Source organism: Leptidea sinapis, chromosome 3 (assembly GCF_905404315.1).
Source record: "Leptidea sinapis chromosome 3, ilLepSina1.1, whole genome shotgun sequence".
Classification (NCBI taxonomy): Eukaryota; Metazoa; Arthropoda; class Insecta; order Lepidoptera; family Pieridae; genus Leptidea; species Leptidea sinapis.
In genome coordinates, this window is record NC_066267.1 from 12,643,334 (window position 1) to 12,931,691 (window position 288,358).

General features: G+C 36.4%; 2 protein-coding genes across 4 annotated transcripts; one reads left to right on the plus strand and one right to left on the minus strand.

Annotated features, from left to right (window-relative positions):
- Positions 1-7,202: 7,202 nt before the first annotated feature.
- Positions 7,203-113,071, minus strand: LOC126979554 (calcitonin gene-related peptide type 1 receptor). Of its 3 annotated transcripts, none has more exons than XR_007732841.1 (8): positions 112,918-113,071; positions 26,541-26,662; positions 22,630-22,740; positions 14,984-15,081; positions 14,106-14,200; positions 13,200-13,962; positions 12,259-12,423; positions 7,203-9,797 (listed from the first exon to the last, which is right to left on the minus strand). XR_007732841.1 is itself a non-coding variant. In XM_050828915.1 (7 exons), the coding sequence occupies exons 2-7, from the start codon at positions 26,614-26,616 to the stop codon at positions 12,379-12,381; spliced, it is 1,188 nt and encodes a 395-aa protein (XP_050684872.1). In that variant the 5' UTR covers positions 26,617-26,662; positions 112,918-113,071; the 3' UTR covers positions 10,481-12,378. The 3 variants fall into 3 exon arrangements, 1 of the variants encoding a protein (XP_050684872.1); XR_007732840.1 differs by having other exon boundaries at positions 12,234-12,423; XM_050828915.1 differs by lacking the exon at positions 7,203-9,797 and having other exon boundaries at positions 10,481-12,423.
- LOC126979580 (calcyphosin-like protein) lies at positions 48,610-49,455 on the plus strand. The gene has a single exon (XM_050828956.1). The coding sequence runs from the start codon at positions 48,830-48,832 to the stop codon at positions 49,421-49,423; it is 594 nt and encodes a 197-aa protein (XP_050684913.1). The 5' UTR covers positions 48,610-48,829; the 3' UTR covers positions 49,424-49,455.
- Positions 113,072-288,358: the final 175,287 nt, after the last annotated feature.

The following is a 288,358-nucleotide window of genomic DNA, read 5'->3' on the forward strand; positions in this document are numbered from 1 at the left end:
GTATTGAAAAAAATTTAAATGCCCCATAAAAAAAAGATGTATATCATAATAGATTAACAGTTTTACTCATTAAGACAGCAATTCTTTTTTATATATATAGACTTTAAGACTGAATCCCTTTTCATATTGTCCATTTATTTAATACCATATAATACATAGATTATACAATACAATTTGTAAATTAAACATTCTTTCACAGATCTAATGGCTCCACAGTGCACAAAGATCAAGCATCTTCAAGCAGAAATATCGCGCTTGCGAAAAAAAGGACAATCTTTGAAAGCAAGGTTAAAAGGTGGTGCGGATCGATCAATCGAATTTTGTCCGGAAAATTAACATATTATGTGGGTGAAGACGAAACAAAAACAGCTGCCCAACAATATTATGATAAACATAAACATTATAAAAATAAAAAGTAATATGCAAACATTGCTTTTTATTTCTCTCACCCAATATCTTAAATTACTCATACCAACATTACTAAATCCTATCCTTTATGTTCTATGTTGTGGCAAAATTAAATAACTATATTATAAAGTAGAGTTAGTTATTTAATTGTGTCACAACATTAAAAATGAATTTCATAATTTCGAGCTAATATTATATTATAGTTATTTTCGGGGCCAATATTCAGATGGCGCTAGTTTTCAAATAGACAGCTCATAATGCGTAGAGAGGGCTCTCTTTTTCCCTATATATTATTATACTATTTGGCTTCAACTGATATCGTATTTTTCCGTCATAGTAAAGAGCAACTCAAATTACATAAGCTTATTTTTTTTTCAGAGTGTTCCTACAAGCAGTAAGCGAGTAGTGTAAAAATTTGTTATTTGTGTATTTTTACGTTTGACAAAATTATATTGACTAAAAAAGTAGTTTTATAGATTACACAGAAAAAAATTGCTAATATCCACGTAAATAGTTTTTTATACCTAAAGAAATGTTTTTATTCATTTAAGTAAACTTTTGAAAGCTTTTTTTGTCGCAAAATTTTATTATTTGTAGTTAAAGTAAACATTAACAACAATAATTTACCTTGTTCGAAATAATTATTGTCCCCCACAAACTATCGCGATTACTACTCAATGTGCTGTAAACTTAACTACATTTTTAAGCGCAATATAGATTACGGCCTTGTTCCCCAAAAAATAAAAATGTCCTATTCGAGTAAGCTTGCAAGTATATGAATTGTTTGTAAGGAATCCGAGTTACTTTCGAATACAATTGGAGTGCAGGACCGGTGTCGTTGCAGATTTCATTGCATCTCCTTTAATTATTTACCCAAAGATCACTATTATTGAAACCATCAATAGTGATCACTATCATCAGCTGATAATTTTTTTAAACAAAAATATATATACATATATAAATAGTGATATAAGGTATCGAGCTAACCGTTGTCACCGTTGTGAAGAAGCTGTCGAAGTACTTGTCAATAACAATAACAAAATATACGAAAAACTCGGTGAAGTGCAAGTGCAAGTGCAAGTGCAGGTGCAGGTGCAGGTGCAGGTGCAGGTGCAGGTGCAGGTGCAGGTGCAGGTGCAAGTGCATGTGCAAGTGCAGGTGCAGGTGCAAGTGCAAAGTGCACTACGCCAAACACTTCAAACTAAGTATCGCCAAGTATTTCGCCGAGTACTTCGCCACGTAATTTACCATGTATTTCAAGGAGAACTTCGCCAAGCACTTCGACAAGTACTTCGATAAGTTTTTCAACAAGTACTTATCGAAGTATTTGTCAATAACTATATAACTTCGTACTTGTACGAAGGCAGAAATGTAATCATTTTTTCAATTTAAGCTGCGTATTTTGAATTTAGAACCCGATTTGGACAGTGACATCAGTGGAGTAGCATTTAGGTATTTTATGTAAACCCTGACGAAAAAGACGGTTACTATAAGTTTTATGTTTGTCAGTCTGTCTCTATTTTCTGATCAAGATCTGTTCAGTCGTAGGTTTATAACGTTTTTAATCAAAAATCACACTGATATTACAAAGGCGAAAGTTTGTATGTTTATTTATTGGTTTGAGTGTATATTTATTACTCCTTAACGCTCCAAATGGATTATGATCTAATAATAAGGTAATGAGAGAAACAAACACTCAAATATAATATTTTTATTAACATCAAATAATTCGGTAAACTGATTATTAAAAAGTTTAAGTTCTCTGGAATAAATTTAATATTTTGTTAAAATTTGTCCTGCACTAATTAGACTTAGACATCTTTTCTAGGGTATGTTTTTGGCATATGTTGTGTAAGCGAACATCAATTTATTTTTGTATCACAGCTTTTGTCAAATTATAAATATAGCAAATTTGGACTTTTGTGTGCATCAATGTGACTAAATATTCTATTGAATTTTGAAAGAGATTTCAATGCTTTTAATGTTAAAAAGTTTTATCATACTTATTGAGCATGAATTTTTAAACGCTTAAACCCTTTAGTGGTGAACTATAAATATGCCTCGAGAAATGATTCGTGCAAATGCCACTCGACTTATTTGGTTTGTAAAATTCTTCACATCTATCAACTGGCGCTAATTCTCTTTCACTATCTCGTGTACGAAAAATCTGAAAAAATTTAGCTTTACAGATTTTCGGTGTAAATAAGTATCAATTATCACTAGGTTACGATACGTCTGTGATAACATATTATAAGCCGTTCATATTCACAGGCAATGACTACTTGCGCAAAATACAATATTGTTCTGAGGGCCTTTAAAAAAAAACGACTCTACCGACAATGACTTTTCGTACACAAAATACAATATTGATAATCATTGTGCACTGGGCCTTCAAAAAAAAAAATTAAAAAGAGCGACTCTATAGTTTTCATTTCTGACTATGTGCTTGTCGCGTCCTTTTATCTGTCTCAATCGACAGGCGGGAGAGAAAGGGATGTGAATACTTGTCAATAATTATTGTACCATATTTAATGAAAAAATATTCATTTTACTAAATTATTTACGTTTTTTGCCAACCCATCTTATACGAATGAAATAAACTTACCGGTGATAAGTCACACCATCTTTTTTTGCGTCGTCAACGTATTGTTTGGGCACTCTTTTATAGCACAATAATAAGACTTGGTGATCGACACACAGTTGACACATGACTAAGGAGAAAAGTATGCTTATATTATCTTTAAGCACACTTTTGCCGCTCCTCTATCAACTATGAATGATATTATGTCCATATGTATAGAATGTCATTGCAGTAGATGCTTTAATCCAGACACACTGAACATAAAAAAGTTGATATAGTAGCATTATATCCACATTAAGAATATGAATTATACCAGTGATAAAGATAGGTAGGTACCTACTATAAATAGATCCACCCATCACTTACGCCGTAGAATATCCAGAGAGACCTTACATCTCTACGCCTCGCCAAAGGAACAAGCCAGAGATAACTTGATTCGAGTCGCCTTTCGTTGTATGAGCTTATTAAGAACAACTTGCATCTACTGGGAATGTCTAGAGCTGAGAGTACCCCATGTGATGTCGATTTTTCGCCTTAAATAAATGCGCGTTATTTCCAGGATGATGCAACATGGACATCTTCGCGAAAAGTGCTTATAAATTCCTAAAATTTCGGCAATGCTTTTGTTTTTCCTCGGGTGTTGCATTGGATATGGGTGGTGGGTGATCATTTAAGAGGGGACCCGGGTCAAGTGTAATTTGAAAAATAGGTATTTGAAGAAACTATTTCTGTCGCGCCGCGCCCGAAACACAACCATCTATGTGTGCGTGAATAGCCCGTGTTTTGTGTGAGTAGGTAAAAGGCATAAAAGTCATAAAAGGCATTTATTTTCTCAAAATTGATTCCTTTAGAATTTTTTTGATGTTATTTCTAATAACTACTAGATACTACTACTGCTTCGGAAACAAATGGCGCTCTGAGAGAGAAGAAGCGGCGCAATAAACTCTCCCAGCATTCTTTTTTGCGCTCTTTTCAATAAAAATATACAATATTGTACAATCATTCCTATCGCTATAAAATAATACCAATCTAGTCCCAGGCTGTCCGATCATTTAGATATTCAGCAGTGGAGTGATAGGATTTACGACAGAGCAATTTTTTTTATAAAACATTTAAATTTATTTATAGATTATGCCTGAACAGTGGCTGGGACTTTTTTATAGAAGTGTATACATTTACCCTTAAAGCTATTATGTATCTTATGAAGCCTACTAGAATTAGTTACAAGCAATCCCTTATTTCTAGTGCTATAATAATGAAAATCACTATTAAGAGCAAAAAGGTGAAGATTTTTGTGAACGTATATTAAATTTTCATAAATGTACTGAGAATGAACAGCCATAATATTTATTTCTTTAAATTTTCCTTTGAGAGACTGTCTATAACCAGGCTGATATAAAGCACGAACAGCTCTCTTTTGCAGAGCAAACACTATATCAATGTCAGCAGCATGACCCCACAGTAAAATACCGTACGTCATGATGCTGTGAAAATAACTGACGTAGGTACACTAAACTAGCGGTCGCAACATTCGTGTACTCTGAACTCTCTAATCTTTCTAACTGCTGTAATGCTTATGATGGGGTGCGCGCACGCCACAAATCGTTTCATTTATCAACTTACTCTGTGTTCGCTCATAATACTTAGTTTTTGACCCTAGCTATTGATACACGGATTTGTAACGTTGCTATACTTTGACTCTGCTCGCACTCGGCTTGTGAATCGGATTTTGAATAATTATTTTCATTACCTACTGAAAAATTTATGTATCAATATATATTTTAAATCTTTAATATCTTCAAAAATATTCTTTTAAATTAAATGCTGTAAAAGGCCATGTTGATCTATATTTAATGCACAATGTGTACTTATTATTATACACGCAACCATAATGTATATTACTGATGACTGCTGTATTGCTTAAATTCGCTTCGTAAATCAGCCATTATTTCTCGTAAATAATAAAGGATAACCTACCATCGCGCACTTTTTCATCGAACAACTATGTGTTCATTTAAGACATCATATTAGAAAACTCTAAAATGATCAGTGTTTCTCTACTATCATCATTATCATTCAGCTGGAAGACGTCCACTACTGTTACAAACAAATGTTGACAAATTACCTCCCCCAAAGATTGCCTTGACAATCCATCCAACGATGCCCTCATCCAACTTGTTCCGGACCATGTGGGGGGCCTACCAACACTATATCTTCTATCTATTAAAAACCGCATCAATATCCGTTACTTAGTTTTAGAGATCTATGCATACATAGAGACAGACAGCGGGAACGACTTTGTCGTGATGATGATACGTTACATTCAATCACGAATGTAAAATATAAATAAATATTGAAATAGTGTATAAATTTGTAACAAAGTATAAATAAAACGTTTGTGGAAGGAATCTGGGGTAGGTTTCTGTTCAGGAAATGGATATTCACAGCTGAGTAGTTGCAGATGGTTCTTGGGCAAAACGTTCATACAAAAGTGTATGCGAATGCTACTACCCGAATTGATTGACAGTCAGTATTAACCAACCAAAAAATTTACCTGTAGGGGGAAGAGTAGAAATAACGATATAGTAAATTACTTAACTATTTGAAAAATAACTATTTTATTTTTTGTGTGTAATAGTAAGCACCCCTTTTTACATATGTATTTTATTTTAGTACATTTACAGTACTTATATATCTTATATATACTATTATCGGTTCATGCGTTGAACAATCACAGTCTACCTACTCAAAATCTCTACTCCATGTCGCTGATGGAAGCAGCTGTGATTGATCAATTTCAAGTTCAATTTCGCCCAGCTTCGTGTCAGTGGACACGCGCCCTTATACTTGAGGTTGCGTGTATAATTTTTACTAATATTTATTCTATATAAATTAATATAATCAATCATCAGTCACACACTGCATACAATACATCTCACATTCAAATTATCCAGAAATAAATTTTACTAAATCGACAAGCAAACCCATTATATCTGGGCGATACACTATATATTATGTGCATAACTCATAAGTTATAGTCCGGACTGGCCAACCAACGCCCCTCACCTCCAGCCTTCCCCTGAAGAGGGACAAATGCAGCTCAGACCGATTTTACCTACAAAATTTTGACTAAATAGAGGTTTCGTATTCCCCTGTTTTCCTCTAGAATATTGAACCTAACAAAAACTTTTTTGATACAATATTTTCAAGAAGAACGAGTCTGTGTCGGTACGTTTTCTTTTTTTCTTAAAAACCTTTTTAATTGTTACGTATTCGTCTGAACAGGGCGGTATTAAAATGGCATTTTATACGATTTTTGAAGAGTCATATTTTCTTTTGTCGTTAGTTGATTGAAAAAAACAAAACATACCGACATAGCTTTAGCATATCTTGATTTTATGACAAAAAATCTCCTCTCTAGAAGCATTATCCAGGGAGAAAAAAGGGGAATACGTTTGTATGGAATAACGCTGCTAGCGTCCCCTCTTAAGATCTGATACACTCGTTTGTCCCATAAAACAGATACGGGCAAAGGGGAAACTATTTTAAGTGTGAACTTGTGTATTTTTTGAATTAAAGTAAGTTAAGCCGGCCCCAATCCAAGACGTTCCATAGCAGTAACAGTATCGATTTCAGATACAATTTTCATCTGGTTCTATTCGACGCTATCTCGAAAGTCACTCACTGAAAAACTCAGTGCTGTTGTTCGCATAGTAATGAACGCCGCTGATTTGCAATTGATGTGCACGCCGTGCACTTTGGCTTTTTATAATCATCGGTGGAGGATGGTTACGGTTGCGGAGTCGCTAAAGGAGGAGGAAAGGAATGGAAGGAAAGAGAACGTGAGTTAAATGAAAGTAATGGTGTTTGAGAGAGATGAATGCATGACAGAATGTAATATTATTATTAATGATGAGACAGTCACATAATTGAAAGAGTTTGTATATTTGGGAAGTTTGTTTATTAGTGACTGTGAAGGTTTCATTGAAAGGAGAGTTAAATTTCAAGTCAGGGATGTATTAAAAAGGAGCCAGGTTAGGTTACTCCAAAAAAAAGTGCATAATTATAAGATAGGGTTAAAACTACTGGGAGAAGCGAGGCAGGTATGGCAGGACAATGGAAAATAGAAGTCCGTAATTTCTCGGTCCCTCTGATGCTCTCTGATAAGCGTTATTCTAGGCGAAGTAAGTGAATTTGTAAAAAAAAAAACACATTCAAATAACACTTTATTTCCAATTCCATAATATCTCATAAGAAGTGTTGGTACAGTTGATAATGAACATATTTACAATGTACTATTGTTTATATATACTAATTTATGTATATTGATATACTATTTTATGTATATTCTATATTTATACAAATGCGTGTTGTAAATAATTCGTAATACGAGTTAATGTACAGTGCTCATAAAATACTCGTTTTATACAATTGAATAAACAATATATGTATCTATAAACAATATTGTGGATATTCTATGTTGAGATTGCAGAAATGTAAAAAAAAACTAACTATATTCAGTAAGACCATTTCCTATATAAAATAAGATGCCTTGTAAAAACTATTTATAAAAATGATTTACCAAATAGTATTTAGACTTTCATTATAGTCTGGGCCTTTCACAAAACATTATAAATTATATTATCTGTGAGTGTTCTAATGAGCAAACGTAATATTGACCAAGCAGACGATCACTTAATTTTAACTAAAATATACATAAAAATAGATAATACTGCTTACTTACATTATAGTTTGTACAATATAATTTGTAGGCCGCTAAGACCATTTCACAATAACTTTTTATTTTTCATTTTTTACAATAAATTAGGTAATCATGACCATATAATAATTAATTATATTCATAGGTAGGTACTAAGATATAATAATATTTAAGAGATTTATTAGTCTCTCAATATATCTTTAAATTATAAGCATGTATTAGTAGGTATATTATGTTACTAGTGAGCTTAGTTGCTCACTAAACACGAGCCGTAGGCGAGGGCGTAAATCAGCCGAGTGTCTAGTGAGCAAATTGCTCACGAGTATCATACGCACTTTTTCAACACACTTGCGAGGAAAAAACAAACAATAAGTAATAATTGCATATTTTATCGTTACGGGAAAAAGGCGCGCAGGTTTTTTTTTTTCACGCGCTAAATGTAAGGTGTTTGATTACATACAGCCAACTACAAAATTATAATTTTAGTGATCAGATGCATATATTTTACAACAAAATAGTGTGAATTATAAATAATTTGATAATAATAAATGTATTTGCGTCATAATTAGGGACACATTTATTTATTCCAAAAATTTAATTGGATTTACAGCGGCATATAACCTCTTTGTTGTAACAAATAAACTGTATTACCCGGTTTAATTGAAAATGCTCTGTTTACTCTCATATACCTAATTTGCAGTTAGGTACTGATTTAACTTTGAAGTAGATAATAATTCTATTATGCATTAGTGTGTATTATTTAATGCACGCATGTGCTATAGTTCGGTTTATGGCCCTAAAAATGATGTAATAAGGGTCACTTTACGAGCAAGCGTGTTGAAAATAATATTATAACAATACTTCATTATTTATACTTAAGTAATATTTACTATCATACAATTAAGTACATTTAAAGCAACGTTAGGGTTGGCTTACCTACATTTAAACTTTTCGATCAGAACTTGATAGTTTTAATAATTTTTAAAATTAGTTATGTAAGCGCTCAGTCCCCTCCTTGCTATAATTTACAAATTAAATACAATTAAGTATTTTTACTATTACATACTTAATTATAATACTTATTTAATTATTTATATGACTGAAATTTTCTTTAAAATATTTGCTTTCGTTGAGCTCCCGATGTTTCAGCACTGTTTCATGCGCCACGATCACAGATTGACTCAACCTTCTGTTATTGGATGTTATTAATACCTAACCGTTAAAACTATGAGAAACCATTTAGGGTCGCATAAAATTTGCTGATAAGCAATTTCGTCTATCTATTTATTTATTTAAAAAATGCGCAGTGGTTTTTGAATAATCCACTCTATACGACTCAGAAGAATATTTAAAACCATCATAATATATTTATGTAAATATATTTTTATTGTATAGTATATATATATCTGTAGATTTTTTTTGATATAAAACAAACACAAGTCACGGATGCCTGTCTCAAATGTAACAATTATAAATTTGTTATAAAAATGTATCTACCTAACAGATTTGAATAGTGAACGTCCTGAAGCCTTGATGATTGGAATGGAGAAATTGGACATTGTTTAAAACATTTTGGATGAATGTAACATCACTGTGATAATAATTTGTCTTAGATAATTAATAAGTCTAGATAGACTATAATATACTACTATGACAATGATATAAAATCTCAAAGCTTAATCTAGAGGTGCTAATTCGTCTATTTAAGAAGCATTATTTTACCACTAGTAGGTACCTTAGTGCACGTGTAGTCGCATCAGAATAGCACCACCCTATCTCCGTGTGTCGTAAGAGGCAACTTAGGGTTACAAATAACGGAGCAGCATCTTTCCAAGAGAACGCCACCATCTACTGCAATCGCCAACCCGCCTGCCTAGCGTGGCGATTATGGGAAACCCCCTCAAATAAAAACATGACAATATAAGGCCCCGATCCAAGGGTGGTGTCGGGTTCCTCGTTCATACATAGCGGCGATGAGTTCAACAATTGGGGCAATTTGGTTATGGAAATCGGAACGCCTGAGGACAGATGCTGGCTGACTGCACGGAAAAGGTGGATCTCTATATGATGAACTCCTTCTTCATTAAGCTAGAACAACGCAAACGGACTTGGATTAGCTCCGATGGTGTCACCAAAAAATAAGATTGACTACAATATGTCGACCAAAACACAGATTCAATCAATGCTGTCTCTGTGATCAACTCAGTGAACACTGGGAGTGATCACCGCATTGTAAGAGCTGCCTCTTACATTGAATGTCAATCCAAAACTGCAAGTCGAGAAGTTCTACAGACAGTTATCCACGACCGCATGGACAGCTGTTATCAACAAGGCTGAGGACCTAAGAGCCAAATTAATCCGAAACTATACCGAAGATATCCTAGACGTCAGCCTGTACGAGATTGGTATGGCCTCAAACAGCTTAAAAATAACAACAAGTGCCGGGAGATGATGGAATTACAGCTGAGTTTCTGAGGACTGGTGGTACTCCTGTGCTTATTATCCTCCAGAAACTGTTCAATTCCGCAAGCATGGCATGGAACGGTAGTGGTGCTGTTCTTCAAAAAGGGCGATAAAACGCTTTTGAAAAACTTTAGACCCATGTCGCTTTGAGCCATGTATATAAGCTGTTTTCTAGAATTATCAGAATCGTCTCGTGCGCAGGTTCGATGACTTCCAGCCTGCTGAAAAAGCCGGATTCCGAAAAGGCTTTTGCACCATAGCCCACATACATACGCTGAAGCAGGTTATACAAAAGACGAAGGAGTCCGTCTCCAGGATCAGATCTCGAAGCCTATTCGACTGCAGCGGGGAATCAGACAAAGCGATGTCATATCGCCGAAGTCTATCTTTTTCATAAGAATTATCACTTACAGCTATGTGAGGAGAATGCTGACCAGTCAGGTGTAAATGAATTAAGAACTTACACAGACGGTTCCAAAATGGCTGCTGGAACTGGTGCCTACATCTACTCACAGGAACTGAACATACACACTTCCATACCCTTGGGCACAAACAGCTCCATCTTCCAATGTGAGTGTGTAGCCATCAAGGAAGCTGCCAACGCAGTATTAAGAAGAAAATTACATGGCCATAGAATCAGAACTCACTCTGACAGTATGGTGGTACTAACCTACAATTCAGCGCTAATATACAAGTGTCAACAAATCCTGAAACAAGTTGCCTCTTATAACCGGGTAACTTTACAATGGATTAATGGGACATAGCGGTTCGTTGGGTAATGACGCAGCGGATGATATTGCAAGGCGGGCATTGGCAACCCAAGTGACTGTTCCATTGCCACTTCTGCCACTGCCCAACCAACAACCTACACAACGCCAGATGGATGAATGTCTCAAGCTGTAGACAGTCGAAAGAAGCGATGCCTGCACTGTCGCCCAAACTGACACTAGACTTATCAGCCTCAACAGACTTGACATCCGTATAATGGTGGGCACCCTAACGGGTCACACATCACTAAACAAGCACCTTTTCAATATCGGCGTAATGGACAGTCCTAAGTGCAAAGGCTGTCTAGCTGAGGACGAAACGGTCACTCACGTAATCCTGGAATGTGCGGGGGTGGCCAACCAACGGGCAAAACCTTTACTATTACGAGGTCGCTCTAGGAACTCTGCGAACACCCCAGGAACTTTCTAAACTTCTGGATGGAGCTGGGATGGAGTTACTGGCCAATACTGCACGGAAAATGGACCCATACTTGTGGTTTAATTGCGGAAACAGGAGCCCCTATACCATACCATATCGCCGAAGCTGTACTTCGCTGCGTTGGATGATGTCTTAAAGCTTCTGGACTGTAACGGACTGGGCATCAATATTAAGCGCGAATACATCACTCAACTTCGGTTTTCAGGCAATATCTTAATCATGGCTTACCATGGAAGACTTAAGCTATATATATGCTCGATGGTCTCAATACAGCTTCCCAAGGAGTAGGTCTCAAAATGAACATGGACAAGACGAAGATCATGTCAAATGTCCATGTCGCACCTACTCCCGTAACAATTTGGAATTGTACTCTCGAAATTGTTGACGAGTACGTCGCTGTCGTTGGACAAACAATCCAGTTGGGCAGGTCCAGTTACGAGAAAAAGGTCTCTCGTCTAATTCAACTTGGATGGGCAGCGTTCGGAAGCTCTGTAAAATCTTTTCGTCCGAGATACCACATGCCTGAAGACCAAGGTTTTCAACCAGTGTGTGTTGTAAGTAATAAATATAACATAACTATATATTATATATAAACAAGCAGGTACCGGAAGTGACATAGCTTCTTATTTAATTTTATACATTACTACAATCCCCGAATGAAAAGATGTAAACAGGGCCGTTATCATCGTCACTATGACGTCAGGTCCAGGATTACGCCAACCAATACAAATGTCACCAATCAAAATATCGGGTTCCTAGATGAAGCCTGCTCACGTCACGCAGACGGCAGATAAAATATTAATAATAAGTATTTATTAAAATATTTTCTACAGTTTACTATTCTGTTTTAAATACTTTGTGTTATTAAGCTTGTGAGTACTCGATATTAGAGCAGGCGCGTAAGCGGCGGCGCGTCTTCGTCGCTGTCGGTCTCGAAGCGGATCCGACGTTGTCGATTGTCGTCGACGATCTCCTCGACGTCCGCGCCGCCGGTCGCTAGTCAGACCTTCTCTTCCCCGCCGCCCGGCCCACCAGATCTTACGAACTGTGAAATATAAAAAACTCAAAAAGAAGAATGCCTTGTTCATAGACAAGATTAATCGATTCATTCTACACTATACAAAATATCAAAACTCTGATAATATTGAAAGTTCCTTGTAGCCATAGTTAATGTATCAAAGTAGGAAACACATTTTTTTTTAATAAACCCATCTTATTTATATAAATAGTAATATTACTATGTGCAATTCAATTCTGTACACTCTATTTTGAAGGTTTCGATGACGTTGACGAGCAATCTTTTGATTTTATGTCAATAAAATATTTTTGACTTGGACTTTAAACACCAGCAACGATATAAGCTTACAGAGGCGTCCCTTGTGCCATATATGATTGTAGGTCTTCGCAATATCCAGAGTAACTCCAGGTCTTCTCCCTTTAGATAACCACCACCCATCTATGTGTTAGCTAAGTTTACCAGAGGATCGCTAGCCGATCGATTACGGCGAAATTTGAGATTGGAGTATGTACAAATGTTACCTACATTCGTACCAGCTTAGGGATACATCAGCCCACAGATGAATCCACGAAGTGGTTTTGCGAAGCTAATCGTTTTTAGTGAAACACGTAGTTGTCGAATAGCAGACAATATTAATTTTCGATGCAAAATGAATGACAAAGGTGCTTCCTTAAATTTTACAAAACATAATATTGAATATCGGAGCAGAAAACTTCTAGACGCGGAGGGAAAATTGTTCTCTACAACACTGTTTCAACAGTATTTGGATTATGAAAGGAAATGAAACCTACTTATTAACTCACCGAAACTGTGGTGTTGGTAGTTGAATTAGCTCGAGGTCGAAATGTCAGCACTCTCCAGCGTCTGCGGAGCTGAGCTAGTACTTCCCCATTGCAGAAGCAGTACAGCACAGCCACACACAGTCCTTGGAGAGATGTGATAATCGCTGATACGTACTCGTATGCCAACCACCAGCCCGCATCTTTGGACGGCCGGAAAGGCGTCAACAGATACTGAATTCCAAGCAAAGGAGCCAGTAGACAAGTGGCTCGTAAAGCGTGTAACGCTGTTGCTGATGGTCTTGCTAACCCGGCACCACCACCGGCTCGCAGCTTCGTGCAGAGAACCCGCACTATGTTGCAGAGAAAGGCCAGATTTAGCAGAACAGTGATGCAGACGAGAATTGCTAGTTCAGGTCGAGGCGCGCCGTCGTCCGCCCAGCACATAGGCTCGTCGGCTGCCGCTCGACGAGCTGCGTGGATGACAGCAGACGGTACCGGCAGCAACCATCCGGCAGCCAGCAAGGCTCGCACCAACCGCCGCTCAGACACAAAGGCACTGACGAGCACCGTGTGCAGGTAGAGTCCTTCACACAACATCCAGGTATAGTTTGTCAGCAGACCGTATTGTAGGATAGCATTCAGAGTCCGGCACCACACTGGGGATTCAGTGAGGACGTCAGCGGAATCAACGACGAGGCCGTACCAAGCCAGCCAGAGTGCGTTGTTGAGGGCGAACGACGCGAAGAGGTTCATATGCACAGTGATCCGGGCGCATCTCAGGCTCCTGAAACGAGAAATACCGATCAATAACAAGCCTTACATTATCTACATGACATTATGTAACATTTTCTAAAATATTTGCTAATTTCGTTTTTCTGATAATTATTGTCTCGATTTCTTGAAACTAGTTTAACAATTGATACTCACTTGAAATAGAAGAGTATTGCTAGTGAGATCAGGAGAGCGACCAGAGATATGGAGTAGCCAGTCTCGTACAACGCTATTATGTTATCGGTGACGTCCTGCGGAAACAATAAATAATTATGATTTGAAAAATTACCAAGTTTTTAATATCAGAAAAATATTATATTCATATATCTAAATGGAGATGATCAACTGGAAAGAAAACGAAATATTTGGGACAACATCAAATATCTAATCAGCAGTTCTATTGGCCCTTCGATAGTAAAAAGTCATTAATTTTCTCAAAATTTATTCTTTATGAATGCTTTTTGATGTAATTTCTAATACTACTACCGCTTCGAAAACAAATGGCGCATTCATTTTTTGCGCTCTTTTTAATAAAATATACATAATTGTACTGTCATTGATATTGCTATTAAATAATCATAATCTGGTCACAGGCTTTCTGATCACTAAACAGATATTCAGCTGTGGAGTATTAGGAATTACGATAGAGCCATTTTTTTAAGAAAACATTTAATTTTTGTTATAGATAATGCATAAACAGTTGCTGGGAGTTCATTATAAAAGTGTATACATTGTGTATGTATACCCTTAAGGCTATTATGTATCATATGAACTTATGAAGGCTATTAGAATTACATACAAGCAATCCCTAATTTCTAGTCTTATAATAATGAAAATCACTATTAAAGTAAAAACTACTGACAATGAACAGTCATAATATTTTAATTCAGTTAAACGTAAATGATTGCCTATCATAATCAGATAATCAAATTCGTTTGAGTGTTATTGTACAAATCTTGGACGGTGGGTATGGCAGAATTTACCACCAGGTTGGTAGTAGTCGTTGGAATAATACGTTAAGTGTGCAATCTTACATCTTCTGGAACGCAGGTGGTGTAGTTGGACCACGGCCTCCCCGTGTCGGGATGTGTCCACCACGTGCCATTGGCAGTACATTCTTTGTGTGCTATCACTAAAAATATTCAAAATTAAATTATTAAAACTTTCATGAGTCATTATTAATGTCTTGTGTGAAAAATAACAGAGTACTAAACGGTGGTCTCATGCAAAGCAAACTAGAGGTTAAATTATTTATTAAATACGGCTTTACTCACGTTTTTGTCGCTGTCGGTACCTAATAGTTTCGGACCATTCGGAAGTCCATAGGTCATAGTCCTCTTAGTAAGAGGTGGGACGTTATCGCGAGCCCACCATACTCACCCTGATGAAGGACTTCCGAATGGTCCGAACTAGTCGGTACCGACACCAAAAAAAAAAAGTAAAGTGGTATTCATAAATTATTAAATATTCAAAATACTCAATTATAGATATATATTTCGATTTAGCAATGGAAGTCTGCAACAATTACGAGTATACTTACTGATACTCACGAAAAGTGATATACAAGTTCTGTATAGCCTAGTGGTTAGCGATCCTACCTACTAAGCTAGAGGTCCCGGGTTAGAATCCCGGTAGGTGCATGCATTTATATGATGAATATGGATGTTTATGATTTATGTATGTTTAAGTAAGAATATTGTATTAAATATATCGTTGTCTTGCCACCCATAACACAGGCTATATATGCCTTATTTGGGGTAGGATAATTTGTGTAAAAAGTGTGTCAATATTATATTATTATTATATTATATTACAAGATATGCGTTACCGGTCTTTAAGAAAGAAAGAAAAGTCAAAGTCAAATAAACTTAATTCAATTAGCCTTAAACTAAGCGCTTTTGAATAGTACTACAAAAATTTCTTTTAAATTACTGAATCTACCATATTATGTTCGGAAAAGTAGAGCTTGTGAGAAGACCGTACAAGTAACTAAACGGCCACTCTTTTTAATCAATAGAATATTTTACAATTATGGCTGTAATAAACAAAACAAATTAGTTTGTAAGGTGTTGCATCCAATAGATATATAAGTCATGTTCATAGTCAAAAGCATTTTAAATTTCAAATAATATTTCATATATGGTAATAAAGAACAAATTGTATAATATAATTCAACAAATACAATGATTTGTTAACTATAACAGATCGACCAGGCACCACAAGCAGCACCAGTTCACGAGTTGACGTATGGACCAGACATCGTTCCCAAAATTATTTATTCACTTAGGTCAAAAAACACTTATGAATGTCAAAGATTTTACTACCACATCGGAAAAGTTGAGCTTTAATGAGAGGAAGTGGCAAGAAACTCATTACCGCTTTCTTAGATTTACATATTTACAGTTTCAGCATTTTACATTATATTTTATACAATGTATGTAAAGTGATGTATTAAATTACTCAAACGTTTTGACTTACTAAGAAGTAATAAATCATACTTCAACAACAAATCATACTTAACAAAACTTCAAAACAGTAACGAGTGTGATATATCAATTTACATATATGTACTGTAAAGTCCGTTTCACGAAAGAAGTCTCGTAAACGCGGCGCTGCATGCATGCGAAGAAATATTGCTAACCTCGCGGCTGGGTACACTTTGGTCTCTACAAATTTTCATATCCCATTTTTTCGTTAAAAAGTGGTGATCTTAAAATTTATTTCTTTGTTTTAATAAACGGATAAATATTACAAAACAATACTTAATTAGTTCGATTTAATGCCGCAGGACTTCTTTCGTGAGATAGAAGACTCTAATTAGGTAAAGGTATAGTCATACCAACTGATCTGTGAAGTGGCAAAAACAGGAACTACGGTCGCCATATTGAAATGTCATTCGACTGTCAGTGTCTACTACATTCGAGTGTTCCGTGTGTTTTATTGCAATATTTCTGAATTTTGAGCGTTAAATATGCATCGACATTTGTGCACATTGGAATTAATTAGCAAAACTGAAACGACGATGGCGACACACATCAGTTCACAGATAAGTTGATGACACTGTGTTATGCGACCAATAATTATAAGTATATTTGTTCTACTCCTGTCCTTTTATCTGTCATTTATACAGCCACGATCTCCAGGCTAGCTCTAACTCTCTTAGAAAATGGCGATTCACTCGATTGTATTAAACGTGCAGTCATTGACAGATTGACAGATGGCGGCTATAATCTTATTAAAAAAGGAGATGGCCGAAATCCACTACGTCATAAGCAACTGTTCGCTTTCAAACTTAGCCGGATCATACTTCGTGGGCAATCGCAATATTTAATTACTACCTACTATTTCAACGACTGTACGTTTCATACTAAATTAAAATTCAATTTTTTCTAAGACAGTCCGGCCTTTTAATACGTAGTATTTACATCCTCTTTGACGATCACTAATTTAAGTGCAAATATTATTGAATCTTTGAAAAAGTCTTTGCTTTATGGCCTAAAAAGCATTGCTTAGGTACCGTACTGTCAAAAAGCACAGTTGTTTTTGTTACCACAGACAACTAAATCTAGGCAAGGTATTATAGGTTCATAGAAATATTAGGGTACATACTATACACACATAACATTTTCATGTATAAATCATTAATCATTCATCATCAGTCTCATAGGCCTTCACGTCCCAGCCAGTTCTCTCCGCTCATGCATTACTTTTGAGCTATCGTCCCCAAGAACAAACATTGGGTTTCGTGCGCCATTACACAGGATGTGTAAATCGTATAACAATTAATTTCTTGACATCGTCATATTTTCGTGCTCTCTTGCTGTGGTCAGACTCGGTTCAGAATTAAAATTAAAATCGTTGTTATCGTTGCCCCAAACTTTATTTTATTTGTGTATCAATGCGCATAATCTAATTAAATATTTCTGTGAATGTTTGCGTTTGTGACTGTTTATCTTTGATTTTTCTCTTTGTTATTTTTGTATCTATGAAACATGTGTTAGGACACATCTATAATCATATTTTGTATCTCTCCCTATATGGTTCACTTCTTGTGATGAGTTTTTTAGGTTTCCTTGTAATGATAAATAAATTAATTAATTAAACTTAACATTTTAATATCAACTTAAGAAAAAAACTTGTTAATATAATTAGTCATGATACTGCTAGGTATATTTAGTACATTAAAATTTTCCCGCGTTGGTTGTATGAGTGTTCCATTGCCATTTCTTGAAGAAAAAATGAATCAACTCACCACAGATAAGTAATGTATACAATAAATTTCCCGCCCATTTAAGCGGCAACTCGAAAACTAATTATATATTTTGTTTGTTTAATTTTTGTTTTATTTTAAATTACCTAGTCGTAGAAAAATTATTGTATGCAACACGTTGTATAACTAATAACTAAATCTTATAATGCAACTGTTGAATAAATTATTATAAGCTAATAACAAAAGTATATCAATATAAACAAACCAGGCAGCACAATAAGCAGCGCCCGTTCTTGTTAAAGGGGGAGTATCCTCTAAGTTTGAAAGTCGAATCAGTTGGAGAGTACTCTAGCTGGAAGTTGGTTCCACGAAGTGGCTTTACGTGGCAAAAAGTTTCTGGTGCTACTCAATTGAGTTCAAAGTATAGAAATGCCAGACGTCTATGTGATGTGGGTGGAATTTCGCATTTTGACCTGAATAACTAATAATTATAATAGACGTTTCCGTAAACAGGCTTATACCAAAGAGCCTCGACTATCATCTCAAGAGGCTTTCACTAAATAACAGGATTATGGGTCATATGCAGAAGGTAGCTGCTATTTGTCAACGGCACGTCGCGTGTGTCTAACCAAAGAGGATGTAAATACTACGTAATAAGAGGCGGGACTTCTTAAGTTAAAATTGAAATTTAGTTTAGTATGAAACGTGCAGTCATTCGACACAAGTTTGAAATAGTAGTAATTACAGTATCGCGATTGGTCCCGAAGTAAAATCCGGCTAAGTTTGAGAGCGAACAGTTGCTGTTAGATTTCGGCTATCTCCTTTTTTTTACAAAACTATTATAGCCGTCATGTGTCAATCTGTCAATGACTGCACGTTTCATACAATCGAGTGAATCGCTTTTTTCTTAGAGTTTCGCTAGCCTGGCTCTAAACACAGTCGGAATAGTAGTGAACCTACGCTGGTCAGACTCTATTTATAAAATTTATATTGATAATGTTGTTTTTTATAAACATGTTATAATTATAATTATAGGAAATAAGATTCAGTGTAATAATAATACATTCATAATCGTACATATCGTATTCTGGGGAGGGCACAGAGCCGCGCATGACCGAGGACAAACGAGGCAGTAACACCACGGCACCCCGCTCCACGCTCAACGTGGACTTTTGCAATATTAGGGGAATTCAATCCAATTTAAACGCCGTCCACCACCACCTTGAGACGGCGCAGCCGGCCTTGTATTTCCTTACGGAGACGCAGATATATCTCGTCCTAGCGATACGTCATATTTAACGTAGCCCGGGTACAAAATTGAGCACAATTTTTTGCCTCATGCCGGGGTATGTGTGTACGTTAGGGAGGATATCTGCTGTCACCGTCTCGGCAATTTTGAGGGTAGGGACCTGTCTACTCTCTGGCTCCGCGTAGATTTAGAGGACCGCGTCCGCATCTATGTGTGTGTCTACAGGTCCCATAGTGGTAACGCAGAAACCGATCAACTCATGGGCTGCGTTCAAGCGGCAATTGACGACGTGCTTGCACAGATTCCCTCCGCTGAAATCGTAGTCTTGGATGATTTCAACGGGCACAATGCCGAATGGCTTGGATCACGTACCACAGACTACGCAGGGCGATCTGTGCATAATTTTGCATTGGCGTATGGTCTGTCCCAATTGGTTGAGTCGCCAACGCGGCTCCCGGATGTGGATAGCCACACGCCGTACTTATTGGATCTTCTGCTGACTACAAATCCCGATGGTTAACAGGTCTTTGTCGACGCCCCTCTCGGAACGTCCGACCATTGCCTATCCGACGCCAATGTCGCAGACCACCAGCGACCCGCCGCGTTTGGCACTAGAAGTCACCAGATTGGGATAGGATGCGTTCCTTTTTTGCATCCTACCCTTGGGGCAAGGTTTGTTTCCCTTCCGACGATCCTAGTGCCTGCGCCGTTGCAGTAGCCGATGTGATACTTCAGGGCATGGATATTTTTATACCATGCTCTGTAGTACCGACCGGTGGCAGATCACAGACCTGGTTTGATGCGTCAGTTAAAGCAGCATCTGACTGCAAAAAACAGACGTATCGAAATAGGGTTGCGGCGCTGGGCTGGGATCCGAACTGCAAAGTTCTTAAGAGGAAATATAACCGTGCCTCCAGATTTTTAAGCGGCAAATCGCCCGTGCGAAATCGAAGCACGTCGTCAAAATCGGCGAGCAGCTTTCCAGTTACCCGACCGGAACACGCAAGTTCTGGTCGTTGTCGAAAGCTGCTCTAGGTAACTTCAACCAGCCGTCCCTGCCGCCGTTGCACATGAGAAATGACACCCTGGCCCAAACGGCAAAAGAGAAAGCTGATCTCCTTTGCGCTCTTTTTGCCTGCAACTCGACTCTTGACGACAACGGAAAAACACCGCCGACCATCCCGCGGTATCAGAGCTCTATGCCTGAAGTACAGTTCATACAGAAACATGTTAGGCGAGCTCTGTTTTCGTTGGACGTCAGGAAGTCGAGCGGGCCGGATGGCATTTTTCCAATCGTGCTTAGAACGTGTGCCCCTGAGTTGACGCCGGTGCTAACGCGTTTATTCCGGCACCATTATTCCAAAGGCTTAGTCCCTGACTCATGGAAGTCAGCCCTTGTCCATCCGATCCAAAAGAAAGGAGACAGTTCGGATCCGGCAAACTACAGGCCTATTGCTATTACCTCCCTGCTCTCCAAAATCATGGAGAGCATAATCAGCCGCCTGCTCTTGGTATATCTAGAGGGTCACCAGTTGATCAACGACCGACAGTTCGGCCTTCGCCATGGTCGGTCGGCAGGAGATCTTCTGGTATACCTAACACATAGATGGGCGGCGGCTTTTGAAAGCAGGGGCTAAGGCCTGGCAGTTAGCCTGGATATAGCGAAGGCTTTTGATCGTGTATGGCACAAGGCGCTCCTTTCAAAACTTCCATCATTTGGGCTTCCCGAGAGCTTGTGCAAGTGGACCTCCAGCTTCCTTACTGGACGCAGCATACAGGTCGTTGTCGACGGATACTGCTCGAACCCGAAGCCCGTGAATGCTGAAGTGCCCCAAGGCTGTGTGCTATCTCCCACGCTGTTTCTTCTGCATATCAATGATATGTTGGACACCTCCAACATATATTGCTATGCAGATGACAGCACTGGTGATGCCGTATACACGGGCCATGCAGGTCTCTCTCGGGAAATCGTCGACCAGTGCCGGGAGAAACTTGTGTCTTCTATCGAGTCCTCTCTCGAGAAGGTCGCGGAATGGGGTAAATTGAACCTTGTCCAATTTAACCCCCAGAAGACTCAAGTTTGCACGTTTACCACTAAAAAATCCCCATTTGTCGTATCACCGCTCTTCGAGAACACTTCTCTTAAAGCCTCGCCTAGTATCGGAATACTGGGTCTCGAAATCTCGAGCGATTGCCAATTTAGTGGCCATCTGGAGGGCAGAGCCAAATTGGCTCCGAAGAAGCTGGGCGCCATCAATAGAGCACGGCAATACTTCAAGCCGGCCCACATTCTAGCGCTCTACAAAGCGCAGGTCCGGCCACACATGGGGTATTGCTGTCATCTCTGGTCTGGCGCACCCCAGTATCAGCTCGATCCATTTGACCGCGTGCAACGCAGAGCAGCTCGAATTGTCGGGGACCCAGTGCTCTGCGAACGGCTGTATCACTTGGCCTTGCGTAGAGACGTCGCTTCATGGTGTGTCTTCTACCGCATTTATCACGGGGAGTGTTCCGAAGAGCTGTTTAACCTGATTCCTGCCGCCGAATTCCACCTTCGCACGACTCGCCACAAGCTAAGATATCATCCCGACCATCTGGATGTGTGGCGGTCCTCCACAGTGCGGTTTTCAAGGAGCTTTCTTCCGCGTACTACAACGCTGTGGAATGAGCTTCGCTGTGCAGTGTTTCCGGGACGATTCGACATGGGTACCTTCAAAAAAAGCGCGTACACCTTCCTTAAAGGCCGGCAACGCTCTTGTGATTCCTCTGGTGTTGCAAGAGAATGTGGGCGGCGGTGATCACTTAACATCAGGTGACCCGTTCGCTCGTTTGTTCTCCTATTTCATAAAAAAAAAACATTATAATAAATCTTCATTTATCCATTATAACTTATTGTTTTCTACAAATATTGTGTTATTACGAAGATGCCTACCTTAAGGTCAAGTAAATATTATGTAACAATAGTGCTGATATGTCCTCTAGCGATGTCTAACATTCAAGTAGGTAAACTTCTTATGTCTTAAACATCAAACTATCTAAACTTACAACTTATATGGTAGCAGATAATGGATGCAAGTATGCTTATGGTGCATCTTGTACCGCATCACAGAGATCTTACCAATGAGCTGTTTAATCTGATTCCCGTCGTCGAGTTCCTTCACACGCTGCAAACATATATTTTATCCTCACCAGCTGTAGTCTCAAAATAATGTATGACTTACAATCTGTACTGAATCCCGGGACGAACTCGGGGCAGTGCGCGTATGCTGTGGAGTTGGCGAGAGTCGGGGGCCAGCAGAGCCACGTGTCGAAGGTTCCAGGACAGAATACACCTGAAGGTAAACACATAAATAACATTCACATCTGTATAAAAATTAGTACAGTTGGTAGAGCCGATTATCTTCACCACGGCGCCACGATTGAATCCTAGCCCGCCATGTACCAATGTGCTCCGTTTTTACGGTTCCGTAGCCAAATGACAAATACGGAACCCATATAGATTCGTTATATTGTCTGTCTGTCTGTTAATGTGTGTCAGAGCCACTTTTTTCCAAAACTATAAGAATTATACTGATGATATATAAAAAAACAAAAAATTTTGGGGGTTCATCCTTAGAACTGAAACTCAAAAATTTTTTTTCATCAAATCCATACGTGTGGGGTATTTATAGATAGGTCTTCAAAATTTTATTCAGGTTTCTAATATCATTTTTTTACTGAATTGTTTGCGCGAGAGAAATTTCCAAAGTGGAAAAATGTACCCCCCCTGTTACTTCTAAAATAAGAGAATGTTAAATCAAAAAAAAATATATGTGAATATATTAATTACCGTGCAAACTTCCACCGAAAATTGATTTGAACGAGATCTAGTAAGCAGTTTCTTTTAATACGTATAAATGATGAGAGCTCATTTGCACTGTATGATTTTGAGCAAAGATTTTTTGCCTTTTTAATTTAGATAATTTAATATCATTTTCCTTTCTATATAACTTTTATATTATGTTACTTGCTGCAACGGAACCCTTCATTGGCGAGTCCGACATGCACTTGGCCGCTATTGGACAAGAGAGCTTGGGCTGCGGTGATCACTTACCATCAGGTGACCCGTATGCATGCTCGTTTGCCTTCCACTTCCATATAAAGAACATCGTTAATGTGAAATGGTGAAATATACTTCATAGGAATAGAAATTGTATTAAAAGAGAAGGGATCCACCGTACAAGATAAAACTGTTCTTTTTAAATTATAATATTTCGGTATTTGCCGCCATCTTGGTTTTTAAAATAATAGTTGTTATGTCGTCATGAGTAAACACAACTTAGCATTAGGGCCACTGGCAACCCAAGTGCTGGCAGCAATTTCGGTCAACGGCTGATCCGTCCGCTGAACGTCCTAGCTATCCAACGCAGAAATGCTGCCAGTATTCTTGGTATGTTTCCCTGTACTGATAGTCTTAATTTTTTGTAATCATAGTATTGTAAATACTATGATACATATGAATACTATGAATAACGTTTGTTTTGTTACAATAAATATATTCATATGTTACATCACATAATATTTAAACTTATTTGTAATTTTTTTTCGATTTGCAATAGTTTTCATTAAAGAAACTTAGCAAAACTTTAGATGTCCAACTACTGGGGCTTATCAGATTACAGTCTATTAATATTATTATTATAAGTCCACCCGAATGAAGTCAAATATTCATTCTTCTTCCTCTTTATAATATTACTATAGATTATTAATTTATAGACAGGCGTCGCCACTCGAAAGTCTCCTGGTTGATATTCATAATTATTCTGCACAGCTATCAGAATGATGAGCTGAAGAGCCACTCGTGTTGACGTAAAACTCATAAAAGCTGAAATGACTCCGAATTCACTCGTTACTCGTAAAAATTACTGTATTTCAGGGATTGAGAACTTCTAATATTACAAATTGTTTATTCTGTCGAATATTTTTACGTTTGTGATTAAAATAGTAACTTCTTTATTAGTACGGTGCATTTTAATGAAGTTATTATTTAAGTTATTTCTCATGCGTATAATACAATATAAAAAGCTCGTAACCCTTCCTTAAAGGCCGGAACGCTCCTGTGATTCCTTTGGAGAATGTGGGCGGCGGTGATCACCCTACACCAGGTCCTTACCTGTACGCTAGTTCGTCCTCTTTTCCAGTAAAAAAATATTGAACAAATAAAATTGAAGTGTCTGTTTTGTCCCTTTCCATTCATTCAATTCCCGACACAGTTGCAAGTATTTTGAATTGTATATATAATATTTAAGCGTCACAATACTTATGAATGTACCTACATTGCAAGAATTTTGTGTTTGAACAGTCCGTTTCATCCGACAAAAAGAGTTTATTGCTGACAGTTATTATTAAAAATATCTTCTGTCGCGAAAATAATTTATTAAGAGAGTTAGTTTGAGAGAATACTTACGTTTGATTCCTATAAATTATACGCTTACATGCTATTTTTATAGCAATAACAATGACAGAATGATATTTCATTAAAAAGAGCGCCATTTGTGTACGAAGCTGTAGTAGTATTAGAAGTGACATCAAAAATAATTGTAAAGGATTCAATTTATTTATTTTGAGAAAATAAATGCCTTTTATGCCTTTATTCGGTCCGGATTTAATGAAACAAAATTGCTGAATCACAATATGCATAAAATGAACGCTACCATAAAAATACCACATGACTTACAAACACTAGATAATATAATATATACAACAAAAAGAATATAGCATTTAAGGACCAAGACGTATTACCTAATCAATTATATAAGAAGCCAAAAAGTTTTGAACAACTGTCAAACGTGATTAATTACTTTTGGGAGTAATTATTGCGGAGTTCTGAAAAGTATGAGGTACCATTATGTCTTGGTTTGTCAGATTAAAAACTTTTGTCGTTTGAACTGTGACTAATCTGTGTAAGATGAAATATTTAACGTGGTTTCGGATTACGGTAGAGTTTAATTTAGAAACGCGTAATAATTTGTCAAATAAAATTTTATTTCTTTTCACATTATAAAAGCTCGTTGGAGAGTTTTTGAAGAGAAACTTCTTGAGAATCGTTGTGAAACTCGATGAAACGAAAAACCGAGACGATAGAGACTTAAACAGGTAAATGAACACAAAAAGGATTCAGCTGGCGAGAGAATGAGATACGAAGCATTAAACAGTGTTTTGGTACCAGGCGATCATAGTTGTATGTATGACGCGAGTTTACCTTTTGTATATTCTGACGAGATGCGCACGACGTATTATTACATCGACACCAAGAAAACATAAATATGGTAGCGGTGATGGTGATGTCTTTCATAGCGGTTAAAATCATATGTCATCCTAGCAACCAGGACTTCATATGCAGTTTAGAGGTTCATACACAATGTTCATCTTAAAATTATTATACAAGTGCTGACCATCTTGAAGCCAACATTTTTGAAGGTTTTCTACCACGTGTGAATTGTATTGCACACATGTTTTATTATAATAATACTTTAGAATATATTGCTTTCATATTAAAGTGGCATTTGTTGTTTCACAATATTGTTTAAGACACACGAAGTGAATTATGAATAATAATAGAAAATGTCGGATTTCATAGAATAGAAAAGTGTATTTTATATTAAATTAATATGCTTTTCAGAACGTTTGGGATTATAACATAAGCACAATAAGTTTATTTCGCTTTTCCTTTTGAATTTAGGTTCTAAAAGATTAGTGATTGCGTTTTTTTAAATCTATTGATTCATTTGCCCTTTTATACAGTTTCATAGTTTGTACAACGTGGAAAAAAAGTCATTGGAACTTTACTGCTTTGGATGCATCTAGTAGCTATCGGGATATAGGGGATAGATGAGATTGTCGCTTCAATCGTACGGCTTTACGTAAAGGGGTCAGGGACAGTTGTGCGCAGTGTAGGTACCGAGAGATGTACTCCTCTAACTCCTCCGCTACTTGCAGGAAGTATATTTAAACTTAATGTTTCGTCATCTATCTATGACTGTCGCAATGAAAAAGAAAGTGACGATATTTTATATATAGAAACATTTACTCTAAGGTTGCTTTCTGAAACTTGCGGTGACTTAAAAAGATTAATGAAGGAGGTCGGTAATACCGTCAGGCAGCACGGTGAGGTTGTTGGCAAGGTCGCACGCAGCCTGGTCACGCGCAATCCTCTCAGGGTCCTCCATGCCAGCTGCTCACCGCATCAGCGTCCACATTACTGCTCATCAGCACCTGCCAACACATCACATTAGCAATTAAGAATGCCAATTAGTTTCTTGTCACTTCTTGTCATTAAATTTCATCTTTTCCGAAGTGGTAGTAAATATAAAGATAAAATAACATTGAAATTCATAAGTGCCACAAACTTAACTATCAAAATCATCATCTGGGGGTGTGGCGTTCCTTGACAGTGAACAACACTTTTTTTTTAGAAATTAAGGGACGAGAAAAGCAGGACGTTAAGTTGATAGTATATGATACGCTCTGCCCATTACAATGGAGTGCCGCTCAAGGTTCTTGAAAACACAAAAATTCTGAGCGGCAATATAATAGCGCTCGTCACCTCAAGGCATAAGAAGTTAAGTCTCATTTGCCCAGTAATTTCACTAGCTACGACGCCCTTCAGACCGAAACACAATAATGCTTACACATTACTGCTTCACAGCAGAAATAGGCGCCGTTGTGGTACTCATAATCTAGCCGGCATCCTGTGCAAAGGATCCTCCCACTGGGGAACGTTGCGGGATACTTATTCTACGTATAAGGAAAGTGGAATGAACTTGCATGCCAGGTGTTTTCAGGTCGATATCATAGAGTATTAAATAAAGCATGTAAACTTAAAGGCCTGCAAAGCTGCTGTGACTTTTCTGGTGTTGCAAGAAAACATGGACTTCAGTATCACGTACGTAGAAGAACATTAATCATAATAAGGTATTTCTAGTGCAAAGTTTTCACTCAGAGTACTCACAAATCTCGTTTATGATGAGTACTTGGACGCTATTGTTGTGGACAAGATCCGAGCGCACTTGGAAGACGCCATCTCGTGAGAACAGACAGATCAAATGCGATGATATTTTTAATTGTTGTCAGTAATCGATATGCGTATTCCAAAGTTTAAAAAAAACACGTCCACCTAAAAGTTTGTTAGTACTCAGAATTTGATAAAGCATTTTAATAATTAAGATAAAAAGGTCAAGTGGATTATTATTTAAAGGGCCAGTCCCAAAAAGGATTCCCATTAAAAGTTTAATATTTATCAGATGTTCTTGGAGTTCGAACGAAAATAAATATAAACAAGATAATATTCGTAAATTGGTGTATGTCTCATATAATCCGGGTCTAAAGCCCTCAAGGGTAACGTGAGAACAAATCGATTGTAATGTAGCGGGACACGTTAGCGTCAGGAACAATCCGAGCACCTAGCAGCTCTGCACAGGATGGGGACTTTGTTTGTAATCAAATTGTATTTGTATCCAATTCCCTTTTCGGTGAATTTATTTTTAGTGCCGCTTAGTCACTCGGGTATCTTATATCGGTGATCTCATCACTTGATATTGTTTTCCATGAAAATTTGTTGATGTTGTAGAATTTGTAGATGAGATGTCCTTAATCTCATATCAATCTAGTTAAAATATGTATTATCTATATAATATAAAATATGTATATCGGGTTCTTAATGTACCTACCTATTTTATTTTGATGACGATTTATATTTAGAAATGATTTATATTTTTAGGTTTATCTATTGTTATGGAATAGGTCATGACTATTAATCATTTATACAAGTATCTAATACTCATATAACTCAACGATTGTAAAAAAGAAAAATTGATATTTAGCATTTTGACGTAATGTCCGGTGGTGGAGTTCAGCTTCTGGTATCCACGCGTACAACTCCTCTGAGAAATCCCTGTGATATATGCGGTGGGAGATGCACAAAAAAGAAGACTTGATGGTTTTTGATTCCAGCCGGTATTCGTATGCGGTCAAATGGAAGAAGCGGGAATGAAGAAGGGACACGACAAAATTAGACTTTTTACCAGTGAACGCTTGTCTCTTTTTAGGATTAAACTGGCACTGTTTCCTATTCAGACAGTGGGAGGCTCCTTTGCACAGGATGCATATTTTTGCCATGAAACGCTAATGTGTAAACATTACTGTGTTGGCAAATGAGACTTAACATCTTATGTCTCGGGCTCACATGTACATACGTATAAAAGCCCCTAAATCAATAAAGAAAAAATAAATCTTATGTCTCAAGGGGGCGAAGCACAATTGTAGTGCAGCTCAAAATTTTCAATAATATTGAGCGGTACTGCATTGTAATGCGGCGTATCAATTACCATCAGCTGAAGTCGTGTTCGTCTCGTCCCTTATTGTCATAAAAAAGACACGCTCACACATCTCGTTCTCGTCGACGCTATCGCGAGAGATGTTGGCACGACCGATATAAAAGGCATTTTATACTTGAATAAAGTTGTTGCATTAATTATAATTATTAATATTTTGATCATACTAGATTGTTTACAATATTATTTCGTGAGACAAGCTGAACAAGTTTCGAGTGTTGTTTATGGGTACACACCCATATGTGCTTAAGTCATGCACGTGAGAATTCCTGAATCAATGGATCAGAAGTTTACTCAAAAAAGTACAATTTGTTGATCTCTCAAGGAAGTGTAAGGTTATACTAAAGTCGTACTTATAGCCAAAATTAAATTTTAAAGATTTCTGTGTATTTTTATGTTTCCGTACATCAAACTCACTTCATCATCATCATCATTATTTCAGCTGGAAGACGTCCACTGCTCAACAAAGGCCTCCCCCAAAGATCGCGATGACGATCGATCCTGCGTTGCCCTCATCCAACCTATACCGGCGATCTTGACCAGATCGTCGGTCCATCTTGTCCCCACAAGACTACGTTCTACCAACACTACGTCTTCCGGTACGTGGTCGCCGTTCGAGGACTTTACTGCCCCAACTGCCATCTGTTCGTCGGGCTATGTGCCATTGCCACTTCGGTTTCACGATCATCTGGGCTTTGTCGGTAGCTTTGGTTCTCCTACGGATCACCTCATTTCTAATAAATTTGATCTCGCTGGGAAATTCAGCATAGCTGCTTTGCAATTATTGCCCTTAAACTTACTTATGAATCAATAGTTTACAGTACTCATCCATTGAACGAGCTGCAGAGAAGAAAAGGCGAATGCCGGCTACTTTACAAAAAAAAAAAACAGACTATTCGACAGAAGCTAAAACTTCATCAATGCGAGGCAATCTATTTTAATGAAGTTATAAAATTTACAATAATTATCAATAATATACTTATAATTGTTTATAAAACAATCTGGTAAAATTTTCACATTCTAACTTAATACTTATTGCTTTGTGAGCATTAATTTGGTAATTTTGTAGTTATCATTGGTAAATATGCTATAACATGGTTCGTCATGCTTACTGAAATGGCATTGCTTGCGGCGGCGTCGTATACCGGGTCGTCTCCAAACCTCGAATATGTGAGCAGGGAACGATGGCTGGTCAATGCGTCAACTCGTGAACGGGTGCTGCTTGTGGTGACAGTTAATAAATCATTGTATTTGTTGGATGCAATTAAGGCAATTACTATATTATATATATACTTATTACAGCCATTGTAAAATACTCTATTTGATTGAAAAGAGAAGAAACATCGAGCTTAACTTTTTCCGAACTTAGCTAGATTTAGTTATTGAAAAGAAATATTTATTGTGACTATTCAAAAGCGCTTAGTTTAAGCCTAATTGAATAAAGTTTTTTTGACATTGATTATGATTCAATTTAATTAACCCCAATATAATATTATTATAATAATTAATAACCATTTTTTTTATCATTGAAATAATTATCGCGAATACATGGTAACAAATAGATTTCACCAGAACACTGATATTGTTAACAGTGAGCGTGGAATGTATTCCGCTATTTTGCATAACTCGATTATTTTACTTATTTAGTTCATTACGACATTGGAGAGTTGTAGCTGCTGGTAATATATTTGGTATGCATATATTGTAATTGAAATGATTTGTAAAACAACTAAAATGTAAATCTTGACTTAAAAGAGTGGCAATGAGTTTCTTGCTACTTCTACTCATTAGCTCAACCCTTTACGAAGTAGCGGTAAATTCAATAAGAAACAATATTTTTATATTTTTTTTTGACATTCATAAGTGTCATTTCTGTGACCTACATGAATAAAGTGTTTTTGAATTTGAATTTGAATTTATATTGCAGTGCAAACGACAGCGCTGGTGATGCCGTATACACGGGCCATGCAGGTCTCTCTCAGGTAATCGTTGACCAGTGCCGGGAGAAAAATGTATCTTCTATCGAGTCCTCTCTTGAGAAGGTCGAGGAATGGGGTAAATTGAACCTTGTCCAATTTAACTCTCAGAAGAGTTTCAAGTTTGCGCGTTTACCAATAAAAAAACCCATTTGTCGTATCACCGCTCTTCGACAACACTTCCCTCATAGCCTCGCCTAGTATCGGAATACTGGGTTTCGAAATCTCGAGCGATTGCCAATTCCGTGGCCATCTGCAGGGCAAAGCCAAATTGGCTTCGAAGAAACTAGGCGTCATTATTAGAGCACGGCAATACTTCAAGCCAGCCCACATTCTAGCGCTCTACAAAGCTCGGCCACATATGGAGTATTGCTGACATCTCTGGTCTGGCGCACCCCAGTATCAGCTCAATCCATTTGACCGCGTGCAACGCAGAGCAGCTCGAATTGTCGAGGACCCAGTGCTCTGTTAACGGCTGTATCACTTGGCGTTGCGTAGAGACGTCGCTTCATTGTGAGTCTTCTACTGCATTTATCACGGGGAGTGTTCCGAAGAGCTGTTTCACCTGCGCATGACACGCCACAAATTAGGATATCATCCCTACCATCTGGATGTGCGGCGGTCCTCGACAGTGCGGCTTTCAAGGAGCTTTCATCCACGTACATTGAATTGGAGGGGGATTCGCAGTAGACAATCCAACTTTAACTACAAAGCTGCGGAATGAGCTTCCTTGTGCGGTGTTTCCGGGACAATACGACATGGGTACCATGTATTCCATAAAGGCCGGCAACGCTCCTGTGATTCCTCCTCCTCTGGTGTTGCAAGAGAATGTGGGCGGCGGTGATCACTAAACACCAAGTGATCCATACACTCGTTTGTACTCCTTTTCCATAAAAGATATACTTTACGCTAGTATACTAAGTTAATGATTCGGCCAAATAAACAGTGCTAATAGTTTAATATTCATGTTTTTATTTATCAAAATTAAATAAATATTTATTAAGCATAATATGCCTATTTTTCGTCACTAGCAGCAAACAAATAGTGTAAATGATCTTAGACTGATTAAATTTGATGAAAGTTAAAAATAGTACGTCGTTCCAACAACACACAGCTTTGAAATATATTATAATAAAGGTGAATAATTAATTGAGTAGTTCACTCGTACCATACAGGCGTCGCGATCGCTCGTTACACTGAGTTTATTAAAAACAAAACCTGTAATTACGGCCAGCGCTTAAATATTAATTAAATTGTTCTGTCTCTATACAGCGCTAACATCTATTGATTACACTTCGTTTGTTTGTCCGGCCAAAAGACGCGAAATAGGTCAAAACAATATTTGTCCAATAATAACGAACGCTTCGAAATAAGTCGATGGAAGTCAGTTCATTCTTCAGAGTGTTTATTATTAGTATGTTTATTAGTACTGTAATAATTGTGAATGTCAACGAATCTTTCTATATTTATTTTCAACAATTTGAAGAAGGTATAGGAAGGAATATATATCTGAAAATCTGCACATTTATTAAGGACCGATGTTCCTTAGTTACTATAATTTCCTTTAACCAGGATGAAAGGGGAGAACGAATCAAGTAATGGAATATTTATTTTTGACTTTTGATTACAGTTTGCATTTAATAATAAAGACTTGCTTTTTCTATTATTTTTTAAGTAAAACTTTTGTAAAGATAAAACGCTCAATAGCTGACGCAATTTTCAAAATTAAAAAAAAAAATAAAAACTATAGATTGCTGTGAGTACCTAATATATAATAATATCTGGACGACTGAATTTCTCGGATTTTTAAGAATGTACAAAACTTGAACAAAAAACCAAACTAATAGGACATCTGGATTCGAACCCGGGTCATCTGCTTTCCGGATCACCCAATGTCCCACCTGAACTATTATAGTCTTGCATATAATGGCGAAATTTATTCTAATGTTATTGTAGCAGTTTATCATTAAAACACGGATTAAACTACATTTTTTGAAATTTAAACCTAGCTAGATCGATTTCTCGCCCTCGAAACTACCTGTATACTAAATTCATTCAAATCGTAGGAGCCGTTTCCGAGATTCAGGTTATATGTTTATATACAAGAATTGCTCGTTTAAAGATATTAGATAAATGAACTAGTTGACCCGACCGACGCTGTTCTGTCAATAGAAAATAAAAATTATGTAAGTATTCGGGAATAGTGTATTCTAAAGCCATCGGTAATGTGTAATCAAAGTTAATGAGTTATTAATAATACAAAAACGTATTTCTGAATAATTCTAATATGTTTTTAAAGTATTAAAATTGATATAGCATGTTATCCTTAAGAGACAGACATATGCCATCGCGATCTTTTGTATAGATCTATATAAGATAAACAATTCAACAATACATTATTTTGTTATATCTCGAAGGGCTTAGATAGCGTTTTTGTTGAAAGCTCATAGGGCGCTTATTTTAACCAACATCTCGCAAATATCGTTAATGAATACAAAAATCTATGCAATAACTTAACAAATTATATACTAAAACCTTCCTCGAGAACCACGCTATCCATTGGTGATAAATGGATAGTAAGATCTGGGTTAAGTCTTACCCGTATATTCCTCCATATTTATTGCACTTCGTATCAGGAGCTTGCTACACAAATTGAATTCTGAAATATCGATGCTCCTCAGTTCGTGTGAGCGTAAGCCGTGTTATAATATCCGAAGATAGGCTGAACGTCGTCGGATCGATGCTAACTCACTAAGAACGGTGGCGCGAGCGAGCCTGTAATTTGAGTTAGCTTCGTAATAAACTTAACGAACTTATGTTCACTGTTGGACGTTTAGGGCTATCTCTTTCATTTATCTGTGTGAATTTTTTTTAATTGAGTTGCCTTGAATTTTATGGGACGGGATGATAAAACTTTTAGAAGCTTATATCCCTCTTTTAAGAAAACGAACCAATATATTAGATATACGATATCATGTCAAACAGGTGATACTGAACAACTGATGTGGAAATGTGCTGGACACATGATAAGAGAACAAGTAAGACTGAGAAATGGATTAAGAAGTGACAGAATTGTATCCAAGATATAATTCGAGAAATAAAGGAAGACAGCATCGAAGATGGGAACATGATTATCAAAAGGTAGCAGGTGCGACTTAGATGAGGAAAGCAAGAGATAGATCTTTGTGGAGAACACTTGGGGAGACCTATGCTGGAAAGCCAGACAATCTAGAAACCGTTGTCTAATATATTAAATTTTTTTATTGATTTATTAGGGTCAACAAACAGTGTTCACAATATGTACTTATAATATATAATTAATCAAAGTTAAAAGTAATTATTTCACCAGCACCGCTAACCACGTGTTATATTACATTGTCATAGAATGTTGAATAATGGTGATGTATAATAGTTAAAGAAAGTTAATTAAAAATTCTGAGATAATATTATTAAGCAGCATAACAATAACATTTATATTGTTTCAAGGCAGATGCTAACATATTTTTAAATGATCCCACACGAGAAGCAAAGATATCAATATGAGTAAAATTGTTGTTATAGGTAGTAGTCAGTTGATAAATGGGTGATAGTTTTCCAGCATTACTACGACAGAATTTGGTTGCAAACAACGGGACCGATCTAGATGCGTGTTGGGTGGAACCCAGTAGTGCAACATATTATTAAGAGTATTGCATTCATATATGTTATGACATATAGCACCATGCTCTCAAGCTGAAGGTGTCTATTTTGGAGTGTAAGCAAGTTATAAATTATTCAAAAGACAGTCATAAAACAAACTGCGGCGGACGCACTTATATTGCACTCTACGTAAGAACTTTTTCTGAACTGATTCCATTGCGTCTATATATTTCATATAAAAAGGATTCCACACCGGGACAATATATTCCAATTGTAACCGTATTAGATATTTATAAATGTTACGGAAAGTAGATAGCGGGGTGAAGTTATTACAGGAGTGACACACAAAACCACACATTTTACATGTATTATTAATGATCATGTCTACATGCGTATCAAGATGTAGCTTTATATCAAGAACAATACCTATGTCTCTAATATTGTCTACGCTCTTGAGTCGAGTACCAGTTAACGTGTAAGGGAAACGCCTTGTGGTCCTCTTTTTTGTGAAGGTAATTGAGTCATTTTATTGTCACAACAGTAATTAGAGAAAAGATCTAGATCTTCCTGAAATTTATATATCTATGTAGTGTGATAAATTTTTAGGTCATCAGCGTTGAGCAAGAATTTACAAAATTTGAAACACTTCTGAATATCATTGACAAACATTATAAATAATAACGGGCCCTGAGTACTGAGGCATAGTTTTTGACTTTCAATAAGTGATTTTATATCCTATTTGGAATAAAAATATGTGAATTTGAATTTGATTCATTGTTTCTATATATATCTTTGTAGTTTGGTTAGTATTATTTAGTTGTGTCATTTAATTTGCGCCCTATGTACCGTTTTTAATAACGTAATTGTGGGAAACGTTCACTTCTTCACGTTACCATCCAAATGGCGTTTCTACAAAAAGCACCTTTGTAAAATAATATAATATAGCTCAGTGGAATTGAGATTTGTAAGGCCGAGAGAAACTCAGACTATTTGAAGATCGTTATTCTTAACAAGAGCTTTCACATATGATACGATTTCTTTTACTTCCGCGTGTCGCAAGTCTTCTATATATCGGATTACCACAGATGGTATGGAGTTCTCTCGTCGAACGTCTAAGTTTATTAACGATTAATTTTACTGTTCATATTTAAATGTATTTTAAGTGTAGAAAGCGCATGGTATATATATTTTTTTTAGATTAATAGCAGAAAACAGTGGAGTTAATAGACAGTGAGGGTGGGTTGTCGGTGATTACTCAGCATAATTTTTTTCATAATTCTACAAAAATATGTTCAAAGCCTATATGTCCTATCCTTATCCCCCAACGACTGCATAAACAAATTAGCACTCGTTGAACTCCAACAAGAAATCTTATAAAATGTGAATTTTGAATTAATAATAATTCTTCACTTCTTCTTTTTTCGCTTGCATTATATTCGCGTTCTTGCGCCGCTTGTTAGAAAGGACATCAAAAAGAATTCTAAAAGGAAACAATGTTGAGAAATATTAGTACAAATATAGTACTTACGTGGTGCAATGTACTATATATAATTTGCATTAACCCAGTTTTAGTAATCTCTGAAACCCCTGCACAAGCTAGACTAAGATTTACTTTCAACATTAACATATCAAACGGTGCATTACGAGCCTTTACGTCAGATCTCCATTTTGAAGATTATATTATTTATAAATATATTAACATATTCGCATATTAATATCTGAATATGTATTAAGAAAACAAAGAGAACATACTGGAAATTGTCGGAGAACGTCCATACCCACTGGAATAATAATTCTAGAACTATATTAATATTATACTAACTATATTGTAATGCTTGTTTAATAAAACAAGATTAAATTTGAGCTCTGACTCTCGATATGGGAGTATCCTATGCATAGGATGCCAGCTAGATTATGGGTACCACAGCGGCGCCTATTTCTGCCGTGAAGCAGTTATGTGTAAGCATTACTGTATTTCAGTCTAAAAGGCGCCGTAGCTAGTGAAATTACTGGGCAAATGAGACTTAACATCTTATGTCTCAAGGTGACGAGCGCAATTGTAGTGCCGCTCAGAACTTTTGGGTTTTACAAAAATACAGTTTAGTATGAAACGTGCAGTGATTTGCCATACGTTTGAAATAGTATTTATTACAAAATGGCGATTGGCGACGAAGTATAACCCAGCTTACTTTGAAAGCGAACAGTTGCTTAAAACGTAGTGGATTCCGGCCATCTCCATTTTTTACAAGATTATAGCCGTCATCTGTTAATCTATCAATGACTGCACGTTTCATACAATCGAGTGAATCGCTTTTTTCTTAGAGAGTTTCGCTAGGCTGATGGACAGGGCGTATTAATTACCATCAGCAGCACGTCATGCCGATAAAAAATCACTAGACATCATAAAAGTCCCAGTTGATTTGAAGATTATCCGGAAAAAACAAGCAGACAGACACAAAAATAAAAATATCGTTTTCTGGTAGTTCCGTAGTAGGACATTTTCAATGCATGCACTGCACGGTACAACCGGTATAAAATAAAATGGAATCGTTTAGTATCGTTAGCATAGTAGTGTAACCATTCAAAGCTGTTTTATTTCACACCATTATTTATGATATCCGAGGAGCGGATCGCGTAATAGTTATGCTCGGTATTTACAGTAAACATTGTGATTTACAATTGAAGCAGAAAGCATTTCATCTTGTCCGGTTAGCCGACGCCGTGTTGGCTATGACTGGCGATTTGCACAAACGCTTTTACTTCCAACGAGCGTTCCGATTTAGAGATTTACGATAGGGTTGTCACCTCAGATATATAATGTTATTAAGTTTAACTAATACAACATTTATAACAGTTGGTGGTATAGTATGTCGGTCGGTGTTTTGATTTATATACAATTGTGTATTTGACTAAATATTCTATTGCTTACTTATCTTAACGTTCTATTGTCATTTCTGTATTTATTATATTCTTTTGTGTTCTCAGTGAAACTATTCTAGGATATATCTAATATTCTTATTTTATATTTTATTCAACTTCATTTTTTACTACAGTGATGTATTTATTTGTTTCCTTAATAAATTAATTGACATTACTCTGTTTATACAAATGATATAAGTTTTCTTTAGTGTTAATTCCGCCAATATTTGTTTTTAAAACAATTATCGACAATATTTGTTTTTAAAACAATTATTGGCGGAATTAACACTAAAGGAAAACTTAAACCATTTGTATAATTATGGATTTCCGCAAAGTAACGCCTAATTCAATAAATTTTATTACTCTGTTTTACTGAGGTTTGCATACTTGGCAAAATTTAACCCTACAAACCTTTTAGTATGTTGTTTTTACACCTGAGTAATTAGAAAAAAATAGAAATACCTATATTATTTATTTACCGTAGCGCGTGACACAAACAATACAAATTAATAAAATTTTAAACCAAAATTCATGAACGATGCGGACTCGAACCTGCGACCTCTTGGGTTCCGTCCAAGCGCTCTTACAAACTGAACCAAACTTTCGAGTAACGTATGGATCCTTAAATCTTGGTATGTCTTGTTCAACTCTCTGACTGTCGCTTCCTGCTAGCCCGATGCCTGCTAAGGAGTGAACGTTACTCGATTTATAATTCTATGGTAAAGCATCACTTAGAATACATTGTAGAAGTCTGGGATATCACAGCAAAGACTAAAGACTAATAAAAAACTCAATAAAAATCACTAATTAAAATTTACAAAGAAAGTAATGATATTAAATTAAATTGATGAATATAACACTAAAGACTTGGATATACAAATAACATTCACAAACAAGATAAACGTACAAAAAATGTTACTCGTCAAGCAAAACATATATTTACCCCAGCATTCAGACAAGACCAAGCTATGGGAGAAGAAATATTATGTTTGAGGGTGCGCAGATATATAATAAATTGCTTAAATATCAAAAGAAGCCAAGTTGTTAAAAACTTTTCACAATTGCAGACAGAAGAGGTTCTTTGTTTTAATTTAATTTATGTTCCATTATTAATTTATGTAGAACGTATGTTTTTTTTTATATAAGAATAGAAATTTCGAATTAAATGAATTTGTTGTTCTGTATGAGATAAATAGAGTTTCTAAGACTGGTGTACTCAATCTCAACGTAAGAATAGTCATCAGTCACAAGTGGCATATCTAATGTAGTTTAAATATTATTCGTTAAAAAGAAACTCTATCAAAATATATTTCTCTAAGACGAAGACTTCACAATTGACTTCTTGGTTCTTAGATCATTCCTGAATTATAATCCATTTTGGTTCTAATAAATGTGTACGTGATAAAGTTATTAATATAAAAACACTTTTCTAATTGTACGTTTCAATAATCAACCCTACGGGTAAAGAGTAAGTATTATAACAATGTAACAACTACGCTCCCGGCCCTCACAATACAAACTCATACTATTCTCAAGAACTAAACTAATAATTCTATTTAGATGTTAAGATTGAGTTGTACATTTCAAAATACAATGATTTGAATTTTAATTGTGCTGCGCTCGCTGAAAATATAAAATACATTCATATTGAGATTTGAATAACTTATCTATCTCTATACGAGTAAATGTAGCATTAGTTAAATTATAAAGATCAGAGTAGGGCTTATGCGGTGGTATTTTTGCAATAAAATTAGTTCTTGTCAGACTCTTAATGATAAAAAATACTTACTGTTCCTAATGCGCTTTCATACAAATCATTTTACCTTCGCGCAGTGAATCTTTTAGTCACTAAGTAAAGCCACAAATCATTGCACGAGTTATAAGGTTCAGGCTGACGGGACTTTTATCGCCAGCGATCTGTGAATTTGTGACTTAATCGAAACTGTATTATGTTTCGCGTTAGGCCATCTTCTGTTTTCGATGGCATTACAACACATGATAAGATTAATTATATTATATTATTTTATTAGTATATATTATAGCGCGAAAAAAATCAACGTAGTTTTATCGATATCCAAACTTTGTTGCTGCTTTGCTTAGATTCATTATCAGTGGGAGGCTCCTTTGCACAGGATGCCGGCTAGATTATGGGTACCACAACGGCGCCTATATCTGCCGTGAAGCAGTAATGTGTAAGCAATGCTGTGTTTCGATCTGAAGGGCGCCGTAGCTAGTGTAATTACTGGGCAAAAAGACATAACGTCTTATGTGACAAGCGCAATTGTAGTGCCGCTCAGAGTTTATGGGTTTTTCAAGAATCATAAAAGGCACTGCATTGTAATGGGTAGGGCGTATCAATTACCATCAGTTGAACGTCCTGTGTATTGGCATAAAAAATGGATCTTTATTCACACTGTGTGTAAAACGTGATATTCTGCAGTTACACATAACAGCCAAATTACAATCACTCCATGAAGGAATTATATTATAATGATAGAAGATTTATAGTACATTGAGGAGCTTCTGATATAACACTATATCGTATCTGCGATTCGGTTAAGAGATACGACCGACACTTTACGTCAACTGTGGAGCTGTCTGATTGTCCCTGATCCCTTATCTATTCAGTGATTTGTTCACACCCGGATAAACGAAATGGTTAGCTATTTTCAGAATAGAAATAGTATAGTCGAATTAGAAAAAATCATCAGCTTTATGCAAAATTATTGGAAGTTGCACTCTGCTGCCAATCAAAAACTTAACATCTTGTTTCTGGACCTTCTATACTTCTGCTAATAGTTATTATAAACAATTTGTAACGTTTTTAAAGTGATTAATTTTAATTGATCCCAGAAGTTATTACTTAAAAACATAACATATTGTTTAGATTTGCAAGAGCGACATCTTTTGTCAATTTTGCTAATATAAAAATATGGGGGCTGAGCAGGTTATCACTTACTGTAAAGTAGATCCTGTAGATAAAGCCACGGCGAGCGATCGCACGGAACGCGAGAGGTTACGGGTTCGAGTCCTGCATCGTTCAGAAAATGTTGTATTTAGTTTTATTTGTGTTATTATTTAAAAGCCTGAGAGCGGTCGCTTGCTAACTACCTAATAAAATTATATATTTAATATATATTATAATTACTTAGTTGATTGACCGCACTTATAATATTATCTGTTGTAACTTGTATCTACAACTATATTATAGTCTGTGGCTATTCTGTATCTATGTGCAATATCATTAATAAAGTGGAAACGTTTGTGTGCAAAAGAAAATCTCTTTTTCTTTAAAGAATCCCAAATCGTAACAGTCCTGTAGATGAAGCCACAATCTGAGAGTTAAAAAAGCATACAAGATTTTATTAACAATACGTCTCTCGAACAGTTGGAAAGAGCGATCGCACGGAACACGAGAGGTCGCGGCATCGACTCCTACATTCATTTGTGCTATTATTTAATAGCCTGAGAGCGGTCGCTCTATTCCCAATCTGTGATATCACTGAGAAAGTCACATATGTTACAGAAAATAAAAAATAAGCATGGATGTCCGTCGACCAACAAAATAAATTAAGCACTTGTTCCAAATTACTGCACAGAGAAAACAATTTACCAATTCCAACTACATTACAGGTTTCTCATTAGCATTAAACAACGCTGTACCTTTTCCCATGAACAATACTTAATCTTACAAAGACACCCAGCATGAATATTCAAACAAGCTAAATAAGGCAAGAACTTGAATGTTGTTCTTTGTAAATAAGTAATAAAGAGTTCGACATAAAATTGTTATCACACCATCAGGGCTCTCATCGTGTGTCGACATAAAAATGTTGTAAAACCATAATTGACGAATGCCTGTCACATTCCGCGGGAGATTGCTAATTCTTTGCTCGGGAATGTTGCAATTACGTAAAAAATATAATTCGTACCTTTTTTTATGCCAATAAGGGACGAGATGAGCAGGACGTTCAGTTGATGGTAATTAATACGCCCTGTCCATTACAATGCAGTGCCGCTCAGGATTATTGAAAACTCATAAAGCTCTGAGCGGCACTACAACTGCGGTTGTCACTATGAAACATAAAATGTTAAGTCTCATTTGCCCAGTAATTTCACTAGCTACGGTTTGAGTTCTGTAGAAATCTGTGTGCAATTCAATTCTCATTCATCAATATTATTTATAGCGGCCTGTTGTCGTCGTTGTGTCATGATTAAAGCCAGACACTCATCACCGGGTCTTCATCATTAACCAACCAAATCGTTAACCACGTTTGTATCTATACATAATATCACAATCATTACATTAAGTACATGTTTTATAAAACGGTGGAGTTTTAATAATGCTAATTAAAATGATCCCCACCACTCAATATGAATTTATTAGAAGCCCTTACGGTGAAGAAAACAAAGTGGGGAAAAGGACACATCTGCGATAAAAGGGATTTACCAGTGGGAGGCTCCTTTGCACTGGATGCCGGCTAGATTATGGGTACCACATCGCCGCCTATTTCTGCCGTGAAGCAGTAATATGTAAGCATTATTGTGTTTCGGTCTGAAGGGCGCCGTAATAGAGAAATTACTGGGCAAATGAGACTTAACATCTTATGTCTCAAGGTGACGTTGTAGTGCCGCTCAGAATTTTTGTGTTTTTCAAGAATCATGAGCGGCACTGCATTGTAATGGGCTTATCAATTACCATCTATACGTCCTCGATAAATCTACGAAGATTGAACGAAATCTAGCGGTTTCAAGTGGGTCAAAATCGCGCCCAAATGAGTCGGTTACAAACAAACATACAAACAGGTGAAGCTAATAAAAACGTGTAAAAATATTTGAATATAATATACTTGACTTACTCTGACATGTCAAAACTTTTAGTAAGACATTAAAAATGATAATTTAAATATGTTAAGCGAATAAATCTTGACTTGTCAATATATTTTTCAAGACCAAGCTACGAGATAAGTTTATTATCTAATAGTGCCTTGTGGAAAACAAATCCGTGTTTTCTAACTCAGAGGGGAGGACTTTTCCTTAATTTGTTATTGTGAAGATATTTCAACCGTTACCTTATGGAGTTACGCAATAGTTATAGAGTGAAGGTTGCAGCATCGGCCACAAATTGAGAAGACACAGATCATGCGTGTTAAATTACAAACATACGCTTTAAAAAGTATAAAATAATTTTAAATATAGAGTATCCCTTTAACACAGTGATCTGGTCAATATCGCCAGAATACGTTGGATGGGGGCAGCGCAGGATCGATCGTCGTGGCAATTTTTGGGGAAGGCTTTTGTTCAGCAATGGACGTCTTCCGACTGAAATTATCATGATACTGAGCTAGTGTTTTATTTTAATAAGCAAGTGTATTTAGATTGTAAAAAAAGAACGAACTCTCTATTTTTTTGTATCATATTGACTAGATTGTTTTTTGAGGTTTTTGATTTAAACTCGAAAATTAGTTGGACTAAAGCAGCTTCATATTAATCAAAAAATTTAACAAAAAAACAACTGACTTCAAAAACACTTCCAAAACAAGAGATATAGTATATAATAGGCACTAAAAAGTATAAAAATAATTGCGAATTTTTATACAATCTAATTAATTAGTATAATTCTAGGTACGATTATTGTTATTTTTGAAATCGGTGTCCTTCCGCCGCGGTCCACTCTCACCTCTTGCCTCTGCACGTAGCTTAAAAGTAGCTACGCAATCTGTATACTTTATTTATTACTTAATCATCTACGTCTAGAAATAATAAAACACACCACTGAAACGATTAACTGGCCTCCTGTTTAAATGGTTAATCGAAAATAAAAATTTATAATGGGATTTTTAAAATATTAAGTAAACTTTTTGCATGCTAATTTAAATTAGCCGAATAGAAGACACTCAGGTAAATTTAAGATCTATAATGTGTACTGTATTCGATGCAATAAATAAATTTCATTTCATTTCAATTGTACTGCAAAGTGAAAAATAATAGCCGTTTGGATTTACAAGTTACCCGCCAACGCTATCGTCACAAGTGGTGTTATTGTTATATGGTACGGAACCAATTAATTATATATGGTGTGTTATTAGCGCGTATGTTATACTCGTAATGCCACGGCTAGCGCGGCTTAGTTCTGTTCTATTGTTTTCAAATAGTTTCCGTTCTGTGCCAAAACAAAGGGCTTGCTAATTCGTAACTTTGTATTGGATTTAAGTTAATATATACGGCATTTGCACTGCCGTGAAGCAGTAATGTGTAAACATTACTGTGTTTCGGTCTGAAGGGCGACGCAGCTAGTGAAATTATTGGGGAAATGAGACTTACCATCTTATGTCTCAATTGTAGTGCCGCTCAGGCATTGTTATGGGTAGGGCGTATCAATTACCATCAGCTGAACGTCCTGCTCGACTCGTTTTGTTCATTTTCATTAAAAAAAAAATTCAATAGCGACAAAATGCAGTGGTCCCTCAGGTAACAGATACCGAGGTAGACCCAATATGCGGTGGAGTGATGACATTTTTTACAGTGGCAGGCAAAAACTTGCTGGAGAAAGCAAAAAATAGAGATTTGTGGATGTGGATGGGATCAAGATTATAATTTAAGTAATAACATTAGTTTTAGGATTTAGTTTTTAAGTTACTAACATATTAAAATATGTATATATATATGTACCTATAGTCTTGAATGACATCAACATATGCTTATTATTATTATTACATACGGCATTCAATTTGGAGGAAGTATATTAAAACAATGACGTATAGAACGTTATTGGTTAAAAATCAAAAAATTTAAGTTAGAATCCGTCAGACTGATATAATATTTTATTTATTGGGGCGATAGGTGTTATTGGATTGGAGACTTCTTTTGGTGCACTAAGTTCTTTATTTCGCGGTTAATGAATAACAGTGAGCCATCACGATCGGCTATGCTACGCTAGTTCGGGTCAAGTGGCTGGAATAGAGCTTAGAGGAACATTTGTTTTGACCTATTATTACTAGCCGAACCGATAGACTTTGTCATTTTAATACAAAAAAAATATAATTACAAAATCATTATATTTTAATTACTAACAGCCTGCAAAAATTCAAAGTTTATAAGTAACTAGGTGATCCGAAAGACTCTATTCTGTCAATTAAAAAAAAATGGATATAGTATGCTATCTTACTCACATAGCCCCTCGCACCGCGGAACAGTTAAGACACATACTGGTAATCTTTTCGAATTAAATTCGCAAAAAGTTGGATAAAGCGTATTTTTGCTCAGAAATACTACACAGTTTGTCAGTTAAGAAATACACCAACACCTAAAAAGCAAATCTATAACGAAAAGTGAAGTGCTGTGATTAATTAAACGTAATAAGTAAGGTTCAATGTGCAAAAAGAATCCAAGTGATTAGCAGTGTCGGCGTCATAGTGTACAAACCGGTCCAGCCACGAGACCGAAAAATAGGTATAACAGAGACATCCATCACTACTATCATTTACTATTTTCAATTTGGATAGAAAAGCATAAGTGGTGTTGTAGGTATATTTAAGGTTTTACTCAAATGCGACGGACTGAGTGAGAATCTAAGACATTTTTTTTTTCTTTTTCTATCGTTTTTCTTATAATAGAGATTTGTAACACATTGGCGTATTTCAGCCCTATTGAGCATCTCATGTAAATTTACTTGTAAATTTGCTACACATATAGTTGTTCAAAGACTGTCATCAATATGTTTGCGTGTGCTAGCTGTGGAGCACAACACTCTGACGGAACGGTATGCAGCGTCTGTAAGCAGCGATATGACTACCAATGCTCAGGTGTTTCCGAGGTGGGCTACCGCAAACTGGGTGACAGGAAGAACTCCTGGAAGTGTCCCAAATGCAAAACCAGCCAATCGGCAACCCCAGCCACCACATCACCGCAACCCCTTCAGCTGGAAAAAATTCATGAATAACTTAATAAAGTTATGTTCCAATTGACTCCGCTGACTTCCCTAGCGAAAGACATAAAAACAATAAAGAACGAGGTAACTAGTATGAAGGAATCGCTGGAGATGGCCTTCCACCTCATTGGCGTTCAATCAGAAAAGGTCAAAGACCTAGAATCTCGACTGATAACGGCAGAAAAAATAACGCTGGAGGTACCTGCTCTTAAATCGGAAATCGCCCGAATCAATCGAGAGCTACAAGATCGAGACCAATGGGCAAGAGCAAATAATGTGGAGATAAGAGGGATTCCCCAGAAGAAAAACGAGAACCTATATGAGATTGCAGAGAAAATAGGTCAAATTTGTGATGTTCATATAAAAAAGGAAGAAATAAATTATATTGCACGCATACCAACACGAGCACCTAACACAGAAAAACCTATAGTGATCGCATTCAACTGCCGTTACTCTAAGGAAGAACTTGTAGCAGCTTCTCGTAAGAACAAGAAACTAAATCTAACCAGCCTCGGCTTCAGTACTGCAGGCAGCTTCTATATTAACGACTATTTGACGCAGCGCAATAAAAATCTTTTGAGTGAAGCGGCAGCTCTAGCTAGGGAGAAGAATTTCCAATATATATGGGTTAAGCATTGCAAAATAATGGCTAGACGATCAGACACCTCGCCAATATTTTTTATAAAATGCGAAATCGATCTCACAAAAATAACATAGTTATTAGGCCAATTAAAACTAAAATACCTTCTCAACTGTATAAACTTAAACTTGACAGTTTGGGAAACATTACTAAAACTAGCTCTTATCACATAAATTACAAAATTAAAATACATTTATTCTCCCAACTATTACTGGTAAACAAAAACAGACTAAGATGTTGTATTAATTCACCTACAATCACAATTAATTTAAATGGGTCAATATTTTATCGTTCCTTACGAGATGCTAACTATACAAATTGTTGCAATTTAAAATACTATTTTTATATAAAGATTTGCTTGAGACTTTTGTTATCAGCTGATAATAATGGCGCCTAATAATCTTAATATCTACTATCAAAATACTCGAGGGCTACGAACAAAAACACACTTATTTAAAAGAAACATACAACTAAATTCATATGATGTTATCTCATTGACGGAAACCTGGTTGCTTAGCAGTATTAATGATTCTGAATTATTCGATGACCGATACATTATTTGGCGAAGGGACAGAAATTATTTAGCTACACGTGAAAGGTATGGCGGGGGAGTACTTTTGGCCATAAAATGTGGACTTATCGCAGAAGAACGCTTGGAGTGGCGCACCTCTGCCGAGGATATATGGGTTACGGTAAGCTACAAAAATAATAGAAAAACGCCTAAAATACATTTTTGTTGTATTTATTTATGTAGTGAACCTTATTTATCCCCGAACAGCATGGATTTATTAGGAATCGCTCAACTACGTCTAATTTACTATCATTCTTAAATTACACGACATTTAACATGGATTCTGGGGGTCAAGTAGACTCTATATTCACAGATTTTCGCAAGGCATTCGATCGAATTAACCATAAAATACTACTCCAGAAAATTCTTTCGGCAGGAATTCATGGTAATTTATATAGGTGGTTTACCTCGTACATTAAGAACAGATCACAGGCTGTGGTTCTCAACGGACTCATCAGAATGGAACTTCGTGCCCTCTGGGGTCCCTCAAGGATCCTTGTTGGCTCCATTGTTGTTTAATATCTTCATTAACGATATCGCTGCTTGTTTTCAACATTCCAAATTCCTACTATACGCAGATGATATGAAAATATTTAAACAAATTCGTGACTTTGATGACTGTCTTTTATTACAACAAGACATGCACAGGTTTGAAAAATACTGTAGCATCAACAAACTAGACCTGAACGTTCCGAAATGTTACGCTATAACATTTATCCGTACGCCTAATTTTATTAAATTTCAATATTCACTTAATGGTCATCCACTCAAAATTGTAAATGAGATACGTGATCTAGGCGTAATTCACGACTCTAAGCTTACATATGATAAACACATTGAAAACATCGTTAATAGAGCCAAACAGTGTATGGGATTTATCAAGAGATCCTGTTCCCAATTCTCAAGTATCAAGGTTATAAAAACGTTGTATTGTACATATGTTCGTAGCATACTCGAGTATTGTACACAAATTTGGAACCCTCAGTATGATATATATATTAACAGATTAGAATCAATCCAACGCAGATTTGTTAAATACCTTGAATATAAGTGCAAGACATACGACAATGATTATGAGTCAAGATGCAGGAGATATCATATATTACCACTCCACGAGAGACGCAAAATAGCTGATATTCTATTCTTAACAAAAATAGCACAATGTCACATTGACGCTCCCCATCTTCTCTCGAATATAAATTTAAATATTCCCAGAATATCTGCAAGACATCCTAAATATTTACATATACCCCACTGTGCGTCAAATTACAAACAAAACTCATTCTTCTCAAGAGCATCTCACTGCGTAAATAATCTTAAAGGCTTTCCTGATTTTGACCTGTTTAATTCATCCATAAATTCTATCAGATCAAAAATTACTAAAAACTGGTTTAATGTGTTTCCCTAACTGTTACTATAAACATAATTGAACGTAGTGTTTAAATTCTCTCTGAACATAATAAATGTAACCTATGTATTAACATATTATATATAATACTTGTATAAGAAAAAAAAAAGAAAAAAGATGTACCTATATTACGCTATGTGTTATTAGAAACAATATGCGAAAACTATTAAATGGTGTAAAATGTTCACACTATTATTTAGTAATCTTTAATAGATAGATGTATCCCATAGCGGACTTTTCTGTAGACCTACATATGACACAATTCCATCATACATTATTTTGTATACAGCGTTTTCGTTGAAAGCTCCCAGACGGCTTATTTTTTCCGACACCTCCAACAAATATTGTAAATGAAATGAAATATATATATATATATATATAATAAATTATTAAAAAATATTAATAAATTATTATACTAAAACCTTCCTCGAGAATCACGCTATCCATTGATGTAAGCAGCACGAAAATAGGTGCCGTAGTTTTTGAGTTTATTGCGAACAGATAGACAGACAGACGCAGCGTAGTCCTTTATTTATAATATGTAGTGTTTCTTTTTTGCTATTACATTGTCAACAGGAATGCCTTGGATGAAGGTTTGAGCGGAAAAATCGTTGATGTTCGTAGACGTTTACACCTACTTTACGGGGTGCGCTAAGCGCTTTCATTTAGAATTTTATAACTTTTAGTTCCTACTAGCCTACTGTTGTTATCTATTATAAATAAAGCATATTAGTTCGTAAAGTAATTCATCAAACCCTCGTTGCTGTTCTTATTTCATTGCAATGTATTATTCATATTGTTTGAACTAAGTAAAATGTAACTGTTGAGTTGTTGGGCTGTTTTTCGCAAAGTATCCACTAAATTTATTACTGTAAAAATGTTTCACGTACCAGCCAAACCATTACACACATCCAATATTGCGATGCATTGACTCCAATCGGCGTCTTCGAGGGTAGATGACGAGCTCATGCAGAAGAGTCACCGTGCGCTGAATAACACCAGCGACCCGCTCGATAGGCTGCGTTTGATGTGCCTCTCCCGGGGCTCCGGTGGGATTATGGGACTAGCAAGGGTATTCAGGAGAATGGACGATGATGGGAGTAAACAGCTCAACAAGGAGGAGTTCGTCAACGGTATCAAAGAGTCCGGCTTGGACTTAAACCCAGACGACACTGAAGAACTATTCCGCAAGTTTGATGTAGACAACAGCGGCTCCATCAGCCTTGATGAATTTATTGCTCGTCTTCGTCCTCCCATGTCGGAATCTCGTCGCGCCATAGTCGAGCAAACGTTCAAAAAACTGGACAAAACCGGAGACGGTGTTCTAACCATTGACGATATTCGCAAAATCTACTCCGTCAACTCCAACCCAAGGTACAAGAGTGGCGAAGAGACTGCAGATGTTATTATGAATAAGTTCCTTGCCAACTTCGAGGGTGAAGGTTCCGTTGATGGAACTGTAACACTTGAGGAGTTCATGAACTACTACAGTGCCATCAGTGTCTCTATCGATAACGACTGTTACTTCGACTTGATGATGCGCCAGGCATACAAGTTGTAAATTAATTTTAAAATTAAATTCTTATTACTATGCTAATTATCTACTTCACGCATGTCTCATCTAGAGTGAGAGGGAAGATAAAGTGCACTAATTGTCTTGCTTTCATTGGTTTAAATTAACATGTGATATCATTGTAAACAATAAAAAAAAATAAAGAATTATTTCGGGATAGGCGGCAGTGGAAGAGGCGCTTTTACGTTTTATCTTATTAATATTTTTCTTATTAATATTTTTCTTTTCATTTTTTTTATGAAAATGAAAATAAGGGACGAGGCGAGCAGGACGTTCAGCTGATGGTACTAGCGCACTGCCCATTACAATGCAGTGCCGCTCTGGATACTTGAAAAACTCCAATAATTCCACTCGGAGTTTCCCGCTATTCCGCTCGTCAGCGCAATTGTAGTGCTTGAGACATAAGATGTTAAGTCTCATTTGCCCTGTATTTCCCTAGCTACGGCACCCTTCAGACCGAAACACAGTAATGCTTATACATTACTGCTTCACGGCAAAAATAGGCGCCATTGTGGTCCCCATAATCTAGCCGGCATCATGCATCAAAGGAGCCTCCCACTGGGTAATTGGTTCGTTAAATATCTGTATTTCGGGAAACAATTGAATTTAATTACGATAAGTAAGCGCTTAATGTATCTACTTTTTATTTAATACATTTGAACAGCAGTCCCCAGAGTTCGACTTTCTACGAAATAAATGAAATGACCCAAAATTCCACATTTAAATTGCTAAAATACTGTTTAACGTTATTTTACAAACGAATTACAAACGAAACGGGGTCGCAGTCGTTATTATTTTATTCATTCGTCGGTGTAGCCAGGTCAATAAAACATCTGTTGTCTTAAAAAAAGGTTTGTGTGTGTAGTCTTTACGCACAATTTTTTTCTTCTATTCTCTTTTTATGGCACTTGTCGCGATCTGTTGGTAATTTACAACAATGAGCATCACTTTTGTCTGCTTGCGCTGGGATTTAATTTTTTTTCTTGACTGTGACCCATTGGCCACGTGCCTCAATTGTTGGTTGTTCTATTCAAAACGTGTTATCAAGCTAGTTATACTATGTCTCCGTCGGGTGAACTGAACACAGTCGCTGTTGATCAGGGCCAAGGCCAATATGTTGGGATGATTCGAAAATTTACGCGCGATTGAAGTAAAACTTAACAATAATTAATATAGGCGTACATAAATATACTAACTAGCCTTTACGGTATAATAATAATAATATTTATTAAAATAAGAAACCAATAATTACACAGCTTCTTAATTTATACAATTAAATAAACAGAATGTAACTCATTATTATTCAAACTTTAATTATTATAGGTAACTTAGTGGCTGCCATTAAACTGATAAACCCTATCGTTTCGTAGTACGTTAACGAACTCTGGGGACTGCTGTTCAAATGTATTAAATAAAAAGTAGATACATTAAAATAGTATTTCCCCACAGGGGGCCCACACCCCACAGGGGGGCAATAAAAGGCATAAAAGGCATTTATTTTCTCAAAATTTATTCCTTTAGAATTCATTTTCATGTCATTTCTAATAACTACTAGATACTACTACCGCTTCGGAAACAAATGGCGCTCTGAGAGAGAAGAAGAGGCGCAAGAAACATTCCCATCATTTTTTTTTATTGAATGACGACACGAGCGTTTTATGACCTAATTACTAAGTAACTGATAACTGTAAACTGATCTGAAATATCTCTAAGTTTTCTAGTTGCCGCTTAAATGGGCGGAAAATGTATTGTTTGCAAAATGTATTATTTGTATGCATACATATCTATGTGAGTCAATTATAACATAATTAATAATATGTGTATCTCGGCTGTTAACGTCTTCCTACATATACCAGTGGAAGGCTCCTATGTACAGGATGCCGGCTAGATTATGGATACCACAACGGCGCCTATATCTGCCGTGAAGCAGTAATGTCTAAACATTACTGTGTTTCGGTCTGAAGGGTGCTATAGCTAGTGAAATTACTGGGCAAATGAGACAAAAGATGCTATGTCATCAATAGCATCTTATGTCTCAAGGTGACGAGCGCAATTATAGTGCCGCTCAGAATTTTTGGACTTTTCAAGAATCCTGAACGGCACTGCGTCTCAATTACCATTAGCTGAACGTCCTGCTCGTATCGACCCGTATTTTCATTAAAAATATAAAAGGTAGCCAGAACATGGTAGTAACATCTGTCGGGTCAGCTAGTATATATATATATATATTTATATATATATAGATGTAATATATATATATATATATATATATTACATTTATAGAACAAACCTCTTACAACTTATGTTTAACTTCAGATTTTGGATATTTTTTTTTGGACAACGTCTCTATTATTACTCTCTTGTCGTCAGGAAGCATGAATGTGGTTCACAATTTCACCTTCCATCTATCTAATAAATGATTTAATTTTCAAATAATAAAAAAAAACATTGCGTGCGTATAAAGTACACATGTCAGAAGTGAAACCTGCATGGTGCATGAACCTCTAAATAGCATATGAATTCCTGGTACGTATTGCTAGGATGACACATGATTTCAACCGCTATGAAAGACATTCCTACCACTACTAATATATATAATAATATGGTCTCCTGGTGTCTAGGTAATACGTCGTGCGCTTGGAGTCGGTATATTAAGGTATACTCGCGCCATACTTAAGACAATCTCTTCCTTAACTATGATCACCTGGTACCAGAACATTTTATTATGCTTCCTATCTCATTATCTCATTATTATGTTAAATATAATGAATTTATGTGACTGCTCTTTTTACTGTCGCTTTTTCGTTTCATCGACTTTCAAATCACAACGATGATAAAGAAGTTTTCACTTCAATAGTATGCATATTTCAGTCTCATTCTTTGCCGGCTTCATCTGCTCAGCCGTTTTTTCCGTTGCATCCGGTTTGAAATCACAACGATTCTAAAGAAGTTTCACTTCAAAAATACTTTTATAACGTATGACCGGTACTTACTACCCGACGCGTAAATTGAATAGAGTCCCAGGCGAATAAGGGCTTTTCGATATAGGAGAGTCACGCAGTTGTCATATGACGACAGCACGAACGGGCTAGACTCGATTTTGATTAGTACCACACTAGCACAGAAAACGTGCGTAGAATATAAAAGTGTACACGCTTCTACGAGGCCATCAACTCCGGAGATTTCTTGGGCAACAGGAGAATGTGGGCGGCGCACACTGGTTCCATATCACGAAATTGTGGATTTAGGGTGAGGTCAATTTGAAGGTCAAGGAATCGAACAGATTTTTTTTTGGTAGACTGCTGAAACTATTACGAACACCTTTTACTCGTGTAGTTTTTCTGAGATATGAATTAATTTAAGAGAAAAAAAGCATTGAGATATTTTTTGTATGGAGAAAATTATGTTTTTGTCAATTACTTGCGTGCTGCGTATTTCTTTAAAATGAAACTTACTACTGGTCATTCAGAAGTCACGGCCCAATTTTTATTTCCTTACACTTATCTGCGAAAATCTGCGCTTTGGAAGGCTACAGGCACTTGAAAAAATTGATTTTTTTTTTAATAAAGAAAATTGTTTGCATAAATTACTTGCCCAATTTAAATCTCTACACGGTCCTACTCGCAGGGACAATGTCTTCATCACTAGTTTGTCGGTAAAATTCTTGAAGTATTTGTTTTTATAGCAATGTCCTGGTTATCCCTTATCACTTACTAGTCACTATCCCCACTATTTGCAGTAATTTTAAGCTTCTTCAAAATATATTTACTTGTTTATTAGTTTCAAATATGTGTTTTATTCAGAGTGCAGCGGTAATCACCTAACATCAGGTGTTCTCTTCCATAAAAAATGATGTCGAGCAGCATAATTCGCTATTAGTCTATCACGTAAACCCCATATCCTATCTGTAGTTATCGTACCAATGATGTGTAACATTCTTAATAGAAATCTGTAACATATCTTTTCTAGCATGCAATCCGTTTGAACTTGAAACAGCAAACAGTTTGTTTACATTTAGCGACGGGAATGAGAACCATTTGTCGACCATCAAATCAGAGCTTATAATAACGCAGACAGAGCAAATCATTGAAACGATAAAACTTACGCTTATGTCATTCCGATCCGAATAGTATTTTAGTGTTATCTTGATGTGTTCAGTGAACAACTTCACGTCGTTAAATCCGTGCCCACTCACACGGAAAACTCACTGACTGACTTTAATATCAACTTTGAGAGGGTTTTACATATCGTGTCTAGTCATTATGACTAGTCAGAATTTAATTAATATGTGTTTTTGTAAAGAAATAAAACAATACCAGTGGGAGGCTCGTTTGCACAGGATGCCGGCTAGATTATGGGTAGCACAACGGCACCAATTTCCGCCGTGAAGTAATAATGTGCGAGCATTATTGTGTTTCGATCTGAAGGGCGCTGTAGCTAGTGAAGTTGCTGGGCAAATAAGACTTAACATTTGTCTCAAGGTGACGAGCGCAATTGTATTGCCGCTCAGAATTTTTGTGTTTTTATTTTTCAAGAATCCACTGCACTTCACCACTGTTTATCAATTACCATCAACAGAACAGCCCGCTTAAAAATAGCCGTTATAAGTAACGATTCTATGAGTTTTGACGTATCTACAGTTTGTATTTGTTTGTAGATCTGGCGGCGTGTGAGAGCATTATCTTTGGGTAACAAATACAAAAATCATTTTTTTCAAACTCTGTAATGTAAGTGTGATATACATATATTATGTAGATATTTTCTTTTATTAGGCAAATAAACAGTATTACACAAAGTAAATAGGTTAAAAAAGTATACATCTATTTACCATTGATAGTTTTCGCGTATCTATAAGAAACGTATTACAAATAAAGAACATAATATCAAGAAGTAATACAATGAAGGTATATAGATATTATACCTACACGAGTAGTATTCAGCAGTCAAGAGAACACGCACTCATCCAATGCCTCGTCAATGTACCTCTTAACGCGTTTGGTGACGTATTGAATAGATCGAAATCTGGCAAGTCAACTAATATCTGATTTATTGCTTGTGGACACCTAATAAAATATGAATGTTGCCTGTAAATAGTACTGCAATGAGGAACGTATATGGTACATTTTGTCCTGGTGTAGTTAATGAATTTGTGATGAATGTAGTTGTATCTGTATTCAATCTTAAGCGTGAAAAAAGGAATAGAGGTTCATTTCAAATTGAAGCTCCGTCGAAAGTTTTCAAATGTGAAAATTAAACACTAGTAGTAATCGTTAACACGTGTCCATCACCAGCTGGTTGTCAGTTTTGTTCGAGTGATGGCCGTGATTTCAACATTAAGATAACATTGTATTTTTTTTTGGTAGCAAGGGAATTTCATCCGTGAACTGCGCAAACTGTAGTGTTTGTCTGTCATGGTGGAATGTTTTAAGACAATATCACAATTAATTCAGTACCTCTAATTATTTACTAAAAATATATTTTTTGATCCCTGTATTTCACTATATTATTGATTATTAAATTGCTATTCTAATGAAAACTATTATGAATTACTGTACAAGGTGTCCCAAAATTAGAATCCTCATCCAAAAATAGATAGACTCCCCATCAGAAAAATAAGAATAAAATCCATCCCATGTTCTTTAGAAATTATTGGTAGAAAGGAAAAAAAATAATTGATCCAAGTTTTCTTAGAAATAACACATAGTAAATTTTTTTTCAGGACGCTCTGTCAAAGTCGAGATATATTGAAAATTTTGAATGATCAGTTCGGAAATAGTGATACTTCTAAGAATACTTGGGACAATAATTGTGTTATTATTTTTTATTGTCATTAATTATTAACCACAATCACAAAAAATATAGGATATTTGAATTTTTTGTTTAGTGCTCATGATTTCTAAAATAACATCGGATGGATTTTTTTTTCTTATTTTTCAGATGACGTTTACCATCTATCCTATCGTTCCATTTAGCTTGACGTTGAATTTTGGGACACCCTGTATACAGAATAAAAGCCTATTTACAAATATCCACCTACAGCTCTTGTTTTAGGTATTTAAAAGTTACTTAATTCAAGGGTTTTTATGAAAATAAGGGACGACACGAGCAAGATGTTCAATTACTATTTTTATTCAAAAAATTTTTTTCAAAGCAATGGTTCCATGGTTACAAAGTAATATCGTACAATTAAAGTTATCATTTCATAGCCTGAGGGCTGTCGCTCCATTCCCCATCTGTGTTATCGTTAAGTCATTTATGTTACAGTAACCTTTACCACACAAACGTGTTTTAACAATTCTTTTAAATATCTTAATACTTTTGTTGCGCACATTTTCTGGGATCTTGTTGTAAAAGAAACGTCGCCCCACTAAAGACTTACTTACTCGACTTAGCCGAGTAGTAGGCATTATAAGTTTATGTCTGTTCCTGGTGTTAATATTATGGTTATGATAGATTCTAGCAAATTCACTTATGTGCCTATTATGTACCTAAATTACATTATCAAGAATATTATTGAGAAGCATCAGTCAATATGTTAATTTCTTAAATTTTGTTCTCAACGACTTTTTAGGACCTAGGTTATAAATAGAACGAAAAGCCCTCTTCTGCAGCACAAATATTGTATTAATATCGGCAGCATTGCCCCATAGCAATATACCATAGGACATAATACTATGGAAATAACTTAAGTAACCTAGTCGATAAGGCTCGACTATGTCAGTTAATAATGTCTAATCTTTTTAACCGCGTATGCTGCAGACATTACAATGGATTCTTGAAAAACCCAAAATTTCTGATAATAATTGCGCTCGTCACCTTGAGATATAAAATGTTAAGTCTCATTTGCCCAGTAATTTCACGAGCTGCGGCGCCCTTCAGACCGAAACACAATGCTTACACATTACTGCTTCACGACAGAAATAGGCGCCGTTGTGGTACTCTGTGCAAAGGACCCTCCCACTGATAAATATTTGTATATTATAATACATAGGTATATCCTATGTACTTTAAAATACAAAGATAATGACAACTTAAAAATAATAAGGGGCAGATATCCACTTGTACTATAAAATAAATAATGAATTTGATACGAATGACGCGAAAATTTTTATTAACCTTGGATGGGTGAATAATCAGACCATCCCAACTCCTCAAAGTAGTACTGCTCAAACTTCATATATCACCCACGACCTCGGGGAGAGTCCTCTGTGACGTCAGGTGTTTTGGCTGTTATGTGGCCACACCTGGGCACTCCGGGACGATGTGTGTGGCCATCTGTTCCACCTCCATGAGATAACAGGGGACTGTTGGTAACCCTATCCTCTTCATATAATCAATCTATATTTCCACCTCTTTATCTTTGCCTGTAAAGTGTGAACTGCAAGTATTTATATATTTGCCTGTACACGTATATTTCACTTAAATTGTAAAAGTTAATGTTATTTACATACTTTTGTGACATTAAATTTGTTGACATTAAACATACGTACTAAATGAATTATTAAATTATTTACACATTATATTATAATATCTTTAAATTTTAATATTTAATATCAATGATACAATTGTGAAATCTGCAAGGTTTCATTTGTGTAACAGTTACTGACCTCTACTGCATACCACTGGACTGGCGGCTGTCAAAGTGCTTTGGTGCCTGTTTGATATTTGTCATTTTGGCGCTGTTGGCCATGTAGCGAGAGTATGCGGTACTAAAACTAGTGATGACAACCCCAGCAAACATCGATAGATAGTGATAAACTATTTACAAAAAATTGTGTACTTTATTACGTTAATTCTTGAAGTATAAATAACACGGTAAAAGAACGAAATTAATTCACAATACAAACACTCTTCATAGTATTGTACGTTCCTTCGCAGCCATTTGTATTATACGTCAAAATTAGTTCTCTGGACGCCCGCGAGTGGCGCTTCAAATAGGCACAAAAATTTGCTGTGAAACATATGGAACAGGCTGTCCAGTGGTATTTATTATTGACCTGTAGGTCAGTGATAACTGTAGTTAATTGTTGGTACTTAGACAACTCTTTAACATATTTTGCATGTCAATTGACGAAATATATTGCATTATTAATAATATTATGATAACATCATAACTAAATTGTTTCTTGAAAATAAAATTCCCTATTCAATATACAATTCATTTCACATGATACTATTTCAACGTGGTATGCCCACTGGCAGAGCCCGGTGAACGGTAAACATATTTTATTGCTGACAGACCAAGATTCGTTAGAACTACTAATTCTACGTATTTCGAGTTGAAAGGAAATAGATGGAGCCGAAACATCTGTCTGTAAGAAATGTTTCTAAAACTTTCAGACCCCCAATTAAATTATTCTAACCCAATAATACAACATAGTATTAATACATAAGGTAATGTTTAATTAAATGCACATTTATTTTACTTCTTATGACTTATAATATCATATATTTCAATGATTTCCGTTATTTTCCACCACTTATTCACGATCTTACTACAGTAATAATATACAAAATCAATATATGATTATAGATAATATAGTAATATCCCATATATATTACTATATGATCGATCTTCTTCTAAAGAAAACAAACACAGTTGAGCCTGAATGTCATGGATAACACAATGACTTCAAATTATTCAAACGTTGAGCCTCGTGCCAGAATTTGACGAGCCAACATCTCCTGAGGATGCCTCGTGTAGAGACGAAACACGTGTCGAATTGATTGAAGATGAATCTTAGCGGAATTTACACTTAAGAAGGCTCACAACATTTGAATACTTGAAGTAATTGTTAACTGTTTTATAAATTGTTTAAAAATACAAGTTGCAAGCACTTATCGCATAAGGGCTGATCAATTAAATTATAATTAGAGCCGATTGTTCAATAAAATTAAAAAGGCTATCGGAAAACGGACAGTTCTATTAGCAAGTAGAACTAGAAACAATTAAACAAGCAATTAGCGAGAGTAAATGCGATTGTTTTGTCGCTGGGCTCTAGCATAGATTTTTTTTATGAAAATAACGCCCTACCCATTACAATGCAGTGCAGCTCAGGATTCTTGAAAAACCCAAAAATTCATAGGGGCACCACAATTGCGTTCGTCACCTTGAGACATAAGATGTTAAGTCTCATTTACCCAGTAATTTCACTAGCTACGGCGCCCTTTAGACCGAAACTCCGTAATGTTTACACATTACTGCTGGTTCAAGCGAGACTGGAGATTACTCGAACTGTGAATGAAATGACCGCTGGAAGTTGCCCTCTATATTAAAAAAATATTGAATATTCTTCTATAACTTAATAATTAACTTATCTTTAGAGTTCTCCTCAGTAACATGAAATGAAAAATATTAAACTACTTAAAAGGCAATCAAATTATTACGACAATAATAATATATGTTACAATATTTATTGTTACTTTTTGAATCGGTGTCTCATAATAAAACACATCTCACATAATTTATAACTATGTATGTAGCTACATACCTACCTCAGCTGACACCAACCAATCGAAAGTTCTGAGATAACAAACAAAAAAAGTACCGTCGAATTGAGAACCTCTTCCTTTATTGAAGTCAGTTAAGGCGAAGAGTAAGCAGAAAACACGCAAACATGGTGTTTTTAGATAAGTTTTGTGGTGAAAATATAGCATTTGGAGCTATGAACACTACTTAATCCTGTTACACATATCCTTAAGTCTCATTTGTAGGTTGCTAATGCTTGCTGTTGGTTATAGCTAACACTGCTGAGCCTTTTTGAACTACCACTTTTCTTTGAAGTTAAACAAGTTTTTTAGCATGGCATGACGCATTTTTTTGGTACTTCTCAGAAAAGTTATTCTTATAGCTTGTACTTTTTTGTGTTGGTTCATTTATTAAGATTAGTAGTGAATAACGAGGATTGTAAGCATATAAACTGTTTTCCACGCAATAATTTTGAATATATTGGCTTTGTTACATAGATGGCGGGCCACCAGCCGTGAACTCATATCGCTCAAGGTCGCTGGCATTTAGTGTCGCCTTAAAAATCACGGTAATATCTTATGACTTATCGGATTTTTTTATGACAATGAGGGAAGAGACTCGCAGACGCTCAGCTGATGGTAATTGATACGACCTCCTCAATACAATCCAGTGCCACTCAGGATTCTTGGAAAAACCAAAAATTCTAAGCGGCACTACAATTGCGCTCGTCACCTTAAGACATAAGCTAACATCTTCATCTCATCATCTCATTTGCACAGTAATTTCACTAGCTACGGCACCCTTCAGACCGAAACACAATAATGCTTACACATTACTGCTTCACGGCAGAAATAGGCGCCGTTGTGGTACCCATAATCCAGCCGGCATTCTGTGCAAAGGAGCCTCCTAATGGTAAAACTTAACGTTAACTGTCGCATCCTAAATCATAAGTTAGTTCAGTTAACAATAGCACTCGCTTACTCTGTTATTTAGTGTTAAATCTTACACCTCTCCACCAATTCGTCCTCCCTCTCCTCCTCCTCCATATGTTAAATCTCAGAATGCTCATTGCGCGCACTTATATTTATTAAAACACGGGTCAAGTGCGAGTGGGACCCGCACCATTGTACAACATATTACACACTACATTTAAGTACATACACGTGTAAAACAAACATTTCCTCCCAACGGGTACCATTTCTCTTCCACGTACAATCAAACTGTGGAAATAGGTTCTTCCCGCAGTGTTTCAAGGGTGATTCGACATGGATACCATACATTCAAAATAAAGCATGCATATTTCTTAAGGGTACCAACGCTCCTGTAATTAAAATCAAATCGAATCAAAATATTTTATTGCAAGTCACATTTTACAGTAGGATGGTTGGTACATTAATGGGTAGCCAATATGTGACGCCCTGCAAGGGCACGGCAACGTTATACATAAAATAAATAAGTCTTATACATTTTATACCTTCTTATACTTTTATAATTCCTCTAATGTTGCAAGAGTGTGGCGTTGATCACTTAGCACCAAGCTCCGGAATCCGCGTTTGCCCATTACTCCGATAAAAAAAGTTTTGCTGTCGTCCGCTAAGCCGATGAATAACATTACTCACTAGATGGTCATCATTATTATAATTATCGCTCTTGTTGGGTTCAATTTTACTTGTTAGTTTTTCGTACTGTTTGTTTGTTTTTGTTGCACACCATATATATCAAAATATATAGAATAATTGTTAATTATCTTGTCAACTTATGAGCCGGAGTGAACACAAAGCTAAATTGTTTTGGACTGAGAATGGTGCGCTTCCGTTGGATATTAAATTCTTTATTCTTTATCTTATGGCGTGTTCACTACAATTTGAAGCCCTTAAAATATATGAGGAGTTCATACACGGAAGATAGAATGACGTCCATCAAGCGAACAATGATCAATTTATTCAGGAATAGTCGATAGACGAGCCTTTGTCAGTGCTGGCGAAGGTCGCAGAACTGTCAAAGGTTGAGAGCAAAATGTTATTTGTGCAGCGCGGAGTGACGTAAATAGTTTAATTTTAGAGTACAGTTGACACTAGTAACTATAAAGTAAAACCTACGTTGGTTATTGTGCAGTGTCACTTTGAACAAATCAATTATAAAGAGCGATAAAAACCAGCTGTTTATCTAAGGGTTGCCAGCTACTTCTGGATTTACCGAGAGAATTACCTTTTTGAAGTGAACCTTCTTTATTGACGTATGAGAGAAATTTTATAGGAAACCGTCACGATTTTCGTTTATGCGCCATCTTGTTTTAAGCCAAGGTGGCCGCCGCGCAAATTTATGATTTCAACATTATGGGTATCGTACCCGAGGTTCTCGAGGGTGCAGAGAACGAATTTGGGATCATTTTTGAAATCCAAGATGGCCGCCGCGCAAAATTATGATTTCAACAATAAGGATATCGAATTCCGGCTTCTTGAGGTTCCAGAGAACGAATTTGGGATCTTTTTTTATTACTGTATTGTGACATAAATAAAAATAAATTACTCTGAAAATAAAAAAATAAAAATACTTACTTGTATGCATGTCTATAATTATAAAATTGCTTTAATTTAATATGGATTTTTTTTTCTTAAGCCTTGGGTATCTACCGAATTTCCGTGAAGTTGTAATAAGTACAAAAATTATAATTTATAAGTTTCACTTCTCACCCGTGTACTCTGGTACACACATTTTTTTACTATCAAGAGGCTCTCGAATAATAATACTTTATTTCATCTTTTTCTTACACCCACTGCACGTAACTTAATTTACTCAGTGTACAATATTTATTGTATAATAATAATTATTAAAATCTTTGTATAATTAATTGTAATAATAATAACATTGGAAAACGGTTTTGCAGTGATATTAAAAAGGGTGGACCTCTGACCCCGAAACTAGTTAAAACTGTATCTTCGGGTTCAGTGATTCCTCGACAAATGACAATGACCAAGGAAATAATTAATAATAAATAGAAATTAAATGTATGTGTGTGTGTTTAATACTTAGTGAGTAGGTAACAGTAGACTTTCCGTTTCTGAATATGATAATTGTTTAAGATAGGCGGTTATCTTTTTTACCTCAGAATTGCTTTGTGTGTAGTAAAAATAGCACGGGAAACAATTACGTAACAAAAGTGTGAATTTTGTATTATAATATCGCAATTGTATTGTTTGTGATTTTAACCAAACCTGTACGAAGCTATAAAACATAAAGCTTTAGAATTTTCCCGAAAAGCTTTTATTGAAATAATATCTACTAGCAGGAAATCATTGGTATCCTCTGCGCTCCAATTAGATACTCCACTACCTAAGAACAATAGCTTTTTTATTACGACAACTATTAGATGCCAAAAAAATAAAAGGTCAACAGCTGTAGGTCAAGAGAACGCTGCCCTATGCGCTGGACAGACCAGATCAAAGCCCTAACTAACACTCCACTCAACACATGTGTGACCACGACTACTCTGTGTAGAATAATCCGAAGAAGAAGATAAGATGCTTGTGTGCGTGGCATCTTGACCCTCAATGGCATCTTTCAAATTTTTTAACGTACGCTTCGTGTTATTTTATATTTAAATTATTAAAATACAAAATACTTACTGATGATATGTGATCCCAGTGTCTTTCTTATTTCTTGTTGTGTTATTTTTACAGTTATACTACGCAACCCGGCTTTTTAGTATCAATTATTAGCAAAGTTTAACAGAACATGTGGCACGTCAACGTCACACATTGTTCATTGACTGGCTCGAGTACGCCCACTTAGGCGTAGTATTAGTTGCCAGACAATACATAAAGACACAAGCTATTAAATCATGTGAATATAATAGTGCCGCTAAGCTGAAGCAGTAATGTATAAACATTACCGTGTTTCGGTCTGAAGTGTAGCAGCTAGTGAAATTACTGGGCAAATGAGACTTAACATCTTATGTCTCAAGGTGACGAGCGTAATTGTAGAACCGCTCAGAAGTTTGGGTTTTTCAAGAATCCAGAGTACTGCATTGTTATGGCCAGAGCGTATCAATTACCATCAGCTGAACACCCTGTTCGTCTCGTCCCTTATTGTCATAAAAAAATCAAATATTCTGATAAAATAAAATAAGATTTATGACGTTTTATGCTATTTGCTTGCGGCAATTTCATGGGCGAATAAATCGTTTAGGATTATCATTCAATTTCTTGTAAATTTATGAGTGACATAAAATTCGGAAATATAAAAAATATACACTTCCTTCTTCGAGTATTTGAAAAAACTAATAAAGATTTTCTTTTTTTTTTTCTTTATGGAATAGGAGGACAAACGAGCGTACGGGTCACCTGTTGTTAAGTGATCACCGCCGCCCACAATCTCTTGCAACACCAGAGGAATCACAGGAGCGTTGCCGGCCTTTAAGGAAGGTGTATGCCCTTTTTTGAAGGTACCCATGTTGTATCGTCCCTGAAACACCGCACAAGGATTTTTTTGACTTAATTAAAAAAAACACATATCCAGTAATATTATAGATGTAAAGGAAACTAAATATATTTAAATAAAAAAAAACACAAAAGTTTGTAAGATATTTAGATTGTATTTATATTAGAGATGAAACGGATAGCAGTTTGGCCGAATAGCCGAATATCCGGCCGCCGGATACCCGGCGGAACTTAGCCGTTTGGTGTATCGCACACACAAAAAAAAGTCTTGCGTAAGCGGCGCGCGAACTATCGAGTAGACTTGGTTAGATTCGATTCTTTTCGTTAATGAGCGAAGTTAGCAACTTCTCAATGCAGAGAAACTAGTATTTATCCACCATAATTTGCCTTTAGTGCAGTATGAGTACTAATTAATTATTTTTTTTCTATTACATTCATTTGCTATGGTGTGATTAAAAATTTACAACTATTATATTTCTTAAGTGATACTAAAACTAACTAAATAAAGCAAATAATTACTTAAAAATATTTTTTTATACACATTTTTTTTAATTCGGCCTGATGCCTATCCGGCCGAATAGTAGGTAGCTATCCGGTATTCGGCCGGATAGTATTAAGGCCGCCGGATAGGCCGGATACCGGATACTATATATACTTAGGTAGGTTTGTAGGTGCAAGCATTTATATAGTTAGCAAGCCAGTTTGTTTCCGAGTCATGGATGTTTATATGTATTTATGTATGTGTATATGTATTTATGTATGTTTAAGTAAGTATATTGTATTAAATATATCGTTGTCTTACAACCCATAACACAGGCTATATATGCCTAATTTGAGGCAAAATATTTTGAGTAAAAATTCTGTCAATATCATTGACAAATTTCAATTGCCCAACTGTATTCATAATTCAAAATTTTTTTCATAAATGGCTTGGCAAACTTTACTTTGCGCTCACGGCATCTCTCCCGAGTCCTGACGCCGCGCTTTTCCAAGTCCGCCAACTTTTAATTAATAAACGATACCACAACAATATCTAGGACCCTAATGTTATGAGTTGTCAGTTCAATAAAATATACACAGTATTTTTATGGTATTTTAGGAAGGGTTTATATAATTACTAGTAGTTGCCCGTTGCATTCGCAACTAAAGGTTTTACCTCAATAAAATGTCACTACTTACAGAGAGTTGTCATACTGACACATGCAGGGCAAGCCTGTCAGCCATTAAGTTGGCATAGCAACATCACATTCTGCACGGACGCACACCAAGAAAGGGAAGATATTAGTAGGATTCTGTAGCTGTTCAGTGCAAAAAAAATCTGACTGGCATATGACATTCATCTAATAATTATGGTCTAGACTCATTTGATTTATTAATTTTGTTACAGTGGAAAGAGTACTCACTCTCTAACAAAAGACGTACTCTAATAATTTGTCGGCTCTAAATATTGCGGCTTATGAGGAGAACGGACGCACGAACAAAAACACACTTTTAGCTTAGCATCCCATCCCTACTCTGTGGTTCTAGTAATAATTTTCCGTTGGTTGCTAATACAGGCGATAGGTGCTCGTCATAAGACAATTTATTGTTTCAGAGGATATTTTTCATTGGAATAAATAAGTGGGTCATGGTTTTTATACCTATTGAACTGGAAATGAAATTGAGTTATTTTCACAGTTTGGTTGTATTTGACGATAACGGAAGAAAATTCAATCGATTCTGAATTGATTTTGGTTAAATCGTGTGTTTTTATTATGATAAACGAATAGCGGTTCGGTTCTGGAAGAGTTGATGCATAGGAATTCTTCTTGAATAGTTTTTACGTTGTACATAGTTTTTTACTTATACGAGACGTCACGTGTTCAGTAGTTAAGGCTGGGGACCGAACCAATGGCCTTGAGGAATCGAGCGGAGCTAAGTTACCTCTCTCGCACAAGATCGCCATAGTTTTAATTCAGAAGTAGAAGTATTTTTAATTAGGAACATTATACAATTCTCTTTACAAAACTAACAAAAACTATGCCATGTTAAATAGAATTGCACAATTAATAAATTTTCGTACAATTTTTATCTCTATTGAATGATTAGCATGGCTCCAACTGTTAAAAGTTAGAGGTATTTAGGTGGTTTTTTCGCACTGTCTATAAAAAAATAGAAGAAAAAATATTCTTCACATATTAATTATAAGATTTCTTCTCATGTTAAAATATAAGATTTATAAAAAACCGTCAAGACATGGTTTCAATTATACGCATTTTCTTGGGATAGCGGTGGCGGGCGGATAATCAATTTAAATTGCAATAACGTGTGTAAACGAATTACTTATACAAAAGCTGTTATAAGTCCCCTTGCTATATTTATTTTAATTTATTGTATTCCAGAAATTCCCTAATCAATCATCATCTTAATCATTCCTGTTACGCATATCTAGATAAAACTGTAAATATTTTTATCATCGAGAAATATATTTTGTAATTGAACATAGCTTTCACTAGTTTAATCAAAGCTAAGAAAAAGTTCTAAGAAATATTTACAAACTATAAAATTGTAGAGCAAAAGCGGAACGTATTTTCTCACCCGCTGACATTTCCGTTTCCTGTCCCGGCCGGAATACGAGCACCTTTGATGTGAACATTTATAAAACTAACTGAAATATCGGCTAACCTTTTTGAAGTGAGAACTTCTTTAGCATCGCTGTGATTTGTATAAATGAAATGAAAAAGCGAGACAGATGAGACAGACACATAAATTCATAAGATTTAACGTGGGAGAAAATGAGATAGGAAGCATTATACAGTGTTTTGGTACCAGGCGATCATAGTTGAAGAAGAGATTGCCTTAAAATGACATTTATGCCAAGAGAATATAAATATGGTGGCGGTGATAATTATGTGTCATCCTAACAACACCAGTACCAGTACCAGGACTTCATATGCGGCTTAGAGGTTCATACACAATGCAGGTTTCACTTCTAACATGTGTACTTTGTACTCACGCTATTTTTTCAACTTGTGATGTTTGTATGTCTGTTCAGGTAAAATCTTGCAACCGAATTTCGGTCCGGGAGGCTCCTTTGCACATAATGCCGGCTAGATTATGGGTACCACAAAGGCGCCCATTTCTGCCGTGAAGCAGTAATGTATAATCATTACTGTGTTTCGGTCTGAAAGGCGCCATAGCTAGTGAAATTACTGCGCAAATGAGACTTAACGTCTTATGTGTCAAGGTGACATGCGCAGTTGTAGTGACGGTCAGAATTTTTGGGTCTTTCAAGAATCCTGTGCACTACATTGTAAGGGGCATGGGGCATGTAATTGTTAAGTATACAACAGTCAGTAATTGATTTTAGGTATACAACATGTAAGGGTAAATCCAACATCATATAGACAAATTGTAAGACAAAAAGAAAAATATTTTTATTCAAATGATTAAAGATTTTATAACTATCGACATTGACAACCTTTGGTTACGCATTGGTTAAAAAGTAGTTTACTGACAGGCAATAAATTAACACGCAAACTGATTATTAAAGAGTGACAGCACTCGCAAAGAGGTTCGTGATCTGGAATATTAAAAATCTAGTCCTACATAAATTTAAGGTTCAACGTGATCCAACAGTACGTAATATTATATTCTCCGACAAGTAGTATCAAGAAAACGTTCTTTAACACTTTGAAAGTTGATCCATAATTAATAGCATTCCTGCCTCGCCTCAAGACATATAACTTCAGCCCCTTTCATCTCTCAACATAGGGTACCTACCTCCAGCAGGATCATGGACGGGAATCATTAATTTATAAGTCAACAGCATGATGCTCGTATGAAACGAATCCTTCGCTACATGAATTTTAATTGATTATTAATATACTAGCAGTTGCCGCGACTTCGTCTGCGTATAATTACTTATTTAGTATAAGATTACTTTCCTGCTGTATGGGCATTCAAAGATTTTCATAGGATCCCTTCTTCTTACACTTACGCCCTAAAAAAGAACCCCCCCCCCGTTTTACCAGCTTTAAATGGGAATTTTCAAAAATGATTTATACAGATTTTTATTATTTAAATATAAATATATAAAATTCACGTCTCTAACTTCAAAAACATAGGACAACCTTCGACGCCCTCTTTCACCCCTAAGAGGCGGATTCTCTCAAATCCGTATCTTAGCTGACACCTACGTCCTAGAAAGAACCTTCGAAATTTCAAGTTTGTAGGCTTAATAGTTTCTGAGATTTCGTGATTAGTCAGTCAGTGAGTGAATGGTATTTCGCTTATATACACGTTGTCTTGTACACACGTCTTAAATTTGAAAAATCGGTCCAGCCGTTAGGAGGAGTTCACAAACATACACATGAGCTGGAGAATTATATTATATGGACAAAATTGAGAATCTAAACCAATCTCAAATTCACTGGAACACACAAAAAATCATCAAAATCAGTCCAGCCGCTCAGGAGGGCTTCAGTTACAACAGACGCATAAAATAAATATATATATTAAGATTTAGATTTAGGAGAGAGTATAGAAGATATAGTCGGAGTTTTATATGTAAGACTGATTGTCTGTTTGATTACAGCTATTGATACTTTATTATTGAATGAAATACTACTGAATTAACCCGCGTTTAAGGCTTAACTCGAGCCAACGACCTTGAGAAATCGAGCGGAGCTAAGTTACCTCTCTCGTACAAGATCACCATAGTTTTAATTCAGAAGCAGAAGCATTTTTAATTTATTACAAACATAATACAATTTTCTTTACAAAATTATGTCATGTTAAATAGTATTAATAAATTTTATTATTATGATGATTATGATTAGCATGGCTCCAACTGTAAAAGTTAGAGATATTTTGAAATGAATTTTCTTCTCATATTCTGTAGATCTATAATTATTTTTTGTACAAATATAAGCTTTAAATAAACCGTTATAAAATCTTGGGATATATATTTCTTGGGATAGCGTACATAATTATAACTGAATCATCAGATGTTTGCAAAGACCCATGTTCAGGGAATACCATCTCCGAGGCAATGAATGACCAATAATTACTTTCTCGACTGAACTGAACTTCGGTCCTCTAAATTTGTTGGAGAAGGACGCTGAAACATCAAGTGAAATAAATAAGGATGTAATTTCAAACAAGACAGTCAATATAAATGTCCCATAAAATTATAAGGGTATGAATGATGTAAAAAGTGTTCTATAATGTGTAATTGCAACAAAACAAAAACACAAAATAGTCTTTTGTGGATACAAATGATTTAAGTTTTCTTCAGTGTTAATTCCGCCAATATATGTTTTTAAAACAATTGCTTCTACTAAGTATCTTAAATATTCACCTCTATTTCGAATTCCTGACATATATAATAAGAAATTTTCTTCCGTCGACATTTTCAACTTATCACGTCTGAGGTTCAAAAAACTGATATTAAACTGTTTAAATTGCAGGAGTTAATCATCAGTATATTCAGGATAAATTATTAGTCTCACATCGTAATTTAAACATTATATTCGAACACTCACATTCACTCACACCACTCACATTCACTCACACCAATCACATTCACTCACACCAATCACATTCACTCACACTACTCACATTCACTCACACTACTCACACCACACAACCTACTCACCATTTCAGTTACTCAATATGGATACGATTTCTTCTTTTCTTTCTATTTAATTTTTTCTTGTAAGTTTTTCTAGTATTTTTCGTTTTTGTCTTAAACTACTTTGTCACATACTTATTGTACTGTTAATAGTATTCCTTTTAATTGGCGTATCTATTCTGTATAATTTTTAATATACTCTTTTCATTTTGTTAGCTGTAAGGAATCATAAATAAATAAATAAATAAACAATTCGACACGTGTTTCGCCTCTACACGAGGCATCCTCAGGACGTGTTGTCTCGCCAATATCTGGCACGAGACTGCAGAATTAACACTAAAGAAAACTTAAATCATTTGTATAATTATGGATTTCCGCAAAGTAACACCTAATTCAATATTTTTTTTTAAATCTTTTGCGGATCTAAATGAAGATCTCGTGGAAGTAAGAAGGAAGGCCCGAATACTTCTTCTTATCGAGAAGCTGGCTCAGTTACTCTACGCCCTGGAGATGATGTAAGATGTAACATTACCTCCTGATAAACTGTATTTGTAGCCTAAATGAAATTTATTTACATTTTAATTTTCTGAAAGGTCATCTAGTAGGTGTTGATTTGTTGTAGAGTCATATATATATGACTCCTATATTGATGTCACACAAATCAACTATAGACTACAATCAATACAATCAAATATAGACTACAAGTCTTAGTAATTTATTGCGAATTATTTAAAAAATTTAATATTAAAATTGAATTTAACATCACTTATTGAACGTTAAAAACTACTACCACTGAGACGAACGGGCGCAAGAAACTCAGCGGGCTCTTCTATGACAATATAAGATTACAATGAAATTAATATAGTACAATAAAAAATATATTTAACTATAATAATAATTATTATAATTAAAGTCCCTAATGAGGCTGTTTTCTCAATTCCCATTCTATCATTAAGATAATAATTTACGTTACAATAACCTTTCCCACCCAAACGTTTTATAACAATTATTTTAAATTTCGTGATACATTTGTTTTGTACATTATTAACTTGACTTTTCCAAGTAGTAGGCATAGCAGTATAGTTATGTTAGTATATTTTATGTTTGTTCCTCGTGTTAACATTATGATTGTCGCAGTTTCTATCAAATTCCTTAATGTGCTTATGAACATATAGAACACTATCTAGAATATATTGAGATGCAACATTCAAAATGTTTATTTCTTTAAATTTTTCTCTTAATGTCGGCTTAGGTACTTTATCTGCCGTATATTCAACTGACACAGACGTGTCTAAAATGAAAATGATTATGTAAAATGAAATCGAACCCGCAACAAATTGCTTAGTTCCGGTGAGCTACCAACGAGTTGTTGAATATTAAAATAGAAACGAAATCACAGCTGTTGTGACTCGTGCGCAACACGTGACGACTGAGTGAAATTTACGACTGTCGAAATAAAAAGGGTTTTATTCTGTCCAAGGAAGCCCAACTGTAATGTACGAAGACACACTCAACTTACTCAGGATAAGAATTTTTTTTATTGAAAATAAGGGACGTGACGAGCAGCACATTCAGCTGATTGTAATTGATACGCCCTACCCATTACAATGCAGTGCCGCTCAGGATTCTCGAAAGACCCAAAAATTCTGAGCGGCACTACAATTGCGCTCGTCACCTCTAGACATAAGATGTTAAGTCACACGCCGAAACACAGTAATTTTTAAACATGCTTCACGGCCGAAATAGGCGCCGCTGTGGTACCCATAATCTAGCTGGCTTCCTGTGCAAAGGAGCCTCCCACTAGTAAGTATAGTCTAGTGGTATTATTACATAGCCATAAATAAACTTACAGACAGAGGACCCTCAAAAGTTTCCTGATAAAGAACCTTGAAACATTGTTTTGTATTGGCGTGTGTGTTTTATGACTCAGTCATATAATTTATGACATAATACGCCATTAATAACCGGAACATTGTATCAGAACATGACACAACTTTGTTAAAATTAATTATACTAATATAAAACTTGGTGGCTGACTTTCAAGGTTCACTTACGACAAGCCATATAGCCGAATGATTAGTGACTCTGACTACTAAGCTAGAGGTCCCGGGATTGAATCCCGGTAGGTGCAATCATTTATATGATGACTATTAATGTTTGTTTCCGAGTCATGGATGTTTATATGTATTTATGTATGTTTAAGTAAGTATATTGTAATAATTATATCGTAGTCTTGTACCCATACGTACAGGCTATGCCTAGTTTGCGGCAAGATAATTTGTGTAAAAGTGTGTCAATATTATTATTATTATTATTATTACTTGTAGTGTCAGTGTTGTCAGTCAGAGTCACTGGTCGTCCTTTACACTTATTCGGAATTACAATACTGAGCGTTTTAGTAAAGGTTCCGTAGCCAAATGGAAAAAAAATAGAATGATTCATCATATCTGTATGTCTGGTAAGTAGATCTATTCTGTGATATGTATTAAGATTTTTACACAAAAATAGAACAAAAAAACAATAAATTTTGGGGGTACCCCCGTACTTAGAACTAAAACTAATTTTTTTTTTCATCAAACCCATACGTGTAGGGTATCTATGGATAGGTCTTTTAAAATGATATAGTGGTTTCTAATTTATATTTTTTTTAAACTGAAAGTTTGCGCGAGAGACACTTCCAAAGTGGTAAATGTGCGCCTATTTCTGCAGTAATGTGTAAACATTATTTTGTTTCGGTCTAAAAGGCGCCGTAGCTAGTGAAATTACTGGGTAAATGAGACTTAACATCTTATGCTTCAAGGTGACGAGCGTAATTGTAGTGCCACTTGGAATTTTTGGGTTTTTCAAGAATCCTGAGCGGCACTACATTGTAATGGGCAGGGCGTACTAATTATCATAAGCTGAACGTCCTGCTCGACTCTTCCCTTATTTTTATAAACAAAACAAAAAATCTCGCGATATAGATATCTTACAGTGATCACACAGATTGGGGGCTGTCCTCTCACCCATCGAACGTTCACGATCCTTGATCGCAATATGCATGAGGCACACTAAAAGTTTTGCACTTCTACCTAATCGGAACTATTTGAATTTCGAATGTTATATTTTTTGAAACGTTGTAACCTTCTTAGTAATAAAAAACAACTGACGGGAAATCATTTGTCAATTGTTTTTTATCACACATCAAAGTTCTACGTACGCAACGAAAATGGAATTAATTCGAAAAGATTTTAGAGCGATTATTTTTTTTGATTTTAAAAGTTCTCTCTCTCCGCAAGACTATGCCGCTCGTCTTCAAAATGCTTTTGGGATAGAAGCATTGCTTGAGCACCGTGAGGCGATGGTTTGCGAAATTTGAGAGAGGTCTGGCTTCTTTACACGACGAATTTCATGAAGAGTGGCCTTCAACCGCCGTCAACGAAAATAATGTCTCTACGCGGCTAATTGAAGAAAACCCGCAGATTACCTATGAGACAATTCGAGGACTATTGGAGATTGGTATGAGCAAAATTCAGAAAATTTTACACGAAGAATTGAAAGTTCGGAAACTCTGTTGTCGTTGAATCCCTCAAGAACTCACAGCACAGCAGAAGCGGGCTCGCGAGGAATGGTGCTCACAGATGCTAATGAAGTACGTCCACGGACATTCTAATGCTGTTTATGATACTGTCACAGGAGACGAAACGTGGATTTATTGTTTAAACCTGAAAAATAACAGCAATCTTGTAAATTGGTGTTTGAAAATGAGAACAGGCCAACAATAGTGAGACAAACGAGAAACGTTGGTAAAAAATGATCGTATTTTTATTTTCAGCTACGGGTCCCATCTGCACAATTCCACTTGAAGATCAAACGAGTGGTATTCTCCCATTTGTTTACCTACGGTGTTAAAAAAATTTCGCGAAAGACGACCAAAAAGCGGCGTTCTCCTACATCATGGCAACGCTTCTTCACACACGGCCAACAGAATTAAGTCATTTTTACCTTCCGAAAACGTACAACTCGTCACCCATTCTGCACATAGCCCCAACCTAGCACCCTGTGTTTTCTGTGTTTTCCCCAAAATCAAAGATTTGATGAGAGGTTTCACTTTTACCAATTTCGAAGAGGCAGTGATAACGTTCAATCAGCACGCAGAAAACTTGCCTTCTGATCTGTGGTCCTCTTGTTTTAAAAAATGGTTCGATCGCATGAAAAAATGTTTGAAATGTTAAGGTGAGTGTTTTGAAAAGCAATGTGTTTTTTTAAGTTACGCAAAACTTTTAGTATGACCTACGTATATGATATAATATAGCTATATAGATACTATTAGATAGGTTAACCGCGTAACGAGGTACGTGTAGAAAGTTAAAAGGTTATTTGAAATATCTTAAAGCAGGAACGGTCTGGTTTCCTGCCTCTCACCGCTAATGTATCTGTAAGTGTTCCTCTCCGCCCTTCTGCGTCTCCCTCACGTTACAGTCAAGGAGGGTACTCTCAGACTGAACAAGCGGTATCAATGGAGTGAACCTAATAAATGGACTTCCTTAATGTTACACTATAAAATACTAGCTGACCCATACTTATTGTACTGTTAATAGTATTCCTTTTAATTGGCGTATCTATTCTGTATAATTTTTAATATACTCTTTTCATTTTGTTAGCTGTAAGGAATCATAAATAAATAAATAAATAAACAATTCGACACGTGTTTCGCCTCTACACGAGGCATCCTCAGGACGTGTTGTCTCGCCAATATCTGGCACGAGACTGCAGAATTAACACTAAAGAAAACTTAAATCATTTGTATAATTATGGATTTCCGCAAAGTAACACCTAATTCAATATTTTTTTTTAAATCTTTTGCGGATCTAAATGAAGATCTCGTGGAAGTAAGAAGGAAGGCCCGAATACTTCTTCTTATCGAGAAGCTGGCTCAGTTACTCTACGCCCTGGAGATGATGTAAGATGTAACATTACCTCCTGATAAACTGTATTTGTAGCCTAAATGAAATTTATTTACATTTTGAGCTTACATATATTTACATATGAGCATAATAAATAAAATACTGTTTTTTACGAATTTGTCGATATTATTTCATAACATCGAGAATTATTTCGTAAAATATGCTCCCTGTTGTTATGATGAAATTGTTTCAGCAGGACTGTCTAACCGTGCGTCAATAAATTAAATTAAATTTTTGTATATTCTCTCCTTCATTATAACCATGTTCTTTGGGGGCTTGTAGCACATATGTAACCTATTTCAAGAGCGCCGGTCTCTCACAATTAAAACAATGTTTCTATATAGATTTTAAATAAGTGTGTATACTAAGTTTTTATTGTGAGAGAAAATAAATATATTTCGAAATCCTATCTCAAGCTGGACTAAGCTGAACTCCATGAAGTAATCCCCATTAAAATCCATTCATTAGTTTAGGATTTCACTGGAAACAACCATCGGGACACTGGATTTATATATATTACTAGATGATCCAGCAAACGTTGTATTCCCAATTAAAATAATAAAAAAAATCAAAATATTTTGGGTATAAAAAATAGATGACGACCGAATCTCATATCTACTTATATCGCACATAAAATTTATCGTACTATAATAATTAATATATTCGATTGCTATTTTGCGCATCTGTGGATGGAACAGAATAATATAAAAATCAAGATACACAAATAGGTGTTGATCGTAAACGGGTCAAAATTTGAAGTTGTATGTGGTGTTCAATGCGGAAGCATAATAAAATAAAAATAAAAAAGTTTTGTCAAAAAAATATTTAGGGGTGGGTGGGGGGTGACCCTTCTTATTTAGGGGTATGAGAAATAGATATACACACAAATTTTCAAACGAATTATTTAACTGTTTCGGGTGTTTGGTAACAAACACCGCGACACAAGAGTTTTATATATTAGAACATATATATAACAACCGTACCCGACGCTGTCTGAGTAGGTTTCTTTCAGCGGCGCGGCAACCTGAAGGCCTACGATCAACTCTCAATTAGCGATGCAGTTCAGATTAGGTACCTAAACTGAATCAATAAAATTCGCACCATGAAGTGCCTTTTACTGAATGGCGGCGTTTTGATCACTTATGAAGAATGAACGAAATAAATTTGTCTGTGGTCCGCGGTGTGAGAAAGAGATGATGCTCTACAGTCGTTGCATAAGTTTGTCTCTCTTACTCGAACCAAATGCGTTGCATTTCGAAACCTAAAATGATATGATTTTAGCGATTTTTTTGTTTTAAAATTGCGCTTAATAGCGTCAAATTATAAACCATTATAACTTTTTGTGCTTATTAAATAATAGTAAAATAAATATATATAGTTTTCTGAATTACAAATTAAATGTTTGCTTAGGTAATAGTTTTCGTAAAAATAAAGAGTTGTGAACGCACCTCCATTGAATTTGATTTGACAGGAGCACAGAGTACATTTTTTTTAATTCATTCTTGCGAACAGGCTTATAATCTAACCATAAGCTTTCGCAGTTTAGGTTGAAATATTACCTTATGGTATGAATGAACGAACGAACTAAATCAGTTTGCGATTCAATTTCTTGATTTGACGTCAACCTAAAATGGATAGCTCTAATGACGTCGTGGTACGATATAGCAATACAGTTCATGGTAGGCACGCTGACTGTTGAACTGGATTTCGTTCATTCAGTTTGGATTATGAAAAGGTCAATGTCATAAGCATGTATTAACAAACCTCTGGAACATAAGCCCTGCCATTAACCTCGAGCCGTGTTACCTTATTAAGGCTGCTATCCCAAGAAATCACCAAAATATCCCTAACTTTTACAGACTTTGTTGCCATGCTAATCATTCAATCTAGAAAAAAAATTGTACGAAAATTTATTAATTGTACACCAATACCAACATAACATAGTTTTGTAAAGAACTCTGTATTATGTTTGTAATAAATTAAAAAATGCTTCTTATTACGAGTTAAAACTATCTTGTACGAGAGAGGTAACCTAGCTCCGCTCAATTTCTCAAGGCCGTTGGCTCGGTCCCCAGCCTTAATACAGTTGCGTACCAAAATTGAAGAAAAACAAAATTACTTCCTGAAGGGGTCATAGCGACGTATTCATAATATTATCTGCGAAGTATTACTATCAGACACACTACTCACCATCAATGTATTGTAATCAAGATATAATAATATTGTAGGTTAATTGAAAAATTGTTACGTATCCAGACTAATTTGATCTACAATGCCGTACTTGATACTCATATCCGGTGTGTCATACGGTCTGGTCAGTCGAGGTCGGTATAATATAATCTGGTAACGTCCTGTTACTGAGAGTGAGATGTGCCAATTTTATAGCCTCACCCGGAATGGCCACATTTCTCTAAGAACGACGCTCTTAGCCATATATTTGGTTTGAACAAAGATAAAACGGTTTAAAGACCCTTGAGATTGCGAGGTTCGGTTAAACAGTTCCTCCACCTTGTGTTACATACGAATTATATGTTATACTTATATATGTTTAATATACGAGTAGTATATTCATTTATTTGTAATTCAAGAACTTTGAAATACTAGAAATAGAAATGGTGTCACATCCAATTTTTACACGCTTTTTGAATGTTTGTTTGTAACCGGCTCACTTGGGCGGGATTTTGACCCACTTCAAATGGGCCAGATTTCGTGCAAACTTTGTAGATTTACCGATGACGAATACAATTGTGAAGAAAATGAATTCATTTTTAACCTTTTTACTTTTAACTTTATTAATATAGAGCGCGAATTGCCCGAACACGAATTTTTCTTTTCGATTTTTGATGACGATGTTACACACGCGCTTATGGTCGGTTGCTCGGTAGCGTAGAACTGAATGCACTCATTTATCGCTATAGCGCGTCAGCGGACCGACGTACATCAGACCGACGAGCTCGACTGACAATTCTCGTCAGCGCGACGTAGCTCTACACGCGTACCAATTCATCAGTGCTGGACTGGGGGCCTACTCCTAAAATCGATATTCGATAAATCGTGGCATTAGTCGTATCGAATCCTACTCTTAGTTACGTCGTATTCAATGTCGAAACGATGATTGAACGAACGAAACATTATTCGATATTATCGGTCCTAACCCTACTCTTAGTTGAAAATGTCAGAGACGAATATTCGAATTTCACAAATAATCAAACGTCACTTTTACGATAATCTCAACGACACCATCTAGGCTGTCGTTGCTATTATCGTTTCAAGTTGTATAGATATATTTGCCATACAATATACGTAGTTAATAAATATTATTAAAATAATTATATGTGATTTACTATTCAAAAGGATTTATTTACTACTAAGTTATTTAAGTCATTTTGTTAATCGTTTATGCGTAGAAATAATGCAAATGGCCGCCTGAGAAATAGGAAGTCGACGAGAAGGGTTGAGTTACTTTTTTTTACATTTTATTATCCGCGAGTTTTGTATTATTTATTCAATTTTAAATGGTCATATTATATTCATTAATTATTTTTTTAACATTTACATTATGTGTAAATGATACCAAATTGGTGGTGCAGAGTCTGGCATGGTCCTTAGCGCCTAAACTATGTTTTGACTTTTGACACTTCACAGCGACAAAGCACAGATAATGTTTAGGTTTGAACATATTACATTCACACTAACATCGTAAAAAAATCAAAATATTAGTCTATGGTAACGATAAACGATAAGGAATTCGAACATTTGTTAGAGTAGGTTAGTTGCGATATATTCGGAGTATTATCGTATCGTTCCGAATGTATCGTTGTCGATTTTGCGAGTAGACCTCCTGAACGCTCTCATATGTTTTCATAGCTATAGCTACGCTCGACCGACGTGGACGTCAATGCTGACCGTCGGTCGAGCACTAAATGCAGCCTTATATCGATGTTTTTACAGTGTATCGGCAAGGATTAAAATTGTTCACAGATATTCAAATTCAAATTCAAATATTTTTATTCAAAATAGGATGTGAAATCACTTATTGAAGTCAAAAAAAAATACTACCACCCATTCCAAAGTGAATGCCTCAGGCCTGAGAAGAATGGGCGCAACAAACTCAGCGGGCTTTTTTTTTTCATCAAAAATATGTTTTACAATTAAAGTAACATTTACAAAGTAACATTGTACAATTAAACTTATTATTTAATAGCCTGAGGGCGGTCGCTCCATTCCCAATCTGTGGTATCATTAAGAAAGTCATTTATGTTATAGTAACCTTTACCACACAAACGTTTTTTAACAATTCTTTTGAATAACGTAACACCTTTGTTTTGAACATTTTCTGGGATCTTGTTGAAAAAGCATATACATCGCCCCACAAAAGACTTACTAACTCGACTAAGCCGAGTAGTAGGCATCATCAGTTTATGTCTGTTCCTGGTGTTAACATTATGGTTATGACAGTTTCTGGCAAATTCACTTATGTGCCTATATGAACATACATTACATTATCAAGAATATATTGAGAAGCAACAGTCAAGATGTTAATTTCTTTGAATTTTGCTCTCAATGATTCTCTAGGACCTAGGTTATAAATAGCGCGAATAGCCCTCTTCTGCAGCACAAATATTGTATTAATATCAGCAGCGTTGAAATAACTAAAGTATACTAGTCGCGCCGTATCTATGTCAGTTAATTGTCTAATTTTTTTAACCGCGTATGCTGCAGAACTAAGTCTGTTCGCCAATTCTTCAATATGGGGGCCCCATTGTAATTTGGAATCTAGAGTTATGTCAAGAAATATAGCAGATTCCACCGGTTCTATCACCTCTCCGTTTAACAAAACATTTGCATTTACATTTTTGACATTTGGTACGGTAAATTTAATGAATTTAGTTTTCTTGCTATTTAACAATAGGTTATTAGCGCTAAACCAGTACACGATGTCAGATAAAATATCGTTCACTTTGTCATACATAGCTTGGTTTCTTTTCACTTTGAAAATCAGTGAAGTGTCGTCCGCAAACAATACTTTATGTTTTTTCTCTATAAGATTAGGAAGATCATTTATATAGATAAGGAAGAGGAACGGTCCAAGAATAGACCGTTGTGGTACCCCCATACTGAGAGGAGTCCCAGGAGATCTCCTGCCATTCACGTCGACCCTCTGAATTCTATTGTTTAGATATGAAGTCAGAAGATCGAGCGCAGTTCCTTTTATGCCATAGTGGTATAGCTTCCTGACCAGCGTTGAATGTTGCACACAATCAAAAGCCTTAGATAAATCACAGAAGATGCCAAGTGCATTCTGCGATTCCTCCCAGGCATCAAAAATATTCTTGATCAGCTCAACACCTGCATCCGTTGTTGAACGTCCCCTAGTAAAGCCAAATTGTTTCAAATGAAGTAACTTATAAGAGTTAAAGTAAGTAAGCATTTGGCTTAAAATTATTTTTTCAAAAATTTTACTAAGGGTCGGCAAAACCGACACAGGACGATAATTGTTCGGGTCAGAAGAGTATCCCGACTTAAATATTGGTGTAATTTTACTATGTTTCAGAAGGTCAGGAAACACGCCACGATTAATACAATTATTAAATACTATTGCAAGATATGGCGCTATAACATTTACACAATTATTGAACTTATTATTTTAACAGAATTGCCCCATATATCAGCAGTTTTTTTCATGTCTAGAGATTTAAAAGTTTTAATTATTTCTCCAGGGCTAACAAAACTAAAATTGAAACTTTGTTGACATCCTATAACATTTTCCAGAAGAAGTGACTCAGCAACACTGGTGGAGGAGATAAGAGTGTTTGTGATAGAAACTGGAATCTCAGAAAAAAAATTCTCAAAAGCAGTAGCAACTTCCTGCTGAGATTGAATTATTGTATTGTTTATTGATAGATTATATTCAATGTTGCGGTCTTTCAATCTTCCAGATTCCCAGTTAATAACATTCCAAGTCATCTTTATTTTATTTGGTGCATTTTTAATTATTTGTCTGATATGCATAGACTTTGCAATAGAACAAACACTTTTAAATAATTTAGAGTATTTTTTAACATACTCGAGAAAAGATGCATCATGATTATACAATGATCTCTCACTATACAGTTCATATAGCCTTTGTCTGCTCCTATGAATGCCAGCTGTTGCCCAATCATTAAATGACAGGAGACCACCTGATTTGACTGTCTTAGAAGTAAATATAGAAGCAAACTCTGTTTTAATTATTTTAAATAACATATCATACATTTCATTTGGATTAATATTATATTTGAATAAATCCAAATTTGAGAGTTTAACTGACACATTGCCTCTATATTTCTCCATTCGCCTATTATTCACAGGAACAAACGTAAACTTTTTAATTTTAGTACATTTATTGACCTCAATATTAAAAGAGGCTAACTGACCAAAGTGGTCTGAACTGAGTTTGTTAATTATTGCCTCAGAAATGGGTTTATAATTGGTAAATATGTTATCAATACAGCTTTTGGAGGTGCCAGTTACTCTAGTAGGCTCTAAGAAAATATTGGTTAAATCGTATGATTTGAATAAAGATCTGAATCTAATACTGGTTGAGGATTTTTCTAATAAATTAATATTAAAATCACCACATATCATGATATACTTCTTAGACTCAGATAATTTTAATAAAACCTCCTCCAATACACTTTCAAATAATTCATATACTGCATCTGGGGGTCTGTATATACTAACAACAATGGCGCACTTGAGCTCTGCACAGGCTATTTCAATTGTACGTTCAACAGAGAGGCCCACAATATCTTCTCGTTCTTTGAATTTAAATAATTTACTTACAAGAATAAGAGAGCCGCCACGTGTAGCTTTTTCTCTGCTAAACGCACTTGCCACCTGATGACCACTGAAGTTAAAGATGAGCTCATATTTTCTGAGCCAGTGCTCTGTTAAACATAAAATATGTATATCTTTATGATTTATAAATAACTCCAGTTCAAGTTCTTTACCTAATAATCCTTGCATGTTTTGGTGCATACATTGAGGTATCCCATAATTATTCTCGTTAGCACTGTACTATTATTATAAACTAAATACATTTTCATCTAAAATTATACATATATAATAATAATCATTTAAAATATAGAATAGTAATTGATAACATTTTCCACATTTTACATTTATTACCAGTATTAGTGGGAGGCTCCTTTGCACAGGATGCCGGCTAGATTATGCATACAACAACGGCGCCTATTTCTGCCGTGAAGCAGTAATGTGTAAAAATTATTGTGTCCATCATACTCAATTGTGGTACTGAGCGGCACTGCATTGTAATGGGCAATGCGCATCGATTACCATCAGCTGAACGTCTTGCTCGTCTCCTCCCTTATTTTCATAAAAAAAAAATCCGAGTTAATTGAATAATTGGAAACCGGGAGTTAGTCTGTGCCTGTGACACAATATCGTGTTGTTAGCCGGCTGTGCTACGTCGTGCCTGCAAGTGCGTGTATGTGCTTACGTCACGACAGATGTACACATTACTGTTGCGGTGAACCGCATACCCGCTGCGTTGTACACAACTCAAACTCAAATCATCGTTTTTCAAATAGACTTAAGCTAGGAACTTATGAATCGTCATTCAATCTTTTAACTTACCAAATGTATATTCTGAAATTAAGCGAGAAAATCAAACAAAACATACTTAAATTTGTAACAGAAGAAAATCCAGTCACTTCATGGTATCAAGGGCGTGCATATCATGTAGGCAATTAGGCAGTGCCTACCTTACCAACCCAAATAAATATAGCACTAGTGTTGAAGTAAGGTAATTTACTACCCACGGAAGGCAGTCTAAAGATTGCATAAACGAAGCAAGCAGCGTTCATACAACTGATGTTGTACTGTCGGAATTCGGCCTGCTAGAAAATCAATGCACGCTCCTGCATGGTATTAAATGTTTATCAAAGCCCATGGCTTGCTACACCAAAGCAAACCAGTGGGAGGCTCCTTTGCAGAGGATGCCGGCTAGATTATGGGTACCACAACGGCGCCTATTTCTGCATTGAAGCAGTAATGTGTTAACATAAAACTGTGTTTCGGTCTGAAGGGCACCATAGCTAGTGAAGTTACTGGGCAAATGAGACTAAACATGTTATGTCTCATGGTGACGAACGCAATTGTAGTGCCGCTCAGAATTTTATTTTTGGGTTTTCCAAGAATCTGAGCGTCACTGCATTCTAATGTGCAGAGCGTATCAATTACCATCAGCTGAACATCCTGCTAGTCTCGTCCCTTATTTAAAAAAAAATAACCAAATTTGAAGCCTGGAACGAATTCATACGTGCTATTCTAAGGCGCCCATATAAAAATGTTGTGGAAAATCCGCAGAAAGAAGCTCTTTTCAATATATGGTTGTAGAACATGGAAGAAAAATTCTATGATAGGCAAAGAAACGCCACTGAAGCAGATGTATTTTGTAACGACATTCCAGATGCTGGAATTGGATACCTTCCACGAATAATGCTGGATATCGCTTCATGTGCTTTATTTATACGATGAAATATAACGTGTATATCCGGTGTTATGAGATTATACAAAAGTTTACTGCCTGTTTAACGATTAATCTAAGCTTTGAAGATCGTGTTAACGCTTATTGCCTCGGAATTTACGTCTCGAATATAAAATTATTAAGCTTTAAAATTGCACCTTAAACTCAAAAAGTTATAGTAACTCCATCATATTGTATCATTTATACTAAGCATATTAATCATTTGATACAATACGCCTAATGTAAAAAAACAATGTCAGTAAATTCGAACTGTATAAGTTGTTGTTGTATTTATCTATTTAACATTTCCTTTATTACTTTTTATGATAAGACTCTCTTTATAAAAAAATATCTACTAAAATTAATTAATTAAAAATATTATGTATCGCGAAGATCTCAGTCGGCAGGTAAGGCGCCCATGATGCCGGCAACGTTACCTCTATGTGTTGCCAAACACATCCTTTGAAAGAGATACGTAGTAGACCATGGGTGACCTGTCAAATCGGTTAGACGCCTGGATAACTCTGTTATTTATTTATTTACTTGGGTCATCAACAAAGGACAATTACTGAAGACTGGTATATATGTAATGCCATGCTTGCAGTGTATTTGAAAAAGTCTGCAAAAAGTCCACGCAGCTTCACAAGTCATCTTTTACACAAATAAACCTCTCGCGTTCCGTGCGAGCGCTTTTTCAACTGAGCCAACCGTTTGAGTGACGTATCGTTGATAAATGTTGTATGTCTTGTTCAATTCTCAGGTTGTGGCTTCATGTAAAGGATCTAATTTACAGTTGATAACCTGCTCATCCCCTATATAATATGAAATTTGAAATTTGAATTTGAAATGATAACTCATGTTTTATCACGACAACATGCTTTCACATTCTGATATGATAACAAATGAGTTTTGTAGACCCCAAATACAGAATTGATGACCCCAAATACAGAATTGATGATGACCTTACAAATACCTTGCAAATTATTTTTTTTTTTTGAAAATTAAAGATACGATTCTGGTATACGTTTTTCAAGTCCGGAAGAGGTTTTAAATGCCTAAAGATGTATCCATCGGGATGAATGGATTAACTGCTTATACAATGTTGATGAACGTAACTTGTGAAAATACTGAAGGAATTATTTTAAAAAACAATAAATATTTTATAAACACAATATGTGAACGTACTCAAGAAACACAGATTGATCAATGTATTTGAACATATCCGACTTAAACCGACTTCAAAAACTCAAAAGTATAAAATAACTTATTAGAGATTTAATTTAATACACCTCTTATGCAAATCTTACACCTTTAATATTAATGTATGTGCTACCTATTGATAGGGTTTAATTCGGTGCTTGCCCGCTTGGTTTAAATGGTTCTAGACGAAGCTATCCCGCTCAAAGTCACGCGTGGCGAGTATAGGTACCTGCACATACAAATAATAGTATTTTATTAATATCAAACGTATAATATTTGCATAAGAGGTGTAAGAAATTAAATCTTTATTAAGTTATTTTATACTTTTAATTTTTTGAAGTTGGTTTTTTTAAACGTAGTTTTTTTTTGTTGTTTACTTTTTAATTTCATTAATAAGGTAAACTATAAGATTTCGTTGCTTTCTATTGTCAAATATATTAAATAGTAATTTTATTAGTAACTATGGGTAGACCTACGAAAGTTTACGCGTACCTTAAACAATATATAGGAATGAGCTTCCTTGTATGGTGTTTCCGGGACGATATGACATGGATACCTTCAAAAAAAGCGCGTACACTTTCCTTAAAGGTCGGCAACGCTCCTGTGATTCCTCTGGTGTTGCAAGAGAATGTGGTCAGTGGTGATCACTTAACACCAGGTGACCCGTATGCTCGTTTGTCCTTCTATTCCATAAAAAAAATATAGATCCCCTATTTCAAGTTCTTGTGAGACACTAAAATATCGTGAAAATCGTTTGTTAGTTATGAATTATAGGTAGCCTAAGACGAACTTTTCAGCAAATGGGTTAATAATAATAATATATAATCAAACTTTGTGAAAACTCTTTAAAACGCACAAACTATAGTTACATCATCCACGTAATCAATAATATTCATAAAAAGAAAAGTACTGGGCCAAACTATGTCAAATTTTTATGGGACCTAATGGCAAACATACCGCATGAAAGAATCACGAAAATCTGATAATAATTCTCATCGTTATGTACATATATAAAAATACTAATAGAATTGAGAACCTCCTTCTTTTCGAAGTCCGTAAAAAAACCATTTTTTTTATCAGTACCACAACGGCGCCTATTTCTGCCATGAAGCAGTAAGCATTACTGTGTTTAGGTCTGAAGGGCGTAGCTAGTGAAATTACTGGGCAAATGAGACTTGACATCTTATGTCTCAAGGTGAATAACGCAGTTTTAGCGCCGAATTTTTTGGTTTTTCAATAATCTTGAGCGGCACTACATTGTAATGGGCAGGGCCTATCAATTACCATTACGTCCAGCACGTCTGATCCCTTATTTTTATAAAAAAAACAATGATCTAATTGGCTTAAACTGCAGAGCTCGTAGGTATTGGTATAGCTGTTCGTTACTATTATGTGTCGTCAACTCCGATCGTTAATAATTCTAAATCGGTAAATCCTGTCGGCTTATGAGGGCAGTGGGCTCAATGTTCTAATAATGAAATGCTCATTAAATCGGGCATCGCAGTGGAATGATGTCTGTTTATTTTTGTTTTTGGAGCTTACTCCTTAAGAATCGATTTTCATATAAGGCGCTCGGTATGAGAAAAATATGGAGAGTAAAACCTACTCATCAAATGGGATAGTAACGTTTTACACACACACTTTTTGTAAGGGCAATTATTTACTCAAAATTGAATCATTTACAATTTTATGATGTCATTTCTAATAGACTAGATACTACTACCGCTTCGGAAACAAATGGCGCTCTGGGAGAGAAGAAGCGGTGCAAGAAACTCTCCCAGCATTCTTTTTTTTGCGCTCTTTTTAATAAAATATACAATTTTATTATTGTTTCATTTTGGTAGGTCCTTATTCGGCCATAATTATTAAAAAATTTAACGTTTTGTGGTTTTTGTTTATTACATCAATAGCGAACAAAAGCGATCTCTTCAATTTTTTTGTATCTTCTGTCATAACCTGATATTCTGAATCTTATTTGACACTAGCTGACCCGGCAAACGTTTTTTTGCCATATAAATTATTATTACAGTTAGACCGTTTCTTGGACATTGAATCTACATGGACATCTAAAATAAAAAATTTCTATTGTAAACGTAGCTTAAGTAACTTCTTAATACATCAGCTACCTGCAAATGAAAGTCCAGTCTTAATGGGTTCAGCCATTTTAGAGATTAGCCGGAACAAACAGACAGACTAAAATTGTAAAAAAATGTCATTTTGGTAGATGTACAATACATATATTCATATACATGTAGTAAAAAACAGTTATTTCAATATTACGAACAGATTATTTATTATTTATTGATATGTAGGTATGTATAGATTATAAGGACGAAAAAAGTATTAAATTATTGTAATGAGTACATGTTACATTGTTATCTTTCTGCACTATTTCTTTATATGAACTTTCACCGCGTCGAAACTTACCATCTCATGCCAAGCAACAACCTTATCAAGCGGTCGAAAATTTTCGCGCGAACATATAATAAGTAAACGTAAAGGAATGCCAATCAAACGGGAACGAGAAACGAGGAACAAACATAAACTTAAATAAAAATAACTGGTATTGTATTTAATGACCCCAACAATCGCCTGTTAATATCAGATATAAGATACTCACGGACACAAGTCTACACTCATTAATCAGTTCATGTACGACTTTGAGCCCCAACATAATGATAGTTCTCATAAATATGAAGCATTTGTGGCGACACACTTCCCTAATGGACGGTTCGATTACGGAATGTTTTCACTGACCCATCCCTATTCTCCAGTAATATAACGCACGTGCGACAAAAAAGTATTTCTAATTCAAGATAAATTCAAAGCTTTCAGTATTCCGATTTTTTTTTAAATAATTAACGAACGAAACGATAGTCAGAATATACAAACACTCTCAAAATTGAAAAAGAGAAAAAACAATAAAGCATTAATTATAAGAACGTTTTCTGTGTATTTTAATACTAGCCATGATTTTACAAATTTTGTTAAAATTTATTTATTTATTTTACTTATATTTTTGTTACATTTACTATAGTAGTAATAAGCGTATGCCGAATTAAATTAATATTGTGACTGAGCAAAGCCTGTTTTAGTGATTGGGGTACAAAATGTGATAATTCTATTATTATCATTAGAGTTTTTATTACTTTTAACATGAAATCGTAAAGTTAATCCATAAATATATTGCTGACGAACACTGACAAGTTTACTCCCTTAATGTAATTGGTTGGTAAACGGTTTATTGGAAATTTTTTGCAGAGTTCTGTGCACCCGTTCTAACTGAAGCATAAACGTTCTGCTACCCCACGGAGAAAGTGTAATAATAGATCATTTATTTATTTATTTATTTATTTATTATGTTTATATATATAAATATGTAAATCAGTCAATCAAATCAATCAAATGAATCAAATCAAATTATATTTATTTTCTCTCACAATAAAAACTTACAATACACAGTTTATTAAAATCTATATTGATACATTGTTATAATTGTGAGAGACCGGCGCTTGAAATAGGTAACAAAATACCTGTGCTACTAAATATAAAAGGTAGAACTAAAAACTAGGAACTAAATGTAGTGATCAGTAAAAAATAAACACTGGATGCACAGAAATAATTAATTTTATGTATTATATAGAATAAGTTAAGAATTAAACAGTTTTTTTTAAATTAATAAATGAATAGGTTACTTACGTAGTTATACGTAGCTGACCCGGCAAACGTTGTTTTGCCATATAAAGTGTTTGTAGTGTTCCACCGTTTTTTTCAGACTTATTTTTTACATCAGACTATCACGAAAAAGTCTTTTCATCTTTCGGGTACATATTGACACTAAGTGAGACTTATCGTTATATTTTGGATAATAGACACTATATCTTTATAAATTGGATGAATTGCCTATGTGTTATTCTCATGTGTAACCTATATTATTGTAAGGTTTCATTAGAATCCATTCAGTAGTTTTTGCGTGAAGACGTAACAAACATACACACACACTCACATACTTTCGCATTTATAATATGAGTAGGATTATTATTTTAAGAGAAATAAAAATCCAAAAATAAAATTCAATTCATGTTCACTTATCAGCCGCTTCTCCGCCAGTCCTGTATAATATTTAAATTAAATTGAAACTGTCACTAGATCACGCGTTCACATGTTGACTACGTCGTCATATATAGGTCAGAGAACAAGGAACGTAGAATTATTATGTGATGGCTCATTTTAAAATTTAATAATATTAGGTATGTTTTAATTTGCAGAAACATTTACTACACAGTACCAAATACTATGATTTGAATGGCACTTTTAATGTTCTTCTTATGTTTCTGGTGATGAAGCAAGGAAGCGGCGGTGACCACTTAAGGCTGGGGACCGAGCGAATGGCCTTGAGGAATTGAGCGGAGCCAAGTTACCTCTCTCGCACAAGATCAAAACCATAGTTTTAATTCAAAAGTAGAAGCATTTTTAATTTATTTGCAAACCTATGTCATGTTAAATAGTATTGGTGTACAATTAATAAATTTTCGTAAAATTTTTATCTGGTTTTAATTAATAGCATGGCTCCATCGATATATAAATAGTTTTTGTAAAAATATAAGCTTTTTATAAACTGTTAAGAAATGGTTTCAATTGTGTGTCTTTTTTTCTACTTCTTGGGATAGCGGCCGTAATGTCTCGTAACCCGCAATTTTGTTTTACTTCGCACTCTTAAAAAGTTATATTTTTATTAGTTAACTTTTACATGTATAAACAACTCTTAAGTATATTATAATTTTGTTTGTTTTAAATAAAGGTTGAAGAGCGGTGACTCCCAACACAGGCGATAAGCTTAACCTGCCCCTAGTTTTAAAGTACTTTTTGTTAAAGAAATAAACAAATTTATTATTATTATTATTTCTCCATAACACAAGTAGGTGACAATAACCAGCACTAACTGGATATTTAGCTAGGTCCCTGGAGTTTCGAAAATTATTGTTTAATTGGGTTAGTAAAGTTATGGGCAAGTAGTTGTTTTAGCAAACATAGATGATAAACCCTGTGGCTTATAGTAAATGTTATTTTAAAAAGTTCAAAAAGGATTGTTTTTTAGACCGCGTGGACGTCCTGGTGGTAGTGGCTAGATGATCCGTGAACAGAAACTCTGCTTCATGTAATTAAAATGAAAGTGATTATATTTTTTATAATCTCTAATAAAATGCTCGCAAAAAACCTTTATTATTTACGGTGTATGTGGATTGATGCATCTACTATAATCAATTATTACTGTGTGTTTTTACGTATTCATTTTCATTTTTTTTGACTTACTCGTATAAGGCATTGAGTATTTGATATTTGAGAGTTTTTGTTGTACTTTACATATATTTTATAGAATTGATTTGTAAAACGATGAAGCTGTAGCTGAACCTACAACCAATAATACCAATTAATACAAATGTCTAATACCTAACTTGTAACGTAGCATTATAGATCGTAGAAATAGTAATCGCGTATAATAACTGTAATAAGTGTATGCCGAAAGATTCGTTCTGACAAGAAAATTTTATTTTATATAACGTAGTATTAGCTCTGATAAGAACATTTTATTTTGTATAACGTAATATTAGCTCTGATAAGAACCATTTCATAATGCTGTATATCAACTCATAGAATCATACAGATCACCAGTAGTCATCGCAGTGAAGTTTAAAGCATCGTACTTTCTCTCGACGATCACAGATCTCACGTGATCAGTCATATGCTCCGCGTTACACAACCGCACAGCAAGGCCGAGCGTCCTCGAAATTCGAATGACGCGTCGGGACTCGGGCGTCGATCGCTATTCATGCAATTTTAATCAATGAGCAACAGCCGTAGGTGCGGAATGCTCATTGACATCGTATGATCGAGGTTCGACGCGAGTTTACACAAACTTCGATAGCATTAGTTTTAGAGCGTGATAGAACACATAATATTATTCTCAAATCTTATTGAATGAAACGTTTTACTATTGGTTAAAATGTAAGCTCTAGTATTGGTGTGTATTTTCTGAACTTGTAAATATTTTTTAAGAAACGATTGTAATTGGGTAACTAGTTTTAAGGATTTTGTATATATATCGTGTAACTTTTTAATAAATCATATCTTCCATATATCTTCCACATATTCCTCACAGTCAAGCAGCTGTTTTATTTAATCGCCAAACGCTGAGTCTCTAAAAAGCTTTAAATGTTGGTTTAAAAAAGTGGCAATGAATTTCTTGCCACTTCCTCTCATTAAAGCGCAACCTTTTCCGAAGTGCTGGTAAATGTAAAAAGAAATGAAAACTGTTCCTTGATTATACAGTGATTTTTATTTGATTTGATTTTGATTGTCTTATAGCAATAATTAATGATTACATTACAATGATGTGTTGTTATTTTTTAAAGAGTGAATAGGAAACTGGTAGAATTTACGTCTTGTTTCTTCTATTCCAAAGCGCCATTCGTTTCTGAAGCAATTGAAACAATTTCTGCATGAATCTATTTGAGGTGATAAGCTTTTACGTTTAGATAATTTATATGTCTATAGTCTCTTGTTGTTAGTGTGCGTGTCTAGCTACATCTTACACTCGCGATTTGTGTGACACTTTGTGTTAGTGTGCGTGAATTGCTCAAGATAGTAATTAGTTCTAAAGTCATTTTTTTCAACGTTTTCACAGCTGTCATAGTCTATTTAGACGTATTACGGCCGTTCCTAATATACTATCTACAGATAGAGATAAATTACTACATTCTACTGTCAGTAATTAGCTGTCAATAATCTAAAGCTGTCCCAATATACCCGATAAGTCATTCTTATCGCCTTATATTGGGACGCGTGAATTGAAATTTCCATACAAACTTCTATCGCCATCTTTAAGGAAGGTGTACGCGCTTTTCTTGAAGGTACCCATGACGTATCGTCCCGGAAACACCGCACAAGGAAGCTCATTCCACAGCTTCGTAGTGCGAGGAAGAAAGCTCCTTGAAAACCGCACTGTGGAGGACCGCCACACATCCAGATGGTGGGGATGATATCGTAACTTGTGGCGTGTCGTGCGAAGGAGAAATTCGGCGGCAGGAAACAGTTTGAACAGCTCTTCAGAACACTCCCCGTGATAAATGCGGTAGAAGACACAAAATGAAGCGATGTCTCTACGCAACGCCAAGTGATCCAGTCGTTCACAGATCGCTAGGTCCCCTACAATTCGAGCTGCTCTGCGTTGCACGCGGTCAAATGGATCGAGCTGATACTGGGGTGCGCCAGACCATAGATGACAGCAATAATCCATGTGAGGCCGGACCTGCGCTTTGTAGAGAGTATGAAACTATTTATTGTACCATTTTTGTTTTAATGTAACTAGCCAACAAGTATTTTAATTATCTCCTTAACTCCTTAATAACCAGTAGGAGGCTCCTTTGCACAGGATGCCGGCTAGATTATGGGTACCACAACGGCGCCTATTTCTGAGGACGCCATGAAGTAGTAATGTGTAAACATTATTGCGTTTCGGCCAGAAGGTCGCCTGCGGCCTAGTGAAATTACTGGGCATACGAGACTTAATACTTTATGTCTCAAGGAGATGAGCGCAATAGTAGTGTCGCTCACAATTTTTCGGTTTTTCAAGAATTCTGCCCGGCACTGCATTTGTAATGTGCAGGGCGTATCAATTACCATTTGCTGAACGTCTCGTCTGCTTGTCTCGTCCCTTATAGTCATAAAAAAATTACTAGAAAAAATTACCATAAGAATGCCACTGGCCAAATAATACAAAAAACGAAGCTATTTGTCTGTCTGTTTGATCTATAGAATCGCCAGAACGGCAAGACCGATCTCCACAGGACTTTCAGATAGCTCATGTTAGAATGAGTATATAACTCATTTAACTGTAAGTTAATTAGGGTTCCGCGCGAAACAATAAAACCCATGAATTTGTGAATAAATAATGATAATATAGTCAGATTGTCAGGCAGTCCACGCAGGCAAAGTCACGGGAGGCCGCTCCAATATTTAAAAAGCAAACTTACTTTAGAGTGGAATTCACTCGCTCAAGGGTCCGTAACACATAATGTTACACTTCATAATTTTACATATTATTGTATTTTTTTTTGTGCATCTCAGCTATCTTGGTTAAGATTATATTAATTGTTAATCGCTGACCCGATACACATTGTTCTGTACATAACAAATAAAATACTCAAGGAGGATGTAAGTACTACGTAATAAGATTGGGACTGCCATAAGTAAAAATTGAAATTTACTTTAGTATGAATGGCGATGAATACTAAGTTTGAAAGCGAAAAGCGTTCTTAAAACGTAGTGGATTTCGGCTATATCCGTTTATAACAAGATTATAGCCGTCATCTGTCAATCTATCAATGACCGCACGTTTCATACAATCGAGTGAATCACTTTTTCTTAGAGAGTTTCGCTAGGCTGAAAATACTGTTTTTTATGAATTTTTTAATAATATTTCATAACATCAAGAATTATATCGTAAAAAATGCTCCCTGTTGTTATAATGAAATTGTTTCACAGTAGAACTGTCAAACCGTCCGTCAATAAATTCTCTCATTGAAAATATTTCATACAAAACAATTAATATTGATAATAAAAATAATTAGGGGTCCCAAATCGAAATAAACACTATCTGCCCTGCCTGACAACGACCAGAACTTGCGTGTTCCGGTCGGGTAACTGGAAAGCTGCTTGCCGATTTTGACGACGTGTTTTGACTTTGCACGGGCGATTTGCCGCTTAAAAAATCTGGAGGCACGGTTGTATTTCCTCTTAAGAACTGTGCAGTTCGGATCCTTTGTGCCCAGCGCCGCAACCCAAGTTCGATAGGTTCGTCGCTGGTGGTCTGCGACGTTGGCGTCGGATAGGCACTACACTCCCGACCAGACAATGGTCGGACGTTCCGAGAGGGGCGTCGACAAAGACCTAATAACCATCGGGATGTGTAGTCAGCAGAAGATCCAATAATGTCGGCATGTGGCTATCCACATCCGGGAGCCGCGTTGGCGACTCAACCAATTGGGACAGACCATGCGCCAATGCAAAATTATGCACAGATCGCCCTGCGTAGTCACAGACTACGTAGTAGTACTAGTACGTGATCCAAGCCATTCGGCATTGTGCCCGTTGAAATTACCCAAGACTACGATTTCAGCGGAGGGGATCTGTGCAAGTACGTCGTCAATTGCCGCTTGAACGCAGCCCATGAGATGATCGGTTTCTGCGTTACCACTATGGGACCTGTAGACACACGCATAGATGCGGACGCGGTCCTCTAAATCTACGCGAATACGCGGTCCTCTAAATCGACCCTCAAAATTGCCGAGACGGCGACAGCAGATATCCTCCCTAACGTACACACATACCCCGGCATGAGGCAAAAAATTGTGCTCAATTTTGTACCCGGGGTACGTTAAATATGACGTATCGCTAGGCCGAGATATCTGCGTCTCAGTAAGGAAAAACGGTGGTGGTGGACGGCGTTTAAATTGGAGTGAATTCCCCTGATATTGCAAATGTCCACGTTGAGAGTGGAGCGGGGTGCCGTGGTGATACTGCCTTGTTTGTCCTTGGTCATGCGCGGTTCTGTGCCCTCCCCAGAATACCAAGGGCAGCCCGAGCTAGAGTGCCCGGGGAGGGATTCTCCAACTCTGGTAGAGCCGGTACCCTCCTGGGGTAAATTTTTTTTTAGTTCCGCTGTCATATTCGGGTGGAGGGGGGGGGGAATGGCCACCGGTCCTCGACACTAACCTATGCGGAACATAGCGGCACTAGGCCGCTACTTCACGCCGGTATTCTGTGCGAGTGTGGTAATTAACCCGGACGAGTCTGGCCCGATTGTGCTGACGTCAAAAGACGGCAGCGTGATTCTCCCACTTCTAAAAAGCCCTTAGTCGCCTCTTACGACACCCATGGGCCTGGGACTACCCTATTCTTTTTACGCCCCGGGAAAAGTACAGGGCAAAACTCTTATTCTAAAGGCTTAGTCCCTGACTCATGGAAGTCTGCCCTTGTCCATCCGATCCAAAAAAAAGGAGACAGTTCGGATCCGGCAAACTACAGGCCTATTGCTATTACCTCCCTGCTCTCCAAAATCATGGAGAGCATAATTAGACGTCAGCTCTTGGTATACCTAGAGGGTCACCAGTTGATCAACGACCGACAATACGGGTTTCGCCATGGTCGGTCGGCAGGTGATCTTCTGGTATACCTGACACATAGTTGGGCTGCGGCTATTGAAAGCAAGGGGGAAGGCCTGGCAGTTAGCCTGGATATAGCGAAGGCCTTTGATCGTGTATGGCACAAGGCGCTCCTCTCCAAACTTCCATCATTTGGGCTTCCCGAGAGCTTGTGCAAGTGGACCTCCAGCTTCCTCACTGGGCGTAGCATACAGGTCGTTGTCGACGGATATTGCTCGAACCCGAAGCCCGTGAATGCGGGAGTGCCCCAAGGCTGTGTGCTCTCTCCCACGCTGTTTCTTCTGCATATCAATGATATGTTGGACACCAACATTTATTGCTATGAAACGACAGCACTGGTGATGCCATATACACGGGCCATGCAGGTCTCTCTCGGGAAATCGTCGACCAGTGCCGGGAGAAACTTGTGTCTTCTTTCGAGTCCTCTCTTGAGAAGGTCGCAGAATGGGGAAAATTGAACCTTGTCCAATTTAACCCCCAGAAGACTCAAGTTTGCGCGTTTACCACTAAAACAACCCCATATGTCGTATCACCGCTCTTCGACAACACTTCCCTCAAAGCCTCGCCTAGTATCGGAATACTGGGTCTCGAAATCTCGAGCGATTGCCAATTTTGTGGTCATCTGGAAGGCAAAGCCAAATTGACTTCAAAGAAACTGGGCGTCATTAATAGAGCACGGCAATACTTCAAGCCGGCCCACATACTAGCGCTCTATAAAGCGCAGGTCCGGCCACACATGGAGTATGGCTGTCATCTCTGGTCTGGCGCACCCCAGTATCAGCTCGATCCTTTTGACCGCGTACAACTCTGAGCAGCTCGAATTGTCGGGGACTCAGTGCTCTGTGAACGGCTGGATCACTTGGCGTTGCGTAGAGACGTCGCTTCATTGTGTGTCTTCTACCGCATTATCACGGGGAGTGTTCCGAAGAGCTGTTTAACCTGATTCCTGCCGCCGAATTCCACCTTCGCACGACACGCCACAAGTTAGGATATCATCCTCACCATCTGGATGTGTGGCGGTCCTCCACAGTGCGGTTTTCAAGGAGCTTTCTTCCACGTACTACGAAGCTGTGGAATGAGCTTCCTTGTGCGGTGTTTCAGGGACGATACGACATGGGTACCTTCAAAAAAGCGCGTACACCTTCCTTAAAAGCCGGCAACGCTCCTGTGATTCCTCTGGTGTTGCAAGAGATTGTGGGCGGCGGTGATCACTTAACAACAGGTGACCCGTACGCTCGTTTGTCCTACTATTCCATAAAAAAAAAATCTCATCTCTCAAGTTGGATTAAACTCCACCCCATGAAGTAATCCCCATTAAAATCCGTTCATTAGTTTAGTTCACTGGGAACAAACATCAGGAATCTTGTTTGCTTAGGTTATAAAGGTCTATATTTACCATTAGCTTAAAATCGAATACAATGGATACTGTACAGAATCATTTAAGAACAATTATTTTACTTAGACTAACTACGTCTTTCTTAAATATTTAGATATTAAACATTATAAACTTAATAAACAAGACAATGAAATAAGTAGGTAGTAAAATACAAAAATATCTCACTGACTTTATGGTCATACAAGTTTTTATAACTTGTATGACCATAAAGTTATAAAGTTATATACTATGTAGTTAATTTTTTTTTAAAAGGCATAACAATATTATTTTGGAATATAAGTATTATTGTGACATATTACATAAACAAATTTTAATTGTTCAATACTAATCATAATGAAAACAAAAGAAATTATAATATTGTTGATACGTAAGATAACGGATTATAATACCTGCAGGCTACTACCTGCTACAAGTACCACACCAAGCCAGTTGAAACCGGAAACATTGGAACACTAACATATATTATGACTAGCTGGATATATACGTTGGATGAGGTCAGCGCAGGACCGATCGTCGTGGAAATCTTTGGGGGAGGCCAATGACCAGCAGTGGACGTCTTCCGGCTGATGATCATGATTGTATAGTTGTGGCAAACGTTGTATTGCCGTAGATAGATGACGACCCATTCTCAGAGCTACCAAATAATTATTATATTCGATTGCCATCTTGCAACCCTAATTGCTGATCTGTGGATGGAACAGAATGATATAAAAATCGCGATACATAAATAGGTGTTGATCGTAGACGCGTGAAAATTTTAAATTGTATATATATATTTTAATGCTGAATAAAAATAAAAAAATGTCAAAAAAAATTTTGGGGTCACTCTTATTATTTAAGGATATGAAAAAAAAAGTTTTGAAAAAACCGACTTCAAAAACTGAAAAGTATCAAATAACTACAAATTTAATTTAATGCACCTCTTATGCAAACCTTTACCTTTTATATAAATAAAATACTATTATTTATATGTGCTACATATTGATAGGTTATAAGTCAGTGCCAAGCCTGGGGCCCCAAACAAAATAAAACTCAATATTACAAACAGCTTACTTACTGTAATTATTTAGGTTGTCTGGCCACTCGTGTCTGTCCGCTTGGCGAGTCTAGTTCTAGACGAAGCTATCCCGCTCAAAGTTACGCGTGGCGAGTGTAGGTTTATTACATTTGGCTTGGCACCGACTTCAAAACTATCAATATGTAGCACATACAAATAATAGTATTTTATTAATATTAAAGGTAAAGGTTTGCATAAGAATGTTATTTGATACTTTTCAGTTTTTGAAGTCAGTTTTTTAAACATAGTTTTATTTTTTTATTTTTTACGTTTTAGTGATAATAAAAATATATAATCAACCTGAATTATAACACCAAAAAAAAACTGTACACAGAAAACAATAATGTCATCCAGGTAGACGAAAAATTTTCATATAAATGTTCATAAAATGAAAACTACTGGGCCAAACTATGTAACATTTTTATGGCATCTATTTCACATCAAACAAAAGAACTAAGTAAATCGGATCATAAATCTCAGAGTAATCGGTGCACATATATAAAAAAAATACCGATCGAATTGATAACCTCCTTTTTGAAGTCGGTTAAAAATAGATGTTGGCCGATTTTCAGACCTATCAGGTATGTGCACAAATTTTTAGACAAATCGGTTAAGCCGTTTCGGAGGACTTTGGTAACAAACACCGGGACACGAGAATTTAATATATTATAAAGCAGTAATAGTAATAAACACTCTGTTCAAAGGAGAATGGTGAGATTGCATGTCTTTTGGAAGCCACTGATAGAGTTAGCGTGCATGTTGGAAACTTAGTTATAGCTGTTGTAGAACGGGATAAAAGTAACAAAACCAAATGGTACGTATGTCGAAAAAAGAGGGAGAAAAAAGATAAAAGTAATACTAACTATAATTAATTATTAATATTAATTATACCAAGATGTGTGGGCAGAGGTTATTGCTACCGATAGATTCTAAGTGCTTACTGTATAATAATCTATACATATATAATTGAATTATTTTATACACTATCCAGCTCTTAAGTCAAATATGCGTAAGTATCTACAATTTTGGTACACTGACATGGGCTGTCAATTGTCATAACAACATTATCTCTATGACATAGCGTTACGTTGAACGTAGTGTTTAAATTCTCTTGCGTTACGTTTTTGCACAACAATTACTAATTTTGTAAACAATTTTAATATTTTATTTCTTTTGACTCCCATAACCAAGAATCTCAATAATTTTTATATCATAAACACCGAATAAACTTTTAAACCGAATTATAAACAAAAAACAACCTGCCAGTCTACGATGCTACGTTAATTTATAATTTATGTGGGTCCATTTCTGTCATAGTCCTTTTGGCCGTGAGCCTATTAAGTTTCACGAGATACAGTCTCTAGTTGTATATTATCTATGGATACAGCTCAGTGACAGACGGAGGATAGACAACGGAATATTAGTAATAGGTAATGACCCCTACTATATACCACTTGACTGGCGGCTCTCAAACTGCTTTTGTGCCTGTTTGATATTCGCCATTTTGACGCTGCAATCTAGTGATGAGAACCTAGTAGACAACATAGATGGTGGGAAACTATTTACAAATAAAAATTGTGTACTTTATTATGTTGATTATTGAAGTATAAATAACACGGAAAACGAACGAAATTAATTCAAAATGAAAAATACTTCAGAGTATTGTACGTTCCTTAGCAGGCATTTGTATTATACGTCAAAATTAGTTCTCTGGACGCTCGGGAGTGGCGCTTCAAATAGGCACAAAAATTTCCTGTCATACATATTATGGAGCAGCCTGTCTAATAGTATTTATACAGGTTAGTGGTAATAGGGCTCCCGTTAATTACCTTTCGAGTAAGGAACCTTAGACAGTAAGTGGCAGTTAATAGCGTACTACAACGGACCTTAATATTTCTGTCTGCGTTTGATTATAAGTTTAATTTCATTTTCAAGTTCTTTATAATTTACGACTCGAGTATAAAGGTCTGTGAGGGCCAGGTAATTTCTTTTCACAAGTTGAGAATGATTTATAAAACTTTTGTCATCTCTTGTTGAGACTGTAAGGAAAATTTGGTTTCTTTGTGTTTCAAGCTGATACTTAAGTATGGATATCGCAAATCGCAATCTCTTATTAATTACAGCATCAAAATGAAATTTCAAAGTTATTCTAAATTAGTGTTTTTTTTATCGTAGACGAGGGGATGAGTTTTTAATCAAATCAAATCAAAATCACTTTAAACATGTAGGTCTAGGAAATGACACTTATGAAATTCAAAATTTTCTATTCTTTTTATATTTACCAACACTCCGGAAAGGGTTGAGGTTTAATGAGAAGAAGTGGCAAGAATCTCGTTGCCACTCTTTTAAATCAACATTTACAGCCAAATAATTTCAGTTACAATATATGTAAAGTGATTGTACAATAAATAGACTACTATTTATTGTAGCATCACTTTACTTTAACTTTTTCCCAAAAAAACGAAAAAACACGCTTTTTATAGAAAATCGACGTACAAATTAGAAAAATTTACATCTATTCCTGGCTTATAGATGATAGATGGAAATTAAATGAGTTAACGCAAATTGAAAAATGGAATAATTTTATCAAATTAATGTATTGTCATCGGTCCTCGATAAATCCATGAAGTTTGAACGAAATCTGGCAGTATGGAAAAATAGGGACGAGACGAGCAGCACCTTCAGCTGATGGTGATTGATACGCCCTGCCCATTACAATGTAGTACCGCTCAGGATTCTTGAAAAACTCAAAATTTCTGAGAGGCACTGCAATTGGAAGTAATTCCAGAAAAACGTTCCAAGCCACAATCATGTAGAAATGGAGTTAAGAACACAAAACTGGTCACGTGATTCATATTTACGGACTGACAGAAAATGGCAGCCCTACTGTCACTCTCTAAATGAATAGCCCAACCCACATGTATGGATTACACTAACATTCATTAAACTTTAAACACGAATTTCTTGTGTGTGTGTGTGTGTGTGTGAAATTTGAACTTGAATATCTTCCTAAATTGGTGTGACGATTCAAGTGTTAAGTCAAAAAAATCTCCACCACATAATAATAGAAGAATAACCACCACATAATATGCCACATGTTATAATTCAATTCAAGACCTTCAAAAACCAAAAAAAATGGAATACAAGATTTATCTCCATTTTTATACTACTCGGTTAAGTCGATTTAGTAAGTCTTTTATTGAGCGATGTATATGCTTCTACAATATGATCCCAGAAAATGTACAAAACAAAAATGATACGAAATTTAAAAGAATTTTTAAAAACGTTTGTGTGGGAAAGGTTACTATAGCATAAACGATTTGCTTAATGCTTTGTGGTATACAAACTGGGAATGAAGCGGACACCCTCAGTCTCTTTAATTATAAATGTTTATTGTACGATATTACATTGAAATCCATATTTAAAAAAAAAGTTTTAGTACCGCAGACTGTCGCTATATAGCCAACAGCGTCAAAATGGCGAATATCAAACAGGCACAAAAGCAGTTTGAGAGTCGCCAGTCAAGTGGTATATAGTAGGGGTCATTACCTATTACTAATATTTCGTTGTCTATCGTCCGTCTGTCACTGAGCTGTATCCATAGATAATATACAACTAGAGACTGTATCTCATGAAACTTAATAGGCTCACGGCCAAAAGGAGTATGACAGAAATGGACCCACATAAATTAAAAATTAACGTAGCATCGTAGACTGGCAGGTTGTTTTTTGTTTATAATTCGGTTTAAAACTTTATTCAGTGTTTATGATATAAAAATTATTGAGATTCTTGGTTATGGGAGTCAAAAGAAATAAAATATTAAAATTGTTTACAAAATAAGTAATTGTTGTGCAAAAACGTAACGCAAGAGAATTTAAACACTACGTTCAACGTAACGCTATGTCATAGAGATAATGTTGTTACGACAATTGACAGCCCATGTCAGTGTAACAAAATTGTAGTTACTTACGCATATTTAATTTTAAGAGCTGGATAGCTAGGTGTATAAAATAATTCGTCTGTGTGCCCGTGGCAAAAATTAGCTGTCTGTGTGACAGCCAATTTTTTCCGAAAGTATTCGATTCTTATGACCCTAAGGCGGTAACTGAACTACTAAATTATATATTTATTATAATTTAATAGTTGAAATAGAGCTTCAAACATTATTTTTTAAAATCTTAGGGCGTAACTATCCCGATCCCGAATATTTAATTTTACACACACATACACATAAACTTACACACACACACAAACACATGTTGTTACTTTAATTTTATTTTACTTTCTTTTAAATTTAGTATTGATAATATGTAGTTTTTTAATTAAATTATTATTTTACAGTTGTATATAGTGTCTTCAAAATTTGTAATAGTAATGCCAATGATGACTACCAAGATAATAGTTTACTGTTAATCATACCTTTATTTGATCCCACGATACAGTCTCCGACTAGTGAGGCGATTCAATGGCAATCATAATTTAGTCATACTTATATATAAGCTTATAAAAAAGATCAATTTAAATAAATTATTCTTATTCTTACTCTTAAATGTAAGCACCTCACTTTAAGAATTATTATTTATATCGAGATAACCAAAAAATAAATTAAATAATTAACGTTGCTCATTCTCTGTGGATCGGCAGTTATTCTAGATGCTCTAGTAATTGTATAAGTATTCTTTGAATTGGTCGATGAATAATACTAAAATTATACATACAGACATATACACATTTCCAAGCGCTACACCTTAATAAATTATTAAATTGTATATACAGTATGGAACTAACTTCTATGAAATAAATGTAGGTACATACTTGTTAGCATATTTGCTGACAATATACCAAAAATTAACGAAATCCGTGCATTGGTTTTGTCAAAAAGTAGACTTTTCATTATGCACAAATTTATACGTACGATGTAGTATTAGTTAACTGGGTCAAGGGTTCAATGAACTTGAATATTTCAATAGTGTCATAAGACGGCCTTGCCGCCAGTGGCGGTTTTCTTTGGCAGCGTACACGTGCCGGCGGTGTCTCATTGACGGTTGCGGGCGGCGCGATTCAAAGCAAGCTCGAAATTCGTACGGGCGGGGTAGTGTAAAGATATCTTCTTTCGATAATTAGCTTTCTTTAAAGGGAGTTGTAATCGATAGACAATAAGTTATTTAAGTTTATTTTAAAATTGTTCTGTAATGATTGTTGTAAAAATACACTACACCCTAGGTATTTAAAACTAAACAGCTTCGTGATTTTGTTTTTATAAATTAAAAAGGAGTTGAGAGATAATTATTGGGAATAGGGAAGAACTTAACAATAACGATTTATTACTTGTTTGACATGTTACGTAATTCGAAAGCAGCCTATAAAAAATCGTACCAACTTACCTATTTGCTGCTCAAGAAATCACTCAGAAAACAGTGGTTTTGTAAGATGAACTTAAGAAAATAATTTCTATTTTACAAAATTTACCCATTCATTAATTTATTAATAATTGTTATAGTTTGTAGGCTAGTTTATCTTGTTGGTGTATGTGTAGGAAAGTATCGATAAAATAGAATTGTAGGGTAGGTATGCCTTACATCTTACGTAATACAAAGCACGTTTGATACTCAGGATTTTTTATGGAGAAATGAGCATTGCTAGACCTTTAGAAATTTGTACATACTTTTTTTGACATTTGTCCACGGTACACCGCACAAGGACGTTCATTCCACAGCCTGCTAGCACCACTTTAGTTTATCGCGAGTCTTCTGGGCAAATAGGCTAATTGGTATTTCGCAGTGATTTCATACTTTTTGCGCAATTGCCTCAAAGGATTGACTATGAAAAACTAATTGTACTTATTAATTGAAGTTCTAGCTAACTAGCGTAGTAAGTATAAAGTAATTGTATTTGATAATTTAACTTTTAGCTAGTAAAATTAATAAATGCAATTAGTGAAATAGACACTTATTAACTAAGTACTTGACTTTGTGTATGTGTAAATTGTGTTTTTAAGTTAGTTGTTATTATTATTATTACTGTGAATGTGACATTTATTTTTCGGGACAATTTTGTACGGTGATGTAACTTGTGTATTCATCAAGAATGTGGTGGACATTTGGAAAATTTGAAAATTTACGTTTCGATTGTTATTCTAATGCACAATATTCAATTTAAAGTTCGGTTCAGATAGGTATCCCGAAATAAAAAAGTGTTCGTATAAATGAACATAGTGTTAATTTAAATTACGTCGCAAATTATCAAACGAATCAAAGGTAAAGCCGACAACTTGCGGGGTCAAGGTAAGTTGTCTATATAGACTGTTAAATTTTACTACATTTATTTGAATATTTATTTTGTTTGAAAATTTCACTTTTTCAATTTAAAGTTTTTAATATTATAATTAATTTTGCGATAGTTCTGTGGACTAGTGTTACTTATATTTTTATTTATTTCATAGATATGCAGACCATACTGTATATAATATACTAGCTGACAAGGGGATATAAGTGGGATGTTTTGCAGTGGAATCTTGCAGAATACTACCGATCGATCTGCATCGCAGATGGTGGATTCTGTCTACATTATAAACATTCCATAAATCTGTTCACTGGTGGCTCCAAGTAGCTGTTGTGCATGCAGCGGCCGTATCCCGGTAAACCGTGTCGATCCACGGGCTAAATCCAGTAAAGGGGACTGAGTTTCACAAACTTAATTTAATGGGCTGATTCCCCCATAAATTGCATACAGTCTGCAGCGGCTCGGAAGGCGGACACCGTCAGTATGGCTTCAAACCCGGCGACCGTGGCGCTGCAGCAGGGCAGCTGTGACATGCCTGATAGGGCGTATGTCAGGATCCAAGAGATATGCGGCCTGTGATTGCATCTCCTAGTGCTAATCAGTCGTAGCGAACTTCCGCCCCACTGGTAATAAGGACTGGAAGACGAGAGAGTGGGTTCGTGTATGCGCAAATGCTAACCCACTTTAATATATTCCCGCGCTGATGACGCCTGGCTCATTACTGGACGGAGAGTGCAAGTCCTGCGGCGATGAGGACTGGCGGTGGGCACTGAGCAGGTGAGTTTGGTCTCTAGCTAGATCTTTGCACGTACGGCGGTTGGGTGGTGATGGTCGTATTGGAACTCACTAGAGGCGAGAGAACTGGTACGGCAGCTCACCCGACGACAAAGCAGCCCTATTTAGGGATCGCACTGCTTTCCCCAATCCGGGGAGGGGCCTAGAAAAGGTGGCCTAAACAAAGCTCGCCTCAATGCAACCCAGGTGGCTAACCGCGGTCATCTGGTCACCAATTAAAAGCGGTCGAAAGAAACATAAATTAAATGCATTCTTAAATTTAGCTGCGTGGAACGTAAGAACGCTACTGGACAATGAAAACAACCTCTGTCCTGAGAGGAAAACTGCACTCATAGCGCGTGAATTGTCCCGCTATAACATCGACATAGCTGCACTCAGTGAGGCACATTTAGCAGATAGCGGTGAGCTCTGTAAGGAATTGGGTGGATATCCGTATTACTGGGAGGGTAAACCTGCAAATGAACGAGCCGCAAATGGTGTTGGATTTGCGATCCGAAACAACATCGCTAGATCGCTAGTGGAGCCTCCAAAAGGGATCAATGACAGGCTCATGACACTACGACTCCACATGGCTCCCAGGAAATACCTACATCTTGTAAGCGTGTATGCGCCTACTATGACAACACCTGATGAGGACAAACTTCAATTTTATGAGAATCTGCGTGATGTTTTTCTGGGGATTCCAGATTGTGACAAGTTGATTCTGCTGGGTGACTTTAATGCGCGTGTTGGCACAGAATATATCGCCTGGAAGAACGAACTGGGGAGACATGGAGTAGGTAAGTGTAACACCAACGGTGTTGCTCTCCTGACGTTATGCTCCGAATTCAACCTCAGCATAACAAACACATTCTTCAGGCTACCCGATAAATACAAGACATCTTGGATGCACCCACGCTCTGGGCACTGGCATCTTCTTGATTACATCATTGTACGCCGGCGAGACCTGAGAGATGTACTTATTACAAGGGCAATGCGTGGTGCCCAAGGCTGGACTGACCATCGTCTTATTAGATCCAGGATGAGGCTTTACTACAAGCCTCCGCGTAGAGCAGAACACAGGATTCCAGCTCGACTTGCTTGTGCGCGTTTGGTGCGTGATGAGGGACTGTGTCGTGAGCTAGATGCGGAATTTGAGGCAGCAATGCCTAGCACTGATGATATTACCTCAGTGGATGCCAGGTGGCGTACATATTCCAAGGCTCTCTATGGTGTTTCTCAGCGAGTTATTGGCACACCACATAAAAAACATCAAGACTGGTTCGATGATTCTGATGTGGAAATACGGCAGCTTGTTGAAAACAATCGTCTCGCTCTAAGAGGAGTCATCAGTGCAGGGCAGCGCAAGTCTCTTCAGCAGGATCTTAAAGCAAAGATCCGAGAACAAAAGGATAGTGGATAGGTGGCGCCGTAAAGCCGAAGAACTACAATGGTTAGTTGACACTAGCCAAACAGCAAAATTTTTCGAAGGGCTAAAATCCGTTTACGGACCCCGCGCTAAAAGGACTGCCCCTGTTTACTCGCGAGATAAAGCTAAGAAGTTGACAGATCCAAATGAGGTTCTTCTTCGTTGGGCCGAACACTTTAAGGCGCTATAGTCCTAAAAAGCAACATTTTTAAAAATCTACTTAAAATACTTCTACAAATACTACGGTTTTAATTTTTTGACATTATTATCTTCATTTCTTTATCTAAATTATCGCTGTTTCGAAAACACGATTACGAAAAAAAATCTCGATAGATTTATTTTTTGAAAAATAGTCTTTTTTATTTGAATTGTTTATATTATCATAAAACTATGATAGCTATAAACACAAAACTTATTTTATTCGATAGTTTATTAGTATTTATAAGTTTTCACTGTGGGATTTATCAAAACGCTTTGTGAATTATTTTATATTAATTTTTTTCGTAATAAACCAAACGCGACGCCTTGGTTGCATGCTCGCTCAAGCCAGCAGTACGCCCGTGACCACTGTCAAGGAAGGTACTGTGTTCGTGTCTCTCGGGATTTAAAATATGATCACACAATCGTTCTCTGCACCCTCGAGAACCTCGGACACGATATCCATATTGCTGAAATCATAATTATGAGCGGCGGCCATCTTTGAATTAAAAAATGATCACAGAATCGTTCTCTACACCCTCGAGAACCTCGGACACGATATCCATATTGCTGAAATCATAATTAAGTGCGGCGGCCATCTTGGATTTCAAAAATGATCACACAATCGCAATAACAACAGTAATTCCGTTCTCTAGCACAACTGTAACTTTTAAAAAATATTACGCGGTCCTTCTGGGTCGGCGGTCGTTGACCGGTTCGTTCTCAGCCATGCCCGACGCCCGTGCCCATGCGTACCTATCGAATCTAACGTTCGCGCAATTTTTACCTAAAGTGTTGGGAAAACCTCGCCTTAATGAAGTGCTCAATCCCGGTAGTCAAGGAGCAGATAAGTCTTACATTAATTCACTTGAGAGCTTGCCATCTGCTTCGGGCTTGGATGACCCGCCTTCGTACGCCGAGTTCGTTACTGCGATCAACCGTTTAAAAAATGGTAAATCACCTGGTTCGGACAGTCTGTCTTCTGAAATTTTCAAATACGGTGGACCGAGTATCAGGTCCAGACTTTTTGAACTTAGCAAACTGATTTGGGATGTTGAGATGGTTCCACAGGACTGGAAGGATGCTTCTATTAGCAAGCTATATAAAGGCAAAGGGGACCTCTCTGATTGTGGCTCGTTTAGAGGCATTGCATTGCTTTCCACAGCTGGCAAAATTCTGGCGCACATCATCAATAGTCGCCTTAGTAATTTAGCTGAATGCTTCCTTCCGGAGACCCAGTGCGGGTTCAGACCTAAAAGAGGTACGGTTGATGCCATCTTTGTAGTCAAGCAACTTCATAAAAAAAGTTTTGAACAACACCGCGACCTCTATTTATGTTTTGTGGACCTAGAAAAGGCCTTTGACCGTGTTTCTAGGAACGCCCTCTGGATTGTTCTAGAAAAATGTGGCTGTCCTGCAAAGTTCGTCAATTTAGTGCGCCAGTTCCACGAAGGCATGAAAGCCCGTGTGCGTCACGAAAACAACTTTACAGACCAGTTCCCGGTCACTAGCGGTGTCAAGCAAGGCTGTGTAATGGCTCCGACCCTTTTCGCTATCTACTTCGCTGTAGTAATGAATGGCGCTCTTAAAAGCTGTAATGACAATATTACGGACATTTATCCGCATGGACAAAAGCGTTTTCGACCTCGTACGTCTCAGAGCAAAACGCAAAATAGACTCTGTTTCAGTAATAGATGTTCTGTATGCCGACGATGTCTGCCTTATGGCTGACAGTTTGATCGACCTACAGAGTTTTTTGGACAAATTAGATGAGTCCTGTCGTAAATTCGGCTTAGTAATCAGTGCTTCTAAGACCCAGATTCTAAAACAACCTGCGAAAGGTAAATCTGCGGACGATGGTGTTGTTTACCTACGAGGTACACCACTGCCAGAAGTAGGTACCTTCCGGTACCTTGGAACTATTTTGCGCAGTGATAATCGTCTAGAGTCTGAGATCTCTGCGCGAGTCGCCAAAGCAGCTGCAGCTTTCGGTGGTCTTAACCGACGAGTTTGGAAATCACATGACCTGAAACTCCACACAAAACTCGCTGTCTACAGGGCCATAGTCTTACCATTGTTGCTCTATGCCTCGGAGACCTGGTGTCTTTACAAGGGAGATATCAGACGCCTTGATACCTTCCACATGAAGTGTCTTCGGGCGATTCTTCGGGTGAGATGGCAGGATCGTGTGCCAAACTCGGAGGTTCTACGTCGAGCTAAGCTCGCTGGAATGGAGTGTATGCTAATGAAAGGCCAACTACGCTGGTGTGGACACCTTGTACGGATGGAGTCTTCCAGATTACCAAAAAAGGTATTTTACTCTGAGCTTAGCTCAGGTAAACGAAAGCCTGGAGGACAGTTTCTGCGTTACAGGGATGTCTTAAAACGCCACTTGACTGCTATTGGCATGTCTAGTGAGTCATGGGAGGAGCTTGCAACGCAGAGGTCGGAGTGGCGAACTGCTGTCAACACGGGTATAGAAAACTTTGAGCGTTCCCGTCTTGAAGACCTTGACGCCAAACGCCTGATCCGAAAAACTTGACCCAAGCCCTCCTACAACTATACTCACAATTCAAGTGGGTCTCTTTACTGCGCTTCTTGCAATAGGACCTTGAAAACAAAATTTGGTTTTGCGAGTCATGCTCGCGCTCATACAACAGCCCAGACGAAGACGAGCTAAGGGTGTCGCCGTCGACGGATACGTCTGGGAGGATTATAATGAACAGAACAACGATCGGGTCAGCTAGTAATATATATTTATTAGATTAGAGTCAGCCTAGAGAAACTCTGTAAGAAAAAAGCGATTTACTCGATCGTATGAAACGTGCAGTCATTGATAGATTGACAGGTGACGGATATAATATTGTAAAAATCGGAAATAGCCAAAATCCACTACGTTTTAAGCAACTGTTTGCTTTCAAACTTACCCGGATTATACTTAGTCGCCAATCGCCATACTGTAATTAATACTATTTCAAACTTATGTCAAATCACTGCACGTTTCATGCTAAACTTAATTTCAATTTTTACTTAGTCTCTTATTACGTAGTATTTACATCCCCTTTGATTAGAGTATCTATCTGTGAATGAATATAATATAAATCTCATCAAATCTCGTGTAAAGCGAAGTGGTGCGAGCCAATAACCATAAAACGTTTACTTTAATCACACTATAGGTACCATCATCATAGCGGCGATATATTTATTTCATAGAGAATTAAATTATGTATGTAATGAATAGATCTATCTCCAGAGAGCTCTATGTTACGTTCGCTTGAAGGCTGCGAGGCGGGCAAAGAATACTAACAAAGCTTTCCTATTCTTATTGTGGATGATGAATTTATGAAATAAAAGATGTTGAATTAACTGTGACTTATATAATGTCAATTTTTTTTGACACATGATATTAAAATGAACATACTATTCTATATGTTGCCACAACCTGATAGTTGAACAAGACATATCAAGATTTATGAACATGTCGTCACTCGAACGGTTCAGTGGAAGACCGCTCGAACGGACCGCGAGAGGTCGCGGGTTCGAGTCCTTGTCGAGTTGAGTCGAATGTTCATAAATGTTCTTTTCAAATTTCAGTTATGTGAAGAAAGATAAGACAAGACAAAAATTGTTTAGTGTATTCTTCCAAATTTACTTCAAGAATAATTTAACTAAATAAAACCAAAAACCAAGACCAATCTTGTGCGTTCACTGGTGTTTTCCATTTTCATATATGGCGCTGAAATATGGACTTTAAAGAAAGCCGACCGAAAACGAATCGATGCCTTCGAAATGTGGTGCTGGAGAAGGATGTTGGGCATACCTTGGACAGCACACCGAACTAATGTGTCGATCCTGAAACAGCTGGGCATTGTGACTAGGCTCTCCACCATCTGTTTGCGTAGGGTCCTAGAATACTTCGGTCACATCCCCAGAAGGGATGAAGACAACCTCGAGAGACTGATGGTAACAGGGAAGGTGGAGGGAAGGAGACCAAGAGGAAGGAGCCCCATGCGATGGACCGATCAGATTCGCACCGCCCTTGAAACCACTGTCCACGACGCTTTACACTCTGCTTCCGACAGGGGCAGATGGCGGCAAATAATACGCAAAAAAGTACTCTGTCGAGATGATCGAGACCCTCAGCACTGAGGAAACCGACGCGAGGAGGAACTAAATAATATTTAGGGATAAAAGGACTCACAACCATGCTCTCCCAAAAAACCACAGGAATTAGAGGAACGTAGTCGGATGCTTTAGTACCGTAAGGGATCTTGTCTTATTACAGATTACATCACAGTTTTATTGAACTGGAAGTATTAATAAAATATTTTTCGAATAATTTTTAATATGTCTGATTGATTTCAATTCACCTAAACCCTCACTAGTTATATAATTATCTCTCTCTTTTTTATGATACTAAGAGACGAGACGAGCAGGATGTTCAGTTGATGTTAATTGATACGCCCTGCCCATTACAATGGAGTGCCGCTCCATCTTGAGACATAACATATGCTAAGTCTCATTTGCCCAGTAAATTCACTAGCTACGGCAGCCATCAGACCGAAATACAATAATGCTTACACATTACTGCTTCACGGAAGAAATAGGCGCCGTTGTGGTACCCATAATCTAGCAGTCATCCTTTGCGAAGGAGCCTCCCATTTATCCATATATATTTAACATACATTATAGCATAAAAGTTATGTATTAATGTAAGTAAAAAAATGGCATTGATGAATGTCAAAATGTACTTTTTAAAACTTTTTTAGAGCTGTGGATTATGTATCAAAAATTAAAAAGGATTGTGTGGTTTTATGAAACCACGGTAAAAGTGAAACTTTTAGACATTTAACTAAAAATAGCGTAGCGCACTGGCACAAATGAGTTATAGTCTATACACTACACGGTCAGCTGCTGCGAACTATAGGCGCCGCCCGACCGTCACGCGACATGCAACACACAGACAACAAAATTTGAGACGATTCATTGGCATTCTTTTAAATCATTATTTACAGCTTCATCATATCACAAATACATTATATGCAAACTGATGTAACAAAATACTCGTATGAGTATATTATACTTAATAAAATTAAATAAGTATTGCATCCGTTTATCGATACATCGGTGATCGGATTATCGGAATCGAATAAAAATTCGATCTCAATATTTGATTCAAGCTTCGCTCGCAGAAACCAATAAGGAAATAAGGTACTATAGTGAGGCGTGATAAACTGTGACCTCACTACCTGTGCAAATATTATAAAGCTTACGGCTATTTTCGTTTGTATGTTTATTTGGTCATGCTAATCTGTAATCTGTTACTACTTATCAGTCTATATTACTAGTAAAATATAACATACTAGCTGACCCGACAGAAGTTGTTCAGTACATCACTACATAGTGTAAAACAAAGTCGCTTTCTATGTCCATAGGGACGTATGCTTAAATCTTTAAAACTACGCAACGGATTTTGATGCGGTTTTTTTAATAGATAGAGTGATTGAAGAGGAAAGTTTTATATGTATCATAACATCCATTAATTGTAGAGAAATACTGTTATTTTTGAGGTTTCTAATTTTATGTCGTTAATAATGACATTTTTTATGCTTACATTGCAAACGCAGGCTGAACTCTACGAGATTTATCAAAATAATGTAATAAGTATTGTACACATTGAAAAGGTCTACAGAAAACTCCGCTATGCTATATGTCTATCTCTTATCTCTTATGGACTCTATTATCCCACAATAACATTTTTTTGTCATTTAATTTTTACGACAAATAATGGCTAATTTTCGAAGTAATTTTAACCAATACAGCAATAATTCTTATGTAATTAAATACCTTTGAAACATTGTTGATTTAATATAGATCTATATGGTACTTTAAAGTATATGAGTCAAATAAATATTTTCGAAGATATAACGGATTTAAAAATTGCGGGAATTTTTAAATCGCACAGGTCACGTGATTATGAATCGTGTTTAATTAAAATTTTATTCGTACCGAGCAATTTTTTTCATTTGTTTGTTTTTATAAAAAAAGGATTCCTTTTGTTTGTTTTAAGTTTATTTTATACAAAAGTTTAGGTATTTTATTTATCGATTGGGGCAGTACGAAGTAGTTCTGGTCAGCCAGTAATAAATAAAATAATGTTCTGTACCATCTCCGAGGAAATAAACAACGCTAAACTTCATAATGACAACTATGACAAATACTATCTTTGTCTCATTTCATCTGCTGTCCCCCTGTCAACGAGATCTTGAAACGTCGGGTTAACTAAAATAAAAATGTAACTTTTACGCTTTATATAATGTAAAGACAATTACAATTACACGCGTTTTAATACTTTTAAAAGTGTTTTATTTAAAATACCGCTTTTTATGAATTTTTCAAAAATATGAATTATTTCGTAAAATATGCTCCCTATTGTTATATTCAAAATTGTTTCACAGCAGAACTGTCAAACCGTGTGTCAATAAATTATCTCATAGTAAATATGTACATAGAAAACAAATAGTGAAAATAAAAATAATTATGGGTCCTAAATCGAAATTAAAACTATCCTATCTCTCAAGTTGGACTAAACTGAACTCCATGAAGTTATCCCCATTAAAATCCGTTCATTAGTTTAGGAGTTCACTGGAAACAAACATCAGGACACTGGAGTTATATATATTAAGATAATATTATGTACAGTAGCGCTTTACATATACACATGCAAATAATATAACAAATTTCCTATCAACATTTAAAACATTTTTTGTTAATTACGAAATTTGTAGAAATGCATTTTTTTTTAACAAATAGGTAACTTATATAGTTATATGTATGCTTCAGTACCTAAGCAGCATTACATTTTCTACAATATAGGTAGATATTTTTTTTATGAAAATACGGGACGAGATGGGCAGGACGTTAAGCTGATGGTAATTGATATGTCTCAAGGTGACAAGCGAAATTGTAGTAGCCGCTCAGAATTTTGGGGTTCTCAAGAATCCTGAGAGGAACAGCTTAACGTCCTGCTCGTCTCGTCCCGTATTTTCATAAAAAAAATATCTACCTATATTGTAGAAAATGTAATGCTGCTTAGGTACTGAAGCATGTATGCAATTATATGTATATAACTATATGAGTTACCTGTTTGTTATTTTATGATATTTTTTTTGCAATTATTTAGTTTTAATATAAGCTCTTTACGCCTGACACACAGGTTTACCTAGTTCAGGCACAGTGATAACTAGCTTTTAAGTAAAACTTGTATTATTATTCTTATTTTGTATTTCAATAATCTAATCCAAAATTATTATGCACGAGCATATAGTGTATAACCGCGGAGAACATTAAGTATTGTTTAATTTAAACCTATAAGAGAAATTAAAAACTTGGAAATAGGAAATACGAATAGTTTACGATAAACTAAAATTTCTTAAGAAACTTTTTTTTAGGAGTAATAAGTAATAATTCTTGAGATAATATATTATTCTTACTTGATTGTCTAAATGAAACTTCTTTTGAAATCCTACTTGTTATGAAGAAATCTTGAAGGAATAGGAAAATAGGAACAGAGCGACATATTGATGAAAAATATCCAAGCGTTAAAGGAATTTCAAGAGACAGATTCAGTATTTTTCATGTTTTTGTGTTTATAAGTTATGTAAAGCGAAGAATTATTATCACAGATGTAACTGGTATTTAGGATAACTTAAATTGTTTCTGTAATTTTCAGTCAACTTGTAAGTGGTGACTTACATTACGTACATTTTGAAAATAAAACACATAAATTATTGACTGAGTCATCTACTCCAAAATTATTTTTTAGAATTTAATTGCTTTCAACAATCTTTTAAAGATCGATTTAATATTTTGCGATTTATAATCTTGCAAACTGAAACTTAAACTAAAATTACGATCGAAATTACCTTGAAAATATCATTAACTTCACTCTCGATACGACACAGATTGAACTCCACTATACTATCACTTCACTCTGGTTTTCATACAATTTATTACCACACTGTAAACCCTGTATTCGCGAGAGTGTAGACGAATTGAACAAGCGACCGTCTACTTCCGTTACTCTACTAACACTGCCGAATGTTAGTCGACTCGCTCTTAGAGACCTATGTCATATGAAAACTACAATATCTTAAGAATTTTCCGTTTGATTTCATCAAAATTTACTTTTAGGCACACTGACTGGAATACGTGACTTTGTTTTCATTCGTACATGAAATACTACTTCGTGTATCGTCGTGTATTACGTGACTAGTAAATCCTTCATTCAAATTCAAATTCAAATATTTTTAGTTAATATAGGATATAAAATCACTTATTGAAAGTCAAAAACTACCACTAATTCCAAAAGGTATACCTCAGACTTAGAAAAGAACGGGTGCAACATACTCAGCGGGCTTCTTTATTTATATAAAAATATGGTAACAATATAAAATCATACAATAAAATTCATTTCATTCATTCAAAAAGTCCGCTGAGTTTGTTGTGCCCATTATTCTCAGGCCTGAAGCATTCATTTTGGAATGGGTGGTAGTTTTTTGACTTTCAATAAGTGATGTCACATCCTATTTTAAACAAAAATATTTGAATTTGAATTATTTAATAGCCTGTGGGCGGTCGCTCTATTCCCAATCAGTGGTATCATTAAAAAAGTCATTTATTTTATAGAAACCTTTGCTAAACAAACGTATAATAATTCTTTTAAAATTTTGATTTTTCTATTTCCATTTGATTGTCCTAATATTATTTCTACGAATCAGCTTCACACCTCATTTTAATTTATTCATTAGCTTCTGTGATTCCTCTGAAACAACAATCACATTGGAAGGAAATCCCCAACACTGGAGACAATTGAGTTTCGTGCCGAGATTAAGATCTTAGTGAAGATCTTTGGAGGTAGGGATTATACCGCTTACTACCTTGGAAGTGTTTCATCTCTTATTGGTGATTTGTTCCTTAGAAAATTGGTTGTAGTATAATTATGAAGTGTGTATTTTAACACATTTCTATATAAGCTTAAAGGAGTAAAATTCTGCACGGCTTAATAAAATAATGTAAAAATTTCGATGGGTACTATTCAATTTATCTCATGTAATTCTGATGATAACTTAATTGATTGTCGAAATAAATCTCCTTTTCGAGCATTCCACCACCACTTCCAGACATTACGTGCAAAGTACCATCCGTATCACGTTGACGTCTGGCATTCAACAACTGCGCATTTTGCAAGAAATTTCTTGCCTCGCACAACCACTATGTTCAATCAATTACCGGCTACGGTTTTCCCGAATCGATACGACTTAGGGATCTTCAAGAAAAGAGCATATTCCCATCTTAAAGGCCGCCAATGCATCTCTTGACACCTGTTGCTTCGGATGTCCAGAGGCGGATGCCTCACCTCTCCCCATCCCGTGAGCCTCATGTCCGTTTTCCCCCTCTTATATAAATAAAAAAAGATTGTAACAGCTGTGCCATATATTATAAACAAATATAGTAAATATAGATGAAAAGTATTTTATATTATATTTATATATCGGGGGTGGGTTGATTCTTGTCTAACGTGGTTAAGCGTTTTAACGTGGCATCTAACAAAGAGGATGAAAATTAATTCCACACGTTTTTGTGAGATTCTTAAATTTAAAATGTAAAAAATTAATTACGATATGTTGTGTTAATTCCGCCAAGCTCTATAAAATCACTTCGACACGTGTTGCGCCTCTACACGAGACATCACTCTCCGAATTACCGTGAAATAAATACCGCCTAACTATATTTTGCTAGGAGATTAATTTTTCTTCTTAAATGATACTGATTAAACAATGCCACCAATTATTGTCTTTAAAAATAACGATTTAAAAGATATAATATTTAAAAGTCGATTAAGGTGTAATATAAATACAATAACGTCTCTTGTTGTTATGGTTCTGACTTGACTATATTAAAATACTTGTTTGGCTTCTTACAGTAGTATCTTTCATTCAGGCTCTCATATGCTCGAAATCCTCACCAGGCACCCCTTTTAATACATCCCCGATTTTGACGGGACTTGGCTTTATTGGCAGGCAGCTTAAGTAATATGGAGTAACTTAGGCTACGTTTATATTAGAAAAATTCTTTTATTTTAGACAATTAAAGTAATGTTGCAATGTCCAAGAAACGGTTTAACTCTAAAAATATTTTTTATGGCAAAACAACGTTTGGCGGGTCAGCTAGTGTAATATATATCTTATTAAAACATTTTACAACTCATAGTTTAATTAAGGAGTTCTGGAACCTACCTTCAGGCAGATCAGTTAATGTATATTTGTTTTTATAAAAGCTTAAAAAGGTTTGGGGCCTATTCTTGTATTATCCATAAGTTTAACTTCACCAACGGCTACTGAAAAAACATTATAGAGTCGCCTCATTACTTATAGATTCAATTATCGGAATCTAGAAGCGTTAACTTTCAAAATATGAAAGGTATAAAAATCGGTCTGTAAAACACGGAGATCTGAGCTATCGAACAATCATGAACGAAGATAACTATTTTATTTTAGTTGATCCCTTATGAATTTAGTATACTACGGTATTTTTCTTGAGCTAAACACGAATGACATACAAATAGTTTTTGTACATTGGGTGCTTTTTTACCCGTGAGAGCTAAGCACATTTAACATCGCCACTCAAGATTTTTGCTGGGGCTCCTTTCAACCGGAAAGCACGGTTGGAAGGTCTTCTATGGTCTTTTCCTAACAACAGCGAGCGTTAGCGTCAGTGAAAGTAACCAAGCTCATATTTATCATCATTTCAGATAGATTCTCTTGGGCATCACGGGTTATCCTGCCTAAGCTCGGCAGGCCGTATCAGTCGTCACGCCAGCATTAATGAAGTCATCCGCAGGGCATTTACCGCTCTTAATATACCAGCTGTTTTAGAGCCAAATGGCAGGTGTTCTGATGGAATGGCGCTGGTGGCTTGGACACGGGGAAGGGCGATAATGTGGGACGCCACTTGCGTCGACACTCTGGCTAGTTCTCATGTCCAAGTTACGTCAGTTGGTGCTGGAGCTGATGCTTCGACTGCCGAAGACGGCAAGCGTCGCAAATCTGTTGGTCTCAGTGAGTCATACATCTTTGTGCCGTTTAGTGTCGAGACACTTGGCCCGTGGGGCCCAGAGGCGTGGAGAATGTTCAAAATACTATCTTCGCGCCTCAATAAGGCTACTGAAAACCCAAGCGCTGGCAGCTATTTCAGTCAACGGATCAGCTTAGCTATCCAACGCGGAACTGCTGCCAATATTCTTGATACGCTTCCACATAATAATCGTTTTAATTTTATGTAGTCATAGTATTGTAAATATAGTTATAAGATTTGTTTTGTTTGCATAATAAACTCCATACATAAGCTACTATTGTATTAAATAATGTAATCAATTTTGGAATGTTCGCAATTCACTTGATTAATTTGAGATTCCTATAGGAGCTATCGACTTACTAAGTGTGTCAGTGCATTAGGCGGCCAGGTTGCCGCGCCCGATTATTTCCCCATGATACTGGTATGTATATCCGCACTAGGCAGTCAGCGATCAGCAGCACGTGTTTGCCGCAGGATCAGCATTAACATCACGATCCTACAAGCGGCCAGCAACACGGTGTGAAGTCTCTTAATATTACGAATTCTGCAATTACATCGTATACGTACTTTACTAATAATATTAAAGTAACATCAACTTTTCATGTGTAAGCAAACAAACTCTTTGATTATTGTGGTAAAGGAGGACTAAAGGGCATACTTAGGGGATTACCTAATGGTACGTATGATTACGCGTATTCTCTTGTATGTGACACCAGAGGAATAACAAAGGCGTTACCAAACTTATAAATCGTGGAATAAGACTCCAAAAATTTTACGTCGGGACATCCTTCCTTGATAACTGACATTTCACAACTGCGCGTTCCACACAGCCACTTAAAGGAGTATACTCCTGAAATTCTCCAAGTAATACGACTTTAAGGTTACTTCCCACCTTAAAAGCCATCATCGCATTTCTTGACTTCTGGTGCTGCAGATGTCCATGAGCGGCTGATTTATCACTATCACTTGGTTTGCCCTCTCATAAAATACACACATACATACTTACTAGAATATGTCACATGTTCCTGCAAAACCACTGCCATTGAAATCTTCTAAGTTGGGCGTCATAATATATTAAGCTACTACAAGGGGATCCCAGATAATGTATAAAATATATGTGTTTGCAGCAAGCAAGTTGCAAAAAAAAGGAAATTTAAATAAAATACTATTTAAAGGATTCAAACGTTATTGTAATTGTATCCTTAAATTAGGTGTTTGTGTAAAAAAAAAACATTATTATAATTTCAAAGACTTGATATAATTTAATGTCACATATATTAGTGCTGAAAATTACTAAATATAATGATGTATTAGATGACTTATAAGCTCTTAAAACAAAAAATAAAATGAGCATAAAGTTACTAGTAAACCTATTTCAATTAATTTTATTTTAATTTATTTGACAAACCAACAATATTCATGCACATATCAACAAGGACACTTAAATCTAAAAGACACATACCAAAAATATCAATAATTGGCTTGTACAAAAGATTTAGAGACATTAGTAATCTTACATAAATTTATAGTAATTTCTTCAAAATTACCTCCCTTACGCAAGGAGTCAATGACATTACGACAAAAGCAGGTTGACGTGGAATTAAATAAATTAAATATTAAAAGAGTTTAAGAGCTATTTTTTTAATAAGCCATTCATTCAAAGTTATGATATTTATTCAAAAATATCAATGGTGTTATAGTTAATTACTGATTCATTCACTTCACTACTCTGAATGGGTGAAGGAGGCTTGAATCGCAATAGAAGGCTTAATTAACAAATGAAAAGACCAGTCAAGAAAAATATCAAAGTTGTATTAAAATGGAGACACGTTTCTCTGCTTAGGTACATAAATATAGTAGCCATACACTATGCCACACAAGCACGAAGTAGCCTGAATGATATACAGTTCAATATTAACTACGTTACGTACGGATTGTTCATTAGCACAGTAATTTTCACCATGTATTAATTGAGATAATATAATATCAGAAATATATACAAATTCTTTAATAAATTCAACTACTCCTTACTGATATTACTATTTCCAGTTATGAAAGAGTAGCATATATTTCTTTAATTTAATATATAACTAATTTTATTTAAGAAATAATAAAGAGACTTCTTAAAAGCTAAATTGATGTTTGTGATTATTACAATACCATTCACATTTTAGTTCTAAATTTAAAAATAACTCCAAATGATGCATTAACTACCTACATAATATGTAGGGTTCACTAATCCATTTTGTTATTCCACCTGCCAATAAATAAGTCTAATCTTAAATATAAAGCGCGGTTAAAATATAGAAAAATATAAAAATAATAAAGAAATCAGTGATTGTTTTATCATTAAAATCGATATGATTCGTGTCATTAAAACTCCTGTTTGTACACAATCATACAGGTCAAAATGATATGAGTACCCGCACCTAAAACATTACCCTGAAAACCCTGAGAGAATGGCGTCTTTCTGAAAATCTTAGAGACAAAGTAAGCATTGTTCTCAAAACATTAAAAACCATGATACTCAGAATTCCTTGAAAACCGGATGCCTTGAGAATCCTGAAAGTAGTGTGCTACAATGATTATTCACCTCCTCGCAGGTTTGCTCGTCTTACTTAAGTAAATCTCAATAAAAAAATATGTTATTTACCGTGACTCGATTTTATTTGAACAATATCTTATTTTTCCAACCGTAAACTATTGTTTCGTTGTTTTATAAAAGATGATGTTGTAAAAATCTTACTAACTATGTATACTTACGTTCTTAAAAATTATATATACCTATAATCTTAAGATTAACAGAATTACAAACGCAGTAAAAGTTTCAATATAGAAAAATATCTCAAATTGTTCATTGAAAGTTACATTGAAAGAATACAAAGAATAAAGATCAATTTAATTCATGTTACGGACATTACAAACATAGCAACATCGTCAACTGCAATACTTCAAACAACAATTCAATTTACTAGAATTTTTGATTTCTTTACCCCGGCTTGAATTCCTGTACCCTTCTGATTCTTGATGGATTATTGAATATTTTTTCGCATTTTCTTTTTAATTATTATTTTTTTTCTTGTCCCCAACTGTAATTGTGCTAAATTTTATAGTAAGAGCTAAAATTGGCTACTATATTAAACTATTTTTTATTATTGCTATTTAGAATGAAATAACATATCTTTCATCATCACCATCATCATCATCAGCCGGAAGACGTCCACTGCTGGACAAAGGCCTCTGAAAATAAGGGACGAGACGAGCATGGTGTTCAGCTAATGGTAATTGATACGCCCTGTCTATTACAATGTAGTACCGCTCACAATTGCGCTCATCACGTTGAGACGTAAGATATTAAGTCTCACTTGCCCAGTAATTTCACTAGTTATGGCGCCGTTCAGCCGAAACACAGTAATATTTACACATTACTGCTTCACGGCAGAAAAAGGTGCCGTTGTGGTACCAATAATCTAGCCGGCACCCTGTGCAAAGGAGTCTCCCACTGGTGTGTTTGTCAGTGAAGTAGTATTCATTGAGTAATTGCATACAAATTCAAATATTTTATTCAAAATAGGATTTAAATATATCGTATGGAAAGTCAAAAACTACCACCCATTCGAATATGTATGCCTCAGACCTGAGAAGAAGGGGCGCAAGAAACTCGGCGAGATTGTCTAATTTGTACTTCTAATAAACTATAATTATATGCGAGAAAACAAATTACCACATAACAGTATGCCATAAAGGCCCAGTGAACCATGATTTGCAATATTGTATTTTGCGTACAGAAAGTCAATTCCGGTGAACGGCTTTGTAGAACGTTAACAATTACAAACAAGTGCTATTTTGCATGATATCACAAACATTATCTAGTGATAATTGATACTTATTTCTATTACTTGTCTAATTTAAACTTCTAATCTTATAATATAAATATAAATACAGTAGTTAATTATCTTTCCGATGTTATTAATGTAGATTTATAAATCTTCATTTAATATAAAGTTAATAAAGTTGTAAGTTAAGAATTAAATATTTTTATAAGTACTGCGTGCTTTATCATGTGTGTATGTGGACGAAGTCGCGGGTATCAGCTAGTAAAGTATAAATATTAACAAGGAAACAAATTACCCCAAAATAGTATGAATGAAGCAACTGTAAAAAATCCACTCTGTTATATCTTAATTGTAAAATATGAGATCGATGGCCTCGGGGGAAGATCAGTCAATCATTCTCAATCAGCGCGATGAAGTATTGGTCCCCGAGGTGCGATTAAGGTCTTCTTCAGTATCACAGGTGCCACTCACAATTTCTATTTATTTAAATGTGACATCAAAATCAAAGTCTCTCTCGTTTAGTTGTTTTCAAGTGATCTAAGTGAGTGATCCATCAAAAGTTCTTAATTTATTTAATTTATATGAATTAGGGAACAAACATTTTTCATAATTGATCCAGAGTTAACTTTAGTAACTTAAAATCAAAATGCCTAATAAATAAAATTAAGTTGTGATAATCAGAAAGTATCACAGAAATACAATTATTGAACTTAATATAAAATTGAAGAAAAAGAGTAAATAAGGAATGTTGGAAATTCTGCCATACTTTTTTACTATTACTACCAGAGTAAAAGAAATTTATAGACTGAAATGTGATAACCAAAAATTTTACCTACAAAAACGATTACAAATTTTAAGGTTACTTCTCAATCACAAAGTAATTATAGATGTTGTGTTAAATTAATTAACAAAACTCAAATATTACTAGGTCATCTAAGTTAGACTTAACTTGAGCCCTATTAAATTGTCAATACATTTGTGTGATACATATATAAATTATAATAATAATTATAGCCTCGATCCTCAGCGATGTTTCGTCTGAGGGCTGGATCTTTAGTGAGGTTGTTATATATAGTTGGAGACTTCAATCTCGGTTCTTTGTCTTGGTCAAAAGTTCCCAATGAACCACATCTTATTGCTAATCCTTCTAATAGTACACTAAACAATTTGCTCGTCGATTATAGTTCCCTCCATTCTCTTAAACAATTTAATTATTTAATTAATAACAAAAACCGAATTTTAGATCTAGTTTTTTGTAATATAAGAATATTAGAGTTATCACCATCTCCTCAACCTCTCTCGATTGTTAACCCAGCACATCCCCCTCTTAACTTCAGTATTCCTTTTCGCTATTCTATGCTTGACCATAATAATAACATAAAATTAAAATTTCACAAAGCTGATTATGATAACATTATCAAAGAATTGAACAGTACCGATTGGGACAAAATTTTAAAAGTTTATGACAACGTGGACTCTGTGCTATCCCGGTTTTATGATATACTTAATTTAGTTATCTCTAAGTATGTTCCAAAATATGTATATCGATCTAAACAACCGATATGGTTTTCTTATAAAAGAAAAGTATAGGTATAGGTTACGCGTACGCAACTTTAATAACCCTAGGGTTTTAAACTTATTAAAAAAACGTAGTCAATTACTCATTAACACATGTTATAAAAATTATATAAGGCAATTAGAAGAATATATGAAATCTAACCCTAAGCTATTTTGGTCTTTTATAAAAATAAAAAGAATTCCAGCTGCAACTACTATCCTTCCCAATTTCATTTAAACACATATAGCGTTTCAAATGAAAACAGCATTTGTGATCTCTTTGCCTCACATTTTTCTTCTGCTTATAACAGTAATGGAAATCTTACAATTCCTCCAGTTAGTAATGCAAACAGCCTTTCCAACAAATCAATTTCTTCAATTATGATCAGCAAAACTTCTGACAGGCTTAAAAAGACTTGATAAGTTTAAGGGTGCAGACTCTGATGAAATCCCTTCTGTTTTCGCCGTTAAATGTGCAGATGCTCTCGTTCATCCTCTTTTTATTGTTTTTAATAAGTCCCTTGATACTGGTGTCTTTCCTTCGCTCTGGAAGAAATCTTTGATTTTACCATTGTTTAAGAACGGTTCTCGCAATCTTGTCAAAAACTACAGACCAATATCAATCTTGCTCATATTTGCAAAATTATTTGAAAAATTAGTGTACCCTAAAATCCTTTGGCATTTAAAACACTCAATGGACCCCAACCAACATGGATTTTCTGCTGATAAATCAACAACCACAAACCTTCTTTCATTTGTAAATGAAATCTCCTTATGTCTTGATAATAGATTTTGTGCTGACGCTATTTATACCCACTTCCAGAAGGCATTTGATAGGGTAGAGCACAGTATGTTATTAAATAAGCTTTCAAGGCATAGAATATATGGAGATATGGTTTAAATCATATCTATCTAGTCGCACGTGCAGAGTTGTGGTTAACGGTTTCACATCTGCATCCTTTGAGGCGACGTCTGGTGTTCCACAGGGACCTCATTTAGGCCCCCTTCTCTTTAATATTTTCATAAGCGACATTGGTGAATGTTTTTTGAATTCCACATATTATTTATTTGCCGATGATTTGAAATTTTTTAGACCTATAAAATCTCCTCATGATTCTATTTTAGTACAAGAAGATTTAAACAGATTGGTAGACTGGTTTAATTATAATAGAATCACTCTAAATACCTCAAAATGTGTGGTGATGAAGTTCTCACGAAAAAAAATCAATTTAGTTTCTTTGTATAAAATCAATGGGACGGTATTAACTCAAGTGGACTTTATTCGCGATTTAGGCGTAACATTAGACAGAGAGCTGAAATTTAATATACATATAGATACCATCGCTAACAAAGCATTAAAAACATTAGGTTTTGTCATTAGGAATTGCAAAGAATTTAATTCTTTTCAAGCTAAAATAACTATTTATAGTGCATTTGTTCGCAGTATCTTAGAGTATTGTTCTGTGGTATGGAGTCCTCACTACCAAATATATAAAAGTAGATTAGAAAAAATCCAAAAACGATTTATATGGCATCTTTCTTATCAATCCAATCAATGCAATCTATTAGAAAACTACTCAGAACGTTTGCGATATTTTAAGATGCACACACTGACTGATAGGAGGAATATATTGGATTGTCTCTTTTTATACAAAATTGTTAACAGTAGAATTGACTGCCCCGAAATTCTCTCGTTAATTAATGTATCCGCTCCCATGAGACTCCCGAGAATCAGCAAACACGATACATTTTCAACAAATACTGCAAAGTCTAACCTAGGTCAATTTCGTACTCTTAATAGAATTGTTCGCACTTATAAAGGCCTTCCGAAAGTTGATCGAACTATAGACATTTTTAATGATAAGCTCTCTGCTTTTCGGTATAAACTTCGGAAATTGTTATGTTGCTAGACAGGTATATAATTTGCTGATCAACAAAAATTATTCATTTAATTTAATATTTTAGTTCTGCGGTATTTAAGTGAAATAAGTTTTGTTCATTTTTATTTATAATTGTATAGTATGTTATTATAGAATTGTATTATATTGTATCTTAGTATTAGTACTTATGTTGTTAAAATTCAAAAATTAATTATTTTTTACTTGCATGTGGTCGTTGCCTGTAAGTGCAATAACACTTAGATTAGACTTATTTAGAATTATATTTAATGTAATTGGTTAGTGATTATTGTGATGGCGATGCTAATAAATAAATTAATAAATATATTATATTTGGAATATTTAGTGGAGTGTATATAAAATAGTTGCTAATTTAGCTCAGATCCACACTTCTGTATTTGCTTCAATCTTTACCCTTTTTATTCATAATATGACATTAATATAATATAATATGACAATAACATATGAAAAACTGATATCTGTGACCGCCATGCTATTGTAATGGACTAAGATACCGTATAATCCAAAGAATAGACACGAAAGTAAAACATAAAGACAATAAGCACTTTGTAAAAATTTGTACAATTTTCTTCCACATTCTCATCAAAATCAGTAAAATAAGAGTAATTTATTCCGCAGCACGAACATCTAAACTCAACACAGCAATGAAACTATTTTCATCGTTTGTAATTACATTTTATTTCTTTCGAGATCTGTTACTTTTAAACAATCCTGAGTTTATTTTGCTCAGTGTTTAATTCAATATGCTTTAGTTTTGAGGCACGTGTTCTGTACTTTTCTCTATTATTGTGAATGACTGGGGCGAGATAAAGAAGGCAGGCTTAGTAGGGATGCCGATACAACTGATATGAGAGCTATTCGTGCTATATATAAGCTTGGTTATAGACAGTCACTAAGAGAAAAATTTAAAGTCATAAATATAATGACTGTTCATCGTCAGTACATTTATGAAAATTTAATATACCTTCAAAAAAATCGTCACCTTTTTTCTCTTAATACTGATTTTCATTATTATAACACTAGAAATAAAGGATTGCTTGTAACTAATTCTAGTAGCTTCATAAGATACATAATAGCTTTAAGGGTAAATGTATACACTTTTATAATAAACAGTTCTTATATCTAATAATAATATCTAAGTGATCGGACAGCCTGGGACTAGGCATACTTTAATAAAAAGAGCGCAAAAAAGAATGCTGGGAGAGTTTCATGCACCGCTTCTTCTCTCTCAGAGTGCCATTTGTTTCCGAAGCGGTAGTAGTATTAGAAATTACGTCAAAAATAATTCTAAATTAATCAACTTCGAGAAATTAAATGCTGATACTGGAATTTTTGGATTCAATTTTATGGATTCTCATTAAAAGAGCCAGCCAAATAACTTTACATTTTCGTATAATTTTAAGGTACCTTACATTATGCCAATCTACACGCAGTCGTTTCTGACATCCATTAATTCATGCGGTATCTATTGAGAGCAAAGCTTCCAAATCTTCAAGTAACATAACATAACACACGTAACATCTTCTGCCTTTGGCTCATAAAAACAATATCAATTTCCTGATATTTAATTTTTTATCAGTTTCAATTAGTTGTAGTATAGAATCAATAATACTTATGGGAACAGCAGTCGCCAGATAGCCAGGTGGTGGTTGAACGTACGAAAATCGTTGCAAAGATGATCTCATCCAATTCAAAATTCACTGGATTAGAAATACACAGAGCTACGAAATAGAGCTTTATCAACAAAGCGAATTGAAGTCCGCGACAACTTTCTTGTTGACTTAAGCCCTAGAAAAAATCATGGCGCGAACATTTTATTGAGTTACATTCATTCCATTGCCACCACACAATATTTTCCAAATGATGCCACAGTGTAAAAACAAAAATGACAATCATACAAACTAAAATATACCAACTCTCGAATTGAACATTGAAGAGAATTAAATTTTAAATATAATTGGATTACAATTTACAAATTACAAGTCCAGTAACATTCAATTCCTACAGTATCATAATTTTCGTTTACAGCAGAATATTAATTATCGTTTCGAAATGTAAATAGAAAACATTGTCTGAAGCAGCAACAGTCGCAATCATTCCTCAATGTTATGTTTATAGGGATTTTGATTGTCAGTCGATGTTTACACATTTTTTTTTAATACAACGCTATGGAATCTTTGAATTATACAAATCTATATAATAATATAGTATAGAAGTAGGAGGAGCCCTGAGATTTTTTTTAATGCCAGGAAGACGAATTTTAAGGTTTTACCTTTCAGCAAAAAGGTACTTTGATATTAATAATTTTTAATACTTTGTGCGAAAATCCAATCCAAAATTTAGCCAAAAAGAATTTTTTCCATCGGCTTACATACTTAAATTAAGTTAAAGGTTCAAATTCAAATAATTTTATTCTTAATAGAATTTAAAATCACAAATTGAACGTAAAAACTTTCACCCATTCGAAATAAAGTGCCCCAGACAGGTCTGGGGGCCCGCTCGACTTCCTGACATCCAACGAAAACAGAGCTCGCCTAACAGTTTTCTGTCTGAACTGTACTTCAGGCATAGAACTCTGACACCGCGGGATGGTCGGCGGTATTTTTCCGTTGTCGTCAAGTGTCGAGTTGGAGGCGAAAACAGTGCACAGGAGCTCGGCTTTCTCTTTTGCCGTATGGTCCCGTTCTTCTCAGGAGAAGAACGGGAATATTTGCAAAAATCCAATAAATATTTTGAGCGAAGATCAATAATTATACTGCGATTTCACCCTACTAACCTTAACATAATTTCATTAAATATAATAGTAATATTGGTAGCAACCCTACCAGTAGCCATCATCACCACAGAGTATATTATATAATTAATCATTACAATTAATGTCGTGGCGCTCGACTGACAGGACGTTTCTGGTCCCCGCGGCTATATACGTAAATATTGCGTTTATTGTTTTTGTTGAAGAATACTGTTCATCTGCAAAGCCTAGGCGAAACGGAATGAAATAAAACAACAATGTGGCAATACACTTTGATATTCATTTAAATAAATAATAACATTTTTTTTTATGGAATACGAGGACAAACGAGCGTACGGGTCACCTGGTGTTAAGTGATCACCGCCGTCCACATTCTCTTGCAACACCAGAGGAATCACAAGAGCGTTGCCGGCCTTTAAGGAAGGTGTACGCGCTTTTTTTGAAGGTACCCATGTCGTATTGTTCCGGAAACCCCGGTACGAGGGAGAAAGCTCCTTGAAAACCGCACTGTGGAGGACCGCCACACATCCAGATGGTCGGGATGAAATTTTAACTTGTGGCGTGTCGTGCGAAGGTGGAATTCGGCGGCAGGAATCAGATTAAACAGCTCTTCCGAACACTCCCCGTGATAAATGCGGTAGAAGACACACAATAATGCGACGTCTGTACGCAACGCCAAGAGATCCAGCCGTTCACAGAGCACTGAGTCCCCGACAATTCGAGCTGCTCTACGTTGCACGCGGTCAAATGGATCGAGCCGATACTGGGGTACGCCAGACCAGAGATGACAGCAATACTCCATGTGTGGCCGGACCTGCGCTTTGTAGAGCACTAGAATGTGGGCCGGCTTGAAGTATTGCCGTGCTCTATTGATGACGCCCAGCTTCTTCGAAGCCAATTTGGCTTTGCCCTCCAGATGGCCACGGAATTGGCAATCGCTCTAGATTTCGAGACCCAGTATTCCGATACTAGGCGCGGCTTTAAGAGAAGTGTTCTCGAAGAGCAGTGATACGACAAATGGGGTTGTTTTAGTGGTAAACGCGCAAACTTGAGTCTTCTGGGGGTAAAATTGGACAAGGTTCAATTTACCCCATTCCGCGACCTTCTCGAGAGAGGACTCGATAGAAGACACAAGTTTCGTCGAGGATTTCCCGAGAGAGACCTGCATGGCCCGTGTATACGGCATCACCTGTGCTGTCGTCTGCATAGCAATGTATGTTGGAGGTGTCCAACATATCATCGATATGCAGAAGAAACAGCGTAGGAGATAGCACACAGCCTTGGGGCACTCAAGCATTCACGGGCTTCGGGTTCGAGCAATATCCGTCGACAACGGCCTGTATGCTACGCCCAGTGAGGAAGCTGGAGGTCCACTTGCACAAGCTCTCGGGAAGCCCACATGATGGAAGTTTTGAGAGGAGCGCCTTGTGCCATACACGATCAAAGGCCTTCACTATATCCAGGCTAACTGCCAGGCCTTCCCCCTTGCTTTCAATAGCCGCCGCCCATCTATGTGTTAGGTATACCAGAAGATCACCTGCCGACCGTCCATGGCGAAAGCCGTACTGTCGGTCGTTGATCAACTGGTGACCCTCTAGGTTTACTAAAAGCGGGTGGCTAATTATGCTCTCCATGATTTTAGAGATCAGGGAGGTGATAGCAATAGGCCTGTAGTTCGCCGGATCCGAACTGTCTCCTTTTTTTGGATCGGATGGACAAGGGCTGACTTCCATGAGTCAGGGACTACGCCTTTGGAATAAGAGCGCCGGAATAAACGCGTTAGCACCGGCGTCAACTCAGGGGCACACGTTCTAAGCACGATTGGAGAAATGCCATCCGGCCCGCTCGACTTCCTGACATCCAACGAAAACAGAGCTCGCCTAACAGTTTTCTGTCTGAACTGTACTTCAGGCATAGAACTCTGACACTGCGGGATGGTCGGCGGTGTTTTTCCGTTGTCGTCAAGTGTCGAGTTGGAGGCGAAAACAGTGCACAGGAGCTCGGCTTTCTCTTTTGCCGTATGGGCCAGGGTGTCATTCCTCATGTGCAACGGCGGCATGGACGGCTGGTTGAAGTTACCAAGAGCCATCCGGGATCCGCGTTGGCGACTCAACCAATTGGGACAGACCATACGCCAATGCAAAATTATGCACAGATCGCCCTGCGTAGTCTGTGGTACGTGATCCAAGCCATTCGGCATTGTGCCCGTTGAAATCACCCAAGACTACGATTTCAGTGGAGGGGGTCTGTGCAAGCACGTCGTCAATTACCGCTTGAACGCAGCCCATGAGATGATCGGTTTCTGCGTTACCACTATGGGACCTGTAGACACACGCATAGATACGGACGCGGTCCTCTAAATCTACGCGGAGCCACAGAGTAGACAGGTCCCTACTCTCAAAATTGCCGAGACGGCGACAGCAGATATCCTCCCTAACGAACACACATACCCCGGTATGAGGCAAAAAATTGTGCTCAATTTTGTACCCGGGGTACGTTAAGTATGACGTATCGCTAGGTCGAGATATCTGCGTCTCAGTAAGGAAACACAAGGCCGGCTGCGCCGTCTCAAGGTGGTGGTGGACAGCGTTTAAATTGGAGTGAATTCCCCTGATATTGCAAAAGTCCATGTTGAGCGTGGAGCGAGGTGCCGTGGTGTTTCTGCCTCGTTTGTCCTCGGTCATGCGCGGTTCTGTGCCCACCCCAGAATACGAAGGGCAGCCCGAGCGAGAGTGCTCGGGGAGGGATTCTCCGGCTCTGGTAGAGCCGGTACCCTCCTGGGGTAATATCTCTTTATGGACCGCTCTCATTTTTCATGAAAATTTAACTGTAGCTCGAATACTTAGATTGCGCCTTACGTGAGTCAATTAAAACATAAATGAGATTATTAATGTATATGATAAAGTTAAATTTTTAATTCTTAGAGAAGTTAATGAATAATCGTTTTAAATAGAGTATCAAAGGCCAATCAATTTAAGAAAGTTACTTAAATCCAAGAGATTTTGCATTCCAAAGACCAAAAACATTTATTTAGATGTAGAAATTTTATTGAATGCTTTGTTTTGATGGAATGGAAAAAAAAACAAAAGACATTTTAGTCTCACCCTACACACTGTTCTTTATGAAATAAAACATCTTTCTTTATTATTTCACCAAACATAACTAACATTTACTGTAAAATAATGGATTTCTTTTTCCGCGTCGAATTATAAATATTATCGAAATTTAAATTCAATGAAATACATTGGAGTTGGACCGAAAGTTTCTGTTTACGTTGAGGTTCGGATAATGTAATTCAACACAGGCAATAATTGGGCAAATTATTTGTTACCAAAATAATGATTGAAAATGGAGCGTTTAATTAGTATAAATGGAACTGAAGTAGCCTTCTCGTAACTAAATTTGATATTACAACGGAAAACAAGTTAATTGATAGTTTTATTGAAATGGCGCTTGTTTCCGGAGTGTGGGAGTGGTTTATTTTGTTAGTGAAACGAATCAAGCGGGGAGATATCGTTTAATATTGCTGATTAGTTTTAAGCTGATTAGATTGAATGAGGGGGAGAAGAAATAAACAGAATATTCTAAATAAAAAAGAACTGAAGGATTCGTGTTCGTCAGTCAGAAAGGATGTACAAATATACCATATGACACCATGGTACGATAATTGTTAATGGGAACGCAAATAACTGTCTTGCACTTGCTTTCCCGATGAAAAAGAACCGAAGTTCTTTAATGTGGGCCCTAGCCCTGGGTAACATGTGCCCTATTTCACCACGCTAACAGGTGTGAAATATTCAATCAATAACAGTTCACTACACCGATTTCATTTATTAATATATATTGTACACTGATAGTACTAAATTGAAATTTTTCTTTAAATGTAAATTTAGTGATTGCAATGGATACATTTATTCGTCTCCTAGAGTCAAAATGGAAGGAGTCAAAGTAACGTGATATTGGAAGTCAAACGCGTAAAGGACAACTCGCTTAAATGTCACTGCTTGTGACGGCGACGTGGGACGGGTCGTTTCCGTCTCTAAAATATGGATCACGGGCGCTACTGTTATTAAAAATGCTCGCAAAATACCTTTATTTATTTACGGTGTGTGTGGGTTGATACTGTACTCAATAGGTTTTTACGTATTAATTTACATTGACTTTTTTGACCCGTGCAAGTATCACTTTACATAAAATTATGTTGTAGCTTAAAATTTTTTGTAAAAAGTTGAAGCTATAAATGTTGTTTTATAAGACTGGCAATGAGTTTTTTGTCATTTCTTCTAATTAAACCTCTCAACTTTTTCCAAAGTGGCGGTAAATGTAAAAAGAAAAGAAACTTGACATTCATAAGTGTCATTTCCTTGACCTACATGAATAAAATGATTTTGACACGCTTATGGCAATAATATAACTTTCTTTTGGAACGACCTGTATCTATTTTCGTAACTGTTTCTGCTGCGCTAGTTTTACCTATAGATAAACCTTTTAATAGTAGTAGAAGTACATAAATTAAGATTGAAAAAAAAATAGATTTGGTAAAATAATAATAGTACCTAGTAGTAATACTTCGCTCGAGCTGTTGACAAATGTATTTGACGCGCCGTTCCGATTCAATTCACGAATCCATAGTAAAACGTAGATAGAATCGGAAGGATTTTGAAATTATGTGAATAGCACCTAACGGACTCGATACCGACTACGGAAACCAAATACATACTGGCAGTCTCTCCTCAAAGCAATGATATTCTGCAGTTCAACACAATATGATCTTTGCTATTAACTTCTTCTCAAAGCCACAAGAACATATCTCAACACATATAAAAGCAGAGACAAAATCTCCTAGATCAGCTATATAATGACGGACCGACCTTTTAAAAACATTCGCAACAAGTCATACCAGGGGAGCCTCTCATATCACAGCACCGGCTCCTAGTTGCAGACTATATCATGTGAACACCAATAAAAGTGAGAAAAGAAAAAAGGGCACCAAAAATCAACAGGAACAGACAAGTTAGTAGACGGGCAGAAACAATGCTCAGACCTCGTGGCATACCTAAAGGAAAATCAACCACAAGGCATTGACACAACCTGGACTCGCTTTCAAACCAACTATATGCGTAAAGGCATAGGAATATCAAAAGAAGCAGTCTGTGGCAATAACAATACCAATTAGTCGACAGATAATGTCAAGTAAAGTTGGAACTGAAGAAAACCCTTTTCAATCCCTCGTAAAATAGCAAGGAAAAAGCAGATTGCGAAGCATACAGACCTGCTAAGAAAGAAGTCAAAAGAGCTGTGACACAAGAACAAACTAAATCCGCAGGCTCGATAATACAAAGGAGGACAGGAAACTCTTTAAGATAGCAAAGCAACGCCGTAATAATATGAGAGATACTAAAACAGTTAAGTATATCAAAATGAGCAGGGTGTATACTTCAACGCTAATTTTGCAAGAGAAGGTATATTTATTACTCTCACTTACTAAATAAAGCCTACTGAGCGAAGAACTGTTCAAAACACCATCTACTGAAGTCCCATATTTTGTTGCCACTCCAGAGGAATTCAGAGTGTGACCTACCGAGCTCTGGAAAAAACTGGGAAAGAAAAGAGAATCCTTTCTCACCCACCTCTTCAACAGTGGGATACTGGTTAAATGGCGCGACAGCTTTTAAGTGCCATTTTAAGGAGGAAACCATAGAACCATCAAATATTTTTTATTTCATATTATAATGATTTGGGAAATACACAACTAGCTTACAATTATAACTTATGAAAAAATTAAAATGTTGAAATAATTGATTGATAGCTACTTAAAAGTTTCCACATAATATATATTAAACTATTGTAGAATGAAATATTACGCTTTAAAACTAACTTTACTACAATTATTATTTAATCTGAACTTATTACATAGCGTTATTTTTACTTTGGTGCTAGATGTAGGAAATATATCTAGGTTTACTTCATTTAATAAGTCATTGTATCTTATGGAGAATCTAGTATTGTAGCTATTTGCACGATAGCTACACCTCGCCATGGGTATCCAACACCCTGTGATGATCAATGTGGCTTTGTAGATGGCAAGTCTACGACCACCATTACCCACTCAATATGAGTCCTGATGGAGAAGAAAAGGGAGCGTAATAAAGATACATATTATGATCTACATAGATCTAGAACAGGCCTTCGACCGTGTCCCCAGAGATCTCATCGGGCTGTCCCTGTGAGCTCAGAACGTACTATAATGGCTCGTCAAACTGGTGACGGACATGTACAGGGAAGTAAAAACTAAGGTGCACAGCCTCGCTGGTCTTGCTGAACCATGCGATGTGGAAGGTGACGTGCGTCAAGGTTCAGCTCTCAGCCCAATACTTTATATTTTAGTGATGAATCATTTTACCGCTTACCTATAGAAAAGGCTCCCGTGGAACATCTTGTACGTAGATGGCATAGGCCTCATTAGTGAAGATATCAATGAGCTACACATCCCACTAGAACAATGACGCAGTGTGTTGGAAAATACTGGCCTGAGAGTCAGCAGACAGAAGACTAAGTATAAGAACTCTAACTGCTCCAACTCAACACATGTTACAATACACATCTTGAACATCCGACTCAATAGTGTAGAATGCTTTAAATACCTTGGCTATATCCTGACGAGTGACAGCACTATAGAGCTCGACGTCTCCAACCGTATTATATTTGGCTGGATGAAGTGCAGGAGGCTGAGAGGTGTGCTGTGTGTCTCTAGAATACCAACCAAAGGCAAAGTCTATAAAACTACCGTAAGACCAGCTCTAATGTGCGGCTCGCAATGCTTGCCGCTCAAAAACCAACAGGAACATCAGTTTCATGTCACCGAGTTGGAAATGATCAGATGGTCTGGTTGCGTCACGAGCCTGGACAAGGTGAGGAATTAGCACATCCACGGCTCTTTTAGAGTCAGACCAATCCCAGAAAAGCTTTTTTTTTTATGAAAATAAGGGACGAGACGAGCAGGACGTACAGCTGATGTTAATGGATACGCCCTGCCTATTACAATGCAGTGCCGCTCAGGATTCTTGAAAAACCCCAAAAATTCTGAGTGGCAATACAACTATGCTCGTCACCTTGAGACACAAGATGTTAGGTCTCATTTGCCCAGTAATTTTACTAGCTACAGCGCCCTTCAGACCGAAACACAGTAATGCTAACACATTACTGCTTCACGGCAGAAATAGGCGCCGTTGTGGTACCCATAATCTAGCCGGCAAAAGCTGTTGGAGAATGAGGTGGTGTGGGCATGTCATGAGGCGGCTTGACATTAACACCGGACCAAGAGGGTGAGGAAGACTCCAATTAATGAAGCAATTGGTCATAAACAAAGATCTACATACAGTCTAAATAGATCTGCGGACGACCCAGGACATGACGTCCTGGCGAAAATTGATTAGGAGAGCCGACGCGTGTTAAAACGGGATAGGACGAGGATAAAGAAGAAGAAGACTGAAAATAATTGCAACAAAAATGATTGATGACATGTCTAAATCTCACGGGATTTGTGAGATAAATAATTATCTATAACAAGTGACAATAATACAAAGAAATTACATAAGACATTTAAAGAAATAGGTAAGAGAAAATATCGAACTGTCCGAATAATATGAAGTGGAAATATTTTCAGGTCACATTATATTATTATAACAAGTGAGATATTTCTGACAATATAGAAGTACGGGTGATTAATGTTAACAATGAAGACCATTGACGTATTTACTATTGAGTACCCACACTGAGTGTCTTTGTTATTTTACACGGCTCGAAAAAATAACATTTATATTTTTCTGTAGGGTAAGCGTTTATTGAAATTGAAGATTTTTATTCGACTTCAAAATAGGGTGACGTTATCAAGTCGTGTGTATTCTTTATATTTTTGGACTCCGTCGTTTCTTGATTTTGTACTGTAAGATTTTCTAATAAATTAATCATTTTATGTAGAAAGTGTCATTTGCTTGTGTCACACACACATTAATTCTAATAAAGCAGACCACAAATGACCAATAGAAATTGTTAAAAGTGTTCCACGTGTAATGTTTAAAGGTTTTCTATGAAAAAACTATGGATCGTTGTCATTTATTCTAGCAGTATTTGTTTATATAAGAATTGCCATGAGGCAATGAGAGAATGCCCACATTTATAAATAATTATTAATTCTTAAAAGATCGTAACTATTCAGCTAGATTTTTTACTACTGAACAATATTAAAATAAGTACCGAAGTTTTCCAAAATTGACTCACTAATAATATGAATACTACGTGCGTGTAATAGTGTATCACCAATGTGGGATTCTACTGATGGTGGCGAGGCAGGTACGCTGTCCACAGCAATCTATGCTTAAAATTGTGCAAACGCAAACACACATTATAACTGCAGTCTTTGAAAGTCAATGATTTGCTCATTTTGGTTGATAATTTTATGTGGTTTTGAATGAAAAAGGCGTCAAGACAAGCAAAATCTGATGGCAAGTTATAAGTAGAATTCAGTGCCGCTAGGATTCTTGACTGAACATAATAGTCTAAACAAAATCGCAATTGCTCGACAAGATGTTAAGACTCATTAGCCCAGTCTCACAAGATTTTGTTCCAAACATTGTGGTTCGTCGTTTCGTTACCAAAGACCAAAGTTTGCCCAAATGAATTTGCACAACAGACTCCTGGATTTACGTAACAGAAATAAATATCAAGTTATACTAAAACATTTACGTCATCGGCTCCCGGTCTATCCAACTGTGCAGCTAAAAATACACCGAAAGTTTTCACAATGTTTCAACGCTGTTTCGGGAATGTAATTAATGTATTCCATGTATTACACCAATCACGTCGCGACCTGTAGATGGAGCATTCAGCCGTGACTTTTCATTGGCTGTAATAGCGAATGTAATGGCGGACGTGTGTGGGCTTCAATGATAAATGTTTATTTTAAAAATGCTTTAACTTTCCGTATGAATTTTACCTGTTATAAATTTGTTCGTGTTGACGGTCTGTTTAGTCATTTTCGTAGCCGACTTTAACAAACGATGAGGGTTTAATTCGTCTGCAGATCTTTTTATATTAATGTTAGTTATTCCTATTTTTTCGTAATAATCGATTTTTTCAATTTTTTTTTGGCTGGGTAAATTTTGTATGTAGTTCATTAACATACTTTATTTTTCTATACGACTTTATAAGTTGAGTTACAAAGTCTTTTGTTGGGCGATGTTTGTGCTATTACACCATTATCACTGAAAATGTACAAAACAAATGTGTCACGAAGTTTACAAGAATTTTAAGAAACGTTTGTGTGGTAATGTTTACTACAACAAATATAACTTTCTAAAAGATACCACACCTTGGGAACGGAGCACCCGAAGGCTATTTTATTAATAAATTTAACTGTTAAGAAGTTATATTAAAAAAGAGGCCAGCTGAGTTTCTTCTGTAAGTTTTTCTTAGATCTGAAGCACGCCTATGTTCAAACTGTTAACAGTGGGTTGTTGATATTCTCGTTTAAAAAGTGATTTATGTAGAATCAAAATATATGAATTTGAATTTTAATACAATTCAAATTTTTAAACTAGTGAAGAATTTAAATTAAGTTATTTCATGATTTAACTACTAAGTTGGCGCTCCATCTACATTTTTGTAGATCAACACAAAAACGTATCGTAACATGGTAAGCCGCGATCAAAATTAAATATTGTTTTAATACAAACACGCGATAAATTATCTACTTTATAGTTTGTGTTTATAATAATATTATATTTTGTTTTACAATATTTCATCTCCAGTAATTCACATAGACTGGAGGCTTACAATATACTGAACGTCTAACAATTGCGAAGCTGTTGTTTTAATTTTCAATTCTAAGATAGTCAATAAAATGTTCATTTATAATTCAAAGTTAATTAAGACTTAATTCCTTCCGAGAGCACATACATCTTCTCATTTTTTGTATGCTGAAACATTTGCTGGTGGGGATATAGTGCTCTGGGATTGACTAACGGCCGTTCCCAATATTCAGTCTATCTCTTACTTAAGATACAAATCGTAACTATCGTTGACTTTTCTGTCCCAATAAACTTTTCGAAGGTGACTCACCTTATAATAATAATAATAATAAAATTTATTGCCTTGAACTTAATTTAAGTATACAATATCAGCTTATTACAAAACATACATTAAGACAAAAGGGAGTAGGCATGTTGTCTGTCAATGGGACGACGTATAGCTTACCAGCGATATTAAGTTTGTATGGAAATTGCAATACACGCGTCAATATAAGGCGATAAGAATAACTTATCGGGTATATTGGGACAGTTTCAGATTACTGACAGCTAATTACTGACAGTAGAAGGTAGTAAATTATCTATATCGTAGATCGTATATTGGGAACGGCCGTAAATGTAGATGTTCAAAATGTATTACGATTACACTTTCTTACATTAAGTACTAATTATTAAGCTTTTGAAATATTTTTGCTCTTAATTAGAAAAAAAAAATTATGATTGGCGATGAGGCAAAACGGAAAAAATTTTTTAACTGTTTGTATGTTTGGAGTATATTTACGGAGTTGGAAAGTGGAAAGCTTAAACAATTTAGACTCGACTACACCAATTAGAATGTTCTCAACAAGGCACTAGCGTGTTTATAGAGACGGGCTGGCTTCCACCTTGGATGTGGAAGAAGAATTAAATCATAATACATACGGTACAAATGTAAGGCTTGCGTAGTATAAATAATATGTACAATTGTACATATTATTTATACTACGCAAGCAATTAATTAATTTGAGAGACAGATTACGAAACAGTGACGTAAGCGGGGGATGAACTGTATGTAGAAGAATTACTGACAGTTATTAGTGAGAAAATGTTGGAGTGGCTTGTGGTGTGTGTAGCGGATGGATGAAAGTAGACGGACTGTTTTCTTTAATGACAATAAGGGACAACACGGGCAGGACGTTCAAGACTGCCCATAACAATGAAATGCCGCGCAGCCTTCTTGAAAATCCCAATAATTCTGAGTGGCACCGCAATTGCGCTCGTCACCTTGAGACATAAGATGTTAAGTCTCATTTGCCCAGAAATTGCAGTAGCTACGGTGCCTTTCGGACCGAATAACAATAATGCTTACACATAACTACTTCACGGCAGAAATAGGCGCCGTTGTGGTACCCATAATCTAGCCGGCATCCTGTGCAAAGTAACTGGTAAAAAACCGTGCATGTTTATAATGCTGGTGTCCCAGCTGCGTCTATCTTCACGAAGCTTCGTGCTGCATGTGCGTTATCGCGCGGGAGTCGCTACATCAAAGGGTTTTGGTTCGCTCTAAAATATCGCGCTGCGTGCTCAGATTCGCGTTGTCTATTGGCGGCGGTTGTTCTTGAATTCTTGAGACTTTAGACGCGTGCGGTTCGCTAAGTATACGGTATTGTTAAAATAATAAAAAGGAGAGGAGAGGGGTGAAACGGAGTTGGAGTTCCTCCATTATTATGAAGATGATCAATGTATTATGTAATTGTTAGCACACATGTAAAGAAAATCACTATCCAAACTACTAATGATGACCTCTATAGCCCAGTGGTAGGTGATCCTGCCTACTGAGCTAGAGGTCCCGGGTTCGAATGCCGGTAGGTGCAAACCTTTATATGATAAATATTAATGTTTGTTTCCGATTTATGGATATTTATAAGTTTTTATGTATGTGTACGTCAGTATATTATATTAAATATATCATGGTCTTGTACCCATAGTACAGGCTATGCCTAGTTTGGGGCAAGATAATTTGTGTAAGAGTGTGTCAATATTTATGTATAAAAAAAACTTAAACATCGGGAACTGATATTTCTGCCATCTTGGATAATTCATGCAAAATAATAACTACCTACATTTATATATAATTGCCGCTAATGTGACCACAGGCTTTTAGTGTCGAAATGCACGAAGAGTCGGCACATTGGTCGGCACACATAAATACTTCGGAACAATAATTTATTTATTTCATAAAATCTACAGCACATTACATCTCTTATTAGCTAGGTAATAAAGTACAAATCATTAGCCAAAAGTGATTTTATATTATATAGACAAGTACTAAAAAATAATTATGCATTCATAAATAATCTATTCGAGATAAAACAAATATAGCAAAGTGAGCAAGGAAAAGAAAATAAATGTATGCATAATTTCATGTTTTCTGTGTGTGTGTGTTTGGGTGTGTAGTGTGTTGTTATTATGAGTGTTTTTTTAATAATTTAGGTCGTTTGACTGATGTCATCTTTTTTTAACAATATATTTATTACATTCAAAATAAATTGCCTGTGAAGGACGTATTATAGATGTTGGGAATGCGGCTCGTTAGACGATTTTGAGAGTATCTTGAGTGACAGTGTGGTACAAAAAACATGGGCGTATGGCGGGTGCGGCGTGTTGGCGCTCTTAGTTTGAGGATAGTATAAAATCGTAACTATGCGGCCGAAGCATACGGTAGGTAAACGTGAAGCAGTGTTGGTAAAAGTCTGCCAACGAATTAATTCTATTAGGTCAAAAATACCAAAACCAAAAAAGCGTTATGGTAATTTGATGTTAGCGGAAGTAGCAGGCACGTGAATCAGGGGTGTGACTAATGAAAGTCTATCATCTCACCAGTGGGAGGCTCCTTTGCACTGAATGCCGGATAGATTATGGGAACAATGGCGCCTATTTTTGCCATGAGCAGTTCTGCAAGTAAGCATTACTGCTTCATGGTGTTCGGATATTACTGGGCAAACGAGACTGAACATCTTCTGTCTCAAGGTGACGAGCGCAATTGTAGTGCCGCGGCACTGCATTCTAATGGGCAGGGCGTATAAATTACCGTCAACTGAACGTCCTGCTCGTCTCGTCCCCTATAAACGTAAAAAAAAATCATCTCTCACTCCCCTCTGGAAGACAAGCGTGATGGTAAGTATGTATGTTACTGCAGATAGATTTATAAAGTTGTGTGATTCGAGAGTTAATATTTACGTAGGCAACAACGTGGAACAAATGTTCTTTTTATAATATTATGAAACGTGCGGAGTTGTCAACATACCGCAGGTATAATTAGATTAGTCGAAACGAATGGCCCTTGCGTTCCCCTTAACATAGCGTAGTTAATGATTTACTTTTAATTAATGAATTAGGAAACGCGTTTGAATCACGAAAACAATTGGTTCTCAACACTCTGAACACGCAGAAGAAAAAAATATATATTATGTTGTTTGATGGTAATAAGTAATGAGGGTGCTTTTTTAAATTATTTTAATTAACTTCAAGACATTTTCCGTATGATACAGTATAGCTTTGTCTAGTCGCGTACATTTCATAATGTTATTGATTAATAACTTAACAAATCAAGAATCCTTTTTTGTGACAGTATTTATGGTGACAGTATATAGGCGAATCAGTTTAATGAGTTATTATGTTATTTTCAATAACTTATCTATCATTAGTACTAGAAGTTGACAGAATATCTATCCTTTTACGCTTACTTACTTTTCAATAACTTATTGACAGATAGCATTTTCTAACAGAAGTTCTCTATTTATCGTTGAGAGGACGGATAGTCTACTAAAGATAGGAACTAACATACTGATTGTTCTTATTTGCATGACAATAAAAGTTTCAAGTTACTGTCCGATAGTCGTAGCTTACTCTGGGAACGTCATTTGATAATCTGTCAAGATTGGTCTGTTACGTGGCGCGCGGCTTTTTAGTCATTCGAAAATTATATTTAAACATAAATATTTATTCTTTTAATTTGAATTTTTTGGTAAATTTGTCACCAATATCTAGAGTTAGTCGTGTCCAGTCCATTTTTAAATTGGCCCCCTTAATTTTCAAATTGCCCCCCTGAGGGGCGTGGGCCCACGTTAGGAAACACTGAACTAAAGATTGATGCATCCAATATACGATAATTTATATTATACAGTTTATTCTTACGTTTTATGAAACAATTTATATTATTTAAACACGACTCATACATTGGATGCAGCACCTTACAAACTAATTTATTTTGTATATTACAGCCACTGTAAAATACTCTATTTGATTGAAAAGAGTGGCCGTTGAGTTTCTTGTTTGTTCTTTTCACGAGCTTTACTTTTTCCGAAAATAATATGGTAGATCCTGTAGATGAAGCCACAACCTGAGAGTTGAACAAAGCGTGCAAGATTTTATAAACAATACGTTACTCGAATGGTTGGCTCAGTTGGAATGAGCGCTCGCACGTAACGCGAGAGGTCGCGGGTTCGAACCGCGCATCGTTCACAAGTTTTATTTGTGTTATTAAAAGAAAAAATTATAGAGACGTTTGAAAGAAAAGAAAGAAAAAATGTTTATTGACGTCATTATACATTCTGATAATAGTTCTTAAAGTTATACTAATCTAATTATGATCTAATGACGCCAATGGGCCCCCAACTCAGCATAGTTGTGGTTTCGAAAGAATCCACAACGCTGGTCTTCCGTGGAAACCCAGAGAGCGTTACTAACGCACAGTCCTGTCACACGAAGGTGTACAAACTATTAATTCTCTATGAGCACAAAGCACAAAAAATAGTGAAACTCGGATCTAAAATTAAAACTAACAACAAATAAAAACAATTAAACTTGATTTAGACTTTCCATTACCACACAAAACAAACTAATTTTTTTAAATATTTTTAATTTATTTTAGCCCTAAACTAACGCAGTCCCGTATGGGAGGCGGAATATTATTCCAACACTTCGTGGAAGCATACTGAAAGCTACCACGAAATGCAGTTGTACGGTGTTTTGGGCAAACCAAACGGGTAGCCATACGCACCTGGCGTCGTGAGAACTCCAATTTGTGGAACAAATAAGGTGGTGTACGAGTACGGATAATTTTAAAAAGCAAAGTGGCAAAATGAAGGCACCGGTGCGAAATCATGTTCATTAGGTTACTGAGATTAAGGTAAGGGGTAATGTGGACTCTACGATGGATATAAAAGCTAAAGCGTGCACATGCATTCTGTTCTTGCTGAATATTTTTTTTAGATTTAGACAGAAGACACTCGCCAATAGCAGAGTCAGCGTAATTAAGTTTAGACAATATTAAGGACTCGCATAATAGAATCCTAAGTTCCTCGCTTAAATATTGCCGCACATTATACAAAACTTTTAACCTGTAGTAACAGCTTTTAACAGTCTCAAGCACATGATTATGAAATTGCAGTCTGCCATCCATCAAAACACCCAAATTCCGAGCTTCATCGACCCGGTCAATGCTATTACCCGAAATACTAACAACAGGTGAATTATCACTAATAACTTGTATTTGAGTTTTTGAACCTAAAATCATAAATCTTGATTTAGATGGATTTAGAACTAACCCGTTTTTGTGAGACCATAAATCAATTCTATCTAGATCTTCTTTCAGTTTAACAACTGCTGTTGTGGTATCGTTAGGATTGAAGGTAATATACGCTTGGAGGTCGTCAGCATAAATATGAAATTTACAGTTCCGGAAACTACTTGTTATATCCGTGCAATACAAAATAAAAAGGATTGGACCCAGAATTGAGCCTTGCGGCACTCCTCTAGTAATCGAAGAAGCTCTGGAATAATGTTTAGCACCAGAGGAATCAGTGATTTCGACCAGTTGAGAACGCACACTTACCGAAAAGACTCAATTAATTGATTCATATCAGTATGAATCTAGAGAAGACGTTCCCAATTTGTGGCTTCAACAACAGAATTAAATTCCACAATATTCATGTTTTTAAGTGGTCATTGATAAATAGATCAACGTTAAAGCAAGGAGGACGATATGCAGTTCCGATTGCAATACTGAGACCATTTACTTTAGCACTAAGCCACATTTGCTCAATAGAGTTAGCGCTAGGGGTTCAGTTTTACGCGCATAGATACCGCGACGTAAATAGAAGCCTACACCGCCGCCCCTCGAGCGTTCGCGAACGCAGCGCGGGACATGCCGCAGCCTGTAGCCGGCCGGGGCGGGAGCGCGCGCCTCTTCGCCAGCGCTTAGCTAGGTTTCATTTATGGCCAATATGTTCACTGCGTGCTTTTCCAATGTTACCAAAAACTCTTCATGTTTATGTTTATGATTATTACTAAGTGAACCAGGATTTAGTAAACCAACTGTGAGATTTTTATTTTTAACAAATTGTACGACGAACGAAAACGAAACTTGAATATATTTACAATTACATAAATGTTTTTTTAACAAAGATAAATGGCGTTTTAGAATATTATAAATATAATAAAATGTCCTACATGAACCATAGATAACTTAACCTGAACAGTACGTACAGCTGTTTAGTCGAAAGGGGGAAATACAGATTAATACCAGATGAATAGGAGAAAACCAATGAACATGAAAATGCGGCGGTACACCTCCATACTCATCATATACAGAACAGCTCGAAGCATTGTAAATGTTAAGTCTGTTTTTCGTTAATTTGCACATTTTAATCGCTGGGTAGACTCTATAACATCAACGTAACTACATCCAAAATAACTTAGATCAAAGTTAATTTGTTGAGACATTCCACGCTGTTAATTAACTTATAGTCGGAGTTGTCCGTCTTTCTCAAAAATATCCGCCCGTTACATACCCAAATATATTAATTGTACTTTAATTCTTTTGCTTTTTGACGAGCAGCAGCATAAAGAGACTTGTTCGATGCAGATAGATGTTCACAAACATATACGGGAACATTATCTATTACCTGCGATGCCGAGATGGAATGTATTTAATTTGTTGGAGGGGTTATTTTTGTTGAATTTAATGACTGCTGCTAGAAGTTGATCGCGAATCATGAGTGTGCTGAGGTTTACTATGATAGATCTGGGTCTTGTAGTCTTTGGATTAATTTTGGCAATTCGTGAACAATGAGCTATTTCATTATCTTTAATATTGAATCCTACAGATTTTGAGAGTTGTTTTACAATATTGATTATATTTTCGCTCTTTAACTCGGGAACACATTGTATTTCAATATTACTTGCTCGTGCATGTTGTTCCATTGAATTAACTTTATTTTGTAGGCTAGTCACTTCACCTTGAAGCGATTGATTTTTTTGCTCTAATCTACTAACTTATTCCAAATGAGTGTCTAGTTGTTTTTAAATATCATCGTATTGATTACTTATAAAAGTAGCTGATGTTTGAAGTTCTTTAAATATATTTTCTAAGTTTTTAAAATGAGTACTTATGGAATTCTTTATTGTTTTGTTAATGTCTATCATAAGGTTTGATATATGATTATTAATTGCTTCATTGATGACATTTCGTATCAGTTCTTGTGATATTCCCTCGCTTAACATCTTAACATCACAGATGTTGGTGATATTGGAGAACTGAGCGCTTGTCTTTTAGATGACCTTTTGGTCACATTTGAATCAGTTATGATTGATGTTATAATTTGTACGACTTATGGAAGGTTTAATAGGAGTCTCATCGTAATTACTTCTTTTTGTTTAGGTCTGCTGCATTTGGGACAGGTCCAATCTGTATACGCCTTTGTCAATTCAAGCCAAGAATCAATTCCTAAGCAACCAAAGTGGAACTTTATTTTACAATCTATACATTGCATATGTTTGTCCTTGTCTTTATTTACGCTGCAACATCCCCACGATGTCTGTTTCTCTGCAAAAATATCAGATGTTATAATTATTATGCGAAGAAAAAACAATGTTTTCAAACTTAAAAATAATTTTGTTTTTGATGAGGATCGATCTCGGGTATAATCGAATATTTCGTCAGTTATATACCACTGTTCCGATCTGCGGTTGACGAAACTTGCGAAAAAGCGCTATTGGTTTGACAATTTTATGTTTTTTATGTAAATGTGGGTATATATTTAATTCAATTAAAAGTAATCCTAAGTTTTTTTGGTCGTACATTAACGCTTTGCGCAATGATAAGGGGTTACCTGCCCAGGTATCATACGGCGATATTGTGGCTAACGGTGGCCAAGAGGTCTGTAACAGCTTTTCGGAATATTTTCTCTCGGTGTACAATCAACCAACGCATAACCCCAACAATTACCTATAATATTAACTTTCCTACTTTGCAGACAAATTTTATTAATACAAGTGACTCCATAGAAATTTCTAAAAATATAGTTCTTAAATATATGTGTAATTTAAATATCAACAAAGGGGATGGAAGTGACGGTATCCCTCCTTTATTTGTAAAATCATGTGCAGAATTACTTGCAATACCTCTTGCTATAATTTTTAGGCAATCCGTTAATACAGGCGTCTTTCCCGATAAATGGAAAGAAGCTTATATTATTCCTATTCACAAAAGTGGCGCACGACAACAAGTTGAAAATTATAGACCCATATCAATATTGTCAGTTTTGCTATCGCAGCTTATATTCCATCCTCTCAACACGGCTTTATGAGAGATCAACCGTCACCAACCTCGCTACATTCACAGGCTGCGTAACTAAATACATGGATGGGGGCTCTCAGGTTGACGTTGTGTACACCGATTATTCTAAATGTTTTGACCGTATTGATCACGGTATCTTAATATCGAAATTAATGGGTGTAGGTGTACATGGTGACCTCCTGAGATGGTTGATCTCTTATCTAAAGGACAGATTACAAGCAGTCAGGATTGGAATCATTAAATCAAACTTTTATATTCATTTTCATATTCATTAATTTGCTATTAAATAGGGTGTCACAAATTTGGTCTTATATAATATAATAGCTTAAAGTATCTCCTATTTAGCCATTACCAATAGCATACAAACTTGGTCTTCGACAAAAATTTTATTACAATATAAATTAATTTATTTTATATAACACAAAATTATAATTTTATACAATACAAAAAAAATATTAAAGTCAAGATAAGAACAATCCACTTACAATGCAATGTCAAAATCCTTTACTCTTTGTGGTCAAAAAAACTCTTCTATTGAATAAAATGTGTTTTGAAGAAGCCAACTATGTAAGGATACTTTAAATCTTGAAAAAGGTAACAACTTAAATGAATCAGGGATCTTATTGAAAAATTTCATGCCCATCCAGAAGCAATTTTTCTGAAATAAAGTGGTGTGTGGAACGACTCTAGTCACTAACTATATTGCTATGGGGCAACGCTGCCGATATTAATACAATATTTGTGCTGCAGAAGAGGGCTATTCGCGCTATTTATAACCTAGGTCCTAAAGAATCTTTGAGAGCAAAATTCAAAGAAATTAACATCTTGACTGTTGCTTCTCAATATATTCTTGATAATGTAATGTATGTTCATAGGCACATAAGTGAATTTGCCAGAAACTATCATAACCATAATGTTAACACCAGGAACAGACATAAACTTATGATGCCTACTACTCGGCTAAGTCGAGTTAGTAAATCTTTTGTGGGGCGATGTATTTGCTTTTACAACAAGATCCCAGAAAATGTTCAAAACAAAAGTATAACGTTATTCAAAAGAATTGTTAAAAAACGTTTGTGTGGTAAAGGTTACTATAACATAAATGACTTTCTTAATGATACCACAGATTGGGAATGGAGTGACCGCCCTCAGGCTATTAAATAATAAGTTTAATTGTACAATATTACTTTGTAAACATATTTATTCGATGGAAAAAAAAGCTGAGGCATTCATTTTGGAATGGGTGGTAGATTTTGACTTTCAATAAGTGATGTCGCATCCTATTTTGAATAAAAATATTTGAATTTGAATTTGATTAACCTATCAGCTTTCCTAAGTATTCTAATACTGTGGGTCATATGCATGTGATTTTCCTTTACAAATTTTGCCATCTCGTAAATGTATAGATCGGGCAGTGTCAATAATTTCAGTGACTTGAAAAAGGGCTTGCATGAAACGTCAGGCTTAATACCACAGATTGATCTGATGCACTTTTTCTGTGCAATAAATGCTTTGTTTATTATTGAAGAGTTGCCCCACAGTATGAGACCATATCTAAGTATGGACTCAAAGTACGCATGGTAGGTAATTAAGGCCGTTTGTCTCGAACTAACTTTCGTCAACTTACAAAGTGCAAAGGAGAAACTGTTTATTTTGCTACAAACTTTGCTTACTTGATGTTTCCAACTTAGATCTCTATCGATAGTTACACCAAGAAAATTTGTACTTTCTACATGGGTTATCATATTTTGATCAAAATGTATATTCATCGAATCGGAATTGTCAATATCATTATTTCTTTTATTAAAATGTATATATATCGTCTTATTAAAATTTATCTGTAGATTATTTTGATTAAGCCATAATATTTTTTTTATTGTGTTATTAAGTTCTGATTCTTGGACACGTAATCCATTTCGTTTATCTGTGGTGACAATAACAGATATATCATCCGCAAATAGGACCGCTTTGTGGGATGTTACATCTGGTAAGTCATTAATGTAAATTAAAAAAAGAAGAGGGCCAAGCACACTGCCCTGTGGTACTCCAAATTTATTAACTTTAGATTCTGATTTAAATTTTTCCGGTGCATGATTCTCATTAACTTTAGTTACCTTAACATATTGAGCTCTGTTTGACAAATAGGATCTTTTCCAACTCTGTGCCAAACCTCTGATTCCATTATGTTCTAGCTTAGACAACAATTGTTCATGAGAAACGAAGTCAAAGGCTTTTGACATATCAAAAAATAAAGCTGAAGTATATTTATTTTCATTACAATGATCGCATACCCTCTGGCGTACCACAGGGATCTCACTTGGGGCCCCTGCTTTTCAATATTTATCTGTATGATGTTGAGACTTGCTTCATCTACTCCAAAATTTTAATGTTCGCCGATGATCAAAAAATATTTTTTCCCATTAATAGTTTGGCTGATTGCGACAAACTTCAATCAGACCTTCATAGACTCTCAGATTACTGTAGAATTAATCGACTGGAGTTAAATGTCAACAAATGCCAAACTATCACTTACACCCGAAAACGCAATTTTATCTCTCACAACTATTCTCTTAATGGTATCACTATTTCCAGAGTTGAGCACGTCCGTGATCTTGGAGTAATGATGGATAGTAAGCTTTTGTACACTTTTCCCTATGATTATATAACTCAAAAAACTTATAGAATGCTTGGATTTTTACATAGAAATGTTAAAAGTTTTAAAAATATTGCCTCCCATAAAATTTTGAATTTTGCTTATGTTCGTAGCATTATGGAGTACGCCTCACCGATCTGGTCCCCATCGTATGTTACTTATATATCTCAATTAGAGTCTATTCGGCGGTCCTTCACATGTCGCCTAAATTATTTTCTTCGAAGAAAAGACGAAAACGAGAATAGACTTACACTTTTTGGTCTACTTACCCTTGAAGATAGACGGAAAGTAGCAGACATGAAATTATTATTTGATGTGGCTAACTCTGCAATAGATTGTTTGCTTCTGACCTTACGGATCGGAGTATGGGCCAGTACAGCACATACACGGAGTAGACGCCTTTTCAACGTTGGCCAACCGCGTACTAATTATGGCAGACATTCTGTTTTGCACAGGATAGTAAATTTATACGAAAAAAAATTTAAAGATATTAACATTTTTTTCATCAGCCGTAATAAATTTATTAACTCAGTAATCGAGCACATGTCCCATGCTGAGAACGATGCCCATTAGACTGAACACTTCACATTACACACTACTCACAACTCATAACACCCTCACATATTCATACACACTATACACATACACACACATACACACTCATAGCACACATTATTCAGGAATTACTTACCATTTATTTGCCAGCGTTATTATTTCATTATAATTTAATCTGCCAAACTTTGTTAAAGTCAATACATGTATAAAGTTTATAGAATTAATCTATAGATGATAGCCACGAGATTGTATTGTTTGCTGATTGCACTTATTTTTAAAGTGAAGCGACGTGCGGATATTGATGACGAGGTAAGCAATGCACTCTCAAAGATAGTGCGTTGGTTTGAGACGAATAATCTGCACATAAACAGTAAAAAAACAAAGTGTTTACGGTTCATTACACTAAACACAGCGGAGGTACAAACCAACGTACTTATAAATGACCAGAGATTGGAACTTGTGGACACTACGGTCTTCTTGGGTATCACGTTAGATAAAAAGCTTCAGTGGGGTCCACATATTACCCATCTAGCAGATAGACTCAGCTCTGCGGCATATGCAGTTAGAAAGATTAGAGAGTACACGTATGTTGCGACCGCTAGATTAGTGTACTTTAGTTATTTTCACAGCATCATGACGTACGGTATATTACTATGGGGTCATGCTGCTGACATTGATATAGTGTTTGCACTACAAAAGAGAGCTGTTCGTGTTATATATCAGCTTGGTTATAGACAGTCTCTCAAAGAAAAATTTAAAGAAATAAATATTATGACTGTTCATTGTCAGTACATTTATGAAAATTTAATATATGTTACAAAAATCGTCACCTTTTTGCTCTTAATAGTGATTTTCATTATTATAACACTAGAAATAAGGGATTGCTTGTAACTAATTCTAGTAGGCTTCATAAGATACATAATAGCTTTAAGGGTAAATGTATGCACTTCTACAATAAAGTTCCAGCCACTGTTCAGGCATTATCTATAAATAAATTTAAATGTTTTATAAAAAAATGGCTCTGTCGTAAATCCTATTACTCCACTGCTGAATATCTAAATGATCGGACAGCCTGGGACTAGATTGTGATTATTTTATAGCGATAGAAATGACTGCACAATATTGTATATTTTTATTGAAAAGAGCGCAAAAAAAAGAATGCTGGGAGAGTTTCTTGCGCCGCTTCTTCTCTCTCAGAGCGCCATTTGTTTCCGAAGCGGTAGTAGTATCTAGTAGTATGAAGTAGTCTAGTAGTAGTAAGAAATGACATCAAAAAGAATTCTAAAGGAATCAATTTTGAGAAAATAAATGCCTAAAAAGAATAGAAATGCTGTAAAGTTTGCTTAAAATAAATAAATATTAGTCACCAATAATTTGATTCACCGTCACTGTATTAACGTAGATAAGAATTCACTTTTTTCAAATTCTATTTTAATAATTGTTTTTCACTTTTACTGCCATATATGTCACAGATATTACTAAATGACAGTAGTAATCACCATGTATCACAATTATTTATTATAATTATATACTTTTACTATTGTTTTGTGAATAAAAATAAAACACGTCCATACACTTTCAATTTGCCACTATTAACTTAATAATTTATTTAATTTTCAACCGATGGGTAGAATTTCTAATTTATGTACTATGAAGATTTAACACTTAGCTATACATTGATATAAAATTTAGAATTATTTATTGACTTTGGCCAAGAATAAGCAATTTTAACTTTACGATCGTCTAAAAAAGGTTGTAGCCACGCGAACGGAAATTCATGCAATCTCTAGAGAGAGTTTACTCTAACGTTACAAAAGCGCTTAATTTAAACCTAATTAAATAAAGGTTATTTGACTTTAACTTTAAAATATTTGTTTATTGATAATATACACAAATAAACCCCATCATTCACCCTCACCTTTATAAATCAGATATATTTATCATCCACAACTCATCAATATGGAATCCATTTACAACGACGAAAGTCTCGGTTGTTTCCGACCCACCGTTCCCGACGTTCACGGATGAGATAACTAACAGATAAACCATCGATATTAAAGTGTTATGTTAATATTGCCAACTTCGTGTTGCCTTGAGACGTCATCCATTTCATATATTTTTTCCTTGAAAGTATTATTTTATATCGAAGTGGACTTCACAAATACAATAAAACCATCCCGCTTTTTGTTATGAGAATCTGAATCTGTTCAAATTGCTGTTGTTTGTTTGATTACAATTTTATTCGTTATTTTCTCCAGAAATTACCATAATAGGAAAGAAATTAAAATATGCTAGACTGACAGATTTGTTTTTCTGTACTTGTAATACATCGCTGTGAATTATGTGGTTAGATTTATTCGTATATTAGTTACTTATGCAACTGTTGTGTAATAATAGTATCACATGAGTGTTTTAATACCTAATTATCAACAGTTGCACACAAGACTTTATCTACACCCATAATATGAATCCTCTAAAAAATTCTAAAACAGTTAACTTACTGCTAACATTAAAAAAGCCAGTCCTAGTAATCATTACATCATCCAAACGAGTGTTGTAATGTTGTACTGAATTTTATTACAACACTCGTTTGGATGATGTAAAGGTTATTAGTACATTGGGTGTTGTAATGTTGGCAATAAGCTAACTGTTTTAGAATCTTTAATAGAAGATTTAAAGCATGGGTGTAGATAAACTCTATAACAATAATATCTAATATATTGTAGTGTACCATTATTTCTAAATTATTATTAAATATTATTTTAAATTATAATATTAGCTATAGGTAAGTAAGTAACAATAACTAAGTAGGTAGTAGTTAAATACAACAGCAGTAGTGTCATTAATTTTATGTACATCTGTTATTCTGTAGTCAGGAATGTAATTTCTAGGATTGTTTTTTTTTGTAATGTATGGTATTTTGTGTGTTTTGTTGATGTTTAAGATAAATAAATAATAATAAAAATAATTGTTCTCCTCACTTCAGCCGGAAGACGTCCACTGCTGGACAAAGGCCTTATCGAAAGATCTCCACGACGATCGGTCCTGTGCTGCCGTCATTCAACGTTTTCCGGCGATCTTGACCAGATCGTCGGGCCATCTCGTGGGTCCTACCAACACTACGTCTCCCGGTACGTGGTCACCATTCGAGGATTTTACTGCCCCAACGGCCATCTGTCCATCAAGCTATGTGCTCTGCCCACTGCTACTTCAGTTTCGCAATCATTTGAGCTATGTCAGTGACTTTGGTTTTACTACGGATCTCCGCATTTCTGATTCGATCTCGCAGGAAAACTAGAGAGAGACAATGAGCTGGTATTTATAATGTTACCTTTACTTAATTTCCAATATTTAACGCAACGGCACATTTATTTTATGAGGTTAATATAAATCACAATAAGACAATGGGGTGTTAAATAAAACAATATTGCAGTGATTACCTTGCACTAACGGCCGTTTTCAAAGTATCGTATCGTAAAAAAACGTATCTCTAATTATGGATACAGTGCTGTCACCGTTTAATGACAAGATCTTATATAGCCATAGTTATGTCTAATACAGTTATAGTCCAATCCTTATTGTCGATAGGTTATTAAAATATAAGTAACCGTAAAAGGATAGATTTGTCTACCTCTAATGGTTTGATTTTTGATTGATTTGATTTGTCTGTCTAACTTAAACTAGGGATAGATAGGTTATAGAATTTAAATAAAACACATTTAAAGGATTAAAACGCGTGTAATTGTAACGGTTTTACATAAGATGTTTGCGTAAAAGTTACATTTTTATTTTAGTCAACCCGACGTTTCAAGACCTTTCCAGATCTCGTTTTCGGGGGGACTGCAGATGTAGTGAGTCAAAGATAGTATTTGTCATAGTTGTCATTATGAAGTTTAGCGCCATTTATTCCTTCGGAGGTGGTATTTGCTGTACACAGATGTTCAAAGAAAATACTAGGTTATAGAAAACGCCCGTAAGTGGGTGAGGAGGTAGCGGTTATTTTAATGACACTTCACAAGCTACCTATGAATCATCCGAGTATGTTCGTATATCGTACTATTGATACATTTACTAACACATCCTCTGTCAATTACCACAAAAAAAAAATCCAGCAAGACCCTTTACCATGCCGGCTAGATTATGGGTACCACAACGGCGTCTATTTCTTCCGTGAAGCCGTAATGTTTGAAGTGCATTGACTTCCACACTAGATTTAGTAGTCCGTATGTTGTGCCTAGGTGCAGGATTTTTTTATGAAAATAAGGGGTGAGACGAGCAGGACGTTCAGCTGATAATAATTGATACGCCCTACCCATTACAATGCAGTGCCGCTTAGGATTCTTGAAAAACCAAAACTTTCTGAGCGGCACTACAATTGCGCTCGTCACCTTGAGACATTAGATGTTAAGTCTCATTTGCTCAGTAATTTCACTAGCTACGACGTCCTTCAGACCGAAACACATTACTGTTTCACGGCAGAAACAGTGGCCGTTGTGGTACCCATAATCTAGCCGGCTTCCTCTGCAAAGGAGCGTCCCACTGGAAATATAGATAGATAGATGGAAATATGGATAGAAACGCTGGTAAGGCAACCTCTAACGGTAAATTGGGAAATTTCCATAACGAGCCAGACCTAAAGAGGTACGTAAATTTAGGAACAAATAAACAAGACCGAATAATAGTTAAGGACATATGAGAATTAATTTTAAATAATCTGTCCGAAACGTTACTAAATTTTTTATGTGATCGTTTAAGATCGTTGGAATTGAAATAGGAAATAATGGAGCTCCAAGAAGGTGAAGTGAATTCTTATCCAAAACTTTAATATTGGGGGCCAGAACATTAAATTTATTGGAAATATCAACCCGGTCTGAAATTTTTAAATTTTCGCCGATAAAAAGTTCGCATTTCGAAAAAATTTACTCAAGGCCGATTGAGCTAGAGTCCACCTCACCATTCAAAGTACCATCCAAGTACCAAACATTAAATTTTCATTTCGTTTTTTTATAGCGGAATATAGCTTCAATGTGATCTAAATTTTTTTGGAAGTGGACTTTCGTTCTCAAATTTACTGTTATAATTTAAATGTTGAAGTTATTTATTAAAGTTATTTGTTTTATTGAAAAAATTGTGTTATTATTTTTAATCCTTAAAATCACAGAATTGAAAGTACACTTTGTTACACCTGCATCTACAACAATTACAATAATATAATTACATATAAATTAAAAGAAATATTAAAGAAAGATTAAAATTATTAATTAAACACTTGTATGTACAAAGTACTACCTATTATCGCACCTCAACAAGGCCACTAGAAGCCCAAGTGCTGGCAGCTATTTCGCTCATCGGATGAGCCACATTTGGATGGTTTTTCCACGTTGGATAGCTAATCCAATGTGGAATGCCAGTATTCTTGGTACACTTCCACGTAATGATAGTTTCAATTTTACGTAGTCAAAGTATTGTAAATATAGTTATAAGATTTGTTTTGTTTGAATAAACGTGTTCATATTTAAAAAGAAAGATTGATTTAAATATATTTCCACACGAGAGCTCGTCTAATTACTTAAGTCAGACGTCAGCTTAGCCGCGTGTAAAATATGGTAATCCTTACAGCTCACTGAACTTTCAACGAGACATGCCGGGATATGCAGACAGACATACATTATGTATATATATATATAAGTTTCATAAAGACTAAATTAAATTATGTTTATAAACAACATAAAATCTACTTTGAATTTTAGTCTCATGTAGGTTTATTTATTCATAAATTATTGTGTTACACACGACATACAGGATTCGAATCCAACTCGGATGGTCAGATTTCGGGAAGCTTCGTAAAATATTCTCGTCCAAAATACCACAGTGTCTAAAGACAATGTCTAATTGTCTGTTGACAATGGTTTAAAACCTTCCAGTCGGTAAACATACGGAACGCAGACGTGGTCGCTAACTATAGGCCTTATGAGGGAGCCCATTGTCGCTCAGCGGACAATGGAGAGGGCTATGCTCGAAGTTTCCCTGCAAGATCGAATCAGAAATGACGAGATCCGTAGGAGAACCAAAGTTACCGATGCCGATGTTAGTCCAGATGGTTACGAAACTGAAGTGGTAGTGGACAGGGCACATAGCTCGACAGACAGATGCTCGTTGGGGCAGTAAAGTCGTCGAATGGCGGCCATGTACCGGAAGTCATAGTCTTGGATCTTGGATCGCCGGAATAGGTTGGATGAGGGCAACGCAGGACCGATTGTCATGGCGATCTTTGGGGGAGGCCATTGTCCATCAGTAAACGTCTTCCGGCTGAAATGATGATGACAATGACGACATACAGAATAGCAGATATTAAAATAAATATTCCTCATAAAGTTCATTAATTTTAATAGTAGCCTTCAAAAGTAGCTAACTTAAAACAGCTGCTACAGTGTGTTATTTTTCATTCTGACTTAGGTCAATAGAAGAAGACAGAGAGATTAGCAATTCTTTAAGTTATAAAGTATTATGAATAAGGAGGTTATACTTTAAGGATCTCATGTCACATCACTCTGAAAGCACCACCGTCATCACCGCGCAAGGAATTTCATTGAATAGTTCGGTTGTGCGTGGAATAATGAACTGTCTAGTAACACCAGACATCTTAACAGTTAGGATTATCGGACAATTGAAGGTGATAAATTCATGGTCCTTCATTGTGTGTGTCGACCATGACGATCACTAAACGATCGAGCCGTTCACAGAGCACTGGATCCTCGAACACGAGTCATATGGTTCCGCATGCTTTTGCTGGTTATTTATTTATACATAATCCACAGCTCTTAAAAAGATTTAATTAATACATATAAATATGATCTGACAGCCAAAAGTCCGGGATTAACATTTTAAAGATTATTTAATATTGAATTTATTGTATAAAATTAATTTTTCATAAGATATATAATACCTTTAAGGGTAAATGTATACACTTTTATAATAAAGTCCAAGCCACTGTTCAGGTATTATCCATAAATAAATATAAATGTTTTATTAAAAAATGGCTCTGTCGTAAATCCTATTACTCCACAGCTGAATATCGAAGTGATCGGACAGCCTGGGACTAGATGATGATTATTTTATAGCAATAGCAATGACAGTACAATATTATATATTTTATTAAAAAGAGCGCAAAAAAAGAATGCTGGGAGAGTTTCTTGCGCCGCTTCTTCCTCTCAGAGAGCCATTTGTTTCTGTTAGCGACACAGTCGCTGTGTTAAGCGGCCGAATTAAGACGGTCGCGCGGACATACCGGTTTTGGATACGATACGGTCGCGTAGCAGAGAGCCGTCAGTCACTTTTGATACGAACGGTCTGTCGTGTGAACGTAATATTACCTTTGTAAATTTAACTTCACGAATTAAATATAGTAATTACAGTCTACTTTTTAATTGGACGCTAAGATCTCCCTATCATTCAAGACCAGGACACTGGGCGCCTACCAGTTTCCGAGGCGGTAGTAGTATCTAGTATATTAGAAATGACACCAAAAAGAATTGTAATGGAATTAATTTTGAGAAAATAAATGCCTTTTATGCCTTTTAAAGACCTGAATTTTAAGCAATCAATACAGTAAAACACCGCGATTGTATTCGGACAGATACTAGTCAGTATATAATTATATATATATTTACATGAAAACCTACCTTACTAACATGAAATAAACAAATCCTAAAAAAAAAAATGTTGTTCATAATTTAAGCACACCAGAGGAATAGGAAATAAGCATGTGTGCCTAGTGTCCTTTTGGAGTACAAAAATTTAAAGTTTTAGTGGTTAGTTCCTGACACTCTGACAAAGCCCATGTAAAAGAAATAAGTCATAAAGAATACATCTGTTTTCAAGACTAATGAGTTACTTCATAACCTTATTATCGTCAACACTTGAATGAGTTCTGACATCGTATCAAACTGAATTATCTAGAACATAACAGACGTTGCAGTAAATGGTGCATTATAAAGGAGTACAATGGGCCACTGTTGTAATGTATGAAGGTTGGAGGGCAGTGGTGACAGCCGGGAAAGTATTAGCAACACGTACTGGTATTTATAGCTTCCGATCCGATATGTGTGACGGATTTGATAAATTTAGATAAAAGATGATATAGTACGTATACTGATCAGTATAAAAACTACAGACTCATGTCTCATCATCGTCATCATAATTTCAGCCGGAAGACGTCCACTGCTGGACAAAGGTCTCCCCCAAATATCGCCATCCTTTTTAATTTTTGGGTGTTTTCTGCCGTAATCGCCACGCTTGGCAGGCGGGTTGGCGATCACAGTGGGTGTTGGTCGTTCACGAAGGGATGCTGCTACTCATCCTCCGTTCTTTGAATCCCTTAGTCGCCTCTTACTACACCCACGAGAGGAGATGGGGTGGTGCTATTCTGATGCGACACCACACACTCATGCCTATTAAATGAAAAAAAAAATAATAAAAAAATCCCTACCCTCCATTTAAATTATATCTTCGAAATATGCAAATATATAATTTGAGAAAAGAAATTTACACAATATTACAAAAAAATAAAATAAACCCCGTTGATTTCCCGAAAGATATATAAATAAATAAAACCTCGCGCAATCAAAATTAGTACTACATACCTCGAGTCCTTACGTAATGTCTATAAAAATATATAATAGTCTGCCAGACAAAATTGGAAGCAAATGTAACTAAAATGAAGTGCTACCATGCCATTAATGATTCTCTAAACGACTCTAACAAAAATAAATAAAAATATGGGTCTCCCTACTACGGTCTGCTGTTCACACCACATTGCAAATGTTATATGGAATGTATTTATGGAATTGCAATGAATTGAAATTGAAATTGAACGATGCAGGTTAACTGCCAGGCCTTCTCTCTTGCTTTTGATAGCCGTAGCCCAGCCCAGCATTTTTGTGTAAGATAAAGCTGCCAAAAGACCGTCCGCTGACCAACCATGACAAAGCAGTACGTGGGTCGTTGATCAACTGGTGATCCTTTATACTCGGAATATAACGTAGTTAGTACTTCCAAATGCTGTTGAGTTTTTCTCTATTTCTCATCATGTGGACAGATAGGTCTTGTTTTGAGGTGTAAGATATATAGATATATTAGACCGCAACTTATTTTAATTCTGCAGGATTTGTACTGTAAATAGCTAAAACTTTACAAGAAAATATTAATTTTTTATATGAAAATAAGAGACGAGACGAGCAGGACGTTCAGCTGATGGTAATTGATACGTCCTGCTCATTACAATGCAGTGCTGCTCAGGGTTCTTGAAAAACCCCAGCAATTCTGAGCGGCACTACAACTGCGTTCGGCACCTCGAGACATAAGATGTTGTCTCTTTTACTCAATAATTTCACAAGCTACTATTAAGCTAGCTATTTATTAAGATTGGTATTAAATTGGATTTATATAAGGCGCTTACGCAAATACTATCTCTTTTACTTTTTCGTAAATAAGCAAAAAGTGAAATTGACAATTTATTTGGAGAAAAATACAGAACAATTATCTAATATATTTAATATGTACCTAGCATATAAGTGTATAAATACACTAGTAGTTGCCCGTTGCATCCGCAATTAAAGGTTTTATCTCAATAAAATGTCACTACTTAGAGAGAGAGTTGTCATACTGACACATGCAGGGCAAGCCTATCAGCCATTAAGTTGGCATAGCGACATCCCATTCTGCACGGACGCACGCCAAGAAAGGGAAGATATTAGTAGGATTATGCTAAAACAAGTGTTCCTTAAAAATTTCTCACTAATATTTAAAGTTTCTAATGTAACAAGAACAGTTTAAGTTTATTCCTTTTCTATTCAAACATCATCATCCTACGGCCAATTAGATTTACCATTGGATATAAAAATATCGTATCGTTGAATGTTAAGGCACGTCGAAACCATTAACCGCTCCCGACAGGGTCTGTCTACATCTCTGACACTGTAATAATATGACTTTGACACTCTGGTCGTGTCACAGCTCTCCTCTCGCGACACATTTTTAATTAAAATTTATCGCATTCCTTTGTCACAACAAACACTCATTGTAGTTAGGGCTTTTTTGTATCACGAAAATGTGTGTCTTACTGAGTCTTTTAATTTGAATTAAATTTGAGTTGCTTTTGAAAATATTCGGTTGTTGGTTGGAAAATATAAGGGTAGCGACGATAAAATTTATAAAAGTTTGTCTATTTCAACACTTTACTAGTAGTCACTTACGGCCGTTCCCAATATTCAGTCTATCTCTTACTTGAGATAAAAATCGTAACTATAGTTGACTTTTCGGTCCTACTAAACTTATCGACTATAACTCACCTTATGCGTACACGCTGTCTTTCAATTGGACGACGTATAGCTTACCAGCGATAGAAGTTTGCATGGAAATTGCAATTCACGCGTCTATATACGCGGCAATTATATTTTCTATAGCATGAAATACGCCGAGATTTAATGGAGGCTTGACTACTCAGTAATGCATTTAAGTTAATAAAACCGAATTGCCAATTTAAAATGGGCTCGGTTTATCGGTTAGAGTCCATTATATTGGAGATCAACTAAATCTAAAATAGTTATTAACTTGAATGAAGTTTTACTCAATCATAACGGGGATTTATGTGCTTTAAAATTATAAAACCATGAGATATAAACTTATAAAGACGGAAGTAGTTTTTTTTTTGTTTTTGCGCCCAGTGATCGGGACATGGCTACCCTCCGGGATAACGACGGGAGGGAGGTGGTGAATGCATACCAACGCAGCCTAAGGCTGCGGTGGTTATATGGAACTCACGTAAAACCTAAGTGCCTACCCACTAAACACCGCCTGAGGTTGGCTTTGGGCAAGTGCCCTCTAAGCCTTCATCGAAGGCGGCCTTCTCTTGGGGAGAGGGAGGCGCAAGCGGCACTTTTTTATCTTTTTTAACAGTATTGAATCCAATTCGTAATAGTTTCGAAATATCGAACGCGGTTAAAACAAAATGGCAGAGTTTGCTCATAGAGTAGCGGTTTGTATCATCATAACTTATGGAGGTAACTAGGCGTGAATGCTTTCATTATAGGTATCGTTTACACTATTAACTCTTAAACCACTCAATCTTTAGCCTTTTGTACAGACGTTAAGTATAACATTATAATATTAAGATACCATATTGTCATAATAATTGATAAACCGTAAATAGACATCAAGGTCCCAGTATTCTAACTCTCAAACTTAACTCTCTAAGTAACTATTCAAGCATTATGTCTAAATAAATTTAAATTTTTTATAAAAAAATTACTGTCGTGAATCCTATTACTAAGCTACAGCTGAATATCTAAGTGATCGGACAGCCTGGGACTAGATTATGATTATTTTATAGCAAAAGGAATGAAAGTACAAAATTGTATATTTTTATTAAAAAGAGCGCATAAAAAGAATGCTGGGAGAGTTTCTTGCGCCACTTCATCTCTCTCAGAGTGCCATTTATTTCCGAAGCGGTAGTAGTATCTAGTATATTAGAAATGACATCAAAAAGAATTCTAAAGGAATCAATTTTGAGAAAATAAATGCCTTTAAGGATTATCAGCTTTCTAATGTTTTACCATTATCAACATAAAGTCAAAATAATTTAAATGGATTTATCGTCGCAAATGGGAAACTTGGAAGTAATTATCCGCGGATTATCGCTCGCTATGCTCGGCTTAGCCTCTGTCTACGCCGGCTTAAACATTGTTTTGTATAATTATTGTACTGAATACTCGGACCCGATACAGCCCAACTATCGAAATGATAAATGATAATTTGGAATAATTGATTAAATATCAATGACTGGGTCCAACTGTATGGTGAAAGCGGACCATGGACTACAGGGCCCCCGGACAAGAGGGCCCCCGACGTGCGTATGTGACCGATAGATAATTATGGTGAAGAAATATTTCTTTTAATTGTATGCAAACTTTTTTTCTTTTGTGAGAAATCTTTACCCTTCATAAGAGCCCCCTAGCAAATTTTTATACGGGGCCCCGCCAAGGCACGCTACGCCACTGCATCGAATTATAATTTATAATTCGTTTAAGTTGTTTATTGTATATTATGTTGTAAAATATGATTAACATACCAGTTAAATGTTAAACTTATCTCAGTCCTTACTAATATTCGCATACCAGATGTCAGAGGCTTTAAAATTCTTCCCACTCCTTTTTTTGCTGCATCATAAGCCCGTTAGGTCAGTAGGAAGGACAAGGTCTGGTTATTGGTACTTGTTGCTAAATAGATAATGTTTATACAAAGAACAGCAGCAAACAAACGCCATTTAATAGTTAACCTCCTATTTCACTCACCCTTTTCAAGGTTCCGTAGCCAAATAGCAAAAAACGGAACCCTTATAGATTCCGTATAACCCAATACGTTTGGGGTATATAATATAGATTGGTCTGCAAAAATGATATTGAAGTTTCTAATATAATTTTTTTATAAACTGAATAGCTTGCGCGAGCGACACTTCCAAAGTGGTAAAATGTGTCCCTTTTATATTATTTTACATGCTGCTACGGAACTCTTCATGAGCGAGTCCGACTCGCACTTGGCAGCTTTTAACACTATTATTTAACCTTCTCACCTCCTCAGGTAAGCCTTCCAACAAGTGGCTATCAAAATTGCAAGTTGGTAATTTTTTTTATTAAAGTTATATTTATGGAGATACATAACATAAGTTCAATGATATATTTTATGTGCTAAAAAGTGTTTTTGAGCTTGAAAGACAAAGATTGAAGTTGAAGTTTTTGCGGATTAGTTTTCAGTATGAAGTTTAGTAGAAATGCAGAATCAAAGAACTAAACAATATAAGGAAACCTTTATAAAAAAACCTTATTAAGCATTCTTCTTCTTGAGGTGCCATCTCCTACCGGAGGTCGGCTATCATTAGTGCTATTTTTATTTTTGACACAGCAGCTCGGAACAGAGATCCTGTGTTAAGGTTAAACCGTGTCTGGAGATTCTTAAGCCACGAAGTGTGCCTTCTTCTGAGAGGACGCTTTCCCTGGATTTTCCCTGGCATGATGAGATGGAGCAGGTTGTATTTATCATTACGCATTATGTGATCAAAGTACTGCAGCTTGCGTTTCTTGATAGTATTCAAGATCTCTACCTTTTTGTTCATCATCTGCAAAACTCTTTCATCCGATATTCTATCCGTCCAGGATATCTGAATTATATCAGAATTCTTCTGTACACCCACATTTCAAAGGCCTCTAAGCGGTTGCTCATATTTTGGGTTAAGGTCCATGATTCCACACCGTACAAAAGAACCGAAAACACATAGCAACGTGCCAACCGCATTCTGGTAGATATCTTCAACGATCGATTGCAGAGAAGATGGCTTAGCAGAGAAAAGCGTTACGCGCCTGCTCTATCCGGCACTTGATTTCAACACTGTGTTCACACTGGTCCTGTAAGAGTGGACTCTTTGGACTACCTGGTTCCTTACAAACAGATCAGTCGTTGTAAGGTGTTGAGATTTGCCAACAATCATGATTTATGTCTTTTTCAAATTTATGTTAAGATCGTAACTTGCACTAATGCTGTCTACGCGTTGGAGCAAACTTTGTAAATCGTTGAAGTTGGACGCCAATAATATCATGTCGTCAGCATATCGTATGTTATTAAACGCATGACCATTTATTATTATGCCCTCCTCAGCGTTTTCCAAAGCTTCTGCAAATATAGCTTCAGCATATATATTGAATAACTGTGGGGACAGTATGCATCCTTGTCTGACTCCCCACATGATGTCAATTTCCTCTGTCAGTTCTTTGTCCACTCGTAGTCGTGCCCTCTGTTGCCAATATAGATTTTTTAATGATCCCCAAATCTTTGGGATCAAGTCCTATGTCATTGAGAACTTTAATAAGCTTATCATGCTGAACCCTATCGAAAGCTTTCTCATAGTCAATGAAACAGATGTATGCGCATGGATTCATATCCCAACAGGTGTTACTAACACCTGGTAACCAAAATTTTTTCTTCCACTTTTTTGTAAATGCGGTTGTGGATTATTTTCAGGAAAATTTTCAAAACATGACTCATCAATATATTGTCCTATACTCGTTGCACTTCTTAGCGTTGCTGGTCTTCGGAAGAGTTACGAAGGTTGAGTACAGTCAGTCTTTAGGTATGATGGGCACTTCTATAAATTCCATTGAATAAGCGAACTATTATCGGCATATTTTCTTCCATCAACAGCTTTAAGATCTCACTTGGAATTTCATCAGGTCCAACGGCTTTTCCTGTTTTGGTAGATTTTATTGCATGCATGACTTCTTCCTTTTTAATATCCAGTCCGTTGTCGTCTGAGCTATTCAACTGCTGTTGGCTGCGAGTATCATTAAACGAGATCCTTACGCATTTTTCCCAGGTTCTACTTTTCTCTAATCTAATCTACTAACTTTTCCTCAATAGTCATAGTGACTTTACCATCCTCATCAATGAGAGGTAGAGACACATTCGATCTTTTTCGGCAGTTAAGTTCAGCGTGTAGTTTCAGTATAGGATACAAGTATCCTGTTTCTTTAATTGAGAAACATCTATTATCGGTTTCCTCAAAGGGGGCAACAACTTCTTCATTTTGGTATGGATGATTGCTACCGCCGGATTGTGATCCGAATTGAAATCCGCACCTGAATATGTTTTAGCAGACTTAAAACTATTCTTAAAACGTTTGTTCACTAGTACGAAGTCTATTTGATTCCTTACTATGTGCTCTCGGGTATGAGCTGGTGATGTCCACGTACAGTCGACAAGGTGGTAACTTAAAGAAGGTGTTTGTCGCCACTAGCTGTTCATCCTGGCAAAATTGGACCAAGCAATCACCACGTTCGTTTCTTTCCCCCAAACCAAAATTAGCAACCGTTTCATCGACAGCACCCGCGCCAATTTTATAGTTAAAGTCACCCATAACTATGTTACATTCGTGAGCTTTTAGTTTTTCGAGAACTTCCTTGACGTCTTCGTAAAAGGGTTGAATCAGGTGATATTGGGTCTTGGCAGCTGTGGGACATGTATAATATTGATGTTCACAGGTTTGGCTCTTAGTTGTAGCAGCATAACTCGACCCGGTACTGGGTGAAAATTCAGAACAGAGGTCTTAAGATGTTTCTTAATCATAATAGCGACTCCATTCCTGTGTACGTTGTCATCATTTCCGCTATAGTAAACAAGGGTATCATCCGATGTTTGTATTACAGTGCCTCTCAGTCTTGAATCACTGATTCCTAGGCCATCAATGTCCAATCTCTGCATCTCCTGTATAATATTTTTATACTTTTCACATTTGTACACACTCCTCACGTTCCATGTTGCAAACTTTATGGCACACCCGGGGATTCTTAGCACCCTTTGACCATTTAAGGCTTGGCGGGGACTGAGGGCCGTTTTTTGTGTTGTACTAGCCATAATGATTGTCCTGAGAAAATTAATGCGGTGGTTTTACATTTGCCTTCCACATCGCTGTTTGTCATAGGGATAACAATGACGACCCACAACTGTACCAATCCATATGATCTCCACTTGATGGCCTACTGCACCTGCAGCTTCCCAGGTGCAGGGAATGCTTATTTACGGGCGGCACTGATTTGCCGTGTCACAGAGTTGTCATTGGGTCATTTGTAGCATTTTATAGAGTATCCTCTCCTGAGAAATACCCAAAACATCTGCCGCTGTATGGTCGGGGACTGCCGAAGCAGCTAGCGATAATATCTTACCGCCGTTCCATCATTCGCCACCTATGGACCCCGGTAGTAGCTCACAGCTCAGGCCTACCACACCTACCACATAATAAACATTGGGGACAGTATGCATCCTTGTCTGACTCCCCACATGATGTCAATTTCCTCTGTCAGTTCTTTGTCCACTCGTAGTCGTGCCCTCTGTTGCCAATATAGATTTTTTAATGATCCCCAAATCTTTGGGATCAAGTCCTATGTCATTGAGAACTTTAATAAGCTTATCATGCTGAACCCTATCGAAAGCTTTCTCATAGTCAATGAAACAGATGTATGCGCATGGATTCATATCCCAACAGGTGTTACTAACACCTGGTAACCAAAATTTTTTCTTCCACTTTTTTGTAAATGCGGTTGTGGATTATTTTCAGGAAAATTTTCAAAACATGACTCATCAATATATTGTCCTATACTCGTTGCACTTCTTAGCGTTGCTGGTCTTCGGAAGAGTTACGAAGGTTGAGTACAGTCAGTCTTTAGGTATGATGGGCACTTCTATAAATTCCATTGAATAAGCGAACTATTATCGGCATATTTTCTTCCATCAACAGCTTTAAGATCTCACTTGGAATTTCATCAGGTCCAACGGCTTTTCCTGTTTTGGTAGATTTTATTGCATGCATGACTTCTTCCTTTTTAATATCCAGTCCGTTGTCGTCTGAGCTATTCAACTGCTGTTGGCTGCGAGTATCATTAAACGAGATCCTTACGCATTTTTCCCAGGTTCTACTTTTCTCTAATCTAATCTACTAACTTTTCCTCAATAGTCATAGTGACTTTACCATCCTCATCAATGAGAGGTAGAGACACATTCGATCTTTTTCGGCAGTTAAGTTCAGCGTGTAGTTTCAGTATAGGATACAAGTATCCTGTTTCTTTAATTGAGAAACATCTATTATCGGTTTCCTCAAAGGGGGCAACAACTTCTTCATTTTGGTATGGATGATTGCTACCGCCGGATTGTGATCCGAATTGAAATCCGCACCTGAATATGTTTTAGCAGACTTAAAACTATTCTTAAAACGTTTGTTCACTAGTACGAAGTCTATTTGATTCCTTACTATGTGCTCTCGGGTATGAGCTGGTGATGTCCACGTACAGTCGACAAGGTGGTAACTTAAAGAAGGTGTTTGTCGCCACTAGCTGTTCATCCTGGCAAAATTGGACCAAGCAATCACCACGTTCGTTTCTTTCCCCCAAACCAAAATTAGCAACCGTTTCATCGACAGCACCCGCGCCAATTTTATAGTTAAAGTCACCCATAACTATGTTACATTCGTGAGCTTTTAGTTTTTCGAGAACTTCCTTGACGTCTTCGTAAAAGGGTTGAATCAGGTGATATTGGGTCTTGGCAGCTGTGGGACATGTATAATATTGATGTTCACAGGTTTGGCTCTTAGTTGTAGCAGCATAACTCGACCCGGCACTGGGTGAAAATTCAGAACAGAGGTCTTAAGATGTTTCTTAATCATAATAGCGACTCCATTCCTGTGTACGTTGTCATCATTTCCGCTATAGTAAACAAGGGTATCATCCGATGTTTGTATTACAGTGCCTCTCAGTCTTGAATCACTGATTCCTAGGCCATCAATGTCCAATCTCTGCATCTCCTGTATAATATTTTTATACTTTTCACATTTGTACACACTCCTCACGTTCCATGTTGCAAACTTTATGGCACACCCGGGGATTCTTAGCACCCTTTGACCATTTAAGGCTTGGCGGGGACTGAGGGCCGTTTTTTGTGTTGTACTAGCCATAATGATTGTCCTGAGAAAATTAATGCGGTGGTTTTACATTTGCCTTCCACATCGCTGTTTGTCATAGGGATAACAATGACGACCCACAACTGTACCAATCCATATGATCTCCACTTGATGGCCTACTGCACCTGCAGCTTCCCAGGTGCAGGGAATGCTTATTTACGGGCGGCACTGATTCGCCGTGTCACAGAGTTGTCATTGGGTCATTTGTAGCATTTTATAGAGTATCCTCTCCTGAGAAATACCCAAAACATCTGCCGCTGTATGGTCGGGGACTGCCGAAGCAGCTAGCGATAATATCTTACCGCCGTTCCATCATTCGCCACCTATGGACCCCGGTAGTAGCTCACAGCTCAGGCCTACCACACCTACCACATAATAAACATTAGAAAAGCAAAATGAATCTCTACTATGTATAGAATAATAGTCTTGGCATAGATTCTGTTACAAATAAAAATACAAGTATTAATTATGACCTAAATTTTTTGATATATCCGGTACTATCCACGTACCGGAAGACACAGAGTTGGTGGGCCCACAAGATGCACCGATGACCTGGTCAAGATCGCCGGAATTCGTTGGATGAGGGCAGCGCAGGACCGATTGTCTTGGAAATCTTTGGGCTAGGCCTTTATCCAGTAGTGGACTTTTTTTTTTATGGAATAGGAGGACAAGCGAGCGTACGGGTCACCTGTTGTTAAGTGATCACCGCCGGCCACAATCTCTTGCAACACCAGAGGAATCACAGGAGCGTTGCCGGCCTTCTGTCTTCCGGCTGATGATGACAACGATGATGATAATTAATGTAATCTTAATAAAACTCATATTTATTTGACATTTAAGTATGTACTCTAAAACTAACCATTATCAGGAGTCCAAGGGGTTCAGATCCTGTTTAGACGTGGGCCAGTCTTCAGCTCTGATACAGTTCGGAACTCTCTCTTTTGGCGATAAATTATTTAGTTTTTTTCAGTATTAGCAACACGCCAGAGGATGAGTTGGTATATCTATAGATATACGAACATACCACTACCTAGCTTTTAAAGTGTGTTGAAAATGACTAACGCGACGGTGTCATATCCACTTTGTGCAAGGCAATGTGAATATTAATCTTAAACAAATAAGTAAAATGGCGGGATGTGATCGATATTACTAATCGACGTGTATCAAATTTGAGTTAAAAAAAATTAAAAAGTAGGAGCTTTTCAGGTGTAACAATAGTTATAGCTAGATTACTTATATTATAAATTTTTACTAGAATATTATAAAGTACCTGCGGTGTAAAAACCGGCTCCTCTTACCCAGCTTTGGGTAAGAGGAATAACACGCCTCTTTTCTTGGGATAAAAATTTTCTCAATATATTTATTACCTAAACAAATAAAGTGCTTTTAATGTTATTACACGAGCTACGATACGGACTAGGACGATCATTATACATATTCGACTGTCACAATATTAAGAATTGCGTACCGAGTAAGTCTACCGAATGCATTTACAAAATACGCCGAGTAAGTTGATCGACTAAATGACTCTCACCTCATTCGATTTCTGGTTTTAGGAAAACTTTAAACTTATAATAGAATGAAGGCAAATAATGTAGGGATAGTTTTGAACAGATTGATTCGAACACAAATTCCATACAAAGGTTTACGAAAGAGTGCGCGGGAGTGTAAGTTTTGCTGCACGCCATATTGAGTGGTAATGAAGGTCAAGGGCCTTTCTCCAGAACATACTCGAAAGCAGATACTACGCCTACAAAAAATTCTTACCACGTTCTAGACTTTAAGACTTGTATGTTCCATGTCAGCTAGACACAAAAAGTCTCAAACGTGAAAGTAATTTAGCACGTCGCCAGAAGCCGGGAGTTACTGCAAACCGTCAAAAAGAGAAAAGTTGAATATTTGGGCAACGTCTTGAGACACGAGAGATACCAATTGCTCCAATTTATAATGTTGGGCAAACGGAACAATGGAAGAAGAAAAAAGTCCTGGTTGCGTAGCATCCGGGAATGGACTAAGATTGACAGCGTAGAAATACCATTTTGCTCGGCGTAAGACCTAGAAGTATTCGCTGAGTTGACGGCCAACCTACAGTAGTGGAGTGGGCATAAGAAGAAGATTTTAAGGCAAATATGTGATAGGAGATGATAGGAGTTGACGAGACGAACATAGAACGAACCAGCTGTTCACCTGGAGCGGGTTCACCGCCCATTATAATATAGTGCTCGGGATTCTTGAGAAACCAAACATTCTAAGGGACACTGCGATTGCACTCAACCATAAGCGTGGTTATTTTAAGGCAACCTTCTAACAGATACAAAAACAGTACGCTGAACATCTCATATGTTTCTTTCTCGTATCTTTAATATATTACTTGATTAATAAATGAATTTATAATAATAGTAATAAAATGCCAAAAATGTTTTGTAACTAACGGCCAATTATAATTCATACAAATGTTGAATTTAATTCGAAAATGGAATAGAATTTATAAATTTTGTCAGTTCAAACCGTGTAATGCATTTCAGTATCATTTTCAATTCATTCACATGTCCACAAGCCCACAAGTACAATAATACAAACTTTAAGAGCTAAGCCAGTTGAGAAACTATTTAACGTTTCACAACAAAGTCCGTCAGTGCTGCAGCTATGTCAACATTAATGCTCAGTTCCACACGAGAAGCTCAAACAAAAGGTACGGGAATACACTCGTATTCACATTCCGAAAATCTTTCTATTTTCTCTTTCATTCGTTGCTCTCCGCCACGTTTTTAAATAGATATGTAAAATGGCGGAATGTAAACTAAAGGATGAGTCGAATTGTGTTTTTTAGCTCATTCTTTCGTAGATAAGGTTTATCCGGTTTCCAAGTGTTTTGAATTTACATTTTTGGCGAACTGAAAATGCTTTGTTTAAAACTACAACAACTGTTTTTATTGAATTGTGTTTGCGAACTTTTAATATGAATACTGACTTGCAATCGACATTTGATACAATGTTACAAAACAGTACTATTAAAAAATATTATGTAATAATAAATAAAAATTAAAGTAAAGTTGCATTCAAAGAGACTAGGAGCTTTTTGTGTTGTTTTATTTTATTTTTTTGTCATTCTGAGGCATTATTTTGTTTTAATGATAATAACATTTTATAATAATAATTATGTTTGTTCTTGTTTTAAATTTAGTTTAGTGGTTATTGTTTTTAAGTTTAGTTAATAGTAAAAATTTAATTTGAAATTTTGCCCTTTGAAATTCCGAATTCATAAATACGAGCGCGCTGTTTTCTGAAAGATGTTGTGACAAAGACTGAGAATGGAATGCTGAAATGGTTTGTACACGTGGAACAAATGAGTGAAGGAAGAATGACTTATCAAATATATAAGGCAAGTGAGTGTGGGCAAGTCTGTCGCGGGAGACCTCGTAGAAAAATCATCGACCAAATTGAGGATGTTTTGAGAATATGAAAGGTCCGAAGCACCCGCAACCGGCGTCCATGTATGAAAAGAATAATGAATGTAGAGGAAGCGCGTGAGAATTGCAATGATAGAATTGCAGCAAGTGGCATTCTATTGTCTCTGCCTACCCCGACGGAAACAAGGCGTGTGAGTGTGAAATCCTCTTAATAATCTCATATATAAGAAAAAATACTTGGAATTTTGTTTTCACTATGTAATGATCCTTTGAAGAAAAGTTTGCTCTATATGTAAAACAGATCTGGATTGTACTGTGTAGTGTAGCAGACTATTTATTTACAATCATTGAAATTTTAATCATCTGTTATGTACAAGTAATGGTACACAGAGGAGGTACATTCAATAATTCTCATGAAAGGCACAATCAACATATGTCATCATTCTATTGGAAGTAGGTACGTTTAGGTCCACTAGATCCTGGGCCTAAGAATAGTGTTAGTGAATAATATTTTAGTAAACATACGCTGATTTTAATAATTAAAAAATTCTAAGCTTGCTAACTGTCTGTTAGTAATCTGTGGCGACGTACTCACAGACAAAAATAGAAAAATTACTCTCATTCTATTGTTTGTTTGCAAAGCGAAGGGTTACAGTCTCGCGTAAGATCTATCTACAAAGGAAATTACTGTTTATGTGTTTATACGTTCTGTTGCTCGAACTATTTAACTGGAATGACTTTATTTTAAGACTAATTGAGGCATGAAGTATTTCATAAAATGTCAACTTGCTCTGTGCGGTAGTGAGTGGTTAAGACCCTCGTATGATTAAATCCTTATGTCAATCTAGCATAATATTATAATTACAATGCCAGTCAGATGATTATGCTTTCATCTGATGAATTCAGCTCTGATGAAGTCAGTAGTGAGACAGTGTAACATGCTCACATGCCTTGATAGGCAAATATTTTTATTTTTATTGAAAAGGACGACAAACGAGCGTACGGGCTCACCTGGTGTTAAGTGATCACCACCGCCCACATTCTCTCACAACACCAGAGGAATCACCGCAATATCCCATGCGGTATTCTAAAAAAATAATTTAATACTTTCTGCTTAACACAAATTAAAAACTTCATCAATGCCCTGTGGATGACTACATTAATGCTGGCATCACGACTGATACGGCCTGCCGATTTTAGGCAGGATAACCCGTGACGTCCAAGAGAATCTACCTGAACGTCTCATCTGCATCGTCTAAGATCGTTGGAATTGAAACAGGAATTTGATTGAGTTCTAATATGTACCAATAAATGAGCGCTTAATCAACATATTATTATTTCGAAAAAAAATTTTGTAACAATAAAACAATATTTTTTTTTATTGTAATTCAAGTTAGTGTTAACTAACAACTTGCATAAATATGTGCAGATATACTAAATTTTTCAATGCAGCAATGAACGTAAGCGCTTAATTGAAGAGTTCCGTTACTTTGCCATGGATTCCGTAATCAAAACCTAACCAAACTCTCACAAAACTACCTTTGAAATATATATATCCTTTCCAATAAAAAAGAATCATCGAAATCGGTTGGCGCGATATTGAGTTATTCGTAAATTTATCATCCAATTTGCTATACGTATGTGTAGCAAATTTAAGACTTTTATGATTTTTCTCTTGGATGCCATCGTCAGATCTGGACCAAATTAGAATACGGGAAGCACCAGCTTTCAAATAAAAAAAGAATGATCAAAATCGGTTCACCCAGTCGAAAGTTTAGAGGTAACAAACATACAAAAAACCGATGAATTGAGAAGCTCCTCCTTTTCTAAAGTTGGTTAAAAATATCATATATTGACACACTTTAACACAAATTATCGTGGTCCAAACAATGCATTTTCTGTACTTATAGGTTGCAAGACATGATAATAATATCATGTCTATATTTAATATGTAATATATTTAGTAAGATATACTTATATAAACATACATAAATACATGACTCGAAAACAAACATCCATAATATTCATCATATAAAAGATTGGTGCAATCTTTTATACCGTGATTCGAACCCGTTAAATTAAAAATGTTTATGTTTTCAACAGTATGTTTTCACTTTTCATAATATTATGTATTTTCATTTTTCTGTCGTTTCTACCAAAAGTGAATAAATATGTTGTGACTTTTAACGTTGCATATAATTGTGTTTAATATATATAATTATTTTACTTATCGGAAGACGCAGTGTTGGTAGGCCAAAAAGATGGCCCGACGATCCGATCATGATCGCCGGAATACGTTGGATGATAGCAGGGCAGGACCTATCGTCATGGCGATCTTTGGGGGAGGCTCTCGTCCAGTAGTGGACGTCTTCCGACTGAAATTATGGTGACGATGATGAGAGGTATGTTGCACTAGCAAGTGGCCTACCCATACTAGCTTGCAAATCCGATACATAAGTTAAGGATGTTTGAAATGATTTACAAATAAGTGTCGTAAACTTAACGAACAAAATAAATTATCAGTCAAAACGCTTCCGTTTTTATAAAGTGATTCACAATATTATACTTCATACAAAAGTTAGATTACATCTAGATGCTACAACTTTGAACTTGTAGATACATTTAACACCTAACAAGTTGATACAATGTTATACATCTGGTGCAAGAAATACGCCGCAGGTCTCTCACTTTGTTATTTATTCAATGTTACGTGAAAACTTTCCTTATAAAAGATTCATGCAGTTAGATTGTATTCTAAAACTTTGTTCTGTGACGTTGTTAAAATATTCTAAGAACAAAAACATAGCACTGATAATTATTGACAATCTAATATTCATTCATTTACTAAAATTAAATAATTCAAATATATTTTTCATGATAATTTGAGACTTTTGAACTCCCATCATGAAAGCATTTAATATTGTTATAATATGGATGGATTCTTAGACCTCCAAATTTTTTCTTTGGCAAGTCTCTTTCGGCTGAACTACATCAGCTGAACGTCCAACTCGTCATGTCCCTTACGAAACTTCCGTCATGAAACTGAAGTGGCAATGGGCCTGCCCAATGCCACAAAGTTCGACGGACAGATGGCCGTTGAGGCAGTAAAGTCCTCGAATGGCGAGCACGTACCGGAAGACGCAGTGTTGTTAGGCACCCCACAATATGGAACGACGATCTGGTCTAGATCGCCGGAATATGTTGGATGAGGAACCACGACAATAGGTCGTGGAAATCTTTGGGTGAGGCAGTCCAATCTTTGTCCAGCAGTGGACGTCTTCCGGCTGATGATGATGATATTATACTGTTTTTTCTGCTGGCATTCGAGGATTTTTGAGTGAGGCGACGATATAGTTCCCCACGGTTGCACAACTGCTCTTTTCAGTTGGTTGGTTGATGGCCGGGACTCATACGAGACGATAGCATAGAAATTTATTCTATAGAGTGCGCGCTCCACTGTAGTCAAAAATTCACAAATTTTGCGAGTAAAAATCGCACGAAATTTTTTCGCAGTACGCGTTATGCATAAGTTCGGTGGCTGCCAGCAAAACTGTACTCCATGAAGTAATCCCCATTAAAATCCGTTCATTAGTTTAGGAGTCCATCGCGGACAAACAACGTGACACGTAATTTATATATAATAAGATATGTGAAGTAAAATATATAAGAATACATTCTAGTCATTCAACCCCTTTCAGGTCAAGTTTGTAACTTTGTCAAAATGCTAGAATCCACCTGTTGAGTTTAATGATCGAACAACCTCTCATCGTTTTGTGTTGTCGCTATTTTTGGATAAAAGGAGCAAAGGTCGGCGTAATAAGAGTATCCCGTAGTTCTTGGCAAGTGAAAAGGGTCAAAACGACCCTCGGCCTTTACAGAGGTAAGCATTGTGCGGAAACGAGTATTATAAAATATCGTCTTATTTTCCTTTTTGATTTTCTACAGTGGCTGAAAAATAATTATAATTAATTCAATTGAAGAAGCATGCATAACATCATCACCATGATCATCGGCCGGAAGACGTCCACTGCTGGACAAATTCCTTCCCCAAAGATTTTTACGACGATCGGTCTTGCACTACCCTAACCCAACGTATTCGGGTGTTCTTGACCAGATCGTCTGTACATCTTGTGGGGGGCCTACCAACACTGCGTCTTCCGGTACGTGGTCGCCATTCAAGGACTTTATGTTACTTTACTTTACTTTTTTTTTGCTTTACTTAAGCATGCATGTATTGCATTTTAAATTGTAAGTAATTTTCAACTGTATTCTGTGATTCATCCACGCTTCAAATATGTTTGATTAATTCAACACCTGTTGATAGCATAGCAGCATTGTGGTTCACAGCAGCCCAGACTGATGATAACTTTTTGGGTAACATTTGTTAACTTCACAGTGATAGTGTCATCTTCACACTTCACCATTCAATATGTTATTAACTATACCTATATTTTTTTATGAAAAAGAAGGACAAACGAGCGTACCTGGTGTTAAGTGATCACCGCCGCTTTCATTCTCTTGCAACACCAAAGGAATCACAGGAGCGGTACCGGCCTTTAAGGAAGGTGTACGCGCTTTTTTTGAAGGTACCAATATCGTATCGTCCCAGAAACTAGGAAGTTCATTCCACACTTTTGTAATACGTGGATGAAAGCTCCTTGAAAACCGCACTGTAGAGGACTGCCACACATCCAGATGGTGGGGATGTAAGTTGCATCCAAACAATAAAAATCATATACTGACAACTGCCCCGGGAATAATAATAATAAACTGATTCCTTTTTATTAAAATTTTCTGCCCTGGTATTATTGATAAAATATTTCGTTCGAGTAATGCGATATTCAACCCACTCTAATAATTTATTTGATGTACGAATTTGAGCAAGGGGCTTATAAAGACCTTTCCCGGTGGAAGGCTTTAGGCGGAACAACATGTAAATGTGATTTGTCAAATAAAATATAATTAAGAGCAGAGAAACTTTTTGCACTTGCCACCTTGATGCTTTTGTAATATAATTGTTCATTTATGTTCAAGCCTTTTACTCAAATATATCCGCATAGGAATTAATGAACTGCATTCAATTATCAAGTTTATTAGATGACTACTATTAAAAGTATTGCGATAAAAAGGGTCTTGTATAAGAGGAGGACAATGGTCAAATACGATTTGCTGCAAGTGTCCCCGAGCCGCGGTATGCCTCAGATCGGCGCGGTTTTGGCGCGCGAGTAGCGGCCTGTTAATGCGTATTATATTACGTGTTTTAATACATTGCTTATGATGATTTAAGTGAATATATAAGAATGCTATTGAAACAAGCTATAAGACATGCAAAATAAACCATCTTACAAACCAAATGAGGGTCAGTACCTGGTCAAGGCGTAGTGTGCCGTACGGCACTTCCGATTTTGATGTATCAAAAAATCGAGTGACTTATTGCACTTCCCGATTTTAGTAGGTTAAATACAATAAATATCTGGAACTCTTTTGCTTTTGCAGCTGTGAAATGCCATCTCTTAGATATCACAGATATTGCAGCTTGTAGCGGCTAGTATAATATAAAGACAGCCAATCATAATTTTTTTAAGTGCAATACTATTAATAAATTAATGAATAACAGGGCTTTGTATTGAATGAGTTGATAAGTCAAATCAAAGACTGATAAATCACACTAATTATTATTAATGTATATAATTCCGCTAATTAAATAGAAAAAAAATATAATAAAAATAATTTGTAATCTTAGTTCGATGCAATACCAATATTGTGGCCTCTCTCATTTGAATTTACATAACAAGTACATTTTTGCTTCATCGATATTCTAAGATTTCTGAACACAGCTCGTTTGCTAGCCCCCATATTGATGTTCATATTATATTAAAATTAATATAAAAACCGCACAAGGAAGCTCATTCCACAGCTTTGTAGTACGTGGAAGGAAGCTGCTTGAAAACCGCACTGTGGAGGACTGCCACACATCCAGATGGTGGGGGGTGACATCTTAATTGGTGTCGTGTGAAGGTGGAATTCAATGGCAGGAATTAGGTGAAACAACTCTTCGGAACACTCCCCGTGATATATGCTGTGGAAGACACACAATATAGTGACGTCTTTACGCAACGCCACGTGAACCAGCCGTTCAGAGTGCTCTGGTTCCCGAAAAAGGATTGGTCTATATCTGATTTTTGATTACTTATTGAATAGTCAGCTAGAGTCTTCATAGATACGTGAGCTGTGTACCAATGTCGGATAGACTATACGATCTTCATTCAACTTTTACCACTCAGTCCCATTTAAACTTATATATGTGTGGCAAATCATGAATAACTTAGAAAGTTTTGACGATTTAAGAATACAAGTTATTGATTAATAATTTTTGATTATATTTTATTATATTTTTTATACTAAATTTATCTAACATCTAAATAATTATTGAAAAATTAAATAGAAAAACGTTACAAAACTTTAAAAGAAACAAACTCTAAGATGCTTAGAATAATACACGACACACATACGAATAATGACACAATCAATAATATTTGAACAGAGATCGGGCAGAGTAACGTCAACTCGTCAACTGTTGCAGCAGCAGTGTGTCGAAGCCAGTCTTGACCCTGTCCACCTGTCACTGTCAACAATATATAATATACTAAAAAGCAGAGAATGTGAAAAAGTTTTTCTTTGATTGAACCAGCTCTCTCTCTGTCTCTGGATGCACCAGTCGAGTTTGAATTACTGAGAGCCAGTTTAGAGTATCTAGAACTGGGAATCACCAATCATTTATCCTGACTTATAAGTGCTTTTGAAGTCAGCTCAGATGGCACTGGCGTTATAGTTAGTGATACATAAATAAATACGGTGATCTCCAAAGATTTTGATTTTCGTTCATCAGAAGTATCTGGGATATCATACGAAAGCAAAAGCTCCAACTAGTACTACTTACACTTTCAGGATAATTTTTTTCAAGTGAGCAGTATTTGGCTAAATTTTATCAGGAATAATTTCGAAAAATATTCAAGGGGGTCGCGGGTCATTTAGTCAAAGATATTTAATAATTTTCATGTAATCAAGGTTCAAATGTATTAAGGGGAAAGGGTTTTTTTTCGTTTATACTATATAAGTTCCTAATTTTGTACATCTATACCGACTTATTATGGAAACCCTGCGTTCCGCTTGCTTTTGGAATAACCGTGTTAGATGCTTGAATTGGCAGTTAGTGTGTTCTAATTATGTTTTATAGGTAATACAAGCATGCAATTTAACCTGCTGACGCAGTGCTAAGCAGGAAAGAACTTGGCCACAAAATAAGATTTTTTTCTAAAAGTATGGCAGTACTAACAGTGCTGAATAGTAACTACAACTCAGCGCTAATATACAAATGTCACCAAATCCTGGAACAAGTTGCCTCAATCAGGTATCTCTACAATGGATCAAGGGACGTAGCGGTTCGTTGAATAATGATGCAGCGGATGAACTCGCAAGGCGGTTATCGGCAACCCAAGTGGCTGGTCCATTGCCACTTCTGCCAAATACGCTCATGAATACGCTCTCTAACCAACAACCTACATAACACCCGATGGATGTATGTCTCAAGCTGTGGACTGTCGAAAGAAGCGATACCTGCCCTATCGACCAAACTGACAGGTAGACTTATCAGCCTTAAGAGGCATGATATCCGTCTAATGGTGGACACCCTAAAGGGGTTACACATCACTAAACAAGCACGTTTTCTCAATCGGTGTAACGGTCAGACCTAAGTGCAGAGGCTTTCTAGCCGAGGACGAAACGGTCACTCACGTAATCCTGGAATGGCCAACCAACGGGCAAAAACTTTAATTAATACGAGGTTACTTCCACAAGTCAACAGCACCAACAGCAACACTTCAGGAATGTTCTGAACTTTTGGCAGAAGCTGGGCTGGTTGGAGTAACCGGCCAATACTGCACGCAAAATGGATCCAACCTAGTGGTTTAATTGCGGAAACAAGCGCCCCTATGGCCATACCATACCAAACATTCAATTTACAATCCGTCATAATTCCACCTTCACAAAAATTGTATCTTATGACTGAAGTGGCAGAGACAGATGGCTGTTGGGGTAGTTAAGTCCTCAAATGGTGATCACGTACCGGAAGACGCAGTGTTGGTAGGCCCCCACAAGATGGACTACATACATTGGATGAGGGCAGCGCAGGACCGATCGTCGTGAAAATCTTTGGGGGAGGCCTTTCTCCAGCAGTGGACGTCTTAACGTAAAACCATATAGGTCATTTGCAATTTAAGCTACTAAGGCAGGAGTACATTGCAGAAAGAACTCAAGGGATTCTTATGTAAGTAAACTCTGTTCTCTGCTGAAATATCAATATAACTTAACGTAACTGTGATACACAGATTGATCTTAACTTATTTTACGACAGCTGTAAAGAATATACACGGAACAATACAGCGAAGGCTGAGGTGGCTCTTGGCAGTAAAGTAAAGCCGTTTTATATTACCTTAACGAAAAATCAATGACTTGTTCGTATGAACCCACGTCACACAACAGCACGTGCATGCTTCGCCAGATATGTTGGTGCTAAACGTAATATTGATAAAATGCTAAAGGTAATTTAATATTCACGTGTCCCTGCCTTTTGTGACTCTACTGAGTCTAAAAATGATAACGCTATATATATGCCTACAGAATGCTTTCTGAAAACATTTGGTCAAGTTCAAAATATAATTTAAGGAAAAATAATGAAACAATCTACTAAGCATTATTTAATGTATAAGTACGGTCATACTCAGTCTTAAATAGAACTTAATAAAAAATAAAAGAAGTTTTATTACTTTTACTTAAAATATTAATTTAATGATTTTTTACGTTAAAATTCAAACAAATGTGTCCAACAATTTTTTTTAATCATTAATATATTCCCATCATTTTATATATATTTATATATATAATAAATAGCCTTAAATTATGTTTTGGTCTCCGCTGCCCTCCAACTTGATACGGCAGGCGTAGTCGCAAAGTGTGGCAACTAATACTACGCCCAAGTGGGCGTACTCTAGTCAGGCTCGAAGAACTTGTGGCGTGCCACACGTCTGTTAAGCTTTGCTAATATTTGAAACTAAAATGCCAGGTTGCGTAGTAAAACTTTATCAAAATAATACTACAAGAAATAAGAAAGACACTGGGATCACATATCATCAGTAAGTGTTTATAAATACCACGGAACGTATGTTACAAAATTTGAAAGATACCATTGAGTATCAAGATGCCACGCACACAAGCATCTAATAGTTGCCATAATAAAAAAGCTTACCAATTCTTAATGTAAGTATTGGTAAGCTTTTTATTTAAAATCATATAACTTCATTCAAAATAATCTCCAATAACCTTAATGAATTTGATTATATAGATAAGAAATGATATCATTTGGTGTTGTTATGGGTAGCACAACGGCGCCTATTTCTGCCGTGAAGCAATTATGTGTATACGTTATTGTGTTTCGGTCTGTAGGGCGCCGTAGCATCTTGTATCACGGTGACGAGCTCATTTGTAGTGCCGCTCAGTATATTTGGGTTTCAAGAATTTCTGAGTGGCACTGTATTGTCATGGGCAGGGCGTATCAGTTACCATGAACTGACTTCCTGCTCTTCTTGTCCCTTTTTTTTCATAAAAAAATCCACAGGTTTTGGTGGCTGCTTGGGATGACTGGCGGACCCTGTGACGAACTCAGCTTGAAATGAAGTGGTTGTATCAAAAATGTGTGGCCTGTGTCTAGTGGAGCTCCCACAAATGTCATATTTATGCCTTAAGGCTATATTTCTCTGTGACACCACGGTGGCGTAACCAGTAGTCGCTACCAACAAAATATATACGGCTCTATAGGATATTACTTACCAATTTGGTGGCGCGACCAGCTCGGACACGTCATGACTCTTGTGTCTGTATGGTGTCTAGTTTGGTAGCTAATATTGGCACATAAGTGAATTTGCTAGAAACTGTCTTAACCTTGTAACCTGTCTTAACCTTGTAACCTTTAAATTGTTAATACCAGGAACAGACATAAACTTATAATGCCTACTACTACTAAGTCTTTTGTGCGGCGATGTATGCTTTTACAAAAAGATCAAAGAAAATGTTCAAAACAAAAGTATTACGATATTCAAAAGAAATGTTAAGAAACATGACGTGTGTGGTAAATGTTTCCATAACATAAATTACTATCCTTATGACGCCATAGATTGGGAATGTAGCGACCGCCCTCAGTTTATGAAATACGATATTACTCTTCTCCGAGTTCTCAACGAACAAATTATTGATATTTTGTCAAATACTGTACTATTGTTTACTGTTTTTAATTTATATGGGTGGTATTCCTGAAATATATGATATTATTATTATTACTTTGTAACCATATTTTTCTTATGAAAAAGAAGCCCACTGAGTTTGTTGCGCCCGTTCTTCTCAGGTCTGAGGTATTGTTTTTGGGATGGGTAATTTTTGACTTTCAATAAGATAATGATGTCACATCCTATCTTGAATAAAAATATTTGAATTGACGGAGGTGGTGTCCCGTTGAAATGTAGCCCTTATATTTATTTTGCCATCATAAAAAGATAACAGTAAATCATAATATTATTCCTTGTATTCATAAAAATACCTTCATTATAAATGTTGTTACGTCAAACATAAGCCCCTCGGTTTCGGTCTAATGAGAAGAATATCAATAAAATGTTGTTATCAAATTGTGAGGAAATAATGCACAGCGACTTATCAACTCGCTCGTAGCCGGAGGAGGGTAGAGGATCGATACAGTCAATCAACTTATAAATAACTGTATTAGCTCAAAAATTGCTTCTCGTCTTTCTATGTGTCCCAACAATGTGTGTGTGTGACTATAAAAATAGGGGTTAAAGTATCAAGCTGCCGTTTCATTGTAATACTAGTAATTTGAATTGACATAGAACCTTCATGGTATGAGATTTTTGAGTGAAACTTTTTTCATATGGTACCTATTTAGTTCTTCTTTAAAAAAAATGTACAACATTCAATTATCGACTTTCAGTTGTTTTTTTATTCAGCTCGGACAAAAAAAATCTGATAAAAATTTCTTCTCAGGAGGCAGTACAAAATGCTTTCTCACATTTTGTCGAATCTAGATCCACACGACACCACAATTCTATCGCAAAGGCATAAATGACCTTCCTATTAGATGGCTGCAATGTTTAGATAATAAGGGTAATTATTTTGATTAAATAAATATGTTAATTAAAAAAAAAACTAATTTTAATTTTACATCAGTAATTTCATACTTTAACCCCTAATATATAACGATATCATAACGGCTTATTTATGTTGTGGCCCTGAGATATCGACATACTTTTCGGAGATTACCATCTACAATCTAAACGATAGTGCGTGTTCTGAAAAGACGCTACTTGTAAGAGAAGTTTTCAACAGAAGAGAAATGTAAGCAGGGTCGTTCTCTAATACATCTGCTAGTATCAGCTGCCCCTGGAATGAAATAGTATTTAAGCCCCCAACGCAAAATAGGGATTTTTGTAGGTATCTGTGCATCATTCTCTGTGCATCATTCTCTGTGCATCTTTGAGAGAATAACTATCAAACAAAACGAGCAAATTTTGTGCGATATTTTCTCATTTTTAAATGCTGGAATTCACATCAGATAATGGGTACCACAACGGCGCCTAACGCTACCGTAAAGCAGTAATGTGTAAACAATACTGTGTTTCGGTCTGAAGGGCGCCGTAGCTAATGAAATTACTGGGCAAATGAGACTTAACATCGTATGTCTGAAGGTGACGAGCGCAATTGTAGTGCCACTCAGAATATTTGGGTTTTTCAAGAATCCTGAGCGGCAATGTCTTGTGGCAATGGGCAGAGCGTTTCAGAAAACATCAGATCTTAAGAGAACTATAAGCGTGATATCATAGTAAGTACAATACTTTATCTCTTACAAACATGAATATTACAGAGATACAAAACAATGAGTTTCTAGAGATACACACCGAATGGTTCAACCGAATGGCGGATCATTTATCGTTCAGTTCAGCCCTTGCCGCTGTACACGCACAATCGTGATGATGGATGCCGTCTCCCGGACGCTCCCGTGCCTCCTCCAGTGACAGGACACATTTATCACGAGATGAATCACCCTTATACACCCTTATTGCTTACAACTTACGAAATATTTGAACTGGATTAATTGATACACAGATTATCTCCCCTATAACGCGGTATAGTAGTTCCGCCTTATAGGAAAACGCCTTATAGGATTATAACGCCTTTTTATGACTTCGTCATTCGAAATGATAATATTAATAATTAATCGCAATTATTCGTAACAATTATTACCAATTGTTTAACTAGTTTTAATATTATATGAAGGTTTTTAATACACAGTATTAATAAAATTATTTAATTTTCTAATAACACAATTGACACATGTACTAAGGTAACGTTTTTCTGGAATTACGTTCAATTATGAACTGTACAAATCATTATAAATTTCACAGTACAGAAATATGTATCTGGGAAACCACCGCGTTATATAGCCCTATGCCCGTGTAATATGGAGGAATGAAATCGCGTGATATGAAAAGGCGTTATAAGGCTACTACATTATCGGGGGATTACTCTATTTTCAAATTTAATGAAACAGTCATCAATGACATGAGCTTGAATCAACTTAAATGTTTTAAATATTATTTTACTATTTAGACACAACGGACTTTTAATCGATGAATATATGGCAATTCCAAGTCCTAATATATCGTTAAATTTATATCAATTAATATCGATATTTTAAGAAAAATCGCGTACATACGTATGTATAAATGATTGTATCGAAATATTGTTTTGTCGTATTCTACAAAAATAAATCTACAGACCCACATAAGATTTATAACGTTAAATAGACGTTGGTAGACAAATTAAAAGCGTTACAAAATCAATTATTAACACTCTGACTTACAAACAAAATCAAAACAGTTTGTTTATTTGAAGAATGAAAAATTTTTGAATTAAATTGAATTAAACAAAAATATGGTATTTATAGTTTTGTACTTCAATAAAAATGTATCCTCTGGAGACAACGACCATGGCGTTTTATATTGGGTTGATTTTGGTAAGATTCAATATTGGTTGGTACATAACAATGTTATTTGAAGCAACCCTCCTTCCACACGATAGTCCAGCCAATCTTTATTTAATATTATCGGCATCTGTTTGTTTGTTGCTTGTTCCGTGCCACATTCTATGTGACGGCTCTTAGTGCAAGCTGATATTAACTAGAACGCCTTTATTCTGTTAGAAACTGAGATAATTTTCCGCTATTTCACCTTGTTTTGGAGGTTAATATTAAATGATTTACGGACCAGATTAAAATTATTTTATAGCAATAACAATGACAGTACAATATTGTATATTTCATTTCAAAGAGTGCAAGAAAAAGAATGCTAGGAGAGTTTTTTTTTCCTTCGCCATTTGTTTCCGAAGCGGTATTTGTAAAAAAGAATTCTAAATAAATCGATTTTGAGAAAATAAAAAGATGCCTTTTATGCCTTTAATGACAATAATATTGGAATAATGTGTTATAGAAAACAGAAATGCAGTGATTGCCTTGCACAAAGTAAATATGGAGCCTTTGGTCATTTTAAAGAAACTCAAAAGCTAGGTATTAGTCTTAGATAGATCAATATATCATCTGTTGAAGACCATAAAATATAGGAGCAGCCGCGAGCTTTCAGAACTAAAAAGGCTATTTATGATTTAAAGACCGAAATCGTGAAAATCCTATCAGGTAATAAAAAAGTTTAGTGACAATAAGATTCTTGCTAGCACTCATTATCGAAAAAGATCTGAAGCTTGATGATCGTCGATATACAAGGCACGTCTTAATCGATCCCTACAATTAAAAAGAGTGGCGCGAGTAAATACCAGGGGGGTGCTTATCATATGGCAATTAGACAGTGCCTTCCTCGTTATGAACTAGCGTTAAAGTACATTTACTACCTACGGTAGGCAGTCAACAGATTGCATATACGAAGTAAGCAGCGTTTCATACAACTTATGTAGTACTGTCGGACTAAAGCGCAACTATGACTAGTTAGATCTACAGTGCCTACCTTGCTAGAAAACCAATGCACGCAACCACGCACAAAATAGAGTGTCGTAATGATAAGATACTGATGAAAATGTCTAACAATTGAAGAGTACAATTATTAACCCTGACTGAATACTGATCCAAAGTAGTTTCACACGTGGTCGTAAAATAGCACGTGGTCATCATCAGTCAAAGCTTGGGGAGACACAAAGCTTTATTTTTCTGAAAATGCTTGAGTCAAGACAACAGTTAAAGTTTATCAAGAGACAGATTTAGATCGTGATGTGAAACCTCCAAGACGCTATTTAAAATAAACCTTGGACTTTCCAGCAACACTGCACTTGGCTACAATGCACGAGCTACATAAGCTGGGCTGAGGGCAACTTTCTGGACTTTAACTGGAGTTTAAGACTCACCAGTCTTGCCCAGATTTTAACCCCTTAGAACAAATTATTAATAAACTTTATGTACCAGGAATTAGGATATTGGCCACAATTATTAGTTTACTATTTTAAATACGTCAATACATTCTGTAGTTTTCGACTTAAGTCGAAGTTAAGTTCTTTTACGGGAAACATTAACATAACCATTGCCAATGCTAACCATAATCTTCATAAACTTAAATTCAATATTATGTTTTAATATTAAACACACACCTTAGACAGGATTATGTGTCGGGTTGTTCCGAAGCAGCCGCCAGTGACGCAACACTCTCTCATGGAAACTTTCCTTGTTAGTCTTATATGTATTGCTACTTTAACTTGGAAGCCGTCTGTGGGTAAAGTATCAACAATGGAGATTTTACGATTTTTAATTAACTTGTGGTAATTTGCAGTGTATACATGAAGATTTCTTATAGGATCACTTATTTATTCATCTTTCTGTCTGTCTGTCTGTGAAGATCCTTTTATACTCAACTCTATTTTTTTAACAATTTTTTTTATTGGTACATATATAGCAGTTTTAGAACACAAATAATTTATTAATTATTAGAACATTTCATTTCGATCGTATAAGTGGCTGTCGTAATTTTGATGTTTAACTTAGCATCAACTTCACAATGTTTAGAGAAAAAAATCCATAATATCGCCTACAACGCTGTAGAGTGGTTCCGCGTTATAGGGGTAAGAATACCTCTAAAACGCCGCCAAAAAACAAGTTGAAACTTCTTTTTACGACCTCGTAATTGGTAATAATCATAATAAATAATCACAATTCGGAACAAGTATTTTCAATTCTTTGCATAGTTTTATTTTATTAAGGTTTTTAAAACACAAATCTAATAATTAATTTAATTTTGTAATGACAAACGTGACTGTAATAACTGTCTTCTGAATATGTAGTGTCAGGTATAAAACTTAATGCCACGTTTGTGGCGATGTTTCTCTCTATGGTTGGTGCTCCTTTGATAGCTTGTTCAGCAATTACAATGCATGTCAGTTCATCTAACCTTGTATTTGCGTATCGCTTATCATCTATGATAGATTTTTTAACCTCAATAACTGTCGACGCAGTTTGGAATGCTAAGTGCTGAATAACCATTATAATCTAATTCAATATTTGGTTATGGTTTCTACTAACAGCATTTTTAAGTTTTCAAGATGTCAGTAAATTCAAATATTAATTGACACACGTGCAACGGTACGCGAAGCTAATTATGAACCGCACAAATCAATATAAATTTCATAGTACATAAATATGTATGTAGGAAATCCCCATCCGTTGTACTATTTTGTACTTAGTTTGTCTTGTCTTTTTTTTTGTTTTTGTTTCAATTTTAGTTGTATTGCACGTTACGGAGAAATGGTGGCCCTTTAGGTACTGGTATTACGTTTTGCAATAGAATGGAGTTTTAATAATAAGAATAAAATCGTTCTATTCACACGGTGATTTGAGACGAAGAAATGTAGGTACATACCTACTTTTTTCTATCTACATACTTATGTATGGGGCAAATATTTCATTGTAAAATAAAGAATAAATCAAACAGTCCATTCCAGAGCATTCTAATATGGTAGTAATATGTGTTTGACCCTTAAGATATCGAGGTGTCATGAAACAACCGAATAAACAACAATTTGTAAGAATCGAATACAATTACTCGAGATGGAACTCTAATAAAGGAATAAAGTCCAATTAATTCCACTTCAATGGTACCAGACTTGTTACTGTCGCGGCGTCGTATCTCTGTGAGATTTGTGTACTCACTACGTAAATAAATAAAAACACATAAGTAAATTCTCTTATATTTTGTATAAGAGTAAACACATACATCTTTTAAAATGAAAATGACGTTTATTTGCCGCGTAAGGACCTCTCCTAATGCACGCAGGCGATGAAACATTATTTTCATAGTCGATGTTTATTTTTTTCAATGTCCCTTAGGTTTTTTTTTGCGATTAAATTATTATACTTTTTTTCTCAATTCCGTAAAAGTTTGTTTTTATGGAAGAGGAGAACAAACGAGCGTACATGTCACCTGGTGTTAAGTAATCACCACCGCCCACGTTCTTTTGCAACACCAGAGGAATCACAAGGAAGTACGCGCATTTTATGAAGGTACCCATGTCGTATCATCCCGGAAACACCGCACAAGGAAGCTCATTCCACAGCTTTGTAGTACGAGGAAGAAAGCTCCTTCAAAACCGCACTGTGGAGGACCGCCACACATCCAGATGGTGGGCATGATATCCTAACTTGTGGCGTGTCGTGCGCAGGTGGAATTCGGCGGCAGGAATAAGGTTAAACAGCTCTTCGGAACACTCCCCGTGATAAAAGCGGTACAAGACACACAATGAAGCGACGTCTCTACGCAACGCCAAGTGATCCAGCCGTTCATAGAGCATTGGGTCCCCGAAAATTCGAGCTGCACGTGGTCAAATGGACCGACCTGATACTGGGGTGCGTCAGACCAGAGATGACAGCAATACTCCATGTGTGCTCGGACCTGCGCTTTGTAGAGCGCTAGAATGTGGGCTGGCTTGAAGTTTTGCCGTGCTCTATTGATGACGCCCAGCTTTTTCCTATGTAGCTATGTCCTACAGATGGCCACGAAATTGGCAATTGCTCGAGATTTCGAGACCCAGTATAATGATACTAGACGAGGCTTTAAGGGAAGTGTTGTCGAAGAGCGGTGATACGGCAAATGGTGTTTTTTTTTTGTGGTAAACGCGCAAACTTGAGTCTTCTGGTGGTTAAATTGGACAAGGTTCAATTTACATTCCGCGACCTTCTCGAGAGAGAAATCGATAGAAGACACAAGTTTCTCCCGGCACTGGTCGACGATTTCCAGAGAGAGACCTGCATGGTCCATGTATACGGCATCACCAGTGCTGTCGTCTGCATAGCAATGTATGTTGGAGGTGTCCAACATATTGTTGCGTAGCAACCCTTCGAAGTATATGACGAGAGTTGTCAAACTTCAACACATTGTTAATTTCAACAGCTCCGTCAGCAATACTCGTAGCTCAGCGGAAAAGTGTTAACTTTAGACGCTGTAGACCCGGGTTCGATACACCTACCAGTGTATGGATTTTTTTGGGTTTTGTAAAGTTAAAAGAAATTTCTAGTAAGTTCAGGATCAAATCGAACAGAAAAAAAGGGATGGAAAATGTGTAAGCAGGATAAAAATAGTTAAAAGAATTTTCTAGTACAATTTAAATTTAAAGATGGAATGGGAGAATCATTTTGAAAATAGAACGGATCCGGGGGTATATAAGCCGTACTAAGCGTGGCCTACGGCAGTTCTAGTTCTAACTCGAAAGTGTAAAGAAGAAGAAGAAGAAAAGAAGAAGTAGTGAAAAGTGGAAGTGTTCTAAGAAGAACAAGACAGAAGAGAAGTAGTGTTCGGTGCAGTGTGACGCGCTGAAGGTACCACCGCCCACAATAGGAACAGCGGCAGACCGGCGAAGTGCAAGTTGAGAAAAAGTGAACGCAAATAAAGACTCGTTCCTATAAGCGGAGTATTATTTCCAATCCCTGACCCACTCCCGTGTCAATATCATTGATATGTTGAAGAAACAGCGTAGGAGATAGCACACATCCTTGGGGCACTCCAGCATTCACGGGCTTCGGGTTCGAGCAATATCCATCGACAACGACCTGTATGCTGTGCTCAGTGAGGAAGCTGGAGGTCCACTTGCACAAGCTCTCGGGAAGCCCAAATGACGGAAGTTTTGAGAGGAGCGCCTTGTGCCAAACACGATCAAAGGACTTTGCTATATCCAGGCTAACTGCCAGGCCTTCCCCCTTGCTTTCAATAGCCGCCGCCCATCTATGTGTTAGGTATACCAGAAGATCACCTGCCTATCGACCATGGCGAAAGCCGTACTGTTGGTCATTGATCAACTGATGGTTCATCAGTCATCGTCATCTAGGTATACCAATAGCTGGCGGTTGATTATGCTCTCCATGATTTTGGAGAGCAGGGAGGTAATAGCAATAGGCCTGTAATTTGCCAGAACCGAACTGTCTCCTTTTTGGGATCGGATGGACAAGGGCTGAATTCCATGAGTCAGGGACTACACCTTTTGAATAAGAGTGCCGGAATAAACGCGTTAGCACCGGCGTCAATTGGAAAAATGCCAGCCGGCCCGCTAGACTTCCTGACGTCCAACGAAAACAGAGCTCGCCTAACAGTTTTCTGTCCGAACTGTACTTCAGGCATATAGACATAGATATCTGACACCGGGATGGTCGGCGGTGTTTTTCCGTTGTCGTCAAGGGTCGAGTTGGAGGCAAAAAGAGCGCACATGAGAACGGTTTTCTCTTTTGCCGTATGGTCCAGGGTGTCATTCCTCATGTGCAACGGCGGCAGGGACGGATGGTTGAAGCTACCAAGAGCAGCTTTCGACAACGACCAGAACTTGTGTGTTCCGGTCGGGTAACTGGAAAGCTGCTAGCTGATTTTGACGACGTGCTTCGATTTCAGACTGGCGATTTGCCGCTTAAAAATCTGGAGGCACGGTGATATTTCCTATTAAGAACTTGACCCAAGTTGACGCATCGAACCAGGGCTGTGATCTGCCACCAATCGGTACTATAGACCATGGTATAAAAATATCCATGCCCTGTAGTATCACATCGGCTACTACAACAGCGCGGGCACTAGGATCATCCGAAGGGAAACAAACCTTGGCCCAAGGGTAGGATGGAAAGATGGAACGCAACCTATCCCAATCTGCTGACTTGTAGTGCCAAACGCGTCGGGGCGCTGGTGGTCTGCAACATTGGCGTCGGATAGGCACTACACACCTGACCAGGCAATGGTCGGACGTTCCGAGAGGGGCGTTGACAGAGACCTGGTACCCATATTTGAATTACTGAGACTCTTTATGTCATGTTGCGGTATTCGCTCCCAGTGGAATTGTAGCAAATGCTTCAGCTGTTGGGTTTTTGTCACACCGTCCAAGTCCTTCAAAACACGTGTCTGCAGCATGTCCTATGCGTGCTCGATGGGGTTGAGGTCTGGCGATTCTGCAGGCCAGGTGCAATACCCGGACGTTCTCTGTTGCCAAGTAATGACTGGTTCGCAGAACTGTATGTGAACGCGCATTGTCATGCATTAAGGCAAAATCGAAGCCAAAGGTTTGTGCAAATGGATGGACATAAGGTCTGAGAATATCCTCAACGTAATTTTTAGCGTTCATGTTTCCATTTACAAAAACGAGCTCAGTTCGCCTGTTCTTCTTAATAACCGCCCATACCATAACTGTTGAGCAGCTGTATGGATGAACTTCCTGAATGCACCTGAGCCTTTCAGTATTTCCGGGCCGACGGTACACTCGCACCCTTCTTGAATCAGGCCTAAACCCGTATCGCGACTCATCGGAAAACATAATTTTTTCCCATTGTTCCTGGGTCCATGTTCTGCGTTCTCTACACCATTCATTTCGACGAGCGCGATTCCCGTGACGTATCGGTGGGACCTAATTGGGTGTCGAGCTCGTAGGCCGTACACATGCAGTCGATTTCGCACAGTTTGGGGACTTACATCAACACCACTTGAATTTTGTAGCCTCAAACTTATCTCTCGAGCGGTAATCATCGGCTGGCGTCTTGCAGTCAGTTGTATGTACCGCATATGTCTTGCCGAGTGGTTATACTCCTTTTATGGCCTGAATGCTGTTCAGCGGGTTCCTTTGTATTATTGTAGCGCTGCCAAAGAGGACAAATAACACTTCTATGAATGCCGAGATACCTGAGATTGATTACTTCCCGCTTGCAACATCCCTACAGCTCTTTGCATTTCCTTTGCCGCCAAATGACGTCGCTCCATGACGTAAAGAATATCTAACAATTCAATTTTGTCGCTAACTTTATTTAAATGGTTGTAATTATAATTATAAAATCAAGACTAAACATAGGAATAAAAACGCACTTAAATTCAAACAAATTTCCCTTTCATTTAATTTTATGAAAAACACAAAACATAATCGATTTTTGTTACAACCAGCCCGTATGTCATCAATAACAAAAAAGTTTACATATGCACTTTGAGTGAATAAAGAAATTAATTAACATAAATGTTAAATTTGTAATATCGTGCATGTTGCTTAGAATTTTTTGATGTGTGTATTTTAAGATCTATTCGTATTAGTTAAATTGAAATGGCAGTGCTTAATATAAAGTTAAAGTCAAATAAACTTTATTATCTTTTATACCTTTAAACGAGTAATTCGTGTATATATATATATATATATATATATATATATATATATATATATATATAATGTGAATCTCGGAAACGGCTCCAGGTAGTTTTAGGGGCGAAAAATCGATCTAGCTAGGTTTCAATTAAAAAAAATGTAGTTTAATCCGTATTTTAATGAGAAACAGCTAAACTAACATTAGGATACAAAAGTAAATTTCGCCACTATACACAAGACTATAAGCTTAGATGGGACATTGGGTGATCCGGGATGCAGAAGACCTCGGTTCCAATCCAGATGTCCTATTAGATTTTTTTTTGTTCACTTGAACGGATTTTTAAAAATGTACAAAACTTTTTGTACATTCTTAAAAATCCAAGCAAGGCTCGGTAGTCTAGATATTATAAATATATTAATAAAGCCCAGATTATTTCTTTCTTAATTACTTACTTACTTAATGTTACTATTAAAACGAAACCCTAGCTGAGCAATTTGTGCTGCACATCATAGTAGACGGAGCCCGTCTTTAGTCCAAACTACAAAATGATAACTTTAGTGTTCTTAACTGTAATAAATTAAAATAAATTCACTTTTGTTCACTTGAACGGATTTTTAAAAATGTACAAAACTTTTTTTTACATTCTTAAAAATCCAAGCAAGGCTCGGTAGTCTAGATATTTTAAATATATTAATAAAGCCCAGATTATTTCTTTCTTAATTACTTACTTACTTAATGTTACTATTAAAGCGAAACCCTAGCTGAGCAATTTGTGCTGCACATTATAGTAGACGGAACCCGTCTTTAGTCCAAACTACAAAATGATAACTTTAGTGTTCTTAACTGTAATAAATTAAAATAAATTCTAAGTAACTCTACCAAATGTTTCCAGAAAAGAATGGTAATTCCCCGCTCTATCTGGCTCGTCCTTCTGTCAGAATTCCGGGATCTTTTACAACCAAGACAATTAATCACGGTCCCACCTTCACTGACTGCCACTTCGCTCTAAACGACAGCTATCTGCAAGACCGACACTTCATTATCATATTATTACGACCCAAGCAAGTGTTTAATTATGTTGCAGAAACTATACCAGGGAGGTCTCTTCGACACGCTTTTTGCTATTTTATGTTTTGGTTATAATATATATTATAAACATATCATATATATATAATCATAAGCATAAATTAAGTCGAAGTTAAGTTCCATTACGGAAAAAATTCTAGTTTTGCCATTGTCTGACATATAAAAAATAAAGATTTTCAGAAAAATAAAAGTTAGTGAGTAATTTAAAAGTTTAACTGCACCGCTATTTTTTTCGATTTGATTGATTTAAGGAAGAATAATTGTCCAAACTGTTGTTGTTTGTACTTGTGCCAATACGACAGACTGACAGACATCTTATGAAAAAATTTTGCATTTGCTTCGAAATTTTTTATGTTTTTTTATGTTAAAATGGTGGTTACACTAGTGTGTGAGCCTCAAAATTGAATAATTACAAAATAGTACTAATAGTACGTACTTGTGCGATTTTTATTGCAATGTACGATATAAGCATCTTGATGTACGCTTCAGCCTAGCGAAAAAAACGTTGAAATCATAATTTTGTGCAGCGGCCATCTTGGAATTCCAAAATTATCCCAAATTCGTTATCTGCACCCTCGAGAGCCTCGGATACGATATCCAAATTGTTGAAAATCATAATTTGGCGCAGCAGCCAAAATAATAGTCTTATAAATAATAGCTGGCAACGGCGACTTTATCATCTCGTTTTTTGTTTCATCGAGTTTCAAACTACAACGATTCGAAAGAAGTTTCACTCCAAAAAACGTAGACACAACTGTTCTCTTCAAAACTTAGTTCAAACTTATGTCAAATAACAATACTGTTATAACATGTCAAATAACATACGTTTCAAACTAAACTAAATTTCATTTTTAGGCAGTCCCGCCTTCTATTACGTAGTATTTACATCCTCTTTGGTACTCTTAGTCTAAGAATATACGCAAATCGTGGACACCTCATCACCTAGACACTAGAGGAAATTGTAATTTAAATAGAAAAAGAGCACAACCACGTGGCTCCATTAACGTTTATTATTATTCCGATACTTTTATCTCTCACAGCTGGATTATAAATTTTATTGAACTTCGATTAACTGCACGGTAACCGTCGCTCTTTTATTAGATACTATTCTCATCATCCGTTTTTATATAAAGCTTATTTATATAAATGAAACGTACAATAATAGTGATTGCAAAAAAAAGTTTCGATACTATTATAATATTAAACGGATCCAAACTTCCATTATTTACTTTGTTCGAATGATTATGAGTTATTTTTAGGACAATACGAGCAAGCCATTCATCTGATGGTAATTGATTCTTGCAAATACCAAAGATTCTGATCGGCACCACAATTGCTCTCGTCTCCTTGAGACATAAGATGTTAAGTCCCATTTGCCCAGTAATTTCACTAGTGACGGTGCCCTTCAGACTAAAATACAAAAACGCTTACACTTTACTGCTCCACGGCAGAAATAGGTGCCATTGTGGTCCCGTTAATCTAGCCGGTTTCCTGTGCAAAGGAGCCTCCCACTGGTAAAACTGGCAAGTTTAATTAAATATGTAAAAGCATTTAGAAATTTAGTGTGCAAGTTCCCGTTGTGAATGGGAACTGAAGTCATGCTTTCATATGGAATAATCTAGACTGTTTTTCTAGTTTGAGTTATTTAATCCACTGATTCATCCGACAAGTGTAAGCCAACTTCCTTCCTTCATTAAAGGCTGGCAACACTGCTGTGATTTCTCTGTCTAATGACCGCCGTTACCCGGTTAGGTTTAGTAAACCCCTTATTAAGGAAAAAGCAAAATACCATCGCCTATGGAAATTCAATTAAAACTAATCCTAAGTTTGTTCTGGTCGTACACTAACGCATTGCGCAATGATAAGGGGTTGCCCGCCCAGGTAACTAACATACGGCGATATTGTGGCTAACGGTGGCCAAGAGGTCTGTAACAGCTTTTCGGAATATTTTCTCCGTGTGTATAGGTACTCAACCTCATAACTTTAACAATTACGATATTAACTTTCCTACTTTGGAGACAAATTTTATTAATAGAACTGGCTACATAGAAATTACAAAAAAAAAAAAATAGTTCTTAAATATATGTGTAATTTAAATATTAACAAAGGGGCTGGAAGTGACGGTATTCCTCCTTTATTTGTAAAATCATGTGCAGAGGTACTTGCAATACCTCTTGCTACAATTTTTAGGCAATCCGTTAATACAGGAGTCTTTTCTGATAAATGGAAAGAAGCTCACATTATTCCTATTCACAAGAGCGGCTCATGACAAAAAGTTGAAAATTATAGACCTGTATCAATATTGTCCGTTTTTGCTAAATTGTTTGAGTCCGTTGTCCACGACCAGCTGTATCCAGCTGTTGCAGCTTATATTCCATCCTCTCAACACGGCTTTATGCGAAAGAGATCAACCATCACCAGCCTCGCTGCATTCACAGACTGCGTAACTAAATACATGGATGGGGGCTCTCAGGTTGACGTTGTGTACACCAATTATTCTAAATATCACCACAATGAAGCCACAACCGGAGAGTTGAACAAAACAAACAGAATTTTATAACGAGGTGGTATTCGAACGATTAGCTCAGTTGGTTGGGGCACCGGCACGGAATGCCGGAGGTCGTGGGTTCGAATCCCGCATCGTTAATAAAATTTTATTTTTCAAATTTTATTTGTGTTTTAATCCTAGAAGTGAGGGTTATCACTTTAAAAACATAACATATTGTTTAGACTTACAAGAGCGACATCTCAAGTCAATTTCCTAATATGCAAATATTGGAGTTGAGCAGGTTATCAACTGTAAAGTGGATCCTGTAGATGAAGCCACAACCAAAGAGTTGAACAAAGCAAACAGAATTTTGTAACGAGGCGGTACACGAACGGTTAGCTCAGTTGGTTGGAGCACCGGACGGAACGCCGGAGGTCGTGGGTTCGAATCCCGCATCGTTCATAAAGTTTGGTTTTTCAAATTTTATTTGTATTCTAAATGTTTTGACCGTATTGATCATGGTATCTTAATATCGAAATTAATGGGTGTAGGCGTACACGGTGACCTCCTAAGATGGCTGATCTCTTATGTAAAGAACAGATTACAAGCAATTAGGATTGGAATCATTAAATAAAACTTTGAACGTACCCTCTGGCGCACCGATCTGGTCCCCATCGTATGTTACATAAATAGCTCAATTATTAGAGTCTATTCAGCGGTCCTTTACACGTCGCCTAAATTATGTTCTACGAAGAAAGGACGTATACGAGGATAGACTTACATATTTTTGTCTACTTACCCTTGAAGAAACACGGAAAGTAGTAGTCATGAAATTATTATTCGATGTCGCTAACTCTACAATAGGTTGTTTGCTTCTGACCAGACGGATCGGAGTTTGGGCCAGTACAGCACATACACGGAGTAGACGCCTTTTCGACGTTGGCCAGTTGCGTACTAACTATGGCAGACAGACTGTTAGTGTTAGTGTTCTGAACAGAATGTGATCTGTGTCCCGAATACACATATTCATACACACTACACTTCTATTTAATAATTATGTATCACAAGCACACATTATTCAGAACTTCTTCTTCTTTTTTATATAATAATCATTTATTTACCAGCGTTATTATTTCATTATAATTTAACCTGCCAAACTTTGTTAAAGGCAATACATGTATAAAGTTAATATATGCCTTGAACAAAGTATGTAGAATAGAAATGCTGTAAAGTTTGCTCAGATAAATAAATAAATAAATAGTAATTATAATAAACAAACATAACCAAAAAGTCCTGTCAAGATACTCGCTAAATGTGCAATATCACGAGACGCGGATTACGGTAGACGTCTGAGGGGAAATGCATTAGTAGTAGGACTGCGGTTACCTGACAGCATTACTATCTTACGGTTGAGTCTTCGACATTCAGCTATTAATAATCAAATGCTACTAGTTTTAATGCAAAAAGAAGTAGAGGACGATGATTTATAAATTTACTATTACCTACTTAAAGGAAAACATAACGTCGTCGGTCATCTACCGCTGCCGTCTGCCGCGCCCCTTGGAACCACACCTTTATCACTTGGATGAATGTCTATCTCACCTCTACCGCCTTTGCTTTCTTCTTCTTTTGTGTCCATTTTCTGTTTCAAATCAATACAGTATGTAAACCAAAGAATATATTATAACAATTATAGTTTTAGTTTATAGCTTTTCTTAACAATTTTATTTTAAAATTTTATAATTAATCCCAGAAGTGGGGGTTATCACTTTAAAACATAACAAATTGTTTATATTTGGAAGGGTGACATATCAAGTCAACTGATGTCCTACTATGCAAATATTGGTGTTGAGCATGTTATCAACTGTATAGTATATCTATAGGTGAAGCCGCAACCTGAGAGTTGATCAACATAAAGCATACAAGATTTATCAACTATACGTCACTCGAACAGTTGGCCCAGTTGGAAGAGCGCTCGCACGGAACGTCAGAGGTCGTGGGTTCGAGGCCTGTCTAAACTGAGAAACTGCGTATACGTAACGTGACATCATTTGTTTTAACGCGAAAATGCATAAACATTAATCAAGACCCAATATGTTCCGACCCTAATCTAAGCTTAACATGAACCTGGTGCACTCGATGATGATGCAATGGCACCTACACCAGCCGTGCTGCACATGTAGCACTTCCACTGTTGGGCCACTCCACTCCACTTCTGCGTATACCATAGTCCTGTGCTTCAGCATAATCGGAAAGATGCCTGAATCCTGCTTCTGAAACCAGGCTATAATTTTTTTTCCATATTTGGGTTAGTAAAATAAGAGCAAGCCGAAATCGTAGCAATAAATACACTTAAATAAATGGACGAGCGGGACGGGATCCCATATCAAACCAATTTGCCTGATAATTAATGGCTAGTGGCAATTATCATTAAGTTTATTAGCTACGTTTTATGGTCCTTGGTTAATATCTTAATATAGGTTATTACATTATCTTCAAATAATTGAATTTTCCGTTTGTAAATGCATGATTTCTTGTGGACATTCTCAGAATCGCTATACTTAGTTATAAGTACAATAATTGGCCCTCATCTCCTCTTTTGTTTCTTCAGAATAAGGACTTTATAAAAAAAAGTGGCCAATTTGAAATGTTTCTTGTTAAACAAATTTGTCATTATGGTTTTTAAATACTTTGTATCAATAAATGTTCGTTATTAGATGGACTGGATTATACAAACTATTTATTCAGATTGTGTATCGAATTCAGTTGACATAGGTAGAAATTAATTGTCGGTTTATTAGTCAGTTATGCTAATCACAACGTTAAGGCCTATCACAGACGATAGACTATCCGTTGACTCACATTTTAGTCTGTGATAATAAAACACAAGAATTATAAGCAGTACAGCATACGACGCGCAAAAAGTCTGACATACAAAATATTTTCTCAGAACTGACAAACCACGCCTTACCGCGCCGTACATAAAGTGCGCCAAAAAGTTTAATGTTTGCCATAACACGCACTAACGCAGACGGCGTTATCTTAATTAGAGATGGTGATTCTTTCCGAAAAAGATTGATTTTTAAATTTGATTGATTTGATTCACAATTAAATCTACGGTCTAAGAGATCAACATCTAAAGAATCGATTTAATTTCCAAGTTTGCATTTGTTATTACGTAAATAAATATAAATCCATTTTATGAAAACAACCGTAATAAATTATCTCTTATTTATAATTCGATAGTATGTATCTTCTTAATGTATTTATTTCACGAAAAAGTTAAATTTCCCAATGTTTTATATCTAAACTTTTTAAAATAGGTTTCAAAGTAATAAGCAGCTTGTTAAATTTAGTACAAGACATTTTATAATATTTGAAAAACTTATTTGGATGTAGTTTTATAATTGAATGTTTATGAAGCGGCCCCTTTAGTAATCTTCCTGAAAGAATAGGATGAACCCAAAATTCTCTATTTCTTCTTCTTTTTTGTATCTCAAGTACGAAATAATAAACCGCAATCTCTGTACTTCCATTGCGTGTACATCTCTACAGTTCTGAAGACAAAATGACCGTCGTAAGCGTTGAGTCTGTGAAATATCTGCCAAACACATTTTGCACGCAATGCAGACTTTTTGTGTGCCGCAGACTCGATAGTACGAAAAGTGCGTCGTATGCGATAGACCTAATCTGAACTATAGCAATATAAACAGAGCATTGTGCATCAACTTTAACACTTGAACAAGTAATAATAATTATATTATTTAATATAACAACCCTCCGTCTGTCCCTCAGCAAAACAAACTTTATCAATTAGATAAGACGTACCCAAACTAATTATTATCATTCTAAGAATTTGTAATGACATTAAAACTTTCAGTGAAAGTTGGTGAAAGTCATACCTTTATTACCTGGAGTCAAGTTTGAAGAGGTTTTGTAATTATAACATGGAAGGAAAAAGGGAGCTCTCAAATAAAAAATTATGATTCATCTAGATCAAAAATAATAGTTAAAAAGTGTCAAACTTATATATAATTTACTAGTTGTTGCCTCTCTTCGTCAGATTGAACTCAAATATATCTCAATATATATATATAAAGTAAAACGTATTAAGTAACTTATGTTTTATTTTATGGAAATAAGCGCCGCTCAGGATTCGTGAAAAACACAAAAATTCTGAGCATCTCTAAAATAGCGCTCGTCACCTTGAGACATAAGATATGTTTATTTTGAAGTCAGTATTTCCTAATTTTTTTGTATTCTATTTTGCAATAATTGAGTAGGCGCTTAAATGTGTATGCAGCAATTTGAGTTTCAGCGTTAGAACTTGGGAACAAGTTATTAATGTATGAAGTGAAACTATGTCACCTTCTTAAATGTTACAGTTACTGGACGTCACTTACCAACTGGAGAATTTGTAAGAAGTTTTAATGAAGTTTGAAATCGAAAGAGTTACTAAATGTTACATCTTACAATAAACTTCTTTTTTGACCGACTTCAAAAAAGGAGGAGGTTCTCAATTCCTCGGTATGTTTTTTTTATGTTTGCTACTTCAAAACTTTCGACTGGGTGAACCGATTTTGATAATTATTTTTATTTGAAATCTGGTGCTTCCCGTATGGTTCCATTGTAATTTGGTCCAGATCTGACAATGGCATCTATGAGAAAACCTCACTGCGGAGGACCGCCACACATCCACATGTTGGGGATGATATCCTAACTTATGGCGTATCGTGCGAAGGTGGAATTCGGCGGCAGGAATCAGGTTAAACAGCTCTTCGGAACATTCCCCGTGACAAATGCGGTAGAAGACACACAATGAATCGACATCTCTACGCAACGCCAAGTGATCCAGCCATTCACAGAGCACTGGGTCCCCGACTATTCGAGCTGCTCTACTTTGCACGCGGTCAAATGGGTCGAGTTGATACTGGGGTGCGCCAGACCAGAGATGACAGCAATACTCCATGTGTGGCTGGAGCTGCGCTTTGTAGAGCGCTAGAATGTGGGCCGGTTTGAAGTATTGCCGTGCTCTATTAATGACGTCCAGCTTCTTCGAAGCCAATTTGGCTTTGCCTTCCAGATGACCACGAAATTGGCAATCGCTCGAGATTTTGAGACCCAGTATTCCGATACCAGGCGAGGCTTTAAGGGAAGTGTAATCCAAGAGCGGTGATTCGACAAATGGGGTTTTTTTAGTGGTAAACGCGCAAACTTGAGTTTTCTGGGGGTTAAATTGGACAAGGTTCAATTTACCCTATTCCGCGACCTTCTCAGGAGAGGACTCGATAGAAGACACAAGTTTCTCCCGGCACTGGTCAACGATTTCCCGAGAGAGACCTGCATGGCCCGTGTATACGGCATCACCAGTGCTGTCGTCTGCATAGCAATGTATGTTGGAGGTGTCCAACATATCATTGGTATGGCCAACATATGGTATTTTATGCAACAGTTGTAATAGGAAGGTCAAAAAACCCCAAGTGGCGCGGGTTGCGATGTGAGCTGCAGGCAGCCTCGCGCAACTCTTTTGAGAAAAAAGCGATTCACTCGATTGTATGAAACATGCAGTCATTGATAGATTGACAGCTGCTGATGATGGCTATAATCTTGTAAAAAACGGTGAAAGCCGAAATTTACTACGTTTTAAGTAACCGTTCGCTTTCAAACTTAGTCGGATTATACTTCGTCGCGCTTCGCCAATCTGTAATTATTGGTCGCCGACGAACATCGCAAATAATTACGCCACGAGCAATACTACTAATAGATAGACAATAATAATAAGAGTGATAAAACTAAATAAAAAACAAATACCACAAGTTTTCGAGTTGCCGCTTAAATTTAATTTTTCCTCCAATAGTACACAGTACACTCATACATCCAACGCGGGAAAATCACAAAATATACCTAAAAGCATCTTGACAAATTATACTAACAAGTTTTTTCGTTTAGTTGGCATTAAAATGTTTGGTCTAATGATTTATAAAAGAAAATAAATACTATGTTTGTAAATATAGTATGTATTACCTAATAATTCTATGAACCTACCACATCTTATCTAGATTTAGATGTCTGTGGAAGAAAACAACTGTGTGCTTTTTGGCGACACTATAGTACTGTATACAATGCTTTTTTAGGCCGTAGAGGAAATACTTTTTCAAAAACAAATAAAGTATGTAGATACTGATATTATTGATCGTGGCTAAATAATGACAGATAATAGTGGAGGAGTCATAGACCAAGTATAGAAACAGACATGTTTGGAGTGGCCAACATGAGACAGATAATATCCTATATTTATAGGTACATAATATAATACAAGTGTTCTTTCACTATCACTTTTACATCGTAAAACACAACATCGCACCATATTTCCTTCGATTCTACTTAAAATTGTCACTGACGTTGAATAAATGGATTCAACTCATCCACATATTCAATGACAACTGGTGTACCACAAGGCTCCCATCTCGGTCCTATTTTATTTAATTTGCTTATTAATGACCTATGTACAAATATCCATCATTCAGAATTTTATTTATTTGCGGACGATTTAAAGATTGCAAGATGTGTGAATTCTATAAGCGGCTCTGAAAAGCTTCAGGAGGATTTAAATAGATTAGCTTACTGGTGTAAATGTAACCTTATGATATTAAATGCTGAGAAATTTTTTCACCTGAGATTTTCAAGAAAAAGGATAAATAGCTGTAAAGATATAGTGTGCAAAATAAGTGATACACCTCTTAAGCAAGTTGAGCAGATTCGGGATCTTGGAGTGTTTTTGGATAGCAACCTAAGATTTGACCAACACATTAATAACATTACTTCCAAGGCTTTTAAGATGCTCAGGTTTGTTCTGCGGAATACCAAGGAATTTAAAAATTCTGAAACAATGATTGTACTATATAATGCGCTGGTGAGAAGTTGTCTTGAGTATTGTTCTGTTGTTTGGAACCCTTATTATAACAAATATATACAACGCGTTGAGAGTATCCAAAAAAAATTTCTAAAAATTATTAGCTTTCGCCTAAAAACGAGACATCTCGACAGCTATAGTAGCAGGCTAGCAAATTATAAAATGATATCCTTGGAGGATCGTAGGCAAATCCATGAACAGATATTTTTATATAAAATCATTAATGGGATGTTGGATTGCCCGCAGCTATTGAGCAAGATAAATATTCACATGCCAACTAGAGCGCCTCAACTGGCAAAATATAAACCGTTTATAACTGATCGAGCAAACTCTAATCTCGGATTTAACTCCCCACTGAATAGGCTGTTGCGTCAATACAACACTATAATTTCAAACAAGCGATCTATAGATAGAAAAAGAAGAAAAGAAAAGAAAATATATTTATTGACAAAAATGGATACATAAAAAATACAAAATTAGCTGCGCTTTCCGCACTAGGCAAGCCTGTATCGCGGAAAACAAGTGAACATACAAATACAATTAAGTAACAAAACCGGTTCATGACTGAGCTTCAAATTAAATTTTTAAATGAATTCTGAAAATATTTGATAGAAGTAAAGTACTCCTTTCTAAAATTAATATAATATGTTATAAGTAACCATTATCTATGTGTTTAAGCACGTACAAAATATTTACTTATGATTTGAGTAGTGATCTGACAGAGTATGTGTGAGTGTGCGTGTGTGATGTGTTTGTGTGAGTGTGCGTTTTGACAAATCTTAGTGAGTTATTTTAAGCAAGTTTTCGGTAGAGTCGTAGTCTAGGGAATGCAGTTTATCCTTCGTTGTCTTTTTAAATTCATATAGACAAATTAGTAATATTTTGGAGCTTATTTACTAAATAAATACTTGACTAAATAAATAAGGAAAGGCAAATGCAGGAAAACGTTGAGCAAAACTGGTTTTTACAGGATAATGAGGGATTTTAATTCGTCTAGTATTATTTTGGGATAAAAAATTTGTCTGGAATGTTTTATGGTAGGAAGTTATGGCTTTTTGAATATATAATTGCCTGACCGTAAGAACATTAGCCTCTTTGTATAGCGAATAAGTAGGAAAACGGAAGCGTTTACGGAACATTACCTTTAAAACAGATCTTTGTGCCCGCTTTGCTTTTATAAGAGGCGTTTTAGCAGCATTACCCCAAGAGGCAATGCAATAGAGGAGTAGAGATTGGCAAAGTGCGGTGTAAACTAGAAGTAATGTTTACTTACTAGAACCATTCCGTAGAAGTTTCATAAAATTAATTGTTTTACGAATTCTTGACGAAATAGATTGTATTTGTTCAGAAAAAGTTAGTCTTTGGTCTAGGTATACACCTAGATACCGAACAACATTAAGCCTATTCAGAGTAACACAAGAACATGGAATTATGTCATCAGGGCAGGTGTGAATTTTTAAGGAAAGATTTGGTGGAGGGGATGATGGAGTTTTTGGAGATACAGTAGCACAATTTAAGAGAAACCTGACACTCTGATTAATAAAATGTAGTGACCTAATTTATAATAAAAACGCTTTGACAAAATATATTGTACCTATATACATAGTATTTTAGTGATTATATTGAAGTGACTGTATTGTGGCTTGTAATGATTTGTGGAATTAATTTATCTTTTTATATTGTTTTAACATGTTAGCGTTATAGGACTTCAATTTACTTTTGTATAAATAACAACTAACTTTTGCCCTGTACTTTTCCCGGGGCGTAAAAAGAATAGGGGAGTCCCAGGCCCATAGGTGTCGTAAGAGGCGACTAAGGGCTTTTTAGAAGTGGGAGAGTCACGCTGCCGTCTTTTGACGTCAGCTCAATCGGGCCAGACTCGTCCGGGTTAATTACCACACTCGCACAGAATACCGGTGTGAAGTAGCGGCCTAGTGCCGCTATGTTTCGCATAGGTTAGTGTCGAGGACCGGTGGCCATTCCCCCCCAATAATATGACAGCGGTACTAAAAAAGATTTTACCCCAGGAGGGTACCGGCTCTAACAGAGTTGGAGAATATCGTATTCTGGGGAGGGCACAGAACCGCGCATGACCAAGGACAAACGAGGCAGTATCACCACGGCACCCCGCTCCACACTCAACGTGGACTTTTGCAATATCAGGGGAATTCACTCCAATTTAAACGCCGTCCACCACCACCTTGAGACGGCGCAGCCGGCCTTGTGTTTCCTTACTGAGACGCAGATATCTCGACCTAGTGATACGTCATATTTAACGTACCCCGGGTACAAAATTGAGCACAATTTTTTGCCTCATGCCGGGGTATGTGTGTACGTTAGGGAGGATATCTGCTGTCGCCGTCTCGGCAATTTTGAGGGTAGGGACCTGTCCACTCTCTGGCTCCGCGTAGATTTAGAGGACCGTGTCCGCATCTATGCGTGTGTCTACAGGTCCCATAGTGGTAACGCAGAAACCGATCATCTCATGGGCTGCGTTCAAGCGGCAATTGACGACGTACTTGCACAGATCCCCTCCGCTGAAATCGTAGTCTTGGGTAATTTCAACGGGCACAATGCCGAATGGCTTGGATCACGTACCACAGACTACGCAGGGCGATCTGTGCATGATTTTGCATTGGCGTATGGTCTGTCCCAATTCGTTGAGTCGCCAACGCGGCTCCCGGATGTGGATAGCCACATGCCATCCTTATTGGATCTTCTGCTGACTACACATCCCGATGATTACCAGGTCTTTGTCGACGCCCCTCTTGGAACGTCCGACCATTGCCTGGTCAGGAGTGTAGTGCCTATCCGACGCCAACGTCACAGACCACCAGCGACCCGCCGCGTTTAGCACTACAAGTCAGCAGATTGGGATAGGATGCGTTCCTTTTTTGCATCCTACCCTTGGGGCAGGGTTTGTTTCCCTTCGGATGATCCTAGTGCCTGCGCCGTTGCAGTCGCCGATTTGAAACTACAGGGTATGGATATTTTTATACCAAACTCTGTAGTATCCATCGGTGGCAGATCACAGCCCTGGTTCGATGCGTCTGTTAAAGCAGCATCTGACTGCAAAAAACAGGCGTATCGAACTTGGGTTGCGGCGCTGGGCACAAAGGATCCGAACTGCACAGTTCTTAAGAGGAAATACAACCGTGCCTCCAGATTTTTTAAGCGGCAAATCGCCCGTGCAAAGTCAAAACACGTCGTCAAAATCGGCGAGCAGCTTTCCAGTTGCCCGACCGGAACACGCAAGTTCTGGTCGTTGTCGAAAGCTGCTTTTGGTAACTTCAGCTAGCCGTCCATGCCGCCGTTGCACATGAGGAATGTCACCCTGGCCCATACGGCAAAAGAGAAAGCCGATCTCCTGTGCGCTCTTTTCGCCTCCAACTCGACTCTTGACGACAACGGAAAAACACCGCCGACCATCCCGCGGTGTCAGAGCTCTATGCCTGAAGTACAGTTCAGACAGAAAACTGTTAGGCGAGCTCTGTTTTCGTTGGACGTCAGGAAGTTGAGCGGGCCGGATGGCATTTCTCCAATCGTGCTTAGGACGTGTGCCCCTGAGTTGACGCCGGTGCTAACGCGTTTATTCCGGCACTCTTATTCTAAAGGCGTAGTCCCTGACTCATAGAAGTCAGCCCTTGTCCATCCGATCCAAAAAAAAGGAGACAGTTCGGATCCGGCAAACTACAGGCCTATTGCTATTACCTCCCTGCTCTCCAAAGTCATGGAGAGCATAATTAGCCGTCAGCTCTTGGTATATCTAGAGGGTCACCAGTTGATCAACGACCGACAATACGGGTTTTGCCATGGTCGGTCGGCAGGTGATCTTCTGGTATACCTAACACATAGATGGGCAGCGGCTATTGAAAGCAAGGGGGAAGGCCTGGCAGTTAGCCTGGATATAGCGAAGGCCTTTGATCGTGTATGGCACAAGGCGCTCCTCTCCAAACTTCCATCATTTGGGCTTCCCGAGAGCTTGTGCAAGTGGACCTCCAGCTTCCTCACTGGCGCAGCATACACGTCGTTGTCGACGGATATTGCTCGAACCCGAAGCCCGTGAATGCTGGAGTGCCCCAAGGCTGTGTGCTGTCTCCCACACTGTTTCTTCTGCATATCAATGATATGTTGGACACTACCAACATTCATTGCTATGCAGACGACAGCACTGGTGATGCCGTATACACGGGCCATGCAGGTCTCTCTCGGGAAATCGTCGACCAGTGCCGGGAGAAACTTGTGTCTTCTATCGAGTCCTCTCTTGAGAAGGTCGCGGAATGGGGAAAATTGAACCTTGTCCAATTTAACCACCAGAAGACTCAAGTTTGCGCGTTTTCCACTAAAAAATCCCCATTTGTCGTATCACCGCTCTTCGAAAACACTTCTCTTAAAGCCGCGCCTAGTATCGGAATACTGGGTCTCGAAATCTCAAGCGATTGCCAATTTCGTGGTCATCTGGAAGGCAAAGCCAAATTGGCTTCAAAGAAACTGGGCGTCATTAATAGAGCACGGCAATACTTCAAGCCGGCCCACATACTAGCGCTCTACAAAGCGCAGGTCCGGCCACACATGGAGTATTGCTGTCATCTCTGGTCTGGCGCACCCCAGTATCAGCTCGATCCATTTGACCGCGTGCCAGGCAGAGCAGCTCGAATTGTCGGGGACCCAGTGCTCTGTGAACGGCTGGATCACTTGGCGTTGCGTAGAGACGTCGCTTCATTGTGTGTCTTATACCGCATTTATCACGGGGAGTGTTCCGAAGAGCTGTTTAACCTGATTCCTGCCGCCGAATTCACCTTCGCACGACACGCCACAAGTTAGGATATCATCCTCACCATCTGGATGTGTGGCGGTCCTCCACAGTGCGGTTTTCAAGGAGCTTTCTTCCACGTACTACAAAGCTGTGGAGGTTAGGAGCTTAAAGGCCGGCAACGCTCCTGTGATTCCTCTGGTGTTGCAAGAGATTGTGGGCGGCGGTGATCACTTAACAACAGGTACGCTCGTTTGTCCTCCTATTCCATAAAAAAAAAACTAAATTGTTTGTATGTTAATGTGCATGATGTGTTCACCTGTAATTGCAGGAACACGATTTTTGAAATTTATGTTACAATCTTATGAATTGTCTTGTGTATTCTGTGTTGGTGGACCTTGAATAAATAAATAAATAAATAAATAAGTAGTGGATATTTCACACGTTTCCCATCAATAATAGCTTATTTTTATAGACGCAAATAAAAGTACAAAAAAAACATCTGTGCAGCGCTGTCAAGATTGTTTAGCACACCGGGTGTGCTGACCTTGAAAAAACCGGCATGCATGGCGAAAAAAAAATCTAATCAATCTATCTCATTTCTTTACATAAGTGAGACGGAAGCTTTTAATTAGTCTAGTTACGAGTACTATACCTACTTGGTCTATGGAAGGAGTAGAAAATAACTTTTAAAGTTCTGATTCTATAATGACAGAAGCAAATAAAACAATTGTAACGTTATGATATTAGTTCTGGAATCAAACAAAGCGTGCTGAAAAGTTTTATACTTATGAACGGTTCGCCGTAATATTGACCAACTTTCTTCAGTTACATATATTTCACTTAAACAGCACTTTTGTAGAAAATAATTTAACACTGAAAAAGTTCTCTTTCATTCCCTTGTGTATCATATTATATGGTGCTAGAACAGACCCAGTTTTTTAAATGGTATTTAATAATAAGTTTTATACGTAATTTAACACTGTTCTTAAATGAATTTCCACATGAATTATTTGGTAGTGATTTACATCAACTTTTAATGTAACGTTGTCTTTCCAGAACAATATTATCAGGGGTGTGAGGGTGAAATCGCCTAACAATATTATTTATAATTAAGCGTCATTCATTGCCTCGAAGGTGGTATTTAAGGGAAGGACGACTACAACAGTCTGAGTTTTTAAAAACCTGCCATAGAGACTTTTGCTAAAAGTTGTATGACCTGATATGAAAATCTTAACCCATATATACTCCTTAAAACTACCAAACTCACTCTATGTTCATATATATCTTAAGATAAAAGTAATATAACATATAGTAACGCTGATAAATTGGTAGAAAATTATTGAATATTAATTAAAAATTTAAGTTTATTAGCTAAATATATTATTCTTTGATCATCTTGTTAACAAGTTAAGTTTTATAAACATTAATTAAGTACAAATTAGTAGACGAGTTGTTTTAAGATTTTATAAAAAATATTTAACTGACGGAAACGAATTGCATGAGGATAAAAAAAAATGGAAATAATACGTGAATTTTTGTTGACATAATGTTATTACTCAATCACAATATTATTACTTCACAAGTTCGTTTAATGTTAAGTTTATTATTGAAGTACTATTATTTTACTATATGGATCACCAACTTTCGCGTTGCTCACAGTATACAGGTTACCCGCTAGATAGAGCCCATGACAGCTTATATTCCCCAGGGCTGTGTGCTGTTTATCTCAACTTATCTTAACTTAAATTTTCTAGTGAGCCCTCTCATGGGAAAGTTGCTACAAAGATATGATAAGAATGTTTATGATAGCCGGTTGGAAGCGGTACATAAATTCCATAGTAAAAATATACAGCAGTAGATCTCAAATAATAAAAGATAATTCCACAAGCCATCGAATTAGGATATGTAATATAGAAGTTAATGATAACTTAAGTCATTAATAGGAAGAGGAAGTTCTTAATTCCTATGGTTTTTTTGGTGACATAAAAGTGGTTTTTTATTAAAAAAATACAGGTTGTCCTCCGGGAGTGCCGGCAGAAGTGAGAACTTGAACATTAACGTTGTGCATTTTTTAATATTTTGGAATAGTGGAATAATTTCGAACGAATTGTTTTATTTATCCGTATAAAAGTACTAGCATTTATATCGCACACACAAATGACAATTTATAGTACATAAAAAATTTAACACTTCAGAACTATTACAATTATTTTACATCAAAAATTTTATCTCTTAGAAAAATCAACTTTTATACATTATAAACTGTAAAATTAATTCACGGCTGAGATTCGATTCTCGACCCGCGGTATTTCGGCCTCGCAATCACAATGATTCAACCACTAGTCCATGCTCACTGAACACAGATACATAATATATCACTCCATCCATCTTGAGAGAATAAGTGGTATTAGCACAATACCACGTATTCTGGTATATACCAGTGTGAGGCTCCTTTGCTCAGGATACCGGCTAGATTATGGGTGGCTACCACAATGGCGCCTATTTCTGCCGTGAAGCAGTAGTGTGTAAGCATTGCTGTGTTTCGGTCTGAAGAGCTTCGTAGCTAGTGTAATTACTGGACAAATGAGACTGTCTCAAGGTGACGAGCGCAATTGTATTGCCGCTCAGAGTTTTTGGGTTTTTCAAGAATCCTGAAAGGCACTGCATTATAAAGGGCAGGGCGTATCAATTACCATCAGTTGAACTTCCTGCTCGTCTCGTCCCGTATTGACACAAAAAAATACAGTAATAGAACAGTACTTGGACTTCATACAAGAGCGCCCGATTCGACGCACGCACACATACATACGACTTACACGGCCGCTAAGTAATCTTAGGAAGACAAAACTATTGAGTAGCTGTCCGAGTCACATAAGCTGCGCCGCGTCGTCCGCATCGTCAACCTTTTTGTATGTTCCAACCCTAGCGGTACTCCCAGACGTAAAATACAGTAAAGTCTCACTACGACACTACACTAAGTCAAATAAGTCCACGTAAATTTTTACAACATATCTGATTTAGAGCTCTTCTTGCAACCATCAATGCAATCAGTGACGGATTAAGACTACTTGATGCCCTAAGCAATCCATGCCTGTGGGCCCCTCTATCCGTATGTCAACTAGAATCGGTCTTTAAACCTTTACCTCCTAAAAACATTCGTTTTTTTGTAAAATAAGATGGTGAGATTTAACGTACTTTAGAAGTGGAGTAGGTCAAATTAGTCCTAGAAACTTGTTTTGGTGTGGTTTTTGGTGACGTGAGAGTGACACGTGATGCCGGGTTATTGGCGGGTGTTTAGAAATGATAACGCGATTGATTACTAAGTTCCAACTACAAAAAATTGTCAGTGATATAAAATGTAATGCTGTGTCTAAGGCTTACAAAGACTAAAAAACCTTGTTGTATCAATAATTATTATACTTAACAACGTTTGTTTACAATGTAATGAATTTATTCTGTTTTATATGTTTTTACTAGGCCTTAGTACCCACAAAGGTGTACCTAAAATCACGATACTGTACTACTAGGATCTTCCTATACTGGTTTTGTACATAACTTAATTCACTAGTTAATTAAGATATTTTGAAATTGAATTGAAAAAGTTGGTACTTGGGCTGCTGCTTCGAATGCCGAAGACAGCAAATGCCGCAATATGTCGCTCTCAGTGAGTCATACATCTGTGTGCCGTTTGGTGTTGAGAAAATCGGCCCGTGGGGCCCAAAGGCGCAGAGAATGTACAAAATACTATCTTCGCGCCTCAATAAAGCTACTGGAAACCCAAGCGCTGGCAGCTATTTCGGTCAACGGATCAGCTTAGCTATCCAACGCGGAAAAGCTGTCAGTATTCTTGGTACGCTTCCCTGTAATGATATAATTAATTGTATGTAATATAGTGTTTTAATAAATGATATTATCTTTACCAACATGACTGCTCCATTGTAATGATCTGTCTACATATTACACAGAGACACGTAGCTTTTATTATGCACACAATAGATTACTTTTCTTACGCATGTCAATATGTCAAACGAATGAGATTTTAATTTATCCGCAGACTACAATACCCGTTAAGAGCCTTTATGAAGAAATCATTGTGTTTCGAACGTGTGACAGGAATATAATACGTAATAATATGTTATTAAATGAAAAATAAGACGGGGAAAAAGAGAACTTATAAATTCATTCATAATTTTTAATTCGTTCCAGATTCAAAATTAAATAAAAATAATATTGAGTTCGACGCAAATGATAAAGACATAGTTTCCTAGAATTCACTTAATCTTAACTCTTTTTGAAGGCAATACATTAATTTAAAAGTAAACGCTTAGAATTAAAACTACAGTAGGTATAAGAAAATTACTGGACACTTCTCCATGAAATATTTTCCTAATCATTTACGAATAATATTTTTAACTGCACTCATATTAAATACTCACAGGAATTACTTTTATATAACTTAGATAGATTGTCAAAACACAATAGCATGACAATTAAAAGGAGAATGATCTATTTTATTAATATTTAAGACATTATCCAAATGTTTTCAGTTTTCTTTAGTGTTAATTCCGCCAGTCAACATGTCCTGAGGATGCCTCGTGTAGAGGCGAAACACTTGTCAAATTGTTTAAAAGACATATATTAGCGGAATTAAAACTAAAGAAAAACTCAAAACATTTGGATAATTATAGATTTCCGCAATGTAACGCCTCCTTCAATAAATTTCATTTAAAACATTGTAAAAATCTTTGAAATATTCAAATATTCTACTCCGATTAAATGAAGGGTAAACTGAGTTAGCGTGAAACTTAATTGAATCATAAGCTCGTCGTAAATAGCGGTGTCATGACCAATTAAGTTACCTCAATACCTGCTTGAGAATTGAGTGTTGTGATCCAAGACAGCAACTTATCATTCTTAAATAAAGTTTATGAAGTATACTGGACTGTTGTACTCCAAGTCGTACTATAAGTACAAAAGAATACCTGAAGGTTTTGTATTTCCAACGTGGTTCAGAGGGTCCCAAGATGCATCTCCATCCCGTTCCTGTCATCTCTTAATTTACTCAAAGTCTTTCCGCTTCGTCAACGACAGTCATCCACCAGGCTTACTATGAAGGGCCACTTGGTTTAATTCTAAGCCTGCCTCGGTAAATATTTATAACCCCTTTGGAGTATGTAGCTCCATCCATCTTATACAGCTCCACTTGTGGTGTTTGATTTCGTGCTCGATACTACTTCACGGCAGCATTCTCAAAGACAATCATTGGCAATTTTGGGTACCAGTAAGTACCAGTATCAGCTTACGAAGATCTGGAGATAATGTTAGATATATATAGGTAGTTGGTGGTCTTTACGTTTTACACTCATACAGCAAACAATACCGTGTTCACATTCACAGTTATCTTGATTGGCACAAGGATCGCACGTCCTGTGTCCTGTTTACAACAGAATTAGTGGACATTAACAACATTACTGTCTAGAATTAGTGGACATTAACAACAAATATATTGTTAATGTCCACTAATTCTAGGCTAAGTGAAGTTGACAAAGATTTTATAATAACTCCACTGAAAACATAATCATAATATCTCGCAGCAAGTTAAAACAAAAATTAATATAAATTACTTTTATCTCTACATATATTATAGAGAAAACTTATTAAAATAGAAAGTTATAACAAAACTTTTGTATACATTACCCTACAGGATACGGGCTTTTAATGACTTTAAATAAAAATATCATCATTAATTCAATTAAGTTCCTGTGTCCCCTAGCTGGGGCAGAAGGGATCCACAGTGCACCTCCATCGCGATCGGTCCTGAGTATCTCTCTTAATTTCACTTTAAACTATAGAAGCACTTATTTATTAACCATTGATGCAGTCTTCTTTTAAAACCCTTGAAAGGTAAATCTTTCAATTCATTAGGCAATTTATTTTTAACTTCTACTAAAAGATGCAGTTCTACAATATATTTATATATATATTAGAATTACGAGTATATTTGTAAAACCTTCTGGCTGTTTTTTGTATGGAAATCAGACATATGTTTTTGAACAAATAGGCTCGTCAATTGTGTCTTATACTTCTGAATTGTTTATAGTATATGTCGTCCAATATCCGTCTATCAAAAAGAACTACGGATCATATCAGATTCACACAGTTTGTGTTGGTTTGATATATTCAAGAAGTGATTGTTGATGATGTACCTGCAAATCTTTTAATGACCTTGCATGTATTAAATCTGTTTACTATGCATACGTGCGTAGTGTCTTAGAGTACGCAAATTGTATCTGGTCGCCCCATTATATAACATATATTGAAAAACTTGAAAAGATTCAAGCTAAATTTATAAGGCACCTTAACTTTCGTCATAAAATTTTTTCCAACTATAAAGATGGCTGCATGCATCATAATATAATTTCTCTAGTAGACAGACGAACGTTATTAGAGACAATGTTCTTATTTAATATAATAAATAATTTCTGGACTCCCCAACATTACTTGCTAGTATTAACTTCAATGTACCACTAAAACGAACGAGAAATACGACTCTTTTTTCATTATCATTTTACACTACTAACTATGGTAAAAATTCTCCCATTAACAGAATTTGTAAGCATTACAACGAAGTTTTTTCGAATGTCGACATTCATAATCGCAGTAAAAATAGCTTCAAAACAGAAATTATTAAAATATTAATGAATACACTAGATACAAAAAATGGTTACTGGAGCAATATAAAACGAACAAATAGGTACATTAACACACGCACATATACACAAACACACACTACACGCACACATACACACACTACACGCACACATACACATCCAAACATAAAATAAACATATAGCGAAGATATATAAGCGATTATAACATAATATAATAATAGATATATATTAACTCTTCTTAACGTTCTTGTACTTGGTATATTATATAAGTTTTTTATAAGATTGTTTAAATACAAACACTGTTTTCATTAGAAAAGAGTTTTTATTAGAAAACTAACATATAAACTAACACATAGATACGGCGCGACTACTTTACATTATTTATTTTCATAGTACTCAGTCATAATATATGCTATTATATTTAATACTGCCACTCGGTTTCTCTCGCGTAAATACCGATCTTATGTTAGTGGAAAGTCTACTAAGTCGGACTATAGATTTATATAATATTAGTTAAGATTATTTTTATCATGCAGTCAATTTTATAACCTATTTCCTCTCCATGTATGTATTCTTGATAATGTAATGTGTTTTAATTTTCTAAAAACTCAGATAATCATAGCACTAGAAACAAACAACAACAAAATATAAAAACTTGTTATACCTACTACAGCTAGTAAGTCTTTTCTGGGCGATATTGTATGATTTTACAACATGGTCCCAGAAAAAGTACTCAACAAATGTGTTACGAAATTCAATATATTCGTTAAAAACTTTTTAGTTGTAAGGTATCTTAAGTTGGTCAAATTAGGCTTAGATAGGCGATAATATAAATAATATGTGATTTTTGTTAATTGTACCATTATTAGGGAGTCAAGTTCACTCTGTGATCAAACCCTCAAAATATAACAATAATATTAAAAATAACTTACTTTAGTTAAACTAACATTACTTTCTTAATGATTCCACTGACTTGGAATAGAGTAACCCCCTTAGGCTATTTAATTAATAAATTTTGTAAAAAAAAAGGATCTTACCGGGATTCTTGCGCCCGTTCTTTTCAGGTGTGAGGAGTAAACTTTCGATTGGGTCCTATGTTATCCTTATGAATTACTGATTTCATTAAAAATATATCAATTCGAAAACTATATTGAAACAACCTGTAAAACGATCATCGGGAGATCTATAACACAAAGCGGCAGTTTATTGTAAAATCTTCAATTATTACTTTTGTATCTTAGGCAGAAAAGGCCCCGTATGAAGACAAATCACATGATCGTGTTTTTGTCAAATAAAGTTACTGTGACTACTCGGCTAAGTCGAGTTAGTAAATCTTTTGTGGGGCGATGTATATGCTTTTACAACAAGATCCCAGAAAATGTTCAAAACACAAGTACTACGATATTCAAAAGAATTGTTAAAAAACGTTTGTGTGGTAAAAGTTACTATAACATAAATGACTTTCTTAATGTTATGAATAAGTTTAATTGTACAATATTAATTTGTAATCATATTTTTTTGATGAAAAAAGCCAGCTGAGTTTGAATGCCCATCCGTCTCAGGTCTGAGGCATTCTTTTTGAATGGGTGGTAGTATTTAACATTCAATAAGTGATGTCACATCCTATTTTGAATAAAAATATTTAGATTTGAACTTTACTACAAGAAGAAAACTTATCATAAGAACGTCTCCTGAAACATAGTGTTATTGAAATAAGCAGAGGTGTTTATGATTTATAAATAGGTTAATTAAACTTAAATAAATTTATTTTGATCTGATCACCTCGGCTAGTTGATTTTCCGTTTTTATTGTAACAACATAATATAACAAAACCATTCGAGTACCTTCCTCACTTTTACGAGATGAAAGGTAAATAAAATGATTCAAAGAATGTTGAAGCGCGCACGAAATATAAATGTTTGAGAGCTTTATAAATCCGGTTTTCCGTTTGTATACATACGAGTACGTCATCAAATATCGTAACATTCCTTTAATTGTTGCTTTTGTTAGATATTTTATCTCTGGAATGCGAAAGTCATTTAAAATTGGCTTTGCTATAAAAATATAATATTGGGGATTAATAAATAAAAGTTGAGCGTTTCACACCAGCGTTATATTGTGGTAAATTATGTACAAATGGGGTTCACTTATTATAACTATAATTGTAAGTACATACAACACAATACTAACATTATATTATAATTATTATAATTATTACATTATATTATTACATATTATTATTATTACATACAAATACAGGATAGTTATAAAACTGTTTCTTTTATTTGTTTCTTTCATTATATTAGTTTGCAAGTAAATGAGCTTTGTTTTTTTAATGAAAATAAGGGACTAGACGAGCAGGATGTTCAGTTGATAGTAATTGATACGTCCTGCCCATTACAATGCAATGCCGCTCAGGATTCTTGAAAAACCCCAAAATTTCTGAGCGGCACTACAATTGAGCTTGTCACCTTCTAACATAAGATGTAAAGTCTCATTTTCCCAGTAATTTCAATAGCTACGGCGCCCTTCAGACACGCCCGAAATACAATAATGTTTACACATTACTGCTTCACGGCAGGAATATGCGCCGTTATGGTACCCATAATCTAGCTGACATACGGTGCAAAGGAGCCTCACTGGTGTTACTGGTGGTGTGGACTCGTTAATGAATTAATGATATTTGACACTTATTTACATATTTATATTCACATTCATATATTTTTTTACCAGGATAATTAAGAAACAAACTCATATTTGCTTTTTTATTAGGAGTCACGATTAGGATTGTTTCCTTATATAACAGAACAATCCATAGTAATGGTTCATTGAAAAAAAAACAAACTTGAATACACAATACATACTATATAAAAGTAATTTTTTATTTATCATTATAATATTTCATTGGTTAGTTAGCAGTATCACGAAGTATAACAAAAGAGAGGTTTTAACAAATTTCTACAGAACTCTTACATGAACGTGTTTGGCTTTCTTTTGATTGGATTAACAGCCACGCCGGTTTATGTATATCCATCTTAAAACGTCAAGTCAAGCAATTATGTGAGAAGATTATTTTTTGTGATTTTAAATACATGATATAAACCGCTTTTGAAAAATTCAAGTAATCCCAATCCAATTAAAGATAGGACAGGATAACAACTGCTGCAGAGAGTAAAACAATAGAGACAATCACAATAATAAAATTAAACAATACCTTTCTTGTGTGTTCATCGGGATATCAGCGGCTATAGGACTGCAGACAAATCTCATTCTTTTGCACAATGCTTTAATTTAACTGCATTAGAATATACGTGAATAATTAAAGTATAAAAATCCATACTATGTTACCTCAATCATTCATTTTCAGGTTTAATTTTTGGCCATTCAGCAATAATAATAATAATAATATTGACACACTTTTTACACAAATTATCTTGCCCCAAATGAAGCATATATAGCCTGTGTTATGGGTTGCAAGACAACGATATATTTATAACAATATACTTACTTAAACATACATAAATACGTATAAACATACATAAATACATTTAAACACCCATGACTCGGAAACAAACATCCATTTTTATCATATAAATGCTTTCACCTACCGGGATTCGAACCAACAAAAACCGACAAAGCAATGTAAGTATAAAGTCTATAGTTTTTTTTTGTGGAAAGGGAGGCAGACGAGTACACGGGTCTCCTGCTGATAAGTGATCACCGCCGCTCACATTCTCAAATTCAAATCAAAGGAGCGTTGCCAGCCTTGCCGGTGTACGCGCTTTTTTTGAAATCGTATCGTCCCGGAAACACCACATAAGGAAGCTCATTCCACAGCTTTAAGTACGTGGAAGAAAGCTCCTTGAAAACCGCACTGTGGAGGACCGCCACACATCCACATGGTGGGTATCATATCCTAAAGATAAGAGGACCATCTTCGCCATAAATAGGCGACACAAGTGGGAAGGTGCGGTGCGGTGGCGACAGAGGACGGCTGTCGATGATCACTTGTGCCTTGGGACGTCTTCTGCGTTGTTAAAGGTTAATTATTTAATTGTAATTAATTGTAAAATATTTTAAATAACATATATTATAACTTACGATAAGTGACAACCAAACCGGTTATCTATCGTATCTTTTACCCGTCAATGATACAGCATTCCGTACACCCATCTAAAAGCAGACAACTTACCTTGTGACACCTACGCTTGACTGTCTTCTTTGTCTATAAAAAGCCTTATAAATATAGTAAAATATAAGAATACTAGTGGACCCGACAGACGTTGTCCTGTACACACGTCTTATATTTAAAAAATCAGTCTAGCTGTTAGGAGGAGTTCACTAGCATACACATGAGCAGGAGAATTATATGATATGGACATACATAAAATATAAAATTCACTGGAACACACAAAAAAGTCATCAAGTCATTTAGGAGGTAGTGCAATTGTAAATCTAAACCATTTACGAATTCACCCGAAGACACACAGAAAGTTTCATTAAAATCGGTCCAGCCGATTGCACAAATGATTTTTTGTGTGTTCCAGTGAAATTGAGATTGGTTTAGATTCTCAATTCCGTCCATATCCTAATATATATATTTCATTTGTGCGTCTGTTGTAACTGAACTTGAAAAATGGGAACGCACAAAAAAATCATTAAAATCGGTCCAGCCATTTAGGAGTTAATTCAATTGTGAATCTAAACCATCCTCGAATCCACTTGAACACACACAAAAAATTCATTGAAATCGCTCAGCCGTTAAGGAAGAGTTCACTGTCAACACACATACAGAAGAATTATATATATAAAGATAATAAATATTAGAGAATTTAATAAAGTTACATAAGCGCCCGAAATTACAAAGTTCTTAATATGTAACCAGTGCAGAACCCTCAGTGACTCAGTGAGTCATGAGACGGTTCGGAGTTCTCAACTCTTCATCAGTAGTCAAGTGGTAGATTCAATATATTTAATACGTACCCCTGGTGCAATTTAACTTTCGATTAATTTCTAAGGCAATGTTTATTCAATGACACGGGCAATATGCTACAATATTTATGGACAATTACATGGCAAAGGGAGTAGGGTGGCTGTGTAAAAGCCTCAACGTTCGCCAAGTAATTGTATTTTGCCAGACAAATCACATTTCTATGTTTCTAAACCTCAAAAGCAGTTATTGAATGAGAGGTTTTAAATTTTTGCTGCTCGAAACTATGACATCCATTTATAATAAATGGTGGAGTGATATCAAAATCAATACTGCGTGATAATAATAGTATTGAAGACTTAGATTTAGGATTGGTCTCCGCTGCTAATACTACGCGCAAATGGGCGTACTCGAGCCAGTCTCGAACCAGTCTCGAACAATGTGTGACGTTGACGTGCCACATGTACTGTTAAACTTTGCTAATAATTGAAACTCAAGTACTAGGATGCGTAGTAAAACTTTTTTTTAAATAATACTACAAGAAATAAGAATGACACTGGGATCACATATCATCAGTAAGTATTTTATATTTTATTAATTTCAATGTAAAATAACACGAAGCATATGTTACAAAATTTGAAAGTTGCCGTTGAGTGTCAAGATGCCACGCACACAAGCATCTAATAGTTGCTGTAATAAACAAGCTATTGTTCTTTAGTAGTTCGGTATCTAGTTGGAACGTTAAATGTTGAAAATGTCTAGAATCCTTCTTGATGCAGCGTGTTATTTTCTGTTTACCAAAAACTACCACCCATTCCAAAATGAATGCCTCAGACCTGAGCAGAACGGGCGCAAAAAACTCAGCGGGCTTTTTTTTCATCGAAAAAATATGCTAACAAAGTAATATTCTACAATTTAACTTATTATTTAATAGCCTGAGTGCGGTCACTCCATTCCCAATCTGTGGTATCATTAAGAAAGTCATTTATGTTATAGTAACCATTACCACACAAAGGTTTTTTAACAATTCCTTTGAATAACGTAGTACTTTTGTTTTGTACATTTTCTGGGATCTTGTTATAAAAGCATATACATCGCCCCACAATAGACTTACTAACTCGACTTAGCCGAGTAGTAGGCATTATAAGTTTATGTCTGTTCCTGGTGTTAACATTATGGTTATAACAGTTTCTAGCAAATTCACTTATGTGCCTATGAACATACAAGAACATTATCAAGAATATATTGAGAAGTAACAGTCTAGATGTTAATTTCTTTGAATTTTGCTCACAATGATTCTTTAGGACCTTGGTTATAAATAGCGCGAATAGCCCTCTTTTGCAGCACAAATATTGTATTAATATCGACAGCGTTGCCCCATAGCAATATACCATAAGACATAATACTATGGAAATAACTAAGGTATACTAGTCGCGCCGTATCTATGTCAGTTAATTGTCTAATCTTTTTAACCGTGTATGCTGTAGAACTAAGTCTGTTTGCCAATCCTTCAATATGGGGGCCCCATTGTAATAATATTGTAATTGTAATTATATTAGACCCGGACTCAAATTCGTGTAGTGCTCCTTCGAAAACTCTTTTAATTTCCGGAATAACGATATTACGTTCCCTATCATAGTAGTCCCGATAACGTTGCTAATAAAAAACATCCATTCATTCATTTCTAGTATAAGAAAGGTTCACTTATAAATGGCTACGCGCTACGACACAATGAGGATATGTTGCTACGAAATCACTACAAGACACCTACGAGCTCAGGATTCTCGTACTTTGCCGTCTGTATTTTGATAACGTATATATAGGTATAGCTCTAGCTTACTTAAAACGGCATTATCTCTCCATAGTAGAAACACTTTCAATTGAGTCGTAAGGTATTACAAAACAATTCTAGATAAAGCGAACTCAAATGAGTCTTCGCTCGTTAAACTGAAGCTCAATCGTACACGTGGATCGGTGTTTTCTGGAAGAAATTATTACAAGGTCAGCGTATAGAATGACTTAATTAATTTATTTATAAACTCAGTTTCAGTGTCTTCACAAAAACACATGAATATATTAAAAGTATATAACAGAGATTCAATTTAACGTTAATTTTCAGATTCAAGTAAACCATAAAATAAGCAATCACTTATTCTGCAAGTAAGAATAGATAATCTCTACTCGTAAGAGTTTGATTTTATATTAAAAATTCAAACAGTTAAGCTGCGATGAACAACACCAAGCAAAAACTATTTTGTGAAATATTTTTAGTAAAATATTATTTTTAACGTGTCAACTATTGTTAAAATAATACAAAGAATTCAATTGCAATATTTTTATTTTGACGCGTTTTGAATTATAGTCACAATTTTTCGTACAACTCTGAAAGAGCGGCGTCATATACAGCACGAATCTATCATAAATCACGTTTTTTGTTTACAATAAACAAGCTTATGTAGTAACCCGTAACATAAATACCATAATGATATATATAGATATAGACAACGTCGAGTATTATCAACACAAGTGGGTATCGCGCTTCAAGTGTTGGCGTAAATAGAGTTGGCTCTTTTATTCCCATTTCAAAAACCTGCAAATAAGTTGCATACGGTTTGTCCACCACACCACGTCTGATCACAATCTGATTCGTATAAGTGAACACACGGTCACAAGTGGTCGTAGAACTATTTTTACGGTTGACTTAAAGAAATCGAATGACGGAAGCCGGATCTAGTGCGTAAATAGTTCTACTACAACTTCGGACCGTGTTTTCACGGATACGGATCGGATTCTCTTTGGACGTAGTGCAAAAGCGATCTAAGGGTGCATAAGGGTGAGACAGAGGTCCGAGACGTGAAGCAACAACTCATTCGTAATTTTTGACAAACATATCTGTTTATCTCAGATAATAACAGGACAACACAACCGAAGACAAACCACGGACCGCTCCACACTTATTGTGAATTTTTGCAACATTCCAACCCATTCCAACCATTCCATTCCAACTTGAACGCCATAATCCCGGACTCGTGGAAGTTAACCCTTGTCTGCCAGGCACTTAGTCTGGATGTAGTCAAGGCGTTCGTTCATGTATGACCACGGAATTGATAATCGTTCGATATTTTGAGTCTCCGATACTAGGCAAAGTATTTAAGGGGAATGTTGGAGAGGAGAGGTGATTCGACAAATTAATTTTGCAAACAAGATTTATTTTGCCGCATACCGGGATCGCCTCCAGAATTGTGTCGATAGAAGATAGAAGTTTGTTTCAGTACTGGTCGATGATTCTTGGAGGAAGACCGGCATGGCCATGTAAACAGCTTCTCCAGTACTGTCATTGGCACAAAATGCGTGGAGTCTAAACTATCATTAATATGCAAACGAAACGTCATAGAAAGTACCACACAGCTCTGGGGAACACCATTGGTTATGTGCTTGTGGTCTGAGCAGCAATGGTCAAAGGCGACTTGTATGCTAAACTCCGTAAGAGGTTGGTGATCCATTTACAAAAACTCTCAGCCATTGCCCAGGTTTGATAAACTTCTATTTTTTTGTCGGCTGCTGCTTAAACAGTCGCATTAAGTTATGACAATATTTATAATAAGCACACTGGAAAACACACCACCTTAAAGCACCTCAACTGTGGTGTCGCACCAGGTTACAATATAACAATTGTTTTTCAAATAACTTTGAATGCATCTTCAACTTCCAACTATCAGAAATCTTTCATTTCATTCCTGAGCACAAATAATATTCTAAATTTATTTTCTAAAACATATTTATGAGGCATAATGCAACCAAACAATCATAAAACTTAATAATTAAATGTTCAACATAATTTGATATAACAAAGGATTATAAATTACAAAGGAAAATTAATTGCAAAGGAGACGGCATTTGATAAACACCTCAGACCGCACTCGCAGACAAAAGAGCTCAAATTTCGAATTTTAATTAAATCCTTTTATAAAGAGCATTATGTTTAGAGTGAGTTGTTAGGAAGAAATAGTTTGATGGCTTTTCAAGTGGCACTCATCAACAGTGAAAGGTGAAAATATAGTGTTTTCTTTGATTAAAGCGAGTGTTACACATTTTAATATATTGAATATCAATAGAGAAGACGGTCTAAAATTATCTAACATCTGGGATCCAATAATCTCTAAATTAAAACCCACAACCACTCATACCAAAAAAAAGGGGACACTGTCAATAATTTTTGCCAAGAAACCATCTGTCTATAGCAAATACCACCTTCGAGGCAATAAATGGCGCTAAACTTCATAATGACAACTATGCCAAATAATCAAATTAAATCAAATCAAATAATAAAAATATAATTTCAACACAAAATGTACAAACTAATTCAATAAATTTTGCGCAATAAATGAATATTGTATTTAACCACATCAACGCTAGTACTTTTATAGTGATAAATAAAGCAATTCGTACGAAATTATTCCCTAAATATTCAAAAATGCACAACATTAATGTGCAAGTTTTCACTTCTGCCGGCACTCCAAACACGTATAACAATCTCGTTTTAGTTAGTTACCTTATGTATTTTTTTTTTTTTATTATTTAATGGTGTTATAATAATGTTGTTATAAAACATACATAATATAGGGTCACAAGGTCGCTCAATAGATATTGTCGACATTGTTTATTGTGACATCGGTACATTTGAAGTCGGTGGTTTATTTATTAAAAGATTTTAACACCAATATGTCTCGGCACCCACTTTTTGTATTCGTACATAAAAATAAGGGGAATAGCTCGATGCAGCTACTCCCCTATTTTTCGGAAACACCAAAACCGAAAGTGCCGTACTTCCTCGCCAAGTTTTGACCCATATTTTGTTTATAACATGGTTTATTTTGCATGGTCTTATAGGTTGTTGCAATAGCTTTCTGATATATTCACTCAGATCATCCTAATAATTAATCTATTGCTACGCGTAAAATAATGCGCATTGACAGAATGCTGCGCGAGCGCAAAAATCACGCCAATCTGAGGCATACCGCGCGATCACAGATTCCCGTAACGGAAAGGTAAGACGAGGAATCGTATCAAAAAGTAACTAGAACTGAAACTTATCAGTATATTTGAAACAATAGTACTATCGTAAAGTAAAATAGTGTTAACAGGATGACTCAACATACATCGTTATCGCAAAGATATTGAATTGTGCCAGTTCAAGTTGTGCTCGCAATAACATCTAGTCTAGACAAAATAATACAGTTTGGTACACACATACAGGCACGTAACAAGTTATATTACTGTGGTAAAGGACAAATGGTTAATAGCTCTAAAACTTTAATAATATATAAATAAAATGACGAATTGTTCGTCTAGACGTATCGCGACAGCGCAAATGTGATGTGCGTAAGAAGCACTGACCTCTACTATATATATAAAATGTATACACTTCTACAATAAAGTCCCAGCCACTGTTCAGGCATTATCTATAAATAATTTTAAATGTTTTATAAAAAATGGCTTTGTCGTAAATCCTATTACTCCACTGCTGAATATCTAAATGATCGGACAGCCTGGGACTAGATTGTGATTATTTTATAGCGACTGTACAATATTGTATATTTTTATTGAAAAGAGCGCATAAAAAAAGAATGCTGGGAGAGTTTCTTGCGCCGCTTCTTCTCTCTCAGAGCGCCATTTGTTTCCGAAGCGGTAGTAGTATCTAGTAGTATAAGAAATGACATCAAAAAGAATTCTAAAGGAATCAATTTTGAGAAAATAAATGCCTTTTATCCCTTTTATGCCTTTTTATCACTGGACTGGCAGCTGTCAAAATGCTATTGTGTTGTTGTTTCATATTCGCCATTTTGGCGCTGTCGGCTATATAGCGAGAGTCTGCGGTACTAACTAGTGATGACAACCTCAGCAAACATCGATAGATGGTGGCAAGCTATATATAAAAAAAAGTGTACTTGAAGTATAAATAACACGGAAAACGAATGAAATTAATTCAAAATGCAAAAATACTTCAGAGTTCTGGACGTTCCTTTGCAACCATTAGTATTATACGTCAAAATTAGTTCTCTGGACCCTCGCGAGTGGCGCTTCAAATAGGCACACAAAATTTGCTATCAAACATATGGAACAGCCTGTCCAGTTATACTTATACAGCACTGACCTCTATTATACACAGGTCAGTGGTAAGAAGCATAGATAATACACTTATATAATTGTATAAGAGGCAATATGGATACTATCCATCTATGTACCACTCTTTTTACAAGGGCATCTGAGCTTTGATTCACTGCAGTTACGTAGGTACGTAGCTCTTACTAAGTTTGTTCTCAAAATAATTCGGGGCAGAGTGGACTGCGTATACTTATTACAACGTTTGTTGCGTTTCTTTGTACCGACCTCGTACTTACGCGCGCGGCGACACGCACTATTAGCGCAGCCACCTGCACGCACTCAAGCGCATAAGCACACGCCTGTAATACGAGCCATCTGTCTTCTAAACTCTGTACTTGAGGTAGCACCACAGTGTGATCTATTTACCAGCTCGATGGAATGTTTGGTCAAAGTAAAGATTTGAGAGTTTGATGCCTGTAAGCTCTATAAAATAAGATAACTAGTTTATAATTTTCATTGTTTGTTTTTTCTTTAGTATAATATCTTTGTAACGCTTTAGATTTAATCTGTAATGTTACATTGTATCTTTGATAAATAAATAAATAAATAAATAACAAGGGAGTAAGAAGTTAAAACTATTTTTTAATACAAACCACAATATTACTCTTAAAACTACGTTACCATAGTTATTGTGGCTATAAATATTCAGTGTGACACTTGCTTTTGGGTTTATATACAAATTAATAATTAACAATGGCTTCAGCATTTAACTTGTGTGTATATATTATAAACTATACATGAGCATAAATATATTTTCACCTCTCCAGCACGAAAAGGGCGCTATTGCTACGTGAGAACTCGCAGCAAAAAGCGTGAGGCAAAGTGATTTAAATTTCGAACCCCACGTGACCATACATTTGGGAATTACTCCGCCTTAAAAAAATAAACAATGCGATCCGGTCCGTTCCGAAACTCATTTTAGCCTAGCGTTATTATCTCATTGTCACAAAATTGTCTATGTTACTTATCGAAATTTAGATTTATAAATTTTTCAACTTTTGATTTTTTTATCAGAGTTTGATATTTATAATAAACATTGTTAAATATGATATTGATTGTTTCTCTTACTATAACCTATAACACTTTTCTCGCTAGTCGAGGTGAAAAGTTATATGTTTCACACGAGAGCAAATTTTTTTTTTGTTTATTTTTTTTTATTTATTTGGGATACTTACAGCCATTTTTACAAAATTTTACACTACAAATAGATTAATGAATGCTAATTAATGCTAATTACAATTGTCTCGTGCCTTTAAATCACTCACTACCTCAGTAGTCTATATTAGAATCACTCGCTATGCTCGTGATTCAATTCTAGACTACTACGCCAATTCGTGATTTAAAGTCAGCAAAAAATAACTTTGCTCACTTGTTGAACAAATAACTATTGTTACGTGGACTTAAAAACTCGACATTTAAAAGTAATACCAAGATTTTAATAACCATTTTCTTATTAAAAGGCCGACTAAGTTTTCTCGCTTAGATCATCTATATATGACTAGATAGATAGACTTTCACAACTGTGAAAAACAATTGAGGTTGACAGTTAACCTCTATTTTGAGCAATGCACCCACTACACAAAGTGACATACAAATTGCGAGTGTATGACGTAGCTTGTCACGCACACTAAAGTAATAAACTTGTACTGTTTTCATCGGTTGTCTAGCAGCAAGACGCTCTATCTAGACGTATTTTTTATCTAAGTTTGCGCACTATATCCGCCACTAAATATCTGCCGTAGTGATCATCCGCTGTCCGCAGCAGGCACTGCTCTGTCTATGCCGTCTCATTGGATGGATGCTCGAAAGTTTTATCGACCATAAAGACCAATAAAATTTATCTGTTTCTGGTTAGACTACGGAATGAGGGTAGCACTTAGCGTAAAATTTGATCGATATAACTATATGTATTTTTTACGTGCGTATCAAAATGCTATCTAGTTAGCAAAATCAATGGCATAATTATATATACTTCAGATTGTGTTTTTCGAAAAAGTATACAAGGGGGGTTGTTGCGCCTTGCTTTTTCTTTCAGAGTGCCATTGCTTGATTAAAGCTATAACCGTCATTAATAAAAATCACAAAGGAAGTAATTAACATTAAACAAAACCTTTTATATCTTTTACTTATGTATGGCTATGAAACGACATAACTGAATTTTCTAGATATTCTGAATATATACACAATACCATATAATAGGTATTTGTTATAAAAGGGGAGTTTGAACGAGCGTACGGATCACCTGGTGTTGGGTGGTATTGGGTGGTGGGTGGTGAGAAATCACAGGAACGTTGTCGGCCTATTAGAAAGATGTACGCGCTTTTTTGAAGATACCCTTCGTATTATCCTGGAAACACCGCATAACCTCTTTTTTATGAAAATAAGGGACGAGATGAGCAGGACGTTCAGCTAATGGTTATTGATACGCCTTACCCATTACAATGCAGAGCCACTCAGGATTCTTGAAAAACACCCGTAAATTCTGAGCGGCACTACAATTGCGCTCGTGACCTTGAGACATAAGATGTTAAGTCTCATTTTCTCAGTAATTTCACTAGCTCTGCGCCGTTGTGGTACCCATAAATTAGCCAGCCTCCCACTGGTAAAAAAGCTCATTCCAGAGCTTGTGGGAAACCACACATGTAAATGGTGGGGATGATATCCTAATTTGTGGCGTGTCGTACGAAGGCTGAATTTGACGCAAGGAATCAGGTGAAACAGAATAGTGAAGACACACAATGAATCGACATCTCTATGTCATCCAAGTGATCGAGCCGTTGACAGAGCCCTCGATCTCCGAAAATTCGGGCAGCTCTGTTCTCAGGTAAACAGCACGTAAATTTAAGCGTGGAAGGAACTAGAGGATAGAATACGTAGGAGAATCTTTCATCTGTTTTTAAGGGCTATATTTCATCGAGACCATAGCGGTGCAAACAGTCGCGCCAACGCCGTGGTGTCCGTAAGCTACAAAACTAGACACCTTACAGACAAGTGAAATTACTGGGCAAATGAGACTTAACATCTTATGTCTCAAGGTGACGAGCGCAATTGTAATTGCCACTCATATTTTTTGGGTTTTTCAAGAATCCTGAGCGGCACTGCATTGTAATGGGTAGGGCGTACCAATATCAGCTGAACGTCCTGCTCGTCTCGGCCCTTATTTTCATAAAAAAAAGAAACCAGAGTAGGTACCGACACCACACTGAGACGGTATCAAAATGTACCTGCAAGAGATAGCACTACTGCTGTATATAAGTAGGAAAAGAAAGTTTAAGAGATAAAAGAAACTGTGGTGGGTTCATCCTTATTTAGCCTAAGTATTTCATTTTTAAAATTTCTATCGGAATTAGCTGATGAGGAATTATCCTAAATTGATGGTCGACTTTGACTTATAAAGAATAAACCTTTCTGTTTCGGAATTATCCATCGTATGCAATTAACTATCGCAGTAAAAAATATAAAAAAAAAACAGTGCACATGTGATGCACGAAATGAGGTGGGATCGTCACTGGCAGCCGGACTGGCGTCCGAGTGAGACACCATATAGCTTTATAATAATTACTGGTGGCATCCGAACTCAACGACAGGAGCACAGAGTCCTTTTTTTTAAATTTGTTCTTGCAAACAGGCTATAGCCAGGGGCGTTATTGCCTCGTCTATCGTATTTTCATTTTCGGTGTTTATCTTCAGTATTTTGTTTAACAAAATAGTCCAGTAAAGGATTCTTATCTAATAATTCATAAATTCCATTGTCTGTTTCTGTATGTTTTGACTATTTTTTGAGAGTTATTAACAAAACGACTCACTTTCCGCTAAGAAAATAGCAACTCTTTTTCAAAAAACGTCAACCTAAATTGGTTAGCTCTAATGATGTCATGGTATGAAATAGCAAAGCAGTATATTTTAGGTCGTCAATTGAATCAGAATCGCAACACAAGTTCATGGTAGGCATGCAGGTGAGTAGCTCCATATAGAGCTGTATATATTTTGTTGCTTGTTGCGACTGGTTGCGCCACCATGGTGTACCGTTGACATATAGCCTTAAGTGATATAGGAAACATAGTTGGCTGAAGGATATTAATATTTAATAATGAAAAACGAACAACGAACCCAAAAGTCGGATACTTAGCTTAGTTTGGGCTGAATAGAATCTAAATGTTAAAAATAATTAAAGTTTATGTCTAAGAGACAAAAAAGCATAAAACGCATTTATTTTCTCAAAATTGATTCCTTTAGTATTATTTTTTAAGTCATTTCTAATATACTAGATACTACTACCGCTTCGGAATCAAATGGCGCTCTAAGAGAGAAGTCTCTTTTTAATGAAATAAACAATATTGTACTGTCATTTCTATTGCTATAAAATAATCATAATCTTGTCCCAGGCCATTGGATTACTTAGATATTCAGCTGTGGAGTAGTTGGATTTACGACAGAGCCATTTTAAATAAAATATTAAAATTTATTTATAGATAATGCCTGAACAGTGGCTGGGACTTAATTTTAAAAGTGTATACATGTACCCTTTTATTATGTATCTCATATTATAGTACGAGACATTTGGTTGGATGAGGTAAGAACTGCCGCGGTACATGAGTCGTAATTACCAAATGTAACGGCACATACGTACTCTAACTGTAGTCTCAATGGAACTTATAAAATAATCCTCTGTACTAAGTACTGAGACACGTATTCCAAGTTTCCGCTGCGTAACCAACACATTAGACAAACAAGGAAAGTTGTTGTTTGTTGCCGTTGAGTGATAACGATATCAAATTTTAATAAAATATCTTAATTGAAAGTTTTTTTTTATCATCGAACTGTTTGGTTTTATATACATAATATAGTCAAGTGTTATATATCCGGACTGTCTCTGTGTTGTAACATACAATTGTTTGTAAGTAATAATAATAAATAATATAATAAGTTGTGTGTATAGTTATAATAAGTGGATCCCATTTGTACATAAGTTCAGACATAATATAGCTCTGGTGGAACACTCGACTTTTATTTATAAGCCTCCAACATTACATTTTACAGCAAAGCCAATTTTAAATGATTTCATCACATTGACGTCTGGCATTCCACAACCGCGCGTTTTGCTGGAAATTTCTTGCCTCGCACAGCCACTTTGTGGAATCAATTACCGGCTGCGGTTTTCCCAAACAGATACGACTTAGGGAACTTCAAGAAAAAAGCATACTCGCACCTTAAAGGCCGGCAACGCATCTCTTGACACCTGTTGTTACGGATATCCGTGGGTGGCTGCCTCACATCTCCCCATCCCGTGAGCCTCTTGCCCGGTTGCCCCCTCTTATATAAAAAAAGACTTTCGCATTCGAGAGATAAATATATATTTTGAAGTGATTTTAAATCCTACTTTAAATTTTATTACTGAGAAGCTTAAATTATTTTACTTTTGTAATTGTATTGAACAAAATATTTAAAATATATTTAGTATTGCAAATAGTGTACAATTATTTGAAATAAGACTGCATTTATTTTTATATATTATTACTCCATAAAAATAGTTCATCGTGACAATATTTTATGACAGATATAAAATACCTGTATATAAAAGATATTCTGAACATGACAACCTTACTCCGCGCAGGTTCGAACATAAATCGTTTAATGTAGTTTAAGATCACTTTTATGATATTCGGGTCTCATACTCTAGATTTATAGTAATCTTTCAAGGATCTTGGCAAATAGTAAAATACTGTGTAGTTAATATGAAACAATATTATTATAAAATACCAGGTAAAATACGCGGTTCAAACCACGCGAAATCTCCTTAAATATGTTATTTCGTCGAGAAAAGTTGTTATAATCTTGTTTCGGAACTATGCTATGCTATATGATATGCGCTGACAGATAACATCTGATTTTTTTTTATGAAAATAAGGGACGGGACAAAAAGGACGTTCAGCTGATGGTAATTGATGCGCCCTGCCCATTACAATGAAGTGCCGCTCAGGATACTTGTAAGCCCCAAAAATTCTGAGCGGCACTATAACTGCGCTCGTCACCTTTAGATATAAGACGTTAGGTCTCATTTGCCCAGTACTTTCACTAGCTACGGCGCCCTTCACACCGAAACACAGTAATGCTTACACATTACTGCTTCACGGCAAAAATAGGCGCCGTTGTGGTACCCATAATCTAGCCGGCATCATGTGCAAAGGAGCCTCCCACTGGTAACTGAATAAACGCAAATTAATATTGTATATGCTTTTACAACAAGATCCCAGAAATTGTTCAAAGCAAAAGTGTTACGTAATTCAAAAGAATTGTTAAAAAACTTTTATGTGGTTACTATAACATAAATGTCTTTCTTAAAGGGAATGGAGCGACCGCATTCAGGCTATTAAATAATAAGTTTTATTGTACAATATTACTTTGTAAACATATTTTTTTGATGAAAAAGCCCACTCATTTTGGAATGGGTGGTAGTTTTTGACTTTCAATAAGTGATGTTACATCCAATTTTGAATAAAAATATTTGAATTTGAATTAATTGATAGGAAGGCACCAGGAAGCGACCAAATAACAGCAGAAGTGCTTAAAGCTATGGGTGACCTGGGTGAAGAGACACTATACAATATTTGTTCACACGTCTGGCAAAACGGTGATTGGCCGCGGGACTGAATCGTAATTCTTCCGCTGCATAAGAAAGGGTCAACCAAGAGCTGCGGCAATTATCGAACCTTATCCCTCATCTCGCACGCCAGCAAAATTTTGCATCATATTCTCAATAATCGCATCCACTACTATCTGGATTGGCAAATTCCGCAGGAGCAAGCTGGTTTTGTGAAGGGCAAGGGCACTCGGGAGCAGATTCTCAATGTCAGGCAGCTCATTGAGAAGGCATACGAGTTTGATACGCCAGTGCTAATGTGCTTCGTCGACTACAGTAAGGCTTTCGACTGTGTTAATTGGAGTTGCTTATGGAGGGTTCTGCAAGAGCTTGGTGTACCAAATCATCTCATCGCTTTGCTTCGCACCCTGTATGGCTCAATCCAGGGAGTTGTAAGAGTTGATAAAACAACCTCGAACCCCTTTAAGTTTCATCAGAGTGCGCAAGGGATGCATTTTGTCGCCCATTCTCTTCAACGCCTATGGAGAGCACATTATGAGACGTACCTGCGAGAACTGGGAGGGAGGTATCACAATTGGTGGCGTGAAAATCACCAACTTGCGCTACGCCGATGACACTTCTCTTCTTGCAGCAAATGAGTCAGAAATGGCTGCACTTCTTGAACGTATGGAGCGGATTAGTGGAGAGATGGGACTTCCCATAAACAGGTCCAAGACCAAAGTCATGGTGGTGGATAGATCTGGGAAGTTGGAACTAACTGGTGCGCTGGGCCTAGAAATGGTGGACAACTTTATCTACCTGGGTTCCAACATAAGTAACGATGGTTCGTGCGAGAGGGAAGTACGCAGGAGAATTGGCATGGCTAAGAGCGCTATGTCTCAGCTTGGAAGAATCTGGAGAGATCGCAACATTTCCGTAAAAACTAAGACCAAACTGGTATGGACCCTAGTCTTCTCAATATTTTCGTACGGCGCTGAGACTTGGACACTGAAAGCTGCAGACCGCAAACGCATTGACGCCTTTGAGATGTGATGCTGGAGAAACATGCTCCGTATCCCCTGGACAGCATTTCGATCTAATCTCTCCATACTGCGTGAACTCAGGATCTCCTCGCGATTGTCTTCCGAATGTCTGCGCAGAGTTTTAGAATACTTCGGTCACATCGCATGGAAGGACGATGGAAACCTTGAGAGGCTCATTGTGGTCGGCAAAATAGATGGGAAGAGGCCTCGTGGACGCAGTCCAACACGATGGTCCGATCAGATCCACTCCGCCCTCGACTCTACGGTTCACAATGCCTATCACACCGCCAGAGACAGGAATAGATGGAGAGCGATCATACGTGAGAAAGTGATACAGAGGGGTGGTCACGACCCTCAGTACTGAGGATTACGACGCAGGGAGGAGGATGATGAGGACACAGCGCCATCAGTGGTGAAATATTAGAGTAGGTGCTTAATTATACAGCCAGACTCAAACTCAGAAGAAATCTATTAATTTAGATCAAAATATTAGCACTTGATAAGTTATACCATGTAACACCACTTCGTAACGGATAAGCTTAGCTTTTTAGCCAACTAACAATTTCATAAGTTAAGAAATATAATTATAATATAAAACTTATTGAGTAGAAAATATTTTATTTATAGAGTTTTCTTTCGGTCTGTGTTCGGTCGTCTAACAAATTCAAATCATTCATGGTAGTGCCGTATGTGTAACATTTAAGAATGACCCTATAGAACGTGTGTATGAAGCACGTAATCTAGGACTGCACTTGGATTGTGATCTTCGCTTTGAAAAGCACATATCTAATTCAATCAGGAGCTGTTTTTATAAATTAAAAATTTTGTACAAAATGCGACCATACCTTAAAGAAAGCTTCCGTGTTCAATTGGTTGAGTCACTTGTGTTATCAAAACTAAACTATATGGATTCAGTGTTCGGTCCACGTTTACTCGCAAAAACACAAAAATTAATACAAAGAGTTCAGAATGCGTGCGCCCGTTTCTGTTTTAATATCCCTTTGAGAGCCCATGTAACACCTTACTTAAATATACACTCAATCCTTAAAATGAGACACAGGCGCAAATTCCATCTCGCTTGTCTTCTCTTTGATGTCATGAAGTATAAAGCTTTAAAGACTGAGCGTTTGGCGATTAAATAAAACAACTGCTTGACTGTGAGGAATATGTGGAAGATATATGGAAGATATGATTTTTTTAAAAGTTACACGATATATATACAAAATCCTTAAAACTAGTTACCCAATTACAATCGTTCCTTAAAAAATATTTACAAGTTCAGAAAATACACACCAATACTAGAGCTTACATTTTAACCAATAGTAAAACGTTTCATTCAATAAGATTTAAGAATAATATTATGTGTTCTATCACGCTCTAAAACTAATGCTATCGCAGTTTGTGTAAACTCGCGTCGAACCTCGATCATACGATGTCAATGAGCATTCCGCACCTACGGCTGTTGCTTATTGATTAAAATTGCATGAATAGCGATCGACGCCCGAGTCCCGACGCGTCATTCGAATTTCGAGGACGCTCGGCCTTGCTGTGCTTTTGTGTAACGCGGAGCATATGACTGATCACGTGAGTATATCTGGGATCGTCGAGAAAAAGTACGATGCTTGAAACTTCACTGAGATGACTAAACTGGTGATCTGTATGATTCTATGAGTTGATGTACAGCATTATGAAATGGTTCTTATCAGAGCTAATATTACGTTATACAAAATAAAATGTTCTTATCAGAGCTAATACTACGTTATATAAAATAAAATGTTCTTGTCAGAACGAATCTTTTTCGGCATACGCTTATTACACGCTACGTTACAAGTTAGGTATTAGACATTTGTGTTAATTGATATTATTGGTTGTAGGTACAGCTTACAAAGCTCCTTCATATTTGTATGATAAGTTGTCATGGGCATCAAGTCGTCGTTCTCTAGGCACACGGCAATGCGCAACGCAGCTTTTGACGGAGAGTCAGAGATGCCACAGCTACTTTCAGAGGAAGTTTTCGATTCGCGTCAGCCAAAATATGGAATAATAACCCCGCCCCCAATAAGGAACCTCCAATATAAACTAGGTTTTCGTAGTAAACTTAAAGTGTTCCTTAATACTCATCAAATAGTACAGGAAACTCTTTTACTTGACACTAGTACTATTTAAAAATAAATTATACGACCTGTTATTGTCATGATTTCTTTTTAGAGAGATTCTTATTAATATCAGCAGAATTAGCACTCATTCAATTACGCAATTATACTCACTTGTTATTTATTATTTTTTTTTCTTTAGTGTTCTTATTTATATTACTAATTATTGAATTAGGTCTTGAAATTTTATGTAATTTTTGTTTTGTTGTTAGTACTTTTTTATTGTAATATTATTATTTTAGAATACAACCCTTCATATAATATGTATCCGCTAGACCACCTGGGGTTCTCCGGAAGTCCAGCGCTGATCATATCACCTGTGGGTATGATCCGTATTATGCTGAGGTGAACTCCAATTCTGCATGTTGATGTAAATTAATAATTAAGTTTACTTGTATACTAGGTTTAAGTTGCAGAATAATCAAATCAAATCAAATCAAAGGTCTGGGTCGACTACTTTGTCATCTGTATTAATGATATACAGGATGTCCCAAAGTTATGGGATATGAAGGGAAAGTACCTTAAATATCGAAGATAGGCTATTTTACTGAAAGATGACTTTATGTTATTTTTAAAACTTAGTACTTCTGCATTCAAAGATTTTCTAAAAATTACTTGCCTCGTCTGGGAATCGAACCGACTTAAATGTAAAAAAAACACCCCTACTTTTATAATGCCAACCGATAGAATGGCGAAAAACTAATAACTCTTCTTAAGTGACATAGTATTTTAAAAGAAAGTAGTAAATTAAGTGGGTATTTTTTTGTAAATTAATTAATTAAATGCTCAAAATGTGATTCCTTTTGTCTTACGCAAATCGCCAATCTTTTAATGAGTCCGCTACCTGTTGATTTTCTTATCGTTTTATGGTGTATACTCGATATGATATGGCACAATTCTGGTTGTAACTCACCCACGTTCTCATATCGTTTTTTGTATAGCATATCTTTCACGTATCCCCAAAAGAAGAAATCTAATAGTGTAAGGTCCGGGGATCTGGCCGGCCATCTAATCAGTCCATTTGTACCAATCCAAGAAGGAAAACATTCATTTTATGTTGTTTCTTTCTTTTAAAATACTATGTTACTTAAGAAGAGTTATTAGGTTTTCGCCATTCTTTCGGTTGGCATTATAAAAGTAGGGGTGTTTTTTTTTTAGATTTCAGTCGGTTCGATTCCCAGACGAGGCAAGTAATTTTTAGAAAATCTTTGAATGCAGAAGTACTAACTTTTAAAAATAACATAAAGTCTTCTTTCAGTAAAATAGCCTATCTTCGATATTTAAGGTACTTTCCCTTCATGTCCCATAACTTTGGGATATCCTGTATACGCATAGTTTATTACATTTTCCCCAGCTACAACGATGGACAACTTACTAGATCTTCAAGAGGATTTAATTATTACTGCAGTCGCTTCAATCTCAACTTAAATTTATCGATATACTTGCACCAAAGAACTTGTACATTTACTCGTAAGCCTTATCTAATACCTACTTAAAGACTCTGCTATACACATCTATAAGAGACTTATTTATAAATAAAAACTGCGAAAATATTGTACTGCACTTATCTTAAGGAGTAACTATAATAATACGTAACTTCGATACGCTTCACAAGATCGGAACTAGAGAGTTACAACATAATTTACTACAAGCAGATTTATAATATACTTGCCGCGATGGCAAGCGTTCTGATGGAATGGCTCTGGTGTCTTGGGCACGGGGAAGGGCGCTAGTCTGGGTCGCGACTTGCGTCGACATTCTGGCTCCTGATGTTCAAGTTACGTCAGTTGTTGCTGGGGCTGCTGCTTCGACTGCCGAAGACAGCAAGCGTCGCAAATATGTCGGTCTCAGTGAGTTGTACACCTTTGTGCCGTTTGGTGTCGAGACACTTGGCCCGTGGGGCCCAGAGGCGCGGAGAATGTACAACGTACTATGTCCTCGCCTCAATAAGACAACCCAAGCACTATTTCGGTCATCGGATCCTAGCTATCCACCGTGGAAATGCTGCCAGAATTCTTGGTACGATTCCCCGTAATGATAATTTTAATTTAATGTAATCATAGTATTGAAATTATAATTATTAGATTTGTTTTGTTTGAATAAATTTACAGTTAGATATAGATAGTATCCAAAAAAGATTTGCTCCTTACCTACAATTTTGAAGTTGATAATATCAATCCAACTTTAAATACCGTTGCTTTAAATCCATACTTTTTCAATAAGCAATAGGCGCATGGCAATTGTTATCTGGTTGGCAAATGGAATGCTGATACTTCATTGCTAAAATTATAAATAATAGCCTGAGTGGTAAAAAGGTCAAATATAGCAACAATTAAAACTTAATTAAGAAATTCGTAACTGCTTAACGTTCTCAGGAAGTTTGAGCTCGAAAACTGATGTAGATTCATCCAGAATAAAATTTTTCACTTTAAACGTTGGTACTTGTTCTTAATGTATCATTTATGTATTTTTCAAATTAATAACAACTACCGCTTGTATTATTCTTCACCTGTTGTGCATAATATCTTTATATTTTAAAAGGCTTTTAATGATTAATACAGGGTGGACCAAAAGTCCGTTTACATTTGAATCGGTTGCCGCGTCTAGCAACGGCGGCGGAGGGGGGTGGAATGGTTACGCATTGCAAGAACGGCCAATGGGAATTTAGTACCATGGCGTCGTTTAGCGATAGTCAACGTGAATTTTGTGTACGCGAGTACTATCGAAACAACGATTCTGCGACCTTAGCTCAACGAAAGTTTTGCAATCATTACAAGATACGACACAAAAATCAAGCTCCATCAGGTGTGTTAATTAAAAAATGGGTGCTCAAGTTTGAGAAGACGGGTTCAACAATGGATTTACCTCGATCTGGCCGGCCTAGAACGTCCAGGGACCCCAAAAAGGTGGAGCGAGTAAAATTGTCTGTTCGGGACCAACCTGGACTATCAACTCGAAAGCGGTCTGCTGTCTTTAACGTGCCAAGATAATGATGTATTAAACCGCATTCTCAAGAAAGATTTAAGTCTACATTCCTATAAAATCCAAATGGTGCAGGAATTAAGGCCTCAGGACCATGCCACTAGGTTGCAGTTTGCGAACGAAATGGTAGAGCGATTCACCAGTTTTATAAACATTTTTTTCTCAACAAGGCACACTTCCACCTAAATGGGCATGTTAATAGACAAAATTGTCGTTATTGGAGTGACACTATGTCATGGTGATCAAAAACCCCTGCATTCCAGCCAACCAACCCAGTAACTCTTGACGAATTAAAGGATCGTATTCGAACAGAAATCCAAAACATCTCAACAGAAACATGTAAAGCTGCCATCGAAAATTTCCGCTCTAGATTGCAGCAATGCCAGAATAATGAAGGATTGCATATGGATGATGTGATTTTTAAGAAATAAATTCCCCTTTTGTTTACTACTGAAAACAATAAACAATTTTGATCTACTGTAATTAGTTTTTTTTTAATCATCATTCCAATTATAAACGGACTTTTGGTCCACCCTGTATAAGCAGAAATATCTATTTATTTTTATTTTACCCTCACAAAGATCTTAAAGCTAAAACAGTACAGTAACGTTATATTTTTTACAGCTGGTATTTTGTGAGGAGCTGGTGTCTGAAGTAGGTTGACCCTGTATTAGAGATCACCAGGACCTCACCCCTAAATGTAAGGATCACAATTATTAAAATATTATATATCTGTACATTAAAAAATAGCAATAGATTACTTTAAACTTGTAAATTATTAATAATATAACGTGTGTTGTGTGTGTATGTGTGAGTGTTTGTGTCAGTGTGAGTGTGAGTGTATTATACTTTCAGTTATTATTATTGTAGAAGGTTTTCAGTGGAGGTATAGTCCAATTTTAGTAACTGTATGTTTTGGTAATAATAACCTTATTGTAAAGGTTATTATTACCTTGAACACAGAATAATCGGTTCAGAGAAGAAACAATTATTTTTCACAGATTCTATCATTTCGTCGTTGCGCTTTATTTTTTTCCGGATCCTAACTGATAAGCTTTAAACGAACTCATTTATCTTACTAGATATTATTGTATTGAGCTGTAAGTTTTCCATAAATATTAAACAAGAATGGATAAAGTTGGCGAACAGTAAGTTTATACCTGAATAGAACTCGGTGCGCAGTCACGAATTGTCGAGTTGAGAACAGAATGTGGTTTCAGTTCAAAACATCGCTAAACCCGAGATATTTGTTGTTAGTTTTGTTTAAGTAACTTTTGTTCGGAACTTCTTCAGTGTAAGGAAACTTAAATAGTTGCGGCAAGTTTTTTTTAAGACCTAAGTGTTTTTTGCGATCATGTTTTTGAGTAGATATCGATTAACCTCCTCACTACAGGATCCTTTTTTTATGTCAGATTCAATTTATATTAATTTAGGCTATTTAGGGGTTTCTTTTAAACTTAAAAAAATATTGAAAAAAATCTTTTTCCATAACAAAGGGTTTTTCCTTTTGTCCTGCTGCTATGGCAGATGCAGTCTAATTATATTTTCAAGACTATTTTATGTTCTGCGTACAGTACAATTACAGCCAGAGAGAGTATATTACGATATAATAAAATAAGAAAAGCCCATAAAGTAATTAATGTTTTATTTTATTTATATTTTATTTACTTACGTTATTACAATTTATAAAACTAAAAAACTTAACATATAACATCTTGATTGATATTGAGCAAATAATATTTTTATAACATTATTAATTTACTTATTAGGCACATAAAATCAGTCTCAATAGGTCAGTAATCCACAATTATATACAAGTTCACGCTATTTACGTAGGTATAAGTGAAAAATAAGATAAGAAGAAAATAAGAAAATGAAGCCTCTGAAAATAATTATGAAATGCTTCAAAACAGTTTTTCTGAACCGTGAAACAGAAATACACAGCACATTTTTTGCAGGTAACTGTAGTCTTTTTATAACAACACTCATTTCTGCATCTATTTTGCTTGGAATTGTGTTGTGGCATGTGATTAGCTTTTTTTGACAAAAAGCTATAATAGGTAAAAGAACTATAATAGTCTTACATTTTTTGTGCTTTGGTAAAATTAAATTATATTATTATATATAAAATTAAACGGTGACAGCAATGTATCCGTAACTAGAGATACGTTAATGAAAATGGCCGTAAGTGATGTGTTTTGAGTAAACTCTAGTCACGCGTCGGAGCTGAACGCACAAACTTTTTTATTTACCATTTACCTCCAATGCAAGAATACCTCATTGGAACGTCTATAAAGACTCGAAGTATGTGAAAATTTATCAGCCAAGAATTTAAAAATATAAGGAATATAAGTATTCTTAAACTTAAATTAAAACAATAATCACAATACTGTGTTGTGTGTTAAGAAGATTAACTATGGATAAAATAAGACAGACTATTTTAAAGGTAGCGTAAGAATTGCTGCGGTAGATCTAATTAAATTAAACTAAGGCGTGCAAGGAGGGTAGATAGAAATTATAAATAAAGCGTGGCTTGCAAGATAAAGCTTGTTAAATGAAGCAAGGCGAACCGTCTGTTTGTTAATAAACGACCTGTGTACTTATCTGGTGAGTTCCGCTGCTATTATTGTTTTTACTCCACTGAATTCCACCTGTTGTACGTTGGACAGTTTTTTAGATACCTATTTTTTATTTTTATTTGAGGATATGTTATTTTGAAAGGTTAATTATTTGAGTATTCACCACCAAAATATCAAAAATGTATATTTCATATCAACTTATAAGTATAAGTTTTTAATAATTTAAACGAAAAGAGGGATTAATGGTCAAGGTACAACATACCTTATGTTCCTAGGCCAGTACTATGGTGTACCTAGGAATTGGGGGTAATTTATGGAAAATATAACTATTCTTAACCGTTTTATTTGCTTTAATAACATATGTAACAAAAAATAACTCACAAATTCTGAACATATTAATCAAAATGATATTCATAGTTTCTTCTTCATTGAGACAAAGCTTTTATATTTTATTAGAAATATTATATTATGTGAATGTGAAATAATTTAAAAAACAATCTCCTGGACAACGTACAATATCTAATTGTACTCTTGGCCACTGACCAAGGTACAATTGATTGACAATGACCGAGGTACACCACTACTCCAACTTCAACAAAACTTTCCAATTGAATAGTCAGTAGTGACGTATAGAATACACTAGAAAATAGAATTTGACATCGCGGGACCATAAAATTGAAACGAGTCTTATGACCTAGATACACATAATACATACATAACACCATAATTCTTTCAATTACTTACAGTAGCAGCGGTGCTCTACATTAAGGAGGTTTTATATGCATCATTTACTTCCTTGACATCAAAAATAATTCCAAAGGAATTAATTGAGAATAAAGAAAAGCTCACACGTTTGCATTTGGCTGTGATTCCACGTAACTACTTCCATAACACAAAACACACAGTTGGTATTATATCAATAATCAATAATAGTTTTTAAAAAAATATTTATTATCTAGCGTCATATAATATAATAATGTAGAGTTTTTTGAAGCTGTTGGTTTTCTCTGAAGGGTCAGAACCTCTGTAATTCAATAAATTTTATTCTAATTTAAGACAATATTAAATCATCATGTATTGGTTAAATAAATAAATCATCATCAACCGGAAGACGTCCACTGCTGGACAATGGCCTCCCAGAAAGATATCCACGACGATCGGTCCTGCACTGCCCTCATAAAACTGTTATTAAAAAGTTCAGTACTGTTGAATTGCTTATTATAGCTGCATAGAGTGCGACAGATTACCGAATTTTCATAATAATTAGTGTGACTCAGCGGGACTTGGAATAGAGACGTGTGTCTAGTGCGAACAGACGGCACTCTTAATTGTATGAATAGTTCAGTTAGCTCTGTACTGTCGATCCTACCATGAACTATGTTATGAAGGGAAGAGAGATCCAGAACCTTGCGCCTGTCCTCAAGTGACATCATATTATGAAACCTGCAAGATTCGGGGTAGTCCACATAATTTAAAGTAAAAGGTTTATATATAGGTTTATATTTGTATTTCTAAAATTAGTATTCTTAGCTCGAAAGCTGATTGCAATAATATGCAATTAAGGAACTAGTTTCATTAAGACTAAAAAGTTAAAATTACCAACTTTTTAGAATATTTGGTTTAAATGTGAGGCTAAGAACAATACCTTTTGTGAATGGTTCCGTACGCCTAAAATTGGGCAAGTAAACCCATTCAAATAAGATAGATATAATTCGATAAAAGGCATAAAAAGGCATTTATTTTTTTCAAAATTGATTCCTTTAGAATTCTTTTTGATGTCATTTCTTATACTACTAGATACTACTATCGCTTCGGAAACAAATGGCGCTCTGCGAGAGAAGAAGCGGCGCAAGAAACTCTCCCAGCATTCTTTTTTTGCGCTCTTTTCAATAAAAATATACAATATTGTACAGTAATTTCTATCGCTATAAAAAAATCACAATCTAGTCCCAGGCTGTCCGATCATTTAGATATTCAGCAGTGGAGTAATAGGATTTACGACGGAGCCATTTTTTTATAAAACATTTAAATTTATTTATAGATAATGCCTGAACAGCGGCTGGAACTTTATTGTAGAAGTGTATACATTTACCCTTAAAGCTATTATGTATCTTATGAAGCCTACTAGAATTAGTTACAAGCAATCCCTTATTTCTAGTGTTATAATAATGAAAATCACTATTAAGAGCAAAAAGGTGACGATTTTTGTGAACATATATTAAATTTTCATAAATGTACTGACAATGAACAGTCATAATATTTATTTCTTTAAATTTTTCTTTGAGAGACTGTCTATAACCAAGCTGATATATAACACGAACAGCTCTCTTTTGTAGTGCAAACACTATATCAATGTCAGCTGCATGACCCCACAGTAATATACGGTAGGTCATTATGCTGTGAAAATAACTAAAGTACACTAATCTAGCGGTTGCAACATTCGTGTACTCTCTAATCTTTCTAACTGCATATGCCGCAGAGCTGAGTCTATCTGCTAGATAGACTCAGTGGGGGGCGGTATACACTTACAATAATAAATTGCTCTAGTTCTATACAAGCTATCTCAATTAGTTGTTCTATAGAGAGATTAACAATATCTCTTCTATTTTTATATTTTAATCTATTATTAATAATTATTAGGGAACCTCCATGTATTGCACTACTTCTACAAAACGAACTGACTACTTTATGTTCTCTAAAACTAAACTGGAGCTGATGACTCTTACGCCAATGTTCTGTAATACATAATATATCTATATTACAGCAGCTCAAAAACAGTTCAATTTCTAATTTCTTACTTGAGATACCTTGTATATTCTTGTGAACAATATTTATGAGCTTTATATTATGATTATAGCCGTAACATTTATATTTGGTGAATGTTGCCTATTTTGTATGATATTTCAAGAGTTGTCCTCCCTTGTCAAATAAATTAATTGAAGAAAAATCTTCATTGTTATATTTTTGTACATTAGTACTAACACATTCCCCAATAGAGGCTTGTATGTCGATTATTTTACAATTTTGCCCAATAGAGGCACGTTTATTAAATAATACTACAGAGGAAATAGTTTGTTGACTAAGACTATAAGCTACTAAAGTAGCCATCTGTCGCTTAACTCTAAATGGTGGGTATAGGTATAGGTTACCATTGGTTTATTTCAGTTTATAATTAATGAATTTATTTGTGTCAAATAAAATTAAATTTTCATTGTTGTGGAATGTCGCATTATATAAAGTTGTATTTATTTTAAATATTTTTCTATTTTGCTCCTGTGTCAAATCCGAGGAGTATGGAAATGTACACTTTAGATTATGTGTTATTGGAAATATTCATAAATTTTTCTATATTTTTAATCAGGTCCTTATTTCTAATATTATGAGAGTTATTACCAAACATTATACCTATGATCGTTTTTTCTTTTAGATTTATTTTTGGTATGGAATTTATGAGGTTATTGAAAGTTATATTGGGTTTACATATATTTATCACCTCTAAATTCTTTGCAACTGCATTATTTAATTAAGGTCCAAACCCTTGGCCGATTTTGTCTGAAAAAAATAAATTTTGTCTGATAAAGTAATGGTTCATTCTAATGAAACGTCTTCTATATAACAAGTTCTCATTGTATTCGCGCTTGTCATTAAAAAAATATTACAAAAAATACTATATGACAAATTTTTATTATTCATATTTGCAATATAATGACAGAAATAATTGTTATTAACCAAAATAAGAAATTCCGACCCTTAAGGTTTATGTGTACTACAACGGTTTCTCCTGCTGTGAATGAAAAATGTATTAACATTACTGTGTTTCAGTCTGAGGGGCGCCGTAGCTAGTCAAAGTACTGCACAAACGAGACTTAACATCTTATGTTTTACGGTGACGAGCACAACTGTAGTGCCGCTCAGAATTTTTGGTTTTTTCAAGAATCCTGAGCGGCACTGCATTGTAATGGGCAAGACGTATCAATTTCCATCAGCTGCACGACCAGCTCGTCTCGTACCTTATTTTCATTAAAATAGTGGACTTATTGGATCTTTTGCTGACAGTATAATATCTTAAAATTCTTGTTGCATGTGTGTGAGTGCCCACTAAACACCCGCAATCTGCAGAACTACAAGTCATTAGATTAGGATTTAATAATTGGTATTTATAAAAAAAACAAAAAACCCTGCTAAAATTTATTTTTAAACTAAAAAATGAACTGCCTAATTGATGAAAATTGCTGCAACTTGAAAAATTGAAAAATTTCATCAATTTAATGTATTGTTATCGTTCTCGATAAATCTACGAAGTTTGAACGAAATCTGGCCGTTTAAAGTGGGTCAAAATCGCGACCAAATGAGTCGGTTACAAACAAACATACATACAGGTGAAGCTAATGAAAAGCGTGTAAAAAGTGAAGGATTTTTTAATATAAGCTTATCCAATTTCATGTTAAATGTCTGCTTTTAACCGATTTCAAAAAAGGAAGAGGTTCTCAATGCGACGGTATTTTTTTTATCTTTGTTACCTCTAAACTTTCGACCGGGTGAACCGATTTTGATTTTTCTTTTTTTATTTGTAAGCTGGTGCTTCCCGTGTGGTCCAGATCTGACAATGGCATCCATGAGAAAACCATAAAAGTCTTAAATTTGCTATACATAGCAAAGTGGATGATAAATTTACGAATAACTCAATATCGCGCCAACCAATTTCGATCATTATTTTTTATTGGAAAGGATATACTTCAAAGATAGTTTTGTGAGAGTTTGGTTAAGTTCTGATTACGGAATCGATGACAAAGTAGCGGAACTCTTCAATTCTTAGCAGCACATTAACGATACTCATCCGAATCTTTTTTATGCTATCCGGATATTTAAGTTATCCACCATAATATAGTTTTGATCAAGTTATTATCTTAGTTGAATATGATGATCAATGGGATCAATAACGACTTACAGTAACGGTGCGATCTGTGGCAGAATTTCTGTCTGTAATCAAATTGTAAAGCGCTTACGTTCATTGCTGAATTGAAAAATTTAGTATATCTACACATATTTAGACAAATTGTTCGTAAGTGTAATTCAAATTCACTAAAAATCAAAAAATCAAAAATATTTCAACAAAAACACAACCGACTTCAAAAACACTATTCCAAAACAATAGATATAATATGCACTAAAAAGTATAAAAATAATTGCGTATTTTTATACAATCTAATTAGTTAATCTAATTCTAGTTACAATGATTGTAATTTTTGGAGTCGGTGTCATCCAAGATAGGTTTGTAACTACATACATAGTTATAGGCGAGATGAGCTTGAGTCGTGAGGAGGCGAGAGGCGAGAGCGGGACACGGCAGAAGGACACCGATTCCACAAATAACAATAATTGTAACTAGAATTAGATTAATTAATTAGATTGTATAAAAATACGCAATTCTTTTTATACTTTTTAGTGCATATTATATCTATTGTTTTGGAATAGTGTTTTTGAAGTCGGTTGTTTTTTCGTTATCATGTTAAATGTCTGTTTTATAATTATCTACTATTCTCCCCGATTTCCAGACGAATAGCACATCATTTCAAGAAAGTAGATAAAATACTTTTTACTGAAAACAAACTCACCGTAAATGGCTTTATCGCTTCACTATGAGAGTGAGGTAATGTGTCGGAAGCTCTTGGGGTTTTATTTTAAATGTTCTTGCCTCTTCAGGTATGCGTCTTCCGAGTTATGTATAGATGTAATTATTTTAAAGGAATTAACATTTTTAATTTGTATTAAAAATATTAATGAAAATTTTTTTCATCAAAAAGAAAATTCACTAGTTACGGCGCCCTTCAGACCGAAACACGGTAAAGTTTAGAAATAGGCTCCGTTGTGGTACCCCTAATCTAGCCGGCATCCTGTGGAAAGAAGCCTCCCACAGAATATTTAGTCGTTTAACTATATTTACAATACTATGATTATATATAATTAAAACTATCATTACGCGGAAGTGTACCAAGAATACTGGCAGCATTTAGTTTTTAATGAACTATCATAATATAAACTATCTTGTTATATTCTGTATGTAACATGTTTTGTTTCAGAAATATTCCTTGATTCAATGATAAATTGAAAGTAACATTATGTAAATAATTCTGTGTATTTTCTCTGTATTTCTCATCATGACGTGGTCTGCAAGAAGATCTGTTGTGTGTCAATTTTCAAAATAGAATAAAAACAACAAAGTAGACATTTTTACTCGACATTCGTCACCGTTTTCTTTAGTCAAAATTTAGTACATTTGTGCTGGATCTTATAATAAAAATTGTACATCGCTTACATAAATAGCTTCTGTACGGTTTGCCGATTTTACTTGATATCTTCTACCTAATAATGTGGTGAAAGGGTTACTTACCGCGTGCCTAAGCCACACGCATACCGTTTAGGTATACACTAATATCCCCTATAGCAAGCTAGCCTTATAACGCGTTTTAATATTACGCGATTTCAAAGTCTCTTATAAATAAATAATATATAAAGAAGTAAATTTCGTTTATTTCAAAGACTACATATACATTTTTATTGGTTGAGACTTCCCAGTAAGTTGTCTTAGGACACTTGTATTTGGGAATATCTCGCAATTTACTTAGCAGTTACATATTATTTAATAAACAATATAGAAATAAACAGAAATGATTAAAAACCAAATTTTACAATTATCGCACAATGAAAATAAGTATGAAAACTGTGTGTGTGTGTGAAAGTGTGAATTTGGACCCAATTAAAGTCCATCTATAGACTGCGTGTGCTTGTCATGTCAGTCTGATCAAAAGATTTTCCACTTCATCATAAGCAAGACAAGTTATCCGATATTTAAAGCTTTTCTGCATAGATGTAACATCATAGTATATATACTTAGGTCACTATTAGGTTATTTTTTATTTATTTTTTTATGTCTTATAACACGGGCATTTCCCACTTACTTATTTCTGTACTGTGACATTTATAATAATTTGTCTGTACAAATCAATCATAATTAGCTTCGCGTACCTTTGCACGTGTGTCATATATTGTGCTATTACAAAATTAAATTATTTTATTAAATTTGTATATTAAAAACCCTTATAAAATTGTAATACTAGGCAAATAATTGGAAATACTTATTACGAATCGTGATAAATAATTATTTTATTATCAATTTAAATTCATATCGGCCATAATAATACAACTTCTGTACCAAATTATTATCAAAATATTGAAGATGGAAGTTTTACTCGGTAAATCCCTGCGGAACTCCCTTACAACACACATAGCTGTGGATATAAAGATAAGTTTGAGCTGGAGTTTCACTAGGGTTGTCGCTACCTATATATTACGATTATTTATGGTTTATAGAATCGCATAAATAACATCAAATAAAAAAAGTGTGTGTGTCAGCTCCGACAAACGACTGGAGTTTACTCCTCAAGAACGATTGTCTTTGAACGCGTACTATAGAAAATCAAGTCCAATGGAGATCGGTTACATACTGACATACAGCAGAAGCTAATAAAAGCGTATTAATTAAAAAAACAAATAAATCCTTATCGCTCAAAATATATCAGGAAATGCCCAAACACAACTGCTGATGAAAGCGGAACTCAAAATTCCAATTTTAAAAGGTCCATCAAGGAAGTTGTATTTTCGCACACCCTTATAAGTATATTATACTACAAGCGTAAGCAATCACTCAGTATACTGTGTATGCTGGCTACATACAAGTATACACACACAACTGAAAAGTGAAAGGTGCGCGAGAAATGATACGCACCAAAAATGTTACTATCCCATTTGATGTGTAGGTTTTACCCTCCATATTTTTCTCATACCGGGCGCCTTATATGAAAATCAATTCTTAAGGAGTAAACTCCATAAACTCCAACAATTATTACTTCAGTAACAAATAACCAATGTTCAAGTCCTGAGTGACTAATCCTCTCCTGGGTGTGAATAAAATCACATTTTTTTTGTTCAGAAATACTTGTTAAAGTAATTTGATTGATCATCAGCAGGAAGAAGTCCACTGCTGGATAAAGGCGGAGGCCTTTGAGGCCCAAAGATTTCGACGACGATCGGTTTACTGATTCGATACTGAACACTAGGTTTCGCAGCCGATGTTGGGGAATATTCTCCCATTCTTCTACCAGGGCCTGCTTAAGTGCCCTGAGGGTAGTAGGTGGTGGTCTGCGATTTCTGACTAGCCTCCCAAGCTCATCCCAGGCGTGTTCGGGTTGAGATCAGGACTTCTTGATGGCCAAGCCATCACGCTGATAGCGAGCTCCTGAATATACTCTTGTACGATATGAGCCATGTGTGGCCGGGCATTATCATGCATCAGCATCGATCCATCACCCATATTTGCTAAATACGGCCCTGCATACTCATTGAGAATCTCTTGAGCATATCTTTGCCCAGTGAGGGTGCCATTAGCTCTGTGCGACCTTCTGAAGATATGCCAGCCCATACATGTACACTGCCTCCACCGTATTGGACTCTTTCTGAGATGCAGGCTTGAAGGTATCGCTCACCAGGTCGCCTGTTAACGCCTTCCATCAGAAGTGTAAAGGGAGAATCGAGACTCATCTGCAAACAAAATTCTTGACCATTCTTCGACATCCCACTGCATGTGTTCACGGGCGTATCGCAGTCTCGCTACTCGATGCTGTCGAGTTTTGGGCCACTCGCTGGTCTTCAGGGTTTCAAATTTGCTTCATCAAGTCTTCTTCTCACTGTACTGTCACTAATGTAGTCCCTCTTGTTCTGAAGTAGTTGCTGGACTTCAACTGCATTTTGGTGGCGATTTCTTAACACAGTGGAAATAATATAACGATCTTCCCGGGCACTGGTACACCTGGGTCTGCCATTACAAGGTCTCCTCAGATGGTGTCCAGTCTCTTCGTACCTTCGCTTTACCTTCTGGACTGTTCGTACCGTCACACCCACCATTCTTGCAGTGCGACGCATACTGATGCCTAGTTCCAGAAAAGCCATGATCCTAGCACATTATTCAACTGAAAGAGGCATGATAAATAAATGTTGTGTGCTTTTTAGCATAAATTTTTAAAACAAGCCCATCGATCTTGAAAAAAATTTAAAACAGAAAGAAAAATGTGAATGGTAAAATTATAATTCGGAAACGTCCACTTTGAAAAAGGAATGGTTTTGTTTTTGATGTTTTATTTCAGCCAATTCTTAAAAGAAGGTTACCGACTATAAAGTTTTTATGTACAAAATTAAATTCTCTTTTGAGTCCTTTTTATTTCGAAAGTATATCTTGTGAACATAAAACGTTATCTCAATTTTAAAAGTGTGATACTTACTTTTGAAGGCCAGTGTATTTTGTGGCAACCCTAATAGCGAGAGAATATCGAACGTATTCTTAGTGGTGTCGTTCAATAATTTTAAGCTTAAAGTATTAAAATTGAAGCCGTGAAATTATTACCGATAAAGTGTAATAAAATAATAATAATAATTTTATATTACGTTTAATAGTACGCTCATAAACATAATATAAGCCAATTCAAAAGGAATAGTGATGCACATAATGTAACGTAACAAACTTGTAATTCCATCTACTAGATGTTAAATTCCGTTAAATTGCTAAATCATTTAAAGTGGACTGTGTTATATTTTATAATAAACTCCCAAATATAAACGGATTTAAAATATTACCAATTAAATAACTATAACAATTTAAATGCATCGTAAAGAATAAATTAACATCTAAGGCCTATTATATTGTGAAAGATTATTTGAATGATAAAGATAGTTGGGACTAATGTCTCTAAAACTGTTAATGAATATTGTTGTACCCATTTGAATGCTATTGTAACTTTTGTACTTCATCCTGACTTGCACTAAATAACTTATAAAGATTTTTTGAATTATAATTTGAATTTCAATTATTTATCGTACAGCAGGATGTATAATAAATATTACATACCTGTGTCGCATATTGTTGTTGCAGAGGAGTACAAGGACCAAGGACCAAGGACATACGGGTCTCCCGATGGTATGTGATTACCGCGGCCCATATTTTCTTGTTGTTACAAGTAGGATTCACAAGAGCGTTGCCGTCCTTTTAACTTCGAATAAGCGTACATATTATTATTAATTCAAAGACCGGAAACATGGGGCGGGCGACGATCGAACTGGGGACGCCGTGGTGTAAGCCAATTGGATCTTGCTCCAGAGCCGCTTTTGAAATATAAAATGATATTGAAAATACTTCTATTTAATTTCAATTTAAGAAGTCTTGCTAAATTAATAGTAAGTAATAATTTATTATATAAAAATAGTATATACTAGGATGCATTTATTCAACAAAACAAATCTTATAACCATACTACGACGTTTGCTGTACCAGCAAACGTCGTATTGCCATATAACATATTTAAAAAAATCAATTATTAAAATTTTGATGCAACCGATTCTGAGACCTACCAAATATATCGAACTACAATTATTGTATTCGATTGCCGTTTTGCAACCTATATCGGTTTGGTGGATGGAACAGAATAATATTAAAATCGTGATATAAAAATAGTTGTAGATCGTAGAAGGGCGAAAATTTAAATTTTTATGCATTTTTCAATGCTGAATTATAATAAAATAAAACAATTATCTAAAAAAATTGGGGTGGACTACCCTTAACATGTAGGGGGATGAAAAATAGGTAATATCCGTTTCTCAGACCTACTGAATATGCATATAAAATTTGGTAAAAATCAGTAAAGCCGTTTCGGAGGAGTAAGATATACATTGTGACACGAGAATTCTATATATAACATTATCAATTGTTAAATAGTTGCCACAGGTTGAGAGTCGAATAAACAATTTAAAATCAACAACAAATACACATGTTTTAAGAAGGTTTCAATATCACGTGATCCAATTAAATTATTTCTCTCTGCAGGTAGGATGAATATGTCAGAATTCACATTCGGTCTGCAGCCGAAATGAAATCAATTTCGTGTCACGTTCGAGGAGATACGAGTGTGTAATCGAATTCAAGTAGACATTGCCACGTCTGTTATCTCGATGTATACTTTTTTTTTATTTATTTATTGAGGACAATCAACGGGTTACAATTAATCATTTTTACTTTTTAGTTTTAAGATGTCTAAAAATTTTTTTATTTATTTATTCAGAGTTATTTACCTCTTTATTATTAATAAATAATTACGTTAAAGCTTAATAAGCTTAATAATCTATCAAGCGCTATTGTATTGTCGCACAGAATTTTTGTTTTTTTCAAGAATCCTGAGCGGCACTGCATTCAAATGGGCAGGGCGTCAAATACCATCAACTAAACGCCCCGCTCGTCTCATACCTTAATTTCATAAAAAAAAAACATTTTTAATTTATTACATACATAATACAATTTTCTTTACAAAACTAAGAAAATTATGTCATGTTAAATAGTATTGGTGTACAATTAATAAATTTTCGTACAATTTTTTATCTACGTTTAATGATTAGCATGGTCCATCTGTAAAAGTTAGAGGTATTTGGTGATTTTTTGGCACTGTCTATAAAAAATAGAAATGTAAAGAAAAATTAATGTTCTTCGCATATTCTTAAGATATATAAATCATTTTTTGTACAAATATTAGTTACTAGCTGCCCGCTGCGGCTTCGCACGGGTATAATATATATAGTCTATGTCATTCACTGAAAAAATGATTAAAATCGATCCAGTTGATTTATTCATTACTGCCCATTAGAGCTCCGATAATAAACGCGTCCGATTGCTGCTAAATTCAAAGTGCTGTAGGGAGAACGGCGGCCTCCGACGCGCTTTTTATAGCCACGTTTCCGCCGCCCGGAACCGCCGCAAACGCTATGTCCCGTAATTTTTAAATCTGTTATATCATCGAATATATTCATTTAAATCATATGCTGTACAGTACTATACATCTATATTTAATCAACAATGTATTTAAGGTATTTAATGAGATAAGGATTAATGCTGTATTGGTTAAAATCGCTTGGAAATTTAGCCACTATTTGTCGTAAAAAGTAAATGACAAAAAAATTTTATTTTGGGATATCCATAAGAGGTAGACATATACCATAGCGGAGTTTTCTGTAGACCTTTTCAATGTGTACAATACTTATTACATTATTTTGATAAATCTCGTAGAGTTCAGCCTACGTTTGCAATGTAAGCGGAAAAAATTTAATTATTTACGACATCACATTAGAAACCTCAAAAATAACAGTATTTCTCCACTATTTAAATGGATTTTATTATACATATAAACTTTCCTTTTCAATCACTCTTATCTATTAAAAATAAACCGCATCAAAATCCGTTGCGTAGTTTTAAAGATTTAAGCCTACATAGGGATATTGGGACAGAGAAAGCGACTTTGTTTTATACTACGAGTATGTAGTGACTATAAACCGTCAAGGAGTGGTTTGAATAATGCGCATTTTTGGCGACTATTTGGGATAGCGGCCTTAAATTAACTCCGGTGGGAAAATGTACCTTAATTAATATCACAACGTATAAAACACACATTAAACGCAAATAAAATGAGAGCGCAACGCGGCGCAACGGTCGCGATCATAAAATAAATAATAAATAAAGGAGTTTTATATTGGATTTTATTTGATGTAGCTTAAAATACGTTGACTTTCATTCCATAGGGAGTTATCCCTGTAATTGTTTGGGGTCGGCCTCGATCGTTTTTAATTATTCTGTAATGGTTAAATATTTAATCCAAATGTTTTGAGATTTCTTTAGAGTTAATTCCGATGCAGTCTCGTGCCAGATTTTGGCAAGTCAACATGTCCTGAGGATGCCTCGTGAAGAGGCGAAACACGTTTCGAATTGTTTAAAAGACAAATATTGGCGGAATTAGCCACAAACCATTTAGGATAAATTTCGCATCGAATGGTGGTAGTTTCATGTCGATACTATCAGTGGTTTAGGCGTGATTGAGCCTCAAACAAAGACTATTTTCACTATATAATATATTTATACCTGCCACTCCCACCCGTTTCGCTGGGCGAATTTAAAAAGGAAATAAATTAAATTTCATTCATCTTATTACAAATACATAAAAAAATAAGAAGCCGTAAACCATCTAGGATAAATTTAGCATCGAATTGTGGTATTTCATGTCGATACAATCAGTGGTTTAGGCGTGATTGAGCCTCAAACAAAGACCATTTACATATATATAATAATAATAATAGAAAGATAGACAGATTATTATTAGTGCGTACCACGAGAGGAGGGTACTACATACACGTAGTATTAACGTAGCAGTTGTAGAGAACGTGGATAATACTCTAGACGTTTTGCTACTCCACATAATATATAAGTTAAAATTCATAGTCTTACTCTTATTCCGAACAACAATAACAAAATGCTAAAACACATTAATATAATTGCTTATCCTCTTAAGTAAATTCGCAACGGCAATATTATCACTTAGGGAAATTGTTTTATTGTTATTAACTGAAATAATAAAAATTCAAAACAATTTCAAAAGAATACATTCATTGGTTTATCGTAAGAAGAAATATCTATTACCTAAGTTTGGCAATGTTAGTTAGATAGGCTTCTTATATTTAAAATATAGAGGCTACGCCAACTTAAAAGCTTAAAAGCTTGAAATTGTGACAAAGCAGACGTCGGATTGTTTGAACAGCCGACGGTCGATAATGGCGGTTGTTTGAGGAACCACACTCGTTCGATATCAAGTGCGGTATTAACCTTATTGTTAGGTATCCATTGAAGCTCATTATAGAACAATGGGTCGCGTGTTCGATGTTGGAACCAGCGCAGCGAGGTCATAAGATAAGAAAGTTCTATTAGCATCCGTTTCTAAATATATTTTGTATGGAGTAGATGGAGAGTTGGTGACTGTTATTGATAGGAAGGATTATTGATAAAAAAGTTGGAGTGGTTGGTCCTGTAGAGAGCATACATAGTGAAGAACACTTTTATATGTGTAGAGCGGTCAACGCGTTCTTTATTAATAATATTATTTTATCAAACATATTATGTGGTGGTTAGTTAGATGACATGCTTTCGCGCGCCCGAGAGCATCTGTGTTGTCTCGGGACACGACTGACATTGGCACGCGTGATGCACAGACTGACCAGCCTAGCGAAACTCTCTAAGAAAAAAAAGCGATTCACTCGATTGTATGAAACGTTCAGACATTGACGGCTATAATCTTGTAAAAACGGAGATAGCCAAAACCCAACTACGTTTTAAGCAACTATTCGCTTTCAAACTTGACCGGAATAAACTTCGTCGCCCAACTGTAATTATTATTTCAAACTTGTAGGTGGTCGCAATCCGATTTTTCTCTTATTTGGAGCATTAACTTTACGTCATCTGCAAAAAGGAGACATTTGCTGTGCCTTAGGACCTCCGGCAGATCGTTTATCGTTATGATAAATTCGAGAGGTCCAAGGTTACTGACTTGACTTACTCCAGATCTCGTAAAGTAGGGCTCCGATTCGTATCCATTAAAGTCTACATACTGCTTTCTGTCTCTCATGTAAGAAGCCACCTACATCTGCTAATTTCCTCAGCAATACGTCATTGTCGACAGTGTCGAATGCTTTTCGGAAATCTAGGTAAAACACATCTACCTGTATTCCAGAGTCCATTGCTGGGACCAAATATGTCATCAGATTTAGTAGATTAGTGGCAGTGTTTCGGGCTGGACGAAACCCGTGTTGGGAGTCGCAAAATTGCGCTGACACTTGGGCGTACAGCTTGCGATGTATAGCTGACTCGAACACTTTTGCCGGCGTTGAAAGGACTGCCACTGGTCTATACCCACTGACATCTGGTCCCGCTTTACCCTTCGGTACTGGAATAATTCTCGAGGTTTTCCATAATTCAGGGAATGTACTATATTTCACGCATGTGTTAAAAATGTATTGAAGAGGCTCAGTACCCTACAATCAATCCTTAAACAAGAATGCTGGTATGACATCCGGGCCTGCGGAACGCTTGGGTTTGAGGTGCGCCTCAAACCCAAGCGTTCAGCAGGCCCGCCAGAGCTTCACTCACTTCCGCCACATTAAGCTCTTCTAAGTGGACGCGCTGCTAGCCCCGTAGCATGCCGCCGATCCTGCGTCCAAAAGTGGCTATTTGCAACTCTAAACACTTTCGAAGAACTGAGCAAATTGCAAAGCACTTTCTTCATTCGTGAGAAGTTTGCCCTCTTTCAAAATTAATTGCTTATTCGATGACCCCCTTCTTGCTTTTATATATCCCCAAAAGGATTTCGGATCAGCGGAAAACTGACACTATTTTTTCCTTGTGTTGTTCATATGCCGCTTGTTTTACGGAGTTTCTGTATATAGAGAATTTATTGTAATCACTGAGTAATTTCGTCTTCTTATACCGCTTGTGTAGCGTCGCCTTAATTTTATCGATAATTTACACTACTTTTCCTTTTTTATTTCTTTTAGGTACACATTCATCCAAAATATTATTTATTATATTATAGAAATAATTTAGTATTTCATCTAAATTACTTATTTTATATAATTTAGACCAATCAAACATAGTTAATCTGGAATGCAGCAATTTGCATCGCAAATCGCGTGTATCTGAGTTTAATGTTGAGCACAGGGGCCCGGGGCGGCGGTCGCCATTGCGGTAGGATCAACCGGCGCGCGAGCCGCAGTGCGCAAGCACACCTCGAGCGGCGGATGATTCTCATCGACCGGTACCAGCGCCTCGTCCACTGCGGACACTAACACCTCGCCTCCCGCATCCGAATCGAACCCCGAACTCAATATCAAATCCAATCGACGACCTAAGCTATTAGGAACATAATTACATTGAGTGAACTCACAATAGGCTATCAAATATTCATAGTAATTACTGACACTAATAGGGCAAGAATACATATTGAAATCTCCTATTACATTTATTTTTTTTAAACTTAATACATAAATCTTCCAGTATTTTAAATAAAATTAAATAATCATTTTCCGAGCTATTCGGTGGAATATACAGCACACAACATAAAAACATAAAATATTATTTAAAAAGACGGTGGCACAAATAATTTCAAATGCACAATTGTCAATAGATACGGAGGTTATGCATACCCGACCCACGACACACGTAATATTTGATACCCCACTGGGACAAGTTCAGCAACTTGAATGGATTCATTGCAACCCGATTCAGTGATAGCGTATAAATCATAGTCCATAAGATGTAAGCCATTCTGGAATTCTGTTAATTTTGTTCGAAGGCCTCTTACATTCTGGTAGAAAATTTGTATTTATCTAATTAGCAGCATTTTTTTTGCTTGTGCTTCGAAACCAGATCCATTCGCATAATTTTATATTGATTGGCCAGACATCAGGGTTATTTAATTTATTAAAATTTTCTTCTGTGTATACACCTATATAAAATGATGCGTAATCTCGCTTAGATTTGGGTTCGATTTTTTCAATTTTAATAGAATTATCCGAACCACAAATGTTTTCAATGTAACTTCTTATCCTCCAGTGTAGTTTGGGGGTGTAGACGCCAAACATGCAACGTTGTTTGATACTTTCCGTAGAATAATACTGTAGATACCAAATACGGTTGATTGGTCCTGCAAGTTTCGAGCATGTAATATTTAATATTACTATATATAAAAAAAACTGAACTAAAATTTGGAAAATAAAGTTAATAAGTTTAAATTGGAAATGGTTTGATTAACAAAAAAAATGTATTTTATTGTTAAAAAGTGGTAAAAACTTTTTGGTAATTAAAATAACTGGTTTATTTCATTGTTAACATTTTTATTTCAATTCTTACATTATATAAAATAAAGAAAAACCAATATAACAATATCTAGTACTCGCACTGCCAAATGGTGGATCATTTATCCGTTCATTCAGCCGTTGACAATGGAGAGCACTCACTCGAGACACACAATCGTGATGATGGATGACGTTTCCCGGATGGTCCCGCGTCTCATCTGTGACAGAACTCATTGATTGATCACCTATCACATACTCTTATTGTTTGACACCTGGAAAAATTGATTCTCAAATTGATTTATTTGGTATTTGTTCTCTTATTAAGAGATGAGTAGATATCTATTAGCATAGGTAAGTCGTAGATGATCTTTATAATTTTTTCTTTTTTTCAAGGCAATAAGGGAAGCGCCTTGCCCATTACAATACAGTGCCGCTCAGGATTCTTCAAAAACCCAAAAATTTTGAGCAGCACTACAATTGCGCTCGTCTCCTTGAGACATAAATTCAAATTCAAATTCAAATAGTTTATTTCTCAAAATAGGATAACCGCATCACTTTTTGAAGTCAAGAAAATATACAAATAATAGAATAATACAGTCCTACTGCTTATAAATTAAAATAGTATGCAGACTTTAAAATTATTTACATTGCTTTAATCCCATGCACGTTTATCTGTTATATAATATTTAATTGTATAGTAAGCTTTTTTTAAAAGTTTCTGTTTAACAAATATTTAAACTTTTTTAATTGTAGTTTGCAAAGTTCTTCAGGGATTTTATTATAAAAACGGACACATTGTCCACTGAATGTTTTGTCTATTTTCGTTAGCCTTGTGTGAATCAGAGCAAGATTATGTTAATTTCTAGTGTTGCAGTTATGAATGTCGCTGTTTTTTTTAAAACGATCTATATTTTTATGCACAAATATTAGGTTTTCAAATATGTATTGAAATAGGCGCCGTTATGGTACCCATAATATAGCCGGCATCCTGTACCAAAAGAGCCTCCCACTAAAACTGTAGCCTATCTAGTTGCCCAGAAGTTGAACGATTTTAGTATTTCATCTGCTCAAAAAATATGCATAGCCTGAAATGATTTATGTTAGAACCTTATGCGGAGAAAAATCGTCATGTTCAGAATTTATCTGGTAATTTAAACCTGCCATTAAATAATAAAGTTTTGTAATCCTGGATAAACCATCTCTACACTAAATAATTGTGATGCTTATCATTTTTGCTTTTATTTCAACACCGTCACCATTCAATATCTTCACTGTGAAAGTCTTTAACATAAAAATTCTGATAACCATTTACTCCGTTGTTACAACGCGGGTTCAACTTATTACTATCGTGCCTTTGTACTTATCCACTCAGTCTCTTTCAGACTCACCTTCTCAACAGTGTCCACGGTCCGCTGAGAAGATGTTTCCATATTTGATGTTGATACTTTCATACGCCAAGTAATCTAGCCGTTCGTTCGAAGAGCGGTGATGCGACCAATGGGGTTTTAGTGGAATAAGAGCAATCTTGAGTTTTTTAGGCTTCGGTTGGACAAGATTCATTTTACCCTATCCTGCGTACTTCACAAGAGAGGACGCGATAGAAAACACATATTTCTTTCGGCCTTAATCGACAATTTCCCGAGAGAGACCTGCATGGCCCGTGTGTACGTCATCACCAGTACTGTCATCCGCATAGGAGTGCATGTTGAAGGCGTTCAACATAAAAAAAAAAATATTGAATTAGGCGTTACTTTGCGGAAATCCATAATTATACAAATGATTTAAGTTTTCTTTAGTGTTAATTCCGCCAATATTTGTTTTTAAAACAATTTGACACGTGTTTCGCATCTATACGAGAAAAAAAAATCTGACACGAGACTGAATTAAATGAGCCGGAAGCCGCTCTTTTATACCCTCGTCTTATGAAATGACGCGCTGTGATTGGTCGACTGTTGTGACGTATTACCCCCGGAAGAGACACGTAACAAAGGTGATGGGACTAAATTGGTTTGTTCATTGAACCATGTAAACATTTTATTTTTGTGTTTTATTATTTCTAATTGCTCTAACACATTTAAGCGAAATCCTTATTCACATGTATGTAAAATATTAAAATTATTATTGTTTCCGAGTGAGTGACCTGTATCAATTAAATGTTTCGCGAAGTGTGATTTTTCGGGATGATTATTCCTAAATGCGGCAATATGTTCCTTTAATCTAATTTCGAAATTTCGACCTGTTTGACCTATATATACCCCGTTACAAGTGTCACGTTTTCGGAATTATTTAATCGATCTTTGCCATTACATATTCGACTGACAGTGTGATTCGTTCTGAAAGACACATTAATATTGTTTTTCCTAAATATTTTAGCTATTTTATCTGATATTGGACCAATATATGTCAAACTACCCACATATTTGGTGTTTGATTGTGGTGGGACGGGATAAAGTTCTGAATAAATTAAATGTTTTTGTTTATTTTTAGTTAATTTGTTCACTAACTGTTTTGTATAGCCGTTGGAAACCGCGATTTGGTATATTGTATTAAGTTCGCTCGCGAAGCTGTCACGAGACAGTGGGGCTGACATTAATCTGTGAATATAGCAGCAGAAGGCCGCTAGTGTATGTTGCCTCGTGTAGAGGCGAAATACGTGTCGAATTGTTATAAAAACAAATATTGGCGGAATTAACACTAAAGAAAACATAAATCATTTGTATTGACGTTCAACATATTATTGATGTGCAGAAGATATTGGGCACACAGCCTAAGGGAACTCCAGCGTTTACAGGCTTCGGGTTTGAACAATAACTATCGCCCACGAGCATTAATGTCTTGTGTGCTAACTTTATAACAGCGCACTAATCGGTGGCCTCATGCCGTTGCCATATAGCAACGTGAGCAAACAGCGCCATGTGCCATACACGATCAAAGGCAGACTAACTGCGCGTAATTTACCAGTGGGAGGCTCCTTTACTCTGAAGGCCGGCTTGATTATGGGTACCACAACGGCGCCTATTTCTGCCGTGAAGCAGTAATGTGTAATAATAACTGTGTTTCAGCCGAAGGGCGCCGTAACTAGTGAAATTACTGGGTAAATGAGACTTGACATCTTATATCTCAAGGTGACGAGCGCAATTGTAGTGCCGTTCAGAATTATTGGGTTTTTCAAGAATCATGAGCGGCATTGCATTGTTATGGGCAGGGCGTATCAATTACTATCAGCTTAACGTCCTGCCCGTCTCATTTTTTTTTTCTTAAAAATAAACTGCCAGGTATGCCTGCCATCTAATTATGCTTGTATGTACTTAATTAAATTTTTCTATTCTTAATTTATCATTACTAACTCAACTTGTGTTATTAATCCGGACAAATCTTCGCGATTTTTGGGTTGCTGTTATATTAATGTAAATTTGCAACGTTTTAAATAAATGTATTATTAAAAAAATATATAAAATATATTTTATGAATTCAAATTGATTATTCAGGACTGGTTCAATAAAGATAGCCAATGCACTAGCCTGTCTATCAAAAGCGAACGCCAGTCAGTGACATATTAACGATCCAGTCCGCGCAGGGAATATTCCATCGTTTTGAATGGAAACAATCACAGATGTAATTACCGCCGCGCCCGGCCGCACTGTCATTAAGATAGAACGTCGATCCATTTAGCGTTAATGTCAGCCTGTCCGTCAGTCTCACTTTATCACAATACCGTTGTTTTATTTCCTCCTCCTTATTGCTGCGACATCTACATTGGAACACAATAACTAATAATGAAACAATCTAATTTGACATTTTATTGTAAATACAAAAATTTTTAGTAGGTTTTTTTTTATGACAGGTAGGGACGAGACGAGCAGCTGATGGTAATTGATACGCCCTGCCTATAACAATGCTCAGGATTCTTGAAAAAAATTCTTTATTTAACGGTGCTTTCAGTGTATTATTTATGCATTCGTTGAATTTAGAGATATCGTCTTCCTTAGTTATTATTTTCATTTAATGGTTATTGTATTTTGTTCGGCTTTTCTTTGACTGTACATATAATATCGTTACTCTGACGGGCCTATGGTCTGAGGGGAAGTTTATATTCAGTACTTCTATATTTTGAAATAACTGGGGACGGTTTGATAGAACAAGATCGATTTCATTTTTGTATTTTTTATCAGGTGAAAGATGGACATCTGCGTTTTAATTTTTTCTTATAAAATGTATTTACTATTGACAGCTTGTTTTCCATAGCAAATTCTATCAATCGCTGTCCCCTATTATTCCTCTCGCCATATCCGTTTAGTTGCGTCACTAGATATTCTTCCTTTTTTGGTTTACCAATTTACGCATTCCAGTCTCCCATCAGTATGAAATCTTTATCTGATATTTCAATCGCTTTGTTTAGTGTACAGTAGAAATTGTCAATCTCGTCTTTGTTAGCTTTTTCAGTAGGGGCATAAATTTGTATAATTGCCAATCGCGTATCTTCGAATACCAAGTTTAAAATAGCAACTCTTTCTGATAGGCCAATGTAACTCTCTATGTTGTTTTTGTGGCATTTTCTTATTATAACGCCTACACCATACAAGCCAGGCGTTTGTCCCGTGTAGCATAATATAAAATTGTCATACTCTTCTATTCTGTCTCCCATGCGTCTAGTTTCAGACAGTCCTATTATGTCATATTTGATGTTTGATAAGGATTAATTTAATTCAATTAAGCGTTCGTATGTTGAGAGTGTTTTAACATTATATGTTAAAATGTAGAGTTTTCCAGATGTTATAGTCTTAGTTGTGGTGCTGTTCTATATAAGATACACAAATTCACCGCACATTAATTTGTTATATCGTAAAGCATTCAGACAACGTTTTCGATGAAAGCCTCCAGACGGCATATTTTTTTTTCCGACAGCTCCAAGAAATATCGTTAATACAAAAAACATACAAAAACTTAAAAAATCCTTCGCCGCGTCTGTTTGTCTGTCTGTTTGTTATAAACTGTAATAACTACAGCACCGATTTTCATGCTGTTTTCACCAATATAGCTTGGTTCTCGAGGAAGGTATGAGTATATAATTTCTTAAGTAAAACTAGAACCTTCTCAGAGAAGTTCCTTAAGTATTCCATTTAAATACACCTTTTTGTTCTGTATTTTTTTTTAATATAGAAGTACTTAAGTCAAGGCGACATCATCAATGATTTTAATTATGTTTTATTCACTATCACGTCTAACTATAACGTGTGCTAATTCATAAAAATATTATTAATTGCAATTATTTTGTATGTATGGGTATCAATCTAACCTAAATAAAAAGATATTTGTAGTGTTAATAGTAATAAAAAATTATAAATTTAGTTAAATGAAATAAATCAAATAATAATCTGTCACCATTTATAAATAACATTAAACAAAATTTTTTTTTGATACTTGGGCTTGAATGTTCTCATTACAACGTCGTGCGCATGACGTCAGAATATATTAGGCCACATTCAGATGACAAGCGCTCAACGCTCGTTGAACGCGCGCTGAATTCTTGTATAGTGTTCAAGTGGTACGCGTTTTTCAGGCGTTAAATGCGCGCCGCATTGTTTCAGTTTCTCCTCCGATTCATTGCTAACATTAGTTGATGCTGGCGATGGAGACTCTATAAGTAGTATAACCATAATGTGCTAAGTTATTTGGCACACTAGATTGCTGTGATCTATAATCATGACATTGAAAGCCTTCAACAGAAGCTTGATCACGCTGCTCTTATGACAAATATATAATTTATTTCTAAAATACATCTATCCGCATGAAAAGCTCGCGCTCAACTGAATGGAAACATCTGACAACAATGAAGCACTAGCGCAGCGTTCAACGCGGGCTTAATAAAACGCACGTTAGAATGTGTACGGCCTGAGTAAAATGTATGTAGTTGTAAGCTCTCGTGTCGTACATATGACGATCTCTTCTTAAAATATGATTGCCTGGTACCAAAACACTGTATAATGCTTCCTATCTCACTTTCTCCCACGTTAAATCTCATGAATTTATGTGTCTTACTCTTTTTAATGTCGTGCTTTTTCGTTTCATCGACTTTCAAATCACAACGATGAATATATTATTCTGGAAGGTAACAAATAGGGGATAACCTTTTAATGAAGAAATTGCAGTTGGGATATGCTCATAAGTTTATTGGACATGTTAGAACTTAGCATGACAAGCTCCTTCTGTATAAATATAGTCACGGAATGTATCGCACATAGGCTGTATGTAATCAGGTTGGCACGTTTTTCATCTTGTCTTTTCATGTTTTTGAATAATTACACTGTTTTGCTAAATAATATTGACATTTCTTTAAAACAAAATAATATATATTTCGGTGTGTGATCTGATATTGAGATGAACTTCGTTCCTTCTTTTCTAAGCCTGTTAGCTTAATGAATTTTGAATTGATAAACTGGGTTCTTAAAATATTTCATAGTTTGTAAGTATTTTCTTTCTACTACGTCATGGACTGAACTTTGACCAATAAAGGTTTAATTATTGGTTAATTTAATAAGGTTCAAATCACGCGATATGTTTGAGGGTCCTCATCTCGGAACTACCTGAATCATGTTCAGCTAAGGTGGTTGAGTGTGTTTATGTAGGTATGTAAAGAAATCTATGAACCAATCATTGTATCAAGAAGCGATAACAAAACTATATTTTCGTAACTATAATATACGAAATGGTTGAATCTCATTGAAATCACTATAAAAACTCTTAATTTTTTAAATTTTCTTTATTGATGCGTGTTTTATTTTAATACTAGTCGGAGGCTCCTTTTCACAGGATGCCGGCTAGATTATAGGGTACCACAACGGTGCCTATTTCTGCCGTGAAGCAGTTATTTTTAAGCATTACTGTGTTTCGGTCTGAAGGGCGAAGGGAATTTTACTACTTACGTAAAATTACTGGGCAAATGAGATTTAACATCTTATGTCTCAAGGTGACGAGCGCAATTGTAAAGTCGTTAAGAATTTTTATGACTCAAGAATCCTGAGTCGGCTCTTCTAATGCCCCGCTTATCTCATCCCTTACTGCCATAAAAAAGATAGACTATGACAACTGTGAAGACCAACCATTATTTTGAGCAATTCACTCACAATACCAGTCACGCTTACTCCTGAACTTTAAGTGAAAACCATTTGAAGATTTTCTAACAAGCCACGTTAGATATTCATTTGATTAAAAAACCATAGTTACAAACCACAGTATGTCTCTTTCTATGAATGCTGAATCTCTGATCCGTCTATATATTACTAGATACAATACGCATCGTTTATATACAATAATAGATTACATTTCTAGAGCGTGCCAATATGTGAAGAGAATTGGAATTTCTTTTTCTTTATGCCAAAGAGATACGCGATGTAAACATTGATAAATTTGATTTGAACATGTACCGTGAACAAAGGCAAGATTCTGTTGAATGGAAGAAGTAAGTTCAATATATCCTGTAAAATATTATGTAAATAGAAATTAACCCGCTAAACTGCTAATATACGAAGTTGCAGACAGGTTCAAAACAACTTCCTTTGACTTCATACCGATTTTCTTGGTTCATGATAAAAATGAATGAATTTAAAACTTTTTCTCACTTCAACGGCAGCCTTCAACCGTTTCTGAAAGCGAAACTACTTTAATCTCTACTGGTGTCACACCAGAAGACACCAAAGTACATTATATTAAGCAAATGGTCAAATTGTAAGTAGATGTATGTATTTAGTGAGTATTGCATAATATGTAGATTAATATTCTTTTTTGTTATTTGGTTAAATTCTACTGACAGGCTTCGTCTTGCTGGCTTAGATGACAGTTCTTGTAGCGGTGACGTAGGACGGGTCGTTACCTTCCCTAAAATATGATTGAGGGAGACGACGGCTGGCCCATGCGCTTTGCTCGTAAGCGGGCGCTACTTGTGGTGACAGAATGATCCTGTCAAGACAAGAAAGTCTGCGTTATGTTTTTATAATTAAAATTATTATATTTTTTATAATCGCTTATAAAATGCTCGCATAATACCTTTATTATTTACGGTATGTGTGGATTGATGCATCTACTCTACTCAATAACTTGTGCTTTTACTTAGTAATTTACAATAAATTTTATAAGACACTTATTCGTGAAATGCATGGAGTATTTGAAATTTGAGTATTCTTGTTGAAACACTTTACATGTATCTATTGTAATTTAAATTAATTGTAAAACGATGAAGCTGGAAATGTTGATTTAAAAGAGTGGTAATGAGTTTCTTGCCACTCTTTTAAATTGCCTTTTCCGAAGTGGTGGTGAATTTAAAATGAAAAGAAATCTTTTGACATTCATCAAGTGGCATTTTCTGGATCTACCTGAATAGACTGATTTTGATTTGATTTGAAACTTGCTGAATGGCGATTAGTAACCAATAGTTTGCTACGCTATCTTGATTTATTTAATTATTGAAATACCAACAATATACATATATTCATGACATTTGCTTACCCATTATTGAGATTCGATATAGTCTGGTATATCTATTAATCCCTTATATATGTGCGAAGGGAACGATGGCTGGTCCATGCGTCAACTCGTGAACGGGTGCTGCTTGCGGAGCCAAATCGACCTGTAAATTAACCATTGTATTTGTTACTAATTGTGACAGTAATCACAACAACAGTGGCCGTTCAGTTTCATGTATGTTATTCTCACGACCTCAACTTTTTTCGAAAGTAATGGCAGATTCAGTAGTTTAAAAGAAATATTTATAGTGACGATTCAAAAGTGCTTAATTTAAGCCTAATTGATTTAAGTTTATTTGACTTTGACTTTGGATTATAGGCGAAAACAAGACTTAAAAATTAAAACAAAAAACTTTAATTAATTTTTTTACAAAATATGATCGAATTTAAAAAAATATGATCTTAAGTGTTCTAAAAGAACTAAGGACGTTTTAAAGATCTGGGCCTTTAGTTTCGCCACGTTTAAGTTGAAGGGCTAGAACAAAAACTTTTATTGTATAATATTTTTGCCAATATTCGCGCAATATTTTATTATTTAGTAAACCCTGGAGGGTTAGGTACTATAAATCTAGAGCGAGAACTATTTATACCAGGACGTGTGCTGAGGAGGCGCGTTCAGAATACATTAGTGAAATATTATATAACACCTGCAAGTATTATATAACTGTGTTGAAATATCGTGTCGATAAATGATAAATAAGTTAGAAACAAATGTATTTGTACTGTATTCAAATTCAAATATTTTGGAGGATTCAAAATCACTTATTGAACGTCAAAAACTACCACCCACTCAACATAGACTGCCTTCAGACCTGAGAAGAACGGACGCAAGAAACTCAGCGGGTTTTTTTTATACAAAAATAAGGATTACCATGTAATATCATACGATAAACAATTATAATTAAACAGCCTGAGGGTGTTCGCTTCATTCCCAGTCTGTGGTATCATTAAGAAAATCGTTTATGTTATTGTATCCTATCCCTCACAAACGTTTTTTATCAATTCTTTTAAATTTCGTATCATTTTTGTTTTGTACATTTTCTGGGATCATATTGTAGAAGCATATACATCGCTCAATAAAAGACTTACTAACTCGACACGTAACACGCTTATGTTTTTTCCTCATTGAGGATGGTGTTATTGTTATTTAATAGCCTGTGGGCGGTCGCTCAATTCTCAATTAGTTGTATCATTAAGAAAATCGTTTATGTTATATTAACCTTTCCCACACAAACGTTTTATAACAATTCTTTTAAATTTCGTAACACATATGTTTTGTAAATTTTCTGGGATCATATTGTAGAAGCATATACATCGCCCAATAAAAGACATACTAGCCCGTCTTAACCGAGTAGTAGGCAAAGCAAGTTTGTGTTTGTTTTTCGTGTTAACATTATAATTGTAACAGTTTCTAGCAAATTCCTCAATGTAAGCACATTGACATATGAACATATAGAACATTATCAAGAATAAATTGAGAAGCAACAGTTTATATCTTTAAATTTTTCTCTCAATGATTCTTTAGGACCTAGGTTATAAAAAGCGCAAATAGCCCTCTTCTGCAGCACAAAGATGGTACTAATATCGGCCGCACTGCCCCATAACAATATATTATGTATGTGTACATACGGGTTGTGATATAATAAAGGGCGAGATGTCATTAGATTTTATCCAGTATTTCTGATTTTATGCTGAACAAAATGTTTTACACAGAATATAAAATACATTGATATTTTATTTACAATAATTTAAAGAATCATCTTTAAAAGAGTACTGTAGCTCGACAAAGCACACTGAAATTATAGAAATGTTTTACTTAGTCTAATACCGTTTAAAGTAATAGCTGCCCCCTGATAATTTCGAAATCGAACTGAGTTCGCAGTTGCTGTGGACTAATAATACATTGATAAATTAGTTTACACATAGTTACAATATTCTTCTTACTTATTGGGTACTAAAACTGCACCTTTTTCTGTCGTGTAGCAGTAATGTGTAAACATTTTAGTGTTTCGATCTGAAGTCTTAACGAAGTCGTTACTGAAGTCTTAACATCTTATGTCTCAAGGTGGCGAGCGCAATTGTAGTGTCGTTAAGGTGCTGAGTGTCACTGCATTGTTATGGGCATTGCCAATTACTATCCAGCGGAAAATCCTGCTCGTCTCGTCCCATACTGTCCAGCCTTGCAAGCAAACGCGGGAAACGTTATACTTCTTAATAAACCAATCATAGTCTGTTTGTATACATTTTGCATATTTTTGGTTTATTCTGAGGTATAATTTTATTCCAAATTTAAAGGCCGTTAGATTTTAAATTTTTGTTTATAATAATTTACAATTACATCACTATGAGATACATTATCTTCCTTTAAAGGTATCAGGGACAAATGCTCAGTTGTAACGAACGTGTAAAACATTGTAACAGATAACGTATAAATCTACATAGGACTCGTTAAAATTTTTAAAAACATCGCCTAAACCATCTTTACCTATTCCTCTCACGGCGTTTATAGGCGCTTACTTACCTTCACCTGTATGTATGTTTGTTTGTAACCCACTCATTTGGGCGCGATTTTGACCCACTTTAAACGGCCAGATTTATTTAAAACTTCGTAGATTTATGGAGGACCGATGACAATACATAATTTGATAAAATTATTCCATTTTTTAATTTGCAAAATAAGATATTTGTTAATTTATGTAATTTTTTCATCTATCGTCAATAAGGAGTTGATATTCATTTTAAATTTCAACCATTATCTTTTTAATCAAAGCGTTTTTTTTTAAACTATTTTTATGAATTAATAATAACATCCAATCTTATGCCACTTCAGCCAGCTATTACCTCATGGGAAATGTTTAAATTTCAGACGTAAAACTCATCTTTTGAAGTACAGCTCGCCACAAATCACAGTGTACCCAAAATGTACCCCTGTCACTTCACCTCAATCGAACCCTTGTTGCTGGACTGCGAGAGAGTTATATATTATCTAACTACGTTTTTTGATTTATTTTTAAGCTAAATTTAATTTACCAAATCTTGCATTTAGAATAAAAAAAATTTCGTGCATACGAATTGAGCGTAAATGATCATTTTTAAATCTGAGATGGCCGCCGCTCAAAAGTATGATAACTACATTATTGGTATCGTATCCGAGGTTCTCGAGGGTGCTGAGAACGATTTTGTAATCATTTTTCAAATCCAACAGGGCCGCCGCTCAAAAGTATGATAATTACATTGTGGGTATCGTATCCGAGGTTCTTGAGGGTGCTGAGAACGATTTTGTGATCATTTTTCAAATCCAAGATGGCCGCCGTGCAAGATTATGATCACAAAAATCTGGGTATCGTATCCGAGGTTCTCGAGAGTGCACAGAACGATATCGTGTCCGAGGTTCTCGAGGGTGCAGAAAACAATATTGGGATTATTTTTAAATCCAAGATGGCCGTCACTCAAAATTATGATAACTAGATTATGGGTATCGTATCCGAGGTTCTCGAGGGTGCAGAGAACGATTTTGTGATCAGTTTTCAAATCCAAGATGCCTACCGCACAAAACTTTGATTTCAGCAATATGGATATCGTACCCGAGGTTCTCGAGGGTGCAGAAAACAATTTTGATATCAGTTTTCAAATCCAAGATGGTTGCCGCAAACAATTATGTTTTCAGTAATAAGGATATCGTGTCAGAGGTTCTCGAGAGTGCTGAGAACGATTTTGTGATAATTTTTCGAATCCAAGAGGGCCGCCGTGCAAGACTATGATCACAAAAATATGGGTATCGTATCCGAGGTTCTCGAGAGTGCAGAGAACGATTTTGTGATCATTTTCAAATCTAAGATGGCCGCCGCTCAAAAGTATGATAACTACATTATGGGTATCGTATCCGAGGTTCTCTAGTGTGCTGAGAACGATTTTGTGATCATTTTACTAATCCAAGATGGCCGCCGCACAAAATTATGTTTTCAGCAATATGGATATCGTGTCCTAGATTCTTGAGGGTGCAGAAAACAATTTTGGGATCATTTTTAAATTCAAGATGGCCGCCGCTCAAAAGTATGATAACTAGATTATGGGTATCGTATCCTAGGTTCTCGAGGATGCAGAGAAAGATTTTGTGATCATTTTTCAAATCAAAGATGGCCGCCGCACAAAATTATGATTTCAGCAATATGGATATCGTACCCGAGGTTCTCGAGGGTGCAGAGAACGATTTTGTGATCATTTTTCAAATCCAAGATGGCCGCCGCTCAAAATTATGATAACTACATTATGGGTATCGCATCCGAGGTTCTCGAGGGTGCTGAGAACGATTTTGTGATCATTTTGTCAAATCCAAGATGGCCGCCGCACTAAATAAAGTTTTCAGCAATATTGAGTTTGTGTCCTAGGTTCTCGAGGGTGCAGAAAACAATTTTGGGATCATTTTTAAATCCGAGATGGCCGCCGCTCAAAAGTATGATAACTAGATTATGGGTATCGTATCCTAGGTTCTCGAGGGTGCAGAGAAAGATTTTGTGATCATTTTTCAAATCAAAGATGGCCGCCGTACAAAATTATGATTTCAGCAATATGGATATCGTACCCGAGATTCTCGAGGGTGCAGACAACGATTTGGTGATCGTTTTTCAAATCCAAAATGGCCGCCGCTCAAAAGTATGATAACTACATTATGGGTATCGTAGTCGCGGTTCTCGAGAGTGCACAGAACGATTTTGTGAACATTTCTGAAATCCAAGATAGGCGCCTCTCAAAATTATGATAACTACATTATGGGTATCGTATCCGAGGTTCTCGAGGGAGCAGAGAACGATTTTGTGATCATTTTTCAAATCCAAGATGGCCGACGCTCAAAAGTATGATAACTACATTATGGGTATCGTATTCGAGGTTCTCGAGGGTGCTGAGAACGATTTTGTGATCATTTTCAAATCCAAGAGGGCAGCTGTGCAAGATTATGATCAAAAAATTTGGGTATCATATCCGAGGTTCTCAAGAGTGCAGAGAACGATTTTGTGATCATTTTTTGAAATCCAAGATGGCCGCCGCACAAAATTATGATTTCAGCAATATGGATATCGTGTCCGAGATTCTCGAGAGTGCTGGGAACGATTTTGTGATCATTTTTAAATCCAAGAGGGCTTCCGTGCAAGATTATGATCACAAAAATATGGGTATCGTATTCGAGGTTCTCGAGAGTGCAGAGAACGATTTTGTGATCGTTTTTCAAATCCAAGATGGCCGCCGCTCAAAAGTATGATAACTACATTATGGGTATCGTATCCGAGGTTCTCGAGGGTGCTGAGAACGATTTTGTGATCATTTTTCTAATCCAAGATGGCCGCCGCACAAAATTATGTTTTCAGTAATATGGCTATCGTACCCGAGGTTCTCGAGGGTGCAGAAAACAATTTTGGGATCAGTTTTCAAATCCAAGATGGCCGACGCTCAAAATTATGATAACTACATTATTGGTATCGTATCCGAGGTTCTCGAGGGTGCAGATTACGATTATGTGATCATTTTTCAAATCCAAGAGGGCCGCCGTGCAAGATTATGATCACAAAAATATGGGTATTGTATCCGAGGTTCTCGAGGGTGCGGAGAACGATTTTGTGATCATTTTTCAAATCCAAGATGGCCGCCGTGCAAGATTATGATCACAAAAATCTGGGTATCGTATTCGAGGTTCTCGAGAGTGCACAGAACGATTTTGTGATCATTTATCAAATCCAAGATGGCTGCCGCTCAAAATTATGATAACTACATTATGGGATTCGTATCCGAGGTTCTCGAGGGTGCAGAGAACGATTTTGTGAACATTTTTGAAATCCAAGATAGGCGCCGCTCAAAATTATGATAACTACATTATGGGTATCGTATCCGAGGTTCTCTAGGGTACTGAGAACGATTTTGTGATAATTTTTCAAATCCAAGATGGCCGCCGTGCCAGATTATGATCACAAAAATGTGGGTATCCTATCCGAGGTCCTAGAGAGTGCAGAGAACGATTTTGTGATCATTTTTCAAATCTAAGATGGCCGCCGCTCAAAATTATGATAACTACATTATAGGTATCGTATCCGAGGTTCTCGAGGGTGCAGAGAACGATTTGGTGATCATTTTCAAATCCAAGATGGCCGCCGCACAAAATTATGATTTCAGCAATATGGATATCGTGTCCGAGGTTCTCGAGGGTGCAGAGAACAATTTTGTGATCATGTTCGAAATCCAAGAGGGCTGCCGCAAACAATTATGTTTTCAGCAATATGGATATCGTGTCCGAGGTTCTCGAGGGTGCAGAAAACAATTTTGGGATTATTTTTAAATCCGAGATGGCCGTCGCTTAAAATTTATGATAACTACATTATGGTTATCGTATCCGAGGTTCTCGAGGTAGCAGAGAACGATATTGTGATCATTTTTCAAATCCAAGATGGCCGCCGCTCAAATATATGATAACTACATTATGGGTATCGTATCCGAGGTTCTCGAGGGTGCTGAGAACGATTTTGTAATCATTTTTCAAATCCAAGATGGCCGCCGTGCAAGATTATGATCACAAAAATGTGGGTATCCTATCCGAGGTCCTAGAGAGTGCAGAGAACGATTCTGTGGTCATTTTTGAAATCCAAGAGGGCTGCCGGAAACAATAATGTTTTCAGCAATATGGATATCGTGTCTGATGTTCTCGAGGGTTCAGAAAATAATTTTGGGATCATTTTTAAATCCGAGATGGCCGCCGCTCAAAAGTATGATAACTACATAATGGGTATCGTATCAGAGGTTCTCGAGGGTGCATAGAACGATTTTGGGTCATTTTTCAAATCGAAGATGGTCGCCGCTCAAAAGTATGATAACTACATTATGTATTCGTATCAGAGTTTCTCGAGGGTGCTGAGAACGATTCTGTGATCATTTTTGAAATCAATGAGGGCCGCCGTGCAAGATTATGATCACAAAAATATGGGTATCGTATCCGAGGTTCTGGAGGGTACTGAGAATGATTTTGTGATCATTTTTAAAATCCAAGATTGCCGCCGCACCAAATTATGCGTTCAGCAATATGGATATCATACCCGAGGTTGTCGAGGGTGCAGAGAACGATTTGGTGATAATTTTTCAAATCCAAGATGGCCGCCGCACAAAATTATGATTTTAGCAATATGGATATCGTGTCCGAGGTTCTCGAGGGTGCAGAGAATAATTCTGTGCTCATTTTATAAATCCAAGATAGCTGCCGCAAACAATTATGTTTTCAGCAATATGGATATCGTGTCCGAGGTTCTCGAGTGTGCAGAGAACGATTTTGTGATTATTTTTCAAATCCAAGATGGCCGCCGCTCAAAAGTATGGTAACTCCATTATGGGTATCGTATCCAAGGTTCTCGAGGGTGCAGAGATCGATTTTGTGATCATTTTTCAAATCGAAGATGGCCGCCGCACAAAAGTATGATAACTACATTATGGGTATCGTATCATAGTTTCTCGAGGGTGCTGAAAACGATTCTGTGATCATTTTTGAAATCCAAGAGGGCTGCCGCAAACAATAATGTTTTCAGCAATATGGTGTCTGAGGTTCGCGAGGGTGCAGAAAATAATTTTGGGATCATTTTTAAATCCGAGTCGGCCGCCGCTCAAAAGTATGATAACTACATTATGGGTATCGTATCAGAGCTTCTCGAGGGTGCAGAGAACGATTTTGTGATTATTTTTCAAATCCAAGATGGCCGCCGCTCAAAAGTATGGTAACTCCATTATGGGTATCGTATCCAAGGTTCTCGAGGGTGCAGAGATCGATTTTGTGATCATTTTTCAAATCGAAGATGGCCGCCGCACAAAAGTATGATAACTACATTATGGGTATCGTATCATAGTTTCTCGAGGGTGCTGAAAACGATTCTGTGATCATTTTTGAAATCCAAGAGGGCTGCCGCAAACAATAATGTTTTCAGCAATATGGTGTCTGAGGTTCGCGAGGGTGCAGAAAATAATTTTGGGATCATTTTTAAATCCGAGTCGGCCGCCGCTCAAAAGTATGATAACTACATTATGGGTATCGTATCAGAGCTTCTCGAGGTTGCTGAGAACGATTTTGTGATCATTTTTCAAATCCAAGATTGCCGCCGCACAAAATTTTGATTTCAGCATTATGGATATCGTACCCGAGGTTCTCGAGTGTGCAGAGAACGATATGGTGATCATGTTTCAATTCCAAGATGGCCGCCGCACAAAATTATGGCAATTATATTAGCAATAATGATATCGTGTCCGAGGTTCTCGAGGGTGCAGAGAACAATTATGTGATCATTTTTGAAATCGAAGATGGCTGCCACACACAATTATGTCTTCAGCAATACGGATATCGTGTTCGAGGTTCTCGAGGGTGCAGTAAGCAATTTTGGGATCATTTTTAAATCCGAGATGGCCGCCACTCAAAAGTATGATAACTAGATTATGGGTATCGTATCCCAGGTTCTCGAGGGTGCAGAGAAAGATTTTGTGATCATTTTTCAAATCCAAGATGGCCGCCGCAAAAAATTATGATGTCAGCAATATGGATATCGTACCCGAGGTTCTCGAGTATGCAGAGAACGATTTGGTGATCATTTTTCAAATCCAAGATGGCCGCCGCACATAATTATGATTTTAGCAATATGGATATCGTGTCCGAGAATCTTGAGGGTGCAGAGAACAATTCTGTGATCATTTTTGATATCCAAGAGGGCTGAAGTGGAAGATTATGATCATAAAAGTATGGGTATCGTATCCGAGATTCTCGAAGGTGCTGAGAACGATTTTGTGATCATTTTTCAAATCCAAGATGGCTGCCGCACAAAATTAGTATTTTAGCAATATGGATATCGTGTCCGAGGTTCTCGAGGGTGCAGAGAACAATTCTGTGATTATTTTTGAAATCCAAGAGGGCTGCCGCAAACAATAATGTTTTCAGCAATATGGATATCGTGTCTGAGATTCTCGAGGGTGCAGAAAATAATTTTGGGATCAATTTTAAATCCAATATGGCCGCCGTGCTAGATTATGATCACAAAAATATGGGTTCGTATCCGAGGTTCTAGAGAATGCGCAGAACGATTTTGTGATCATTTTTGAAATCAAAGATGGCCGCAACTCAAAATTATGATAACTACATTATGGGTATCGTATCCGAGGTTCTCGAGGGTGCAGAGAACGATTTTGTGATCATTTTTCAAATCGAAGATGGCCGCCGCTCAAAAGTATGATAACTACATTATGGATATCGTATCAGAGTTTCTCGAGGGTGCTGAGAACGATTCTGTGGTCATTTTTGAAATCCAAGAGGGCTGCCTAAAACAATAATGTTTTCAGCAATATGGATATCGTGTCTGATGTTCTCGAGGGTTCAGAAAATTATTTTGGGATCATTTTTAAATCCGAGATGGCCGCCGCTCAAATGTATGATAACTACATAATGGGTATCGTATCAGAGGTTCTCGAGGGTGTAGAGAACGATTTCGGGTCATTTTTCAAATCGAAGATGGTCGCCGCTCAAAAGTTTGATAACTACATTATGTATTCGTATCAGAGTTTGTCGAGGGTGCTGAGAACGATTCTGTGATCATTTTTAAAATCAAAGAGGGCCGCCGTGCAAGATTATGATCACAAAAATATGGGTATCGTATCCGAGGTTCTGGGGGTACTGAGAATGATTTTGTGATCATTTTTCAAATCCAAGATGACCGCCGCACAAACTTATGATTTCAGCAATATGGATATCGTACCCGAGGGTCTCGAGGGTGCAGAGAACGATTTGGTGATAATTTTTCAAATCCAAGATGGCCGCCGCACAAAATTAAGGTTTTAGCAATATGGATATCGTGTCCGAGGTTCTCGAGGGTGCAGAGAACAATTCTGTGATCATTTTGGAAATCCAAGATGGCTGCCACACACAATTATGTATTCAGCAATATGGATATCGTGTTCGAGTTTCTCGAGGGTGCAGTAAACAATATTCCGATCATTTTTAAATCCAAGATGACCGCCACTCAAAAGTATGATAACTAGAATATGGGTATCGTATCCTAGGTTCTCCAGGGTGCAGAGAAAGATTTTGTGATCATTTTTCAAATCCAAGATGGCCGCCACGAAAAATTATGATTTCAGCAATATAGATATCGTACCCGAGGTTCTCGAGTATGCACAGAACGATTAGGTGATTTGATCATTTTTCATATCCAAGATGGCCGCCGCACAAGATTATGATTTTAGCAATATGGATATCGTGTCCGAGGTTCTCGAGGGTGCAGAGAACAATTCTGTGATCATTTTTGAAGTCCAAGAGGGCTGCCGCAAACAACAATGTTTTCATCAATATGGATATCATGTCCGAGGATCTCGAGGATGCAGAAAATAATTTTGGGATCATTTTTAAATCCAAGATGGCCGCCGTGCAAGATTATGAACATAAAAATATGGGTATCGTATCGGAGGTTCTCGAGAGTGCACAGAACGATTTTGTGATCATTTTTCAAATCGAAGATGGCCGCCGCTCAAAAGTGAGATAACTACATTATGGATATCGTATCAGAGTTTCTCGAGGGTGCTGAGAACGATTCTGTGATCATTTTTGAAATGCAAGAGGGCTGCCGCAAACATTAATGTTTTCAGCAATATGGATATCGTGTCTGATGTTCTCGAGGGTGCAGAAAATAATTTTGGGAACATTTTTAAATCCGAGATGGCCGTCGCTCAAAAGTATGATAACGACATTATGGGTATCGTATCAGAGGTTCTCGAGGGTGCAGAGAACGATTTTGTGATTATTTTTCAAATCCAAGATGGCCGCCGTGCAAGATTATGATCACAAAAATATGGGTATCGTATCCGAGGTTCTCGAGGGTGCTGAGAACGATTTTGTAATCATTTTTCTAATCCAAGATGGCCGCCGCACAAAATTATGATTTCAGCAATATGGATATCGCACCCGAGCTCCTCGAGTGTTCAGAGAACGATTTGGTGAAAATTTTTCAAATCCAAGATGGCCGCCGCACAAAGTTATGATTTTAGCAATATGGATATCGTGTCCGAGGTTTTCGAGGGTGCAGAGAACAATTCTGTGATCATTTTTTGAATCCAAGAGGCCTGCCGCAAACAATTATGTTTTCAGTAATATGGATATCGTGTCCGAGGTTCTCGAGGGTGCAGAAAACAATTTTGGGATCATTATTAAATCCGAGATGACCGCCGTGCAAGATTATGATCATAAAAATATGGGTATCGTATCCGAGGTTCTCGAGAGCGCACAGAACGATTTTGTGATCATTTTTGAAATCCAAGATGGCGGCCGCTCAAAATTATGATAACTACATTATGGATATCGTATCCGAGGTTGTCGAGGTTGCTGATAACGATTTTGTGATCATTTTTCAAATCCAAGATGGCTGCCGCACAAAATTTTGATTTCAGCAATATGGATATCGTGTCCGAGGTTCTCGAGGATGCAGAGATCAATTCTGTGATCATTTTTGAAATCCAAGATGGCTGCCCCACACAATTGTGTATTCAGCAATATGGATATCGTGTTCGAGGTTCTCGAGGGTGCAGTAAACAATTTTGGGATCATTTTAAAATCCGAGATGGCCGCCACTCAAAAGTATGATAACTAGATTATGGGTATCGTATCCTAGGTTCTCGAGGGTGTAGAGAAAGATTTTGTGATCATTTTTCAAATCCAAGATGGCCGCCGCAAAAAATTATGATTTCAGCAATATGGATATCGTACCCGAGGTTCTCGAGTATGCAGAGAACGATTTGGTGATCATTTTTCAAGTCCAAGATGGCCGCCGCACAAAATTAGTATTTTAACAATATGGATATCGTGTCCGAGGTTCTCGAGGGTGCAAAGAACAATTCTGTGATTATTTTTGAATTCCAAGAGGGCTGCCGCAAACAATAATGTTTTCAGCAATATGGATATCGTGTCTGAGATTCTCGAGGGTTTAGATCTTAATTTTGGGAACAATTTTAAATCCGAGATGGCCGCCGTGCAAGATTATGATCACAAAAATATGGGTTTCGTGTCCGAGGTTCTCGAGAATGCACAAAAAGGATTTTGTGGTCATTTTTCAAATCGAAGATGGCCGCTGCTCAAAAGTATGATAACTACATTATGGGTTTCGTATCAGAGTTTCTCGAGGGTGCTAAGAACGATTCTGTGATCATTTTTTAAATCCAAGAGGGCCGCCGTGCAAGATTATGATCACAAAAATATGGGTATCGTATCCGAGGTTCTCGAAGATGCTGAGAACGATTTTGTGAACATTTTTCAAATCCAAGATGGCCGCCGCACAAAATTATGATTTTAGCAATATGGATATCGTAACCGAGGTTCTCGAGGGTGCAGAGAACGATTTGGTGATAATTTTTCAAATCCAAGATGGCCGCCGTGCAAGAGGTTCTCGAGGGTGCTGAGAACGATTTTGTGATCATTTTTCAAATCCAAGATGGCCGCCGCACAAAATTATGATTTCAGCAATATGGATATCGTACCCGAGCTCCTCGAGTGTTCAGAGAACGATTTGGTGAAAATTTTTCAATGCCAAGATGGCCGCCGCACAAAATTATGATTTTAGCAATATGGATATCGTGTCCGAGGTTCTCGAGGGTGCAGAGAATTACAACAGAGAACACAATTATGAATTTTGGGATCATTATCATATCCGAGATGGCCGCCGCTCATAATTATGATAACTAAATTATGGGTATCGCATCAGAGGTTCTCGAGGGTGCAGAGAACGATTTTGTGATTATATTTCAAATCCAAGATGGCCGCCGCTCAAAAGTATGATAACTACATTATGGGTATCGTATCCGAGGTTCTCTAGGGTGCAGAGAACGATTTTGTGATCATTTTTCAAATCCAAGATGGCCGCCGCACAAAAGTATGATAACTTCATTATGGGTATCGTATCATAGTTTCTCGAGGGTGCTGAGAACGTTTCTGTGATCATTTTTGAAATCCAAGAGGGCTGCCGCAAACAATAATGTTTTCAACAATATGGATATCGTGTCTGAGGTTCTCGAGGGTGCAGAAAATAATTTTGGGATCATTTTTAAATCCGAGATGGCCGCCGCTCAAAAGTATGATAACTACATTATGGGTATCGTGTCCGAGGTTCTCGAGGGTGCAGAAAACAATTTTGGGATCATTTTTAAATCCAAGATGGCCGCCGCTTAAAAGTATGTTAACTAGATTATGGATATCGTATTCGAGGTTCTCGAGGGTGCAGAGAACAATTTTGAGATCAGTTTTCAAATCCAAGATGGCCGCCGCTCAAAAGTATGATAACTACATTATGGGTATCGTATCCGAGTTTCTCGAGGGTGCTGAGAACGATTTTGTGATCATTTTTCAAATCCAAGATGGCCGCCGTGCAAGATTATGATCACAAAAATATGGGTATCGTATCAGAGAGTCTCGAGGGTGCCGATAACGATTTTGTGATCATTTTTCAAATCCAAGATGGCCGCCGTTCAAAATTTTGATTTCAGCAATATGGATATCGTGCCTGAGGTTCTCGAGGGTGCAGAGAACAATTCTGTGATCATTTTTGAAATCCAAGAGGGCTGCCGCAAACAATTATGTTTTCAGCAATATGGATATCGTGTCCGAGGTTCTCGAGGGTGCAGAAAACAATTTTGGGATCATTTTTAAATCCAAGATGGCCGCCGCTTAAAAGTATGTTTACTAGATTATGGGTATCATGTCCGAGGTTCTCGAGGGTGCAGAGAACAATTTTGAGATCAGTTTTCAAATCCAAGATGGCCGCCGCTCAAAAGAATGATAACTACATTATGGGTATCGTATCCGAGTTTCTCGAGGGTGCTGAGAACGATTTTGTGATCATTTTTCAAATATAAGATGGCCGCCGTGCAAGATTATGATCATAAAAATATGGGTATCGTATCCGAGGTTCTCGAGAGCGCACAGAACGGTTTTATGATCATTTTTGAAATCCAAGATGGCCGCTGCTCAAAATTATTATAACTACATTATGGGTAACGTATCCGAGGTTCTCGAGGGTTCTCAGAGAACGATTTTGTGATCATTTTTCAAATCGAAGATGGCCGCCGCTCAAAAGTATGATAACTACATAATGGATATCGTATCAGAGGTTCTCTAGGATGCTGAGAACGATTTTGTGATCATTTTTCAAATCCAAGATGGCCGCCGCACAAAATTATGATTTCAGCAATATGGATATCGTGTCCGAGATTCTCGAGAGTGCTGGGAACGATTTTGTGATCATTTTTAAATCCAAGAGGGCTTCCGTGCAAGATTATGATCACAAAAATATGGGTATCGTATTCGAGGTTCTCGAGAGTGCAGAGAACGATTTTGTGATCGTTTTTCAAATCCAAGATGGCCGCCGCTCAAAAGTATGATAACTACATTATGGGTATCGTATCCGAGGTTCTCGAGGGTGCTGAGAACGATTTTGTGATCATTTTTCTAATCCAAGATGGCCGCCGCACAAAATTATGATTTCAGCAATATGGATATCGTGTCCGAGGTTCTCGAGGGTGCAGAAAACAATTTTGGGATCAGTTTTAAAATCCAAGATGGCTGCCGCAAACAATTATGTTTTCAGCAATATGGATATCGTGTCCGAGGTTCTCGAGGGTGCAGAAAACATTTTTGGGATCATTTTTAAATCCGAGATGGCCGCCGCTCAAAATTATGATAACTAGATTATGGGTATCGTATCCGAGGTTCTCGAGGGTGCAGAGAACGATTTTGTGATCAGTTTTTAAATCCAAGATGGCTGCCGCAAACAATTATGTTTTCAGCAATATGGATATCGTGTTCGAGGTTCTCGAGGGTGCAGAAAACAATTTTGGGATCATTTTTAAATCCGAGATGGCCGCCGCTCAAAATTATGATTACTAGATTATGGGTATCGTATCCGAGGTTCTCGAGGGTGCCGATAACGATTTTGTGATCATTTTTCAAATCCAAGATGGCCGCCGTTCAAAATTTTGATTTCAGCAATATGGATATCGTGCCTGAGGTTCTCGAGGGTGCAGAGAACAATTCTGTGATCATTTTTGAAATCCAAGAGGGCTGCCGCAAACAATAATGTTTTCAGCAATATGGATATCGTGTCCGAGGTTCTCGAGGGTGCAGAAAACAATTTTGGGATCATTTTTAAATCCAAGATGGCCGCCGCTTAAAAGTATGTTTACTAGATTATGGGTATCATGTCCGAGGTTCTCGAGGGTGCAGAGAACAATTTTGAGATCAGTTTTCAAATCCAAGATGGCCGCCGCTCAAAAGAATGATAACTACATTATGGGTATCGTATCCGAGTTTCTCGAGGGTGCTGAGAACGATTTTGTGATCATTTTTCAAATATAAGATGGCCGCCGTGCAAGATTATGATCATAAAAATATGGGTATCGTATCCGAGGTTCTCGAGAGCGCACAGAACGGTTTTATGATCATTTTTGAAATCCAAGATGGCCGCTGCTCAAAATTATGATAACTACATTATGGGTAACGTATCCGAGGTTCTCGAGGGTTCTCAGAGAACGATTTTGTGATCATTTTTCAAATCGAAGATGGCCGCCGCTCAAAAGTATGATAACTACATAATGGATATCGTATCAGAGGTTCTCTAGGATGCTGAGAACGATTTTGTGATCATTTTTCAAATCCAAGATGGCCGCCGCACAAAATTATGATTTCAGCAATATGGATATCGTGTCCGAGATTCTCGAGAGTGCTGGGAACGATTTTGTGATCATTTTTAAATCCAAGAGGGCTTCCGTGCAAGATTATGATCACAAAAATATGGGTATCGTATTCGAGGTTCTCGAGAGTGCAGAGAACGATTTTGTGATCGTTTTTCAAATCCAAGATGGCCGCCGCTCAAAAGTATGATAACTACATTATGGGTATCGTATCCGAGGTTCTCGAGGGTGCTGAGAACGATTTTGTGATCATTTTTCTAATCCAAGATGGCCGCCGCACAAAATTATGATTTCAGCAATATGGATATCGTGTCCGAGGTTCTCGAGGGTGCAGAAAACAATTTTGGGATCAGTTTTAAAATCCAAGATGGCTGCCGCAAACAATTATGTTTTCAGCAATATGGATATCGTGTCCGAGGTTCTCGAGGGTGCAGAAAACATTTTTGGGATCATTTTTAAATCCGAGATGGCCGCCGCTCAAAATTATGATAACTAGATTATGGGTATCGTATCCGAGGTTCTCGAGGGTGCAGAGAACGATTTTGTGATCAGTTTTTAAATCCAAGATGGCTGCCGCAAACAATTATGTTTTCAGCAATATGGATATCGTGTTCGAGGTTCTCGAGGGTGCAGAAAACAATTTTGGGATCATTTTTAAATCCGAGATGGCCGCCGCTCAAAATTATGATTACTAGATTATGGGTATCGTATCCGAGGTTCTCGAGGGTGCCGATAACGATTTTGTGATCATTTTTCAAATCCAAGATGGCCGCCGTTCAAAATTTTGATTTCAGCAATATGGATATCGTGCCTGAGGTTCTCGAGGGTGCAGAGAACAATTCTGTGATCATTTTTGAAATCCAAGAGGGCTGCCGCAAACAATAATGTTTTCAGCAATATGGATATCGTGTCCGAGGTTCTCGAGGGTGCAGAAAACAATTTTGGGATCATTTTTAAATCCAAGACGGCCGCCGCTTAAAAGTATGTTTACTAGATTATGGGTATCATGTCCGAGGTTCTCGAGGGTGCAGAGAACAATTTTGAGATCAGTTTTCAAATCCAAGATGGCCGCCGCTCAAAAGAATGATAACTACATTATGGGTATCGTATCCGAGTTTCTCGAGGGTGCTGAGAACGATTTTGTGATCATTTTTCAAATATAAGATGGCCGCCGTGCAAGATTATGATCATAAAAATATGGGTATCGTATCCGAGGTTCTCGAGAGCGCACAGAACGGTTTTATGATCATTTTTGAAATCCAAGATGGCCGCTGCTCAAAATTATGATAACTACATTATGGGTAACGTATCCGAGGTTCTCGAGGGTTCTCAGAGAACGATTTTGTGATCATTTTTCAAATCGAAGATGGCCGCCGCTCAAAAGTATGATAACTACATAATGGATATCGTATCAGAGGTTCTCTAGGATGCTGAGAACGATTTTGTGATCATTTTTCAAATCCAAGATGGCCGCCGCACAAAATTATGATTTCAGCAATATGGATATCGTGTCCGAGATTCTCGAGAGTGCTGGGAACGATTTTGTGATCATTTTTGAAATCCAAGATGGCGGCCGCTCAAAATTATGATAACTACATTATGGATATCGTATCCGAGGTTGTCGAGGTTGCTGATAACGATTTTGTGATCATTTTTCAAATCCAAGATGGCTGCCGCACAAAATTTTGATTTCAGCAATATGGATATCGTGTCCGAGGTTCTCGAGGATGCAGAGATCAATTCTGTGATCATTTTTGAAATCCAAGATGGCTGCCCCACACAATTGTGTATTCAGCAATATGGATATCGTGTTCGAGGTTCTCGAGGGTGCAGTAAACAATTTTGGGATCATTTTAAAATCCGAGATGGCCGCCACTCAAAAGTATGATAACTAGATTATGGGTATCGTATCCTAGGTTCTCGAGGGTGTAGAGAAAGATTTTGTGATCATTTTTCAAATCCAAGATGGCCGCCGCAAAAAATTATGATTTCAGCAATATGGATATCGTACCCGAGGTTCTCGAGTATGCAGAGAACGATTTGGTGATCATTTTTCAAGTCCAAGATGGCCGCCGCACAAAATTAGTATTTTAACAATATGGATATCGTGTCCGAGGTTCTCGAGGGTGCAAAGAACAATTCTGTGATTATTTTTGAATTCCAAGAGGGCTGCCGCAAACAATAATGTTTTCAGCAATATGGATATCGTGTCTGAGATTCTCGAGGGTTTAGATCTTAATTTTGGGAACAATTTTAAATCCGAGATGGCCGCCGTGCAAGATTATGATCACAAAAATATGGGTTTCGTGTCCGAGGTTCTCGAGAATGCACAAAAAGGATTTTGTGGTCATTTTTCAAATCGAAGATGGCCGCTGCTCAAAAGTATGATAACTACATTATGGGTTTCGTATCAGAGTTTCTCGAGGGTGCTAAGAACGATTCTGTGATCATTTTTTAAATCCAAGAGGGCCGCCGTGCAAGATTATGATCACAAAAATATGGGTATCGTATCCGAGGTTCTCGAAGATGCTGAGAACGATTTTGTGAACATTTTTCAAATCCAAGATGGCCGCCGCACAAAATTATGATTTTAGCAATATGGATATCGTAACCGAGGTTCTCGAGGGTGCAGAGAACGATTTGGTGATAATTTTTCAAATCCAAGATGGCCGCCGTGCAAGAGGTTCTCGAGGGTGCTGAGAACGATTTTGTGATCATTTTTCAAATCCAAGATGGCCGCCGCACAAAATTATGATTTCAGCAATATGGATATCGTACCCGAGCTCCTCGAGTGTTCAGAGAACGATTTGGTGAAAATTTTTCAATGCCAAGATGGCCGCCGCACAAAATTATGATTTTAGCAATATGGATATCGTGTCCGAGGTTCTCGAGGGTGCAGAGAATTACAACAGAGAACACAATTATGAATTTTGGGATCATTATCATATCCGAGATGGCCGCCGCTCATAATTATGATAACTAAATTATGGGTATCGCATCAGAGGTTCTCGAGGGTGCAGAGAACGATTTTGTGATTATATTTCAAATCCAAGATGGCCGCCGCTCAAAAGTATGATAACTACATTATGGGTATCGTATCCGAGGTTCTCTAGGGTGCAGAGAACGATTTTGTGATCATTTTTCAAATCCAAGATGGCCGCCGCACAAAAGTATGATAACTTCATTATGGGTATCGTATCATAGTTTCTCGAGGGTGCTGAGAACGTTTCTGTGATCATTTTTGAAATCCAAGAGGGCTGCCGCAAACAATAATGTTTTCAACAATATGGATATCGTGTCTGAGGTTCTCGAGGGTGCAGAAAATAATTTTGGGATCATTTTTAAATCCGAGATGGCCGCCGCTCAAAAGTATGATAACTACATTATGGGTATCGTGTCCGAGGTTCTCGAGGGTGCAGAAAACAATTTTGGGATCATTTTTAAATCCAAGATGGCCGCCGCTTAAAAGTATGTTAACTAGATTAAGGGTATCGTATTCGAGGTTCTCGAGGGTGCAGAGAACAATTTTGAGATCAGTTTTCAAATCCAAGATGGCCGCCGCTCAAAAGTATGATAACTACATTATGGGTATCGTATCCGAGTTTCTCGAGGGTGCTGAGAACGATTTTGTGATCATTTTTCAAATCCAAGATGGCCGCCGTGCAAGATTATGATCACAAAAATATGGGTATCGTATCAGAGAGTCTCGAGGGTGCCGATAACGATTTTGTGATCATTTTTCAAATCCAAGATGGCCGCCGTTCAAAATTTTGATTTCAGCAATATGGATATCGTGCCTGAGGTTCTCGAGGGTGCAGAGAACAATTCTGTGATCATTTTTGAAATCCAAGAGGGCTGCCGCAAACAATTATGTTTTCAGCAATATGGATATCGTGTCCGAGGTTCTCGAGGGTGCAGAAAACAATTTTGGGATCATTTTTAAATCCAAGATGGCCGCCGCTTAAAAGTATGTTTACTAGATTATGGGTATCATGTCCGAGGTTCTCGAGGGTGCAGAGAACAATTTTGAGATCAGTTTTCAAATCCAAGATGGCCGCCGCTCAAAAGAATGATAACTACATTATGGGTATCGTATCCGAGTTTCTCGAGGGTGCTGAGAACGATTTTGTGATCATTTTTCAAATATAAGATGGCCGCCGTGCAAGATTATGATCATAAAAATATGGGTATCGTATCCGAGGTTCTCGAGAGCGCACAGAACGGTTTTATGATCATTTTTGAAATCCAAGATGGCCGCTGCTCAAAATTATGATAACTACATTATGGGTAACGTATCCGAGGTTCTCGAGGGTTCTCAGAGAACGATTTTGTGATCATTTTTCAAATCGAAGATGGCCGCCGCTCAAAAGTATGATAACTACATAATGGATATCGTATCAGAGGTTCTCTAGGATGCTGAGAACGATTTTGTGATCATTTTTCAAATCCAAGATGGCCGCCGCACAAAATTATGATTTCAGCAATATGGATATCGTGTCCGAGATTCTCGAGAGTGCTGGGAACGATTTTGTGATCATTTTTAAATCCAAGAGGGCTTCCGTGCAAGATTATGATCACAAAAATATGGGTATCGTATTCGAGGTTCTCGAGAGTGCAGAGAACGATTTTGTGATCGTTTTTCAAATCCAAGATGGCCGCCGCTCAAAAGTATGATAACTACATTATGGGTATCGTATCCGAGGTTCTCGAGGGTGCTGAGAACGATTTTGTGATCATTTTTCTAATCCAAGATGGCCGCCGCACAAAATTATGATTTCAGCAATATGGATATCGTGTCCGAGGTTCTCGAGGGTGCAGAAAACAATTTTGGGATCAGTTTTAAAATCCAAGATGGCTGCCGCAAACAATTATGTTTTCAGCAATATGGATATCGTGTCCGAGGTTCTCGAGGGTGCAGAAAACATTTTTGGGATCATTTTTAAATCCGAGATGGCCGCCGCTCAAAATTATGATAACTACATTATGGGTATCGTATCCGAGGTTCTCGAGGGTGCAGAGAACGATTTTGTGATCAGTTTTTAAATCCAAGATGGCTGCCGCAAACAATTATGTTTTCAGCAATATGGATATCGTGTTCGAGGTTCTCGAGGGTGCAGAAAACAATTTTGGGATCATTTTTAAATCCGAGATGGCCGCCGCTCAAAATTATGATTACTAGATTATGGGTATCGTATCCGAGGTTCTCGAGGGTGCCGATAACGATTTTGTGATCATTTTTCAAATCCAAGATGGCCGCCGTTCAAAATTTTGATTTCAGCAATATGGATATCGTGCCTGAGGTTCTCGAGGGTGCAGAGAACAATTCTGTGATCATTTTTGAAATCCAAGAGGGCTGCCGCAAACAATAATGTTTTCAGCAATATGGATATCGTGTCCGAGGTTCTCGAGGGTGCAGAAAACAATTTTGGGATCATTTTTAAATCCAAGATGGCCGCCGCTTAAAAGTATGTTTACTAGATTATGGGTATCATGTCCGAGGTTCTCGAGGGTGCAGAGAACAATTTTGAGATCAGTTTTCAAATCCAAGATGGCCGCCGCTCAAAAGAATGATAACTACATTATGGGTATCGTATCCGAGTTTCTCGAGGGTGCTGAGAACGATTTTGTGATCATTTTTCAAATATAAGATGGCCGCCGTGCAAGATTATGATCATAAAAATATGGGTATCGTATCCGAGGTTCTCGAGAGCGCACAGAACGGTTTTATGATCATTTTTGAAATCCAAGATGGCCGCTGCTCAAAATTATGATAACTACATTATGGGTAACGTATCCGAGGTTCTCGAGGGTTCTCAGAGAACGATTTTGTGATCATTTTTCAAATCGAAGATGGCCGCCGCTCAAAAGTATGATAACTACATAATGGATATCGTATCAGAGGTTCTCTAGGATGCTGAGAACGATTTTGTGATCATTTTTCAAATCCAAGATGGCCGCCGCACAAAATTATGATTTCAGCAATATGGATATCGTGTCCGAGATTCTCGAGAGTGCTGGGAACGATTTTGTGATCATTTTTAAATCCAAGAGGGCTTCCGTGCAAGATTATGATCACAAAAATATGGGTATCGTATTCGAGGTTCTCGAGAGTGCAGAGAACGATTTTGTGATCGTTTTTCAAATCCAAGATGGCCGCCGCTCAAAAGTATGATAACTACATTATGGGTATCGTATCCGAGGTTCTCGAGGGTGCTGAGAACGATTTTGTGATCATTTTTTCTAATCCAAGATGGCCGCCGCACAAAATTATGATTTCAGCAATATGGATATCGTGTCCGAGGTTCTCGAGGGTGCAGAAAACAATTTTGGGATCAGTTTTAAAATCCAAGATGGCTGCCGCAAACAATTATGTTTTCAGCAATATGGATATCGTGTCCGAGGTTCTCGAGGGTGCAGAAAACATTTTTGGGATCATTTTTAAATCCGAGATGGCCGCCGCTCAAAATTATGATAACTAGATTATGGGTATCGTATCCGAGGTTCTCGAGGGTGCAGAGAACGATTTTGTGATCAGTTTTTAAATCCAAGATGGCTGCCGCAAACAATTATGTTTTCAGCAATATGGATATCGTGTTCGAGGTTCTCGAGGGTGCAGAAAACAATTTTGGGATCATTTTTAAATCCGAGATGGCCGCCGCTCAAAATTATGATTACTAGATTATGGGTATCGTATCCGAGGTTCTCGAGGGTGCAGAGAACGATTTTGTGATCATTTTTCAAATCCAAGATGGCCGCCGCACAAAATTATGATTTCAGCAATATGGATATCGTGTCCGAGGTTCTCGAGGGTGCTGAGAACGATTTTGTGATCATTTTTCAAATCCAAGAGGGCCGCCGTGCAAGATTATGATCACAAAAACGTGGGTATCGTATCCGAGTTTCTCGAGAGTGCAGAGAACGATTTTGTGATCATTTTTCAAATCTTAGATGGCCGCCGCTCAAATTTCTACATTATGGGTATCGTATCCGAGGTTCTCGAGGGTGCAGAGAACGATTTTGTGATCATTTTTGAAATCCAAGATGGCCGCCGCTCAAAATTCTACATTATGGGTATCGTATCCGAGGTTCTCGAGGGTGCAGAGAACGATTTTGTGATCATTTTTGAAATCCAAGATGGCCGCCGCTCAAAATTATGATAACTACATAATGGGAATCGTATCCGAGGTTCTCGAGGGTGCAGAGAACGATTTTGTGATCATTTTTCAAATCGGAGATGGCCGCCGCTCAAAAGTACGATAACTACATTATGGATATCGTGTCCGAGGTTCTCGAGGGTGTTGAGAACGATTTTGTGATAATTTTTCAAATCCAAGATGGCCGCCGCACCAAATTATGATTTCAGCAATATGGATATCGTGTCCGAGATTCTCGAGGTTAGGTTATGTTTTTTTTTGCCTAGTAGGCCTACTTCCCTGGCAACCGGGGTTCCAGGGCCGAGGAACTACTAAGCTTATACTAATACCTGTGGCTTCAGTCGCCACAGTCTTTATATAGCTATCTCTTTCATACCAATTCTCACTGTTGCTACTTCTCGTACTTTCATTCGTCATACTATGCCAATTTCATTCATCTTATCTTATGCTATTTTACGGCTGGGATTGCCGCCTATGCTCTTATCTATTATTAGTTGTATTTAAGGTTAATAATTGTTACACTTTCTTTATTTACAATTCTGTCTTACTTTACTATTTTACATGTCTTAACAATCGGGATTTCGTAGGAATATCTTCTAGTTTTCTTTATTTTACAGTACAAATTTTATCTATTTTGCATTTCTATTCACTTATTCTTATGTTATTCAAATGTTATGTACATAATTTTTTATTAATATACTATTGCTTAATCAGTTTTATTTCGTGTTATTACTTTTTTAACTATACTTAAACAATACTTTAAAAAAAATTCTCTATGGATTCCTACCATAACAGTGCTTATATTTTCTAAAGTGATTTTTATATCTATTTCCTGTTCGATGTTATACCGCTCTAGGTCATGAACAGGACAGTCAATGAGCACATGCAGCAGGGTCTCGTCACTTTCGGGTTGGCAAATGCACGATGGACTCTCCTTGCACCCAAAACGGTGCAGATAGGCTGAGAATCCACCATGCCCAGTCAAGACTTGGGTCAAAACTCTAGTGGGTTGGATTTCCCTCGCAATTTTATATGCTGTAGTGGTGTCGGGGAAAAATATTTTTCTTGTCTGTGCGTTCAAATTTGTATCTAGTGTCCCAATCTATCAAGGACCTGTCTCTTATGCACCTTTTTATATAAGAATTGGGGCACTTATCGTAGGTGGGGCGAGTTTTGATAAATTGAGCAGCTTCCTTGGCAAGTTGGTCAGCTCTTTCATTGCCCTCCAAGCCAGCATGCGCTTTTATCCAGTATAAAGCAACAGTTTTATTGTCCTGAGATAAGGTTTGCATGTTTTTCCTGGCTTGGACTGCAAGTTGGTGCGTAGAATCCAGGTTTGTCAGAGTTTGCAACGCCGCCGTTGAGTCGCTGTAAATTGCATAGCTGCCTTCAGCCCTTCGCAATGCTAATTCTGTCGCCTCAAATAGTGCCAGAAGTTCCGCCTGGTAGACTGAACAGTACGGTGCTAAACTGAAATTGACGGCTTTAATTTCGGTTTCTCTATTCCATAAGGATAGGGCAGCTCCGACCCTACCGCCAATCTTGCTACCGTCTGTTAAGATACGTATAGCATAATCACTGTTTGCATCTACTTCGGACTGATTTTCAAGAGTGCGGAACTCCAGGCCTACCTGTTCAGCTGGGTGCGGATGACTGGTTGCAGCAACTCTGGTCTCTACCTCTCTATCACTAGTTTCCTCTACAGGAAGACCCCTTTTTGCCTCGGGTTAGGTTATGTTAGGTTAGGTTAGGTTAGGTTAGGTTAGGTTAGGTTAGGTAAGGTTAGGTTGGGTTAGGTTAGGTTAGGTTAGGTAAGGTTAGGTTTTTTTTTCCTGTCCGGGAGCTTTCATGTCCCGGCCCGCGAGCTAAACCCCCGATGTTCTTATCAGGGCCCTTCGGTATCTTTATTTACTAGGTATTACAAGATTTTTTTTTTTTAACAATATTTACACATTAGGTTTACATTTTTACTTAATTAATTTTAGCTTATAGTCTTATATTACATTACATTGTAGAAACTTAATTTAGTGATGCTGATAGTATATATACTTAAATATATGTATCATACATTTTTATTTAACTTGTTTTATTTCTTATTATTACCTTACTGACTATGCTTTTACAGTACTCTATGAATTTACTTTGATATTTCTTATCACTAATTAAAATTTTAACATTTGTTTCATCTATATCTAGCCCTAGTATTTGCTCCACTTCATACCTTTCTATGGCATAGATAGGACACTCCAATAAGACGTGTTGAACGCTTTCATCCTGCCCGGGTTCGCAGGG

Coding starts and splice junctions, on each gene's coding strand:
- LOC126979554 (XM_050828915.1), bottom strand. CDS start 26,616: ATGGAGGACCCTGAGAGGATTGCGCGTGACCAGGCTGCGTGCGACCTT. Junction 15,082..22,629: donor CCCGGGATTCAGTACAGATT/GTAAGTCATACA, acceptor GAATATTTTTAG/TGATAGCACACAAAGAATGT. Junction 13,963..14,105: donor GCAATACTCTTCTATTTCAA/GTGAGTATCAAT, acceptor TTCTCGTTTCAG/GAGCCTGAGATGCGCCCGGA.
- LOC126979580 (XM_050828956.1), top strand. CDS start 48,830: ATGCAGAAGAGTCACCGTGCGCTGAATAACACCAGCGACCCGCTCGAT.